This window comes from Amblyraja radiata, chromosome 24 (assembly GCF_010909765.2).
Source record: "Amblyraja radiata isolate CabotCenter1 chromosome 24, sAmbRad1.1.pri, whole genome shotgun sequence".
Lineage (NCBI taxonomy): Eukaryota > Metazoa > Chordata > Chondrichthyes > Rajiformes > Rajidae > Amblyraja > Amblyraja radiata.
Window position 1 is genome coordinate 4064794 of NC_045979.1, and position 240454 is coordinate 4305247.

The window sequence follows — 240454 nt, forward strand, 5'->3', positions numbered from 1 at the left end:
ACTCTCCATCCTAATGAAGAACTCAACCATATTATGGTCACTCTTGCCCAAGGGGCCACGCACAACAAGACTGCTAACTAACCCTTCCTCATTACTCAATACCCAGTCTAGAATAGCCTGCTCTCTCGTTGGTTCCTCTACATGTTGGTTTAGAAAACTATCCCACATACATTCCAAGTAATCCTCTTCCTCAGCACCCTTGCCAATTTGATTCACCCAATCTATATGTAGATTGAAGTCACCCATTATAACTGTTTTACCTTTGTTGCACGCATTTCTAATTTCCTGTTTGATGCCATCCCCAACTCCACTACTACTATTAGGTGGCCTGTACACAACTCCCACTAGCGTTTTCTGCCCCTTAGTGTTTCGCAGCTCTACCCATATCGATTCCACATCCTCCAAGCTAATGTCCTTCCTTTCTATTGCGTTAATCTCCTCTCTAACCAGCAACGCTACCCCACCTCCTTTTCCTTTCTGTCTATCCCTCCTGAATATTGAATATCCCTGGATGTTCAGCTCCCAGCCTTGGTCACCCTGGAGCCATGTCTCCGTGATTCCAACTATATCATAGTCATTAATAGCTATATGCACATTCAACTCATCCACCTTATTACGAATGCTCCTTGCATTAAGACACAAAGCCTTCAGGCTTGTTTTTACAACACTCTTACTCCTTATACAATTATGTTGAAAAGTGGCCCTTTTTGATTTTTGCCCTGGATTTGTCTGCCTGCCACTTTTACTTTTCACCTTGCTACCTATTGCTTCTACCCTCATTTTACACCCCTCTGTCTCTCCGCTCACACATTTAAGAAACTCTTTCCCTTTAACTCCATCCTCGACTATGCCATTTGACACCCCACCCCCCTTATTCAGTTTAAAACCACCCGTGTAGCAGTGGCAAACCTGCCTGCCAGAATGCTGGTCCCCCACCTGTTAAGATGCAATCCGTCCCTTTTGTACAGTTCCCCCTTACTCCAAAACAGATCCCAGTGATCTAAGAATCTAAATCCCTGCCCCGTGCACCAGTTCCTCAGCCACACATTCAGGTCCCGCATCTCCCTGTTCCTGCTCTCGCCAGCACGAGGAACTGGAAGCAAACCGGAGATAACAACCCTGGAGGTCCTGCTTTTCAGCATTTTTCCGAGCTCTCTGAAGTCACGCTGCAGAATATTCATCCCCTTCTTTCCAACATCGTTTGTGCCGACATGCACTACCACTTCCGGCTGTTCACCTTCACCCTTGAGGATTTTCTGCACCCTGTCTGTGACATCCTGGATCCTGGCACCAGGGAGGCAGCACACCATCCTCGAATCCCGCCTGTTGCCGCAGAAACCCCTGTCCGTACCTCTCACAATGGAGTCTCCCACTACAATGGCGTTGCCTGACGTTGGCCTCTTTGGATTTGGCTCAACAGCCCTTTTTGCTTCGCAAGCCAGTCCGCCGCTCGGTGTAATAACGTCTTCTGTCCCGACAGCTTCTAAGTGGGTGAACCTGTTCACAAGAGGTACAACACCCGGGGACGTTGGCATTCCATGCTTCCCTCCCGTGTTCACCGTCACCCACCTTCTCTCTTCCAGTACCTTAGGTGTAACAATCTTACTGTAGGACTTGTCGAGGAACGACTCAGTTTCTCGGACGAACCTGAGGTCATCCACTTGCTTCTCCAGTTCCCCAACACGGTCCTTCAGGAGCTGTACCTGGATGCACTTCTCACATTTGTAGCAGCCAGAGGCACCAGCAGTGTCCTTGACCTCCCACATACTGCAAGCATCACACTGAATCAGCTTGCTTGACATCTCCTTCTATCGTCTCTCCCTCTTCAGCGTTTTGCGTAGCCTCCTCTCCTCAGCCTCCTCGCCGGAGACTCTCGAGCCAAAGACTCGCACTTTTCTCACAGGGCACTTCCCTCACTGCCGCTCCCTAAGAGCCGTCTTGCTTATATTGACTGATAAATTGCCTAATTTACCAATTTACAAACCAAATTCCTCAGTTTTCAACTGTTTTCCCCGTCCGACTCACTTCTCTCCTCCCACATGGGCTAGAGCCAATCAGTGTTTTCTCTTGCTTATCTTTGTTGCTGTTGCTTCCAAATCCACAGCAGCTCTGAGTAAAAGACTAGCCCCGACCTGGGGTAGATCACCCGGCGCGGGCAAGATGAGATTCCCCCCTGATGCAGGAGCTTGATGAGGAAGGGCCGCTGCCCGCTACGGGAGTAAGATCATCCCGTCAACGGAAGGCTCGCCCCCAACCGCGGGAGAACTAAGAAGGGAGAGATTGAACTTTTTTTCGCCTTCTGTCACAATGAGGAATGTGGAGGAGTCACTGTGGTGGATGTTTATGTTAAAATGTATTTTGTGTGTTCTGCTGGTTTTTATTAGTATGACTGTATGGCAAATGAAATTCCTCGTATGTTGCAAAACATACTTGGCTAATAAAGTATGATTAAGATTATAATTATGAATATGCTTCAGACTATGCATTCCAGATCTTACTGAGTCATACTGATTCTAGTGAAATTCCATAAAATCTGGGCTACAAAGAAGTTATTTGAAGGCTGCAGAATGCTGGAGTTCACAAACTCTGAGGGGCAAAAAGCAGCGTGAAATATTTGACATCAACAATAATTAAATTTCAATTAATTCTGAAACTCCCTGCCTTCTTTTAACGATTACCTTCAAGGTTGAACCCGTTTCAGGCAGTCAGGAAAAAAACTTAGCTACTAATTAATTGCTGCTCACCAATAGAATTAGCATTCTTCAGCTGTGAATGTTTTGAAACTTTTGATGGTATTGTTAAAGATCAAGGAGAGATTCATTCAATCTGGGCATCATTAGGAAGGCCAACATTAATAACTCATTGGAATTGCTCTTGCAAAGATGTGGGTGAATTGCCTTTAGAAAGATAGAAACATATAAAATAGGTGTAGGAGTTGGCCCTTCGAGCCAAATTCAATGTGATCATGGCTGATCATCCAAAATCAGTACCCCGTTCCTGCTTTCTCCCCATACGCCTTGATTCCGTTAGCCATAAGAGCTATATCTAACTCTCTCTTTATGGACCACCTGAGTGCTTGTGGCAACTCCCAAAGATTCTCGCAAGGTGTCTGGGGTGTTTCAGGATTATTATCCAGAAGTAATCATTATGTTGTTCCAGTTAATGCCCTATCCTACATTTTTTTCATTCGTCCAGTATCAAGTACGTTTTTGGTGTTCTAGTATTCACCCATTTGTTTTATACCTGTTTTAGGCTTCAACAATAACTACACTTATAAGTTCATTTGTTTAGAGTGTTTCAACTGAATTAAAATGTAATGGGCCCTTCCTGCAAACTGCTGAAATCCTGAGATGTAGTGGGTCTGGACCTTTACACTCCATTAACCCCAACATAATAAATTTGCTGCACAGATCATGTACTGTTTGAAAACCCACCTTCATTAATTCATCTCCTAAATCCCCAAAACCTACCCACCATCTGCAAAGCTCAAGTCAGGAGTTTACTGGAATACTCTCTCCTTGCCTCAAGATCTTTTCTCCAAGATCTTCCGTTTTCTCCCACACTACAAAGACGTACAGATTTGTAGGTTAGTTGGCTTTGTGGGTTAATTGGGGGGGGGGGGGGGGGGGGGGAGGGAAGAGAACAGAGGCAGGACAAAACATGACAGGTATTAGGTGGACCCAAACAAGAGAGGAGGGTTTGATAGATAGATGGTGGGAACAAAGTTGAAAAAACAGAAGGTTTGCTGTTCAGTCTGAAGAAGGGTCTCGACCCGAAACATCACCTGTCCATATTCTCCACCCTTGCTGCCTGATCCACTGAATTACTCCCACATTTTGTTTCTTAAATTGAAGTTCCCATTGGAGTGGAAGATTGCAACCTTCACGTGGTCCACTCTGTTTCAACGAATGCAATCAATTTGGCGTGCACAATTAAATAAGATCAAATAGAACAAGTTGTCCTGCAACTTTAGGCTGTGCACACCATATGCAAGAAGAAGAAGTTCCCATTACTCCACTAATTTAACTACATCTTCGGCAAGATGTTTCCTATGAACTTTACCTCGATTTGCCAAGCACTCGCCTACATTGGGGGGTAATTTACACAGTGTAGTACCTTACAAACTAGCATGTCAGCATCTCTTTGTGATATGGGAGGAAACTGGATCACCAAGGAAAACCTAAACATTCCTAATCAAACATTGGTAAGGCCACATTTAGAGTATTGTGTTCAGTTCTGATCACCCAGCGAAATAACAATATCGTTAAGCTGGATAGATTGCAGAGTAGAGTTACGGTGATGTTGCCAGGAAAAGAGGGCCTGAGCTACAGTGAGAGATGGGCAGGCTAGTACATTATTCCTTAGAGTGCAGGAAGATGAGGGGGGATCTTATAGAGGTGTAAAAGAGCGTGAGCACAATAGATAGGGTAAATGTACAGAGTCTTTTACCCTGAATAGGGGAATCAAGAACTAGGGGGCAGAGGTTTAAGGTGAGAGGGGAGAGATTTAATAGGAACCCGAGGTACAATTTCTTCACGCAGAGGGTAGTGGGTATATGAACCAAACTTATGAGAGGAGTTAGTAGAGGAAGATACAATAACTACATTTAAAATACATTTAGACAGGTACATGTGTAGGAAAGATTTAGAGGGATATGGGCCAAACGCGGCAGGTGGGACAGGTGTAGATGGGGCATCTTGGTCAGCATGGGCAAGTCAGGTCAAGTTTTCGTGCTGTATGACTAAAACTGAATTAAACTAGTCAGCAGGACTACCTGCTGAGCTACTGCACTAGCCTTGCACTTATTCCCTTACTTTGTATCTATACACTGTAAATGGCTCGATTGTAATCGTATATTGTCTTTCTCATCATCATCATCATCGGCGGTCACTCTGCTGCAGCCTTCATCCGCCTTCCCAGCCGTTGTGACGCTCCACAAAGGTCAGCCATCGTCCTCCGTCTGTTCCACCGTTGAGGTCTTGGTTGGATTGCTCTTTGTCAGAGAACTCCCCCTCGACCTTACCGCCATGGGTGGCCCTACCAGGAGCGTAGCTCCAGACGGCATCGCTCTCAGGATCTCAGGACCACACAAGCTTCTCCACCACGATAAGGTGACAATCCTTGTCTTTCTGCTGACTGGATAGCATGCAACAAAAGCTGTTCACTGTACCTCGGTACACGTGACAATAAACTAAACTAAAACACTGTTCTGTACGTGTCAAGAAGCAACTCTAAGATAGAGATACTTATTTACAAACAGCTAAATTTGAGGAGGGTGCTCCATTGAACCACTTGGTTAATAGAATCAAAGACTTGGGTGAGGTCAAGAGAGGCTATGCAGAGGGTGATGTCACTCCCTGCATTTCCTTGGAGTTGTCAAATTGTGGAGATCATGTCCACCATGTCTATAAATGGGACAGAGTGCACAGTGTGATTCAAGGAGCTCCTTTCCTAGCCTGGTTCATCTACCCACCACTCTCTGTGTGAAGAAGTTGGCCCTCTGGTTCCTATTAAATCTTTCCCCTTTCACCTTACACCTATGCCCCCAGGCTCCCTGGAAGAGGCAATTGAGGATGACCCGGGTCATGAATTTCCCTGTGCTGGACATTACAGTCAACACTGTCAAATTTGTCTCCCTGCTTGATTACATTGTTTCTGGTGCTCACGGTATATCTTCCCCTTCCATGATTCACACAATAAAAGTTGTGGATTTGTGATAGAAGCCTCTCAAGCTTCAGCAGCGATCATGACTTCTCTCTCCTATGAGAATGCAGGGTGACTTGGATGCTATGAGAATGCAGGGTGACTTGGATGGGTTGGGGGAGTGGGCAGATGCATGGCAGATGAAGTTTAATGCGGATAAATGTGAGGTTATCCAGTTTGGTAGCAAAAACAGGAAGGCAGATTACTATCTAAATGGCGTCAAGTTGGGAAAAGGGGAGTAACAGGATCTGGGGGTCCTTGTTCATCAGTCTATGAAAGTAAGCATGCAGGTACAGCAGGCAGTGAAGAAAGCGAATGGCATGCTGGCCTTTATAACAAGAGGAATCGAGTACAGGAGCAAAGAGGTCCTTCTGCAGTTGTATAGAGCCCTAGTGAGACCACACCTGGAGTATTGTGTGCAGTTTTGTTTCCTTAATTTGAGGAAGGACATTCTTGCTATTGAGGGAGTGCAGCGTAGGTTTACAAGGTTAATTCCCGGGATGGCGGGACTGTCATATGCTGAGAGAATGGAGCAGCTGTGCTTGTACACTATGGAGTTTAGAAGGATGAGAGGAGATCTCATTGAAACATATAAGATTGTTAAGGGTTTGGACACGCTAGAGGCTGGAAACATGTTCCCGATGTTGGGGGAGTCCAGAACCAGGGGCCACAGTTTAAGAATAAGGAGTAAGCCATTTAGAACGGAGACGAGGAAACACTTTTTCTCACAGTGGTGAGTCTGTGGAATTCTCTGCCTCAGAGGGCGGTGGAGGCCGGATCTCTGGATGCTTTCAAGAGAGAGCTAGATAGGGCTCTTAAAAATAGCGGTCAGGGGATATGGGGAGAAGGCAGGAACGGGGTACTGATTGGGGATGATCAGCCATGATCACATTGAATGGCTCAAAGGGCCGAATGGCCTACTCCTGCACCTATTGTCTATTGTCGATTGTCTATTGTCCCAAGACCTTGTTGACTTTTAGTGGACATGCAGATTCTCTGACTTCTTGTGTGTTAGGAGTGGTAATGTGGCTGGGCCGAGTAGCCTGTGGTGTAATGGAATCACGGGGTGCTTTTATCAGGAACAGAATCATGAAGCTGCTGGAACTGCAGATGCTGGAATCTTGAGCAAAACACAAAGTGCTGGAGTAACTCAGTGGGTCAGGTCACATCTCTGGAGTACATGGATGGGCAACGGTTTAGGTCAGGGCTCATCAGAATGGTTGAGGAGATCTTTAAAGTTCCAGCAGACACTGATTGCTTCCCAGTCCATGTCTTGGCTTTAGTGAGATAAGGTGATTATTTCATAGTAGACTTTGATGGTGCTGAGTAACCAATATGAGCAGGACTGCCCAAAGGGCAGGGAAGGGATAACCTAGGCCAGAGAGCTGTCTGAAAATGGGGGAAATATTCAAAGAGATGAAGAGACAGGGAGGACGGAGGGTGAGAGGGGTCAAGGTGTGGTGGATGGAGATGGGGGAAGCAGGGAGAAGGGAGGGGACCAGGTTATCCATGCTTTGTCCCAGCTGTATGTGTGGCAGCAGAGTGCGACACAGACACTCATTAAAATAGGCATCGGGAATTTATGAGAGGAAATATAATATATCTATAATTCATGAATTTGAAATAGAGATTGAAATATACAATATGCCCTGATCTAATTCTTCTGCGGAATGCCTGTGCTCCATTCACCCATGTTAGCTGCATATCCATTAATAAGTTTCCCAATAAAAAGCTAGAACTTAATCTCAACATCCAGGCATTTTGGGGAGATAAGAATTCCATTCTGCTGATAGCTTTTGTATGAAAACTCTGAGGTTGGATGCGAAGTGCGATCTCCATGAATGGAAAGATAGAGGGACTGTGTTTTGTGTGATTCGATTCATTCTTTTAAAATACTGTTCCATGGCTTCGATGACGTAAGCTCTTTGACCTATCGAGCATTACAATCCTATCAGTGCAAATCATAAATACTGTCTCCTGCGAGCAGTCACGTGTTAGACTGGGCATTTTACATCATTTTATCTTTTTAAAATGTTTCAGCAAATTGGACACTGCTTCCATCCACGCCTGCTTCCTGCTGTGATGTGTCTAAAGCTCTTCCACTTCCCTTTGTTGTCCTACATTAATATTCAGAAAGCCTCACAGATAGACTTGAGTGGGAATTCAGTTACCAGGAGTCCTTATTTCATCCCATTTCTAATTTTCTGTCTCATTAAAAAAAAAATTTCTGTCTCGAAAAAAAAAAAAATAAATAAAAAAAAAATAAATAAAACTAAATAAATAAATAAATTGGATAGTTATATGGATGGGAAAGGAATGGAGGGTTATGGTCTGAGCGCAGGTATATGGGACTAGGGGAGATTATGTGTTCGGCACGGACTAGAAGGGTCGAGATGGCCTGTTTCCGTGCTGTAATTGTTATATGGTTATATGGTTATATTAGAGGATTTCACTGGGAGATTTCTCATGAATCTCACCGTCAACAATTGCATGGTTGCAGAGGCAGGAAATGTTTCGTTTAGTTTAGAGATACAGCGTGGGAACAGGCCCTTCGGCCCACTGCCTGCGCCAACCAATGATCGCCCATACACTAGTTCTATCCTGTACACTAGGGACATTTTTCTTTTCTCACAGAAGCTAATTAATCTACAAACCTGCACTGCTTTGGGATGTGGGAGGAAACTGAAGCACCCAGAGAAATCCCACGCAGTCGTAGGGAGAACGTAAAAGCCCCGTACCAAACAGTGCCCGTTGTCAGGATCGAACCCGGGTCTCCAGCACTGCAAGGCAGCAACTCTATAGCTGCGCCACCGTGCTTTAACAAGGGTCTTAGGAGAATGGAATTGGGATTTTATAGCTTCTCACATTGTGTTCATAGGATCAGTCTGCGAACATATTGCCAGGATAAATATCTCTAAAGATAAATCTCATGCTGCGGACAAGCATGAGAACTATTGAACACCCACAATGGTCTTGAGGAACTGCCGGTGGGTTTTCTTGTTTACTGTTCACTTTTCACTCTATGGAGAGTTTTGATGCCACAGAGAGGCTTTCCTGGACACTCCAGAGAGCAAAAACAAGGAACTGCAAATACTGGAATCTTGAGCAACACATAAAGTGCTGGAGTAACTCAGTGGGTCAGGTAGCATCTCTGGAGTACATGAATGGGCAACAGTTTGGGTCAGGACCCATCAGAATCTGAAGAAGGGTCCCAGCCTGAAATGTCAACCATCCAGGTCCTCCAGAGAAGCTGCCTGTCCCGATGAGTTATTCCAGTACTTTGTGTTTTGCACTTCAGAGAGCAGTTAAAAATCAGATATCTTGGTGTGGAATAAAAGCTATGTATAGATCAGGTGAAACCACACATTTCCACTTCTGAAGGCTATTGACAAATTTGTCTAGATTCTTTTACCTGCGAAATGTCTTTGATGTGGCAAATAATCTCAAAATGATTCACAGCAATGTTCTGAAAGAAAATTTGACAGAGAACCACCTCACTGGAACAATTGATCAATAGCTTTTTTTATTCAAGTAACATTTTTGATGCAACTTTCCCATTCTCTTCCGACACTGAAAGAGTCAATTTAACCTCTTGAATCTCTGCTGACTTTCAGAGCTCCCCCATCAATCATATTGCCTCTCCACGTTATTTCCTTAAAACCTATAATCTCATGACTTTTCTTTCATTGGAACAGCAAATGGAGGTATTGCCCCACATCTTCAGTGACTCGGGATCTACCCTGACCTCCCTTGTTGTCATAGAGTGATACAGCGTGGAAACAGGCCTTTCAGCTCAACTTGGCCAACATGTCCCAGCAACATTATTCCCACCTGCCTATGCTTGGTCCTTATCCCTCCAAACCAGTCCTATCCATGTATCCATTAACTGTTTCTTAAACATTGCAATAGTCCCCGCCTCAACTACCTCCTCTGGCAGCTTGTTCCATACACCCACCACCCTTTGTGTGAAAAGATTATCCCTCAGATTCCTATTTGATCATTTCCCCTTCACCTTAATCCTCTGTCCTCTGTCCTCGATTTCCCTACTCTGGATAAGGGAATGTGTGGAATTTACATGGTCTGAAGGTTTCGGCCCGAAACGTTGCCTATTTCCTTCGCTCCATAGATGCTGCTGCACCCACTGAGTTTCTCCAGCTTTTTTGTGTACCTGTGGAATTTACATGTTCTCCCTTTGATCATATATGGGTTTCGTCTGGGTGCCCTGATTTCCTCCCACTCAAAGATCTTCATCAAGGCTCCCACAATCTCCTCTCTTGCCAATCTTAATAACTTGGGACATATCCAATCGGGTCCTGGGGATTTATCTACCTTGATGCTCTTCAAGTGCCCCAACACTTCCCTCTTCTTCAGCCTTGCCTTTCTCCACACTGATCTCTAGTTGTGGTAGGATGATCACACTGTCCTCCATTTCCCAGTGAAAACATGCAAAGTATTCATTTAATACCTCGTATGCAACTCCAACCACAAATTCCCTCCTTTATCCTTGAGTTGTCCTATTTTCTCCCTGGTTATCCTCTTGTTTTTAATATAGGTATAAAAAGCTTTGGGATTTTTGTTAATTTTACTCGTCAAAGCCATTCTATGGCCCCTTTTGGTCCTTCTAATTGCCCAATTGAGTTCTTTCCTCCATTTTTTAAATAATCCTCAAAGGCCCAGTCTAATTCCAATCTCTGATACCTTCCATGCTCTTCCTTTTGTTTTTCAACCAACTTACCTCTTTGGTTCCAAGGTTCCCTTACTTTGCCATCCCTATTCCTCTTCCTCGCTGGAACATGGCAGTTCTGAACAACTGGCCTAAAACAGCTCCTATATGTCAGATGTGATCTTACCCAATAACATTGCACACCATGTACCTTGCTACCCATAGGGCGACACGGTGGCCCAGCGGTAGAGTTGCTGCCATACAGCGCCAGAGACCCGGGTGTGATCCTGACTACAGGTGCTGTCTGTACGGAGTTTGTACGTTCTCCCCGTGACCACGTGGGTTTTCTCCAGGATCTCCAGTATCCTCCCACACTCCAAAGATGCATAGGTTTGTAAGCTGTAAATTGTTTCTAGTACGTGCAGGAGATAGTGTAATGCCCCCGTCCCACTTAGGAACCTGAATGGAAACCTCTGGAGACTTTGCGCCACACCCAAGGTTTCCGTGCGGTTCCCGGAGGTTGCAGGTGGTTGCCAGAGGTTGCAGGTAGTGGAAGCAGGTAGGGAGACTGACAAAAACCTCCGGGAACATCCGGGAACCGCACGGGAACCTTGGATGGGGCACAAAGTCTCCAGAGGTTTCCGTTCAGGTTTCCTAAGTGGGACAGGGGCATTAGCATACAGGGATCACTGGTCGGCGTGGACTCGGTGGACCGAAGGGCATATTTCCACGCTGTATCTCTAAACTAAACTAAAATAGACTAAACTAATAACATTGCAGCTTGCCCTACTCCAATTAAGCATGGTCCCATAAGGACCCGTCTTCTCCATAGTCAAAACAATTTTAAACTTAAAATTGTAATCAATGGAGCTCATTATTTTGAATCAACTCAACAGGAAAGGAGAACACAATTTCTCCAGTGACAATGCAAAATTTAAATCAATTTGCTTCCAGGGGAAGTTGATTTTATACAGCATCTTTAATGTAGCGTACAGATATTGTGATGTTGGGGATGATGCCAGGTTCAGCAGTGACCACACCAACATTAGCAGTGGAGTGAACTGACGTGATATGTTTTATTCACAGTGGGAAGAATGTCCGGAATGGCACAAGTTCAGTTTAGTTTATCATCACTTGTCCCGAGGTACAGTGAAAAGCTTTTGTTGCGGGCTAAACCAACAGCAGAACGACAATACATGATTACAATTGAGTCATTCACATGATAAGAGAATAACGTTTAGTGCAAGGTGAAGCCAGTAAAGACCGACCAAAGATAGTCCGATGGTCACCAATGAGGTAGATAGTTCAGCACTGCTCACTGGTTGTGGTAGGATGATTCAGTTGCCTGGTAACAGCTGGGAAGAAACTGTCCCTGAATCTGGTGGTGTGCATTTCCACACTTCTATAACTTTTGCCTGATGGGAGAGGGGAGAAGAGGGAGTGGCCAGGGTGCGACTTGTACTTGATCATGCTGCTGGCCTTGCCTAGGCAGCGTGAGGTATGAATGGAGTCAATGGAAGGGAGGTTGGTCTGGGCTGCGTCCACAATTCGCTGCACTTTCTTGCGGTCTTGGATAGAACTGTTCCCAAACCAATCTGCGATGCATCCTGATAAATGCTTGTATATTTTTATTCCAAATGCATGTATATTTTATCCCATATAATCTTCTCGGGTGTACACAAAAATGCTGGAGAAACTCAGCGGGTGCAGCAGCATCTATGGAGCGAAGGAAATAGGCAACGTTTCGGGCCGAAACCCTTCCGGGTTTCGTCCCGAAACGTTGCCTATTTCCTTCAGGGTTTCGGCCTGAAACGTTGCCTATGTCCTTCGCTCCATAGATGTTGTTGCACCTGCTGAAACCTTCCGGGTTTCGTCCCGAAACGTTGCCTATTTCCTTCGCTCCATAGATGCTGCTGCACCCGCTGAGTTTCTCCAGCATTTTTGTGTACCTTCGATTTTCCAGCATCGGCAGTTCCTTCATAATCTTCTCGGGTAACCTTCCTACCACAGATGTTAGGCTTATTGATCCATAAATCCAAGTTTCTTGTTGTATTACTGAATTTTTTGTCATTGTTTTCTGTACCTACCTATAACCTGCTTGACTACGGCATTGGATACCTTCTAACCACCGATCTAGTTTAACCCATCCTGAGTAGCGCTGGGAAATCTGTCCCTCTGATATTGGTCCTTCTCCTGTTCAGGTTCAGTACAAGGTCACTTCTGCCCCAGAAGAGATCCCAATGGTCCAAATGTCTGAATGCCTTCCCCCTGCACCAACTTCACGGCCATGCATTCACCTGTCCTACCTTCCAATTCCTACCCTCGCTGGCGATTGGAGTAGTAATGGTCAATGGTATTTTATTGTCACGTACATGTGCACAGTGAAATTCTTTTTTTACATACAGTTCAGTAAAGTATTTCTAAGAATTTAGAAGATTGAGGGGCGATCTTATAAAAACTTACAAAATTCTTAAGGGGTTGGACAGGCTAGATGCAGGAAGATTGTTCCCGATGTTGGGGAAGTCCAGAACAAGGGGTCACAGTTTAAGGATAAGGGGGAAGTCTTTTAGGACCAAGATGAGAAAAAAAATTTTCACACAGAGAGTGGTGAATCTCTGGAATTCTCTGCCACAGAAGGTAGTTGAGGCCAGTTCATTGGCTATATTTAAGAGGAAGTTAGATGTGGCCCTTGTGGCTAAAGGGGATCAGGGGGTATGGAGAGAAGGCAGGTACGGGATACTGAGTTGGATGATCAGCCATGCTCATATTGAATGGCGGTGCAGGCTCGAAGGGCCGAATGGCCTACTCCTGCACCTATTTTCTATGTTTCTATGTATTGCCATATCTGAGCACAATCCCCATGTTCAGAAATAGTCCACCGACACTGTATGCAAGAATCACCAGGTTTTGGCACCATTTACAAAGTCCACTCCAGTCTGTGCACTCAGTATCTGGGACTGGTGCCTGATGCAGAGGGCATCGGTCAGCGTACATCGGCTCATGTGAAGATGATATGTGGTGAGCCTGTGATTTTCTTGCAAAGAACTTCTACAGGATGATCAGTCTAAAGAAGGGTCTCAACCAGAAACGTCGCCTATTCCTTCCCTCCATAGATGCTGCCTCACCCGCTGAGTTTCTCCAGCATTTTTGTCTGTCTTCTACAGGATGAATGTTATTAGTCCGACATAAACTTTATGGATCACCGTGACATCATCAACTTGTAAGAAGAATTGTTATTAACTTATGAAGAAGAAAACACAAATGTTGCGGAGAATAGGATCAAGTTTTTGCATTTGGACATGAAAGATAGTTACCCACTTGGTTTAATCTATGAAGTATTGCTTACTCAATACAAAGTGAGTGATTTTGTAATAATAAAGAACTGCAGATGCTGGTTTATAACAAAGATAGATGCAAAGTGCTGGAGTAACTCAGCAAGTAATTTTGTAACATGCCACCACAGAATAGATCACAATTTTCCATCTGAATATCCTTCTAGATCATAAACGGCACACAAACCAATTCATCCTGTTTAATTGTAGTAAAAAGGAACTGCAGATGCTGTTTATTACCAAAGGTAGACACAAAATGCTGGAGTAACTCAGCGGATCAGGGAGCATCTCTGGAGAAAATGGATATGTGGCATTTGGGTTGGGATCCTCTGACGAAGGGTCGCAACACGAAACGCCACATCATTCTCTCCAGAGATGCCGCCTGACCCGCTGAGTTACTCCAGCATTTTGCATCTATCAATCAATCCTTGTTTAATATTTTCCCATAAACTTTATAAGATAGAGAGTAATAAGATAAAATGCACTGAGAAACGTTGTGTCTGTGATGCAGCTCTTGAACTTCTGTATTATTGTACATTGCTGCAAATAAATATATTGGTTTAGTTTTCTTTAATGGAGAAAGAGACTTGTTCTGCGTCTAACCTTGATGCCGAGTTGTGTGCCTAAAATATAAATATTTGTGAATTCCTGATGCTGACAGTCTTATCTTGTTCAGTACATTTGAACCAAGTCTTACAAGGAACACGATAGACTGGCAATGTTGTGATCTGACAGCTTGTATCCCTGGAGGTCTTCCTGACCTACTTAACTAGGTTCTGCTCAGTCTAATATGCTGATTGTTTCACACCACAATAGTTTACCTACTGTAATTACACTTAGAAAAGGTCGCCCCAACGCCACAGATGAGTAACACTGCACTGCGAACTTAACCCCAATTCAAAATGTATGTGGAGGAAGGAACTGCAGATGCTGGTTTACACCAAAGATAGACACACAATGCTGGAGTAACTCAGCGGGACAGGCAGGATCTCTGGAGAGAAGGAAATTTTTAGTTCTGGCCTGGCGCTCATCTGTGGGATCATGGTCCAAGGATAGGTAGGAGGAGGTGTCCGAGATCTGGTGCCTGGCCTCAGTGCAGTCGAGGGCACCTCACCAGACTACCACATCACCTCCCTTGTCAGCAGGTTTGATGATAATATCAGGGCTGCTGCATAGTGATCGGAGGGCTGTACGTTCAGAGGGGGTGAGGTTAGAATAGGTAAGGGGAGTGTATGTGTCTTTAGAATTTCTGCTTTTCCACAGCTGATTGTGACTGAAGAAAGCTGGAGAATTATTTTGGGGCTCATCTAATCTACACTGTTTACCAAGGATGTTATTAACGCAAATAGGCCAACAAATTCAATACAAAAATATGTCAACTTATGTTGCTTTGCTTTTTACCTCATACACCTAATCTTTAATTTCTCCAGGACTTTCTAGAATTTGCAGGCTAACAGCAAAAGTTGAAGTCTGTAATTAAATGCATGTTAATGATGTGATAATTATATGTAGTCATTTAGGCACAGTCTCTTTCCTACATGTAATACATTGGAAATATTTCTTAAAAATCACCTTTCAAATGTTAACTTTCTCTCCATTTTATTCTCTCTCAGTACAATTTTTCTTTTGCTATATTTCTTTCTCTAAGCTGACTCCTTTAACCAACCTTCATCTTCCTCATTTTAACGTTCATAATGCTTTAAACTCATTAACTGTTACCTAGATGATCTTGTCCAGATCTCCTGAAAGCCCCATCATGCTGTTAAGACCTCATACGTTCTGCAAGTTAAGACGCACAAACATTTCAGGAGGAAAGATGCAGTAAAGTGTCAAATCGCCAAGGTATAGGATTACGCAAGATGCAAGAAGCACAATCTAATGTATTGCAAGATCGAGTAGCACATTGCCTTCACCACTCTCTGCAGGTGATCTCCTGAAATGGTCAGTAAGAGAAAGATGACCACACTCAGCTACAGTCCTCTGAGTAAAACCCCTGTCCCACGATACGAGTTCATTCCACGAGTTCTCCCGAGTTTGCCGTGATTCGAACTCGGAGATTTACGGTAATGGCCACTCGTCGGTACTCGGGGGATCTCGTGGACATTTTTCATCATGTGGAAAAATCTTCACGAGTCATCCCGTACTTACCTGCCGTTAGCGAGTCTTCCCGAGTACCTGCCGTTAGCGCTAAGAGACGTCCCTGAGCTTCGACGTACCCGCTATGTTCATTCTCCGTGCTTACCATGAGTTAAAAATTGTTTAAATCGGGAGAGCTCTTGGAATGAACTTGCGCCGTGGGACAGGGCTATTAAACAAGAAGAAAAGCTGCCCAAATTCATTCTCCTGACCACAATGTAGTGACCGTCCCCAACTGGAAATAAGGTGAGGGTATGATCCATGACAGGGCCCAGCGGCAGGCTCTGTCCAGGAAGAAATATTAAATGTGTGGACTATTGTGGATTCCAGATCACAATCATCTAATTTAGGGTCAAGTGTAGGAGGACAGAAATTGGGGGACAAGGGAAAATACAGAGAATCTCTCTTATCACATTGAATACGACAATTCACTGTGATATGAGTAGGAAACATAGAAACATAGCAACATAGAAAATAGGTGCAGGAGTAGGCCATTCGGCCCTTCGAGCCTGCACCGCCATTCGATATGATCATGGCAGATCATCCAACTCAGTATCCCATCCCTGCCTTCTCTCCATACCCCCTGATCCCTTTAGCCACAAGGGCCACATCTAACTCCCTCTTAAATATAGCCAATGAACTGGCCTCAACTACCTTCTGTGGCAGAGAATTCCACAGATTCACCACTCTCTGTGTAAAAAATGATTTTCTCATCTCGGTCCTAAAAGACTTCCCTCTTATCCTTAAACTGTGACCCCTAGTTCTGGACTTCCCCAACATCGGGAATAATCTTCCTGCATCCTGCCTGTCCAACCCCTTAAGAATTTTGTAAGTTTCTATAAGACCCCCCCTCAATCTTCTAAATTCTAGCGTGTACAAGCCGAGTCTATCCAGTCTTTCTTCATATGAAAGTCCTGCCATCCCAGGAATCAGTCTGGTGAACCTTCTCTGCACTCCCTCTATGGCAAAAATGTCTTTCCTCAGATTAGGAGACCAAAACTGTACGCAATACTCCAGGTGTGGTCCCACCAAGACCCTGTACAACTGCAGTAGAACCTCCCTGCTCTTATACTCAAATCCTTTTGCTATGAATGCTAACATACCATTTGCTTTCTTCACTGCCTGGTGCCTTTCCCCCGCAGTGGAAATGTTTTGATTCTGCTGTGGGGGGATGTTTGTGTTGAACTCTGTAATATGTTGTGTCCATTTTTATTCATTTTTTTAAAAAACCTTTTTCTATGGTTTGCAATGGAACTTATTATTATTTAAATTATGTAAAGCGCTTTGGGGTCAATGCAAATTGACTTAAAATGCGCTATATAAATAAAGTTTACTTACTTACTTACTTACTTACTTACTGCCTGCTGCACCTGCATTCCTACTTTCAATGACTGGTGTACCATGACACCCAGGTCTCGTTGCATCTCACCTTTTCCTAATCGGCCACCATTCACATAATAGTCTACTTTCCTGTTTTTGCCACCAAAGTGGATAACCTCACATAACTCACCCAACCTATCCAAGTCACCTTGCAGCCTCCTAGCATCCTCCTCACAGCTAACACTGCCCCCCAGCTTTGTGTCATCCGCAAACTTGGAGATGTTGCATTCAATTCCCTCATCCAGATCATTGATATATATTGTAAATAGCTGTGGTCCCAGCACTGAGCCTTGCGGTACCCCACTAGTCACTGCCTGCCATTCTGAAAAGGACCCGTTTACTCCTACTCTTTGCTTCCTGTCTGCCAGCCAGTTCTCTATCCACATTAATACTGAACCCCCAATGCCGTGTTACGTTTATATACTAATCTCTTATGTGGGGCCTTGTCGAAAGCCTTCTGAAAGTCCAAATATAACACATCCACTGGTTCTCCCTTATCCATTCTACTAGTTACATCCTCAAAAAATTCTATAAGATTCATCAGACATGATTTACCTTTCATAAATCCATGCTGACTTTGTCCAATGAATTCACCACTTTCCAAATGTGCTGCTATCCCATCTTTAATAACTGACTCCAGAATTTTCCCCACCACCGGTGTTAGACTAACTGGTCTGTAATTCCCCGTTTTCTCTCTCCCTCCCTTTTTAAAAAGTGGGGTTACATTAGCTACCCTCCAGTCCTCAGGAACTACTCCAGAATCTAAAGAGTTTTGAAAAATTATCACTAATGCATCCACTATTTCTGCGGCTACTTCCTTAAGTATTCTGGGATGCAACTTATCTGGCCCTGGGGATTTATCGGACTTTAATCCATTCAATTTACCTAACACCATTTCCGGGCTAACCTGGATTTCACTCAGTTCCTCCATCTCATTTAACCCCCGGTCCCTTGCTATTTCCGGCAGATTATTTATGTCTTCCTTAGTGAAGACAGAACCAAAGTAGTTATTCAATTGGTCTGCCATGTCCTTGTTCCCCATGATCAATTTGCTTGTTTCTGACTGCAAGGGACCTACATTTGTTTTAACTAATCTTTTCCTCTTCACATATCTACAAAAACTTTTGCAGTCAGTTTTTATGTTCCCTGCCAGTTTTCCTTCATAATCTATTTTCCCTTTCCTAATTAAGCCTTTTGTCCTCCTCTGCTGGACTCTGAATTTCTCCCAGTCCTCTGGTAGGCTGCCTTTTCTGGCTAATCTGTACGCTTCATCTTGTGTTTTGATACTATCCCTGATTTCCCTTGTTATCCATGGATGCACTACCTTCCCTAATTTATTATTTTGCCAAACTGGGATGAACAATTGTTGTAGTTCATCCATGCAGTTTTTAAATGCCTTCCATTGCATATCCACCATCAACCCTTTAAGAATCATTTGCCAGTCTATCTTGGCCAATTCACGTCTCATACCCTCAAAGTCACCTTTCTTTAAGTTCAGGACCCTTGTTTCTGAATTAACAATGTCACTCTCCATCCTAATGAAGAACTCAACCATATTATGGTCACTCTTGCCCAAGGGGCCATACACAACAAGACTGCTAACTAACCCTTCCTCATTACTCACTACCCAGTCTAGAATAGCCTGCTCTCTCGTTGGTTCCTCTACATGTTGGTTTAGAAAACTATCCCGCATACATTCCAAGAAATCCTCTTCCTCAGCACCCCTGCCAATTTGATTCACCCAATCTATATGTAGATTGAAGTCACCCATTATAATTGTTTTACCTTTGTTGCACGCATTTCTAATTTCCTGTTTGATGCCATCCCCAACTCCACTACTACTGTTAGGTGGCCTGTACACAACTCCCACTAGCGTTTTCTGCCCCTTAGTGTTTCGCAGCTCTACCCATATCGATTCCACATCCTCCAAGCTAATGTCCTTCCTTTCTATTGTGTTAATCTCCTCTCTAACCAGCAATGCTACCCCACCTCCTTTCCCTTTCTGTCTATCCCTCCTGAATATTGAATATCCCTGGATGTTCAGCTCCCAGCCTTGGTCACCCTGGAGCCATGTCTCCGTGATCCCAACTATATCATATTCATTACTAACTATCTGCACATTCAACTCATCCACCTTTTACGAATGCTCCTTGCATTAAGATACAAAGCCTTCAGGAAGGAACTGAAGAAGCTATACACTGAAGATAGACACAAAATACTGGAGTAATTCAGCAAGTCAGGCAGCATCTCCGGGGGGAAGGAATAGGTGACGTTTCGTGTCGAGACCCTTCATCAGACCGAGTCAGAAGAGAGGAAAACTAGAGGCATGAAAAGGTTCAGAACAAAGCAGAGCCGGCACTGGTGACCTAGAAAAGGTGGAGCCCACAATGGTCCGTTGTTGGCTGTGGAAGTGGTGAATACGAAGGGATATATGGATGTGAACAGTGGAAGTAGCAGAACAACTTGGGTGGCTGAGAGGTGGAGAGAGAGGGAATGCAGGGGTTACTAGAAATTAGAGAAATTAATATTCATACTGCTGGGATGCAAGTTTCCCAAGTAAAATATGAAGTGCTGCTCCTCCAATCTGCGTGTGGCCTCACTCTGGCAGTGGAGGAGGCCCAGGACAGAAAGGCCTGTATGGGAATGTTTTATGTTAAATGTTTGTCAACCAGAAGTTTGCGTAGGCCTAGGCGGACTGAACGAAAGTATTTAGCGAAACAATCGCCCAGTCTGCACTGGGTCTCGTCGATAAATACAATTCTACACCAAGATAAACGGATACAGTAGATGATGTTGGAGGAGGTGCAAGTGAACCTCTGCCTAACCTGAAAGGACTATTGGAGTCCCTGGACAGTGTCGAGGGAGGAGGTATAACGACAGGTGTTGTATCTTCTGCGGTTGCATGGGAAGGTACCTGGGGAGGTTGTGGTTTGGGTGGGAAGGGATGAGTTAACCAGGGAGTTGCGGAGGGCACGGTCTCTACGGAAAGCAGAAAGGGGTGGGGATGGGAAGATGTGGCTAGTGGTGGGATCCCGTTGGAGGTGGCGAATATGTCAGAGGATTATGTGCTGTATGTGACAGCTGGTGGGGTGAAAGGTGAGGACTCTGTCCCGGTTGTGTGTGGGGGGAGGGGGAGCAAGGGCAGAGCTGCGGGGTACCAAGGAGGCATGCGAGAGGGAACTGTATTGACATCACACTTAATCACAAAGTTTTTCTACCAGCACTGCTGTTGGTGTGCACACAAACTCTGACAGCTATATTTAAACAGAGCCCAGCACATTGCTGCCGGCTCTTCACATTCACATTGCCCACTAGAGGATGAATCAAGCTCAAGGAAATTGCTGTCTGACTTTGAAACCAATGTTTGAAGAACTGTTCTACTTTTATTTTGCAATTCAGACAGATTCCTCTCATTCAAGATCTAGTCTGCATCTCACCCCCTAAATATGTGTTAAATTACATGTAAAGTTGAACACACTTTCACTCCACATCACCCAATCCCCAATAAATATCATTCAGCCTGTGACATTCTCCAGGGTATTGTTAATTATACATATAAAGTACTCGTGCCACTTGACTTTTTTCCAGATTGTAATTTTAACCCAGGCACCCATAACTCTGAACATAAGCCAGTTAGGCCTCTTAATTACATTCCACCCTCACTTCACTTCAGGATATTTGTAACTCTAGACACCTTTCAAGCTCATGATTACATTCCAGTCTGTAATTCCTTTCCAAATTGTTGTAAGTTGATACACAATCCCAACCCCTTCAAATCTCGAACACGTCCGCTCGGTTCGCAATAACCAAACTGATCTACCGGTGGCTCGGCACTTCAACTCCCCCTCCCATTCCGAATCTGACCTTTCTGTCCTGGGCCTCCTCCATGGCCAGAGTGAGGTCCACTGGAAATTGGAGGAGCAGCACCTCATATTTCACTTGGGCAGTTTACACCCCAGCGGTATGAACATTGACCTCTCCAATTTTAGGTAGTCCCTGCTTTCTCCTCCCCTTCTCAGCTCTCCCTCAGCCCTCTGGCTCCACCTCTTCCTTTCTTCTTCCCCCCCTCCCCCTCACATCAGTCTGAAGAAGGGTCTCAACCCGAAAAGTTGCCTATTTCCTTCGCTCCATAGATGCTGCCTCACCCGCTGAGTTTCTCCAGCTTTTTTGTCTACCTTCAAATACTTCAATGAGATTCCGACCTGTAACTCTTTGATGCAAGTTATTCTACATATATATTTCCTGACACCTGGCAATAGACCCCAGCCTCTAAGTCCTTGTCGGCTCTCATATTTCACCTCTGATTTGGAATGTTTAGTGCACCAGTACCTCTAAGATTTCCTCATCATTCCCCATCTCTGCAACTTTCCCCACTCCTAAAGCACAGAGATCTGTGCACTCTTCCAACTATGGCCTGTTGCACACTTCCAATCCTAACTCTTCAGGTGGCAAAGGCCTCCAGGGGCACCGGGGAGATGGCAGCCCTGCCGGCAGTCTGTTCGTCTTTTCACTCTTTTCGTTATTTTTTAGTTTGTTAAAAGTTGTTTTCATGTTCTTCGGTTTGTTTTATGTGGAGGGAGGGGGAAGGGGGGAGGTGAGGGGAGGGGAGGATCGGGGGAAACTTTTTTTTCAGGTTCTTACCTTCCCGGAGATGTGATCAATTTTCGGATCACATTCTCCGGGCTCTGCAGCCTACCATCGATGGAGCTGGAAGCTTCCTCGGATTGACTTTGAGCCCTATCGCGGGGCGCAGACTTAACATCGGAGCTAATCCCTTGCCTGGGATCGCTCCCACCATGACCACCGCGGAATCAACATCAAGGGCTCGCAGTCTCGGGTGAGGCCGAGTCGGGAGCTCCAACGTCGTGGACGGTTCAACAGCCCCGACGCGAGGTTCGATCGTCCAGCACGGGGGAGCTGACAGCCCCCTGATGCAGGAGCAGATTGCCTCGATGCGGATGGCCCGAACGCCGCAGGCTATGGGAATTAAGATCATCCCATCAACGGGGGCTCAAGGCCCACGACCGAGGAAGAACTAAGGGGAAGGACTTGAACTTTATTTCGCCTTCCATCATAGTGAGGAATGTGTTGGAGTCACTGTGGTGGATGTTCATGTTAAAATGTGTTTTTGAAGTGATCTGTTACTTTTAATTGTATGACTGACCTGGCCAATGAAATTCCTCGTATGTTGCAAAACATATTTGGCGAATAAAGTGTGATTCTGATTCTGATCTTCGTGGGCAGTTCCTTTGAGTTGTAGATGACATACTTTCACTCCATGTCTGATTTCAAGGAGTAAACATGCCTTCAAACAATCCTAAACTCTGGAATAACCTTCCTGAACCTCTTGTTTAAGAAGGAACTGCAAATGCTGGAAAATCGGAGGTAGACAAAAATGCGGGAGAAGTCTGCAGGTGAGGCAGCATCTATGGAGCGAAGGAAATAGGCAACGTTTCGGGTCGAGACCCTTCTGATGTTCGCTCCATAGATGCTGCCTCACCCGCTGAGTTTCTCCAGCATTTTTGTCTACCTTCCTGAACCTTTTTGTCTCTTGAAACCTACATATTTAACACAAACTTGGCCATCCAACCTAATATCGGAAACGTGACCTGGTCAAATTTTGGTTGATATTTGCTCCTGTGAAGTGGAATGTTAAAAGTATTGCACAAAGGCTAGTTTAGTTTACTTTAGTTTAGTTTGGTTTAGTTTAGTTTAGAGATACAGCATGGAAACAAGACCTTTGGTCCACCGAGTCTACACCAACCATTGATCATCAATTCACACTAGTTCTATGTCATCCCACTTTCTCATCCGCTCCTTGCACTTTAGGGACAATTTTTACAGAGGCTAATTAACCTACAAATCCGCACTTTTTGGGATGTGGGAGAAAATGGGAGCATCCGGAAGTCACAGAGAAAATGTGCAAATTTCTCACAGACAGTACCCGAGGTCGGGATCGAACCTGGGTCTCTGGTGCTGTGAGACAGTAGTTCTACCAACTGCGCCATTGTGTTGTTGCTTTTTATCCCCATATATAAGCCTTCTGAATATCTAACTTTGATTCTGGAAACCTTAGCTTTCTTGGTATCTGTGTCTTAAGTCAACGCTGCAATCCTTCAAGAATCCAGCATTTTCAAGGAAACATAATTTTCACTTGGTGAAATGCGTTCATTGTTAAGCCCTGGGAATGAAGCCAATGGAAGTGCTTGTGAATGCTCATCATGCCACCTGCTGGTCACTGGTCAAGTGCTAGACTGTCATGAGATGAATTAAAAATCATGGACTGTGTGAAATTACTATTGTACGGTCTGCTATACTGCGTTGCATCTGACTTACAGATTGCTAGATTTATTATAACATGAATAGTTTGGGCAGTTTCTTTATAGATTTCAGTGAGGGCAACCCTCCCATGATGCATTAATCTGGGTCAGAATGCTATTTAATGACCATAGCTCCCCCGTCAACACTAGAATCCCATCCAAACGCATCTCCAAACTCCTGGAGCTAGGAATCAGCACCACCCCCCCCCCTCGCCGCCCCCCTCCCCCCAAAGTGCCCCCCGATTCTTCTCGTACTCCTGGAGGGATTTGCCTGAACCCTACTGCCTAAAAATGACATATGCTGCCTTCATTTAACTTTGACCAGTGAAGGGCCAGTGATCCTCAAGAGTTAGTGGTGATGTTATGTATCTTCAATGATGCATTTAGCACATCCTATTCGTTTATTGTCACATGTACCGAGGTACGGAGGTAAGTTTTTTGTTGCGTGCTATCCAGTCAGCGGAAAGACAATACGTGATTACAATCGAGCCATTTACAGTGTATAGTTACATGATGTCCTCCACAATAACTCTCAATTGCAGTGCCCTGCAAGGGTGCGTTTGCAGATTCCGGAATCTCGAGTAAAACACAAGGTGCTGGAGGCATAAGGATCAGGCAGCATCTGTGGAGGGAATAGATACGTGATGTTTAGGGTCAGGAACCTTCGGGGTCAGAACATTATCCAGGAAGGACGGTGGGGCTGGACAAAGCCTGGCGTGTGAGCAAGCATTGACAAAGCAACCATTTTGCTGAACACATGCACACTTGCTGAACACAAGGTCCAGGTTGATAACTCCCCTTCCCTTGCCAATACCAACTCTTCACCTCTTTGCCAGAGTGAAGGCACATTTCTCCCATTATCTCCCACTCCCTCGGTCAACTTGCTCCCTTCCTCTCCATTGCCCCAGGGGGTGAGGGTATCCATGGATCGATGGTGTCCCTGGGGTGAGGGTGCCTTGGGGGAGGTGTCATTCACTTGCTGTCCTTGCTGGCTTTGTGAAATAACAGTACGTTAGCCCCTCTAGTCTTTCGGAGCTTCATCTGTGGCTAAAGATGATGCAAAGATTTTGCAGGGGCCTCTGCAATTTCCTTCCTAGCTTCCCCTAATGGCCAAGAAAGTACTTGGTCAGATGCTGACGATTTATTGACCTTAATGTGATTTAATATTGCCATTACCTCATGTATGATCTAATACATCACAAATCCTATGCCCAATTCATTACTCCTGTGATTTTATGCTCAGTAAAAATGGATGACAGTACTTATTAAATATCTCCCCCATTTTGTGCAGTTTTGAGCAAAGAGGTTCTGGGACCAGGGGTCTTATTGAACCAGGGGTCCTATTCTTTCCCTAGCGACCCTTTTACTCTGAATATACCTGTAGGATCTCTTGGGCTTTTGCTTCACTTTGCCTGCCAGCTCCATTTCATGTCCTCTTTTTGACCCACTGATGGCATCCTTAGATGTCCCCCTATCCTTGTGCTAGTGTAGCGATTCACCTGATGCCTACTGCCTAAATATGACATATGCCGGCTTCCTCGAACAGTCGTGGGCCAGTGATCCCCAGGAGTCTGTGCGGATGTTACGCATTTTCAATGATGCATCTTCATCATCCTGTAACCTTTCCCTCTGTCCACCTGGTATTCTCTTCCCTTGGCAGAGCTTGGAATAGGCTAAATGTAATAAACAGGAACTGTAGATGTTGGTTTACAGTATATCAAAGATAGACACAACATTCTGGAGTATCTCAACGGGTCAGGCAGCATCTGTGGAAAAAATGGATAGTTGACGTTATGGATCAAGACCTTTCTTCAGACTGATTGTAGAAGGCAAGACAGCGGGGATTGGAAGCAAGAAAAATACAGAACTAATCGGGGTCAGAACAGATGAGTTCAGGCAGGAAGGTTCCCGGATAGGCGGCCTGTTGGCTAGAGACAGTGTCGTCCCACGAGGGATGCATTGTGACAAACTCAGTAACCAAGGAGCTCATTAACCAACTTCTAGTGGAGGAAGGGGGACAGGGGGTGTGGGGGAGAGTGAAGGGAGAGGGGAGGGGAATGTTAGTAGAAGTTACCAAAAAAATAGATAATTCAACGTTCATCCCGCTAGGTGGTAAGCTACCCAAGCACATCGGATGAACTAGATGACGTCAGAGGAGGTGCATGTGGACCTCTCCCACCTGGAAGGACTGCCGGGGACTCTGGATGAAGTTGAAGGAGGTGGTATAAGGACAGGTGTTACATCTCCTGCAGTTGCAGTGGGAAGTACCTGGAGATGGGATGGTTTGGGTGGGAAGCGATTAGTGAACCAAAGAGTTCTGGATGGAGTGGTCTCAGTGGAAGACACACTTTTCTCTTCCACCTCCTCTCTAAAATCCACAAACAAAACATCCCGGGCAGCCCTATTGTTTCTGCCTTCTCCTGCCCCACTGAACTCATCTCCACATACCTCAATTCCCCCATTGTGTAATCCCTACTCACCTATTTACTTCCAAGACACCTCACACGCCATTCAACTCTTTAATAACTCCCCCATTCACTCATCTTCACTTCTTCTTCTTTCGTGTGGCGTGCACAGCCTAAACTTGTTGGACAACTTGTTCTATTTGATCTTCCGTTTGTGCACGTCGAGTTGATTGCATTAGTCGAAACAGGGCGGACCACGTGAAGGTTGCAATCTTCCACCCCACTCATCTTCACCATGGACATCCAGTCCCTCTGCGCCTTCATATTTCATCTTTTCTCCTCGCATTGCCCTTTTAGTTACCTTCTGTAGGATTTCAAAATCTTCCCAATCCACTATCTTCCCACTAATCTTTGCAATGATAAGTGCCTTCTCTTTTACTTTTCTACTGACTTCTTTTGTCAGCCACGGTCACCTCATTCTCCCTTTAGAAACTTTCTTCCTCTTTGGGTCGAAAAGATCCTGCATCTTCCAAATTATTCCCAGGAACTCCTGCCACATTGCTGCTCCCCCATTATTCCTGCTGGGGTCCCTTTCCAAACAACTTTAGCCAGACCCTCCAGCACGCCTCTGTAGTTACCTTTACTCAACAGTAATAATGACCCATCTGATTCTCCCTCTCAAACTGCAGGTTGAATTTTATCATATTATGGTCACAACCTCCTAAGGGTTCCTTTTCCTTGAGATCACTAAGCAAATCTGGTTCAATTCACAATACTAAATATAGAATTGCCCTTTCCCTAGGTAGACTCGACGACAAGCTGCTCTAGGCACTCCGCAAATTCCTTCTCCTGTGTTCCAGTACCAACCCAATTTTCCCAGCCCACCTGCACACTGACCACTGTAACATTGCCTTCCTTACAAACTCCTGGTGTATTTTACACGCGACATCCTGGCTTTTGCTCAGAGGCCTGTAAATAACTCTCATCTGGGTCATTTTACCCTTGCAGTTTCTTAACTCCACCCACAAGGATTCCACACCTTCTAATGCTACAGTATGTCACCTCTTGTTAAGGACTGAATTTTATTCTTTACCAGCTGTGCTACCCCATCCCAACTGCTCACCGATCTGTCTTTTCAGGATGTGTAACCTTGGATGCTCAGCTCCCCTCTTTTAGATTCAGCCCCCTTCTTCTATAAGATCCTCTTTTAGCCACGTCTCTGTGATGCCCACAATGTCGTACCTACCAATTTCTAACTGCACCATAAGCTCACCCACTTTGTTCTATATACTGTGTGCATTCAAATATACACCTTTATTTCAGTATTCACCACCCAGCTTACAACCCAGCAGTAAGAATGTTGAATTATCTAATTTTAGATAACCTCTACTCCTTTCACCCCCCCCCCCCCCCCCACCACACATCCACCTCTTCCCCCACCAAAAGATGGTTAACCAGTTCCGCAGTTCACAACAATGTGCCCCACTCAGGATCACACCACCCATGGCCAACAACAGCCTATCTGGGAAACTTCCTGCCTGAGGATATCTGTTGCTGGCCCCAATTTGTCCTGTTTCTTTCTTGCTTCCAGTTCTTCCCACCACGATCAGTCTGAAGAAGGGTCTCGACCTGAAATATCACCTATCCATTTACTCTGGAGGTGCTGCCTAAACTGCTTAGTTTCACCAGCATTTTGTATCCATCTCAGAATAGACTATGTCTGACCTGGGTCTGATATTGGCCATAAACACTATTTAGTGTTACTTCCATGCTATTTGTTGAATATCTGCATTTGGACATATTCATGAAAGCATTCATCAGCAAAGTCTATTAATATATTTCCTTTCATACTTGTATTCTGCAAACATTTCCCAATGAATTAAGAGGTATAAATGGACCTTTTCATGGAATTATGATAGACTCTCAATTACAGGTTGATTAGTACGGGTGTCAGGGGTTATGGGGAGAAGGCAAGAGAATGGGGTTAAGCGGGAGAGATAGATCAGCCACGATTGAATAATGTGGTAGACTTGAAAGGCCGAATGGCCTAATTCTGCTCCTGTCCCTCATGAACTTGTGAACTTATTAACTTATGGAGCTATGTTGAAACCAGAACTTATTATTAGCTCATCAGAAGTGTTACATTCTTTCTAACAAACCTTTTAAAAATACAACTTTATCTTTGCAAAAAAAACATTCATTAGGAAGAAACAGCAAGACAGACCATAAACAATAAGTTCTGGAATAATTATGCAAATATATGAAGGTTATATCATATGAAACGTCAGAACATTACCACCTGCGAATTCCCCTCCAAGTTCCACAAATGTTCATTTGGAAATCGAACGTTTTCTCTTTATCACTGGTGCTAAATTCTGGAATTCCCAACCAACAGTGTGGTGAACATTGCAGAAGTTCAAGAAAGTGGCTCAATATTACTTTTGCAAGGGCAATTGGGGATGGGTAATGAATGTTGGCTCATCCTAAATCCCAAGAAATGAACAAGAACAAAGTCAACATTTGCGAGTCTGTCTGAAAAGAATGTGGCTAATTATATAAACCATTCAATGCTAAATGGACTGAATAATTAAAAGACAGAAGGTTTTTATAGGCAATAAGGGAATTAGTAAGCATATGAGGACCTTTTTCCAGATGGTTCATCTTCTACCATCTTAATAGTCACATCAAGCAGTAACAATGGAGTTGTTGATTGATCACAGCAATCTCTAATGATTGGTATTCAATCAGGAGAATAAATTATGAGAACACTGGATAGGTTTTAAATGAATTGAATACCTTATTGTCACATGTGACAAGTCACAGTGAAATTCTTTGCTTGTATACCTAAGGTATGCAAATAGTCACCAAATAGTCACCCCCCCCCCCCCTCCCCCACACCAGACCCCTCTTTGTTCTTCTCCTCCTTCCCCCTCCATCACGGCCGTTCCCCCCACATCAGGGGATGAATAAATGAGGATTACAGGTGGATTACAGGTGGATTGCAAAAATAAGGAATTCAGTGGTCGAGATACTGAAATAAAGCAAATTCTATATAATGAGATAATTCCAGATTTATTTCTTCCTCTTCAGGTATTTTCATATTTTATTTCTCTCCTATTATTTTTTCTGCCATAGACATACATTTTGTTATTTGCAGCGTAGGAAGGAACTGCAGATGCTGGGTACCTGCTCCACCAGAGACAATAGACAATAGACAATAGGTGCAGGAGTAGGCCATTTGGTCCTTCGAGCCAGCACCGCCATTCAATGTGATCATGGCTGATCATCCCCAATCAGTACCCCGTTCCTGCTAATATCCCCATATCCCCTGACTCCGCTATTTTTAAGAGCCCTATCTAGCTCTCTCTTGAAAGCATCCAGAGAACCTGCCTCCACCGCCCTCTGAGGCAGAGAATTCCACAGACCGCCCATTCTCTGTGAGAAAATGTTTTTCCTCGTCTCCATTCTAAATGGCTTACTCCTTATTCTTAAACTGTGGCCCTGGTGGACTCCCCCAACATTGGGAACATGTTTCCTGCCTCCAGTGTGTCCAAGCCCTTAACAATCTCATATGTTTCAATGAGATATCCTCTCATCCTTCTAAAATCCAGAGTGTACAAGCCCAGCTGCTCCATTTTCTCAGCATATGACAGTCCCTCCATCCCGGGAATTAACCTTATAAACCTACGCTGCACTCCCTCAATAGCAAGAATGTCCTTCCTCAAATTAGGGGACCAAAACTGCACACAATACTCCAGGTGTGGTCTCACTAGGGCTCTGTACTACTGCAGAGGACCTCTTTGCTCCAGAGGGGAGAGGACACTCGATCATTGTTATACTTCAATCAAGAACGTATATCTCTCTGTTCCCGGTAGGCTCTGGGTCTCTCTGATCATTGTTTAGTTCACCTTACAGACCTACAGACAGAAACTAAAATCTGCTAAGCCTGTAGGCAGAACAGTGAAAAAGTGGACAAGCAAGGGCATTGAAAAGCTACAGTCCTACTTTGACTGCACTGATTGGAATGTGTTCAGGGAAGCAACCACAAGCCTCGATGAATATACAGACACTGTGACATCATATGTCAGCTTTTGTGAGGACAGTTGCATTCCCACTAGGACCCGGATCAGGGTTAACAATGACAAGGTACACAAAATTGCTGGGGAAACTCAGCGGGTGCAGCAGCATCTATGGAGCGAAGGAAATAGGCGACGTTTCGGGCCAAAACCCTTGCCCTGGTTTACAGCAGAACTCAGACAGCTCCGACAGTCTAACGATGAGGCCTACAGGAGCAGGGATGCAGACCTCTACAGGCAGGCCAAGTACAAGCTGAGAAGATAAATCAGTGCTGCCAAGGAAAGGTACTCTGAGAAGTTGAGGAGCAAGTTCTCAGCTAGTGTGGAAGGGCTTGCACAAAATCACCAGCTACAAGAGGAAAATCCCCCGCTCCTTGGACAATCGTCAGCTGACCAATGACCTGAACGAGTTCTACTGCAGGTTTGATAAACAGAAACTTAACCCTGGTACCCCCTACCCCCCTCCCCCCCTCACTTCACACCCACTCACAGCCCGACTCCAGTCTGCAAAGACTGGACCCTTCCCCACCCACCCATCTTCAATCACCAATTAACACCCACTTACAGCCCGACTCCAGTCTGCAAATTCTGGGCCCTCGTCCACTATCCTCCTCCTCTTTGCTGCCCAACATCAGTCTGGCCAATTCTCCATCACTAAGAATAGCAATAGAGGAGGTGGAAAAGCTATTCAGGAGACAGAAAAGCCAGAAATCTCCAGGACCGGACAATGTTTCCCCCTCTACCCTCAAGCTCTGTGCCGAACAACTGGCACCAGTCTACACAGCCATTTACAACCAATCCCTGCAAACCTGTACTGTCCCTGCCTGTTTCAAAGTCTCCACTATTGTTCCCGTGCACAAAAAGACAAGGATTACTGGTCTTAATGACTACAGGCCTATCACACTGGCCTCTGTAGTCATGAAGGTAGACAAAAATGCTGGAGAAACTCAGCGGATGAGGCGGCATCTATGGAGCGAAGGAATAGGTGATGTTTCGGGTCAAGACCCTTCTTCAACTGTCTTCGAAGAGAGGAGGAGAACTTCTTCAAAGTAGGCATACCTTGAGGAGATTTCGCAGTGGAGTAGAAAAAATGTTTAAGAAAGAAGTCATGAACACCCTTGAAAGACTTATGCTAGCCAAGCTGAAAAATGTCACAAACCCCCTGCTAGACCCTCTGCAGTTTGCATACCAGGCCAAGAGATCAGTCAACCTAGGCCTGCACATCATCCTCCAGCACCTAGACTGCCAGGGGACCTATGCAACGATTTTGTTTGTTGATTTTAGCTCTGCATTCAATACCATTGAGCCAGAGCTACTACAATAGATAATAGACAATAGGAAATAGGTACAGGAGTAGGCCATTCGGCCCTTCGAGCCAGCACTGCTATTCAATGTGATCATGGCTGATCATCCCCAGTCAGTACCCCGTTCCTGCCTTCACCCCATATCCCCTGGCTCCGCTACTTTTAAGAGCCTTATCTAGCTCTCTCTTGAAAGTATCCAGAGAACCGACCTCCTCCACTGAGGCAGAGAATTCCACAGACTCACCACTCTCGGTGAGAAAAAGTGTTTCCTCGTCACCGTTCTAAATAGTTTACCCCTTATTCGTAAACTATGGCCTCTGGTTCTGGACTCCCAGGAAACATCGGGAACACGTTTCCTGCCTCTAGCAAACCCTTAATAATCTTATATGTTTCAATAAGATGTCCTCTCATCCTTCTAAACTCGAGAGTGTACAAGCCCAGCCGCTCCATTCTCTCAGCATATGACAGTCCCGCCATCCCGGGAATTAACCTTGTAAACCTACGCTGCATTCCCTCAATAGCAAGAATGTCCTTCCTCAAATTAGGGGACCAAAATTGCACACAATACTCCAGATGTGGTCTCACTAGGGCCTTATGCAACTGCAGAAGGACCTCTTTGCTCCTATACTCAACTCCTCTTGTTATAAAGGCCAACATGCCATTCGCTTTCTTCACTGCCTGCTGTACCTGCATGCTTACTTTCATTGACTGATGAACAAGGACCCCCAGATCCCATTGTACTTCCGCTTTCCCCAACTTGACACCATTTCGATAGTAATTTGCCTTCCTGTTTTTGCTACCAAAGTGGATAACCTCACACATTCCAAACTCTCCCAGTTGACTGTGCCTGAACCCCTCTGTCGGTGGATCACCAACTTCCTGACAGACAGGAAGCAGCATGTGAGACTGGGAAAGCACATCTTGGACCCACCGACCCTCAGCATAGGAGCACCGCAAGGCTGCGTACTCTCCCCTCTCCTCTACTCTCTCTACATCAACAACTGCACCTCCACAGACTCCTCTGTCAAGCTTCTCCAGTTTGTGGACGACACAACTCTGATTGGACTGATCCAGGATGGGGAGGAATCTGCCTACAGACAGGAAGTGACACAGCTGGCGTCCTGGTAACAACCTGGAACAATGCTCTTAAGACAGTGGAATTGATAGTAGACTTTAGGAGATCTCCCCCTCCCCTCACCCCACTCACCATCAACAACACCACACCTGTGGAGTCTTTTAAGTTCCTTGGAACCATCATCTCCAAGGGCCTGAAATGGGGGGCCACCATCGACTCCACAGTCAAAAAGGCCCAGCAGAGGATTTACTTCCTGCGGCAGCTGAGGAAACACAATCTGCCACAGGCAATGATGGTCCAATTCTATACGGCCATCATAGAGTCTCTCATCACCTTCTCCATCATGGTCTGGTTTGGCTCAGGCACCAAGCAAGACACCTGGAGGCTGCAGCAAATTGTCTGATCAGCTGAGAAGGTTATTGGCTGCAACCTTCCCTCCATTGATGAACTGTACACAGCAAGGGCCAGGAAGCGAGCGGGTAAGATCATCTCTGACCCCTCTCACCCTGGCCACAAACTCTTTGAATCACTTCCCTCTGGGAGGAGACTCCGGACTGTGAAAGCTGCTGCAGCCAGACATAAAAACAGGGTTTTTTTCCACGAGTAGTAGCTCTACTCCATAACTAAAAGTCTATAGCCTCATTTTGTTCTAGTATTTTATTTCATTCACATGTTTAAACTATAATGTTTTATTATTAATATTTAATGTTTTATGAGTCATTCTTAATTGTCACTGTATGTCGTGTTGTTACTTGCGAGCGGAGCACCAAGGCAAATTCCTTGTATGTGTATATACTTGGCCAATAAAACGTATTCATTCATTCATTCACTCATTCAAACCAAAGATAAACATAAAAAGTTGGAGTAACTCAGCGGGACAGGCAGCATCTCTGGAGAGAAGGAATGGGTGACGTTTCAGGTCGCGACCCTTCTTCAGACTGCCCATTTCTGCAGCTGATCTATATATATTGTGACAGACTTCCTCACAGTCGGCGGCCCCAGCAACCTTGGTTTCATCTGCAAACATACTATCCAATTCATCCATGTTTACATCCAAGTCATTTTTACGTCACAAATAGCAAAGCTTCCCTGTGGAACTCCCTTAGTTGCATAAATCCAACCTGAATAGAACAAATGAATGAAAGTTGTGTGCTAGGTGAGAATGACCAGGCACGCAGCTAACAGTGGCCCGTTTCCTTTATCATCATTACCTTTTTGTATATCTTTCATTTATTTGTTCTATATCTCTCTACATCACCGTCTACATCTCTTGTTTCCCTTTCCCTGACTCTCAGTCTGAAGAAGGGTCTTGACCCAAAATGTCACCTATTCCTTTTCTCCAGAGATGCTTTGGCCCGCAGAGTTACTCCAGCGTTTTGTGTCTATCTTGGGTTTAAACCAACATCTGAAGTTCCTTCCTACACATCTGGTCCATATTCAAGGTCTCTGCGGCTAACCTAGACGAATATGCTACTATCGTCACTGATTTTATCAGCATGTGTGTAGAGGAAGAAGACGATATGGACATTCCCCAACTTGCAACCACGTAAGAACCGCAATGTTCATTCCCAGGAGGTCCAAGCCTGCAGCATTCAATTCAAACAATCATGAGCAGTACAAGAAATGTATCTACGACCTTTGCAGAGCCATTAAGAATGTCCAGAGGAAATCCCAGACTAAGCTGGAGTCTCAAGGCAATGACATGGATACCTGTAGATTATGGCAAGGCAAAATTGCTTAATGGCGATAGGAGGCTCATTGATTCTTCAATACTGACTTTCACTCAAAAGAACAGAAAAAAAAATCAAAGAAATAGGATATAGAAGCATAGAAACTAGGTGCAGGAGCCTGCCATTTGGCCCTTCGAGCCAGCTGGACCATTCAATATGATCAGGGCTGATCATCCAAAATCCCCGTTCCTGCTTTGTCCCATATCCCTTGATTCCATTAGCCCTAAGAGCTCATCTAACTTTCTCTTGAAAACATCCAGTGAATTGGCTTCCACTGCCTTCAGTGGCAGAGAATTCCACAGATTCACAACTCTCTGGGTGAAAATGTTTTTCCCCATCTCAGTCCTAAATGGCCTACCCCTTATTGGCCACCTGTGACCCCTGGTTCTGGACTTACCCAACATCGGGAACATGTTTCCTGCATCTACCCTGTCCAATCCTTTAAGAATTGTATATATTTCTATAAGATCCTCTCTCATCCTTCTAAATTCCAGTGAATATAAGCCCTGTCGACCCATTCAGCAATCCAGTATATCATCCAGTAAGATGATGTACAGTGTAATGGAAAGGTCTGTCATTATGGTTAAAACATCCTACACCAACATGGTTATAGCGTACTTTATTTCATTGAAAAAAAGATTCAGCATTTATGATGTTACAAAGTATTGGCATTTTTCAGTTGAATAGAGATGAAACAGATCAAAAGGATTGCGCATCAAATGAAGAGTGCAACCCTGAACAGCTTTTTGATCTTTCGTTCTCTGTTGAAATCCATTTTTGGCATTTTCAACGCATCATCAATAAAGTTCAAGGGGATTGCAGTTCGGACTTCACAATTTTATATCAATTTATTGCTCGTCACGTTAGATAATGCCAGTAATGCGAGGTGGAACATTTTCTTACTTTTTGCAAGGTATCAAAACAGCAGATACCGTATATTCCAGTGTGTAGGAAGGAACTACACACGGTAATATATTGCAGGTGCTGGTTTTCAACCCAAGATAGACACAAAAAACTGGAGTAACTCAGCGGGTCAGGCAGCACCACTGGAGAAAAGGAATAGGTGACGTTTCAGGTCGAGACCCTTCTTCAGGCTCCAGATAATACAGACTAGATACAGAGTAAAGCTTGCCCTGCAAGAATCTAGTATCATGTGTTGACTTGCTGGCGTCTCCAAGCAGCTGCAGAACCTTCTCCGAGGGGAGGTTGTTATGCATGTTGGGACAAAGGCCAGGGGTAGGAATAGGGATGAGGTTCTGCGAGGCGAAAATAGGGTTAGGCAAAAGATTAGAAAGCAGGTCCTCCAAGGGAGTAATTGCCAATTATTGGCTGGTGAGTGTAGGAATTGGAAGGTAGGATCAACAATTGGTGCAAAGTGGCAGAAATTCAAAATTGTAGATCACTGGGATTTCTTCCAGGACGGTGGTAACCTTGTACAATAAGGACGGGTTGCATCTGAACTGGAGGAAGACCATTATCCATGCAGGGAGATTTGCTAGTGCTACTCAGGAGGGTTGAAGCAGCAGGGTCTCAGCAGGGGGGTAGGAACCAGAGTAGTAGGTGAGCATTAGAAGGAGTGATGGGAAGGCAGAGGTTAGGACCAGTAAGTCTCCAAGGAATGATAGACAAGGAGAGCTGAAGGAATGTGGTGTTGACGGGCTAAACTGTGTTTATTCCAAGGCAAGGAGTATTGTGGGGAAAGCAGATGCACGTGGAGTATTTGGAAATGCGATGTTGTGGCCATTGTGGAAAGGTCGGACGGAACTGGCGGTTCAACATTCTTGGGTTTCAATGTTTCAGACGTGGTGGAGGAGGAGAGAGGAGGAGGAGGAGGAATTGCTGTACTAATCATGGAGACTGTCACAGAGGCAATCTGATAGGACATACTGGAGGGTTTGTCTTCTGAAGCAATATTGGCAAGCACTCTAATAGGATTGTACCATGGACCCCCAATAGCCAGCGAGAGATAGATATGTAGACAGATTACCAAAAGATGCCAAAGCAGCAGGATCGTCTTTGAGAGTGACTGTTAACTAACACAATATTGACTGGGACTTGTTTGGTACCAAAGGCTTAGTTAGACTGGGCAGAATTTGTTTGAGAAATACAAAACAAAGAGAAAAGGACTCGAGCAGGCAATTACTGTGCCAAAAGGGGCCACAAATGTGTTTGATGAGTTGGACAAGAAAATACAAAGGTTTTGTATACGTACATTAAAAACAAGACAGAACCCAGAGAAAAGGTCGGACAAAGGATAAAGGTAGGACAAGGATAAGGGAGGGAAGTTATGCTTGGTGTCATGGGATGCGGTGAGGTACTAAATGATCACTTTGCATCCTCAGGAGAAGGACATGGAGGACAATGAGATCAGTGTGGAGAATCAGAATATGCGAGGGCAGTTTCAGAGTTCTGGTGTTGGGGCTCGTGTAGAGAAGGACGGCACAGTGATGCAGAGGTAGAGTTGCTGACTTACAACGCCAGAGGCCCAGGTTCCATCCTGACTACGGGGTCCTTGTCTGTATGGAGTTTGTATATTCTCCCCGTGACCCGCGTGAGGTTTCTCTGATTTCCTCCCACATTCATAGATACATAGAAAATACTGTAGGTGCAGGAATAGGCCATTCAGCACTTCGAGCCAGCACCACCATTCAATGTGATCGTGGCTGATCCTCCACAATCAGTACCCCGTTCCTGCTTTCTCCCCATACCCCTTGTCTGTATGGAGTTTGTATAGATAGAGCCCTATCGGGACGGGACGACAGATGGCACAATGGGCTAAGTGTTCGGCTGGCAACCGGAAGGTAGCCGGTTCGAATCCCGCTTGGAGTGCATACTGTCGTTGTGTCCTTGGGCAAGACACTTCACCCACATTTGCCTGTGTGTGAATGTGTGTGAGTGATTGGTGGTGGTTGGAGGGGCCGTAGGCGCAGATTGGCAGCCACGCTTCCGTCAGTCTGCCCCAGGGCAGCTGTGGCTACAGAAGTAGCTTACCACCACCGAGTGTGACTGAGGAGTGAATGAATAATGCGATGTAAAGCGCCTTGAGTATTAGAAAGGCGCTATATAAATCCCATCCATTATTATTATTATTATCTAACTCTCTTTTGATTGCATCCAGTGAATCAGCCTCCACTGCCTTCTCAGGCAGAAAATTCCACAAATTCACAACTCTCTGGGTGATAAAGGTTTTTCTCATCTCAGTTCTAAATGGCTTACCCTTATTCTAAAAGTGTGGCCCTGGTTCTGTACTCCCCCAACGTCGGGAACACGTTTCCTGCATCTAGCATGTACAATCCCTTAATCTATATTACTAAAAGTCTGATCTTGACCGCTTTTGGCCCACTGTGCTGCGATTTCCGAGAGAACGCCGCCACCTACGGCCGTCATTTTTTTCCACCTCGCTCAGAGCCCCCCTCAGCCTTCCGGGACCGAAGGACTTTTCCCATTGATGAAAAATCAGAGAGATATTAATGTTTAAAAAAAAAATCCCCATTCTCTCTGGGGGGAGGGACTATAAAGCCCAGAAGTGGTCCCTCACTCAGTCTCTGCCAGACCCAGGAAGCGAGATGGTCATGGCTCTCTGAGCTGAGAATAACACTGAACGCACGTCTACTCCGCGGTGAGTCCCCTCGATGCGGCTGTAAAGTGGCTGCTGCCCAATTGTTTGCCTCACCTTTTTAAAAAGTTTGTGTTCACAAAATGAATTTTGGTTGTCAGAAGGCTGCTGCCCAATTGTTAGCCTCGCCTTTTTAAAAAGTTTGTGTTCACAAATGAATTTTGGTTGTCAGGTGGCTGCTGCCCAATTGTTTGCCTCACCTTTTTAAAAAGTTTGTGTTCACAAAATGAATTTTGGTTGTCAGGTGGCTGCAGCCAAATTATTTGCCTTGGCTTGGCTTTTAAAATCGTTGCAACAGTTGGCTGCCAGCCCAAGAATCCATTCAGCCCACAATGTCTATACTGGCCCTCTGGAAACCAGTACCTTCGGCCCGCAACACCCATACTAGCGCAACAGGAAGGCCCCCCCCCCCCACTGGCGAGCAATATTGGAATTGGTGGAGAGGTGGAATATTGCGTTGGTGACCAGCCCTCCCGTGTGATGCTGGGACCCAACGGGTCCCACTTAGTCTAGTAATTTTATGTTTCTCGAAGATTCCCTCTCATCCTTCCAAATTCCAGTGAATACAAGCCCAGTTGTTCCATTCTTTCATCATATGACAGTCCCACCATCTCGGGAATTAACCTTGTGAACCTACACTACACTCCTTCAATAGCAAGAATGTCCATCCTCAAATCAGGAGACCAAAACTGCACACAATACTCCAGCTGTGGTCTCACCAGGGCCCTGTACAACTGCAGAAGGACCTCTTTGTTCCTATACTCAACTCTTCTTGTTATGAAGGCCAACATGCCATTAGCTTTCTTCACTGCCTATTGTACCTGCATGCTTACTTTCATTGACAACATTAAAAAAAGTCAACTATTCTTTTAGTCTCATCTACAAATACTAACAACAAATAACAGTGACAGGTGATGGTAAATTAGTGCATTTTAATATCATTTCTAATGATTCCAAGTTTCATCTTGGATACAATTATTATGCAGTGTGTACTCCAATGTGTGCTCGATGTTGCGAGTTGTGAATGGGGCAGTTGGGGACCCACAAAGAGTGGGGGTATGAGGGCGGGGAACAGGGGAAATATTGATGAGAGGGTGAAAATACAACACAAAAAGGAGACAAAGACTGGCAAGGAGGGGAGGAAGGGTGGAGAAAGGAGAGAAAGATGATGAGGAGAGAGGGTTTGCCAGAAAGAGAGAATGGCGAGGGGAGAGGCAAAGAGGAAATAGAAATGCAGCGTGGAAACACGCCCTTCGGCCCATCGTCCATGCTGACCAGCGATCACCAGTACAGATGTTCTACCCAAAACTAGGGATAATTTACAAAAGCTAATTAACTTACTAACCTGCACAACTTTGGAATGTGGGAGGAAATTGCAGCAACCAGAGAAAGCCCTTGCTGTAACAAGGAGTACATACAAACTGCATACAGACAGCGGCTGTAGTCAGGAGCAAATCCGGGTCTCTGTTGTAAGGCAGCAACTCACTGTTGTGCCTCTGTGCCGCCCCTCCAGAGGAGAATCAAGGTAGGAGAGAAGAATTACATTATCATAACAAACAAAAAGTTGGAGAGCCAGAGAAGATGAAGAGGGAGAGATGAGGAAAGGAAGGAAGAGAATGCGGGAAGAAGATAGAAGAATAAGAATGAGAGAAATATAGTGAGGGAAGCAGAGATGAGGAAAGGACGAAGATGGTGAAGGACAAAATGGAAAATAGAAAGATATAGAGGAGACAGAAGAGAAAAGAAATGAAGGTTGGCGTATAGTGGGAAGAGAGAGTGTAAAGGACTGAGGGATTGATGGAAAAGATGGAGGGAAGAGTTTGCACAGAAGTAACCTTTCAATTTCTTAATTGGTCACTTTTAAAAAATATATCTAAATTACTTTGTTGAAATCTAAGTTTTCAATTCAAACAAATTTTCTTAAAATGAGAAATTCATCTTCTCCTTTGGGATTCCTGTCCTCTTACAATCTACAAACTGATCAAACCCAGAATAATGAGGGCAAACCCATGAACCAGCTGCTAACCAAAGTCGATGGTTTGCTTCTGCTCGCAACTTTATCTTGTCAAATTTTTCATTCAAAACATTCATTCTCACATTTGGCAATTTCAATCTATTTGTCACTTTGCATTACACACACACACACACACACAAAGTTTATCTTGCCAAATAAATTATGGCAATGCTTAATGAATGCTTTCAGCCTGATTAACAACACTGTGAACTATCCACCATTTCCTCCACAACGAAGGAACAAAAATCACGCAGGCAACTTAATCGCTGGGTGATTTACTGTGAAGATCATGCACGGACAGGTGGTGGAAAATTCTAATCACTTCTGCTAAAGACTCATGCTGTGCTATTAATTTCATGATGTATTCAACGAGAACGCATATCGATCCATTCATTTCACTGCAGAGAAACAAAGTGATGCTTAATCTGCAACAGCTCAATGAAAGAACGGCAAGACTCCAATGATCTGCCACTGATCGTCGCACCATTTGGGCCAAATAAGTAAATTAGATTATCATAATCATAATCATATTTTATTAGCCAAGTATGTTTTGCAACATACGAGGAATTTGATTTGTCATACAGTCATCATACCAATAAAAAGCAACAGAACACACAAAATACATTTATCATGAACATCCACCACAGTGACTCCTCCACATTCCTCACTGTGATGGAAGGTGAAAAAAAGTTCAATCTCTCCCTTCTTTGTCCTCCAGCGGTCGGGGGCCTTTAACCTTCCGTTAACGGGACGATCTTAGTCCCATAGCTGGCGGCGGGCCTCGTCGGGGCGATCAAGCTCCTGTATCGGGGGGGAATCTCAGCTCCTCAGCTCCGGGCGATCTACACCGAGTCGGGGCTAGTCGAACGGCGTGTGGCTTTTGGAGCTTCCCGACGTCAGTCTCAACCCGAGACTGCGAGCTCCTTGATGTCAAAGTCCGCAGATTGGAGCGTCGATCCCAGGCAAAGAAGCGGCTCTGATGGCAAGTCCACGCCCCCTCGGTGGGGCTCAAAGTCAGTCACGAGCGAGGCCTCCAGCTCCACGATGTTAGGCCGCAGAGCGACCGGAGATACGACCCGGAAAACAATCGCATCTCCGGCAAGGTAAGACATTGAAAAAAAGTTTCCCCCGACCGACTCACCCACCCCCCACATAAAACAAACCAGAGAACATTAGCACAACATTTTAAAACACACTAAAAATAACAAAAAAAAACGAAAAGGACAGACAGACTGTAGGCGAAGCTGCCATCGAAGCGCCACCTGGTGGAATGTTATAAGTGACCATTCCATTCAATTCAAATCAATGTTCCTTTTCTTATGGGCATTTTGAGCAGCAAATTATTAAATGATCCTCATTAATTGATTTTTTCCCTTTATTTTTCAGTTTCTATAGTCAGTCTACAGCCAGGACCTCAAGTGGGTGGAAAAAGGCTGGTGATTTCTGCCTAATTGTGTCAAAGATAACGTGGATAGCGGTGCAGGTTTCAATCTATGTCACTAATGTTGCAATAATCTGCATGCAGCCTCGTCTTGGTAAATCAAGACCAATAAAGATCAGCACACTGCCCACTGTCAGTGCCATCTCATTTGGGATCACCTAATGACATAGAAACCTATTTTCAGTGAAAATAACGTTCAGATATTGTTTGCTGTATGATTTCAGGGAATTCATGAAAGAATGAAATTACATTCATATCAAATTAGAAGCTTACTGCAAACTCTGAGGTCCAGGAAGATTAACACAGTTAGCAAAGTTTATTGTTATTCCATAAATACGTACCTCTTGTGTGTGATTAACCTTGCATGCCGGCTGATCCATTGTGTCCTCTGAAATAAATAACTTTGGGGGGGGGGGGGGGGGGGGGGGAGATGGTGTGACATTTATGGTGAAGATTTCATGCTGTTTCAGTCAGTATCCAGTCACTGCTCCTACACTTTAACAGTTATTTACGATGCCCGTGCGCCTCAACGCGACCATGAGGTCGCGTAATTTGCGTGCCAAGGGCACGTAAGTGGGACAGGCCCTTAAAACATTAACTCTATTTTCATGGATATTGTGTGACCTGCTAAGTGTTTTCAACATTTATTTTATTTCGGGCCTTGACCTGAAACATCACCCATTCCTTCTATCCAGAGATGTTGCCTGTCCCACTGAGTTACTCTAGTATTTTGTGTCTATCTTCAGTGTAAACCTGCATTTGCAGCTCCTTCCTACACGCATTTAATTTTATTTTGTATTTTAAGCATTTGCAGCCTTATAAAAAATTCTCAAATTGGATACATTTGTGCTTTACAAGTCAACCTGCAAGAAGCATTTTAGATAAGTTAAATATAAAGATTTGGCCGTCAGTTGTTTTTCAATGATTTATGTTAGATCCAGTGGTGCAAAATTTAACTGCAACTTTGAAAATGTAGTTGCTCTTCAAAGATGAATTTGATTTGAATGCAACCCAGAAGATGCATTACTGTATATGGATTTGAGTCTTGTTCTGTTCTTCCATTTTCAATCCCAACTGATTACATTAGATGAAGGTTTCAGACATTCAAATGATGATAACAGCCTTCCATCAAAGTTCATCACATTTACCAGAAGAAACAAAGCCCCTTCATATTTCTTGTTGAAAAGGCAGGCTTTGGAAAGGTACCACCGACTCATTCAACACAATATTATGTGTGCAAAAAACACATAGCAGCCATTAATTTACAAAGTTAGTCTAATGCATCCTTTGCAATATTTGTGGAATTCCCTCCCACAGAGGGCAGTGGAGGCCAAATCACTGGATGGATTTAAGAGAGGGTTAGATAGAGCTCTAGGGGCTAGTGGAATCAAGGGATATGGGGAGAAGGCAGGCACGGGTTATTGATTGGGGACGATCAGCCATGATCACAATGAATGGCGGTGCTGGCTCGAAGGGCCGAATGGCCTCCTCCTGCACCTATTTTCTATGTTTCTATGTTTCATTTACTGAAGATATGGCTAATTACTCAATGATCCATTTGAAGATTAGTTGACAGATGAAATGGGCAGTACCAGTCTAACAGTCATACTCAAAGAGGTCTTGCTGTTACGTGCATTAGATTGACAAAGTTAACCCCCCTCTATTCAAGTCATTTAATGCTTAACATGAAATTCGCAATCACCAGAGATATTTTTTGCCGTAACAATCATTTGCTGCTTCATTTTCAGAATGGCAAATACTTAAATTGATGCCCACTTTTGAATATTCTTAGTTTTAGCTCATTCTGTCCTTGCCTCTTACCATGCTTTGTGCACATCAAAGTAATAGCTTGGGAAACACTGTCCATTATATGTCCAGAGAGCAGTCCTGAGCTACTATCTATCTCACTGGAGACCCTCGGGCCATCTTTAATCGGACTTTACTGGCTTTATCTTGCACTAAACATTATTCACGTTATTTCCTTTATCATGTATCTGTACACTGTGAATGGCTCGATTGTAATCATGTATTTTCTTTCCTCTGACTGTTTAGCACACAACAAAAGCTTTTCACTGCAACTCGGCACACGTGACAATAAACTAAACTAAACTCAATATGAACGCCAAGGCACATCGGTCAACTACAGTTGCTTGGAAAATCAATGAATTGCTTTTCAGAGTTATGCAACTGAAAATTAATTTCCTTCTGGAGTGAAACACGATAATGGTCACTTGTGGATCATCTCACACCACGCTGGAAGTATCATTGGACGCAGGCATATTTGCACCCCATGTCAGCAGTTAGGCAAATTACATAACTCCATGTCCAACATTCACTTTGTAGCATTTGAAGCATTGTCACAGAGCTTGGACCACATTGCCCCGAGGTTTCCCCATGTATGGCCCTGGAACAATGCGAGTGCTGCTGGCTAAGTAAACAGCTTTCTCATGCTTAGGCCATAATTAACAGCACCAACTCCATCTCCCCTCACGACTCCACCCCGACCCCAATGCATGTTGCCCATTCTCATCATTTCCCCACTTAAAATGACAGTTGATTTTCTCTCCACTCCCTCCACTCCCTATGTACCATCAGTCATCTGTCCCAATCCCATCCTCACCAACATACTGCAAATCTCACATTTCCATACCACCACCTAGTCCCAGTCCTAGTCACCCCCACCTCACATCTCCAACTACTGGGCTCTATTGCCCTTCCATCTCACCCAGCGACAACGAGCAGCACATTTTTATCACTGAAAAGATGTAAGATCTAGTTTGGAATTGAATTGAATTGAATACATTTTATTCGCCAAATATGTCTTCATACAAGGAATTTGCCTTGGTGCTTTGCTCACAAGAAACAACACAATACACAGTAGACAATGTAAAATAAAACATTATAATTTAAACATGCGAAGAATGAAATAAAATACCAGAGCAAAAGGAGGCTACAGACTTTTGGCTGTTGTGTAGAGCTACTGATCTTGGAAAAAAACTATTTTTTATGTCTGGCTGTGGCAGCTTTGACAGTCCGGAGTCGCCTTCCAGAGGGAAATGATTCAAAGAGTTTGTGGCCAGGGTAAGAGTGGTCAGAGATGATCTTGCCACTAGCTTCCTGGTCCTTGCAGTGTACAGTTCGTCGATGGGGGGAGTGGGGGGTGAAGGTTGCAGCCAACAATCTTCTCAGCTGACCGAACGATGTGCTGCAGCCTCCGGATGTCATGCTTGGTGGCTGAGCCAAACCAAACCATGATGGAGAAGGTGAAGACAGACTATATGATGGCAGTATAAAACTTGATGTGATTCACATTTCAATTAATGGACAGATGGTGAATGAAGAGTTGGTCAAATGTTGGGACAATGGGGTTGGTTGGGCAATTGATGGAGGAGGTTAGTTGTTGGAGGAGTTTAGGAGGAATGGTTCACCAGATGATGGTGAACAATGAAAATGGGGAAGTCTCTGGCAGAAAATGGAGTGGTTGACCAGGTGATGGTAGGACACGTGCAAGGGCCAAGACATCACCAAAAGTACAAAAGGGCAAAAAGTGCTGGAGTAACTCAGCGGGTCAGGCAGCATCTCCGCAGAACATGTACAGGAAGCGTTTCAAGCCGGGACCCTTCCATAGACTCAATGCTGCCTCTGCATCCTGATATCTGCTCACTAGTATTCGCACTCTCTAACTGCCTTCCCACCAAACCCAAACCCTGCTCTTAATTCAACCAACTTCTTCCAAACAACCATGAGGGTATTGGACACTACAAACTCCAGCGAAACACCAAACTTCAAACTGCCTTGGTTGCAATAGAGATATTGGCCTTTCTTTTGTTTTTGTACTATCTTGTTTAATTTTTAATTTTTATTGTTTTAGTATATTCTTGTTTTAGTATATTATCTATGTCTGTGTTTACAAACCTGTTATGCTGCTGCTGCTAGTAAGGATTTTGTTGTTCAGTTTCGGGACATATGACAGTACAACACTCATGACATTGAGGCTTGGGCTCAAGAGGCTTTGATGGGGATGACTGCAGGATAAAGTTAAGCCTGTCACGTTTGGTTGTTTTGATGTCCATTTCGAACTTGGTACGGTAGAGAGGGAGGCAAGTGCGGTGGAGTGCCCAGCCAGTGAGATGTGGGAGCTCAGGAAGATGCCCAGTGTCCCTACAGGACTATATCTGCAGAAGGTGCATCCAGGTGCAGCTCCTTAAAGACCACGTTTGGGAACTGGAGTTGCAGCCAGATGACCTCAGGACCATCCAGGAGAGTGATCACGCCATAGAGAGGAGCTATAGAGACACCCAAGGTGCAGGCAGGGAATAGATGGGTGACCACCAGGGAAGGGAGCAGAAGTTCAGGAATCTCCCGTGGGCATTCCGCTGAAACACAGGGATACCCTTTTAGATACTGCCGAGGGGAATGACCGTTCAGGCGGCAGCAGCGGCATCAGCAGCCAGATCTGTGGCACCAGACCTGGCACAGCGGGTAGAGTGGTCAGGTAGGCCAGGGTAAGGTGAAAAGAGGCAGAGCAATAGTGATTGGAGACTTGTTGGTTAGGGGGACAGACGGCAGATTCTGTGGCAGCAAACGGGACTCCAGTATGGTCTGTTTCCTCCCTGGAGCAGGGACTGGGATGTCTCGGAGCAGCTGTAGAACATTAACAAGCAGCCAGAAGTCGTTGTGAATGTTGACACAAATGATACAAGTAGGAAAAGGGATGAGGTACCGTGGAGTGAATATAGTGAGTTAGGTAAAAGGTTAAAATGCAGGGGCTTGAGGGTGGTAATCTCTGGACTGCTACCAATACCAAGTTCTAGTAAAGACACCAATAGGAGGATAGGACAGATGAATGCATGGCTGATGAGTTGGAGCAAGGGATGGAGATTCAGATCTTTTGGGACATTGGGATCTCTTCTGAGGCAGGGGTGACCTGTACAAGAGGGACAGGTTGCACTTAAGCTTGGGGGGGGGGGGGGGGGGGGGGGGGCACCAACATCCTTGCACAGAGGTTTTCTGGTGCTGCTTAGGAGAGTATAAACTAGAATGCTCACATTGCTCACAGCCATGATCACATTGAATGGCGGTGCTGGCTTGAAGGGCCGAATGGTTTACTCCTGCACCTATTGTCTAATGACAGTGTGGTGGGAAATAGAGCAGCAGGACAGCAAATGGAAGGGCTGATAAGAAAGTCGATGTTATAACAAGTAAGTCACAAAAAGAGAGGCAGGGAGTGGTTCATGAATATGGGGATGATGAAGGGCTAAAGTGTGTTTATTTCAATGCAAGGAGTGTTGTGGACAAAGCAGATGAACTTAGAGCCTGGATCAGTGCTTGGAATTATGATATTGTGGCCATTACAGAAATTTGCTTGCAACAGGAACATGACTGGCGACTCAACTTGCCTGGGTTTCGATGTTTCGGGCATGATAGAGAGGTGGGTGAAAGCGGTAGAGGAGTGGAGCGGACAGCTACAAAGACATTGTGGGTTGAGCTCAAAAATAAGAAAGGAGCAATTACTCTAATGGGATTATATTATAGGCACCCAAATGCCAGTGGGAGAAAGAAGATGAGATGCAGGAATGACAGGTTAGTTGTGTTGGGTGACTTTAACTTCCCCAATATTGACTGGGAATTTCTCAGGGCAAGATGATTACTTGGGGCAGAATTTGTTAGGTGTATCCAAGAAGGTTGTTTAAACAGTATGTGGACAGTCCAACTGGAGAAGGCATCATACTGGACCTTGTATTGGAAACACGCCTGGCTAGCTGACTAGTATTACAGTGGAAGAGCATTTGCAGAGGGTGAATAACTCCATATGTTTTAAGATTTTTTTGAATAGGGATAGCTCTGGATATCGGAGGAACGTATTTAATTGAAGAAAATCAGATTACAAAGTAATTCAGCATGAGGTAGGGAGGGTAGATTGGGAGCAGTTGTTATTGGGCAAGTCCACAGCGCGCGCGCGCTCCCTCCCTCCCCTCTCCCCCCTCCCCCTCTCTCATTATTGTCACGTGTACCGAGATACAGTGGAAAGCTTCTGACTGCGTGCTCTCCAATTAAATCAGATAATACTATCCATGAATACAGTCAAGCCATACACGTGAAATAGGTAGAGAAAGGAGAAAAATACCAGAGTGCAGGATATAGTATTCAGCATTTTAGTGTTACAGTTCCATAGAAAAGTGATATGTGATAGGAACAGAATTAGGCCACTCGGCCCATCAAGTCTACTCCATTCAATCATGGCTGATCTATCTTTCCCTTCTAACCCCATTCTCCTGCCTTCCCATAACCCCTGACACCCGTACTAATCAAGAATCTATCTATCGCTGCCTTAAATATGTTCATTCACGTGGCCTCCACAGCCTTCTGTGCAAAGAATTCCACAGATTTCACCCTCTGACTAAAGAAATTCCTCCTCATCTCCTTCTTAAAGGAAGGTCCTTTAATTCTGAGGTTATGATCTCTATTCCTAGACTCTCCCACTAGTGTAAACATCCTCTCCACAACCACCTATCCAAGCCTTTCACTATTCGGTCAGTTTCAAATGAGGTCCCCCCCCCCCCCCCCCCATCCTTCTAAGCTCCAGCGAGTACAAGCACAGTGTTGTCAAACGCTCATTATATGTGAACCCACTCACTCCTGTGACCATTCTTGTAAACCTCCTCTGGATGACCGATCTATTTCTCTCATGATTTTATACACCTCTATAAGATCATCCCTCATCCTCCTGCGCTCCAGGAAATAGAGTCGCAGCCTGCTCAACCTCTCCCTATATCTCAGACCCTCGAGTCTTGGCAACATCCTGTAAATCTTTCTACCCTTTCCAACTTAACAACATCTTTCCTATAACATGGCTCCCAGAACTATAAGGGCTGCCTCGCCAACATTTTAATAACTGCAACATGACCTCCCAACTTCTATACTCACTATTCTGACTAATGAAAGACAATATGCAAAGTCATTTTTGACCACCCCACTACCTGTGACACCACCTTCAAGGACTATGCACCTGTACTCCTAGATCCCTCTGTTCTATAACTACCATTCACTGTGCAGGTCCTGCCCTTATTAGACTTGCCAAAGTGCAACACCTCACATTGCTCTGTATTAAATTCCATCAACCAACACATCTGCAATACCACCCACTTTTGTACCTTCTGCAAACTTGCTAATCTTGCCATGTACATTGTCGTCCAAATCATTAATATAGATGACAAATAGTAACGGGCCCAGCACTGAATGCTGAGGTGCACCACTAGCCACAGGCCTCCAGTCCAAGAAGCAACCTTCCACCATCACTCTCTGCTTCTTTCCAAGAAGCCAATTTTCTATCCATTCAGTTATCTCTCCTCATAGCCATGAGATCTAAATTTCTACAGCAGCCTACCATGCAGAACCTTGTTGAATGCTTTGCTGAAATCCATATATACATTTACAGCGATGCCCTCATCAACCATTTTGGTCACATCTTCAAAAAATTCAGATTTGTGAGACACGACTTCCCACATACAAACCTATGCTGATTATCCCTAATCAGCCCTTGTCCATCTAAATACATATATATCCTATCCCTCAGAATATTCTCCAGTAACTTTCCAACTACAGATGTTGTTCCTAGCCCTTTACCTGCAGCCCTTCTTGAATAGAGGCACAACATTTACCACCCTTCAGTCTTCCAGCACCTCTCCTGTATTTAATGACAACTCGTAAATTTCAGCCAGAACCCACAATTTCCACTCTAGTTTCCCCACAGTGTCCTCAGCTATATCGGATTCTGCCCAGGAGATTTTTCTTACTTCATACCCGTCAGGACCTTCAGCAGGCCTTGCCAGCCACTGCCGCTCAATGTTGATGTGTCATCTGCCCCAACAGCACCCACGAGGGAGAACCGGTTTTGAACAGAGCCATTGCGGACTTGATAGAGGTCTTTAAAATTATGAGAGGGATAGACAGAGTTGACATGGATAAGCTTTTTCCATTGAGAGTAGGGAAGATTCAAACAAGAGGACATGATTTGAGAATTAAGGGACAAATGTTTAGGGGTGACATGAGGGGGAACTTCTTTACTCAGGGAGTGGTAGCTGTGTAGAATGAGCTTCCAGTAGAAGTGATGGAGGCAGGTTCGATTTTATCATTTAAAAATAAATTGGATAGGTATATGGACGGGAAAGGAATGAAGGGTTATGGTCTGAGTGCAGGTAAATGGGACTAGGGGAGAGTAAGTGTTCGGCACAGACTAGAAGGGCCGAGATGGCCTGTTTCCGTGCTGTAATTGTTATATGGGATCACCTTCACTCAATGTTTCATTCCCTTGCTTCATGGTCACCCACCTTCACTCAATGTTTCATTCCCTTGCTTCATGGTCACCCACCTTCTCTCTTCCTGGATCCTCAGTGTGACAACCATATTTTTGGTCCTGATCAAGAAGCTCTCATTTCCCCTAATGATCCTATGGCCATCCAGCTGCTGCTCCAGTTCCCTAACAGTGTTTAAGGAGCTGCACCTGGACACACATGTGGTTGGTCATCAGGGAAATCAGCAGTTTCCCTGACTTCCCACATCCTGCAGGAGGAGCACTGCAACATCTTACCTGTCATCACCACTTTAGCTAAATATATGTAACGAGCAGACTGAATCTTATCCACCTCTGTGATAGCCTCAGCCTCCTCGCCAAAGACTCTTGTGCCAAAGATTCACATTTGATGTCCACCCAGCACTTCACCAACACACATCTTCTCTCCCAATAGGCAATGCCACTAGATTTTGCCATATTTACCTGTTACTCAATTTGGATGCTGCACTTAGTCCAATGGTTCTTTAAATTGGCCGTCCTCTCACTTTAACTGTCTTCAGCTGAAATTGCTAATGGCTCTGTTTTCCAAACTGAAAACGCTCTTTTCAAACTGAAGGGCAAAAGACTGCTTTACCTTTAAAGTTCTTCAGCTTAAAGAGTTGTTTAAAGGCCAGCTGATCAAACTAGTGATTAGAAGGGCCATGAAATGTAATCGGTGAGTCAGATCAAGGAAAATTCCAGGGCTCATTATATGTATGTTAAAAATAATAGGGAGATCAGGGAGAAGGTAGGACTGCTCAAAGATAATGGAGGGTATCTATGCTTGGAGTCGGAGGATGTAGGTGAAGTCTTGCATCATGTTCAGCACAGACATTGTGGTCTGAAGGGTCTGTTCTTGTGCTGCACTAATATATGGTCTATGATAATGAAAGTCAGATGATGGCAGGGTTATGAAGGTAATATAATGGCAGTGAATGGTTGATGTAATGATGGTGGCATTTAGTTCAATGAGTAATATGTGGAGGAATCAAAAGCCAGGCAGGTTTCCGGATACACAGTGATTGTGGGAGATGGCCACACTGATGATTGCTGGGGGAGATGTTAGACACATAACAATGAATGCCTTTTAAGTTATTCAAATATAAAACACATGCTAGTAGGAATAAACAAGCAGAATAAACAAATCTGCTAAGGGACATTTTAGGGACTTTGAAGTTTCTGCATAGTTGTTGGACTCAAACTAAATGTCCATTCAGTACTCCGAGCACTTCCCACTAAGCTCAGATGTATGTACTGAGTATCTGTTCCTATCTAACTTCAATGGGAATCAAGAGCTGAAAGGACATGCATCATCGCATGTGGTTGTATGGGAAGGTGCCATAAGGATAGGAATTGTTGGTGGGGCCAACAGAATGGATCAGGGGGGCACAAAGGGCAATGTTCCCTTAAAATACTAAACGTGGAGGGGAAACCAAGATAAGTCTGGTGGCAGGATCTTGTAGAGGCTGGGGGTAATTGCTAAGGAATTCTACTGCTGTATTTGGAGGCTGATGAGGTAGAAGGGGGGGGGACTGTGGGGGGACTAATCTTTCTCTGACCAGGAGGAGAGAAGCAAAAGCAAGGACTTGGGAAGTAGATGAGATGCACTCTTGGGGCTCTGTCCAAATAGGGTGGAGATTAAGCCATGATATAGGAGGGAGGTACTGAAGTGTCATTCCAGTCGTCGTGGCTATCCCTCGAGGTCGAAGATGATGGTCTACGTTCTGTTGTTTTTATGGACTCTCAGATGGCTTCTGAGTCCAATCCTGGCTTTGCAGCTCACAGAACGAAGACGCCTGTGCGTGTGTTTGTTTAACGTGTACTTGATGTTGCACTCCAAGAAGCACACGATCCTTCACAAATCAATCAACTAATTCCAATGGCAAGGGAACCAAGACGATAGGAGCTGATGGATCTGTTGCGGCCTTCATCCGCCTTCACAGCCGTTGAGTTCAAGATAACTTTGTCCGCCTTGTCTGCCGTTGAGGTCATTGTAGGTTGGATCGTTCTTAGTCTGGGCCCTTATCCTCGACCTTACCGCCATGGGTGGCCCTACCAGAAGCTGGTGCTTCCGACGGCATCACTCTTGGAAGTGTCATTAATGTATCTTGGAAGAGACTGGACCAGAGTAGTGTGAATAAAGTCAAGTTAGAAAGAGATAAGTTCAGTGGGACAAGAGAAGGATGAAACAATAGGTCTACATCAACAATCCTTCACATGGATCTTGGGCAGAGGTAGATGTGGTTGTGCCTGACTCTGACATTATACGGCTGGATGCTGTAAACTGATGTCCCAAGGAAATGAAGCCGATGACCACTCAGAGCAGAAAAGGTTGTGGGACTATTTACTGGAGTTTAGAAGGATGAGGGGGATCTTATAGAAACATATACAATTATAAAAGGATTGGCCAAGCTAGATGCAGGAAAAATGTTCCCAATGTTGGGCGAGTTCAGAACCAGGGGCCACAGTCTTAGAATAAAGGGGAGGTCATTTAAGACTGAGGTGAGAAAAATATTTTCACCCAGAGAGTTGTGAATTTATGGAATTCCCTGCCACAGAGGGCAGTGGAGGCCAAGTCACTGGATGGATTTAAGAGAGAGTTAGATAGAGCTCTAGGGGCTAGTGGAGTCAAGGGATATGGGAAGAAGGCAGGCACGAGTTATTGATTGGGGACGTTCAGCCATGATCACAATGAATGGCGGTGCTGGCTCGAAGGGCCGAATGTTTCTATGTTACTCTAGGCAATCAAAATCAAGAATAGTTTTGACAATCAATAAGTTATTCACTCTTTCCAGAAACAATAACCATATAACCATATAACCATATAACCATATAACAATTACAGCACGGAAACAGGCCATCTCGACCCTTCTAGTCCGTGCTGAACACGTATTCTTCCCTAGTCCCATATACCTGCACTCAGACCATAACCCTCCATTCCTTTCCCGTCCATATAACTATCCAATTTATTTTTAAATGATAAAAACGAACCTGCCTCCACCACCTTCACTGGAAGCTCATTCCACACAGCCACCACTCTCTGAGTAAAGAAGTTCCCCTTCATGTTACCCCTAAACTTCTGTCCCTTAATTCTCAAGTCATGTCCCCTTGTTTGAATCTTCCCTACTCTCAGTGGGAAAAGCTTATCCACGTCAACTCTGTCTATCCCTCCAATCATTTTAAAGACCTCTATCAAGTCCCCCCTTAACCTTCTGCGCTCCAAAGAATAAAGCCCTAACTTGTTCAACCTTTCTCTGTAACTTAGTTGCTGAAACCCAGGCAACATTCTAGTAAATCTCCTCTGTACTCTCTCTATTTTGTTGACATCCTTCCTATAATTAGGCGACCAAAATTGTACACCATACTCCAGAATTTTCCTCACCAATGCCTTGTACAATTTTAACATTACATCCCAACTTCTATACTCAATGCTCTGATTTATAAAGGCTAGCACACCAAAAGCTTTCTTTACCACCCTATCTACATGAGATTCCACTTTCAGGGAACTGTGCACAGTTATTCCCAGATCCCTCTGTTCACCTGCATTCTTCAATTCCCTACCATTTACCATGTACGTCCTATTTTGATTTGTCCTGCCAAGATGTAGCACCTCACACTTATCAGCATTAAACTCCATCTGCCATCTTTCAGCCCACTCTTCCAACTGGCATAAATCTCTCTATAGACTTTGAAAATCTACTTCATTATCCACAACCCCACCTATCTTAGTATCATCTGCATACTTACTAATCCAATTTACCACACCATCATCCAGATCATTGATGTACATGACAAACAACAGTGGACCCAACACAGATCCATGTGGCACCCCACTAGTCACTGGCCTCCAACCTGACAAACAACCATCCACCATTACTCTCTGGCATCTCCCATTCAGCCACTGTTGAATCCATTTTGCTACTCCACCATTAATACCCAACCATTTAACCTTCTTAACCAACCTTCCATGAGGAACCTTGTCAAAGGCCTTACTGAAGTCCATATATACAACATCCACTGCTTTACCCTCATCAATTTCCCAAGTAACCTCTTCAAAAAATTCAAGAAGATTAGTCAAACATGACCTTCCAGGCACAAATCCATGTTGACTGTTCCTAATCAGACTCTGTTTATCCAGATGCTTATATATATTATCTCTAAGTATCCTTTCCATTAATTTGCCCACCACTGACGTCAAACTAACAGGTCTATAATTGCTAGGTTTACTCTTAGACCCCTTTTTAAACAATGGAACAACATGCGCAGTACGCCAATCCTCCGGTACTATTCCCGTTTCTAATGACATTTGAAATATTTCTGTCATAGCCCCTGCTATTTCTACACTAACTTCCCTCAATGTCCTAGGGAATATCCTGTCCGGACCTGGAGACTTATCCACTTTTATATTTCTCAAAAGTGTCAGTACTTCCTCTTCTTTGAATCTCATAGTTTCCATAGCTACTCTACTTGTTTCCCTTACCTCACATAATTCAATATCCTTCTCCTTGGTGAATACCGAAGAAAAGAAATTGTTCAATATCTCCCCCATCTCTTTTGGCTCTGCAGATAGCTGTCCACTCTGACTCTCTAATGGACCAATTTTATCTCTCGTTATCCTTTTGCTATTAATATATCTGTAGAAACCCTTTGGATTTACTTTCACCTTACTTGCCAAAGCAACCTCATATCTTCTTTTAGCTTTTCTAATTTCTTTCTTAAGATTCTTTTTACATTCTTTATACTCCTCAAGCATCTCATTTACTCCATGCTGCCTATAATTATTGTAGATCTCTCTCTTTTTCCGAACCAAGTGTCCAACCAATATGTTGCAGGCAATTGACAACAGAGCCAAAAGTCTGATACGAAAAATAACGTAGTCAGCGTGGTGTTCATTGTGGTCGAATGTTGGAATAGCAAGTGGATAAACTGTGAATTGAATAAATATAGTAATTTCCGAGCAAAACAACTTATTTTATGAGATGCGAACAAGCACAGGGATGCAATAGATTTATTTTGAAGAGCCAATAAAGTGATGAACTGAATGGTCTCCTATGTTATATGGCTCTATGATTTAATGAAAGGCATTTAAAATATTGTTAATATAAAAAACGTAGTCAGAAATGGCTTTCCCTTAGAGAATTGGATTGTAGGGAATGCAGCCTAATGGGAAGAATTTCAAAACCTAACACAGTTCAATTGGCAAAGTATCCCTGTGGAGTCTTGTTTCTGCTCCCAGATGGGTTGACATACATCTGATTCTGTATCAACATGTCATTGGTTGCCTTCACCAACATTGAGTACAAGAGCTCGGTAGTCATGCTGCAGCTTAATAGTACTTGTATTTTGGTCAAGGTAGGCCCTGTTTGGAGTATTGCATGCTGTTGTCACTCCTCTTCAAGAAGAATGAGGAAGCTTTGGTTGAGAAGAGATTAACCCGAATGCTGCCTGGATCAGAGGATATTAATTATAAGGAGTTATATATTAGATATAAGGAGAGTTTAGACAAATTTGAATTGTCTTTGGAAGGACAGAGGTTGAGGGAAGAACTGATAAAAAGTATATACAATTATGTCATAGGCAAGATAGACAGTTATTACCTTTTATCCAGGGTGGAAATAGCAAAGAGAGGGCATAGATTTAAGGTGAGAGGGACACATTTTAAAGAAGATATGTGGGGCAAGTTTTTCTAACCGAGTGGTGAGAGCTTGGAAGATCGCAGCCAGAGGTAGCAATGGAGGCAGATACAATAGTGCCATTTAACAGTCTTTTAGATAGGCACATGGATATGGAGGGATATGGATTACATGCAGACAGAGGAGATTAGTTTAAATTGGCATCATGTTCGGCATGGACATTGTGGGCCAAAGGGCCTGTTTTTTGCTGTACTTGCTCTATGTTCTATATTCCCTGAGAATAACATAACAAAGGGCATGGTGATCAGATCATCTTGATGCCAAGATCCAGCGATGGGCAATGGATGCACTCATTAATAATTGCTTCATTTATATTTGCAAGCAAAATATGTGGCTGGGCATGGGATGAATATATAAGCATTGGGCAGAACATGACATTGCAATGATGCCACCACTGACTCTGCTGCTGTCCTTGCAACCATTGTTTTTTTTGCTTTCAACATAAAACATAGAACATTAATCAGTGGAGTGATTAATGGCCCACAATATCTGTGCCAAACATGATGCTAAGACCAACTATTATCTGTGTGCACATTATCCATATCCCTTCATCCCCTGCTTATCCACATGCTGTGATAGCACCTCTTCCCTTGGTTGTTGCTCTGATCGCCATCACTGGTAGACAGGCCAGAAGAAGTCAATTGGCACCCTGGACACAGCTCCTGACTGAGTCGAGGCCACAGCCATGTCCAGTTGGCTATGATTGGATTAATCCACCTGAATCTCGTCGCCCTCCTCCTTAACCGTGGTGGCACGGTAGTGCAGCGTTAGAATTGCTGCCTTAGACCCATGTTCGATCCTGACTGCCGGTGCTGTCTGTACGGAGTTTGTGCACTCTCTCCATGACCAGCTTGGGTTTTTTCCAGGATCTCTAGTTTCCTCCCACACTCCAAAGACGTACACGTTTGTAGGTTAATTAACAAGGTATGTTATTGTAAATTGTCTCGTGTGTATAGACTAGTGTTAGTGTGCGGGGATCAACCATGATCAATATGATCAGCCATGATCATATTGAATGGCGGTGCAGGCTCAAAGGACTGAATGGCCTACTCCTGCACCTAATTTCTATGTTTCTATCACTGGTCAACATGGACTTGGTGGGCCGAATGGCCTGTTTCCGCACTGTATCTCTGAACTAAACTAAACTAAAAAAAAAAAACTTAGCAGCTAAGGCAATTCCACCCAAAGGGGGAAAAGGGTGCGGGTGAGTGGAAAGAGGGGAGAAAGAAGAGGAGCAAGGGTGGGAAAGTAGGGCACTTCTCTACCAGCTGTGTTCTCCTTTTGCAGGCTTGGAGGATGTCAGAGCCGCCGGAACCAACCCATAAACACCATTGCCTCTTCTACGAGGTCAAGACTGAGCTGCTGGGACAGCCCTTGACAGCCAACACCTTCTTTGAGGCTGGAGGAAGTGTGAGAATGTCAGTGCCCCCTCAGCTCCCCACAGACAATGAAGGAATGTGCCCGCACATGGAGGCAAAGACTTAGCCACGAGGCTAAACCTGAGACCAGCAGCCCCTTCTCCAAGGCTGAGCAACCAGGGTAAGCCTGAGACTGCCAGCACCTCCTCGTTCGAGGCAAAGGTGAACTGCAGGGACAAGCCTGAGATCGCTGCACCTCCTCCTTCAAGACCAGGACTGAGTCCCCGGCACCCAGTGAAGTCAAAACTGGGCCGAGGATCTTGATCAGTTGGCAGGTGGGCTGAGGAATGGTTGATGGAATTTAATACAGAGAAATGTGAAGTGTTACATTTTGGGAAGTCTAACGAGCAGTGAATGGTTGAGCTCTGGGGAGTGTTGTAGAACAGAGAGATTTGGGAGTTGTGAGTCTGTGGAATTCTCAGCCTCAGAAGGCGATGGAGGGCGGTGGAGGCCGGTTCTCTGGATACTTTCAAGAGAGAGCTAGATAGGGCTCTTGAAGATAGCGGAGTCAGGGGATATGGGGAGAAGGCAGGAACGGGGTACTGATTGTGGATGATCAGTCATGATCACATTGAATGGCAGTACTGGTTTGAAGGGCCGAATGGCCTACTCCTGCACCTATTGTCTATTGTCAGAGATGCTGCCTGTCCCGCTGAGTTACTCCAACATTTTGTGTCTACCTTCGATTTAAACCAGAATCTGCAGTTCTTTCCTACAATATATTTAGTTTACACCGAAGATAGTTACTACTCAGCGGGACAGGCAACATCTCTGGGTAGAAGGAATGGGTCGAGACTATGTTGCGTTGCTTGGATTTAGTTAATTGGTCTTGGATTGAAGGTTGACGTTCGGCAGGCGCTAGGACCCAGCGACGCACCGAGTGCGGCGTCTATGGACTGACTGCTCAAGCCGTCGCCGAATCCGCAGCGTGTGCACATGGACTCGGCGCCGGGACAGAGAGGCAGCTTCAGCACCACGGTCAGCGCCCGCATCCTCGCAACGCCAGCTACTCGCCTCAGCCCAATGCCTCTACATTCAACCTGTGCCTTCCGCCACCTTCTCTTCACACCATTGCATTAACTGCAACGCCAAAGAAGGAGAGGTGGAGCGAGACGAAATATTACAAAAATGCTGATTGCATTACTCCGAGGATAGAACCACCACTGTTCCATTCAACCCAATGAAATCCAGATGTACCATCGACTGCAAAAGATAAATGCCTCGTGTTGATGCGCCGGTTGCATGCTAAAATAGTTGGTTATTTACAATAACCGAGAAGTAGATCTACGAGAAATTGCTGGATCAGACTGCAAGTGGATTAAAAGGTAGAGTATACTCATGTGGAGTATATGCGTGCATTATTAATAGATGCTAATTATATATATTATATATTTATATAATATATAATATATATATATATATGACCTGTATTATAAATAAACTTCAGTCCACCATCACCCTCCCCTGTTTTCATCTCATCGAACCCTGTGTTGAAGTTTAGTGCATGTGTGGAGAAATGTTAATCCGTTTATAAATTTTTTTGTTTTGGCCTTCTGACTGTATTGTATAATGGTTGAAATATATTTGTGTGTGTGTACACGTACGAGGGAGAGAGAGAGAGAGTGCATGCTCCTTAAGACTTCAGTTTCTGTCTTCCAATAGGTAAGGACTCTTAATGTCAAAAACTGTAGGAGCGAGCATCTTTGGCCTGGGATGTTGAGTGTCTGCTGTCTTTTATTGTTAATGATTGAGCCATGCCTTCCATGCTTTAGGTTATTGCTCAAAGTTCTCACACCCCAACCTCCAACCCCCAGATGTCAAGGCCCACACATGTCTGAGTTGGGAGTTGCTCACTCTGTTCTTTTAGGCTGGACCCCAGGCTCATGATGAGCATGTCTTGAACATGTAGCACAAACACTGATCATTTGCCTGGCACCTTGGATTTTTTCATTCTGCGTATCTTTTTTTTTCAATAGGTGCAGGAGTAGGCCATTCAGCCCTTCGAGCCAGCACTGCCATTCAATGTGATCATGGCTGATCATCTCCAATCAGTACCTCGTTCCTGCCTTCTCCCCATATCCCCTGAATCCGCTATCTTTAAGAGCCCTGTCTAGCTCTATCACTCTACCACCTAAGCTAAAAAAAATAAATTCCAAAGCACTTCAGATAAGTGTAAATTGAGTACAATTTGAAAGAAAGCTTTGCAAGATGTAATTAATACCTGTGACAAAAAGTGTAAGCAAAAGGATTTGATTTGAAGATATTCTGAGTGGAAGAAAGGTTTTAGAAAAGGCAGATTATTTCACAAAGTTCACAGTTTACAGATAAATTTTAAACATTAATATCTCCATCACTCATGAAAGCTAGGAATGGGCAATAAATGCTGGCCTTGTCAGTAACGCCCACACCCTGAGAATGAATAAATAAAAAAAAACATTCTTAACAAGAAGCAGATGGGGGTGATCTAAATCACCACAGCAACCAAATCATTTTTCTTCGTGCAGCAAACAGGGACAGGAATCTGTTTTTATTTATAAGATAATATTGTTTTAAATTATGAGTTGTGCTTCATTCAATTTGGGGTCAGTTGATGTGCCCGAAAACAGCTCTCGGCATTGTTGGAACAAGTTAGTGCAGCCCACATCATTGACATAGGACTAATGACAGACTGAAAATCTATCAAGAAATGGTACAATGTCAAATTGCATTTGAAGGGGATTGTTACTCTGGGGAATTGCTATCCTCTAAAATGCAGTCTTCAATTTGAAAGTCCGCACACATTTTGAGAATAAATTCCTTTTTCGAACTATTATGAATTAGTGGGCTGGATGTTCACCTTTGGTCAGAAAAATACTTTGTCATTAGAAAGAAGTATCTAAGTTAATGCTTGTCCTACACCCAAATATTTTGTGCCTCCATTTTCTACACCATTTCTCTCTGTTGTCCTCTCTATTCTTCACCAAGTCCATTCTTCTGGTTTTTACAACTCTATGCCAAATGCCCAATTTCATGGTGAGTTGAGATAGTAAATGGAAATCTAGAACTCAGTTTGCTGGGGATCCGATGCCCATTTCAATTTCTACACACAAATTGTCCGATGTCAAGAATTTCCAAATAAATATCTTGCGTGAGGGATCAACTTTAGTTGGGTCACAATTCACGTTTTGTGTGCAGTTCTAGTCGCCCCATTGCAGGAAGGTTTACACAAGGGGGTAGGTTTACCAGAATGCTGCCTGGATTAGATTGTATTAGGACAGTATGGTCAAACTGTGATGTTGTTTGATTCAGGAAGTCTGTGCTTCCTGTCTGCTTCACATGAATTTGAAGATGTTGCGGATTTGAAAGACCGTTTGCAAGATAATTAGGCTGGTGTCACTTGTGTCTCCCTTGCTCAAAGAATCATCGGTTTGCTCTGACTGAGCCTTCTCACACACATTCCTTTGCCAAATCATTGACCACTATGATTTCAAACTCTGAAATTCCCTCTGGAACCATTTCTACATCTCTACGTTTGGATGGAACTTAAAATCTCGCCATATCAAAACTGTTTTCAAATCTCCATGAATCTATATTTTGTATGATTCACCTGAGGATGGATCACTATTTTAAAAGAACCATATAAATCCAAATGGATGTTGATTCCAAATAGTGGGGACACAGTGGAGGATGTTGCTCAGATTGCGGAATATGGGATTTTGATGAACAGAGGGACACTGATCAGAGGCTCATTAAACAAAATTTCTTCCATTGTGATCAGAGGACTGCATTGTATCTACCATTCAGCAGTGAGAGAATTCAAATCCACTTCAACCACTTGAGCCTAGTATGTTGTTCGGATAGTGAATACTAAAGTGCTGGTGATGTACCACTGGAGGTGGCTTATTTCAATTGAGGTTAAATAACTATTTAACGAAATAAAACCATGAATTATTAGTATAGTATGATCATCGCAATCTACAGTGCAGTATTGGCTTTCAGGTGAGGTCAAATATCGTATTGCACAATTTCAGAGAACAAGGGAGTGAGATCCCAGTTGTCCTGTCCTGTCCAAATATTATCCATTAACAAGCATTGCTTAAATAAATTAACTTATCATTAATAGTTTGCTGGTTGTTGAAGTTGGTTTCAACATTTCCTGCTTTACAGCAGGGATAACATTTCAAAAATAATTCTTTTTTTGTGTGTGTGGAGCACATCAAAGCTTTATGAAAGGCAAGTGAATAAGTTTTTCTCTCTTTGAATGATAGAATGAGTGCAGGCTTTTCACGGCAACGGAAGGTCGATCAAAAAATAGGATGATGAGGAATGTGGTTGTGAAGGTAGCAGCTGTAAAGTAATCTGAAAGGAAGCTGGTCATGCAATTGACAATGGAAAAGAGGAAAGACAGCAGATGGGATTAATATATAGACAAATGCAGAATACAAACAGATCATTCAGGTTAACTGGTTGTTATCAATATTTCTGCTATTGCCAGGACTCCTGGCATCCATCTTCATCTCAATATATGATTATCCTTTATTCCTTTCCTCCTATGTGCCTATCATCCATTACTTAAATCCATCCCTGTTTTATAGAGATGTAATCAAATGAGATGGAGAGGGAGGGTGGGTTTCTAAAGTTAAGTCTGCAAGTTGGCCAGGGCATAGAGGTCACTATGAGGACACATGTGACTGCACATGCTGGAATCCTGAGCAAAAATCAAACTGCTAGAGGAGAGCTCAGTGGATCAGGCAGAATCTGTGGACGGAAATGAGCAGATAGATGCCTCAAGTCGGAACCCTGACCCACAGAGTTCCTCCAGCAGTTTGTTTATTGCTCATATGTCACTAGTTCAGCTTGAACTGCAATAATATCACCAATTGAGAACACTGCTGTTTTCAAAGATAGCCTGGTCTTGAAGGAGTCTTAAGAAATGATCATTTAAAATTTGCACGGCACAGTGGTGCAGCGGTAGAGTTGCTGCCTCACATCACCAGAGACCCAGGTTCAATCCTGACTGTGGGTGCTGTCTGTATGGAGTTAGTACGTTCCCCCTGTTACTGCATGGGTTTCCTCCGGGTGCTCCGGTTTCCTCCCACATTCCAAAGACGTGCGGATTGATAGGTTACTAGGCTTCTGTAAATTGTCCCTGGTGCGTAAGATAGAAATAGTGTAGGGATGATTGCTGGTCAACGAGGATTCAGTGAGCCGAAGGGCTTGTTTTCATGGAGTATCTCTAAAGTAAAAAATATCCTAATCATTTCACAATGAGAAAATTGACCTGCAGAGTTCTAATTGTCACTAAAAACGAGGATTATCTTCAGGCTTTGGACCATTTAATCAGCACATTGCTCCAAACTGGTAATTTACAGGCCCAACAGTAGAACTACTGCCGCTCATGTTGGAGAAGAACTTGAAGCATCCAGAACGTGGCATATTGATCCTGATGTAGATTAGATAACTTTTCATGGGTGGAACTCAAACAGATGGTAGTAAATGGACAGTCTGAAGAAGGGTCTCGACCCGTAACGTCACCCATTCCTTCTCTCCAGAGATGCTGCCTGCCCCCGCTGAGTTACTCCAGCTTTTTGTGTTTATCTAGTAGTAAATAGATACTGTACTGACAGCCAACAGGTAACACCAATGATGCACAAGTCATGTCTGAATAGCATGGATTGGCATGGGGTAATGCTGCTAAATCCTGATGATGCAAATTCTTATTTATGATAGAGTTCTGTTTTCTGGCAAAGTATCGCTGGACAGGGCTCAAACTCTACGGCGAGAAGAGAAAAGATAGGAGTTAAAAGCGTAGAACACAGCACAAGATATTCATACATTTCTCTCCTGCGATATCGCCCCCCCTTTCATCAGCCAGTCTCAAGACAGTGAGGCTGCCTGATAAAAATGTAAGTTAGATGAACACTCAAAGAGATTTTTGCAAAGAGTTTTATTGTGTGATTTGGTCCGTCTGTAACCTGGCACCAAACTCACTGGAAGTGGCTGAAACTGCTGCGATAATCTTGCATTTGACACATTCATCATTGATAGCAGATTTTGTTTCTCAACACTGATGACATTTCAATAATAACAGTTCACAGTTGTACGAGCTGTTATAGCAATCAGTCAATCTCCTTACCTTTCCCTAACAAAATGGCAACCCTATTCGGAGGATAACTAAAACCAAATTAGAGTTGTGTGCTAGTATGCATATATGCGGTTTTGTGTGTGCACGCATGTATATGTTGTGTCGGTCCTTTCATGATGTTTGCTTTGCACTTTGCTGAGAAACAACCCAGTTGCATATTTCTGTCAGTGTCTTCAGACCTTTTGTTTACTTGCGTCATCTGTTTTATTGTGAACTGCACAGCATTCCTGTGAAAATGAAATGTGATAGATTGGCTCAGTTGCTGGCATTTACCTCTGATCAGAGTTAAAACTGCAATACATCCCCACACTTCAGAATAATCTATAGCAACATTCTTTTCCATAATTAGTTTTAAAAGTTTTAAAATAATACTGAAATGGGTAAGAGTTGTCTATAAGTTAAAGTCCTAAATTGGGACAAGGCCAATTTAGAATTTTTAAATGGTTGCAAGGGCTCAGGCCCAACATGTTGCTGTTGAAATGAAGGACACAGCTTGCAAGAGTAGGGAATCCTGGATGACAAGACACCTTGAAACTCTGGTCAAGAAAAAGTTGGAGGCGTATGTCAGCTGAGATCAGGTGAATTCCTTGAGGTGTTTACGTGGTACAGGAGTAAATTTAAGAGTGAAATCAGGACGGCAAAAAACAGGACATGAAATAGCTTTGGCAGGAAAGGTAAAGGAAAATCGAAAGAAATTCTACAAATATATTTAGGGTCAAAGTAAGAGTAACTAGAGAGAGAGTTGGGCCCCTTAAAGATCAACAATGTCATCTACGTGTGGAATATTGATGGCCTGAAGAGAACTCGCATTATAGCATCATACAAGTGAAGGTGCTGGAAAATGCATAAAAGTGGATAAATTGCAGGGGCCTGATACCATTTGGCCTGGGACATTATGAAGTGAGGGTTGACATCTCAAGGTCCTTGCAGAGATATTTGTGTCATTGACAGCCACAAGTGAGGTACCACTTGTGCCTTTATTTAGGAAAGGCTGCCAGGAAAAGTTGGGGAATAACAGAGCCTAACACCAGTGGTGGGGAAGTTATTGGAGGGGATTCTGAGAGAAATGATCTTCATGCATTTGGAAAGGCAATAACTGACTAAGAATAGTCAACATGGCTTTGAGTGTGGGAAATCACGTCTCACGAATTTAATTTAATTTTTTTGAAGAGATGATCAAGTGGAGTGCAGTGAATAGTTGGCTACATGGACTTTGTTAAGGTTGCGCATGGTAGGCTGATCTGCAAGGTAAGATCACTTGGCATCCAGGGTGAGCTAGCCAATTGGATGCAAAGCTGGATTGAATGAAGCAGAAAGAGGGTAATTGTAGAGGTTTGCATTTCAAACCAGATGCCTGGTACATTGTGGTGCTATAAGGATCGGTGCTTGGTCCGCTGTTTTTGTTATTTCTATTAATTATTTGGATGAGAATATTGGTGTGTGGTTAATAAAGTGTGCCAATGCCACTAAAATTGGTGGTATAGTGGAAAGTGAAGATTATTCACTGTGAACCAGGGCCAACAGTCTTCCAGAACCAGGGCCCACAGTCTTCCAGAACCAGGAGCCACAGTCTTAGAATAAAGGGGAGGTCATTTAAGACTGAGGTGAGAAAAAAACGTTTTCACCCAGAGAGTTGTGAATTTGTGGAATTCCCCACCACAGAGGGCAGTGGAGGCCAAATCACTGGATGGATTTAAGAGAGAGTTAGATAGAGATCTAGGGGCTAGTGGAATCAAGGGATATGGGGAGAAGACAGGCACGGGTTATTGATTGGGGACGATCAGCCATGATCACAATGAATGGCAGTGTTGGCTCGAAGGGCCGAATGGCCTCCTCCTGCACCTATTTTCTAGGTTTCTATTATCTAAGATTACAATGGGATATTGATCAACTATGCTAATGGGCTGAGGAATGGCAGATGAAGTTTAATTTAAAAAAAAAACAAGATATTGCATTTGGGGAATGCGTGCCAAGGCAGGATTTACACAGTAAATAGAAGGGTCCTAAAGAGTATTGTAGAACAGAGATTTAGAGGTGCATGAAAGCGGTGACAAAGGTATTCAGATTAGTGAACTTAGGACACTTGCCTTCATTGGTCTGGGTATTGAATACCAGAGTAGGGACATCGTGTTACTCCTATACAAGTTGGTGGTAAAGCCACATTTGGCGTACTGTGCACTCTGGTTGTCTGCAATAGGAAGAATACTTCTCCTTTTTGTAATTGAATGAAATCTCCTCCATGCACCCAGTATAAATAGATTTGCTGTGAGATTTTCTGATGGGAGTTGAGGATAATGTTCATATTTGCATCAGCATGAATCTACACTAAAGGTACTAACCAGTTCTTTTTTGATCAAAGTTACACTGATGCTAATTAAATTCAAAGAAATGAGTCCCTTTGATGTATTGATAAAAGACACACTGAGCTGGAAAACTAGAATGCCATTGTAACTATTCTTTCAGAAAGGTTTTAACAATTCTAGCAATTTTGTTATTAGGAAAGCTATTTTAGTGGCTTACATTCCACAATGGAAAATGTCAACCAGGTTTGAAAAGACTTGGAGATTGTTATGAATAATGATTCCATTTTATTTTCTTTATTTTTGAGCACCATTTCCTTCCTTTGAAAAGTTTATGTTCAGTTAAGGTGCAGCGGTAGAGTTGCTGCTACAGCGCTTGCAGCACCGGAGACCCCAGGTTCGATCCTGACTACGGGTGCTGTCTGTACGTAGTTTGTACGTTCTTCCCATGGGTTTTCTCTGAGATCTTCGGTTTCCTCACACACTGCAAAGACGTACATGTTTGTAGATTGATTGGGTTGGTATACAGTAAGTGTAAATTGTCCCTAGTGTTAGTAGGATAGTGTTATTGTGAGAGGATAGCTGGTTGGCGCAGACTCGGCGGGCCGAAGGGCCTGTTTCCACTCTATCTCTAAACTAAACTGGTAGGAATTTAGACTAGTAAGAGCAAGGTCAGCATTTATTACCCTTCCCTAATCTTTCTTGAGAAGAAAATGATGAATTACCTCCTTGAACTGCCACGATCCTTGTGATGGTGATCCTCACCGTGCTAATAGTGGTTCAAGCATTTTGATCCAGTGAAGAAGTATCTGCAATATATTTCTAAGTTAGAAGGATATACAGCACCTACATCTGTCTGTGAATTTAATTACTTTTACATTTTTAACCATACAGATTCCGTGGACGCAAATGGTGTGAAACTAATGTCTACATGGTAATATAAGCAAGAAGATTAATGGGTTGGATCGGAGAGGCCATATTACGTCTTTTCAAGTCATGACTAATGGATAATAAAAACTAACCCACATCATAATTTGGAGGTAATTAAGCCACTTCGAAACTAGCTGATCAGAAATATGCCAGTTTCCTAATGGGTTGAGGTTGATGGCTAGCCAAGGCTTCCATGGTTAGAAAGAAACAGAATCTGCCAACCACTAAGCACACACTACTATCCCCAAGGAGAATGGATGATGGACTAGGAAGAACGGCTTTAGGATTTCCATCCTTCCATCACTTTACCTATCCATGGCTGCTCCAGTTTCTGTGGAATGGGAATGGAATACTTCCACTCCAGAACGACAGCAAAGAATTTCTCCTACGTCGATGTTCTACAATAATAGTCTGGCGTCTACAGACAGGGATCTTGTTTCACAATCTATTGGTCTCTTCTTGATGCTACTTGTTGACTTAGTTGGGATCGTTGGAAATGTTGCCGTGATGCTTGTAATTATCAAGACTCCATTATTCAAAAAATTTGTCTTTGTTTTCCATCTATGTTTAGTGGACCTGACAGCTGTCTTAATCCTAATGCCCTTAGGGATGGTATCCAGCTCTGCTCTGTTTGATGACATAGAGTTCAGTGACACCTTGTGTCAGATATATCTATTCCTAAGCATGTTATTCATTAGTGCATCTATATTATCTATCCTGGCCATTAATGTCGAACGATACTACTATATAGTACATCCGATGAGATATGAAGTAAGAATGACACTAAAGCTGGTGATGTCTGTCATTATATGCGTGTGGATCAAAGCCATCTTAATGTCAATAATTTCAATTTTGGGCTGGAATTCCCAAGGCCGCGTGAACAATCAGTGTTCCTTGCAATGGGATGGAGAGATGTACAGAAAGGTCTTCATATCTTTCTTTGGCCTGTTTTATTTTTTGTTCCCGGTCTTAATTATTCTGATAGTCTACTGCAACATGTTCAAGGTGGCCAGGGTGGCAGCAATGCAACACAGACCATTGCCCACATGGATGGATACACCACGGCAGAGGTCAGAGTCACTCAGCAGTAGGTCCACCATGGTCACCAGCTCTGGAGCACCAAGAGGATCTCCACAAAGGACATTTGGAGGGGGAAAGGCAGCTGGCATCCTCATCTTGGTTGGGGGCCAGTTTGTGTTTTGCTGGCTGCCATTTTTTGCTTTCCACTTGCATTCTGCTATGACCCCAAATTCAATCAGGCCGAACCTCTGGGAGACAATTGTTACTTGGGTCGGATATACCTCCTTTAGTATTAATCCCTTCTTTTACGGATGCCTCAATCGACAGATCCGAGGGGAACTAAGCAAACGCCTCACCTGTTTCTTTAAACAGACAATGGAAGAGGATCTCCGGATACCCAGCCGAGAAGGGTCTATTGAGGAGAATTTCATGCAATTTCTGCAGAGGACAGGTTGCAACACAGAAACTAGGTCCAGCTACGATGCTTCCAGTCCAAAGTTAGACCAGTCAGTCCTGGGTTTCAGGATACCTGGTCAGATTGCGGAAGAAACATCAGAATTCCTTGAACAGCACATAGCCACTGACTTTACGATGTCCAATAGTTGTATTAGAATGAGCAGGTCACCGAAACACGATGCTAATATATGCGAGTAAAGTTAACCAAATCATTTAAAGTGAAATTGTTCAACCTCTCATGATTGTTTCCAGAAATAATCCGAACCAATGGGAAGCCATGTATTTTACTGTCTTTGTTTTGATATTCTTTGTCTTATTTGATTGAGATTTCAAATTTCATTTCAATTTCTAATTCTTGCCAACAGGGATAAAAAAACTATCACATTTGAATAGGTTTTCTATAATATGCCTCAGACTCATTGTAAAAATATGTTGATACAAGAAAGTGCAGGAGTAACTCAGCGGGTGAGGCAGCAACCCTGGAGAGCATGGACAGGCGACGTTTCGGGTGAGGACCCTTCTCCAGACATCAGTAGCTTTCCTCATTCTCTGCAGAATTTCAGGTTGATTCTGCATTAAGTTGGCTGCTGATAATGTGCTCTATGAAGAGAAGGGGCAATTTCAGACTTGCAGAGTTAGTACAACTTGCATTGTTACAAAGCCTTTATTGTAATTAAACACCCCTGAGCACTTTGCAGTTTTTCAAACAAACAAGCCACATTAACATCAAGCCACACACAGATATTGAAATAGGTGACAAAAGCTTGGCCAAAAAAGGTCGGTTCTAAGGAGCATCTTTAAGGAGGCGAGAAAGGGACGTTAAAGAGGGGAATTGCAAATCTCAGAGCAGATGATGGCATAGTGACTTGTGTTAATGTCCAGGATGCATAGAAACCTCACGTTGGGGAATTGCAAAGGGTTGCAGAAGGTTAAAGGACAAAGAACAGGCAGGGCATGGTACAATTTGAGTGAAAGATTAAGAATGTTAAAATAGAGGCATTGTTAGATTGGGGGATATTGTTGGTCAGTAAGCACGTGGGTGAGTAGCAGGACAGGCAGCGTTTTGTATGTGTTCAAGATTGTAATGGGTGAAATACGAAAAACTGTAATGAATGCTCTTTTTGCATTCACTCTTCACATATTACAATTTGCAGCAAACTTAAAAGGAATATCCACACCTTTCAGAGTGCAACACCTCTCCTTTGTATCAATCTCCTTTGGAAACTAGTTAAATTGAAAAGTCTGGGTAAAAAGGCAGAGGTCTGCTGTTTGATGTGCTGCAAGAGGATTTGTAAATGGTCAAAGATAAAACAAAGAACAAATGGTTAAATGATTTCAAACTTTTTTTTGGAGTCTCCTATTTGCAGCAGAAGAACTGAAGAAATCCACAGATCTCCGAGAACTGAAAATGAAACAGTCAGAGCAAGACCTACACCACATTGTGGGTCTCAGAAATTGGACTCCAATTGTCTGCTTCAAGTTCATGCTTGCTCAGCCCGAGGTTTAGAAATTAAGGTTTAATCATGTTTGAAGAAATCCAGAATAAGATGATGTTGTTACTTATTCTGAAATAATAGACCATGGTGATACAACGTTATGGTGTTGTTTTCTTATTGCTGCCGATATTTAATAAGAGCCTTGTATGAAAGTGAACTTTCTCTGAAATACTGTATCAAAGACAATATTGGACAATGAATAGTTTTCTTGATGAAAGTATTCAGCGGCTTTTGATGACTTGATGTTGTTGTTTGTGTGACAGCTGTACTTTCCAGCACATGACATCGCCTACCAGATCCTTCCGCCAAGGTCCAGAAAATCAACAACTCCCATCTCCCCAGTGCCATTTTCTCCAACTGAGGTGAAAAACAACATTTCCCAGCTGAATCAGCTGATCTCAGGGGTACAGCATTAAAATAGCTACAGTTTCTTAAAGTGGCCCTGGGTAGGAGAGACGCAAAATGAGCCAGGGTATTTAGTCCGAAGTGGTATTCGATATCCACCAGCGCCATCTCCGATTATTCCACGACCTACAGCTACCACAAACACCCCACCCTACGCTACCAGCTCCTGCCTTCAATCTATGTGTGTGTGCATCCACACCAGGGGAGGACAGGATAGATTTGATTGTGCAGCCCTCTTGCCACTTTTCAGTTAGCGGACTGGATCTAGGGTGAAACATTCGTCATACAATTGCAAACAATGTGTTCGGTTACTGAAAATTAGGTCATTGAGCAATATTGCACATATTTCTGGCTGCCTCATAGCAATTTGTGATAACCTGCCTCAAGTGAATGGATCTCAGATCTCATGTTAATTTATTGTCATATACACGAGGTTGCAATGACATTCCTTCTCCATTTGTAAACAGTATATGTAGACCAAGGGTAGATACGACAATAAATACAACAGTTAGTGTAAAACCAGCAGAAGGGTTCAAGATGGTAGTGCACTATAACAATATGAGGGATCTTCTATACCCCCATTCTAAAGGAAACACATTCAGGAACTCAGGAGCCTCTCCAGATACCCCTGAGAGCATTCACCCACTTCATGCTGTGTCCATTCATTCAGTGTGTGCATTCCCCTGTAACTTGGCAAATCTTGCTTGTATTGTAAAATGTACAGGATAAGGCCCCTCGGCCCATCTCAACCCATGCCGGCCATGATGCCCCATATAAACTAGTTCAATTTGACCACATTTGGTGCATATCCCTCTAAACCTTTCCAATATATGTATCTGTCCAAGTTCGCTCGTGTGTCAGACGACGTGTACCTCGCTGTTGGCTTCTGTCGTCGTCCAACATGTTGACAGAATTGGTCGCCCGGCGCGTCACAGAGTGCATCGTGTCGTCGTTTCCGGGGATCGCCACGAGGAGGCTTCTGTCATGATCACCTCTGTCCAAGTGTCTTTTAAATACTGTTACAATACCTACTTCAACTACCTCCTCCAGCAGCTTCTTCCATATACCCACCACCCTTTTAAGAACTACAGTAGATATAAAAAATGACACCTCATTCACGTCATGCTGAAAACTGTGCAAACTTGCCCTTTATCAGGGAACACTGCCTGAAGAATGATCAGGTGAGTTTCAGTGCAGCAAGAAACCTTGACAATGTTATTTCCATCAAATTTGCAACTGACCATCTTACTCTATTTAACTTCCACAAACAGCATTCAGGTGACCTACAATGCTACTTAACCGTCAAACAAACTATAATAGTGGGGACATTTGTAGGCTCAACATTAATTTCTTCAATTGTAGGATGATGGGAACTTGAAGGAGCTTTCTTCCCATCAAATATTTTTAATGGTACATAGAAACATAGAAAATAGGTGCAGGAGTAGGTCATTCGGCCCTTCGAGCCAGCACCACCATTCAATATGATCATGACTGATCATCCAAAATCAGTACCCCTTCCTGCTTTCTCCCCATATCTCTTGATTCCTTTAGCCCTAAGAGCTATATCTAACACTCTCGCCAAACTTGACGGCTCTGTGTGTTCCTGCTTTGTTCCATTGGCCTCCACCTAGCAATAAGTTGCCAACCTCAGGTCTACAGTTTTCAATTGAGTTTTTTCTCTTCAAGCATGTGTCATATTTTATTTTGAAAAGTTGATTTAATCTGCTTCCACTACCCTTTCAGGCAATGCATTTCAGATCACAGCAACTCACTGTGCACCGCTGGCTTTCAACAACCACCTACAATCAGTCTTCCCTGCGTACTAATGTCACTAGCAACAGTTTTTCTTTATTTTTTTCTCTTTATGATTTTTGAACACCTCCGGGTTAACCTTCTCTGCCCTAAGATTCCCTGGTGCTGATGTTACCCCTGGATGTATATATGGGCTGGCAGTTTTAAGAATGGGCACTTGGATTAGTTCAGGGTGAAGCTGTTACAGGGAACACTCAGCATATGTAGCCAAAATGATTCAAAACGGACACCTGCCTCACTATTAGCCTGCATCCCCCTCCTCACTAATCAAATGGCATCATACCAATAGAGAGGGATTTTAGTTTAATGTAGTTTAGAGATACAGCACGGAAACAGGCTCTTCGGCCTACCGAGTCCGCAGCAACCAGTGATCCTCGCACATGGAGACTACCCCACACACACACTAGGGACAATTTTACATTTACACCAAGCAATTAACCGACAAACCTGTATGCCTTTGGAGTGTGGGAGGAAACCGAAGATCTCAGAGAACACCCACACAGGTCAGGTGGGGGAACGTACAAACTATGTACAGACAGCACCCGTAGTCAGGATCGAACCCTGGTCTCTGGCTCTGTAAGGCAGTAGCTCTACCCCAACGTCACAGTGCCGCCCATATTAAAGGGATCTTGTATCTGTCAAATCTGGGTCATGGAACAGTCACCCACACTGAGCCACATTTTACAGTTTTACATACATTTTTCCATTTTTGCTAACAATTTAGATCCAAAATCAGATCTTGCAACATGATTTCTTTGTCCATTCGGAGAAGGATTCTGATCTCTCTGCAAACCCCAGCGAGATGGTGTCAGACATTTTTTTACATGTTGGTTTCTGGGAATGTGGTTTCACACGGCACACACCTCTAGCTTGCTGCTTGTAGGATCATTGTTGCATTTTTTCTTTTGTGTTTCAATTAACTGAATTCATTATCGATCCTGATAATGAGTTGCATTCACCCAAATTGATTTTCCCTCTGACAATCTCTGCTAGTCCTTAATTTATTTTCCTTTTTCTTGATTACTTTTCTTTCTCATTCTCGTCTGCACTTCTATTAATTGATGCATCCAATTACAAGGTGAAGGCATTGTGCTGCATTTGTAACTCGTGGCCTTCAAATAGCCAGGAGGAGGAGGATGGAAAGAGGACATCAGAACATCCTCCCAATGTCTCATTTATGTCTTACCTAATATTTGAAAATGGGATGACAGCCCACTGAACTGGGTCCTTATCCTGCAATAAATGGTTTCTGACATTCCCAACTATCCCCCAACTATTCCCAACTTCCGAAGATAGACACAAAATGCTGGAGTAACTCAGCGGGTCAGGCAGCATCTCTGGAGATATATGTGACTTTTCGGGTCCCTTCTTTGAGACCCTTCTTCAGATTTTGGGATTTATTGCACCTAATTTGACCCTCCATACAAATGGAATCATCTTCCCTTTACTACCTGCGATATGATCCACCTCACTCTTCCTATTTCCAGATGAAAGCATCCCAATTGCTAGCATTCATGAGGTCATAAGGACATAAGTGATAGAAGCAGAATTAGGCCATTCTGCCCATCAAGTCTACTCCGCCATTTAATCATCGCTGATTTATCTTTCCCTCCTAACATAGAAACATAGAAAATCGGTGCAGGAGGAAGCCATTTGGCCCTTTGACCCAGCACCGCCATTCATTGTGATCATGGCTGATCGTCCCTAATCAATAACCCGTGCCTGCCTTCTCCCATATCCCTTGATTCCACTATCCCCCTAGAGCTCTATCTAACTCTCTCTTAAACCATCCAGTGACTTGGCCTCCACTGCCCTCTGTGGCAGGGAATTCTACAAATTCACAACTCTCTGGGTGAAAAGTTTTTTCTCACCTCAGTCTTAAATGGCTTCCCCTTTATTCTAAGACTGTGGCCCCTGGTTCTGGATTCGCCCAACATTGGGAACATTTACCCTGCATCTAACTTGTCCAATCCTTTTATAATTTCTATAAGATATCCCCTCATCCTTCTAAACTCCAGTGAATACCAGCCTAGTCTTTTCAATCTTTCCTCATATGACAGTCCCGCCATCCCAGGGATCAATCGCGTGAACCTACACTGCACTGCCTCAATCACAAGGATATTCTTCTTCAAATTAGGAGATCTAAACTGTACACAATACTCCAGATGTGGTCTCACCAGAGCCCTATACAACCCCATTCTCCTGCCTTCACCCCATAACCCCTGACACCCATTCAAGTTTGTTTATGTGACTCTACGGTGAAAGAGTCAAGATACATTGCATCTTTACCATCTTTACAAGCTTTACCAAAGCATTTTCACCACATGGGCTGCAGCAGTTCAGTATGTTTGTCAGAGAGGAGCACATCCCTAGAATTAATTTTAAGGGACCACAGTACCACGGAGGAAAAGCAAAAAAATTGTGAATACAGACACAAGGAGGTGCAGATGCTGGTGTACAAATAAAACCCACAAAGCTTAAGCAATTCAGCGTGTCAGGCAGCTTCTCTGGAGAACATGGATAGGTGACGTTTTGGGTCGGGACCCTTCTTCAGACATCTCCTGAATACAGCTCATCTATATCAAGGTATTTGGCTGTAGGAGGGAGATTCTTGTAACACTCTATGCCGTTGACGTTTTGGGACACTTCAATCTGGACAAGAAAATAGAGCATTCAGCATAATGGGGCTTGTAAGATCTTTTGAAGAGTGTTGCAGTGATCAACATAGAAATGACCTCTCAATCATTACAAACTCTGAAGAAGGATCTCGACCTGAAATGTCACCTACCCATTTTCTCCAGAGATGCTGCCTGACCCGTGGAGTTTCTCCAGCATTTTGTGTCTATCTTCCCTTGACTACCTTTGACATGTTTAATCTCTGACACTGGACCACTGCAACTTTGCGTATCTCCACAATCTTTGATCTCTACTAACCTCTTGACCTCAGCACCCTCTGATCTCAAAATCTGACATCCTGAAGCCCCAACACGTATGATCCCCTTTCACCATCATGAACCATCCTGCCTCAATCACCCACACTCCCAATAGCCACTGTACATCCAGCACTCCCTACCACCCCTCACTCGAGGTATATAGACAACAACAAATCTTAACTCCTTTGTGTTTGATCTTATATTTTACCTATATGTCCATTTTGTAATTAATTTATCTGTATTTCAAGCTCGTGTAGATTCTACAAAAATATTATTTGTAATTTAAATTAAACTGTTAATAAACAAGGAATGCCTTTGAAGCCAACTTTGAACTGTTCTCCCATCGATCCCGAAGGCTCTGCTGTATTTTTTCTGTTTTCTTTCCTTAGTTTAGAGATACAGCGCGGAAACAGGCCCTTCAGCCCATCGAGTCCGCACCGATCAGCGACCCCAGCATATTAACACAAGCCTACACACACTAGGGACAATTAACTTATACCAAATATACAACCCCAAGCCAATTAACCTACAACCCTGTAGCTCTTGGAAGTGTGAGAGGAAACCAAAGATCTCGGGGAAAACCCACGCAGGTCACGGGGAGAACGTACAAACTCCGTACAGACAGCACCCGTAGTGAGGGTTACTGGTGCCGCAAGCGCTGTAAGGCAGCAACTCTACCGCTGCGCCACCGTGCCAGGCTTCCTACAAATCTTTTATTGAACTCTGTCATTTAGGTTTGGGATCTTGCTCCACAAAAGGTGTAACTTCCGTTTCAACATCACTTTGGCATGAAACATGGAATAAAATAAAATGTCCTCCACACTGACCCACCAAAACACTCCCAGGACAAATATGAAGAATATATAAAGTACTAGACTTAAGAGCCTGTCCCACTTGGGCGACCTAATCCGCGAGTTTGCCCTCGACTCATACTCGCAGCATGGTCAACACGAGGTCATAGGAGGTCTTTGTAACACTCCTTCATGCTCGAGAGTCGTCCCCGCGTAGTCGAGGCTTCAGCTAGGTCGCGGCGTACTTCTCAACATGCTGAAAAATGCCCGCGAGTAAAAAAAGGTCACCTTGGAAGAAATCGATATTTTTTACTCATAGGTTTAGTCGAAGTAGGTCGTAGTAGGTCGGCATGTTATTCGTAGGTAATCGAGAGTAGTCAAAGGTAATCGAAGGTAGTCGAAGGTAGTCGTAGATAATCTTCAACATAGTCGAAGGGAGGTCGAAGGAGATTGAAGGAGGTTGTCTTCACTCTCCACTATTTGGTGTCCAATTTTCCCGAAGCCAGTCGAAGCTAGTCTTCAACACAGTCGAAGGAGGTCTTCAACATGACAATTTTTCAAACTCTCCTAAACTCTTCTAAACTCGTCAATTAGGTTGCCGCAGTGGGACAGCCCCTTAATTGGGACTCGTTGGGTCCCTGTGTATACTCCATTCAGCAGTCTGAGAGTAGATTCAGCACAGGTCAGACATCATGCTCAGCTTTCTCTGGATTGTCCAGCTATGCACACTAATTGCCAACAGTAACTCATTGGGCAATGTAAGGTACGTGTAAAATGTGATGACAGTAAACAACAGGAATTATTAAAGTGCAGCATATATTACATCAATTTTCACTCATGTGGCTCATCCCTTATTGCAAATTCAGTTCCAAGTGGCATTAAAAATCCTGCTTAATCCTTTCTCCTCTCTAGAGAATAGCTTGCCTAACTGGTGAGATGGCTAGTCCTTGCATTGCTAATCATTATGTGATCTGAGTGAGCCTGTATCGCCCACGAATTGATTGAAACCATGACAACCCTTGTGGTTATTAAAACAGAATTGTTTCTCCTTCGGTTTTGTCCACTGCTCTCTATTTTTGTACAAATGCTTTCTTTGGATGAGAAAGTCACTGGCAAGACAGATAAACTGTACAATTTTCCTTTGTGAATGCACCAGTGAGCCTTCTTTCCTGAAAATATCACAGTATTTATTGTCAACTGAAGAACCTTCCATTTCAAAGGGTGGTCATAGCTCGGGTCAGTTATAATGTACAGTGTCCGTTCCACTAAAACGTTACACGTTAGATGCAGCACAAATTAGATAAAGCATCTTCTACAATTTCACATTCAGCTTTGGAGAGCAGCAGCACTGCTAGTCTGATATGGCACTTACAAGTTCATGTTATAGGAGTAGAATTAGGCCATTCGGCCCATCGAGTCTACTACACCATTCAACCGTGGCTGATCTCTGCCTCCTAATCCCATTTTCCTGCCTTTTCCCCATAGCCCTTGACACCCGTTCTAATCAATAATTTGTCTATCTCTGCCTTAAAAACATCCACTGACTTGGCCTCCACAGCCCTCTGTGGCTATGAGTTCCACAGATTAACTACCCTCTGACGAAAGAAGTTCCTCCTCACCTTCTTTCTAAAAGAGCGCCCTAATTCTGAGGTTATGACCTCTGGTCCTAGACTCTCCCACCAGTGGAAACATCCTTTCCGCATCCACTCTATCTATGCCTTTCCTTATTCTGTAAGTTTCAATGAGCTCCCCCCACAACCTTCTAAACTCCAGCGAGTAGAGGCCCAGTGCTGTCAAACGCTCATCACATGCTAACCCACTCATTCCTGGAATCATTCTTGTAAACCTCCTCTGGACCCTCTCCAGAGCCAGCACACCCTTCCTCAGATATGGGGACCATATTTGCTCCGAGTACTCCAAATGCGGCCTAGTTGTTGTGGGGGAGGACAAGTTCTGTCAGGCAGAGGACAGTATTATTGGAGGGAAATAGGTTGGTTCTCTCTTCGAGGAAGAACTGGAGAGCCATGAGACCTTCCTGGTGCGGGATAGTGGTGTAAAGAGACTGAACCCCATGGTGAATTTGAGGTCATTGGGGCCTAGAAATTGAGTGTTATTGAAGAGTTGAAGGGCGTGTGAGGAGTTTTGGATGTAGGTGGGAAGGAACTGGACAGGAGGGATAGTATAGAATCAAGGTATGTGGAGATGACTTCAGTGGGACAGAAGCAAGTAGATACAATGTGTCTGCCAGGGCAGTCCTGTTTGTCAATTTGGGGAAGAGATAGAGGCGGGCAGTAAGGGAACAATAAGTTTGGGAGCTGTGGAGGGAGGAACATGAGACGTGATGAGATGAGGAACAATCTGATCTCATTATCTCTGGCGATCTCCCCCAACAGCTCCCAAACCTATTGTGTAGGTAATAAGTTCACAAGATACACTGGTGTTCATCTGTGGGGTCATGATCAAGGGGTAGGTATGAACGAGGAGGTGTCCGATAGCTGACTGGGCCTCTGCATCTTCCTTGACGGTGGGTTTAACGGCAATGTCGGTTGGTGCAAAGTGAGCAGAGAGCCTTATGTTCATCGTGGGGTGAGATTAGAGGGGGTAAGATGGGTGGAGAAGTCAAGATGGTTGATGTCATACCAGCAGTCGAAATAAAAAGGTCCAGAGAGGGTAGAAGATCAGCAAGAGGAGTCGAAGAGGAGAAGTAATGTGGAAACGTGTGAAGGGGTCAACACTAGGCAGTGAGGACACCTTTCCACAGATAAAGGGTCAGAGGCGGAGGCGACGGAAGAAGAGCTCTACATCATGGCGAGCCTGGAACTCATTGAGGTCTGGGCAAAGGAGCACAAAGGTAAGGTTTCTTTTGAGGACTGACCATTCTGCATCTAAATGACGAAATTCAGGTGGGATAGGACAAGGGTGAGGGTTAGGGTCACAGAGGAGAGAGGGGTGGAAGGAGCTTCGAGATACTGTGAGGGGAAGACGGGGGCTGAGTGGGGGAGGGGTCATGAGGGGTAGTGTAGCGGTGGGGGGTTGGAGAGGTAGAAGAAATTCCCGGTTGGAATAGGGGAAAGGGCGCAGGACTGAATGATGCTGTTACAGAGGTCCCCTGTTGGAAGGGGGGAGTAGCAAGGCCCAGAAGGTAAGTTGGTCCTCATGATGTTGTTGGAGCCAACAGCGTGGAGGTGCCCAGCCGGGAACTGGGCTTGGAACCCAGGTGAGTGGCCAGCCCCGGCCTGCTGGCAGCTGAGGGAGAGGCGAGGATGGGTGGAGTCAATGGTGGATGGAGTGCATGTAAGGGTCAGTGGTGGTGGCAGGCAAGGCCTAGGAGCAGTGGATAAAGCTGTGCGGGCCGGCAGTGTCATCAGCGTCAGTAGGCTCAGGAGGTCGGTAGGCCCGGCCTGTAACATTGACTTCCCTTTTTTTCAAATTTGAATCAAATTACATCTGCTTGCAAATAATATATATTTTCTCCCTTAAACTTTATTCCTTTACTTTACTAAAGTGTTGTGTTGGGTTTTGGTTGGGTTTTAGTTATGAAGGGAGTAATTGCTCCTAGTGTTTAAGAAGGAACTGCAGATGCTGGAAAATCAAAGGTAGACAAAAATGCTGGAGAAACTCAGCGGATGCAGCAGCATCTATGGTTCATAGGAAATAGGCAAGTTTCGGGTCAAACCCCTTCTTCAGGGAGAAACTGCTCTTAATGCTTCACCTGGCTGATCAAGGTCGCGTGTTAGTGCGCTGTTTGATTCCCTGAAGCATCAGTGCCAAGGTCAATGTCCTTTAAGCAACTCTCAGCTTGGACCAGTGTGTAAGAATAGGAGCTTGGCTGGGCCTTATTCATCTTCACTCTCGTTCACCTTTCAATAAGATTAAGCTCAATCATTGATCCTCTCTGAAGGAGAACCCAAAATGTCACCTTTTATTTCCCTCACAAACACTGACTGGCTCACTCAGTTCCTAGAGCAGTTTGTTCTTTGTTCAAGATTCCAGCATCTGCAGTCTCTCGGGTCTCAATTATTGATTTCCTGAGTGAAAACAAATCTGTATATCTCAGCTCCAATTTGCTGATCCCTGCTCTGCAACTGCCCTTTATTTTTACACTCCTCAGGCAGAGGGAACATAGTTACAGCATCTACCCAATACAAATATAAACTTGTCTCCTGGATCATCCTGCCTGGGCCTCCTCTTATCTAACTTAGACGGGCTCGGGTCTACCATGGACTACTATGACACTCACACCTAACCTAAGCAGAAACAAAAATGGCTTGGAAGATATTGTAGAGTTATGTTGATATAAATAACACATTTTCCTTCATAAAGGTGAACAAAATTGATTCCAGACTTATAGAAAATTATAGAAAGAGAGTGCCAGAAAAAAGCCAGAACATTGGCAGACAGCTAACTAGATCAGGTAAAGTTGGGAAACATACATGTATGTTTCCCAACTTTACCTGAACTAGTTAGCCCTGTCTGCCAATGTGCTGGCTTTTTCTGGCACTCTCTTTCTATCATTTTCACGTCTTCAATCCAGAGTAAAAAAACCTTCATAATTTTTTCAAATATTCTATATTTAGTTTTTGAATTACCAGCCCATATCATGGCGGAAATATCTCCACCCTTCCAAAGTTTTGAATACCACCCCACTTTATCCATGCAACTGAACCTTCTAGAATCGTTCATAAGTTCATAAGTGATATGATTACAATTAGGCCATTCGGCCCATCAAGTCTACTAAGCCATTCAATCATGGCTGATCTATCTTCCCCTCTTAACCTCTTTCTCCTGCTTTCTCTCCATAACCCCTGACACCCGTACTAATCAATAATCTATCTATTTCTGCCTTAAAAATATAATTGACGGCCTCCACAGCCTTCTGTGGCAAAGAATTCCACAGATTCACCCCAATCTGACTAAAGAAATTCCTCCTTTTCTCTCTCCTAAAGGAACGTCCTTTTATTCTGAAGCCATGACCTCTGGTCCTAGACTCTCCCACTAGAGGAAGCATCTTCTCCACATCCACTCTATCCAAGTCTTGCATCCTTTCCAAGTTATTCACATTTATCCTAAACACAATGGGTCACAACTTCTACATTAGGTGCTCATCTGCTCGTAGTGTGAGCCTCGACTGGCCCCGAGGCTGATGAGGGTGAGAAGTTGCCCAGTTTGGAATAACATTGCATTGGGATCTCAATTACATTTGGACAACTTTCACTCATTCCCTGAGCATCCCTCTTTGCCTCCATCACAGTGAGGATGTGCTTGGTGAACTCACTGTGGAGGATGTTTAATTTGTGTTTATTGTATGTTTTGTTATTATTGATTCTGTGTATGACTGCAGGCAACATAATTTCGTTCAGACCGAAAGGTCTGAATGACAATAAAGGATCTATCTATCTATCTATCTATCTATCTATCTATCTATCTATCTATCTATCTATCTATCTATCTATCTATCTATCTATCTATCTATCTATCTATCTATCTATCTATCTATCTATCTATCTATCTATCTATCTATCTATCTATCTATCTATCTATCTATCTATGTCATATTCAATCCAATTTATCAATTGTGTTCAAATTTAGTTTCCAGCCCAAGGTTGAATCTCAGCCATTGATTGTAGCCTCAACTCTACCGCTTAGCAGCTGTGAAAGGAAGAATATGATACTCCAGTTTATTGAAGTGTTGCCAGACACAATATTACTGATATTTGTGTACAGTTTGATGGATGAGCATCTCAAGTATCTCTGTCAGGTGTAAGTCAATGACTTAGAAGATAAATTTGCAGACAAAAAATATTTATTTGCGTATTTTGGGGGAGTTATGGGCCTGTCCCACTTAAGCGACTTTTTAGGCGACTGCAGGAGACAATGCGGTCGCCACATGGTCGCCACATTTCATGGGTGGTTGCCGGGGAGTCGCCTTCATGGTCGTGAGGAGTTCCCGCATTCTGGGAACTAGTCGCGGCCTCATTATGGTCGCCGTGAATTTTTCAACTTGTTGAAAAGTTAGCGGCGACCGGAATGAAGCCGCCATGGAGAGTAGTGAGAATTCTCGTGTCGTAGGTGCAGTGGCAGTGGGTCGCCAGGAGGTCGAAGGTTCTCGTAGTTTCTCACAGGTTGTAGCCGGTGCTGACCGGTGAATTTCATTGGCTCATTGGGATAAATAACTTAAGTGGTAGTTTTCAGAACCAAGGATAACCGACCGGTAATGTTAAATGTCCGCCGAGCTTCACAGCCGTGTATCTCTGGCTTCTTAAAAGTTGTCTCCACTCCTTCTCCCTCCTTCTCCCCTCCCTCTTCCCCACTCTTTTAAAAGACTTACGTGACCCTTCCCGTGCACTGTGCTTTCACCGTCTTAATTACAGCGCCAACCTTCCTGTTCATCGCGATGCGTATCTGTATCACATTACATTGGCTTTGCACCGTGTGAATTTCACTCAGACAGCGCTACCTCCGCTTGCTCTGTCCCCCGCCTGCATAACGGGCTGGTGAAGGAAGCAATGTGTGTGTGTGTATGTGTGTGTGTTTGTGTTCCACTCTGACAGTCGCCGTTCCAGTCACCTGAAAAATCACACGTGGGACAGGCCCATTAGCCCAATAATTAGCGGAGTATTTGTGTAAATAATACCAAGGGTGAAAATTAACAAAATAAAAAATTGGGATTGTGTTTGTCTGAAGGTGTAATTAGGATTTTTATTCCCTTCGGCAAAACTCTGAACATTGTTAGTTTCCTCAAATAGTAAACAATTGACATTGATTCCTACTAGCCTTGTGCTCAATCATGAGCTATAGTTCAGTGGTAGGCATCCTCAGCTCCAGATCTGAAGTTTACTTCAAGTTCAGAAGTGAAGTCCTGTCACTTCTCCAAGTCACAGGACTTGGACATGAAGTCAAACGCCAATGCTCCACCACGCACTGAAGAATGCTACACTGCTGGAGAAGACATTGTATAAGGAGGGATATGAAATGGATGCACTGTTTACCCTCTTAAAGGCTTCCGTGGCATTATTGGATTAAGCACACGGGAGCCCAGACTGATATTTATCTTCAAATTCTGTGAACATAAACATTAGATCCAGGACATTTCCGAACTGCTATTTGTATGACCTTGCTGAGGGCAAATTGGCTGCAGTGTTTCCTTTATACATCAAAAATAAAGAACATAGAACATAGAAGAGTACATCAGAGGAACGGGCTCCCAGTATTAGTGCCGAACTAATACAAGGTCAAGCTGCCTGTGGATGTTCATACATGATCCATATTTCTCAATTCCCTGCACTTCTGTGTGCTTATCTAAAAGCCACTTTAACACCACCATCATATCTGCCTCCACCACCACCCCATGCAATGCTTGCCAGGCCTCCACCACTCTCTGTGTAAACAATTTGCCCCACACACCTCCATTAAACTTTTCCCACTCACCTTATAGCTGGTCATGTCCAACCTGGGAAAAACATTTTGACTGTCTATCCCATCTATCTCTTTCGTAATTTTATATACTTCTATCAAATCTCCCCTCAACTTACGACAAACATCTTTGCAATCCAAAGACATTCTGAGACACTGGAAGGTGCTGGAAGAACCCCAAGAATGGTGCAAGAGAGAAAGGGAATAACTTCAGACACTTTCCATGGTTGATAATTAAACCAACTTAAAGCCTTTGGATTCTCAATTCGGCCACCTCATTACCAGCAGCAATCGGTCCAGACCCATCATCACGACATCGCCGGAGGGCGGAACGGTAACGCAATGGTAGAGTTGCTGCTTTGCAGTGCTTTCAGCACCAGTGGCGCGGGTTCAATCCTGGCTACGGGTGCTGTCTATATGGAGTTTGCACGTTCTCCCCGTGACTGAATGGGTTTTCCCCGAAATCTTCGGTTTCCTCCTGCACCTCAAAGACGTACAGGTTTGTTGGTTAATTGGCTTGGTATGAATATAAATTGTCCCTAATGTGTGTAGGATAGTGTTAATATTTTAAACAATTAATAGTGTTAAACAATTTTTTGGTTCTTCTGTGTATGTAAGTACTCAGTGAAATGACAATAAAGTAAATACTGAAATACTGAATACTGAATATGTGGGGATCGCTGGTCGGTGCAGACTCGGAAGGCAGAAAGGCCTGTTTTTGCTCTGTATCTCTAAAACTAAAAACTAAAATCACTGCCCTCCTTCCAAAGCCATGACACTATCAACCTATTATCTAACCACCTATCTCACAGACTGCCATCTTCAAAAGTCTGCCACAATCAGGTCTCCCCATCATTCCACCTTTTATTTGTGCAAATCACAGAAAGAACTCTGCAAGTAATTGCCTATAAATCAATTGATGTCTCTGAAGCCACTTCAGCCAAATATTTCATGGCATTCCGATGAAGATTTTGTTTCAAGGCATATCACTGAAAAAGTCAATAATATCACGTTGGCCCCATTCACTCAGGAGCCTAGAACATTTATACAGTTATTGGCAAGACCATTAACAGCATTGATGTGCAGAGTGTTCTTGGAGTCAAAGTTCATAGCTTACTAAAGATGGCAACACAAGTAGATAAAGAAAATGTATGGCATGCTTGCCTTCATTGTTAGGGGCATTGAATATAAGAATCGGGAAGTCATGATGCAGCTCTGTAGGACTTTGTTTAGGCTGCATTAGGAGTTTTGCGTGCAGTTCTAGTCGCCCCATTACAGGAAACATATGGAAGCTATGGAGAGGGTGCGGTCTGGGTTAAAGGGAGTCTGCTACGGGAAGAGATTGCATTGTTTTATTTTGGAACATCGGAGGTTGAGGGGAGACTTGATAAAAGTATATAAACTTGTGAGAGGCCTGGATAGGGTAGACAGTCTTCCCAGTGGGGAGTTTGATCGTTCTCCAACACTAGAGGGCAAAGCTAAAAGGTGAGGCGGCAACTTTAATGGGGATGTGCAGGGCATGCTTTTTACACAGGGAGGGTGGGGGGGGGGGGGGGGGCTTGGAATGCATTGCCACGGGTGGCGGTGGAGGCAGATATGATAGTGGTGTTTAGGAAGCTTTTAGAAAGGCACGTGGAAGTGCAGGGAATAGATGGATATGGATCATGTGCAGGCGGATGAGATCAGTTTAACTCGGCATCATGAGCGGGACGAACGTCGTGTGCCGAGGGGCCCTTTCCTATGCTGTACTGTTTTACGTTCTATGTTCTATGTATTCTGGCAGGGGCAGAGTGTAGAAAGGGGTGAGTCACAGGTGTGGGAAAAGCATGGAAGTTTGGAAGGGAGTTCAGTCTAAGTTAGTCTCAGCTGCCAGGCAGCAGTGCGATCAGTGATGGTGGGGTTGGATTGCAAGTGAGGGAACCTCGCCTGTCCCACTAAAACCAAAATCTGAGGATGATATAGAAACACAGAAAATAAGTGAAAGTGTAGGCCATTCGGCCCTTCGAGCCAGCACCGTCATTCAATAAGATCACGGCTGATCATCCAAAATCAGTACCCCGTTCCTGCTTTCTCCCATATCCCTTGATTCTGTTAGCCCCAAGAGCTATATCTAACACTCTCTTGAAAACATCCAGTGAATTGGCCTCCAATGCCTTCTGTGGCAGAGAATTCCACAGATTCACAACTTTCTGGGTGAAAAGGTTTTTCCTCATGTAGTATTATGTGGCTTGTTTAAATAATGTTTAAAGTAAATTTAAAGATTTGGTAGCCAGTGGGGTGGAGGAGGGGATGCAATCAATGATGTCCAGTCAGGTATCATCGGAGGGCGTTCCACAGTTGGGGGCTGCAGATGATGATTGGAAGAGGGGAATGGTTGCAGGAATGATCAGGGAGAGCTGGAGATCAGCTGGTGGGTTCGGAGTGGTCAAAGTTTGGTGGGAGGAGTCGGCGGGGGGGGGGGGGGGGGGGGGGGGGAATCTGCATCCAGAAGAATGTCCCGAAATGGGCATGTGATAATCGAGTAAATAGAGCCCAGACATGGATTATATACTGTGTAGGAAGGAACTGCAGATGCTGGTTTACACTGAAAATTCACACAAAATGCTGGAGCAACTCAGCAGGACAGGCAGCATCTCTGGAGACAAGGAATGGGTGACGTTTCGGCTTGAGAGTCTGAAGAAGGGTCTCGACCGGAAATGTCATCCACTCTTTCTCTTCATGGGTTAAATTGTGTTTGGATGCCTTGAAAACAACCGAGTCAGATTTGCAACTGCACAGGAAGATCAGATTGTGCAACTCACATGTAATCCCAAATTTGTAATCACATTTCGCTTTCCATAATGATGGACTGGCTCATGAACAAATATTCTGCAGTAAGCAGTCCGGTGCCCAGACAAATTATCTCTCATTGTGAATGTTGTGTCTCCTTAAGGTAAGTGGGACACATCATGGAAAACATAACCTTGTCTGGTTAAGACTGGAAGGGAAAAGTCCCATGGCAAGAGATGGATTGTCGAACTGCTGGGGCTGACAGAGATTAACGTGAACATTACTGAGCTCTATTTAAACCTACGCTTTGTTTTGCCAGGAGCAAGCCTGTTGGTGAAGGTGAGTGGCAACAATTGTTCAAAGGTGGAATCTGCACAATGTTGGAATATTCCATAATTGGCATTTTTGATTGGCTCGACCTTTTGCAGCATATTAATTTTGTTTCAGTTTGCATGATCTGTGACGACAATTTGCAGCTGTCTGGACCGAGTTTCACTAACATATCAGTCCTTCATTTACCAAAATAGCCTTTCAGTCGCCGTTGCCACGGTAACAAAGTGATAAAACCACTCACAGCAGCTATTTAACAGTGAAATCAATTTATTTGAGACAGAAATAGCAGGAATCTGAGTCGTTTGATGCTGTGTTTAAACCACAGAGAGAACAAAAACACAAATGTAGTCACATAGCATCCCAACACCTCCCCTCTCCCACCTAATCCCACAGCACATAGCTCTGGGGATCTGCTCCATCATGCGATTAGATGTAGGTACACATGTATATAAAGACAAGGTGAACACAGAATGATGTTCATGGGTTTTAATTATCTTTTTCCCTCCTTGCTGAAAGGTGTTAGTATCTTCTTGCCGGGTGAGGGAAGATCTGGTCATCTGCGATCAGGCACAAAGTAGCGATGGGGCAAATGTCAAGGAGATTAAGGAGAAGGTAAAGAGAATGTCACAGCAGTAGTCCAGGACTTTATGGTTGATCCAGTGAGGCTAGATGGGTGGAGCTGAGAAATGAAAAGGGCTGATCACCTTGTTAGGAATGTACTATAGGCCCCCATATAGTCAATGGGAATTAGAAGAGCAAATATGCCTGGAGATTGCAGGCAACTAGGGATCTTGATTTTCTCAATATAGACTGGGACTGCCATAATGCCAAGGGCTTAGATAGGGTGAAATCTGTCAAATGTTTTTCAGGTAAATTTCCTGAGGCAATATGTAAAGGGCCGTACAAGTGAGAGAGCAAAGTTTGATCTACTCTTAGGAAATTGGGAAGGGCAAGTGACTGAAGTGTCGGTGGGGGAAAGCATTTTGGGATCACAGTTGTATTAGCTTTAAAATTCTTATGGATAACGACCAGGAGGGCTCGCAAGTTCTGAATTGAAGCACGACCAACTTTGACGGCATTGACGGGCCCAGTGGACGACATCGTCGGGAGCTCGCAGGTCACAGGTTGGTGACCTGTTCTCCAGAGCTCCCGCAACAACAGCTGCATCCGCTGGACTGGAGGGCGGCAGCTTCGGCAGCTTCGACCACCCCGGGCCGCAGAGTTTGAACCGGCCCGTTCGTGGCACTTGGATTCAGCCGCGGGACTGACATTACTTACCATCGCCCGGCGGGGTCACAACATCCGAAGCCTGGATCGCCTCGGCGCAGAGGGAGAATAAGGAGGGAAGAGACAAAGACTTTTGCCTTCCATCACAGTGAGGAGGTGCCTGGTGAACTCACTGTGGTGGATGTTAAATTTGTGTTTATTGTGTGTTTTTGTCATTTTTATTATATGTATGACTGCAAGGCAACGAAATCTCGTTCAGACCGAAAGGTCTGAATGACAATACAGGATACTTTGACTTTGATCAGACAGGAATTATTTTTAGAGATACAGAATGGAAAAAGACCCCTCAGCCCACTGAGTCCATGCCAACCAACGATCACCTATACACTAATTCTATCTTACACACTATTTACAGAATTTACAGAAGCCTATTAACCTACAAACCTTCGCGTCTTTGGAATGTGGGGACGAAACCAGAGCACCTGGCGAAAATCCGCGCAGTCAAAGGGAGAACGTACAAACTCAGTACAGACAGCACCTGTAGTCAGGGTCGATCCCAGGTCTCTGCCGCTGTAAGGCAACCAGCATTTAGCAAGTTGCCAAAGTTGATTGGAGCTGAGTGGGCAATGGGGCATCGGGAAAATTGGATGTTTTTACCTTGTCAAAGGTTTTTTGATAGTCCTGATACACCACATCCACTGGCTCTCCCTTATCCATTCTACTTGTTACATCCTCAAATAATTCCAGAAGGTTAGTCAAGCATGATTTCCCCTTCATAAATCCATGCTGACTTTGACCGATCCTGTCACTGCTTTCCAAATGCACTGCTACTACATCTTTAATAATCGACTCAAGCATCTTCCCCACTACCGATGTAAGCCTAACTTGTCCATAATTCCTCGTTTTCCCTCTCCCTCCTTTCTTACAAAAGTGGAGTTACATTAGCTACCCTACAGTCCACTGGAACTGATCCAAAGTCTATAGAACATTGGAAAATGACCATCATTGCATACACGATTTCGAGGACCACCTCCTTGACTACTCTGGGATGCAGACCATCAGGTCCTGGGAATGTATCTGCCTTCAGTTCCAACAGTTTACCTACCACAATTTCCTGACTAATGTGGATTCCCTTCAGTTCCTCCCTCCCCCTAGACCATTGGTCCCCTAGTATTTCCTTGAGATTATTTGTGTCTTCCTTAGTGAAGACAGAACCAAAGTACTTGTTTAACTGTTTTAAGAAGGAACTGCAGATGCTGGAAAATCGAAGGTACACAAAAAAGCTGGAGAAACTCAGCGGGTGCAGCAGCATCTATGGAGCGAAGGAAATAGGCCTTGGTCTGAAGAAGGGTTTTGGCCTGAAACGTTGCCTATTTCCTTCGCTCCATAGATGCTGCTGCACCCGCTGAGTTTCTCCAGCTTTTTTGTGTACTTGTTTAACTGGCCTGCCATTTCCTTGTTTCCCATTATAAATTCACCTGTTTCTGACTGTAAAGTCTTCACTAATCTTTTCCTCTTCACATATCTGAAGAACCTTTTACAGTCAGTTTTTATATTCCCCGCTAGCTTTCTTACATGGTCTATTTTTCCCCCTCTTAATTTACCCCTTTGCCCTCTGTTGAATTCTGTTGTCCATGCTGAACAAGATGCCCCATCTATACTAGGCCCACATGCCCATTTCCTTCCAAACCTTTCCTACCTGTCCAAATGTATTTTAAATATTGTTATAGTACCTGCCTCAACTATCTCCTCTGGCAGCTCGTTCCATTTACCCACCTGCGTGAAAAAGTTGTCCCTCAGGTTCCTATTAAATCTTTCCCCTCTCACCGTAAACCTTTGACATCTGGTTCTTGATCTTGAAAATTGTTTTAAAATCCCTCAGAATAGCACTATTCATACTGCTGAATCACCAATGACTGAAGGAAACCTCTTCAATTCACTGGTTTAACCACATATTCAGAAAGCAGGGAGCGGCAGAGTCAGTAACGCTGTCAAACTTCTTACACAGGAGTAAATATCACCAGCAATTTGTCGACTAGCCACATCAAAGCAAAGGCCAGGAAAACACACCAACTCCTCCACTTTCCTAGTCTTAAGAAGATGTGGAGTCATTAGTTGTGATATTTCAAGAATCACTAGTGAGGAGTGGTTCCTGAAGGTTGGAAAATTGTGAATATCACCCCACTGTACAAGAAGGGAGCCAAGCAGAAGACACAACTGTAGGCCAGTTAGACTGACTTCATTGGTTGATAAGAGTTTCGAGTCAATTAGAAAGGATGGGGTTACACAGTACTTAGAAGTTCACAATAAAATAGACCGGAGTGAAAGGAAGATCTTGTCTGACGAATCTGCTGGAGTTCTTTGAGGAAATTAATAGCAGGACAGACAGAGGGGAGGCTGTAGATGTTGTTTACCTAGATTTTCAAAAGACCTTTGATAAGATGCTGCACGTCAGGCTGCTAGGGAAGATGAGAGCCCATGGTATTAAAGGGAAGATACTAGCATGGATAGCGGGTTAGCTGGATGGCAGAAGGCAAGGAGTTGCAATAAAAGGCTCTTTTTCAGGTTGGCTGCCAGTGACTAGTGGAGTTCGGCAAGGGCCGGTGCTGGGGCCGCTTCTCTTCACGTTGTATATTAATGATTTGGATAAGGGGATTGAAGGCTTTGTGGCCAAGTTTGCAGATGGTGTTACTAATATAGGTGGAGGACAGGCAGTGTAGAGGAGGCAAGGACTCTGCAGAAGGACTTGGACAGCTTAGGAGAGTGGGCAGAGAAGTGGCAGATGAAGTTCAGTGTGGCAAAGTGCAGAGTCATGCACTTTAGTAATAAGAATAAAGGCATAGATTATTTTCGAAATGGAGAATCCAGAAATCGGAGGTGCAAAGAGACTTGGGAGTGCTGGTGCAAGACTCCGAAAAAGTTAATTAGCAAGTCGAATCAGTAGTAAAGAAGGCAAATTCAATGCGAGCATTTATATCAAGAGGACTGGAATAGAAAAACAAAGATGTAGATACATAGATACATAGAAAATAGGTGCAGGAGTAGGCCATTCAATATGATCATGGCTGATCATCCAACTCAGTATCACGTACCTGCCATCTAACTTCCTCTTAAATATAGCCAATGAACTGGCCTCAACTACCCTCTGTGGCAGAGAGTTCCAGAGATTCACCACTCTCTGTGTGAAAAATGTTTTTCTCATCTCGGTCTTAAAGAATTTCCCCCTTATCCTTAAGCTGTGACCCCTTGTCCTGGACTTCCCCAACATCGGGAACAATCTTCCTGCATCTTGCCTGTCCAACCCCTTAAGAATTTTGTAAGTTTCTATAAGATCCCCCCTCAATCTCCTAAATTCTAGCGAGTATAAACCAAGTCTATCCAGCCTTTCTTCATATGAAAGTCCTGACATCCCAGGAATCAGTCTGGTGAACCTTCTCTGCACTCCCTCTATGTAATGCTGAGGCTCTATAAGGTGATGGTCAGGCTGCATTTGGAGTGAGCAAATTTGGTCCCCATATCTGAGGAAGGAACTGCTGGGTCTGGAGAGGGTCCAGAGGAGGTTTACAAGAATGATTCCAGGAATGAGTGGGTTAGCACATGATGAGCATTTGACAGCACTGGGTCTCTACTTGCTGGAGTTTAGAAGGTTGAGAGGGGACCTCATTGAAACTTGCAGAATAATGAAAGGCATAGAGTGGATGGGGAAAGGATGTTTACTCTGGTGGGAGAGTCCAGGACCAGAGATCATTGCCACAGAATTAACAGGAGCTCTTTTAGAAAGGAGGTGAGGACGGAGGAACTTCATTAGTCAGAGGGTAGTTAATCTGTGAAACTCATTGTCACAGAGGGGTGTGGAGGTCAAGTCAGTGGATATTTTTAAGGCCGAGATCGACAAATTCTTGATTAGAACGGTTGTCAAGGGTTTTCGGGAGATGGCAGGAAAATAACTTGCAAATATCAGCCATGATTGAATGGCAGAGTAGTCGCGATGGGCTGAATGGCCTAATTCTACTCTAGTTACATGTGAACTTGTGAAGATCGGCATGTCCCCAACAAGGTGGTCTAAAAGGCTTTTGGCAGATTGGCTGTCATCAGTCAGGGTAGTGTGTATAGAAGTTGGGAGGTCCTGTTGCAGTTGTATAAGACGTTGGTGAGATCGCATTTAGAATATTGTGTTCAGTTCTGGGCACCATGTTATAAGAAAGATATTATCAAGCTGGAAAGGGTTCAGAGAAGATTTACGAGGATGTTGCCAGGACTAGGGTCTGAGCTATAGGGAGAGGTTGAGTAGGCTGAGTCTCTATTCCTTGGAGTGCTGGAGGATGAGGGGTGATCTTATTGAGATGAAAAAATCATGAGAGGAATAGATCGGGTAGATACACAGAATCTCTTGCCCAGAATAGGGGAATCAAGGACCAGAGGACATATGTTCAAGGAGAAAGGGAAAAGATTTAATAGGAATCTGAGCTGTAACTTTTTCACACAATGGATGGTGGGTGTATGGAACAAACTGCCAGTGGAGGTAGTTGTGGCTGGGAATATCCCAACGTTTGAGAAGCAGTTAGACAGGTACATGGATAGGACAAGTTTGGAGGGATATGGATCCGGCACAGACGAGTGTAGCTGGGACATGTTGGCGGGTGTGGGCAGGTTGGGCCAAAGGGCCTGTGTCTACACTGTATGACTCTATGACTCTAATGCGCACCGACCTATACAGATGCGCCGTAGAAAGCATTTTAACATGGTGCATCACAGCAGTACACGTCACGCTGCCTTGGTAGGGCCACCTACATAATCAAGGACTAGTCTCACCCCGATCAGTCCTTCTTCTCCCCTCTCCCATCAGGCAAGAGGTACAGAATTTTGAAGATGTATACCTCCAGAATCAGGGACAATTACTACCCAGCTATTATCAGGCAATTGAAACATCCTCTCACCAGCTAGAGTGCAGTTCCGACCTACCATCCACCTCGTTGGAAATCTTTGAACTATATTTAATTGGATTTTATCTGACTTTATCTTATACTAAATAATATACCCTTTATCCTGTATCTGTGGATGGCTTGATTGTAATTATGTATAGTCTTTCCGCTGATTGGATAGTAGGCAACAAAAAAAGCTTTACACTGTACCTCAGTACTCGTGACAATAATAAACTAAACAAAACTACTTTCTGGAGGTGCAGAAAATGAAGGGCATTTCAGGCTCAGGTCTATTATTTTGGTATGGTTAGAATGAAAAAGTATTTATTTAAATATAAATATGACATTTCGAATGTTGTGTTACAGTTGTCAAGACATTGGTGTATTGTGTTCAGTTTTGGTCATTCTGCAATAGGATGATTTCACTGGTCAGCTTTGTATAAGCATTATCCAATTGCCCCTCTTTGCCTGCCTTTTGCCAAGTAGCCCTGAAGTTACAACATGTTCGAGCGTTCAATGGACTTTGAAAACCACAACTCCACTCTTCCAGGCAGTGCTCTGCAGACTCTACCCATATGATTTTTTTCCCTACATATAATTTTTGATTCTACTGATAAAAACTTCAAAACTGTGTCCTCCGGGTGCAACCTCATCCACCAATACTGTTTCTCTTTATTTACCTTGACTCGTCCTTTGCGATTTCAAACCTGTTAAATCATCTCTGGCCTAAAGTGAGAAATTCTAGTCTCCACTTAACTGAATCCTTTACCCTGGAACCATTGTTGTGAATCTTTATTGCACTATCTCAAAGACACAAAGTGTGGTGCCCAGAACCGTATTTATGACCAAACTAGTGGGCCTAGGATTTTTTTAATTAATTTTTTTATCCACTGTCACCTTCAAAGATTTGTGTTCACATAGCATTCAGGATCTCTGTCCCTGTATCACATCGGTATTGTGCCCTTTCCATTGTATTATATCTCCTCATTCTGACGAGGAAACACTTTTTCTCACAGAGAGTTGTGAGTCTGTGGAATTCTCTGCCTCAGAGGGCGGTGGAGGCCGCTTCTCTGGATGCTTTCAAGAGAGAGCTAGATAGGGCTCTTAAAGATAGCGGAGTCAGGGGATATGGGGCAGGAACGGGGTACTGATTGGGGATGACAGCCATGATCATGTTGAATGGCGGTGCTGGCTCGAAGGGCCGAATGGCCTACTCCTGCATCTATTGTCTATTGTCTTCCCCCAAATGCATAATTTCACATAATTTGTGTGTTAAGTTCCCTCTGCAACATACAGTATCTGACAATTTAACCACCCCATGACTTTGTGGATACAATCATCTTATTAAATGGTAGATTGACACAAAATGCTGGAGTAACTCAGCAGGACAGGCAGCATCTCTGGAGAGAAGGAATGGGTGACATTTCGGGTCGAGACCCTTCTTCAGACTGGTTAGGTGTAAGGAAAACGAGAGATATAGATGGTATTGTGGAGAGATAAAAAACAATGAATGAAAATATGCAAAAAAGGCCGATAAACAGGCCATTGTTAGCTGTTTGTAGGGTGAAAATGGGAAGCTAGTGCGGCTTGGGTGGGGGAGGGATAGAGAGAGAGAGGGAAGTGAAATAAATCAATATTCATACCACTGGGCTGAAATGGTAGAGCAAGCTTGAAAGGTAAAGTGACCTACTTTCAATGGACTCAATGAATTAGGTGCAGGGTGACTTGGACAGGTTGGGTGAATGGGCAGATGCAGTATAAATGGATAAATGTGAGGTTATCCACTTTGGTGCCAAAAACAAGAAGGCAGATTATTATCTGAATGCTGTCAGATTAGGAAAAGGGGAGGGGCAACGAGATCTGGTTGTCCTTGTACATCAGTCACTGAAAGTAAGCATGCAGGTACAGCAGGCAGTGAAGAAAGCAGGGTTTGAGTATAGGAGCAAGGAGGTCCTACTACATTTGTACAGGACCCTGGTGAGACCACACCTGGAGTATTGTGTGCAATTTTGGTCTCCTAATTTGAGGAAAGACTTTCTAGCTATTGAGGGAGTGCATTGTAGGTTCACCAGGTTAATTCCCGGGATGGTGGGACTGACATATAATGAAAGAATGGATCGACATATTCACTGGAATTTAGAAGGATGAGAGGGATCTTATAGAAACATATAAAATTCTTAAGGGATTGGACAGGCTAGATGCAGGAAAAATATTCCCGATGTTGGGGAGTCCAGAACCAGGGGTCACAGTGTAAATGCCCCTGTCCCACTTATGCCCCTGTCCACTTAAGAAACCTGAACGGAAACCTCTGAAGACTTTGCGCCCCACCCAAGGTTTCCGTGCGGTTCCCGGAGGTTTTTGTCAGTCTCCCTACCTGCTTCCACTACCTGCAACCTCCGGCAACCACCTGCAACCTCCGGGAACTGCACGGAAAACTTGGGTGGGGCGCAAAGTCTCCAGAGGTTTCCGTTCAGGTTTCCTAAGTGAGACAGGGGCATAAAGGATAAGGGATAGGCCATTTAGGACCGAGATGAGGAAAAACCTTTTCACTCAGAGAGTTGTGAATCTGTGGAATTCTCTGCCACAGAGGCAGTGGAGGCCAATTCATTGGATGTATTCAAGAGAGAGATTGATATAGCTCTGGGCTAAGGGATATGGGGAGAAGACAGGAGCGAGGTACCGATTTTGGATGATCAGCCATGATCACATTGAATTGTGGTGCTGGCTCGAAGGGCTGAATGGCCTACTGCACCTATTTTCTATGTTTATAAATGTATATCTATCACTCTTATCACTGTTAATTCCACTTCCAATTTGATATCATGTGCACATTTTGAAACCGTTCCCCATACATCAAATACAGGTCATTAATATTCATCAAGGAGTGGTGATGGTCCTAACTATGAGAATTCTACATTTCTTTCACCGGTTCAAAAGAAACACTGGCTGTTTCATGTGCTAGGTCGATTCTGCATCGACAGTCGACACAGTCATTTTTAATCCATGGATTTAAATTTTACTAACAGGCTCATCAACTCTCATAGTAAATTATAACTTTAAGTCTTACTGCAGTACAAGATTGGATGAATCTCTAGAATCTTCATCATAAACCACTGTGCCTCCCATTGGTATGCCCCATGTTGCCATTATTGAGCAGAGGGACAAAGTGCTGGAGGAACTCAGCGGGTGAGGCAGCACATGTGAAGGGAAATGGACAAATGTTTCGAGTTGGCACTCATCCTACTGTCCATTTCCCACTAGGGATGCTGCTTGACCCACAGAGTTCAACCAGAAGTTTGCTTTTTGCTCAAGATCCCAGTAGCTGCGGCCTCTCGCCTCTCCATATCCGTGCTTTTATTGTGTGGTTGTGTAATCCAAACGACACCTTGTGATTCAGTGAAATATAATTGACGGCCATTCACATAGACATCTCTAAATGGATGCTTAGCTTCCATCTATTGGTTCACATCCAAAGACCAAAAACGTCCAAGGCCATTTGCAAATATGCTTTTCCATTCCAATAAATATTTAATATTCAAATCTAATCAGGAAATAAAAACTACTCTTCTTCGTAGAGATACATCCGAGTCAGGTTTGGGCATGATCGCATAAGCCTGTGAAGGGTGTGATGCCGCCTGGAGCCTCTCAGCCTCTATTCCTTCCTCCGCTGCCAGTTTCTGCCTCATGTTGCGAGCACAAGGACCACGAGTGAGCGGAGATGGGCCATTGCTAACCAACTGAGTGGGGAACAGCAGACGTTCCCAGAATCTGTCAGTGTGAAGCTGTCCGTGGGTTTCGCGGCTTTTGCCGCCATGGTCGCCTGGCCGCAGGTTTGGTTGGTGTTGGCTTTGGCTTGTTTGGTGTTGGTGGCCACCGATGATCTCTGCTGCCGCGGTGAGCTCTCGGCGCCGTACTCCTTTAAGTCAAACATCTTCCCATAGCGGGAGGTGACATTCTGGATCCAGGTGAGGTAAGACTTGGTCATGGTGAAGACGCCGGGCCAGCGCTGGGCGCAGTCGCTCACCCAGCTCACCACCCCGATCAGGTAAAACTGGCGCCTTCCCTTCACCTTGCAAACCACCGGGCCGCCGGAGTCCATGTGGCAGGCGAGGTCTTGGCTCTTCTCGGAGTCCATGCACATCATGGTGGGCTGCAGCTTGCCGCTGAAGATGGTCTCGTTGCAGTCTTTGAATGAGATGAAGGAGACGGGCGCTTCCTGGAGGAGGTCGGTGGTCTCCTCGCCGGACTTCATCCACCCGGTGATGTAGCATGGGGACCAGGTGTTGCCGAAGAAGATGTTGCTGTTGGGGAAGCACACGGGCACGACGTGCTGGCCGAAGCTAATGCGCTCCACCATCCTGACCAGGGCGATGTCGTTCTCGCCCGTCTGCTCGTTGAACTGTTCGTGCATGATGATGTCGTGCGGGTTGGAGTAGCGCACCCACTGCTCGGGCCTCATCTGCCTGCTCAGGCCGCTCACCACCACGATCTCCTGCAGGTTCTGGGGGACCGGCGGGATGAAGCAGTGAGCCGCCGTGATCACCCAGTACTCGCTGATGATCGCCCCGCCGCAGAAGTGCTTGTTCTCGGTGGCCAGCTCCAGGCTCACCTGCCAAGGCCACCCGGCCGGCTGACGGGCCGTGAGCTCCGGCACGTCGCTGCCCCCCGCCGCCGCCGCCGCCTGCCTCACCCCGCATATGGGGTTGTCGGCCAGCAGCCGCGCCGCCAGCACCAACACCGCCATCGCCAGCGACAGCCAACTGAATGGGACCGATGGCATCGCCGCCCTTGGCCTTCAGCACATTCTTCTTCGGTCAGGCGCCGGGGCCGGGGCTAGGGTGGGCGGGATAGCTGTAGTAGGGGTGGTGGGGGAGGGAGGGAGAGGGACAAGCGTGGACGGGCCTCCCATGGTGGTGTTTGTGAAGTCACAGCTCTCCAATGCACTGCGAGGGCCACGTATTTCACCGGGCGTCACTGGCCACTGTGCCGTCACCCCCCCTCCAGCGGCTTGCACGGCAAGGAAACATTTGCTCACCACCCCTTCACCCCCATCTCACCTTACCCCCTCCCACCTCTTCACCCCCACCTCCCCTTCACCCCCCCCCCCATCTCACCATCACCCCCACCTCCCCTTCACCCCCCCCATCTCACCATCACCCCCACCTCCCCTTCACCCCCCCCATCTCACCATCACCCCCACCTCCCCTTCACCCCCCCCATCTCACCATCACCCCCACCTCCCCTTCACCCCCCCCCCATCTCAACATCACCCCCACCTCCCCTTCACCCCCCATCTCACCATCACCCCTTCACCCCCCCCCCCATCTCACCATCACCCCCACCTCCCCTTCACTCCCATCTCACCTTACCCCCTCCCACCTCTTCACCCCACCTCCCCTTCACCCCCCCATCTCACCATCACCCCCCCCCATCTCACCATCACCCCCACCTCCCCTTCAACCCCCCCCCCATCTCACCATCACCCCCACCTCCCCTTCACCCCCCCCCCATCTCACCATCACCCCCACCTCCCCTTCACTCCCATCTCACCTTACCCCCTCCCACCTCTTCACCCCCACCTCCCCTTCACCCCCCATCTCACCATCACCCCCCCCATCTCACCATCACCCCCACCTCCCTTCACCCCCCCCCATCTCACCATCACCCCCACCTCCCCTTCACCCCCCCCCATCTCACCATCACCCCCACCTCCCCTTCACCCCCCCCCATCTCACCATCACCCCCACCTCCCCTTCACCCCATCTCTTCACCCCCATCTCACCTTCACCCCCCCCCTCCCCTACACCCCCACCTCCCCTTCAATCACACCTCCCTTTCACCCCCATGTCCCCTTCAATCACCATCTCCCCCTCACTCCCCACCTCCCCTTCAATCCCCACTGCCCCCCCCCCGTCACTCCCCACCTCCCCTTCAATCTTTTCCACTCTTTCCCCCTCCTCCCTACTTTTTCCCCAATCTCTCCCTCGTGCCCCGCCTATATGTGCACCCATTTCACCCTTTCCCATTCCCTCCCACCCTCGTGTCACGTATCTCCCCGGGCGTCGCTGGCCACTGTGCCGTCACCCCCAGCGACTTGCACGGCAAGGAAACCTTTGCTCACCTCCCCTTCACCCCCAGCTCACCTTCACCCCCACCCACCACTTCACCCCCACCTCCTCTTCACCCCCCCCCCCCCCCCCCCCCATCAGTATTCTTTCCCCTGGCTTCACGTTTTGTGCAACTTCTATCCTTGACTCACATTTTTCTTCCTTTCATCTCTGGCCTGTGTCCAATCATCTGACAATCAAAAACGCCCTTCACCTGTATTCACCTATCACTTGCCAAACCTTGTCCCGTCCCCACCGCTCTACCAGCTTTCTTCCCCCCTCCCACTACAATCAGTCTGAAAAAGGGTCCCGACCCAAAACCATGTTCTCCAGAGATGCTGTCTGACCTTCTGAGTTACTCCAGCACTTTTTGCCTTTTTTTGTAAACCAGCATCTGCAGTTCCTTATGTCTGCACTGCATTCCAATTGTGACCTCACCAACATATTGTGCAACTGAAACAACTTCCCAACTTCTACACTCAGTAGCTTCTATACTCATACCTTAATAACAATGTTCGGATTGTGTGTTCAGCGGGGATGAGATTGGAGTTGGTAAGGGGAATGGAAAAGTCAAGATGGTTGATATTGGACTGCAATAAGAATGTAGGAGTGTCTTCCAGAGTTGCTGCTTCATCTGCTGAGTTACACCAGCACATTGTGTCATTTTCCATACTCAGTACCCCGACTGATGAAGCCCAATGTACCCGAAAGATATATTGACCATATTATCTACCTGTTAAACCATTTTCAGGGAATTGTGTACCTTTATGTCTAGATTATCCTGCTCTACTACACTCCCCCAAGGCCTTACCATACCCTGGTTTGACTTCCCAAAATGCAACGCCGCATACGTATCTGCATTAAATTCCATTAGCCATTCCGCATCCCACTTGCCCAACAGATACTTATTCTCCAATTTTTGACAACCTACTTCGCTGCCGATGATACCACCCACTCCAGTGTCATCAGCAAACTTAATAAATCATGCCTTATACATTCTCATCAAAATCATTGATGTAAATCACAAACAGTATTGGGCCCAGCACCAATCCCTGAGGCTAACCACTTGTCACAGGCGTCCAGTCCCAACACCACCCATTGGTTCATTTGATGAAGTCAATCCTATATCCAGTTTGCTAGTTCTCCCTGAATCCCATTCAATTTATGGATAAAGACAGGGTAAGTTAAAAATATAAATTGGTGTAAAGCCAACTTTGATGGCACTAGACTGGAACTTGTTCAAGTTGATCGGAGTAGGTTGTTTGCAGTCAAAGGAATGTCCAGAAGGAATGATGTTTTTAAAACTGTGATGACAAGAGTTCAGGGTATACATGTTCCTGTGGAAGTGACATTTAAGGCAGATAGGCGTAATGGGCCTGTTCCACTCCCATTCGGCCCCTCGAGCCAGCACCGCCATTCAATATGATCATGGCTGATCATCCCCAATCAGTACCCCGTTTATCCCTTCTCCCCATATTCCCTGACGCTGCTATTTTTAAGAGCCCTACTAGCTCTCTCTTGAAAGTATCCAGAGAACCTGCCTCCAGATAAGCAGAGGGTGATGGCGGAAGGTTAGTTTTCATACTGGAGGTCTCTGACTAGTGGTGTGCCTCAGTGATTGGTGTTGGGCCCATTGCTGTTTGGGGTTTATATCAACGATTTGGATGCGAATGTACAAGGCATGATTAGTAAGTTTGCAGATGACGCTAAAGTGGTTGTTGTATTGTAGATAGCGAAGATGCTTTAAAATAGCAGGTTCTTGAGCAGTTGGGCATGTGGGCTGAGGAATTGTTAATGGAGTGTAAAGCAAATTAATGCGAGGTGTTGCATTTTGGAAAGTCAAACCAGGGCAGGACTTTCACAGTGAATGGCAGGACTCCGAGATGTGTTGTAGAGCAGAGGGATAGAGAAGTGCAGGTACATACGTCCTCAAAAGTGGTTTTGCAGGTCGATAGATTAGACTTGAAGGCTTTTGACACATTGGCCTTCAACAGTCAATGTCAAGGTACTGAATGAAGAAGTTGGATGTGTGGGGAGGAACTGCAGATGCTGGTTTAAACTGAAGGCAGACACAAAATGCTGGAGTAACTCAGCAGGTCAGGCAGCATCTCTGGAGAAAAGGAAAAGGTGACGGTTCAGGTCGAAACCCTTCTTCAGGCTGAGAGTTCAGGGGAAAGGGGAACGAGAGGTATGGATGGTACTTAGGAGAAATGAAAAGAAGATATGATGGTTGATAAGGTGGTTGGTAAGATAAAAGCAATGCTAATCAAGGAAATGAGAGACACACAATAGGCCATTTTTGGCCCTGGGATAGGTGACAACGAGTAAACTGGGGAACTCAATAGTACTACGACTAGGTACACAAAATTGCTGGGGAAACTCAGCGGGTGCAGCAGCATCTATGGAGCGAAGCCTATTTCCTTCGCTCCATAGATGCTGCTGCACCCGCTGAGTTTCCCCAGCAATTTTGTGTACCTTCGATATTCCAGCACCTGCAGTTCCCTTTTGAACACTCCAGTACTACGACTAGGTTGTGGGAGATAGAGGGGATGCAACTTAAAGTTAGAGAAATCAATATTCATACCACTGGGGATATCAATATTGGGATGTTATGATACAGGATCAGCATGTTCCTTTAAGGAGGAGGAATGGAATTCAGTCCTTAGCAAAGGGTGACATAGGATCGGAAGATGTAGAGACCCTGTGGGTAGAGCTGAAAAACTGCAAGGGTAAAAAGACTCTACTGGGAGTTATTTACATGCCCCCAAACAGTAGTCAGGATATATGGTACAATTTGCATCAGGAATGACCGCCGGCTACGGCAGTCAAGATCGCCCCAACAACTGAAGGCTCGAGGCCCCTGACTGCAGGAGAACAAAGAAGTGAAGAGATTGAACTTTTCTTTGCCTTCCATTGCAGTGAGAAATGCAGAGGAGTCATTGTGGTGGATGTTTGTTAAAACGTATTTTGTGTGTTTTGTTGCTTTTTATTGGTATGAATCTATGGCAAATCAAATTCCTCGTATGTTGCAAATAATAGACAATAGACAATAGGTGCAGGAGTAGGCCATTCGGCCCTTCGAGCCAGCACCGCCATTGAATGTGATCTTGGCCAATCAGGCTAATCATTCATAATCATACTTGGCTAATAAAGTATGATTATGAAATAAAATTGGTGTGTAGGAAAGGCAATGCCACGGTGGTCATGGGAGATTTCAATATCCAGGTAGACTGGGAGAATCAGGATGGCACTGGATCCCAAGACAGAATTTGTAGAGTGCTGCCGAGATAGTTTCTTGGAGCAGCTAGCAGTGGAGCCTATCACAGATAAGGCAATTCTAGATTTAGTGTTTTGCAGTGAACGAGATTTAATAAGAGAACATGAAGTAAAGGAACCACAAGGAAGTAGTGACCACAACATGAATAAGATTTAACCTACAATTTGAAAGGGAGAAGGTGAAATTGGATGTGTCGGTATTACAGCTGAGCAAAGGGGACATGGGGCATGAGGGAGGAGCTGGCAAAGATTGACTGGAAAGGGGCTTTAGTAGGAATGACGGTAGAGCAGCAATGGCTGGAATTTCAGCGGATAATTCGGAAGGTGCAGGATCATTTCATTCCAAAGAGGAAGAAAGAGTCCAAGGGGAGAATACGATGACCATAGCTGACAAGGGAGGTCAGGGACAACATAAAAGCAAAAGAGAAGGCATATAACATTGCAAAGATTAGTGGGAAGCCAGAGGATTGGGATGCATTTACAGAACACCAAATGGTAACTAAAAGGACAAGAGGGGGTGGAAAGATGTAGTACGAATGTAAGCTAGCCAATAATATAAAAGAGGATATCAAGAGTTTCTATGGATATACTAGACTAAGTGGGACCCGTTGGCAGCTCAGTCCCTCAAGCCTGATCTGCTGGCAGCTCACTCACGGCTGGTGGGCTGGCAGTTGACTCATGACTATTCCTTGAAATTCCATTTCAAGCAGGGTGTAAGTCCACCAAATTCAAATCCATGTTGCTACCATTTCAAGCAGGGTGCAAGTCCACCAAATTCAAATCCATGTTCCTACCATTTCAAGCAGGGTTCAAGGCCACCAAATTCAAGTGCAGTTTCTTACCACTATGAGCAGGGTGCAAGGCCACCGAATTCAAGTGCAGTTTCATACCACTTTCAGCAGGGTGCAAGGCCACCAAATTCAGTGCAGTTTTATTCCACTTCAAGCAGGGTCCAAGGCCACCAAATTCAAATGCAGCTTCATACCATTTCATGCAGGGTGAAACCACCATAAAACCACACATAACACCAAACTCACAGTTCAGTAGACATTCAGTGTGTTCAGTTGATTCACAGCTCAGACAGAGTCATGACCTCTCCCTCCCCATCATGCAGAGACTGAGCCACACCCACACTTCCGGGTTTTATAACCCCTCCCCCTCCCACCGGAAAAGGTGTGGCTTTCAGGGCGCGATTGACAAGAGAGAGATTCTCAACATTTTTTAAACACTAATAACACTTTTATTTTTCATTGATGGGAATAATTCTCTGCACCTGCTCAGCGGAGTGGGGACTGAGTAAGATGGCCAAAAATCACAGCCGTAAGTGTAGCGTTTTATCTAAAATCAATATACAGTGCAAACAGGAAGTAAGTGCATTTGCAGTAGTGCCTTTTAACTTCAAGCCAAATCACCCAAGCCACCATTTGCAGTAAGTAGTACCTTTCAACTTCAAGCCAAAGCTCCCAAGCCACCATTTGTAGCAAGTAGTGCCTTTCAACTTCAAGCCAAAGCACCCAAGCCACCATGTGCAGTAAGTAGTGCCTTTCAACTTCAAGCAAAACACCCAAGCCACCATTTGCAGTAAGTAGTGCCTTTCAACTTCAAGCCAAAGCACCCAAGCCACCATTTGCGGTAAGTAGTGCCTTTCAACTTTAAACCAAAGCTCCCAAGCCACCATTAGCAGTAAGTAGTGCCTTTCGATGGGAAAAATCCTCCGCACCCGTAAGGCGGAGGGGGGCTCTGAGCGAGGTGGCCAAAAATGACGGCCGTAGGTGGCGGCGTTCTGTCGGAAATCCCAGCATAGTAGGCCAAAAGCGGTCAAGATCAGAGATTTAGTAATGTAGATAAAGAGTAAAAAAAAGAGGCAAGAGTGGACGTTGGGCCATTGGAAATGATGCAAAATCGAATATAGGAGCAAAGAGGTCCTTCTGCAGTTTTACAGAGCCCTAGTGAGACCACACATGTAGTATTCTGTGCAGTTTTGGTCCCCTAATTTGAGGAAGGACATTCTTGCTATTGAGGGAGTGCAGCCTAGCTTAACAAGGTTAATTCCCAGGATGGAGGGACTGTCATATGCTGAGAGAATGGAGCAGCAGGGCTTGTACACTCTGGAGTTTAGAAGGATGAGAGGGGTTCTCATTGAAACATATAAGATTGTTAAGGGTTTGGACACGCTAGAGGCAGGAAATATGTTCCCGATGTTGGGGGAGTCCAGAACCAGGGGCCACAGCTTAAGAATAAGGAGTGAGCCATTTAGAATGGAGACGAGGAAACACTTTTTCTCACAGAGAGTGGTGAGTGTGGAATTCTCTGCCTCAGATGGTGGTGGAGGCAGGTTCTCTGGATGCTTTCAAGAGAGAGCTAGATAGGGCTCTTAAAAATAGCAGAGTCAGGGGATATGGGGAGAAGGCAGGAACGGGGTACTGATTGGGGATGATCAGCCATAATCACATTGAATGGCAGTGCTGGCTCGAAGGGCCGAATGGCCTACTCCTGCACCTATTGTCTATAGTCTAAAAGAAGTGATAATGGGGAATCAAGAAATGGCAGAGGAATTTAAAAAAAAAAATTTGCATCAGTCTGCACAGTGGAAGACACCAGCAGTGTGCCTGCAATCCTAGAGAGTCAGGGGGTGAAAGTTAGTGGAGTGGCGATTACTAAGGAGAAGATGTTAGGAAAACTGAAAGGTCTGAGGGTGGATGTCACCTTATGGTCTGCATCCCAGGGTTCTGAAGGAGGTGGCCACAGAGATAGTGGAGGCATTAGTTGTGATATTTCCTGAATCACTAGAGTTAGGAGTGGTTCCTGAAGATTGGAAAATTGCAAATATCATCGTGCTGTATAAGAAGGGAGCAAAGCAGAAGAGAGGAAATTATAGGCCGGTTAGCCTGACCGTTGGTAAGATTTTAGAGTCAATATAGCATAAATTCACGATAAAATAGGCCTGTCAGCATGGTTTTGTGAAGGGGAGATCTTGCCTGACGAATTTGCTAGAGTTCTTTGAGGAAGCTAATAGCAGGACAGTCAGAGGGAGGCTGTAGATGTTGTTTACCTACTGCAGATTTTCAGAAGGCCTTCGATAAGGCTGCTAGGGTGTAAAGCCTCAGTCAAGACATTTGCATCAAAAATGCATTCTACCCTTTCCATACATTCAATCTATGACACAGTTGACTCTGAAGTACCAATTGTGGACATCTCGAAGTATAATGCCATGCTAAAACTGATGTAAATACAAAATACTGAATCCATAAAACTATATTTTGGGTTTCAGTAAGCTATGGTGCTCTGAGAAAATGAAGAAAAATCTCACAAAATGCAGACATCCTTACTCCCATTACCACCCCACTCAGTTTCCTTTCGCGCGTTTTGCTAATTATCCTAGCAACACCATGTGCTGCAGCTAACATGACCTAAACACGATACTTTTCAGCAGCTGAAAGGTGCGTTCACAGTTTAGCTGCTTTACTTGTAGTGTCATCGTCCCAGCTGCAGGGGGATTTGAACCATCATTTTTTTTAAGACACTTAAAATCATCGTCAAGTTATTGCAGAACTGTCCTCTCCATCAAAATGAGTGGGACGTGGATCTGCAGCAGATTTCACCGGAGGCATGTTCAGTGCCCAGACTTTCCAATGTTAAGACTTAAATCGCAGAAAGTTAGTGCTCTCCCTTAGGACTCTGTAGGAAGTTCAGGATCCAGGTGAGGGCTACTGAGGAAGTTTTCAATTTCTGTGAATATCGGCCTGAAGAGTTGTTATAATCCAGGCAAGTGATGTAATGGAAGCTTGCAGAATAATGAAAGGCATAGATAGAATGGATGTGGAAAGCATGTTTCCACTGGTGGGAGAGTCTAAGACCAGAGGTCATAGCCTCAGAATTAAAGGGCACTCTTTTAGAAAGGAAGTAAGGAGGGACTTCTTTAGTCAAAGGGTAGTTAATCTATGGAACTCATTGCCACAGAGGGCTGCGGAGGCCAAGTCAGTGGATATTTTTAAGACAGAGAAAGACAAATTCTTGATTAGAACGGGTGTCAAGGGTTGCGGGGAGAAGGCAGGAAAATTGGATTAGGATGATTAGGATCCGCTGATTGAATGGCGGAGTAGACTCGATGTGCCGAATGGCCTAATTCTACTCCGATAATTTGTGAACATGTGATAAGGACGGCAAGGTAATGGAACAATGGATGACCAAGGAGGTTGTAAACTTGGTTAGGTAGAAAAGGCAGCATTTGTCAGGTTTATGTTTGTGGCATCAGACGGGGCTTATAAGGGATATAAAGCGAGTAGGAAAGAACTGAAGAGGGTGATTAGAAGGGCTAAAAGGGGCCATGAATTGTCATTGGCGAGACAGATTAAGGAAAATCTCAAGGCATATAAGCGAGTGACCAGAGAGAAAGTAAAGGAGGAAAGCTATGCTTGGAGTCGGAATTTGTTGGTGCGGCACTAAACAAGTACTTTTCATCTGTATTAAACGAGGAGAAGGACTTGGAGGACAGCAAGACCAGTGTGGAGAATACAAATATGATAGGGCTGTTTGAGATGGAGATTGAGGTGATGCTGAAGCACTTGAAGAACATTAAGGTGGACGAGTCCACAGGGCCTGATGGGATCTATCCCATGTTATCGAGGGAGGCAAGGAACAAAGTAGTGGGGACAATGACGAGGATCTTTGTTTTGTTCTCTAGGCACAGGTGACACGGTCCCGGAGGATTGGAGAATGGCCAATGTTATACCTTTGTTTAAGAAAGGAAGTATAGACATTCCAGAGAACGATAGGCCAGTGAGCCTCACGTCAGCAGTAAGGAAACTATTTGAGATAGGATTTACTCACATTTGGAAGAAAATGGGCTAATTATGGATAGCCACCACGGCTTTGTACGTGGCAGGTTGCATCTCCCTACCTTGGTTGCTTTTTTTGAGGAGGTGACAAAGGAGATGATGAAGGTCCAAATTGAATACATAGGTCTTACTAAAGATCTTGATAAGGTCCCTCATGGTAGGCTGATCAAGAAGTACGGGATTCATAATGTCGTTGTCGTATGGATTCAGAACTGGCTTATTCGTGGAAGTCAGAGGGTTGTGGTAGAAGGTAGATATTCTGGCTGCAGGTTCGTGACCAGTGGAGTTGCACAGGGATCTGTGCTGGGACCTCTGCTGTAAATGATCTGGACATCAATGTAAATGGGTTGGTGAGTAAGTTTAGAAATATAGAAAATAGGTGCAGGAGTAGTCCATTCGGTCCTTCGAGCCTGCACCGCCATTCAATATGATCATGGCTGATCATCCAACTCAATATCTTGTACCTGCCTTCTCTCCATACCCCCTGACCCCTTTAGCCACAAGGGCCACATCTAACTCCCTCTTAAATATAGCCAATTAACTGGCCTCAACTACCTTCTGTGGCAGAGAATTCCAGAGATTCACCACTCTCTGTGTGAAAAATGTTTTCCTCATCTCAGTCCAAAAAGATTTCCCCCTTATCCTTAAACTGTGACCCCTTGTTCTGGACTTCCCCAACATCAGGAACAATCTTCCTGCATCTAGCCTGTCCAACCCCTTAAGAATTTTGTAAGTTTCTATAAGATCCCCCCTCAATCTCCTAAATTCTAGCGAGTACAAACCGAGTCTATCCAGTCTTTCTTCATATGAAAGTCCTGACATCCCAGGAATCAGTCTGGTGAACCTTCTCTGTACTCCCTCTATGGCAAGAATGTCTTTCCTCAGATTAGGAGACCAAAACTTTACGCAATACTCCAGGTGTGGTCTCACCAAGACCCTGTACAACTGCAATAGAACCTCCCTGCTCCTATACTCAAATCCTTTTTGCTGACAACACCTAAATTGAGGGAGTTGCAGACAGTAAGGAACGCTGTCAGGATCTGCAGTGGGATATAGATCAGATGCATTATTGGGCAGGAAAACGGCAGATGGAGTTTAACCTGAGCAAGTGTGAAGTGTTGCACTTTGGGAGGTTGAATGTAAGGGGAGAGTATACAGTTAATGGCAAGATCTTTAACAGCATTGATGTGCACAGGGATCTTGAAGTCTAAGTTCATAGCTCACTGGAGGCAGCACAATAAGATAGGGTGGTAAAGAAGGAAAATGGAATGCTTCCCTTCAGGGCAATGAATATAAGAGCCAATTAATCATGATGCAGCTCTGTGGGACTTTGTTTAGGCCGCATTTGGAGCATTGCGTGTAGTTCTGGTCGTCCCATTACAGGAAATATGTGGAGGCTTTCGAGAGGTTGCAGAGGAGATTTACCAGAATACTGCTTGGATTAGAAGGTTTCAGCTACAAGGGGAGGTTGAATAGACTTGGATTATGGTATCTGGAATGTTGGAGGTTGAGGAGAGACTTGATAGAAGTGTACAAAATTATGAAAGGCATAGATAGGGTAGATTCCTTTTCCGAAGTTGGAAACGTCCAACACTAGAGGGCATAGCTATAAGGTGAGAGGGGAAGAGTTTTATGGAAGGTACACAAAATTGCTGGGGAAACTCAGCGGGTGCAGCAGCATCTATGGAGCGAAGGAAATAGGCGACGTTTTATGGAGATGTGCGGGGCAAGTTTTATACACAGAGAGCGGTGGAGGCCTGGAACACATTGCCAGGTGTGATGGTGGAGGCAGATATGATAGTGGTGTTTAAGAAGTTTTTAGATAGGCACATGGAAGTGCAAGGAATAGAGGGATATGGATCACGGACAGACAGATGAGATCAGTTTAACTAGGCCTCATGTTCAGCACAAACATCGTGGACCAAAGGGCCCGTTACTGTGCAGTGTTGTTCTATGTCTATGTTCAAATTGTACTGGACTTTGGTGAGGCCACTGTTGGAGTATTGCATTCAATACTGGTCACCCTGTGACAGGATTATTGTTGTTAAGCTGGAAAGAGTGCAAAGAAGATTTACGAGGATGTTGCCTGAGCTTAAGGGCCTGAGGTATAGGTTGGGCAGGTAAGAACTTTATTCCTTGGAGCGCAGGAGGATGTGGGGTGATCTTATAGAGGTGTATAAGATATTGATGGGCATAGATAGGTAGATGCACAGAGTAGAAGAATCAAGAACCAGAGGACATCTGTTTAAGGTGAGAGGAGAAAGATTTAATTAGAACCTGAGGCAACTTTTTCACACAGAGGGCGGAGGGTATAGTTGAGGCAGGTTCTACACCAAAATTTAAAATACATTTGGGCAGGTACATGATAGGTAAAGTTTAGAGGGAAGGCATAAAACGCTGGAGTAACTCAGCGGGACAGGCAGCATCTCATAATTACTTAATTTTTGGAAGAGCAGGCACGGTGGCGCAACGGTATAGCTGCTGCATTACAGCGAATGCAGCGCCGGATACCCGGGTTCGATCCCGACTACGGGTGCTGTCTGTATGGAGTTGTCTGTTCCAACCCATGACCTCGTGGGCTTTCTCTGAGATCTTCAGTTTCATCCCACAACTTCAAAGACCGTACAGGTTTGCTAGGTTTAATTGACTTGGTAAATGTAAAAATGGTTCCCTAGGTGGGGCGGGGATCGCTGGGTCGGCACGGACTTTAGTGGGCCGAATGGCTGTTTTCCACGCTGTATCTCTAAACTCACTAATCTAAGCAGACATTTGGGGGATAACTTGCTAATTTAGTGCATTTAACCAATATGTGTGCGGTCAATGGAAGTTACAAATTCAATACCCAGGCTAGTAATAATGAACAAGGACTGTTGTGCTATGATTTTTGTACTGCAGAATTACTGCGATTTTTCAGCCAGAAGATGGTGCCATTGTTCAACATCACCCTGTTAAACTTGTTCAAAAGGGAACTGCAGATGCTGGAATATCGAGGGTACACAAAATTGCTGGGGAAACTCAGCGGGTGCAGCAGCATCTATGGAGCGAAGGAAATAGGCGACGTTTCGGGAAGGGTTTCGGCCCGAAACGTCGCCTATTTCCTTCGCTCCATAGATGCTGCTGCACCCGCTGAGTTTCCCCAGCAATTTTGTGCACCCTGTTAAACTTGGTTGGCGAACCTCTCCAGCATTCTGAGTTGTGATGGATGAGGAGAATGGATGGAGGGTTAAATCAATTGTAGTTTAGTTTTTTTTTGTTTTAGAGATACGGCACGGAAACAGGCCCTTCCGCACCAACCAGCGATCCGCACACACTAACACTATCCTACACACACTAGGGACAATTGACACTTATACCAAGCCAATTAACCCACAAACCTGTACGTCTTTGGAGTGTGGGAGGAAACCGAAGATCTCGGAGAAAACCCGCGCAGGTCACCGGGAGAATGTACAAACTCCGTACAGACAGCACCCATAGTCGGGATCGAACCCGGGACTCCAGCGCTGCAAACACTGTACGGCAGCAACTCTACCGCTGCACCACCGTGCCGCCTCAAATATACAATTATAATAATAATAAATATACAACTTTAAATAGTAATAATAATACAGAAGTTGGTTATCTGGTCTGTGCTAGCCTTTATGCTTCACAAGAGGCTCTTCCCATCCTTCCATTATCTCCATTATCTCCTTTCACTCCTGTCTCCGTAATCTGTTCATTTAGCTTCCCGTCAAATATGTCTATAAGTTAACTCAAGTGCTGTATGAAGTATGCATAAACATTCTCACTAATTCCAGAATGGAGTTATTACCACCTTATAATATTGGCCCTTAGTTTATTTGACTCAGAACTTGGGGAAATGAACGTAGAACAGGACAGCACCATAGGTCCTTCAACCCACAATGTCCATGCCAGATGAGAAACCAAGTTCAGCTAATCTGTACTGCTTGTACATGATCCATATCATCCATTCTGTAAATAACCATGTGCCTGTCCAAAATCTCTTAAAAGCCACTATTGTATCTATGCCCTAGCATAGAAGGGAAGAGATTTGAACTTTCTTTTTCCGCCTTCCAACACAGTGAGGAATGTGGAGGAGTTACTGTGGTGGATGTTTCTGTTAAAATGTATTTTGTGTGTTCCGTTGCTTTTTAATGTATGACTGGCTTGGCAAATGAAATTCCTTGTATGCTGCAAAACATACTTGGCTAATAAAGTATTATTGTGATTGTATCTGCCTCCACCCCCACCCCTATCACCACCACCCCTGTGCCAGGCATTCACCACTCTCTGTGTAATAAACTTGTTCCGCACACCCACCTCAAACGTTGTCCCTCTCCCTCCAAAGCTATGCCCTCCAGTCGATGGTATCTCCACCCTGGCCAAAAAGGCCCTGGCTGTCGACCCTGTTCATACCTCCCATAATATTATGTACTTCTATCAGCTTCCCTGAATCTCCAATGTTCTAACGAAAACAATCAGTTTGTCCGACCTCTCCTTATAGCCAATGCTCACTAATCAGGCAGCATTCTGATAAACCACTTCTTCACTCTCCAAAGCCTCCACATCCGTCTTACAAAGAGGTGACCAGTACTGCTTCACATCTTGCAGTATGCTTCGACAGCCTCCCTCAATGCCTTGGTGTCATCTACAAACTTATTAACCAGCCCATCCACATTTATGTGTAAGAAGGAACTGGAGTTGCTGGTTTAAACCAAGATAGACACAAAAAGCTGGAGTAACTCAGTGGGACAAGCAGCATCACTGGAGAGAAGGAATGGGTAACATTTCTCTGAAGAAGGGTCTCGACCCGAAACGTTACCCATTCCTTCTCTCCAGAGTTGCTGCTTGTCCCGTTACTCCAGCTTGTTGTGTCCATCTACATTTATGTCCATTATCTCATATTCCACTTTGTTAGCTTACAATCACACAGTATTAAGTTCTCCAATAAACATGTTCTCCAATTTCGGGTGACTAACCAACAAACAAGACCCCCTCCCCCCTTATCCCCATCTCCTCCCTGTTTCACATTTGGATGCACACGCATTCTCCTACATCCCTCTCCTTCCACCTATATTCCTTCATTTGCCTTCACATTTCACACCTCTTCTATCCTTATGTCACATCTCATACTTCTTGTTTTTTCATCTCTCGCCTTTGTTCAACCATCTGCCAACCAACCTCCCCTCCCCCCTCGCCTGCAGACAGCACAGAAACAGGCCCTTTATCTCAACTTGCCCATGCCAACCAAGATGCTTCATCAATGCAAGTCCCAACTGCTCACATTTGGCCCATATCCCTCCAAACCATTTGTATCCATGTATGTGTCCAAATCAAACCTGAGCCGTATCCACCTATCACTCGCCAGGCTTTGTCCTGTCTTCACTACGCTTCCAGCTTTCTCACCCTTATTCCAATCAGTCTGAAGAATGGTACAAAGCTGAAACGCCTCTCAGGAGATGCTGCCTGACCCACTGTTATATATAAACACACATATATACACACATAACACAAACAGAGGTACCAGCACAAATTCTGGTGGAACACCACTAGTCAGTGACGTCCAGCCAGAATAACACCCATACACCACACACCATTTAAGCTTATTGGGTTCACTGTGATTTTTTTAAATAATTCTATAGAACTATAGAGAATAATATCCAATAGTCCAGAGAATCTGCTTGCCCAACATCACAAAAGTTCATACTATACTGTATTGTCAGTTTTTTTTCACAAACCGATGATCTCAGAGAAAATCCATGTAGGTCACGGGGAGAATGACAAAGAATTATTTCCTGCCTGCTCTATATTGCTCAAAGTCTGTGTCAGAAATGGAAATATTTGCCTCATATTTAATCCATTAAACTCAACATCAAGTATAAATTCATTTCTCCATGATGTAACCTCATGCTTCTGTTTCATTTGGTTCCATCGGAATACAAATTGTTCTCAAGGTCCTGCAACTTTCTGTCTTGGTTGAGGTTGTTCAGTTTGGTTTAGAGATACAGCGTGGAAACAGGCCCTTCTGCCCAATGAGTCCTCACCAACCAGCGATCCTCACACACTACACACACTGGGGACAATTTACATTGTTACACAAAGCCAATTAACCCACAAACCTGTACGTCTTTAGAGTGTGGGAGGAAACCGAAAAACTCGGAGAAAACCCACGCGGTCACGGGGAGAATGTACAAACTCCGTTCAGACAGCACCCTTAGTCGGGATCGAACCTGGGTCTTTGGCGCTGAATGCACTGTAAGGCAGCAACTGTACCGCCGTGAATTTGCCTGACAATGAGGACAAAAATATCTATTTCACCCTACCTTAAAATGGAGCAATGGGATTTTAAAAATCCAATTAATTTATGGCATTTCATGGACCTTTTTGCCCCTTCTTGTGTTTAGTTTAATTTAATTTAGAGATACTGCGTGGAAACAGGCCCTTTGGCCCACCGAGTCCGCATCGAACATCGCATAAGTTTATAAGAAAAAGAATGCATCTCGAACATGAATTGCCTGCTTCTGTCCCCGTACTCATTTTACAGGATTGAGAGTCCCACTGTTGGCTGTGCACCTTGAGATAGCTCCAGCAGTGACCAGCTCTCACTGCACAATAAATATGTAATCTGCTTACAATTCAGTTACAGGAAAAAAACAGAGAGGAGAAAGAGAAAGAAGAGAAAGAAACAATTGGCAGATTTAATCTCACCCTTTGCTGCTCTAAACCTGTCAATCAGTACAGTTAGGTGCAATTTCTGATAGGCCACTAAGTCTGGTGCAGTTTTAAGCCCACGGGTATAGGCTGCATTCTCTGGGATAGGGTTTTACTCACATTTGGAATAGAATGGGCTCAAGGGTATATGCTGATACCAGAACGATTTCCTTCAGTAATGTAATTCGAAGGGTAAAGAAAAGGTCAACAGGACATTTCCTGTTCGCAAGGCTCAGGAATCTAATGCATAATGAAAGTGCAAGGTCTTAACCACAATGTCAATGTCAGCCGGCAAACATGATGATGGTATGAAGGAGTGTTACATACGTACACTCTTTTGCCCTAGATCATTCGTTAGTAATAGATTGGTCTAATCTTCAAACCATCATTCGAATCCAGGGTGGAACACTGATTACTGAAACTGTGATGCAGCAGCTATCTGCCCCGCACCTTTTACCCACGCACATATACCCTTAGAAATGAGTATTAATTGCCCATTCCTATTTGCTGTGAGGCCATTATGAACCATGCATATTGTATGTGACAGGAGTCATGAGTAGGTTTGACAAGGGAAAGATAGCAGATTGTTTAGGATAAAACCAATTAAACAGTAGTTGGACACAAAAAGCCAGACAGAAGGAATAGGTGACGTTTCAGGTTGAGTCTGAAGAAGGGTCTCAACCCTGAAAAGTCACCTATTCCTTTACTTTACTCCAGCGCATTGTGTCTATCTAAGGAAAGCAGATTATCTGTTCAGGAGGACTTCAGTGGACTGGTTGAAGTCCGTTACAACAATCTATCATAATTCGCATAGTAATTCTAACCCAGAAAACGAGACGAGTTCAGGATTTGCAAAGCAAGTTTAGATCATAACCCTAATTTGTTCACTTCTATCCAATGCAAACTGACCATGACCATGAGATGTATCATTTGTGCAGGCAAGGTGTATGAACACTTTGACGCAACAAATTGCTGTGATGTTAAAATCACTGCCTGACCAGTTGAAGGCAACAATTTAAATATTCACTTTCCACAGAGAATTGAATAAATATTTGGAAGGTAAAGTAATTGCAGGGATATGTGGAACATGCACAGGAAGTGAGACAAAATGGCTTTGCTTTTCAGAGACTTTCCTGACTTCACAATATTACAAAATATTTTTGACACTTAGAAATATAATATCTAGTTTGAACACACCGAGATCGTATGGACTTCCATTTTCTGTAGTAGTATGAAAAACAATCTACAGTTGTTTACATTTTACATGCAAATGTCGTCTTTGCCGAGATTGTGGAACAGTCATGCTGCAGGTAGTGCACATGTTACACAGTGACTTGGATTCACTTGGATATAGAAGATAGACACAAAAAGTTGGAGTAACTCACACAGCATCGCTGGATAAAAGGAATAGGTGATGTTTTGGGTCACAAGTTCACGTTATAGGAGTACAATTAGGCCATTCGGCCCATCGAGTCCACTCCCCCATTCAATCTTGGCTGATCTCTGCCTCCTAATCCCATTTTACTATCTCCTTCCCATTACCCTTGACACCCATTCTAATCAAGAATCTGTCTCTTTCTGCCTTAAAAATATCCACTAACTTGGCCGCCACAGCCCTCTGTACAAAGAAGTTACTCCTCATCTCCTTTCTAAAAGAGCACCTTTTCATTCTGAGGCTATGACCTCTGGTCCTAGACTCTCCCACCAGTGGAAACATCCTTCTACTTTGCCTAGCGGAGCTGGTCTTCATCCTCAACAACTTCTCTTTTGACTCCTCCCCCTTCCTTCAAGTCCAAGGAGCAGCTATGGGCAGCCGCATGGGCCCCAACTATGCCTGCCTCTTTGTAGGGTACGTTGAGCAATCCCTGTTCCAGGCGTACACTGGCCCTATCCCCGAACATTGATGACTGCATCGGTGCTACCTCCTGCACCCATGCAGAACTCATGGACTTCATCAACTTCACCACCAATATCCATCCTGCACTCAAATTTACTTGGACCATCTCCGACACCTCCCTCCCTTTTTTTGATCTCACAGTCTCCATCTCAAGAAATAGACTATGGACTAATGTCTATTACAAACCCACTGACTCCCATAACTATCTTGACTACACTTCTTCCCACCCTGCTTCCTACAAAGACTCTATCCCCAACTCCAGATTCCTCTGTCTACGCCGCATCTGTGCCCAAGATGAGGTATTCCATACTAGAACATCTGAGATGTCGTCATTCTTTAGGGAACAGGGCTTCCCCTCTCCCATCATAGATGAAGCCCTGACTCGTGTCTCCTTGGTACCCCGCAGCTCTGTCCTATCTCCCCCACCCTAGTCGCATCAGAGAGACAGAGTCCCCCAAGTCCTTACCTTCCACCCCATCAGCCGTCACATACAACACATAATCCTCCAAATTTTCCGCCACCTCCAACGGGATCCCACAACCAGCCACATTTTCCCATCTCCACCCCTTTCCGCCTTCAGCAGACACCCTTCCCTCCGCAGCTCCCTGGTTAACTCATCCCTTCCCACCCAAACAACCCAGGTACATTCCCCTGCAACTGCAGAAGATGCAACACCTGTCTCTATAGAAAATAGGTGCAGAAACAGGCCATTTGGCCCTTTGAGCCTAATACCTCCTCCCTCGACTGACCAGGGACCGACAGTCCTTTCAAGTTAGGCAGAGGTTCACATGAACCTTCTCCAACATCATCTACTGTGTCTGTTGTTCAAAATGTGGACTCTTATACATCGGTGAGACCAAACGTAGACTGGACGATCGTTTCGGGGAACATCTTCGCTCAGTCCGCGTGAACCAACCTGATCTCCCAGTTGCTAAACACTTTAATTCTCCTTCTCATTCCGTCACAGACCTTTCTGTCCTTGGTCCCCTCCATTGTCAGAGTGAGGCTAAACGCAAATTGGAGGAACAGCATCTCATATTTTGCTTGGGCAGCTTACAGCCCAGTGGTATGAATATTGATTTCCCTCACTTCAGGTAGCCCCGGCATTCCCTCTCTCTATCCCTCCTCCATCCAAGTCGCGCTAGCTTCTCATTTTCACCCTACAAAGCTAACAATGGCCTGTTTCCTTTATCATTGTTACTTTTTTGCGTATCTTTCATTCATTGTTCTTTATGTCTCCACATCACCGTCTAATATCTCTCAATGAGGTCTCCCTCAACCTTCCTATCCAGCGGGTAGAGGCCCAGTGCTGTCAAACTCGCATCATATGCATTAACAATCATTCTTGTAAATCTCCTCTGGACCCTCTCCAGACCCCGCACATCCTTTCTCATATATGGGGCCCAATTTTGCTCACAATACTCCAAATGTGGCCAGACCAGCGTCTTAAAGAGCCTCAGCATTCCATCTCTGTTTTTGTATTCCAGTCCTCTTGATATAAATGAAACAAGAGATAGAGACGGTGATATAGAGAGATACAGAACAAATGAATGAAAGATAGGTAAAAAAGTAAATGATAAAGGGAACTGGCCATTGTTAGCTGTGTGCTAGGTGAAAACGAGTTACAGACAATGAGACTCAACAAGACGACTTTGAAGCTAGAACAACAACTTGGGCGGGGGGAGGGACGGAGAGAGAGGGGATAGAAACATAGAAATTAGGTGCAGGAGTAGGCCATTCGGCCCTTCGAGCCTGTACCGCCATTCAATATGATCATGGCTGATCATCCAACTCAGTATCCCGTACCTGCCTTCTCTCCATACCCTCTGATCCCCTTAGCCACAAGGGCCACATCTAACTCCCTCTTAAATATAGCCAATGAACTGGCCTCGACTACCCTCTGTGGCAGAGAGTTCCAGAGATTCACCACTCTCTGTGTGAAAAAAGTTCTTCTCATCTCGGTTTTAAAGGATTTCCCCCTTATCCTTAAGCTGTGACCCCTTGTCCTGGACTTCCCCAACATCGGGAGCAATCTTCCTGTATCTAGCCTGTCCATCCCCTTAAGAATTTTGTAAGTTTCTATAAGATCCCCTCTCAATCTCCTAAATTCTAGAGAGTATAAACCAAGTCTATCCAGTCTTTCTTCATAAGACAGTCCTGACATCCCAGGAATCAGTCTGGTGAACCTTCTCTGCACTCCCTCTATGGCAATAATGTCCTTCCTCAGATTTGGAGACCAAAACTGTACGCAATACTCCAGGTGTGGTCTCACCAAGACCCTGTACAACTGCAGTAGAACCTCCCTGCTCTTATACTCAAATCCTTTTGCTATGAAAGCTAACATACCATTCGCTTTCTTCACTGCCTGCTGCACCTGCATGCCTACTTTCAATGACTGGTGTACCATGACACCCAGGTCTCGCTGCATCTCCCCTTTTCCTAGTCGGCCACCATTTAGATAATAGTCTGCTTTCCTGTTTTTGCCACCAAAATGGATAACCTCACATTTATCCACATTATACTGCATCTGCCAAACATTTGCCCACTCACCCAGCCTATCCAAGTCACCTTGCAGTCTCCTAGCATCCTCCTCACAGCTAACACTGCCCCCCAGCTTAGTGTCATCCGTAAACTTGGAGATATTGCCTTCAATGGATGCAATGGTTACTTGAAGTTAGAGAAAGCAATATTCATACTTCTGGGTTGTAAAATGCCCAAGTCCTTCTAATCTCCGGCACTGGGCAATGTCATAAACCACATGTGGAATCATGCTCAGGAAAACATATGCGCATTGAATCCCAGCCACACACACAACCCCTCAAGCACAAATCAGAAGTAAAATGGCATGTAAAGCATTCAAACAGAAACAAAAATATGGCCCAAAAGTTATACCATTAAAGTTATCTTAAAAGTCAGCTAAAATTCCACAGTACTATTCTGGTTTTGGCTGGGATTTATTGTCCTGAAACACAAAGTGAAATCGAGGGAATAAAATGTCTGAGGTTTCGATCCTAAACGTCACCTAATCCCTTTCCCCCAGAGATGCTGCCCGATCCGCTGTTTGTGTCTAAAGCAACTTCTGCAGTTCCTTCCTACACGAATAAAATGTTTAATTATGCGTCGAATTTGCCTCTTTAATTCGGCTGAGCATGATGCACCGCCCGGGGCGCTAGGACCCGGAGAGTGTGTGTGTATATTTGCCCCTCCTCTGACCACAGTGACTGCCGATTTCCCTCCTTCACTAAAACCGCAGGCATGTAGCGCCGAGTCCTGCCCTTCTGGCCAGCTGCGATCACAACGTTTGTCATGTCCTGCGCCGACCGGCAAGACCTGCCGGCAGCTGCCCCATTCACAGCATGGACCAAAGAACTGTCTTGCTGAAATTCCTCAAACAAGTTCAGGGCAAGAAATTCAGCAAGGACCAGAATATTTCCGGGGAGTTTCTGGTAAGACCATTGTTGAAACTACTTTGAAATGTACACGGCAGCCGCTGAACGAGGCAAGCAACAGGCGTGAGACTGACTGACTGACTGGGAGAATGTCTCACACTCAGCATTTAACCGAAGGACGGGTTTCATAGTTGGGGAACTTTGAATCTCTCTCCGGGGGAGGGAGGCAAAGGTCTGGACCTGGGGCTCCTGTACTTAGCGGGTCTTCATCATGAGCGCCTCGGCGGGCTGTCAACTAAACACGTGTCCGGGGCTAGTCGGGCGAATGAGCAAACAGGTTTGGCCAAAAACATTGGGATTAGGGGTAGGCGGAAAGGTAGGTCGAGAATTACGGGACTTGGCACCAAGGGTGCTGAAGGTAACGCTGCCAATTCTGGAGCCATTAAACACAGGGCGAATAGGGGGCCGGGGTAGTCGCCCTGAAATTCTTGCCGATATTTATCCCACTGTCACAAAATGCTGGAGTAACTCAGCGGGACAGACAGCATCTCTGGAGAGAAGGACTGGGTGACGAGAATTGGTGGCGCAGCGGTTCGATCCCGACTATGGGTGCTGTCTGTATGGAGTTTGTACGTTCTCCCTGTGATCTGCGTGGGTTTTCTCCGAGAACTTCGGTTTCCTCCCAAACTCCAAAGATGTACAGGTTTGAGGTTAATTGGCTTGTCCAGTATAAAATTGTTCAGTGCTCAGTGATGCTCTACCTGGAACTTTTCAGCGTACTACATCCAGCGACCCTTCTTCGGCTTTGGGGCGATTGTGGCATTGTTGTTTGTGGGATCCTGCTGTGTATAGTTTGGCCGCCACCTTTCCCACACTGCAGTTGTGAGTAGTGTCTACTTTCCAACATTGACTGTAAGGCACTTTGGGATACACACTCGAGTCTACTACACCTTTTTTCTGAATTTGACTCCTGGATTTTGTGGGGGGGGGAGGTGTTCTTTCAGGACTATCTCTAAGGACATAAGGACACAAAGTTTGAAAGGGAATAAAAGTGCATCGCTCCTCATGATTGTTCAGTACAGTTTAGTTTATTGTCACGTGTACCAGGGTACAATGAAAAGCTTTTGTTGAGTGCTAACCAGTCATCTGAAAGACAATGCATGATTACAATCGATCCATTTACAGTGTACAGATACATGACGCGTTTAGTGCATAATCAAAGTACGGAATGTTGCTATGGGAATAGAGATTTAAGTGTGTGGAGCGATTGTAATATGTGATCCAGGGGCCACAGTTTAAGAATAAGGGGTAAGCCATTAAGGGGTAAGGGCATCTACTACACACGGTGCCTCAGGAAGGCCGTCAGCATCCACAAAGACTCCTCTCACCCTTGTAATAGCCTGTTCGAACTCCTACCTTCCGGCAGACGTTAAGGCGTTCTACGCCCGCACCTCCAGACTGAGGAACAGCTTCATCCCCAGAGCTGTCGCTGCTCTGAACCGGCCCCGCTGAGTGCCCCACCCCCACCCCATGAACTGTATTCACTCACATCGACCCGGCAGACACATTTGCACTTTAGACTGTTTTACAGTTTTTTTTAATAAATCATGTTTCGTGGGGTATCTAAATTTTATGAGTTGTTTAAATTATGACTATCGGATGGAAGCTGCTTACAAAATCTCGTTGCACCTATGTGCAATGACAATAAAATATATTATTATCATTTAGAACGGAGACGAGGAAACACTTTTTCTCACGGAGAGTTGTGTGTCTGTGGAATTCTCTGTCTCAGAGGGCAGTGGAGGCCGGTTCTCTGGATGCTTTCAAGAGAGAGCTAGATAGGGCTCTTAAAGATTGCCTTAAGTCAGGGGATATGGGGAGAAGGCAGGAATGGGGTACTGGTTGGGGATGATCAGCCATGATCACATTGAATGGCGGTGCTGGCTAAAAGGGCCGAATGGCCTACTCCTGCACCTATTGTCTATTGTAGATCTGCTTCTGTGGCTAGCAGGCAAATAGTCTAGACCTAGATTTAGCTCTTAGTGCTAATGGAATCAAGGGATATGAGGGGAAAAGCGGGAACGGGGTACTGATTTTGAATGATCAGTCATGATCATATTGAATGGTGGTGCTGGCTCAAAGGGCCGAATAGCCTACTCCTGTACCTATTTTCTATGTTTCTAATCATCTGGCTTGGGCACCATCTTGGAAGCCATCATCCATTATCTGCCTGGCAGATTACCTGGCAGATTTGAGCAGGAGGGATGTGTCGTCACCTTTTATATGGATGAACTGAGAGTGCAGAGGCTGGCATCCCAGCAACTGAGGTTGTTACCTGGAAGTGTGCAGTTTTTCACAGGGAATGTCTGGGACCCGGTTGGGAGTATGTCAGCATTTGTAAGGAAACCCAGATCATGTCATTATTTGTAGCAGATCCTGGCCAGTAAGTTTCAGTTTGCAGGACTTTACAGGAGTCTGCTAGTCTTTTCATGGAGCCCTGAGAATGACAGCATTTGCACGCGGGCGGCCTTGTGTGCTTCTGAAGTGTTCCATTGTTTAAAAGTGGTTGTTGCGCAAAATGGCCTAAAAGAACCACATCCGTATTGAAAATGAAAATTAATCCTTTTCTCTAAGGTGAACAGGTCTTTAATTTGGGTCAAGATTATTCTAAACCTGTTAAACAAGACATTTTGCAGGAAGTTATTTAGTTAGGCCACATACCGATATATCACATGACATTCTAAAAACCATCCTTAAAGCAATTGTAGATATTTTTGAAAGATGCTGGTGTATTTCTGGCACATATATAGCTTGTTGTGACTGGGTGAAGGTTAGTACATGGTCTGAAGGAGGGCTGCCTTATAACTGGATATCACGATCATTGTAAAATTAGAGAAATCACAAGGTCCGGCCAAGAATGTCGAGGCCAGCTTTGCAAAAATATCCTTCACATCCTCCCATAAAGCATTTTATTAAGTGCATGTGTGTGTACATGTGTCATGAATCACCATGGTCAATCATGCAATCTTATATAAAGAAGGATGCCCACCATGCCTGTATTGTCTCTTTGATTGAGATATTCAATTGATCCAATTTTTCAACTCTTTCTTCATGGGCAGGCTAAGTTGTTACTGGACAATTATCAACCCAATTTCCTTTTGATGGATATGCTTGAACCAATCTTTCATTGACTTTATCTGTCATTGCCATTCACTTTCAAACATATATAGAATATAGAACACAGCACCAATACAGCCCCGGCGGCCAACTGTGACTGTACCAACCATAATGACAATTATTCTATCTGCCTACATATGATCTGTATCCCTCTATTCCCCGCCTGTTCATATATCTATCTAAATACCTCTTAAGCATAGCTGGCATATCTGCTTCAACCACCTTCCCTGGCAATACATTCCAGACATGTACAACTCTTGATGTGTGTGGAAAAAAACATGCATTGCATATCTCCATTAAATTTCCCCCTCACATCTTAAACCTATAATCTCCAGTGTCTGACATGAAAATTACTATTTGCCCGATCTAAGTCTCTCATCATTTTATCTTTTTTTTTTTATCAGGTCACTCTTCAGCCTTAAAATCTAAACAAAACATTACACATTTCTCTGTTTTCTCCTTATAGGTAATATATTCCAATCCTGGCAACCTCTCTGCACCCACTTCACAACCTCCATATCTTTCCTATAATGTGACAATCCAATACTCTAAATGTGGCCGAACCAAAGTTTTATACAGATGCAACATGACCACCCAACTCTTATACTGAATGCCCCAGTCAATGAAGGCAACCTTCTTTACCACTCTCCCCATTTGTGTAGACATTTTTACGAAGCTATGGACTTGCACACCATGATTTCACTGTACGTCAATGCTTGTAAGAGTCCTGCCATTTACCGTTTACTTTCCTCCTGCATTTGATGTTCCAAAGCTCATCACCTCTAACGTCCATCTTAGGTAAAGAACAAAGGAGGACCCGGCTTGGGGGGGAACCACATGAGGAGCGGGGGTGGGGGAGGGGGGAGAACAAAGGGGGACCGAGCGGGGATACTTTGTAACTTTGTCAGCACCTTCATGTGGTGACTATTTGCATACCTTGGGTATGTAAGCAAAGAATTTCACTGTGACTTGTCACATGTGACTATAAAGTATTCATTCAACCATTGAATTCCATCTGCTATTACTCTGCCCAAATTTTCAACTGATCTGTATCCTGCTGGATATTTTGTCAACTTCCTCATTATCCATAACACCATCAATATTCATGGCATCAGCAAACTTACAAATCAGATAAAATATTTTCATTTATATATTTAATAGTAAGATTAAACGAGAACTTACCAGTTTGAAGTTTGATCTGTATTTTATGAGGAGTTACGATGAGGGATTACGTGAAGAAGCCCGCCAGGACGCATGCGTGTCATTCTTCAAAGCAGCGGTGTGAGATCACAGATAACTGTAATGACTAAACATAGTAAGATTAGAGAACAGGTACCAGTTAAGTATATGATCTGGGTGGGAGCGGAGGGCACGTAATCCCTCATCGTAACTCCTCATAAAATACAGATCAAACTTCAAACTGGTAAGTTCTCGTTTAATCTTACTATTTTACTTCGGAGTCACGTGAGTGACTACGTGAAGATTTTAAAGCTCTGTGATTTCATGCCGTGGAACGAGTCCATGCATCGCGTCTGCCTTGACTGTGGGAGGAATTGTGTTAACATAATTTGGACATGAATTCGACTTTGAAATCATAAAATGTTTAACACAAGTTTATAACCCCTTTTATGGGTTTAATTTAATTTACAGAACTTAAATTGTTTCTGCAAACGTTCCAGGTTTCATTACTGGTTTATTACAAAATAATTGGAATGTTTCCCCTCCAGACCATCCTGCTGCCTTGAGGATTTGGTCCATTGGTACATCCAACTGTATGCTGCCGATGTAGCTGCAGCCCTGGTGGAAAAGATTTTTTAAAATTTTAGTATCCACCCCAGCCTGGGTTAGCAACTGTTTTAGCCATCTTGAGATGGTCTGGACCGTCACTCTTGGTGTGGTTGCTAGTGGCTGACCAAAATGTGCCTTTTCATAGCCTCTTAGGATATTTGTTTTCTTCATGTATAACGACAGATGTCTTATTATATACAGACGGTCATCTGTTGGGTATGACCTAATTGTATATTGAGGCCTGCTGATCCCTTTTTCTGTTCTGCTATTATCTCAAAGATATGAAACTTAATTTTATCTGTTGAGAAATTATGTTGTCCAGTCTAGTGTTTGTGGTGACTGTATCCTTCGTGCCGTGACCAATACCTTTAGTATGACTGTTAATGTCAGTCTGGTTAGGGACAGAACTGTTGCTGGAGACCAATTCCTGAGCATCTTCAGGATTATTCTTACATCCCATATTTGGGAGTATCTGGTTCTTGGGGATAGTATTAAAAATTCCCCTCATAAGTTTTGTACCAGTGGGTGAGTCTCAACAGTGTAATGCTCTGTCCCCTGCCATCGGTAAGTCGATAGGGCACTTCTGGCGCAGTTGATGGCACTGTAACTGAGCCCCTCGTCATATTGGAGGCCTGCCAGATATTCCAGAACAGATTGGATGTTCATGTCTCTGATTCCACGTTCGATACCACTGGGAACCATGGTTGTAGGCCAATCGGGTACTATTAATACCAGATGCAGAGTCTTGTTGTATTTCCTTAATACCCGACTGATGAGGCAGGAAAAAGGAGGGAAAAATGCGTAAATAAACAATTCCCCTTAATGGAGCGAAAAATACATCTGTCGCCGCTGCCTCAGGGTCTGGTTCCTGCGTAACATTACTTGATAACCGGTGGTTAAGTCTGGACGCGGATTAATCGACATCTGGAGTTCCATGTTTTGCTGTGATATCAGCAAATACTATTTTATTCAACATCCATTTGTTGTTTTCCATAATTTGCGTGACCTAGTATTTGCCACTGAATTTAGTCTTCCTGGTAGGTAAGTGGCTGATATCCAAATATCTCTCTGGATACACCATTGCCAATTTGTATAGCCAGGTTGTCACATGATGTCGATTTGTTTCCACCCTGTGGTTATTGTATGCTACCACGGTGGTATTGGTATTGGTGGCTCCCCACCCAAGTGCACTGGTATCAGATTGTAGGACCTTGGAAAGGTTACTGACAATGCTTGGATAGGAACAAGGCAAGATGTTGTCTATCCACCATTTTAGTTCCATTTTAGCTTGATTGGTAGTTTTCACAGATCTGTCAAAGTGATCTGCATAATTTAGAGTGCTTGTATTTTGCTCTCTGTTTGTTTTGGTAGTGAGGTCCAAAATTGTGGCTGGAAAAAAGGCAGCCATTATTATGCCAATTGCTTTGCTACCAATCTGATGGATGGTTTGCTGATGTCAGTGAGGTTATTGCAACCTCTATTAAATCTCTCGCCTTTCCCTTAGGCAGAGTCACCGACATGTGAACTGAGTCAAAGGTGAAACCCCAGGTAGTCCATAGTAGTGGAAGACGTTAGTTTAGATTTAACTGGATGAAAATAAATCTCAGTTTTCCAAATAACTTTTTTGTGGCTGTTACAGTTTGGCCAATTCCAAAGTTTTGCCTATAATGAGTGTGTCATTTAAATATGCCATGTACAGCCTGGGCTGATGATACCCATTTGGCAGTGCTTAATACTGTCAGAGTTGTTCCATCCAGTAGAATTTTTAAGTAACATCTGTGGTCACCTCGTATAGGCACTGAATGGTAAGCATCTTTTAAATCGATGCTGTCCATTGAAGCAACCTTTGGGTTATATTGTTAAGCAGTAACAAAGGTATCTATTTTGTCTTTGATAAATATATAGGACACGAATTCTAATAGTTCGTGTTGAGTTTCTCAATTACATTATCATGTGAAACCGCTTCAGTTCAGCTTGCGCTTTTGATTCCCTTATCAAAAGCATGAACATTCGGTTCAGTATATATTGAACTGGAGGGCTGTACTAGTGCGTAAACTCTGTTGTATATCCCTGGATACTGCTTAATCATGCTCCGTGCATTCAGAAAAAAGAGTGTAAACTCTACCCAATCTCCGTTCCCATTGTATATTGTAGGGAACCAGACCCACCTACCTCTACAGTTTCTAGTGGCAGGTTTACCTCTTGTAGGTTCTTCGCTGCTGTTGTAGCGCTGGAGTCTGGATTTTTCGGTTTTGTTCGGCGATGGGGGTCCGCATCTTCCAGGAAGGCCGGCCTGGGCCATGGCCTTTAAAAGACTCATGTTTTGGATACCGGTCCTTCGAGCTTATCTTTTCTTCTGCGGACCCCTCTTTCAGGTCAGCCCAGAACTGACCCGCAGTGCTCCCCTCTGACGAGGTATAAGTATTGTGCAGCCCTCAAAGAGGTACTGCTGTGGGTTTATCATAGGTCCCACAGTGACCCGACTCCATCTCCCGGAGTCTGTCATATTGGAGCAAAGCTCCATACACCGCTTCTTCCGTTACAGCGCTCTCGGGCGCTGGCCGCCTGCGGTTATTCAAAGTCGGACTCCTCTGAGTCCACGACCTTGTTTGTTTTGTGTCTAGCCTTCCCGCCTAGCCGCGTGGACCTGGCTGGTGCGGAGGCGACATTGAGCACAGCTGATCCCACTATGGGTGATCCAAGTGCCGCTGGCTGCTGCTGGTTGCCCGCTGCTCCACGGTCCTCCGTTTCGAGCTTTGTCCTTACTGTTCTTCCGTGGAGTGGATATGGCCCGTGTGGAGGACATCTGGCACAGCTGGTTTCATCTAGCCCACCAGCTTTATCGCAGCCCGTTGTTTCTGCACCTGCAATTAGCAAGGAAATACAAAAAGACTGCAACTCTTACCTGCAGGTCCAAGTTAAATCGTAGCTACGGGTGAACGTCGTTCCACCCCGTCTGCTGCCTTGCTTGACTGTCAAAAGTCAACTTGAAGTAAATATGAATGGTCTCCTGCCCGGCCGTGGTGTTCTGGCCGGAGTGGAAACCAAAAGTCGGCACTGCTCTTCCTAAAGCGGGAGATAAAACGTGCCTACAGCTGCTGCTGGCTGCCTGCGATTCCGCTGTCTTCCCCAGCCAGCTTCACTAGCAGCACTTGTGGACACTCCTTTGTCCAGCTTCCCCTTCTGTAAAGACCCATGCGGGGAAAAACATTAGTTTTGCTCCCTCTCCCGCCCTGACCGGTGTGGGAGCGAGTCGGGAGAAAGTTGGACACAGCTGTTCCCATAACGGGAATTAGCATGCCTTCTATTCTCCTATGTCCCCTGGTTTTAAAAAAGGGGACAGAACATAAATACAACCCACTGTCTCTGTGGGTTGTTGGCTCTGATCCTCTACCTGTTTGGGGTGAAGTTTTGGCACTTGCTCCCTTATGGGAGATGCTGGTGCCGACATTAGTTGCTGCCTGCTGTTGTTCAGTAAACGGCAGCGACGTCTATGGCTCTGGCTGCCTGCTGTTGTTCAGAAACGGCAGCGACGTCTGTAAAGAAAAGGTAAGGAGAATTCTCTTACCTGTGCTGGTTCTCAGCCTGCCGTTTGGGAGGAACGTCCTTCCTCCCGCAGCCCCACGGACCCCGTAGCGTAGGTCCTTGGGCTGTTGCCGAGATGTCGGGCTGACGGCTCCAGGGTACTCCTGTCGGCGTTCTTCCCCCCCCAGCTGAAGTCGCACGAACTCCCGCTAAGGGACTGTCGTGCTAGTGGCCGTTTGCTGGCTACCTGCTGTTGCAGATTCCTCCCTTGCCAGCTTTCAACAGCCTTCCTGTAGGAAAAGGTAAGTAAATAACGACGTTCCCTTACCTTTCTGTTGCAGGTTCGAAACTCTGCCGTTTGGGAGGAACGTCCTTCCTCCCAACAATGACGAGTTGCAATGCGTGTAGCGCAATGACACGCATGCGTCCTGGCGGGCTTCTTCACGTAGTCACTCACGTGACTCCGAAGTAAAATGCATACTACAAACAGAGGTCCCGGCATTAATCCGTGCAGAACATTACTGGTCTATGACCTCCGTCAGAAAAACACCCCTCTACCTCTGCCCTCTGACGCCAATGACCAAGCCAGTTATGTATCCAATTTACCAACTCACCACGGATCCAATGTAACTTGATCTTCTGGACATGTCTGCCACGATGGACCTTGTCAAATTGTTTACTAACGTCCACATAGACAATATCCACTGTGCCCTACACTCAGCAATTCTCATCGTCACTTCCTCAAAAAGTACAGTCAATTTGTGAGACAGGAAGCCATGCACAAAGCCAGGTTGACTCTCCCAAACAAGTCCCTGTTTTTCCAAAAGCGAGTATATCTTGTCCCTGAGAAGTTTCTTCAGTTAATTTCCCTACCACTGATGTAAGCTCACTGGCCTATAATTTATTGGTAACAACATTGGCTATTCACCAATCATCCGGCATCTTGCCTGTGGCTAATGAGGCTACAATGATCTCTGACAAGGTCCCACTCATCTCCTATGTTACTTCCCTCAGTTTCCCAGATACCCCACACCAGGTGTATGGGGACTATTTCACCGACACTCAGCACCTCCTCCTTGACATTAACATGTCTTCTCCTTGGTAAACACCGATGCAAAACAGTTGTTTATTATCTCACGTTTTTCTCTGACTCCTGGCATAACTTTCCTTGCATGGACATACCCTCTCCCTAGTGACACTTTTTAATGGATGTATAGGATGCCTATGTTAATCCTAGTCGCCATGGAAATGTCATGGCCCATTATAGCCTTTCTTATTCCTTGTTTATTTCCTGCACGCTTTATATTCCTCTTGGGCCCTGTGTAAAATAGCTTGGTCAACATGGTGGCACAGTTTATTGTTCCGAGGTTTCACTGCTCCAGTGACCTGGATTCCATTTTTAGTTTAGTTTAGAAATACAGTGCAGAAACAAGCCTTTCGGCCCATCAAGTCCACACTAACCAGCGATCCCCGCAAATTAACACAAGCCTACACACAGTACGGACAAATTACATTTATACCAAGTATACAAACCAAAGCGAATTCAGCTACAAACCTGTATGTCTTTGGAGTGTGGGAGGAAATCGAAGTTCTTGGAGAAAACCCACGCAGTCACAGGGAGAACGTACAAATGCCGTACAGACAGAACCCGTAGTCGGGATCGAACCTGGCTCTCCGGCACTGCAAATGCTGTAAGGCATTCTGACTTTGATTCTGTCTGTGTGGAGTTTGCACATTCTCCCTGTGATTGGCTGGGTTTCCTCCGAGTGCCTAAGTTTCCCCCAAATACATACAGGGTGGAAGATTAATTGGTCAATCTAAATTGCCCCGAGTGAGTAGGTGAGGAATGCAATTTGGGGAAAGTTGATGTGATTGTGGGGAGAATAAAAATAGTATTGGTATAAGAGTGAGCTTGATGGTTGGTACATACTGGGTGGATTCCAGGGCCTGTTTCCTGAGTGTGTGCGAACCCATCCAATTTCAATACCAGAAACATGACATTACATCTTTCTGAATGAGAGATTAAGTATGTTGAGTAACACAGAAATCCATGCAGCTATATCAGACAAATCCTTAAACACAAAAGTGATTGGAAATGTTCTTGCCCCATGGGTCTTTATTGCAAGGGGACTGGAATGCAAATAGCATGACCTCATAAGGAAAGATGTGTTCAGTTCTGGCCACTGCATTTCCATAAAGAACACATTGGCCTTTGAAAAGATGCACCAGAGCTTTTCAGATGTTTTGTGGAGGAAGGAACTGCAGATGCTGGTTTAAACCGATGATTGACTCAAAATGCTGGACAGGCAGCATCTCTGGAGAGAAGGAATGGGTGACCTTTAGAATCGAGTCCCTTCTTCAGACCGCAAATAGTTACCATGGGTTGTATTCATGCTGACGAATATAGTTGAGCTTATAGGACTTGATATTACAATCCCTACTATAATTGGCACCTTCTTACTATCTTGAGTGGGGGTAGGGGTAAAGACTTCATTGGGGTCATCAGGTGGGCACCCTCCTTCCTTTGTGTTTCATTGATTGGCCCACGACACCTCCAGGGGCTCAACAGCAGCACCTGGCGTCCCAGGTGCGCTCCCCTCCGTTTTACCCCTCTTGCTGCTCATTTTGCAGCCCAGTTGGATTCCTTCCTCTTCAGCCACAGCCAGTTGCTGTTTCGCTCGGCAGCCTCTGACAGCGACCTGACCGCTTGCCGGAAGGCCTGTCCTCGAACTCCCATTGCCTTCAGGAGTCTGGTTGTTGACCTGGGTACGCCAGCCGCATTGTTCTGCCTCGGTTGCTAAGTCTGAATACTTCAGACATTTGCGTTTGTGCGCTTCACCAACTGCAGCCTCCCAAGGCACAGTAATGGTCATATGCGGTTCAGAGACCATGTCGAGGACCACAGGGAACCATGGCTGTGTAGGTCAATCGGGTACTACCAAAATACCTGAAGCTGAGTCCATTTGTATTTTCCGACTGATGAGGCAGAAGGGGGGAAAGGCATAGAAAAACAATTTTCCCCAATTCAGCAAAAAAGCATCCATCGCTGCTGCCTCAGGGTCTGGTTCCCAAGCAACATATGTTGGTAACTGGTGATTCAGTCTGGATGCAAAGAGATCGATATCAGGTGTACCATACCGCATAGTAATATCAGCAAATACTTTGTGGTTCAACATCCATTCGGTGTTGTCATTAAACTTTCGTGACCTGGTGTCTGCCACTGTATTGAGCTTACCTGGTAGGTAAGTTGCTGATAGCCAAATATGTCTGTCGACACACCATTGGTAGATTGTGTTAACCAGATCGTCACACAATATCGATTTTATTCCACCCATATGATTAATATAAGCCACCACCGTGGTATTGTCAATTTGTAGGAGGACATGCAGATGGTGCATAGCTGAATAGTAAGCTTTTAGCCCATAAAACGCACCCAACATTTCTAAATAATTTATACCCAGTGTTTGTAGTAGTGATGATTCTTGTATGTTCAATCTACCACTAGTACTAGATATAGTGTTAGTTGCTCCCCAGCCATGAGCACTGGCATCCGTTTGTATTGTGAATGATGGGTTACTGACAACGATGGGGCTGGAACTATGCCAAATATTTTCCTTCCACCATTGTAACTCCGAAATTGCTTTGGCTGGTAATTGCATAGGTTGATCAAAATGACCTGTATGTTGTTTTAGCACTTGCACCTTTGCCCTTTGCAGATTTTGGTAATGCAAAGGTCCAAACTGAGTAGCTGGAAATGCTGCTACTAGTTTCCCAATCACTCTTGCCACCTGTCGAATAGATGGTTGATTAGTAACAATCAATTTGTTGCAGGCTTCCACCAAATCTGCTGCTTTGTTCTTTGGCAATGTTACAGACATGTGGACAGAGTTAATTGTGAATCCCAGATAATCCATAGTTGTGGATGGTGTCAACTGGATGGATGATAAACCCCAGTGTTTCAAACAAATGTTTGGTAGCAGAAACCGCTAATTTAGCTAATTCCAGGGTTTTCCCCACAATAAAAAAATCATCAAGATATGCCATGACAATATGTTTTTGTTTTCTTAGTATTGCCAAGGCTGGCTTCAATATCTTGGTAAATAGTCTAGGGGCTGATGTTAACCCATTAGGCAACGCTTTATACTGCCATTGTTGCCCCATCCAGTTAAAATTTAGGTATCGACGATGATCCTTATGAATGGGTGCTGAATAGTATGCATCTTTTAGATCCATGCATGCCATGAAGTATCCTTCGGAAACTAATTGTTTGGCAGTAACAAATGTTTCCATTTTGAAATGAATATACTTAACAAAAGTATTCAGCCTAGTTAAGTCAATAATGATGCGACATCCACCATTTTTCTTGGTTTGAATTTGGGGTTGAGGGCAGGTTTGATAGCGTTCTTCCTCAGGCAGTTTACTTCATACTGTGTGTTACACAGTAATGCCAGTGTGTCCTGTTGATTGTCAGTCATTTCAACACCATCAACGGAACGAGCGTAAGATGTTATAGCCGAAGTCAGAAGTTTTAGGATTTTCTGAAGTTTTACCTCCTGGGCCCTTATGCCCATCCCGATGTACCCCCAGATTTGACTATTGACGGCGGGTACATTTAACGAGATGCAGTTCTCTGGAGGTATGTACTTATCCATTGTTTCATTCACTACCTGTTCCTGTAGAGGATGGAAGGACAGGTAGTCTATGCTGGCCACCAGTTGTCCCGCTTGCGGTGGTACCGCAAACTTGTTGACCACTCCCAGCAGCTCTTCCTGGTCCTGCACCCCCAGCACACTGCTGGTATCTTCAGCCACGATCCCCTCTTCCAGGCCAGCCCAGCCCTGGCCCCCAACGCTCCCCTCTGTCGAGGGAGATGCGATGGACAGCGTTGAATACTTTGCTGTTGTGGGAGTGCGAGGACTTCCATGGCGAGCTTGCTCCATCTCCCAGAGCAAGTCTCGCTGGAGCATTTGCTCCATTAACCGCTCCATGCGGGATAGACGTTACCTTTGCTGCTCTCAGGCAGCACGTCCTCCTGACCGGACTCATCCGAGTCTATCGGCTGGACCGACTTTTGCTTCGCCTTGCTGCGCTGGTTCGAGCTGAGCAGCTTGCGGCGTTGGGCTCGGCTGAGCAGGGTTTAAGTCAGTGACTGTGGACCGCAGGGAATGCGGTCTCGGTGCCGTCGGTCTACCCCCCCACTGCCGGAACCTTCCTGGTCCACCACACTCACACGGGACGCGACCTTCTTCATCCTTTTTCCCTTGTCCACGGTTACTGAAATGTAAAACACAGCAAGGGCTGGAAAACAAACAACCTCAGAATAAGATTAACTTACCTGCAGGTCCCGTTTTAAACGTTGCCGCGGGAGCGCTCTTCCCCCACCCGTCGCTGTTGCAATGCGTGAGACGCTGTGCCGTGCTGGCGGGGTCTTCACGTAGTCACTCCGAAGTAAAATACAATAATATTGAAGTTCTGATCTTGAGAATATCACATTTTTGAATTTTCAAGGCAGTCTGGGTGTTTATTACTATATCTGTCACAACGGTCAATTTTGTAATTAGCTACAATTAGGTAATTAACTAATTATATGCTTTAATTTCAGGTCATCCAAGTAAGATGTTTTATATTTGTTTCAGAATGCTTCAATCTATAATAACTGAAAATTTCATTCAGTTCTCTTAATTTTTAAGAAAGTTATGGGCTTTTGACTGTTCTCGATCACAGCTTTTGTGTAAAGTCAATGGAAAAGCAATAGGGAACAAGATGCTAATTTCCGAGTATGTAAATGGCCATAACTTTTTTAATACTGAAGATATGAAAGTGAATTAGGTGTCAAATTAAACTTCTTTTTATGCTTTGTCTGATGGGATAAATTGCAAACTTGATTTTTAAAATCTCAACATGTTGTAACATTGCTACTTTTTGTAGCCTTTTCTGCTCCTGGGCGTTCAGGATGCCGTACCAAGTCACGGTGCAACCGGTCAACAAGAAATAAATAGTCTGGTGATTGAGGCAAACATCAAGGGGATACGATACGATAGAACTTTATTTATCCCAGGAGAGAAATTGATCTGCCAACAGTCATATGACACAAAATACATGAAACATTAAATTAAAGTGATGAGTAGAAAGGAATGGAGATGGGTGGGGGGGGGGGGGGGGGGGGTGGGGGGGGGGGGGGGGGGGGGGGGGGGTGTGAGGAGGGAAGTCAATCTACCCCACGACCGAAGGGGGAGGAGTTATGCAGTTTGATAGCCACAGGGAAGAAAGGGGATTGCCACATCAATTGTGGGAACAGGAGGAAAGGGAGGGCATGTATACCATTTTTCTAGTCACTTCATCGTATTTTGTAAAAATTCAGTGGCTCCCACCATTCAGACAGTCTCCTTTTATCTTCACTGTGCAAATTCAGTTCTGCTATTTGTCACAATTTTAAAGTAGTATGAAGATGGACATTTATAGCGAATAATTTTTATTTACTGCAGTTCCACAAGGTTAAGCAAGTGAGATAAATACTTGTGTTCACTGAATCCTGTCGTCTGTTTTAAAAAGAATTTCCATCGATGATTTCAGTTCCTTTTGTCCCATGTTTTGATAATACCACCCTGATCAAGGGAGGAGTTATAGGGACAGGTGTTACATCTCCTGCACTTGCAGGGGAAGGTACCTGGGGAGGAGGTGGTTTGGGTGCTGGTGCTGGAATCTTAAGCAAAACAAAATACTAGAGGAACTCAGCAGGCCAGCATCTGTGGAGGGAATGGACAGACAACGTTTCGGGTCGGCTCCCTTCAGTCTGAAGAAGGCTCCCAACCCAAAATGTTGCCTGTCCATTCCCTCCATAGATGTTGCCTGGCCCACTGAATTACATAAGCACCTTGTGTTTTAAATTAAAAGGATTAGGATTTAGGATTACTTCATTGGTGATAAAATAATACTTTGCAAACCTCCGACCTCACTACCAGTATGATCCAGAAAACCCTCATATGCAGTGGAGAGTTAGACCAGGAGCTCTTCTTCTTCTTCTCCTTGCGTACGGCGTGCACAGCCTAAAGTTGTAGGACAACTTGTTCTGTTTGATCTTATTTGATTGTGCACGGCAGGTTGATTGCATTCGTTGAAACAGGGTGGACCACGTGAAGGTTGCAATCTCCCACCCCAACCAGGAGCTCTGCTTGGAGGGATAGCAACTGCATTTTGGCCTCAGTCTTCCAAGTCTCTGTTCTGAATGAGCTTTCATCTTCTTTAAGTCACCTGGAGTTACCACTTTAGAAATTGCCAAAAAATAGACTGTGAGGAATAAACCAGACTCTGCCTCAGAATGGTCGTAGAAAGTTCACCACGATTCCTCCTGCTTGCTACCACCACCCATGTCATTAGATACAGCAACTGGTGCCTCATGGTCAGTCAGTAAGCGACCAGATTATCTAATAGTTAGTCAAGAATTATCCAGTCGTATGACCTTTCGTGTAATCCATGTCCAGGATGTTTAAATGAGGAAACAAAAATTCTTAAAAGAAAATGAAACAAACATTTGTGGGGTTATTTAAACTTGGTTTTTATTGTCTGCATTGACCTGGAAGTAATCGTCTATGCCAGAGGTCACAGACCTGTGATTGAGTTTTGTTTTATTTAGTTTAGAGATACAGATTGGAAACTGGCCTTTCCACCCATCGAGTCCACGCCGACCATCAATCAACCATCCACTGACTAGTTCTATGTTAACCCACTTTTGCATCCACTCCCTATTTATTAGGGGCAATTTACAGAGTCCAATTAACCTACAAACCCGCACATCGTTGGGAAGTCGGAGAAAACCCGAGCACTTACGTGGTCACAGAGAGAACGTGCAAACTCCACATAGACAGCACCCGAAGTCAGGATGAAACCCGGGTCTGGCGCTGTGATGCAACAGCTCTACCAGCTGCATCACTGTGCCGCCCTTGAATACTACTCTGCTGTGTTAATTGAATAAAATGCTGTGATATTTCATATGAAATGATAAACCAGTGCACTACACTTAACACTAAAAGATCCAATCAGCAAACATGGCCTTTCACTAGTTGGAAAACAGCATTTTTCCTGGTGGATTTGTGGACAATGCCAGGTTTTGCAGTGACTGCACCCACACTCATAGTAGGGTGAACTCCAGTAATATGTCTTGTTTACAGCAACAGGGAAGTCCAGGACCACATGGGGCACTGCTCATCGTTCTTGGGGTGCATGTGCAGTGACATTGGCGACCTCGGGCTTGTCCTGACAATTCAGTCTTGGTCTTGAAGGAGGACATGCAGCAACCTCGGGCTTCTGCCAGCAATTCACTCTTGTCTCGAGAGGCGCTGGTGGTCTCAGAATTATCCTGACAGCTTAGCTTTAGGCTTGAAGAGGTGGTGCTGGTGGTCTCTGGATTATCCTGGCGGCTCAGTCTTTGCCTCTGTGTGTGGGAACAGACCCTGGTTACCCATGGGCTGGAAGCGGCACTGGCATCTCAGGCTTGTCCCGGCCACTCTGTGTGCCTCAGAGAGGGACTGGCTGTCTAAGACCTTTTCCCAGCAACCCAATCTTGACCACGTGGTGGTGCCAGTTGTCTCGGGTTTGTCCCAGTGGCTCGGTCTTCCTCAAACCCGCAACAGGGGAACACAGCTAGCAGGGAGGCACCCCGTTTACCACCCACCCAGTCCCCAAGAAAAACAAAGTGACCGATCTGAATGACTACCACCCCAGTAACTTTAACATTGACCAAAATGAAGTGCTTTGAAAGATTGATAATGGCCCACGTAAGTGCCAGTCTTCCAGATCATCTAGATTTATTGCACCTCACATAAAGGAAAAATAAGTCTGTGGAAGATGCCATCTCTCTTGCAGTGATAGTTAAGGGCTTGGACACGCTAGAGGCAGGAAACATGTTCCCGATGTTGGGGGAGACCAGAACCAGGGACCACCGTTTAAGAATAAGGAGTAAGCCATTTAGAATGGAGACGAGGAAACACCTTTTCTCACAGAGAGTGGTGAGTCTGTGGAATTTTCTGTCTCAGAGGGTGGTGGAGGCAGGTTCTCTGGATGCTTTCAAGAGAGAGCTAGATAGGGCTCTTTAAAACAGCGGAGTTAGGGGATATGGGGAGAAGGCAGGAACGGGGTACTGATTGGGGATGATCAGCCATGATCACATTGAATGGTGGTGCTGGCTCGAATGGCCGAATGCACCTATTGTCTATTGTCTATTGATTCAGTGCAGGATCACTTTGACAATGAGAACAGCCAGGTCAGGAAGTGATTCATTAAGTACAACTCAAACTTCAACATTATAATAATGAATAAGCTCATCCCCAAACTTCTGGACCCAGGATATAGTCCTCGTTCTGCAAATAGCTTCTGGGCTTCTTGGTCATAACATTTTCTCTACCATAACCCGCAAAGCTGCTGCCTCTCAGGTTTGGTGTGCATTCTTACGCTCGACTTCCTGTACACCCATGACTGTTTCGCTGAGTACAATTGCAACTCAATCTTCAAGTTTGCCGATGATACCATTTTTGTTGGCAGTTATTGATGAGACCAAGTACTGGATGGAGATTGAAAGCCTGGTGCTAAGAACATAACCTTGTCTTTAACATCAGCAAAACTAAAGAGTTGTTTGTTGATCTAAGGAAGCTAGGGATGAAGGCAACCAATCATCATCAATAGAGCTGTTGTAGAAATAGTCAACAGTTCAAAATCTGAGGCAGCCATATCACAGACAACCTAAGGTAGACTAAAAAAACTGGAGTAGCTCAGCGGGTCAGGCAGCATCTCCGGAGAAAGTAGTAGTAGTGAAGTTGGAGATGGTATCAAACAGGAAATTAGAAATGCATGCGACAAAGGCAAAACCGTTATAATGGGTGACTTCAATCTACATATAGATAGGGTGAATCAAATTGGCAGGGGTGCTGAGGAAGAGGATTTCTTGGAATGTATGCGGGATAGTTATCTAAATTAACATGTAGAGGAACCAACGAGAGAGCAGGCTATTTTAGACTGGGTATTGAGTAATGAGGAAGGGTTAGTTAGCAGTCTTGTTGTACGTGCCCCCTTGGTTGAGTTCTTCATTAGGATGGAGAGTGACATTGTTAATTCAGAAACAATGGTTCTGAACTTAAAGAAAGGTAACTTTGAGGGTATGAGACGTGAATTGGCCAAGATTGACTGGCAATTAATTCTAAAAGGGTTGACGGTGGATATGCAATGGAAGACATTTAAAGACTGCATGGATGAACTACAAAAATTGTTCATCCCAGTTTGGCAAAAGAATAAATCAGGGAAGGTAGTGCATCCGTGGATAACAAGGGAAATCAGGGATAGTATCAAAGCGAAGGATGATGTGTACAAATTAGCCAGAAAAAGCAGCCTACCGGAGGACTGGGAGAAATTCAGAGACCAGCAGAGGAGGACAAAGGGCTTAATTAGGAAAGGAAAAATAGATTATGAAAGAAAACTGGCAGGGAACATAAAACTGACTGCAAAAGTTTTTATAGATATGTGAAAAGAAAGAGATTAGTTAAAACAAATGTAGGTCCTTTGCAGTCAGAAACAGGTGAGTTGATCATGGGGAACAAGGATATGGCGGACCAATTGAATAACTACTTTGGTTCCGTCTTCACTAAGGAAGACATAAATAATCTGCCAGAAATAGCAGGGGACCGCGGGTCAAAGGAGTTGGAGGAATTGAGTGAAATCCAGGTTAGCCGGGAAGTGGTGTTGGGTAAATTGAATGGATTAAAGGCCAATAAATCCCCAGGGCCAGATAGGCTGCATCCCAGAGTACTTAAGGAAGTAGCTCCAGAAATAGTGGATGCATTAGTAATAATCTTTCAAAACTCTTTAGATTCTGGAGTAGTTCCTGAGGATTGGCAGGTAGCAAACGTAACCCCACTTTTTAAGAAGGGAGGGAGAGAGAAAACGGGGAATTACAGACCAGTTAATCTAACATCGGTAGTGGGGAAACTGCTAGAGTCAGTTATTAAAGATGGGATAGCAGCACATTTGGAAAGTGGTGAAATCATTGGACAAAGTCAGCATGGATTTACAAAAGGTAAATCATGTCTGACGAATCTTATATAATTTTTTGAGGATGTAACTAGTAGCGTGGATAGGGGAGAACCAGTGGATGTGGTGTATCTGGACTTCCAGAAGGCTTTCGACAAGGTCCCACATAAGAGATTAGTATACAAACTTAAAGCACACGGCATTGGGGGTTCAGTATTGATGTGGATAGAGAACTGGCTGGCAAACAGGAAGCAAAGAGTAGGAGTAAACGGGTCCTTTTCACAATGGCAGGCAGTGACTAGTGGGGTACCGCAAGGCTCAGTGCTGGGACCCCAGCTATTTACAATATATATCAATGATCTGGATGAGGGAATTGAAGGCAATATCTCCAAGTTTGCGGATGACACTAAGCTGGGGGGCAGTGTTAGCTGTGAGGAGGATGCTAGGAGACTGCAAGGTGACTTGGATAGGCTGGGTGAGTGGGCAAATGTTTGGCAGATGCAGTATAATGTGGATAAATGTGAGGTTATCCATTTTGGTGGCAAAAACAGGAAAGCAGACTATTATCTAAATGGTGGCCGACTAGGAAAAGGGGAGATGCAGCGAGACCTGGGTGTCATGGTACACCAGTCATTGAAAGTAGGCATGCAGGTGCAGCAGGCAGTGAAGAAAGCGAATGGTATGTTAGCTTTCATAGCAAAAGGATTTGAGTATAGGAGCAGGGAGGTTCTACTGCAGTTGTACAGGGTCTTGGTGAGACCACACCTGGAGTATTGCGTACAGTTTTGGTCTCCAAATCTGAGGAAGGACATTATTGCCATAGAGGGAGTGCAGAGAAGGTTCACTAGACTGATTCCTGGGATGTCAGGACTGTCCTATGAAGAAAGACTGGATAGACTTGGTTTATACTCTCTAGAATTTAGGAGATTGAGAGGGGATCTTATAGAAACTTACAAAATTCTTAAGGGGTTGGACAGGCTAGATGCAGGAAGATTTCTCCCGATGTTGGGGAAGTCCAGGACAAGGGGTCACAGCTTAAGGATAAGGGGGAAATCCTTTAAAACCGAGATGAGAAGAACTTTTTTCACACAGAGAGTGGTGAATCTCTGGAACTCTCTGCCACAGAGGGTAGTCGAGGCCAGTTCATTGGCTATATTTAAGAGGGAGGGGAGAGCTTGTGGCTAAGGGGATCAGAGGGTATGGAGAGAAGGCAGGTACGGGATACTGAGTTGGATGATCAGCCATGATCATATTGAATGGCGGTGCAGGCTCGAAGGGCCGAATGGCCTACTCCTGCACCTAATTTCTATGTTTCTATGAAAAGGAATAGATGACATTTTGGGTTGAGACACTTCTTCAGACGAAAAATCTTAATCCAGTACATTGACACTGAAGTGTCAGAAGATTTGGCATGTCCATGAGGATTCTCTTGATCTTCTACAGATGTGCTTTGGAAAATATTCTGACCAGATACGTCTCAGCCTGATTTGGCAACTGCTCTGCTCTAGACCACCTGAACCTGAAGATGGTGGTGAACACAGCCCAGTCCATCAGGGGTCATCATTTCCTCCCTTCCAGTCCATCTTCAAGGTGCATTGCATCAGGAAAGGCTAGAAAGTATTATCCAGCGTGCCTACCCACCCCCCCCCCCCCCCCCCCCCCACCCCACCCCTGGCCAGCCCCTTTACTTTCTTCCCCCACCTGGAAGAAGATATAGCAGCTTGAAAGCATGAAATATGCAGACTTTTCTTTCTGACTCCTGAACCGACTGTTTTTTGCACCGCATTCTCTGATATGCTGCCACTATTGACTCTGCCTCATTTGGTTAATTCCGTTAATGTACTTTAATTTTAATTTACACTACTCACATTTTACACTACAATCTGCTGCTTTGCGGTCAGCGTTATATTTTATTACATCCTTGGTGTACATGACAATAAAACAATCTAATCTAATCTACACTAACTGTTGAATTGGAATCAACTGGTTTGGTACGCTCCTCCTGTTTCGTGTGAGACTGGGTTAACATAACGTCTAGACTTCAGGTTTCTAGCTGATCTGTCTGTAACTAAAGAAACATGAATGAGGGCTGTTAGAAAAAAAGATACATTGCTGGAAACATGGGATACAGAACACAGCTGCTGGGAATCCAAAAGGAAGGAAGATCTGCAGGAAAATGGAGCGGTGCAAGCTCGAAGGGCCAAATGGCCTCCTCCTGCACCTGTTTTCTACGTGTCTAAAAATAGTTTGTTTAGTTTATTGTCACGCACAGTGGAAAACTTTTGTTACGTGCTAACCAGTCAGCGGAAAGGCGTCGGTCTGAAGAAGGGTTTCGGCCCAAAACGTCGCCTATTTCCTTCGCTCCACAGATGCTGCCTCACCCGCTGAGTTTCTCCAGCATTTTTGTCTACCAGTGGAAAGACAATACATGATTACAATCGAGCCATTCACAGTGTATAGATACATGATACTGGGAATAACGTGATTAACGTGAAAGAAGACGTGGAATCACGGGTTAACGTAGACCTTAAAGCAATACACTCACCACAGAAGGCTATCATCACAGATAACAATCTTCTTCTTGCGTATGGCGTGCACAGCTTAAAGTTGTTAGACAACTTGATCTGTTTGATCTTCTGTTTGTGCACGCCAGGTTGATTGCATTCGTCGAAACAGGGTGGACCATGTGAAGGTTGCAATCCCCCACCCCACAGATAACAATTAATAAATCTAATAAGGCCAAAGGCGTCTGCTGCGGGCCAGTCGGCAACATTCCCCGACGGGCATCTCGCTCGGCTGGGTGGTGAACAACGCTCGGGCAGACCAAAGAGCGTCTTTCACCGAGTTGGTGACCTTCCAGCAGCACTCGATGTCAATCTCTGAATGCATCCCTGGGAACAGTCCGTAAATCACAGAGTCCTCTGTGGCGGAGCTGTTCGGAATAAACCGTGACAGGGACCCTTGCAGACCTCTCCAGACTCTCTTTGCAAATCCACACTCTGCAAAGAGGTGGGCAACCATCTCCTCTCCATAGCAGCCGTCCCGAGGGCAGCGTGCGCTGGCAGTGAGGTTCCGAGGGTGCAGGAAGGATCTGACTGGGAGGGCTCCCCTCACCGCCAGCCAAGCTAGGTATTGGTGCTTGTTGGTGAGTTCTGGAGATGAGGCATTTTGCCAGACAAGCTGGGCAGTCTGCTCTGGGAACCACGCCACCGGATCCATGGAGTCCTTTCCCTGCATTGCCTGCAGGACGTTCCGTGCTGACCACTGCCCGATGGACTTGTGGTCAAAGGTGTTGGTCCGGAAGAACCTTTCCACAAACGACAGATGGTGAGGCAATGTCCAGCTGTCTAGCACATTGCGTGGCATCTGTGCCAGGCCCATCCTTCACAACACCGGGGACAGGTAGACCCTCAGCAGGTAGTGACACTTGGTGCCCACGTGCCTTGGCTCTACGCTCCACCTGATGCAGTCACACACAAAGGTGGCCATCAAGGTGAGGGTGACGTTGGGCACGCTTTTACCCCTGTCGTCTGCCGACTTGTGCGTTGTGGCCCGTCGCACCCGGTATATCCTCGACTCGCTGATGAACTGGAAGGCAGCCCGGGTGATCCCTGTGGCGTAGGAGGGAGGGACATGCCACACTTGCGCCAAATACAGCAGCCCCAAGAGCACCTCAGTCCATCACTCAAACCAGCCACAACTCACCAACCCTAACTAGATGGACTGAATGGCAATTATTTATGCTATCACATTCTAAAATTCTGCAGCAAAATTGGAAACTAATAGATTGGATAGTTTGAGAAGGATATGAAAGACAGGCACAAATTGCTGGAGTAACTCATTGGGACAGGCAGCACGAAGGAATGGGTGACGATTCGGGTCGAGATCCTTCTTTAGATACGAGCCAAACGCAGGTGGAACGAGAATAGGTGCGACATGTTGGTCGGCAAGGGCAGGTTGGGCCAAATGGCTGCATCCACACTGTATGACCGTATAACTCTATTAATTTGTTTATTAATTGGCATGTTGGGCATTTTGAATGAGGGATCTTGAGAGGAGGGGAAGGGGGGTTTGCAAATTAAGGAGACTAGAATGTAAGATTAGCATTACAAAAAGCAAGAGATTGTTCTTGTGTATTTATGCAGCAAAATTCTTAAATCTGATTTTGATTTTTTTCCTCATACTCCTGCAGAGACTGAAAAGGCAGTCAATGAAAAACAAACATGACAAATCCTACTCATCAGGTAATGCAGAGAAGCAAGAGAATGCCAAGAGGAATCGCTATAAAGACATTCTACCCTGTAAGTCCATCTTTTCAGTTCAAATTTTCGAATTCCTATTTTAGACCTACTGGATTCTAGTGAGATTCTGTTCGCATTTCCTTATCTGCGAATCATTAGCCAAGTGTTTGCATGGAAATGCAGATAACTTATTGATTGGATTTAAAAGTTGTTATTGGATGTCTAATTACACAAGGTGAAATAAATTTGAATTATTTTTCTATGATGTGAAATGTTGCGTGTATTTTCTCTGCTACCCTTATGGAGACTAAATTCCTGATTTAATTATTTTCCTTAGTTTGGAGAGGTTATATTGTTGCACCAAAATAAATTCATGGGCAGCCCAGTGTCACAGCTGATCGGGCATATGCCAGAGATCCGGCTTCAATCCTGACTGGGATGCTGTGTGTGTGGGGTTTGTATGTTCTCTCTGTGACCGCATTAGTTTCCTCCCACATCTGAAACAAAGATCCTATAGCAGAGCAAGATAGACCACTCCTACTAAATGCAATGGGCTGACGTGTAGTACGCAACGGAACGGAACGTGGGCCTTTTTTTCATCCATTTGCGTAACCAGACCTCACCCGACCCGACTCGCAGTGTAATCAATGTTGCTGGGCAACAGTTTGTGTTAATAAATTAAAATTCTGAAAATTAGAAGATTTTTACCAAATAACTTTTATCTTTACGAGGATGTTTCCGTAACCGGCTTCCATCTCCGCACTAGTATCCTATGGGCCTAAAATTAACCATGAATCTGCCCATGACCGTACTACGTCTTTTTCGTCGAGTGGTCTATCTTGCTCCGCTATAGGATCTGTGATCTGAAAGACCAGCAAGTTTGCAGGTTAATTGTTGGTTCCCTTCACTGGCAAGACCTGATTCAATGTTCATTCCTAATCAACTTGATGATCTGATAATGAGTTACCTGCTGGAACTGTTAATAGTTGGTAGTGGCTCACTGGACATTTCGGAGGACACCTTATAGTGAATCACTAGGCACTTTATTAATCAGTTGAGGTGCTTCTTTGATATTGCTTTAATGAAGTTGAGTTAAATCTACTTAAATTACTGATCTTTAAATAGACCCACAGGGAGTCAGGGTCAAATGCTGCACAATCATTGGTGACACTTGCAAGTGATGTTGGACTTCCAGGGAATTCCTATAAATTATAACATTCTAGCAATTTTGGAAAAAAATATTTTTGCTGCATTGGACGTGATAGGAACCAACAGCTTGACTCCAGGTCAGGACTACCCTTGGCTGGCACCCTGCATCATCAATACCTTGCCTCACACTCGTGGCAGTTCTGCCAGGACACTGGGCCTTAACATTACAAAAAAGTGAGAAAATAAGAAATACATATCTCATGAGGACAAGATCAGACATGATATATGAGGAAACTCGATACCTGGCAGATGGAAGATGGTGACGGAGCGTGGCGACTATTTGCGTGCTAGTCCCAGAAGAAGATCGACTATCGTCCATTATGATTATTCCACACTTACGTGTATGCCTTGATCTGACTGGGTAGCACACAAAACAAAGTATTTCACTGTATCATAGTACACATGACAATAATAAACCAATAAACGATACTAGGACCACTGATAGACACAAAAAGCTGGAGTAACTCAGTGGGACAGGCAGCATCTCTGGAGAGAAGGAATGGGTGACGTTTCGGGTCGAGACCCTTCTTCAGACGAGGACCACTCCTCCCTTTCTCCCGCACCATTATCCTGGCCACAAACAACGATTCTTGCCCAGGAATGTCCTGCAAATATTGTATGATCAATGTATTATATACTGTCAGGAAACCCCTGTAAATACATTGAACTTTCTGCTACAACAGTACCCACTACAGACTGACCTCTGGAAAAATCACCTTGCACATTCGATAAATTCCTGTGTACCTAACTCCTGAAATATGCTCCCAATTATGGTTAAAAAGCATCAATTAGACTGAAATGCCAATGCGTGAATAAATCGATAAAGACAAAGAACTGTTGGTAGAACATTATAAATCTAATGGCTCTGTAATTCTTCTGAAGATCTGGGATTTCTACCTGCAAGCTTCGGATATAAATGAATCTGTGTAATTCTCTGCCTCAGAAGGCAGTGGAGGCCAATTCTCTGGATGCTTTCAAGAGAGAGTTAGATATAGCTCATAAAGATAGCGGAGTCGGGGGATATGGCGAGAAGGCTGGAACGGGGTTCTGATCGTGGATGACCAGCCATGATCATATTGAATGACGGTGCTGGCTTGAAGGGCCGAATGGTCTACTCTGCATCTATTGTCTATTGCCTATTGTCTATTTCAAATTTAGAATTAAATTAGAAACTGAAACACTTCTTGAAGTACAGTTTGAACTCTATGGAAATGCTGCTATCTCTTCAGCCACACTGTTATCCTAAATATAAATCGCACCAAAATAATACCAGAAACCTACTTGAGTTTGAAACTTACTGAGTCTTGTTGTTGCAATGGTCTTGCTATTCATTAGTTCCGTCCCTGAAACAGTTTTCATTTTTATTAAGGTCCCTGGAAGAATTAGACTCAACCTGAATTTCATCCAGTGACTAAAATACCTGGTTCGATAACACATGAGCGAATTACTATAGCTTAGATCCTACGTCTTTCAAATGTATATTTTAGAAAATATTGATGAAATTATTAAGAATGTACAATTCTAGTTGGTGAATTTCAAAAGTAGGTATTGAAAGGATACTAAAGTGCCCAAATAAAGGAGGATTATGAGGAGGGATTATGTAAATCCCCTATATTTTCACTGGACTAGTAGGACTATAATTGATCTTTTCAAGATTCTAAAGAGTCTGGATAGAGTTGACTGAGGCTGTTTCAAGCAATAACACTGGAAATACACAGAAGGTAGAGAGAGAAACAAGAGTTAATGTTGAGGGAGGAACAAGAGACCATGTGAACATGTGGATTTGCTCCGGTTTCCTCCCACATCCCAAAGATGTTCAGGAGAGACCTGCAGATGCTGGTTTATAATGAAGATGGACACAAACTGCGAGAGTAGTTCAGCGGGTCGGGCAGCATCACTGGAGAATGAGAGTGGGTAACGTGTTGGGTGGGAACTTCGACCCTGAATCTCCAGATCCTGATTCTGAAGAAGAGCTTCTACCCGGGAAGTCTCCTGATCTTTTTCTCCAGAGATGCTGCCTGACCCACTCTGTTGCTCCAGCATTTTGTGTCTATCAAAGAGGTGCAGGTTTGTTGGTTAATTGGGCCTCTGTAAATTTCCCTGAGTGTGTAGGGATTGGCAATGAGAAAGTAGAATAATATAGAACTAATGTGAATGTGTAATTGATGGTCAGTATAGACTTGTTGGGCCAAAGGGCCTGTTGACATGCAATCTAATGAGGAAGTAGGATAACATAGAACTAGTGTGAATGTGGTCGGCATAGACTTGTTGGGCTGAAGGGCCTGTTTCATGCAGCATCTCTAAACGGAACTAAAACTGAAAATGCTGGAATCTGGAGCAAAAAAAAAGAGATCTGTTGAAGGAACAGCAGTAAAGAGGCATTTGTGGTGGGACTTGGACAGTCAATGTTTCAGGTTGGGAACCTCTATCTGGATTGCATGAAGCTTCTTGATGTAAAATATTTATGGTCAATGTTTTGGTGACTGGTGTTTTCCCCACCTCTTTTCTGGATCTGCTGTCCACTAATTAATTGGGATTGAATGATTGCTGCAATAAATCAACAATTCCATTATTGTATCAAGTGAAATCCTGGGTGGCAGAATGTGAATTAGATGGACCTTGGCACTTATTGCCTGTTTTAATTTTCTTATCCTTGTGACAATCAATAATATGAAAAGTGATTGGAGCAGATTGCAGTTCAGGAGAGACTCAATCATATCCCGACCTGCTCACCAAACTCTAGGTAGTTGTCTATTCTGATATCAATTCCAACTGTGTAAGAAGGAACTGCAGATGCTGGTTTACACCGAAGATGGGCACAAAATGGTGGAGTAACTCAGCGGGACAGGCAGCATCTCTGGAGAGAAGGAATGGATGGTGTATCGGGTCGAGACCCGTCAGACTGAGAGTCAGAGAGGAGAGAGGGAAACTAGAGATATGGAAGGATAAGGCATCTTGGACTGCTTGGGAAAAAAGCAGCCTTTTGCTATTTAATAGTCCTTGGTTGCTAAATAAACTCCTTCGGGGGGCCCTAATCATCACCAGTTGTTGATTTCATATTCTTAAATTACCATTTCTATGAAGCTCAGTTCCTTTTAACTAAATGGCAGAATGAGGAAATGGAAAATGCATGTTGTGTATGTGTGTGTGTTTAATATTTGCTTCCTGTTTTCAGTTGATCACAGCCGTGTGCAGCTGTCCCTGGTCATTTCCGACACTGATACTGATTACATCAATGCAAGCTTCATCAAGGTATGCACTTTCTAAATGGAAACTGCCAAAAATAAGAATGGCCAGTGCATTTCAGTGGAAATAATTTTTGATCATACCTTCACATATTAAGTTTGAGAGAGAGGGAGAGAGAAAAGCGTGCTCAGTGAGGACTGGAAGGAGCAGAACTGCAGAAACCGGGGTGGGTCTCCAATAATCGGGGAAAGCATAGAAGTTGTTTGAGACCTCGGCTCAAATGTTTTGATGGAATATATCAGGAGAAACAATTTGCAGTTGTTGAAAGATTGTTTTTTCTATGACATATGGTTAAGCTGAATGCCAAAAGAACCATTGGTAATGTCTTGTACCTTATAACAACTCGATGATCATTCTGCCCATTGGATTCGTGCTCCCAAGGGAGAAATTGCATGAGTCCCATTCCTCCTCTGTCCTTTTCCCTGTACTTCTTCAATTTATTCTCTTTAATACATGTCCATTTAAATTCTTTTTTTGATTCTTTGCTGTGATCCACACTAGGGGATAACTTATACAGTAGCCTTTTCCGCATGAATTTTAACATGTTGGAGGAAACCACAACACCCAGAGGAAACTTGCATGGACACAAGGAGATGGTGCAAATTCTGCAAAGACATCATCCAAGGATCAAAGTTTCCTTGCAGTGCAAGGCCATAGCACCAAGTACTGTGCCACCATGCCGCCCATGAAATCACTGTGCCATTTGTATGATGCCTAGCTTAAGCATTGAACTGTGATCTGGAATGCTTGGCATGAAATGGTGCAGAGGTGAAGCAGTTCAAAAAATAATTGGATAAATAAGATGAAATCAAATAGTTGTTCGGAAGAGAACAGCAGGGGTTTCTTGCAAAGCTCCAGAGTTATAATGGGCTGAAAAGCCTCTTACTTGGACAGTATGACTCACATCAAAACAAGCCCTTGAAAGGCGATAATTTGAAATGAAGAAGTAGATAGAATCAGAAATGTTGACAACACAGAAGTGATAGATAACTATTGCAAAACAAAATGTACATAGAGATAATAGAGATAAAAGAACTTTGGGGAAATGTTAGTCAGAAAAGGCATGTGGGAGACCTAGGGCAAAAATCTAGAGAGCGAATCTATGTGAATTGAGATGATGGATAGGATGTGATAGAAACAAAGGCAATAGGTGCAGGTGTAGGCCATTCGGCCCTTCGAGTCAACACCACCATTCAATATGATCATGGCTGATCATCCTAAATCAGTTCCCCTTTCCAATTTCCCCCCCATATCCCTTGATTCTCTTAGCCCTATGAGCTAAATCTAACTATCTCTTGAAAACATCCAGTGAATTGGCCGCCACTGCCTTCTGTGGCAGAGAATTCCACTGATTCACAACTCTCGGGATGAAAAAATGTTTCCTCATCTCGGTCCTAAATGGCCTGCCCCTTATTCTTAAACTGTGACCCCTGGTTCTGGACTCTCCCAACATGGGAACATATTTCCCGCATCTAGTCTGTCCAATCCCTTAAGAATTTTATATGTTTCTATAAGATCCGTATAAGATACAATATTACCAAATAGTAGAAAAGATTTACTACTAAATCTAAATAAGTAAAAATCATATTGTAATTGTGGAAGATCTCAAGTAAACAAAATAAACAAGTGAAGAGATGTAATGAGAATGGAGCAGACTGAGTATTTCCCAATTATGTACAAAATGTGAGAACGTTTACAATGAAAAATGCTAAAGCCAGTCACTGGAAAAATTATGTAAGTAAGCATGGCAAAATATTGAGAGAATAATGATCTCAACATAAATAATATTCAAAATAATTGAATGGTATAGATGGTATAATCAGATTTTTAGATTGGGGAAATGGCAACTATGATAGAGCACAAGAAGGTAAACTGGAGAAAAATCGTGACACAATAGTCAATGACAGAATTAATAATGGGAAACAAGGAAATGGCAGAGCACTTTGGTTCTATCTTCACTAAGGAAGACAATCTCCCAGAAATATTATGTTTCAACAATGTCCCATAAAACTGGGTGGCAGTGTGAACTGTGAGGACCATGCTCTGAAGCTGCAGGGTGACTTGGACAGGTTGGGTGAGTGGGCAGATGCATGGCAGATGCAGTATTATGTGGATAAATGCGAGGTTATCCACTTTGGTGGCAAGAACAGGAAGGCAGATTGTTATCTGATTGGTGTTAGATTAGGAGAAGGGGGGATGCAACGAGACCTGGGTGTTCTTCTACATGAATCACTGAAAGTAAGCATGCAAGTACAGCAGGCAGTGAAGAAAGCTAATGGCATGTTGGCCTTCATTGCGAGAGGAGTTCAGTATAGGAGCAAGAAGGTCCTTCTGCAGTTGAACAGGGCCCTGGTGAGACCACACCTGGAGTATTGTGTGCAATTTTGGTCTCCTAATTTGGGGAAGGACATTCTTGCAATTGAGGGAGAGCAGCGTAAATTCACCAGGTTAATTCCAGGGATGGCGGCATTAGTTGACTTGGCTTGTATTCACTGGAATTTAGAAGGATGAGAGGGTATCTTGTAGAAACATATACAATTCTTAAAGGAATGGACAGGCTAGATGTAGGAAAAATGTTCCTGATGTTAGAGGAATCCAGAACCAGGGGTCACAGTTTAAGAAATAAGGGGTAGGCCATTTAAGACTGAGATGAGGAAAAGCATTTTCAGCCAGAGAGTTGTGAATCTGTGGAATTCTCTGCCAATTCACTGGATGTTTTCAAGAGAGAGTTAGATTTAGCTCTTAGGGTGAAAGGAATCAAGGGGGAAAAAGCAAGAACGGGATACTGATTTTAGATGATCAGCCATATCGCTGGCTCGAAGGGCCGTATGGCCTACTCCTGCACCTATTTTCGATGTTTCTATGTTTCTATGATATGTAAAGGAGAAATATATGCAGTTGAAGAATTGCATCTAATAATGCAGACATTTCTCAGCTTTACCCTGAGGACTTTGTCTATTGCAGGTCCCAAATTAGTTATTCAAGTCCCGGAAAGTTAATGAAATTCACAGTCACTTGATTCAGTGGCAAGATCATTGTCCACGAAACCAAACTGACCTACGCAACTGAAATATTACAAAAGTCACATGAGCGTTACAAATCTAACAAACATTTTAAATTTTATATAAATTGACTTCTAGTTCATAGGGTAGAGCATATTTTATAAAATATTCAATTGACAAAAGGTGACATTCAAAAACGTTTTTCTTTCCAAGGGCGTGTATGGACCACAAGCCTACATCGCAACGCAGGGCCCTTTGCCACACACAGTGCTGGACTTCTGGAGAATGCTGTGGGAGTATAACGTTATCGTAAGCTTTTTTTATTTCTTCAAAACAAGATTTGATATGAACCCTGCCTGGTACATTTGAGCCAAGTAAAATATCCTCTCTAAACAACTCGCAACCAAAGGTAAATATTGTGGATGTGTGAGATCTGAATTACAATCCAAACATTGAAACATGTCGGCAGGTCAAGCAGCATGTGGAGAATGAAACCCTATTAATATTTGCGATCATTGACCTTTTATAGTTCTTAGCCATAAGTTAACGATGTAGCAACTTTTGAATGTCATTTGCTTTCTAATTTGCAATATTTAATTTGTTTTTCATTTTTACTAATTCCCTTGGAGGTTCCTTAGTTTTCATTCAATGCAACTGGTTGTGTGGAGGAACCACATTAGTACGTGGTAAGGAGCCAGTCATATTGGCTTGGGATGGAAATCACATTTGCAGAAAGAACTGCAGATGCTGGTAAAATCAAAGGTAGAATCAAAATGCTGGTGTAACTCAGCGGTTGAGACAGCATCTATGGAGAGAAGGAATTGGCGACGTTTTGGGTCGAGACCCTTATTCAGACTGATGTCAGGGGAGGGGGCAGGACAGAGAAAGAATGTAGGTGGAGACAGGAAGATTAGTGGGAGAACTGGGAAAGGGGCGGGGGAAAGCAAGGGCTAATTGAAGTTAGAGAAGTCAATGTTCATACCGCTGGGGTGCAAACTACCCAAGTGAAATATCAGGTGCTGTTCTTCCAATTTGTGCTGGGCCTCACTCTGGCAATGGAGGAGGTCCAGGACAGATGGGTCAGATTGGGAATGGGAGGGGGAGTTGAAGTGCTGAGCAACTGGGCGATCAGGTTCGTTAATGCGGACTGAGCAGAGGTGTTCAGTGAAATGATCGGCGAGCCTGCATTTGATCTCGCCATTGTAGAGAAGTTAACACCTGCAACAGCGGATGCAGTAGATGAGGTTGGATGAGGTGCAAGGTTGGAGGAGGTTCACTTCAAACATTAACTGCTCCTTTTGACAGAAGCATCAAAGGACATAGATTTAAGGTGATGGGCAAAATACACAAAAAAAGACATAAGTAGTTAAATTCATGAACATATTTTCTGAGAGATTGGTGGAAGCCTCTTGTGACTTTGTGACTTTTGAAAAGGAATTGACTAAGTAATTGGTTAAGTACTTGAAAGAAAAATATATTTACAGGGCTCCAGGGGAAAAGATGATGAATGTGACTAATGGGATTACACATGCAAAAGGCAGTGTGGGATGAATGGCCTTCCCCATGATGTTATGATTCTATGTTTATCTAAATTAGGACGTTGAATTGGAATGACTTGTTTTCCCTTGATTCTGTCCCATGCTTCTGAAGCTCTTGCTTGATGACGGTTCTTCCCCATGTTGGTCAAGGAAGGATCCTGAGCATAAATCTTCAAGTCACTATGCTGTGACTTGATATTAACCAATCAAGCAATTAACGTCATTCTTAACCGGTATATTTGAAACTGACTTTACTGCTTACTTACATGGGGAAACATAGCCACTTTATGATGTTGGTGTTATAAATTGTAACTCTCTTTTATGCTGTGACAATGAAACTGGCACGACACTTCATGAAAGGTGTATCTTATGAATCCCCTCTCGATGTTTCCTCCCATTAGAGAGATCAAAGGTAACCAAAATATATTTCCTCATATAATTGCAAGTTGGTACATGAATTAAGGTTGAAGCTCAACATTAGGGACTGTCTCCCTAACATGTTTGCATTCCTTCATTCTATCAGGTAGTCGTTATGGCTTGTCGTGAGTTTGAGATGGGACGGGTAAGTACACATTTGTTTTCATCAAAGGCTATTGATTTAGTCATTTGAAGAATTAAAAAGGATTTTTTTTTTTTTTACGAGGAAATTTGGCATAGAATATCAAAACTAGGAGATTATGTCGCAAATTTTACAAAACACTTGTTAGAGGACACGGTGTGGTATACTCTGGTTGCTCTGGTGGGAGTGCAGAAGAGCTTCCCAAGGATATTACCTGGACTGGAGGACTAGTTATAGTGAGAGATTAGATAGGCTGGGCATGGTTTCCTTGGAATGAAGGTGGCCAAGGAGTGACCTGGTAGAGGTAAAGGTGCAACAGCATCTATGGAGCAAAGGAAATTTCCTTCGCTCCATAGATGCTGCTGCACCCGCTGAGTTTCTCCAGCACTTTTGCCTACCTTCGATTTTCCAGCATCTGCAGTTCCTTCTTAAACACCTGTTAGAGGTATATTATAAGGCATAGATAGAATTTGTTTTAGAATGGTATGGATATCAAAAACAAGATGGCATAGGTTTAAGGCATAGGAGAGGAAAGAGTTTTAAAGGGGACCTGAAGGGGAATTGTTTCACAAAAGTGGTGAATATCTGAAAAAACTGCCAGAGGAAGTGGTGTAATCAGCCACAATCATTATATTTTAAGAGCCATTGAGACAGAGCCTTAATTCAGCAAGGCATGATGGAAATTGATCTAATGCAGACAAATAAGATGAGTGCAGATGGCTAAGAAAGTTGGTATGGACATGTTGGGGCAAATTAATTGTGTCTGTTCTTACTCTCTGACTCCATGAAGTAAAGCTGTACCTTTCATGACTTACTGCACCGCATCCGTGTACACACTTTGGGAAGGGCATCAAGAACCAAAACAAAAACACTCCTAGAGTGTGGGAGAAATCATCTGGAGATACTAGAGAATTCAGTTTGATCTCTTTCTGTGCTTTGTGCCTGAGTTTTGTGTCTCCTTACCTTTCAGAAAAAATGTGAGCGATATTGGACCGACCAAGGAGAAGATCCATACTGTACTGGGCCTTTCAGTATTACTTGTGTGAGTACTTTAACCATGCATGAACTATCTATAAATAACTCTTCTCCCTATTTAGTGTAGCCTCAATAATCCTTTCACTTTTGCTGCACAAGTTTGGCTTTTAAAATAACATGCTGTTTTAGTTAGAGATAGACACAAAATGCTGCAGTAACTCAGCGGATTAGGCAGCATCTCTGGAGAGAATGGACAAGTGCCATTTTGGGTTGGGATCCTTCTTCAGACTGAAGAAGGGTCCCGACTCGAAACATCACCTGTCCATTTTCTCCAGAGATGCTGCCTGACCCGCTGAGCTACTCCAGCATTTTATGTCTATCTTTGGTATAAACCAGCATCTATAATTCCTTTCTATAATTCCTGTGCCTGGAAGGTCATGTTTGACTAATCTTCTTGAATTTTTTGAAGAGGTTACTCGGGAAATTGATGAGGGTAAAGCAGTGGATGTTGTATATATGGACTTCAGTAAGGCCTTTGACAAGGTTCCTCATGGAAGGTTGGTTAAGAAGGTTCAATGGTTGGGTATTAATGGTGGAGTAGCAAGATGGATTCAACAGTGGCTGAATGGGAGATGCCAGAAAGTAATGGTGGATGGTTGTTTGTCAGGTTGGAGGCCAATGACTAGTGGGGTGCCACAGGGATCTGTGTTGGGTCCACTGTTGTTTGTCATGTACATCAATGATTTGGATGATGGTGTGGTAAATTGGATTAGTAAGTATGCAGATGATACTAAGATAGGTGGGGTTGTGGATAATGAAGTAGATTTTCAAAGTCTACAGAGAGATTTATGCCAGTTGGAAGAGTGGGCTGAAAGATGGCAGATGGAGTTTAATGCTGATAAGTGTGAGGTGCTACATCTTGGCAGGACAAATCAAAATAGGACGTACATGGTAAATGGTAGGGAATTGAAGAATGCAGGTGAACAGAGGGATCTGGGAATAACTGTGCACAGTTCCCTGAAAGTGGAATCTCATGTAGATAGGGTGGTAAAGAAAGCTTTTGGTGTGCTGGCCTTTATAAATCAGAGCATTGAGTATAGAAGTTGGGATGTAATGTTAAAATTGTACAAGGCATTGGTGAGGCCAATTCTGGAGTATGGGGTACAATTTTGGTCGCCTAATTATAGGAAGGATGTCAACAAAATAGAGAGAGTACAGAGGAGATTTACTAGAATGTTGCCTGGGTTTCAGCAACTAAGTTACAGAGAAAGGTTGAACAAGTTAGGGCTTTATTCTTTGGAGCGCAGAAGGTTAAGGGGGGACTTGATAGAGGTCTTTAAAATGATGAGAGGGATAGACAGAGTTGACGTGGATAAGCTTTTCCCACTGAGAGTAGGGAAGATTCAAACAAGGGGACATGACTTGAGAATTAAGGGACAGAAGTTTAGGGGTAACATGAGCGGGAACTTCTTTATCCAGAGAGTGGTGGCTGTGTGGAATGAGCTTCCAGTGAAGGTGGTGTAGGCAGGTTCGATTTTATAATTTAAAAATAAATTGGATAGTTATATGGACGGGAAAGGAATGGAGGGTTATGGTCTGAGCGCAGGTATATGGGACTAGGGGAGAATACGTGTTCGGCACGGACTAGACGGGTCGAGATGGCCTGTTTCCATGCTGTAATTGTTATATGGTTATTATATGGTTATTACATGCTGCTTTAGTGTTCTTTTAATTGTTCAGACAAAAACAATGAAAGCATCTATCATGTTTGGATGGTAGATAAAAATGCTGGAGAAACTCAGCGGGCGAGGCAGCATCTATGGAGCGAAGGAATAGGTGATGTTTCGGGGCGAGATCCTTCTTCAGACCTTCTTCTGAAGAAGGGTCTCGACCCGAAACGTCACCTATTCCTTCGCCCCATAGATGCTGCCTCGCCCGCTGAGTTTCTCCAGCATTTTTATCTACCTTCGATTTTTCCAGTATCTGCAGTTCTTTCTTAAACATATCATGTTTGGATCATCAGCAGTTAAAACTAACAAAGGAAACTGTTCATGTTGTGCTGGAATTATTTATTTGCAGAGGTTGAGTTTCCAATTCTGGTCCAATGCACTTTTGGAGGATTCATCGTATTGTTAATACTGCAAAAATGGAATTAGAATAACAGAAGCAGAAAAAGTGGGATATTGTGTGGAAAGAAAAGGGATTTGGGTAAAATTAGACAAATGATCCAGTATCATGGGCTGCATAACTTCTTTCTGGAACAATATATAATTATTATAACCTATTATTTATAAAAATCTAGAACCTGAAAATCCATTAGAGATTGTCGTGGTTTAGAGACTTAAAGTTGGACAAGATGACACAGACACGGAGAATTCTTCAAGAAGACGAAAGCCTTTATTTGCAAACATCAGCTGGAACATTCAGAGATGACAGATCACCTGTCTGTTCTCTAATTGCTCTCCGATTCACAGAAACGAGTAGCTTTTATTTCAGTTCTTTAGCCCTATCTCTGCTTCTTTATCTTGCTTGCTGTACTCCTTTCACATCAATCTATCTTCAATTCTAATATTTTCTGTTTCGCCACTATTAAATCCCGACCTTGGTTAAATCTTATTAAACTTTACATTTCCCGTCCATATCTCGTCCCTCACTCGCCACCCTTAAAATTAACTTCTAACGTCCCAGCTTTGTCCTGCCACCATTATGTAGGTATGTTGCAAAGCCTACCTGAAGCGTCGCTGAATATCTGCCGCTGAGGTTGTGCGCGATTTTGGCGCCGTTTAGAGGGGGCGGGTTTAAAACGCGATTTTCTCTAAGCTGTTCCAATCGAAAATGTTCAGCCTAGTTAATTATTAACGAAAAATCGCTGGAAGACCCCGTCGCAAAAGCTATTATTAGGTTTAAAGGCCTTGAATAATAGTTATAGTAGTTTAAAAATCAAACTTTAAACCCGCGACCGTCAGCAACCGCAGGGTCTCATAAAGAAAATAGCAGAAGGTAGGTTGTATATTTTTACATTCAAAAGGGCTTCTAAAGATCCTTTTATACAAAATTTAATATTGCGAGTAGCTCAATTTGGGCCCATTATATCGCGCAGTATTTTTCTCGGCATTTGGGGCACAAATCTACCGCAATGTGAACGTTCTAAACCAGCGCGTTCCACAGGGACCCACTGGAAAGCTGATTTAAATGGGCATTTATTTACAGCAATTGAACACTGAATTCCTTCCATTTGGCCTATAAATTAATGTAAATGAGATTTAAAAATCATGTTTTATTGTGAATTATTTGTGAATATTATTTGGACATTTAGGCTATTTAAAAATGTTAATCATTTATTAAGAATTGGATAGATGTTTAGATCTAGTAATTGAAGTCTGAAATTAGCTACAATTAGGTAACTAACTAATTATATGCTTTAATTTCAGGTCATCCAAGTAAGATTATTTTATATTTGTTTCAGAATGCTTCAATCTATGATAACTGAAAATTTCATTCAGTTCTCTTAATTTCTAAGAAAGTTATGGGCTTTTGACTGTTCACGATCACAACTTTTTTGTTATGTCCATAGAAAATCAATAGGGAACAAGATGCTCATTTCCGAGTATGAAAATGGCCATAACTTTTTAAATACTTGAGATATGAAAGTGAATTAGATGTCAAATTAAACTTATTTTTATGCTTTATCTGATGGGATAAATTACAGACTTGATTTTTAAAATCTCAAAATTTTGTAACATTGCTACATTATGTTTCAGTTAAAGCCAAGGCTACCCACACCATATTACATTGTTACATATTGGTTTATATGTTTACACACAAAAATACAAATGTATTTATTAAGAATACAGATACACTACACAAAAGTAAAATTAAATAAAAATAAGTAACTTGTTTAGCGCCTTGATTACTAGATAAATGTTAAGTGCTGCAAAACTAACAATCACGTGAGTCTGAGTACAATAAGCTGATTACATAAAAATAGCTGACATGATATGCTGGCTATGATAAATGTCTTAATTAAGTCTTCTATAACTTACATAAGATATTGGTCAGCTATTGACTGAATAAATTCATAGTTAATTAGAAGGTAAAATCAATAACTTTAAATGTAACATAAGAACGGAGCAAGGTGAGGCTCACTGGCCCTTTGATCTTGCTCTGACACCTTTGGATCATGGCTGATATTCTACCTCAGTGCCATTTCCCTGCGCTATCTCACAATTCCCCTTAATTTCCCTTAATATGCAGAAATGTATCAGTCTCATATTCCCTTAATATGCAGAAATGCATCAGAAATATATCGGTCGGAATGAACTCCATGTCTAATCCTCCATAGTCACCCAAGACGCAGAATTACAATGATCTACCATCTCCCTCTTCATCCCAGCCAAAAAGAGACTATCCCTTATTCAGAGAGTGGAACTCCTGGCTCTTCACCCCTAAGAGTAGGTCAAGAGAAGATGTCTATAAGGCTCCTACATTTTCCTTTGCTAGTCTGTTCGTTTTTACAATATCAATACAAGCTCTCACATTATTCTACCTTGCCTTTAAATCAGTTCCTTGGTGTGCCACTGCTGAGTTTCAAAGTACACCCGATCCTCAAATCAACTGTTATTGCTGGCAATTTTATTAGCCTCTTCCTTTGATTTAACGCTATCCTCATTTATTCTCATCAGCCAAGATTGAATCAAATTTTCTTTGGGGATTTGTATGTAAAATATATATTTTTAGCAGTTAATGCATTATTTCTTTAAAAAGAACACATTGCCATTCCATCATCAGACCTGTAGCACATATTGCCATTAACCAATTTACTCATCAGGCTTTCACAGTTTTCTTTGTTAAGATTTAAAACCCTAATTTTACTTCGGAGTCACGTGAGTGATTCCGTGAAGAGCCCGCTCAGCACGCATGCGCGGCATTAACGCCAGCAGTGCAACAGCGGCGCATCGGGAGTCAGGCGCTCCCGCTACGAGCCTGAAGGAAAGGACCAGGGCAGAGTTTGAATCCATCTTAGTTAGTTTCTCAAAATATTGGCCTCAAACTACCTCATTATTTCCATGAATTTGTTCTCCACCTCATTATTGTTAACCTGTGTTGATTATTGTTGCCCTATTTCCCATATTGCAAGCACTGCTAATTTCCTGAATGTCCAATTGTTATCATCTTAGCCAGATAAATAGTTCCCACCAATGTGTTCCACCCTTTGCTATAACTTAATTCAACCCAATTTGATTCTAATTACACATCATGATTTGTTGAGCCACGACCTTTACACTAACAGTGTAACGATTGCACCAACAACCACGACACACGTCAATCCTCTTATTCATTGCTGCACACCACTTCCTTTTAACTGTCCTTCATTAATGTCAAATATCCTTAAACATTCAGTTCTTAGTGTTAGTCTCCCTGCAACCATATTCCTGTGTTGCCAATTACATCATGCCTATTTGTGCCATTAATCAATTTACCGTAGTGAGCATTGCGAAATCTCACTTTTAATGTCGGCATGTTCTGCACTTTAACCCCTTTTTTATTGTTTACCTTTGTTTCCGCTGTCTACCTTTGTACCTTACCATTATTCAAACTTCCACTTCCTGCTTTCTTTCTCTGCTTCCTGAATTCTCCATGAAGTTTCCATTCCTCTGCCAAGCTAGTAAAAACCATCCACAACATCACCGACAAACACCTGTGTAAAGGCTCTTGGTCCCAGACCTGGCGACCTGCAACCAGTCAGATATGTACAGTTTTCACCTTCCATAGAAATGATCCTAATGCCCCAGAAAGGGAAAGCCATTTTGACACTTCTCGAGCCATTTGCTCAATCTTCCTATTCCTTTATGTCAGCACATGGCACGAGGAGTAATCCTGAGATTACTGCATTTGAGATCCTCTTTCCTAACTTTTTAAGCTCTACCTACAGGTGGTCATCCCTGGATGTTAAACTATGATACCCATCTCACTTTACTGGCCATTTAGTTCTGGTTGAAAGAAACTGGTGACCCCGACAATCTTGAGGTAACAGGCATTGGTCAATCATGTGTAGGGAGGAACTGCAGATGCTGGTTTAAATCGAAGACAGACACAAAAAGCTGGAGTAACTCAGAAGGTTAGTCAGCATCACTGGAGAAAAGGAATAGGTGATGTTTTGGGGCAAAATTCTTCTGAAGGAGGGTCTCGACCGGAAACGTCACCTATTCCTTTTCCCCAGAGATGCTGTCTGACCCGCTGAGTTACTCCAGCATTTTGTGTCTATCATTGGTAACTCATTAACAACTTTACAATGCCTCACTTTAGAATATCTCTCTCATTCTCTAGGAAAAAGAAGAGGTCAAATTGGAATATATCATCAGAACATTGAAAGTTCATTACCAAAATGTGAGTAAAATAATGAAAGATTTGTATCTAATTGTTACCATGAAGGATGACAAAATAACTGAAAACATCAATGAAACTCTACTCACGCTTGGTAACGTTTCATTGATGTTTTCAGTTATTTTGTCATCTTAATACAATTTCATCACAATGTTGCTTTAGATCCCAGTCACCTATTGCATTAGTGATCAGGTTGATTGAGAATCTGCATGTGTCTAATTGCACTTCTGATCAGAAGATAAAGATCAATAATAATGACTATCTTGGTCATGTAATTTCTACACTTGTTTTGTTCAGGATGTGATCATAAATTTTCATTTCACTTTCTGCCAGGTGGTGAGATAGTGAGATGAAAATCAAGAATGTTTTTTATTGATGAGTGTTTTATTTCATTAGTTACAGACTGACAATATATATTTAAGCATATATACAATGTGTAGAACATTTACCTGTACTGTGTGAGACGTAATTTTGACTAATTAATGCCTGCAGTAAGTGGATATGACTATTGCCTCAGCTGGAGTTGATCAATGGATTCTGTTGAACAAACCTTCTTGTGTTGCCACTGATGGCTGTGGAGGCCAAGTCATGGATATTTTTAAGGCAGAGATGGATAGTTTCTTGATCAGTATGGGTGTCAGAGGATATGGGAAGAAGGCAGGGGAATTTGGGTTAGGAGGGAGAGATAAATCAGCCATGATTGAATGGCGGAATAGACTTGATGGGCCGAATGACCTAATTCTGCTCCTATCACTAATGACCTTATGGCCTTAAACGTTGAAGCATTGTGGTTTTATCTGTGGCAGATCGATCGGACTGTGTATCAACTTCACTACTTCAATTGGCCAGACCATGGTGTCCCATCTTCAATAGATCCCACCTTGGAACTGATCAAAGACATGCGGGACATTCAGCAGCATGATGATGTCCCCATCTGCATTCACTGCAGGTAAGCCAGCAATTACCAAAAGCCCAAAGACTGTTTGAAATACCATTATGGGTACCTGCTTTCAAATACGTGCCCAAGTCACCATTTATGCAATTGAATGTTGATCCCTAACATCTTGGAGTTTCAAAGAAAAAAGCCCAACAGAGAAAATGTACTCTGTTGGTGGTTTTAATTTTCCGCTGTTGCTATTACACAATCTGATGAGCATATTCTATCAAATTTCTTCCCATATGACTCTGAGCTGTTTTTAATAAATATTCAGTACCAACGCAGCTGAGGGGATATTTGACTTGTCCCTGTCTATGTTGTTCCACTTCACTCAGTTCCTCTTTGCTCACCAAATCCTCCTTTGCTCATTCTGTCTCCCTTTTCAAGTCAATGTCAACCATCTTCTTGAATCACGATGGTTCATGGTGTCAAGTAGCTTCCACAGTGGAAGAAGGGAGTTCCCTGGATTTGGACCCAATAACATTGAAAGAATATCCAGCGTGTGTTCATGTCCAGATTGTGCGCTGAGGGGAAATTTGGAGGTGATAATGTTTCCAAGTGCAAGCTACCCTTCTGACTGTATGGTGGTGGTGAATGAACACGAATGAAAAATTATTTTACATTGCACTCTCTCCCATAGTTTCGGAATGTACGGGTCATTCACCAGAAAAATGAGAGTATTAATGTGCAAAAAATCCCGATCATTACAGACCAATTGTAACATGCAGATACATGAGTCATGCAGAATTTTGGACTGCTGAAAGTAGTGTGGGTGAGAGAAATGATTAAAAAATGGCCTGAAACAAGATTTTTTATTTCTAAATTATTCTGGACCCTTGAATGTTTCTTGGAGCTTCTCCACACTGGTGACTACGTTGTCCCATACTACAATTCCCTTGCCCAGCCCAACCTTTTGCAACAGTCCATTGCCTTCCACTCACAAAATCCCTGAAAAAACATTTAACTTTCACAAACTTTGCGGAAATATCATTCTACAGATTTTTTAAAAATATTTGGCCCTTCAACAACAAAGCGCAGAATAACATTGTTATCCATTTGGTGATCTTTAAATCAAGTATCAAGTAGTATCAAGTATCCTTTATTGTCATTCAGATAGTGGCATTTAAGAGGCCTTGCAGTCATAACATAGAATAAAATAACAAAACACACAATAAACACTGATTTAACATCCAACACAGTGAGTTCACCAGGCCCTCCTCACTGTGATGGAAGGCAAAAGTCTTAAAGGTTTCTTAAATGATGTAAAGCCCTGGTAGTTTCAACCTCCTATTGCTGAGTGGTGGGACAATTGAGAATGTAATGTGGAGTATTGCGTGCAGTTCTGGTCACTCCATTACAGTAGTTGAAGTGGATGCAACATAGTTTGACCAGAATGCTGCATGGAATAGAGGGGATTAGTTATAAGGAGAGTCTTTACAAACTTGGATTTTTTCCTCTGGAACGTTGCAGGTTGGTTTAGGGGCAGTGGTATGACCCAATAAAAGTATATAAAATAGCGAGGCATAGATAAGGTAGATGGTCAGAACCTTCTTCCCAGGGGGAAATGTCAAAGACCAAAGAGCAGAGCTTTAAGGTGAGAGGGACAACATTTAAAGGTGATGCGCAGGGCAAGTTTTTTTTTCACCTAGGGTGGAGGGTGTTTGGAAAGAGCTGCCAGTCATGGAGACAAATATGATAGTGGCATTTAAGAGGCATTAGGGCAGTATGGTGGTGTAGTGGTAGAGCTACTGCCTTGCAGCGCCAGAGACCCGGTTTCAATCCTGACCACGGGTTCTCCCCATGGGTTTGTACGTTCTCCTCCGTGGGTTTTCTCCGAGATCTTTGGTTTCCTCCCACACTCCAAAGACCTACAGGTTTCTAGGCTAATTGGCTTGGTATTAATGTAAGGCAGTCCCTAGTGTATGTGGGGGTGAAGTTAATGCGCGAGGATCGCTGGTTGGGCCGAAGGGCATGTTTCTGCACTGTACCTCTAAATTAAACTAATGGCTAAAAGACACAAAAAGCTGGAGTAACTCAGCGGGTCAGACAGCATATCTGGAGAAAAGGAATAGGTGCCGTTTTGGATCGAGATCTTTCTTCAGACAAGGCTTTCAGATGGGCACATAGATATGGAGGGATGTGGCTTACATGCAGGCAGAGGAGATTAGTTTGACATGAGTTCATGTTCGGCATGGGTTATTTTGGGCCGAAGGGCCAGTTCCAGTGCTGTACTGTACTATGTTAACATTAGCTATTATTTACATTTTCTTAGAATGAGGCAGGAAGTGTTTGAGGTAGAAAATGTTTGGGGATTTTCCACAATCTAATCATAGCATTAAAACTGGCCTTTCCTTCTACAGTGTCTATGCTGGTCACTAAATACCCATCAATAAAAATGTAGTTGTCCTGTTCACTGTCTCCCATGCCATTACATTTAAAGCGTTCATGTAAATACATCTTGTATTTTGTGAGTCTGCCTGGCTTCACCACACCCTTGGGCAATGCATTGCAGATTTTAACAATCCCCCAAATTAAAGGAATTTCCACAAATCCCCTCTTGTCCTAGGATACCGCTGTTCTTTTTATGTCCCTGATTATGTTATCTACCTCAGGCAGGTACCCTTCATCCTTCTACACTCCTTGGCAAAGAAACTTAAGGGCCTATCCCATTTGGCAATTTTTTTCGGCGACTGCCGGCAACATTGAGTGACGTATCGGGTCACTGAACAATTTGTGGCGTGACGTGGCGTGATGACGTATGGCACGCGGTGTTTTTTCAAGTGTCGCAACATTTTTTGTCGCCACTGGATTTTGAAATGTTCAAAATCTTTTGACGACACTGATATGATGCTGGCAGTCCCCCCAAGTGGGACAGGCCCTTAACGTAGTTTCTCCTCATAGTTGAAATTCTCCATCCCAGGCAACATCCATGATATTTTACCTTTTTGAACATTCTCCCTTGTGGAATCTTGTCGGAAGCTGTTTTGAAGTCCATGCACACGACTCCAATCCCACTGTCCTTGTCAACGTACTTAGTTACCTTTGGAAAAAATGCATCAAATTAGCCAATCAGAGCACGCTTCAGCAAAGCCATGCTGTCTGTCCTTGACTCTCCAAGTACAGATCATTTCCTGTGCCTCAGAAATGTTTCCAATAATTCCCCTATCATTGTTTGATCCACTGACCTATATTGACATGACTTATCCCCGCTGCACATCTTGATTTCACAGGTACACACGGTCTTAGAACAAAAAGAAAAACATTCAACCGATTAAAACCTCCCTCTATTATTTATTTGGCTTTGCAGACCAATCCCCATGGGTAGTTGCTATTGGATGTGCTTTGTGTTTGGTACATTCCTTGCAGGTGAGTATCGAGGACAATTAGAATTTGGAGCTCAAAAGGAATGAGGGAAATGGTTTTTTTTGAGGTGTAGTTTTGGAGGACCAGCAAAGCAGAGGCCACACTCTTGGGGGTTGGGAAGGATGGGGAGGAGTAGGAGGAAGGGGGATCAGGAAAGTTGGAAGACGGGAAAGATTGCTTGGTAATCCATGTTGGCTCTTGGCCTTATCTTTCATGTTCCCCTTTGCTCTCATACCCTCTCTCTGTACACAATCTCTTCCTGCCTACCATCTTTTGAACTCTGTATATTTCTTCAATTCAAACATCCTTCATGCAAATTTTGTCCGATAACACTCTTGGCCATCACTTTGGGCCCTTTTACTACATGAACGCAACTATAAAATGCATATTGTTGTAGCGAAGACTAAAATGAAAGATTATACATTTGCTTTGCCTTCTATTCCAATCTGTACTGCCCACAGTTCCTTTCTTATAATGCATTGAAATCCTGGAGTGTGACATGGACTTACAAGTGAAGAGTGTATCTTGGGCAACTTGGGCCAAAGGGCATTTCCATCTTTCCATGCTATATGACTCTATGAAATGCTAATACTAAAATCAAGCTAACAGTCCAGTTTGTTTACAGAAACGATATATTAGGCTGTTAAAGTTTTCAAATTTTGAGGGATTAATAATGTACTTAAATTAGTTTAGAGATTGAACATGGAAACAGGCCCTTCGGCCCACCGAGTCCGCACCGACCAACGATCCCCGCACATTAACACTATCCTAAACACACTCGGGATGATTTTTACATTTATACCAAGTCAATTAACTTACAAACTGTACGCCTTTGGAGCGTGGGAGGAAAATGATGATCTCGGAGAAAACCCACGCATGTCATTGGGATAGACACAAAAAGCTGGAGTAACTCAGCGGGACAGGCAGCATCTCTGGAGAGAAGGAATGGGTGACGTTTCGGGTCGAGACCCTTCTTCAGACTGGTTAGGGATAAGCCAAACGAGAGGTATAGATGGTGATGTGGAGAGATAAAGAACAATGAATGAAAGAAATACAAAAAAGTAAAGATGATAAAGAAAACCAGCCATTGTAAGCTGTTTGTAGGGTGAAAATGAGAAGCTGGAGCGAATTGGATGGGGGAGGAATAGAGAGAGAAGGAATGTTGGGGCTACCTGAAGTGAGAGTAATCAATATACATACCACTGGGCTGCAAGCTGCCCAAGCAGCCCAAAATATGAGATGCTGTTCCTCCAATTTGCGTTTAGCCTCACTCTGACAATGGAGGAAACCCAGGACAGAAAGGTCTGTGGAGGAATGGGAAGGAGAATTAAAGTGTCCAGCAACCGGGAGATCAGGTTGGTTCACGTGGGCTGAGCGAAGGTGTTCCACGAAACGATCGCCTGTGTTTGGTCTCGCCGATGTATAAGAGTCCACATCTTGAATAACGGATACAGTAGATGAGGTTGGCGGAGGTGCAAGTGAACCTCTGCCTAACCTGAAAGGACTGTCGGGGTCCCTGGACATAGTCCAGGGAGGAAGTATAGGGACAGGTGTTGCATCTTCTGCGGTTGCAGGGGAATGTACCTGGGGAAGGCGGAAAGGGGTGGAGATTGGAAAATGTGGCTCGTTGGAGGTGGCAGAAATTTCGGAGGGTTGTGTGTTGTATGCGGTGGCTGATGGAGTGGAAGGGAAAGACTAGGGGGACTCTGTCTCTGTTGCAACTAGGGGGAGGGGGAGCAAGGGCGGAGCTGTGGGGTACTGAAGGGACACGAGTCAGGGTCTCGTCTATGATGGGAGAGGGGAACCCCCGCTCCCTAAAGAATGAGGACATCTTGGATGTCCTAGTATAGAACACCTCATCTTGGGCATAGATGGAGGAATTGGGAGTAGGGAATGATCTTTGCAGGAAGCAGGGTGGAAAGAAATGTAGTTGGGATAGTTGTGGGAATCAGTGGGTTTGGAATAGACATCAGTGAATAGTTTATTTCTTGTGATGGAGACTGAGATCAAGAAAGGGGAGGGATGTGTCGGAGATGGTCCAAGTAAATTTGAGTGCAGGATGAAAATTGGTGGTGAAGTTGATGAAGTCCATGAGTACTGCATGGGTGCAGGAGATAGCAACGATGCAGTCATCAATGTAATGGAGATAGATTTCGGGGATAGGACCGGTGTATGCCCTACGTCACGGGGAGAACGTACAAACGCCCTACAGACAGCACCCGTAGTCAGGATCGAACCCGGGTCTCCGACGCTGCAAGCGCTGTAAGGCAGCAACTCTACCGCTGCGCCACCATGTCACCCTTCTTACGAACGAGATTAGCTATCGTGCTATCTGGATAAAGAATGTTTGATTTCTAATTATATTCTGTCCTAACGTCCATTTCTGACTCTCCTTTACATTGTAGTGCTGGCTGTGGAAGGACGGGTGTGATATGTGCCATTGATTACACGTGGAAGCTGCTCAAGGATGGGGTAATTTTCATTCTATTTACATTCGCAACGTCTTATTTAAACAATTTCTGCTTCGCAACAGGGAACTGAGAGGTCTAAAAATGCCCTAGTCTAAAATATCTTGCTGCTATTCTAGTGGCAATAGAAATATCAGAAGCAAACAGATTTATTAAAATAGTGAGTATAGATATTTCAAATTTGTTGCTATTATCACACAGTCAGTTATATACTTTGCCTTATGCTTTTTTAACCAATGAATCAGGAACAGTACAAAGACAAAAAAATGAAATTTAGAATTAATGGACGTTCTTTTAGGAAAGAGATGAGGAGAAATGTCTTTTGTTAGATGGTGGTAAATCTGTGGAATTCTTTGCCACAAAAGGCTGTGGAGGCCAAGTCAGTGGATATATTTAAGGCCGAGATAGATAGACAGATGGCACAATGGGCTAAGTGTTCGGCTGGCAACCGGAAGGTAGCCGGTTCGAATCCCGCTTGGAGTGCATACTGTCGTTGTGTCCTTGGGCAAGAAACTTCACCCACCTTTGCCTGTGTGTGAATGTGTGTGAGTGATTGGTGGTGGTCGAAGGGGCCGTAGGCGCAGATTGGCAGCCACGCTTCCGTCAGTCTGCCCCAGGGCAGCTGTGGCTACAGAAGTAGCTTACCACCACCGAGTGTGACTGAGGAGTGAATGAATAATGCGATGTAAAGCGCCTTGAGTATTAGAAAGGCGCTATATAAATCCCATCCATTATTATTATTATAGATAGATTCTTGATTAGTAGGGGTGTCAGAGATTATGGGGAGAAGGCAGAAGAATTGGGGCTAGGAGGGAGAGATAGAGCAGCCATGATTGTATGGTGGAGTAGACTTGATGGGCCGAATGGCTGAATTCTATTCCTATTCCTTATGACTTTATGGTAGCAACTATCAGGGGTTCAAGCAGTGAATCGCATCCGTTTCTTCACCTCAATTCCATGGAATTATTAATATTCTCACATGGTCATTGTATTTTTGTTCTAGAGTCAAGAGGGTCAAGAGCATTTTCTAGTCGTATGTCTCAAAGCAATAATAATATTTAACATATTCTAATGTTTATGCACCAACATTAAACTTATGATTTGCCTGCAGCAAGAGTTAATACATAATTCAAAGATCTGCACCAGATCGGCAAGGTAATTTTTACCATGGCAGGTACACAATGGAGTTGGTTCAATAAATACCTCAGCAGTTTGTTCAGTGTTTGATGCACAATGGCTAGAAACATAGAAAATAGGTGCAGGAGTAGGCCATTCGGCCCTTCGAGCCTGCAACGCCATTCAATATGATCATGGCTGATCATCCCTCAGTATCCTGTACCTGCCTTCTCTCCATACCCCCTGATCCCTTTAGCCACAAGGGCCATATCTAACTCCCTCTTATTTATAGCCAATGAACTGGCCTCAACTACCTTCTGTGGCAGAGAATTCCACAGATTCACCACTCTCTGTGTAAAAAATGAGTTTCTCATCTCGGTCCTAAAAGACTTCCCTCTTATCCTTAAATCTTTGCATGTGGTAAAAGTTGTTGGTATAGTGTATGTCGGAGGTTGAAGGGAGACTTGATAGAATTATATAAAATTGTGAGAGGTGTAGATGGGGTAGACAGTCAGAACCTTTTTCCTAGAGTGGAAATGTCCAACACTAGAGGGCATGGCTACAAGGTGAAAGGGGAAAGCTTAAATGGAGATGTGCAACCTCTGACGTTCCAGAGAACACGATATCCAACCTATCTATCCAACCTCTCGCTGCGGCTATTATCCTCTTATCCAGGCAGCATTCTGGTGAACCTCCTCTGTATCCTCTCCAAAGCCTCTACATATCTGGGTGACCAGAAGTGCACATAATACTCCAAATACGGCCTAACCAAAGTCCTACAGAACTGCACCATGACTTCCTGCCATTTATATACGAAAGCAAGCATACCATATACCTTCTTTACGACCCTATCTACTTGTGCTGCCACATCCTGTGAGCTGTGAACTTGAACTCCATGAACCCTCTGCACATCAATGCTGTTCAGGGTCCTGCCATTAACAGTATACTTTCCCCTTAGATTCACCCCCCCCAAGTGCATCACCTCACACTTGATTAGGTTAAACTCCATCTGCCATTTTGCTGCCCATTAATGCATCTGATCTATATCACGCTGTGCCTTCTGATAGCTTTTCCTCCAATTCCTCCAATTTATGTGTTGTCAGTAAACTTACTCACCAACCCATCTCCATTTATATCCAGGCCATTTAGATATATATTACAATCTGCAGAGGTTTCCACAACATCTTTTCCACATATATTTTTCCAAAAAAGTCATGTCGGATATGGTTCGCAGTTTACATCACTTAGGTTTGAATGATTTCCGAAGGGCAATGCAGAAGAGTACCATTTTGTATCTCAAACAGCGAACGGGAAGGGTCCATTCACAAAGTAGAGATTGAAGGAAAAGACCATGGATAACAAATCAAACATAGGAAAGAACAGGCCATTCAGCCCACAGTATCTGTACCGAACATGATACCAAGGCCATCTCTTATCTTCCTGCTCATAATCCATATCCTTCCACCCCTGCATGTCAGGAGTTATGGGGAGAAGAGTCTATATGGACCACGGCCTTTGTAAGGTTCCGCAAGGAAGGCTACTCTGGAGGGTTAGTTTACGTGCAATCTATAGGGAGAGCCAAGAAACTGGTGATAGAATTGGATTCATGGTAGGATTCATGGTGGTGGTAACTAGGCTTTCAGACTGGCGACCTGTGACTATTGATGTGCCTTAGGGTATCTTGCTGTTTGTCTTCTATATCAACGAAGTGGGTTTTCTTTTTCTTGTGTCAAATTAATCGTTTGTATTTATGTTTACAGATAATCCCAGACAATTTCAATATTTATGACCTGATTCAAGAAATGAGAACACAGAGACCATCAGTTGTGCAAACCAAGGTATGGGTGGTGATTTGAAGAATGTCTAGAGACTAGAGGAACATGTAATGTTAGCAATTTCCAAAAGTGCAAAAGGACTAAAATATCCTATCTTTTAATCAATAAGATTTATTAAACAAAACTAATTTGAATTTGCATGTTTCATACTATGGATTCCACACTTTTAAGTATTGATAATCTCACAGAAAACCCTATAAATACTAATGCATATCAATCTGAAGAAGTGTCTCGACCTGAAATGTCATCCATTCCTTCTCTCCAGAGATGCCGCCTGTCCTGCTGAGTTACTCCAGCATTTTGTGTCTATCTTCAATGCAAATCTGGAGTTCCTTTGAACTTGCTGCCAGAATCCTGGGATCTTTGCAAATACTAAAGCACTTCACATATTTCTTTACAACACAGAAGGAGGACCTTTGGGCCATCGAGTTTATACTGGCTCTCAATCCCATTTTTCCATTTAGTTCCTTGTAACTTATTCTCTCTCATCATTCTCTAAACGTATTCCCTAAATACATAGTATGTCAGTCAACGTTCCATGAACCAAGAGAAATTATCCTCTACCAAAACCTAGTGATTTTATAGTAGACGCAGAGATAGACTTGTGTGATATGGTTAAAGGAAACTTCAATTATCATATCAATTGGACAAATTAAACCAACAAAGTTATCATTAAAGATGAATTTACACAAAGTGTGAGGGACTGCTTCTTTGAACAATACGTTGAATACACCCAGGAATAGGCTATTTTAGATGTGTTTTTAAGAGGCAAGGGAAGGTTAATAAGTGATCTTGTGGTTCAAGATCCACAAGGGGTGAATGACCACAATATGTTAGAATTCCTTATGCAGTTCGAGGATGAACATCATAGATCCATAGCTCCTTCTTCATAGCATTATATTTGCCTTTATTTAACTTACCTGCAGTTTAAATAAGGTCAACTATAAGAGTTTAGTTTAGTTTATTGCGTACAGAGGTACAGTGAAACCATTTGTTGTGTGCTAACCAGTCAGCGGAAAGACAATACATTATTACAATCGAGTCATTCACAGTGTACAGTTACACGATAAGGGAATAACGTTTAATGCAAGATAAATCCCATAAAGTCCGATCAAAGATAGTCCGAGGGTCTCCAATGAGGTGTTTTGTAGTACAGGACTGCTCGCTAGTTGTGGTAGGATGGTTCAGTTGCCTGGTAACAGCTGGGGGGAAAAAACTGTCCCTGAATCTGGAGGTGTGCATTTTCACACTTCTTTACCTTTTGCCGATGGAAGAGGGGAGAAGAGGGAGTGGCTAGGGTGCGACTCGTCCTTGATTATGCTGCTGGCCTTGCCGAGGCTGCGTGAGGTATAAATGGAGTCAATGGAAGAGAAGCTGGATTGTGTGATGGTCTGGGCCTGGAAAGAGGGAAAGATTGTCTCAGGTGGACTGGATAAACAGTCAGAAAGAATAATTCCTTGAGAAAGAGGCACAATTTGAGGTTAACAAATGAGGTAAAGGCTAATGTTAAATTGAAAATTAGGGTAAACAAAATGGCGAGGCCTAGTGGTAGATAAAAACAAACGGGATATTTTTAGGACCCAGCAGCAAAAGACTTAAAAAGCTCATACAAAGGGCGAAAGTGAATCTCGAGAGAAAATGTCTATGTAGTATTAAAAATGTTTCTGTAGAAATATAAATAGGAAGGGGGCAGCTCAAGTAAATGTGGGGCCTCAAGAGAAAGAGGCTAGTAAATTAATAAGGGCAAACAAAAAAATATTGAATACACTTTTTGCATCAGTCTTCATCGAGTAAGACATTGTGAAAATCACTAAGATATCAGATGAGCTCATTTTAAATAACTTGGTAGAACTTACAAAAATCCCAATTACAAAGTGTCATTTTTTTAAGTTAAAAGGGAGCTAAAGTGCACAAGAGGAGTAACGTGCTCCAGTGAACTGTCCCTAAGGGTTTTAAAGGAAGTGAGAGCAGAGGTAATGGATCCTATGGTTTAAGTTTTTCATAACTCTGGCAGGGCAACAGAAATATGGAAAATAACCAAGATGACTTCCTTGTTTGAAAAAGAAGGCAGTAGGCTGGGAACTACAGGCCAGTTAATTTAAAACTATTAATGGCAAGATTAGCTCAATTTCTTTGAAAGTGTAACAGGGGGAGTTGTTAGAGCAGACCCGAAGATATAATAGTGAAATAGTGATTAGTGAAAGGCCTGGATAGCGTGGATGTGGAGAGGATGTTTCCACTAGTGGGAGAATCTAGGACCAGGGGTCACAGCCTCAGAATAAAAGGACATGCCATTAGGAAGGAGATGAGAAGGAATTTCTTTAGTCAGAGGGTGGTGAATCTGTGGAATTCTTTGCCACAGAGGGCTTTGGTGGCCAAGTCAATGGATATTTTTACGGCGGAAATAGATAGATTCTTGATTAATACGGGTGTCGGGGGTTATGGGGAGAAGGCAGGAGAATGAGGTTAGAAGGGAGAGATAGATCAGCCATGATTGAATAGCAGTTAGATGATGGGCCGAATGGCCTAATCTGCTCCTATCACTTATGAATAACATATTTAGATTTCAAAAAGGTGCTTGGCAAGATGACACAATGCAATGATTATACAAAAATAGCTGTGATGAGGATACTGTAATTCTGCAAAAGGATATAGATAGATAGATTGTGAGTGGGCAAAACTCTGGTAAATGGCATTTAAATGTGGGAAAAGTATGAGGTTATGCACCAGTAAAAGAAATTAAAAGGCAGATGATTATCTGAATAGAGAGAGACTGAACATGAGTAAAAATACATAGGGAACTATGTGTTCTAGTGCACAGATCACAACATCTTAGTGGGCATGTCCAGCAAGTAGTTAAAACCCTGTCCCACGGTACCAGTTCATTCCAAGAGCTCTCCCGAGTTTAAAAAAAATCAAACTCGTGGTAAGCACGGAGCCTGAACGTAGCGGGTACGTCGGAGCTCGGGGACGTCTCTTAGCGCTAACGGCAGGTACTCGGGAAGACTCGCTAACGGCAGGTACTCGGGAAGACTCGTGAAGATTTTTCAACATGATGAAAAATGTCCACGAGAGCCCCGAGTACCGACGAGTGGCCATTACCGTAAATCTCCGAGTTCGAATCAGGGCAAACTCGGGAGAGCTCTTGCAATGAACTCGTACCGTGGGACAGGGCTTTTAGGAAGGCAAACATCATTTTGACCTTCATTGCAAAGGGTTTTTGTTACAATGGGACAAGGTGTTGTTGAGGCCTCACCTGGAACTCTGTGTATAAAGCAATAGGATTATGTTGGAGGCTGTACAAAAAAGATTCACCAGGCTAATTCCCGCGATGAGAGGGTTGTCATTACAAGAGAAACTTAAAAATGTGAGCATGCATTTCCTGGCATTCCTTGATCTTATTGAAACATACAAGATCCTGAGGAGTCTTGGCAGCGTAGATGTTTGAATGTTGTTTAAGAGTATGAGAGTCTCAAACAAAGACACAGAACAATCAATTCAGGGCTAAGGTATGTAGAAATTTCTTCTCACAGAGTGTGGTGAATCTCTGGCATTCTCTGCGCCAGCACAGGGTGGAAGCTGGATCATTAGAAGTACTGGAGGTAGATATATTTGATGGACCAAGGACAAGGGGAGGAGGAGAAGAAGAAGAAGAAGAAGTGGCACTAAAAGGGAACTGAGGCCAACATGGATCAGCTGCAAACATATTATTGTTTGTGGCAGGCTTGAAGGGCCTGATGGGATCCTCCCAGGAGAGTAGCTTCTGCATGCTGCAGGAGAAAGTTAATACTCATACTGCCAGCCTCGGAAGTAGATTGTTTATCATTCTGTGAGGGCAGGTTTTGATCTTTAGCTCTGTCTGTCAAAGGTCATAAGTAATAGGAGCAGAATTAGGCCATTCGGCCCAAGTCTACTCCACCATCAATCATGGCTGATTTATCTCTCCCTCCTAACCCCATTCTCCCCATAACCCCTGACTAATCAAGAATCTATCTATCCATCTCTGCCTTAAAAAATATCCATTTACTTAAGCCCCTGTCCAACGATGCGAATTTACCCAAGAGCTGTCCCGAGTTAAAAAAAAATCAAACTCATGGTACTTCATCACGAGTATTTTTTTACTCTTGGGCCTTTAGCCTCCACAGCCTTCTCTGGCAAAGAATTCCACAGATTCACCACCCTCTGACTAAAGAAATACCTTCTCATCTCCTTCCTAAAGGAACGTCCTTTAATTCTGAGGCTATGACCTCTGATCCGAGACTCTCCCACTAGTGGAAACATACAGTGTAGAATGAGAGCACTTGCATCAAAATTAGCACTTATCTTTATTCATTCTATTTTCTGTGCATTCTTTATTTCCTTTTTACTTTTGCATCTTCCTTTCTGTGTTTGCCTTTTAATGCTTTCTGTTCTCTCCCTCTCTGCTCCTTGCTCTCTCTCTCTGTCGGAAAACCTTCAGTTGAATTGGTTTTGAGTTTGGTCAACTGCCTGCTGTGTGTGACTAGTGGAAAGTGCTCGCTACTCATCTGTGTGCTGGAGGTTTGTGCTTGTGGTGCGAATTAAACCTCCTTCTGACGTCTTTGTTAACATTTCCCTTCTCAGCTCACTGGTGGGACGTTTCAAAGATACTGCAAGGGGAAATAGCACAGATATTGATGCTGGTGCCGTGCAACTTGATAGATCAAATCCTGTTTTAAAAAGGCTTCTTGCATGAAACAAAATTTCAGTTTCTCAAGTTTCGAACGAAAGAACAGTTTAACTTGTGTACTTCCTGGCCTTATATACGAATAGATCTGGTTAAACAGAGCCACCATTGCAGACAAATGACTTCAACCGAGGAGGCTTGGCTTGGCCTGAAACTGTAGTCCGCCCTTCCCCTCCGTGAACGCTCAAGGACTTTGACGGCTACTATCTGTTGAGTTGAATTAGATTCAACCACAGCAATCTTGAACAAGGGAAGAGGGGTGGGGGGAAGATAAGAAATAGGAGCAGGAGGAAACTATAAGAGTCCTTAAGTTGCCTTTCCAAACAAGAATATAATGATTGATCTAATGCTTGCACCTGACCCCTTACAGCCCAAAATGTGTCTTCCTGAATCCTACTTCTGATGAGTCAGCATCCACACTCTGATGCACAGTCTGAACGTCCTCCTGGTTGCATTTTCTCTTTGTATGCTTCGTTGTCAGCTTCTCCTAGCTAACAATGATCTATTCTACATTTTCCTGGATCTTCGTCCCCTTTGGTCTCTTGCTTTCACACCTTACCCTTTCCATATCACTGTGTCTCCCTCTCCCTTGATTCTCAGTCTGAAGAAGGGTCGAGACCCGAAACGTCATCCATTCCTTCTCTCCAGAGATGCTGCCTGTCCCACTGTGTTACTCCAGCATTTTGTGTCTATCTGCGGTGTAAACCAGCATCTGCAATTCATTCCTATACACTCTGCATATAGCGTTCCCAAGATTAACAACACTCTGGGTGGGGAAAAAAAATCCTACCAGAGTTAAATGGGCATTTCAGAGACTGTTCCCCTTCGTTCTGTATTATCCCCTCCTTGCCAAACCCAAGGACTTCAATAAGATCACTTCAAATTTTTCGAGTGATTATAGGTCCATTCTACCCATTATTTTCTCATAAGACAACATACCACCATAAGACAACCCAATTCATCCCAGAGAGACCATAACGATATGCAGTGTTCAAGATGTTGTGGCATCAAAGCCCTGTGCTGCTGTAGCCACGGTACTCCTGGAAGGACTCCAGATAGATCATGACTGATTTGCTCCATTTTACTCACCTTTGGTGTTTACCTGGATTCCCTTAAGCAGAAAAAAATCTCTGCCTTGAACCTACTAGCGTAACTAGACGCATAGGAATATAATGAAGGATGTATAGGAACAATCAATTCATTCAGCAAAGATAGACACACAAAGCTGGAGTAACTTAACGGGACAGGCAGCATCTCTGGAGAGAAGGAATGGGTGATGTTTCGGTTCAAGTCTCTCCTTCAGACTTAAGAACAGGACAAGCTCTGCTAGGCGGAGGAGAACGTTAGTCGTGGGAAATTGGCTCGTTCTGTGGTTAAGGTCGAAACGGAGATGCTTCGAAATCTTCCTGGTGGGGGGTGAAACTGTAGAGAGACTGAACATCTATAGTATAGATGAGGGAATAGGGTTCTGGAAGAGACGAAGGGCGTGTGAGGTGTCTTGGACATAGGTAGAGAGGGATTGGACCAGGAGGGATAGAATGGAATCGAGGTTTGTGGAAATTAATTCATTGGGTCAGGAGCAGGCAGTAACAATAGGTCTGCCAGGGCAGTTCTGTTCGTGGATTTTGGGGAGAAGGTAAAACTGGGCCTTGCGGGGCTGGGGAACAACAAGGTTGGAGGCTTTGGAAGTCAGTCAGCTGGAAGTGATAAAATCAGAAATGGTCTGTGAGATGATGAATATTCAATCAGCAAGTTGTTTCCTACCCAACGTGGCCATTTTAGTAATAGCCCTGTCCCACGGTACGAGTTCATTCCAAGAGCTCTCCCAAGTTTAAAAAAATCAAACTCGTGGTAAGCACGGAGAATGAATGTAGCGGGTACGTCGGAGCTCGGGTACGTCTCTTAGCGCTAACGGCAGGTACTCGGGAAGACTCGCTAACGGCAGGTAAGCACGGGAAGACCCGTGAAGATTTTTTAACATGTTCAAAAATGTCCACGAGAGCCCCGAGTACCGACGAGTGGCCATTACCGTAAATCTCCGAGTTCAAATCAGGGCAAACTCGGGAGAGCTCTTGGAATTAACTCGTACCGTGGGACAGGGCTTTAAGACCTTGTCACTGACAATTAAACCTCAACAATCCAGCGCACTGAGGTCTGTTTACTTGCGTGTACCATTCATACTCTTTGGTTGATCCCGGTCAATTTGGGTGCCTCTGGAGATTTGCAAGAAGGATGTAATCAATGCTGAATCGTTACTGCATAAACTGTCATAAAAAATCTGTTCATATCAACAACAATGGATTTCTGCGATTTAATGCAAGTGGGGTTTTAAAGTTTATATTGGGGCTCCAATATTTAATGTTTAAAGGAATTCAAAGTTTGAATGAATGAAAGAAAACTTTATTGTCACGTGTGACAACTCACAGTGAAATTCTTTGCTTGCATACCTTGCCACGGTATGCCAATAGTCGCCCATGAAGGGCGTTTACAAAGTTACAAATTCCTCCCCCCTCCACCCCAGTTCCCACTTTGTCCTTCCCCTCCTTCACAGTGGTCCCCCCATGCCGGGTCCCCATTGTCCATTGTTCTACCCCCTCCCTCACAGCGGTCCCCCCCCCCCTCCCCTTCCCTCACGGAGACCTTCTGGCCCCGTGGCCCGGCGGGAAACCTTATATTGAGGAATAAACATGGTGTTCCTGAATATTAGAAACTCACTCCCTAGACAAGTTTATTGTCATGTACGCTAGTATGGTGAGGCACAGATGCAATGAAAATCTTGCTTCAATGAAAGAAAGAACCCAATTAGCATTTTGGACATAATTTAGTAATCCGTTTTCATAGATTGAGCCATACCCAAAAGTAATAGAGGTTGGATAATTGACTTCGGTATTCTGTAGTTCCTCTAATTTTTGTTCTTCGTGTAACCTCAACTTTCATTACTTCTCTATTGCCCACGTTGCCATTGTCTGTGTCAGCCACCACTTGAACATCCAAATAACCTCACTAACGATCTCTCCATCACAAGACTTCCTACCTCTCTCCTCCTTTGAAATACTGTATAAAACCTTCCTTATTTGCATTTGCACAACAGACCAATGTTTAGTGGATCTATCGAAAACTTTTCTGATTAAACTTTTGTGATATTTTCTTTGTCCCATATGCTCTATCTCTGTACGACGGCACTCCATAAAATTAATCTCTCTGTATTTGCAAACACAAAATGTTGAAAATAATTATTTAAATTGTATCCTTCTGCTATTAATAACTCTGTCAATGTGCATTGCACAATTTTTTGGCAGACATAACTAACTTTTGGATTGAGCTATCAAAACTAAAGCAGTGACTTTTTTAAACTTGGGTCAGCGTACGTTGCATTATTCTCTGCAAACTCTTTCCTTTTGAGAGTTTTGTGGTAAAGTATGTGTTGAGGTTACTCCGTCTTACAACGGTAGCGTTCAATTGTTTACATCAAGGACTTGCCAACAATAAGGACTTGCACTGATAAAACATTTTTAACATTCTCAAACAGCTAAAGATGGACCACAATAGCAGTAATGGGCACATTCTAACACCAAATTTCATAAAGCGGTAGCAAGGGTAGTTTTATGAAATCTGGCTTACAAGAAAAAGTGTCAAATGGATATTGCAGAGTTTAGGACCCAAGCATCTGAGGGCATGGATGCAAGTGGTGGAAGCAGAACTGATGGATAAACATTCACAGATATCGCTGGCCATCTGATAGAAGCAATGTTCCGACAAAGGTGTGGGATATAGAGTTCAGTAGCTTTCCGTTTTCCTCTAGGTGTGTTGTACCATCTATTACCATTCACCTGCTCACTCCCCATACTCTTAATATTCCACATCATCCAATTCTACTTTCCCCGTTGCTCCACATTTCATTTCATGTCCCATGTTGTTCAAAACCACGCACCTGCTCTTTCCCTGTAACCTTTGTGCATTTTTAGGTCCTGGATTTTTTTTCTCGCCCAACTTTTCCTGGTGTCATCTCTCCCCAAGTTACAAGCTCAAGGTGAAACAACTTCATGCGGTGCCTCATCTAAACCATAGGATGCCAGTTGACCCTTGTCATTGGGTATTTTTAAAGCGGAGATTAACAGATTCTTGATTAGTAATGGGGCAAGGGTTATGGGGAGAAGGCAGGAGAATGGGGTTGAGAGGGAAAGATAGATCAGCCATGTCGACACGATGCGCCAAATGGCCTAATTCTGCTCTGACAACTTATGAACCTACCCTGGAAAACGGAATCAGTAACATGAGTAATTTTAACTGACCTGTATCAGACGAGAATCACCAAAAATAAAAGTCACCCTGTATTTTCCCAATATCCTCATGTAACCCCAGCAAAGGACTCACAACAAAACAGAACGCAAGCAGAATGATCATAGAAATTCTTTATTCATCCACAAGCTATACCATATAACTCGATATCATCATCTTGATTCATCTTCAAACTGATGAGTAGCATGGTAATGTTAATGACAGGAGGAAGGCATTGACAATTCTGCCAAGCAATTGATCATGTGTAGGAAGGAACTGCAGTTACTGGTTTACACCAAAGATAGACACAAAATTCTGGAGTAATTCAACGGGACAGGCAGCATCTCTGGATAGAAGGAATTGATGGCGTTTCAGGTCTAGACCCTTCTTCAGACTGAGAGTCGGGGGAGAGGGAGACCCTGAGATAAGGAAGTGTAGTGTGTGAAAACGAGACGTCAAAGGAAAATGTGATATAGATTATTGGTCCCGAAATGTCGCCCAAGGAATTGATCATTATTGATCTGCGCGATATTCAATCATTTGAACACAGTATTCCTTGATACCCATGTTAGTAAAAATCCATGTATTTCATCCTGAGAATTCCAGTCAATCTGCATCACCAGCATTTGCATGAAGAAGCACCTTTTGATTTTATTCCTGAATGACATTATTCTATTTTCTGGATTATTTCCACTTCTGCTTCCACTTGCATCTATTTCTCTTTGGGATTGAATTTCTATGTCCACCTTTTTAAAATGTTAATGCTTCAGTCTGATCGCCCCATAAATTTCAAACCTCATAATTAGAACTTTTCCTTGCTGATTATCAGTTGCCTTTCCGATATTTTGGATTTTCTTCTATTTAAATGTCGCCACTCTGCTCGATCTGCACTTTAAAAGTACTCCTTACATCAGTATTCACTCACCTGTCCTAGCATTTACTTAGTAACAAATGTTGGGTCTGGTTAAGATCATCTGAAGTTCATACTGTATGATAGAGGCATAGAGTAATGCAAGTTGCTGCTATATCTGGTTGTATTTGGTCATCCGTCATGTAATTCCCATTCTCTGTTTCTAGTGTGTATTTCTGTGCAGGTCTCGTTCAATATTAATCAATCACTCTGCCTAATGGGCCTGTCCCACTATACGAGTTTACCCAAGAGCTCTCCCGAGTTTAAAAAAAAAATCAAACTCGTGGTAAGCACGTAGAATGTACATTGGGGGTACGTCGGAGCTCGGGACGTCTCTTAGCGGCTCGTAACGCTAACGGCAGGTACTCGGGAAACGCGGTAAGCTCGTGAAGACTTGTGAAGATTTTTGAACATGTTGAAAAATGTCCACGAGAGCCCCGAGTACCTACGAGCGGCTATTACCGTAATTCTCCGAGTTCGAATCAGGGGAAACTCGGGAGAACTCTTGAATTAGCTCGTACGGTGGGACAGCCCCATCACTGTGCCAGAGATTCAGGTTCAATCCTGACCCTCAGTGCCGTATGTATGGAGTTTGCATGTTCTCCCTGTGACCACGTGGGTTTGCTCCAGGAGCTCCGTATTCTCCCACATCCCAATAACGTGTGGGTTTGTAGGTTAATTTGCCTCGATAAAATTGTCCGGCATGTATAGAGACTGACTGAGAAAGTGGGATGACATAGAGCTAGTGTGAGTGAACGGGTGATCAATGGTCGGCATGGACTTGGTGGGCTGAAGGGCCTGTTTCCATGCTGTATCATTAAACCCTAAACTTAAACTAAATTACGGTCCTACAGTTTCTGTCTATTGAACAGATGGTAACTTGACCCAGAGCATCCATATTGAATTACTGAGAGTCTGTTGTCTTTTTCATTGCAGGAACAGTATGAGTTGGTCTACAGAACGGTCAGCATTCTGTTTGAGAAGCAGTTAGAAGTCCTAAACACCAACCCTGGATTCAATTACGATGAGGTGATCTTCCTTTACTCTGTGTTTCGGTGATAAATGTTTTTGACATGTTCTTTTTCCCATATAAAGTAGGCTAATTGTTGGTGGATTTATTTAAACATAGAAACATAGTCACTTAAATTACTTACATAGTCACTAAATTACTTTGAATTGATGTCCGGCCATCAATTAAATTTCTTTCAGGTCAAGTCAAGAGAGTTTATTGTCATGTGTCCCAGATAGGACAATGAAATTCTTGCTTTGCTTCAGCACAACAGAATATAGTAGGCATGAATACAGAACATATCAGTGTGTCCATATACCATTATATAAAAATATACACACATCAATAAATAAGCAGATAAAGTGTAAATAAACTGATAATGGTATATTAATGTTCAGAGATTTGTTTCAGTTTACTTTAATAGCCTGATGGCTGTGGGGAAGAGCTATTTCTGAACCTGGACGTTGCAGTCTTCAGGCTCCTGTACCTTCTAGCTGAAGGTAGCGGGGAGATGAGTGTATGGCTAGGATGGTGTGGGTCCTTGATGATACTGCCTTTTTGCCTTTTTGAGGCAGCGACTACGATAGATCCCCTCGATGGTAGGGAGGTCAGAGCCGATGATGGACTGGGCAGTGTTTACAACTTTTTGTAGTCTTTTCCGCTCCTGGTGCCGAACCAAGCCACGATGCAACTGGTCAGCATGCTCTCTACTGTACACCTGCAGAAGTTAGAGAGAGTCCTCCTTGACATACCAAAGTCTCTGAACCCTTTATATCTCCTTATGACACCTTTCCTATTCTTCACCTTCAACCTTCCAATGGAAATACCACAGAATGGGAAATAAATAACTTCTACAGTTCAATCCGTATAAAATATTAATGTTTAATGGGGGGGGGGGGCACAGTGGTGTAGCAGTAGAGTTGCTACCTTACAGCACCAGACACCCCGGTTCGATCCTGACTATGGGTGCTTGTCTGTATGGAGTTTGTACGTTCTCCCCGTGACCTGCGTGGGTTTTCTCCGAGAACTTTGGTTTCCTCCCATACTTCAAAGACGTACAGGTTTGTAGGTTAATTGGCTTGGTTATAAATGTAAAATTGTCCCTAGTGTGTGTAGGGTAGTGTTAATGTGCGAGGATCACTGGTCGGTGGGGACCAAGTGGGCTGAAGGGCCTGTTTCTGCTCTATATTTAAACTTGTTAGTGGTCCATAATGCTCAGAAACCGATGACCATTAACTGCCTGCATTAACATCAGTTACAAAGTTGTTGTTTATAGCATCTTAACCACTCACCTGTTCTACCGTGTTAATGATCATTGATTGAACAAACATAATGAAATAACATAACTTGGATAAATGTAGCATTTTTAATGTAATGTCTCGAATCACGTAATAGGGCCATAATTTAACTTTGAGCCACATGAGGGGAAATTAAAAGAGGAAGGATAGATAGGTTTTAAGGAGAAGTGGGGAGGTTTGGGGAAGGAGTTCTAGACCTTAGTGCTTCAGCCACCAAAAGAGGCCAACAACAGGAAAGGCTGAAATCCACAGGTGGAGTAGTGCAAACGTACCTGAAACATATAGGGTTAAACTCCAGAAATTGACTGTGTTCAGACCACGGAGAAATCGGAAATCAGCGACGCAAGTTAAATGGTACTCTACCGAGAGACGCAGAATGACAGGGAGCAGAGGGATAATGGGTGAACAGGTACAGTTGTCAGTTAGAAGATGGGCAGCAAGAATATGGATGATTACAATTTTACGGTGAGCGAAACAGATGAGCACTCCCAGAAAACATTTAGAATATTCTCTCTTTAATGTTGTCCATCCCATCTACAAACTGGGACCTGCCATTCACTGTGAAGGCCCTGCCCTGGTTTCACTTCCCAAAATGTAATACCTTGCACTTATCTGTATTAAACTCCATTAATCATTCCTCAGCCTACTTGCCCAACTGATGAAGATCCTGCCGTCATTTTTAATAACCATTGTCATATTTTAAGATACCACCGACCTTGGTGTCATCTGCAAACTTACTAATCGCGCCTCCACATTCTCAGCCATGTTGTTGATATAAACCACAAACAGCAATGGGCCCAGGCCCAATCCCTGAGGTACAGGACAGGTCACAGGGTTCCAATCCAAAAACCAACCTGCGCTTCCTTCCATTAAGCCAATTCTTCGCTTTCTTCAATATCACTTGCTAGCCGGCCTTTTCAAATACCGACCATTTTGCCGACCTTTGTCTGCCGAACATTTCAAATACAATAGACGATAGACAATAGGTGCAAGAGTAGGCCATTTGGCCCTTTGAGCCAGCACTGCCATTCACTGTGATCATGGCTGATCATCCACACTCTGTAATACCGTTCCTGCCTTTTCCCCGTATTCTCTGACTCCGCTATCTTTAAGAGATCTATCTAACTCTCTCTTGAAAGCATCTTCCTGAACTATGAACCTTCCTGAAGTCCATATAGACAATGTCTAGAACTCTTCCATCATCAACCTTAATGGCTACTTTTGCAATAAACTGGATCAGATTTGTAAGACATGATCTCCCATGTACAAAACCATGCTGACTGTACCTAATCATCCCCTGCCTAGCCAAATGCATCCATATCTTATTCCTCAGAATACATCCCAGTAACACGCCGACCACAGATGTTAGGCTCACTAGTCTATTGTTCCCAGGCTTTGTCTTGCAGCCCTTTTTGAATAGAGGCACAACATTAGCCACCCACCAGTCGTCTTAAGTAGTTCCTGAAACTCCTCCAGGGATACACTTGATCCCAGCTGTCCAATGCCTCCTTTTTCCTGATCAGACCTGCAATTTCTCTCATTGTCCAAACTTCCTTATGCCCACCTATCTTGTCCTTCACTCTGACAAGAACATACATTCCCTGAACTCTGGTCATCACACATTTAAAAGCATTCCACTCTCCAATCATTCATTTGCCCACAAGCAATCTCCTCTGATCAACTTCAGCAAGTTCCTGTCTAATACTATCAAGTTATTTTATAGCTAATAGAACCAAAAGGTTCGCCCACCAACACTTTAGTCACTTGCCCTTCTCAATTTCCTAAGAGTAGATGAAGCTTTACCAATTTCCACATCCTCTACATATTCCTCGGGCAATATGTAGGCCCTCTATATATTGCCTGAGGAAACTTTGCCCATCTAATCGCTTGGCGCCATGATAGTCCCAATCTATATTGGGAAAGTTATACTCCCCTAAGATGACAACCTTATTAACCTTGCAGCTACCTGCAATCTCCTGGCATATTTGCTCTTCTAACTCCCATTTAAAATTTGGGGGCCTATAGTACACTTCCAACAAGGTGACCATGCCCTTTTTTATTTCTCACTGGACGAACCATCAGTGATGTCATCTCTGACCACTGCCTTAACATTTTCCTTAATCAATAAAACAACACTTTCACTTTTACCTCCACCTCTATCTCACTTAAGCGGCTTTTTCACGGGGCGACTTGACGCAAGAGTTAACCAGAGTTTAACATCGTGGGAACCTTGTGCGATAACAGTACGGCATTCGTGGACCACCGTGGACCACCGTGGCGCTAACGGCAGGTAATCGTGTAACTTGGTGACTCGGGAGAAAATTCAAGCAAGTTTGAATTTCTCCAAGAATGACTTGTACACTTGTGGTTGAGCATTGCAACATTGTATGAACGTAGTGGCCAGTGCGATATCCGTGCGATATTCGTAATAACTCTTGCGGTTACCGTGGGAACTCCTGCGAACGGTGAACCCGGAAGCTGGACAGAGGGGACAGAAGGTGAGTAAAAATTGTCTTCTGTGGGATTGAATTTAAAAAATAAAGATTTGCATCCGCACATGGACATCAACTTATTCATGCCCAAGTTCTTTAGTAACTTGTCAGTTTCTTTGTTGACCTAAATTAAGGCGCATGTTGCAATCAAAAGCGCTTGAACAATTGGTTGGGAAGAAAGCCAAACTGTAAGAAAGACGACTGCGTCTTTCAAGATTCAAGAAAATAACTATAATCTTTAAAAGGGACTTTAAAAGGGACTTTACTGAAAGGTCCTGCATTTTTATGGTCCGTGAGAAATTTTTCACATTCTTTGAGAGATACAGCTCGGAGTCCTCGCCGACTAGCGATCGATGCCTTTCCGAAGCAGGGTCCGGAACGCTACCAATCAATGTTCTCCAGAGACCCGTGTAAGGAGTGAACTGCACATGCTGGTTTAAACCGAAGACAGACACAAAAAGCTGGAGTAACTCAGCGAGTCAAGCAGCATCTCTGGAGAAAAATAGCTGATGTTTCGGGACGAGACACATCTTCAGACTCAATTCCGATTAGGCTGTCTGAAGAAAGGTTCCGATTCGAATCGCCACCTATTCTTTTTCTCCAGAGATGCTGCCTGACCCGCTGACTTACTCCAGCTTTTTATGTATTTCTTCCCAGATCTGACTTACCTGCTGAGTTACACCAACATTTTGTGTCCTTTTGTGCGTATTAACCAGCATCTGCAGTTCCTTTAGACATTACCTAACTTCAGATTTTAGAGATATAGCGCGGAAACAGGCCCTTCGGCCCACCAAGTCCGCGCCGACCACCTATTCTTATCCGGCTTCAGAACGGTTCTTCCTTCCATTCGTTTGGGCACTGACCCGACCTACCAACCTACCTCAATTCGGACATTGGACTTTTTCCCCCTGGAACTGTCCTGAAAACATATATTCGGAACTCTGGTATTTTCCTCTTCGCTCTACCTGGTGTTCTTGTGCATGTGTCGGAGGGAACAGCAGATGCCGGTTTAAAGAGAATGCTGGAGTAACTCGACGGTTCAAAATGCTGGAGTAACTCAACGGGACATGCAGCATCTCTAAAGAGAAGGAACGGGTGATGTTTCGGGTCGAGGCCCTTCTTCAGACTGTACGTGGCTTGGTTATATTCATGTATAGCATTATCTGATATGATTGTATAGCACGCAAACAAAAGTTTATTCCCTGCATAGAATCATACAGCGTAGAAACAGGCATTCGACCCAACTTGCCCACACCGACCAATATGTCCCATCTACACTAGTCCCACTTGCCCGCGTTTGGCCCATAACCATCTACACCTATCCTATCCAAGGCTTAAGTCTAATGGGTCTTAAACATTGCGACAGTACCTGCCTCAACTACCTTAACGGATAGCTCATTCCATACACCCACCACCCTTTGCGTAAAATAGTTACCCCTTAGGCTATCATTAAATCATTCCCCCCGAACCTAAACCTGTATCTGCTGGTTCTCGATATGAGACAATAATAACAAACCAAAGCGAGTTAGGACATCAATGGGGAGATCCTGGATAAACCCAAGGTAGACACAAAATGGAGGAACTCAGCGCAACAGGCAGCATCTCTGGGGAGAAGGAATGGGTGACATTTCGGGTCGAGACCCTTCTGATATGCTGCCTGTCCCGCTGAGATACATGTTGTGTCTATCTTCATTTTAATCCAGCATCTGCAGTTCCTTCCTGGCCGAACCCGATTGAAAGATGAGAGGCTGGGCGATAGAGCACTGGGTGTGACAAGGATCAGGCTTCAGTAAGCAAAGTAAAGAGAGGTGGCAACGTTATGGAAATGAAGCAGGTAATCCGAGTGATGGCGAGACGGTATCCTCTAATGTCGGAAAGAACTGTAGATGTTGGTTTGCGCCGATGATAGACACAGTAATACTGGAGACAGACATAAAATACTGGACGGGCAGCATCTGGATAAAAGGAATGGGTGACGTTTCGGGACGAGACTCTGAAGAAGGGTCTCGAACCGAAACGTCACACATTCCTTCTCTCCAGAGATGCTGCCCGTCCCGCTGTGTTACTCCAGCATTTTGTGTCTATCTTCCGTATGCTCTGTGATGGTCATCTCGGAGTCAAGTGGCAACTCTGGTCTGTAGACACGAGGAACTGCAGATGCAGGAATCACGAGCAAAACACAGAGCGTTGGACGAGCCTGACCCTTTGTGTTCCTCCATCACTTTGTGTTGAAGTCAGGTCTGGACATTGCTTGGCTCAGTCTCAGGCGCCGGCTAACTAGGAAGGTCGAGTCAAAGTCCAGCACTAACACTCAAGAAATAACGTTTGCTGCCTGATGTTCCCAATATTTAATTGAAATCATTAATAAAGTAAATAAATAGATACCGGTCTAATCAGTATCTACGGGATTGGACAGGCTAGATGCAGGAAGAATGTTCCCGATGTTGGGGGAGTCCAGAACCAGGGTCCCAGTTTTACAGTCTACCGTGGGAACTCTTTAACTCAGTAAAGTAAAGTAAAGTAGCCTTTATTGTCATATCAGCGCACAGGCAGCAGTTGATTGTTGCTCTATTCAGTTTCCCAGGGGGTCGGGACGGGACTGGAGTTGGGAGGGAAAGGTGGGGGAGTCGAGGGAGAGGAGGGGGAGACAGATGGGGGTGTCTTCATTTACTGGCGGCGGGTGTCTGTCACTGAAACAGGCAGGTGAGATTTCACATCCACCTTGTGTGTGCCTCTCTCTCTCTCTCCCTCCCTCCCTCTTACACAGGCTGAGAGACTCTGCCTCTGTGAGTGTACGTCTCTTTCTCCCCCTCTCCCACACACAGTAAGACCGAGGTACTGTGCTCAGTCCATCTGTGTCTCCCACATACACAGTAAAACATGTCTCCAAATGAGCCAATTCAACCAAGGGAGGATATTTATAGTGTGTGAAAAAAAAGTGACATCATTTGTGCCACGTGATGATTTAACAACACTTCACGATGTTCATTCAAGATTTAACGGGAAAGCTCGGGAGACGGACAAGTCACTCGCACAAATAACAGAAATGCCGAGTACCGTGGGAACTCTTTATCTACCCCCCCGTTATATCGTGTGATATCGTGCTAGACCACGACCACTTCACTCTGGTTACATCTTGTGTCAAGTCGCCCCGTGAAAAAGCCGCATTACAGCACCTACACCCTGGAACATTAAGCTGCCAGTTCAGTCCCTCTCTTACACAGGTCTCCGTAATGGCTACAATGTCCCAATCACACGGACCTATCTGCACCCTGAGTTCATCTTACCTGTCAGGCCTCTCACATAAAAATAAATACAATTCAATCCAACAGTCCTTCCTCGCTCACTGCCATGCTGCTGCCTATTCTGTCCACTGAACTTGCTTTCATTACTTTCCATACTGACTTCCAGCCTCTCATCTCAACCCTGCATTTTATCCTGCCTCATTGCCAATCTAGTTTAAACCTACCCATGTAGCACTAGCAAACCTGCCTGCCAGGATATTGGTTCTACTCCAGTTCAGGTGCAACCCATCCATCTTGTACAGTTCACTGTCCGTGTAGAGATCGCAATGGCCCAACAATCTGAATCCCTGCCCAATGCAACAACTACTCAGCTATGTATTCAGCTGCCTTATTTTCCTGTTCCTACCCTCACTAGCAGATGGTACCAGAAGTAACCTGGAGAGCACCACCCTGGAGTCCTGCTTTTTAACCTTTTGCCTAACTCCCTCGAATAATTTTGCACAATCTCATCCCTTCTCCTAACTATCTCATTTGCACCAACATGTGCACTGACTTCTGGTTACTCACCTTTCCCCTTGAGAATGTCATGCAGCCATGCCGAGATGTCCTTCACTGGCTTAAATGAAGTCTGAGATCAGAGTGGAAGCAGAAACAATGTTGCACCGTATAAAAGGAACATTCTTATAAGTTTGAGTGTCATCTTCTACCAACTATCACATCAAGTGTGAAAACTGCATTTGTAAAACTACACTCCATATAAGTGCTTGGGATTTTTCATTCATGGTCTTAGATATTTGTGTTCATCTGGAAGGTGTGTCAGATGGCACATTTTCTGTAATAAAACATGTTTAACTCGGCCATTTTTAAGGATGGTGGCTGAAGTAAAATATTCAGCATTGGGACAAAGCCATTCTTTGTTATGCCATTCCATCCCATCTCAATGGACACATGAGAATTTCAATGCTGATCTTGTCAGATCCTCTTCCTGGTGTCTAGAAGTGATGAGTTCCTTTCTCACGCTGTTCAGAGTTCAAAGTCGAGTCTTAATTTAGGAGAAGTCTTGTCATGTGTTAATCAACTTTTAGAACTGCAGAACATGACAGCATCTCTGGAGAGAAGGAATGGATGAAGTTTCGAGTCGAGACCCTTCAGTCTGAAGAAGGGTCGAGACCCCAAACGTCACCCATTCCTTCTCCCTAGAGATGCTGCCTGTACCGCTGAGTTACTCCAGCATTTTTGTGTCTGCCTTAGACTTGTTTAGATGGTGGAGAAAGCATTTGCAGTGAAATGCTACATCCATTAATGGCCAGTCAGCAACTCTGAGAAGGAGCACCATTAACAGTGTGCCACTTTGGTTATTTATGGAATGCTATGTACTTGTAAACTTCCTCCTCTTCTGAGCTACTGTGGAACAGCACAGAAGGCCTGTGGTTTCTGCACTGTATGAGCCTGCGATGATTGGAAGGCCTCCACACAACCGGATGTGGTAAAACAGATGGTGAGCAAACAGCCAGCTCTGCTAGAGAAACGGCCACGAGCCCAAAGTGGGACTTCTTATGTTTTAACAAAAGAAAATGAAGTGACCCTCTCATTAAAAACTGTATTCAACATTGTCCTACGGCTCTTCAAGGTTCGAGCTTGAACACTGGACTGTTGAGGGGGGGAGATGACTCCTGGCAGTGAAGGAACACTTATAGGTTGCAGATAAGGATGTAATTGCCAGGAATCTCTGGAAGCTAAATATTAAACTGTGGCACCTTGGCAAAAAAAACCAGAGACATTGAAACAATTTCCAATTTCATTTTTTGAGCATTTTAGGGGGAAAATGGAAAAAGAGGACAAAAGAGTTGTAACTGACTGAAGAAAACTCCAATCAGGCAATGATTGTGTTTGCTTCAATGATGATGTACAGTGAAAGCAACCAATGGCAGGAGGAAGGATGGAGTTATGATAGTTGGTGGTAGGTCTTTGGATGCCCACCTATGCTAGTCCCATGTGCTTGCATTTGACATAAAGCACGTCGCAGGTTTGTTTGCATTTGATGCAAATTTTCCTATCCATGTCCAAATGTCTTTTAACTGTTGCTATTTTAGCTGCCTTAACCACTTCCTCTGGTAGCTCGTTCTACATACCCACTACCCTTTGTGTAAACAAACAGTTGCCCTTCAGATTCCTATTACATTTTCCCATCCCACCTTAAACATAAACCCTCTAATTCTTGATTTCCCGACACTGAGAAAAAAGATGATGTGAATTCACCCTATCTATACACCTCATGATTTTATACACCCCATAAGATCATCAGTCTTCTTCGCTACAAGCAATGAAATCAGAGTCGGCTCAACTTCTCCTTATCATCCATTTCCGTGAGTCCTGGCAACATTCTTGGAAATCTTCTCTGTACTCACTCCAGCTTAATGACATGACATCAACACATAACTAAAACTCTGATCTTGTTATCTTCCGGTTTGGCGGTCTTTCTATTTGCGCAAAAGCGGTTCGAGATAGCGCTACGATTTTCCGCCAGTTCACTCACCGTTCTCTTGTGCTGCGAGTGCACCAAGTTTCATTCTGATTGGTTGAATGTCGTAAAAGTTAGCGAGGTTTAAAAATCTTAAAAACCGCGCACCACACACCCCTCCCTTTTTGTCTGAGATGATAATAGCATGACGGTGTTCTCAGGACAATCCTTGCTTCCACACTCGGCCTTTTGATCAGTGGCCCATTCTGTGCAGTGACTCCAGGTTTGTTCCTACGGGCACCAGGCCTCAAGGCGCCAATTGCATTGCTCTCCTGGAGTTCCAGTCATTGATAAACGGGACGCATGAGGCTTGGAATGATGTCCTAGCCTGCTGTGATAACCTGATAACAGGGCCCTTCCTACAGCCGTTTGGTGCGTTCCCCTCCTGAGACTTATCTTTTCCCATTGATCAATAGTTTGGATCAATCTTTGTGGCTTCTCTTTTCTATCTTATTATTGATCTGTTCATGTTTCTGCCTTTTTCTCTTTGTTTCTTATCTCTATTCTTTTTTCATCTTTCTGTACATTCTTTTCTTTCTCATTCCCCTTTCCTTGTATTTGTTTCTTTCTCTCGTGTTCGTTGGTTTTTCTGGGGGGGTTGTCTCATGTAATTTCATTCACATTCCTTCTCATGTTATATTTTTTGCTATTTCCTCTTTACCTCTTATCCCATTCACTCTGATTGAAAATAAGGACAAAATAGAAACAGAAAGAGAAATACGCCATTCAGCCCATTGAGTATGCTCTTCCATTCACTAGTATCATGGCAGATTCAATCCTGGCCGAAGCACTACTTTCCCACTCTGCCCCCATATCCTCTGACTGCCTTGTGGATAAAGAACCTGTCATGTCTGCCTTTACTGTAGCCAAAGACTCTGCCTTCACACCACTCTGGGGCAGAGAATTCCAACACAGCATTCTGTAGGGAAGAATTCCTCCACATCTCATCTGTCATAGCCAACCCGTGACTCTGAAAAATGTGCCTCCCAGTTCTTTGTGTTTCATAGAAGATAGACACAAAATGGTGGAGTTAAGGGCCTGTCCCACGAGCATGTGACTGCATGCGGCAAGTGCGACCTAACGCCACACGGCCTCGCGGGGCCGGTCCCACTTCGATCGCCGGAGTTGTGTGGAGCTGGTCCCGACATCGCGCGGGGCTCCGGAAAACTGACAGTGTTCAAAAATTCCGCACGGCAACGGCCTGCTGGCCTGCAGCCGCGTTGCGGCCGTATGCACCGCCTTGACGCCGGACGCAGCGTCTTGACGCCGTACGTCACGCGCGAACTTCCCGCGGACTTCGCTCGAACTTCACGTCACTCACTCGGCCCCCGCTTCTGGTTTGGTCGCGCTCGCCGCATACAGTCGCATGCTGGTGGGACCGGCCCTGTACGGGGATCACTCGACCTCCGCGCGGCCCCCGCTTCCGGTTTGGTCGAGCTTGCCGCATGCAGTCACATGCTCGTGGGACAGGCCCTTAACTCAACGGGACAGGCAGCATCTCTGGAGAGAAGGAATGGGTGACGTTTCGGGTTGAGACAATTCTTCAGAAACAATTTGCTTAATGCCTGGATCCTATGGTCTGCAACAATTTTGTACTCAATGAATGAGAATAATTCCCTATGGAACAGCAAAGTGAGCAAAAAAACAAATTTGAGAAGCACCAGAAACTAAATCAGGAAATGAGAGGAGCAGGATTATTAAAGAGCGTATTCTAACCCTGGCTTCAGCAGTTTCAGTGAACTAACAACACGTGAGGAAGTTTCCCCATAGATTGTTGCTAATTTAGGTTTCCTCAACTTGCCATCTAGCTTTGGTCCATCAGTCATCTGCAGAAGAATCTTCAGCAGATTAGATAGTTCAGCTTAACGCAGCTTTCTTCATTTCTGCCGCCACACAATAATAGGTTACATTCAGCCTTTTTGAAGTAATTACTGGTGCATTTGACCAGCTCAGTTTTGCAATAGACTGTAACCAGGGGTGAGAGCACCAAAGCACACAGAGGCTGTGGTCTTTCTCAGGAAGTCCTGTGTGTTCATTTTAAGCCCAAAGACAGAAGTGTTTTTTTGCAGAAGTATGGTGTGAAGATACTGACCTAGTGCAACTCAGATGAGACAAAAGGTACATTTGTACAAATAACTTATCAGACTATGTGTAAATGCAGAGTAGGTTACTGGTCAAAATGTGATGTAAAAATCAACTGAGACTATGGGCAGAAAATCCAGTAGTACAATGTGCATTTTTTTGGGAGATAAACATTCTATATCCATCCATGTAGTGATTGATCCATACTGATGTGTAGACAAATGGGCCCACTACCATATTTGAGTGGTCATGAGGGCTTGCTCCCCTGATGCTCTCCATGTACTGAATGCAGAAGTTAGCTGCTACTTGATTGATTTCTACTACCTGTTACATAGAACAAAACAGCACAGGAACAGTCCCCTTGGCCCACAATGTTTACCCCCAACAACTCTCACCAACTTCTACAGATGCACCATAGAAGGCATTTCATCGGGATGCATCAGCTTGGGAACAGCTCCATCCAAGACTGCAAGAAATTGCAGAGAATTGTGGACGCAGCCCAGACCATCACACAAGCCAACCTCCCTTCCATTGACTTCATTTATGCCTCACGCTGCCTCGGCAAGGCCAGCAGCATAATCAAGGACGAGTGGCACCCTGGCCACTCCCTCTTCTCCCCTCTCCCATCGGGTGAAAGGTAAAGTGTGAAAACGCACACCTCCAGATTCAGGGACAGTTTCTTCCCATCTGTTATCAGGCTACAGAACCATCCTACCACAACTGGAGAGCAGTCATGAATGATTATCTACCTCATCGGAGACCCTCAGACTATCTTTGATCAGACTTTACTGGCTTTATCTTGCGCTAAACATTATTCACGTTATTCCCTTCATCATGTATCTGTACACTGTGAATGGCTCGATTGTAATCATGCATTGCCTTTCTGCTGACTGGTTAGCACGGAACAAAAGCTTTTCACAGTTTACATGACAGCTTGGTAACTTGACGATGTTAGTCACCTTGTCACCCATGTAAGGTGTAGGTTGAGAGCCTCTTGACCTGATGTCACCCGATAAGGACCAAACTATATATGGATCGGACGGGGATAAAACCACAACCAGTTTGTGCTCAGCTTGGGCCCAGAACAGCTGCAGTAAGATCAGGCCACAGCTTTCTGATTTGTTTAGGACAATTCTTCATTCCAATCCCTATATGAACGTAAGCATGTCTGTGTGTGTTCCTCTAAAGTGGTGACAGTGCAGCTCTGAATATTTAAGCTTTATTTTTCATACATTGGCTGCTCTAATGAGTATATCATAAGGGCACAAGTCTCTACACGATGACAGTGTGCCTACTTCTATGTGGTCAAATTATTTTGAGTTGCATATAACATTGGCCACTATAAATTGCCTGTAATGTTGAGGTGAATAGTAGAATCTGGGGAGATATTGATGGGAATGTGGGAGAATATAATGGGGTTTCAGTAGGTTTAGTGTAATTGGAGACTTCATCATCATCAATGTGTACTCGGTGGGCCAAAGGCCCAAATTCCATGTGGTTTGTCTCTTCATAATATCAGCTACAATTGTGCTGGAAGCCCTGATCTGATCAGAGAGCTCTATACAATTTTACAAGGTGTCGAGTAAACAGTGAAAAGCTTTTGTTACTTGTTAAACCTGTCAGCAGAAAGGCAACGTTACCTATCTCCTTCGCTCCATAGATGCTGCTGCACCCGCTGAGTTTCTCCAGCATTTTTGTGTACCAGCAGAAAGGCAATACATGATTACAATCGAGCACTGGCTGCATCTTAGCCAAGGAATCCCTTTCATAGAATCCTAAGTACAGATTGCTGCCTTTTGTTCAACCATGCATGTGTTGGCTTTGGAAAATAAATATCCAGATTGTGGGACAAATATAATCTCAACAAATTTCCATGTCAAACATCTATCCTATTCTGAAAAAGGGTTTCGCCCCGAAACATTGCCTACTTCCTTCGCTCCATAGATGCTGCCTCACCCGCTGAGTTTCTCCAGCAATTTTGTCTACCTTCGATTTTCCAGCATCTGCAGTTCCTTCTTAAACATCTATCCTATTCCCCTTGTTTAAGAAAGAACTGCAGATGCTGGAAAAATCGAAGGTAGACAAAAATGCTGGAGAAACTCAGCGGGTGAGGCAGCATCTATGGAGCGAAGGAATAGGTGACGTTTCGGGTTGAGACCCGAAACGTCACCTATTCCATCGCTCCATAGATGCTGCCTCACCCGCTGAGTTTCTCCAGCATTTTTGTCTACCTCCTATTCCCCTTTATATGTTACCATTGAATCTACTTCTTTCACTCTTACTGATGCAACAACCCATTGCTGAAAAGCAAAATCTTCCCAATGGCCCCACCACAGGTTTGCTAATTTTCTTAAATTCATGTCGTTAAATATCAACCCCCCACCAGTGGAAATAATTTCTCCTGAAAACCTCTGGTTTAGAACATCTTCCTCTTAACTTTCCCCTAACTTTCTCTGCTCTAATAAAAGCAAGCCCAGCATCTCCATTCTCTCCATGTAACTGACGTCCCTTGTGCCTCGACAACATGTTATAAATTCTGCTCTGCCTCTGTAATTCATTTTATCTTTCATCATGGAATGCCACATCATTTGTGACATCCATTAGTGCGGCACGCAGGCGCAACGGTAGAGTTGCTGCCGTACAGCGCTTGCAGCATCGGAGACCTGGGTTAGATCCCATACGTTCTCCCCATGACTGCGTGGGCTTTCTCTGAGATCTTCAGTTTCCTCCCACACTCCAAACACCTACAGGTTTGCAGGTTAGCTGGCTTGGTATAAGTGTAAATTGTCCCAAGTGTGTAGGATTGTGTTAGCGTGCGGGGATCGCTGGTCGGTGTGGACTCAAGTGGGCATGTCTCCCGCTGTATCTCAAAAATAAAAGTCTAAAGGGCCGGTCGCACTTGGGCGTAATTTGCGCGTCACGCAGATGGCGCCCGAAGATTTTGTACATCCCAAGATCCTGGGGCGCCGTGCGCGACCGCGAGTCACTGCCTACGTCACCATGCACCATGTGTGTCGTGACACGTAAATGATGTCGTGTAGATGACACGCAAATGACGCCCGTGGGACAGGCCCTTTATTAACGGGGTAATTGAAATCCAGGACCAGGCTCTGTGATGTGAATATATTTAAATCCATTGCATTGTTATTACATTTATTTCCCTTGCCAGCCGAACACTGTGGCAGGTTCTTATTTCACTTGGTACCTCTGGACATGTCCCTGTTTGCAACTTCAGCAGTACATCCTCCTTCCTATCTTCTGCAAAAGCCTCTTGTGCCTCTGCATTAATCCAATAAAGTTTCACTTACAGTATCTTTACAATGCAATCTGGATTGCTATGGCAACAGTTCCTGTTGCTGAACCCCGCTTGGTGATGGAGTTGCGTTGGTATTGTTTACAACTTTAGGGGTTTCCATTGTTAAGTTTTAAATAACCCATTTTTTCTAATTAAAGTTGAAACTTCCTTCTTCATGTTTACACTTGCAGATGCCCTTCAGAAACTTGGATTTGTAATAGATTCATCCTCCTGTTCAATGCTCAGTGTCTTGAGGGTCACATTAACTAACAGTATTCTTTTGGTGCCCCAGCAGATTAATGAACTGCCTGTGATGTCAGCGAGACCCGAGCCAGAAACCATCCAACCATCAACAAACTCACCTTGTTACAGGTACTATGTGTGGACCATCGCAACTTAGATTCTTAAGACAGTAGCTACTTATGTACACAACGTAACATCTACGCATGGTCCTATGGCCTTCTGACTGAACTAGGTCCTTTATTTTGAAATATAAGGAACTGCAAACATTGGAATCTTTCAAAGAACTCAACGTATTGCATTCACCTAGTGGCTCAGGCAGCATCTGTGGAGGACAGGAAGGGGCAGTTTTTCGAGTGGGACACTTCTTCAGACTCTCCACCCCGTTCCCCTTTCTGTAGTGGCCATTCCCTCCGCCAGGTGCTTGCCCCTGCAACCGCAGCAGATGTAACCCATGCCCTCACACCTATACCTTCCCCCTCACCTCCACCGAGGAACCTCACCATCCCTTCCAGGTGAGTCAGAAGTTCACATACATCTCCTCTAACTTCATCTACCTCCTGTACATTGGCGTGACCAAGGGTGGGTTGGGTGACCATTTTGCCAAACACATGCTCAGTCCACCAAAGCCTCCCACTCTATCGGCCCCTTTTCTTCCCCACCCAGCCCACTCCATCAATACACTGTCAATTACTCTCACAATTGTGGACCAGGTCTGATGCAATCTGTAATTGAGAGATTGATCTTCACTGAGATTCATTGAGATTGATGAGTGGGTCTTCACGCAGTGAGCCTTGGTCATAAGTGTCTTGCAGTCATTGCAAAGTTGTATTGCTTGGTGGTTTGTATTGATGCTTTCAGCATCAGGAGATTTTCAGTCACCAACCTGATATCATGTGTTAAGATTTCACATTTATCATGGACTGCATGAAAAAAATTCTTTATTACTTTCCACTCCAGGTGTTCTAGCAAGGCAATATCAACCCCATATTACTCGCAAACAGTCGCAATCAAACATTTAATGAAATATTCACTCAGAAGCTCCATGTCTGAATCGCATCCACTAGTGGGAGGGTCTAGGATTAGAGGTCACAGCCTCAGAATTAAAGGACTTCCTTTAGGAAGATGAGGAGGAATTTCTTTAATCAGAGGGTGGTGAATCTGTGGAATTATTTGCCACAGAAGACTGTGGAGGTCAAGTCAATGGATATTTTTAAGGCAGAGATAGATAGATTCTTGATTAGTATGGGTGTCAGGGGTTATGGGGAGAAGGTAGGAGAATGGAGTTGGGAGGGAGAGATAGATCAGCAATGATTGAATAGCGGAGTAGACTCGATGGGCCGAATGGCCTAATTCTGCTCCTGTCAATTATGACCTTAAGACATCCACTCACACTCACAGATGTAAATACTTGATGCAAGTATGGAAAATAAAAGCTTCCCTTTAGTCATCAGTTTAAGTGGAACACAAATATTTAACATTGCCCAAACCACAAACATGAAAGAGGAATCTAGGTGATGCACTCTGCTACGCCCGATAATTATCTGCTTTAAACATATGAATGTAAACTTTTAATGATTGTTCCGCAACTACACCAGCCACATGAACAAAATTGAAAGAAGATTGTGAAACATAGGAAGCAGAGGTGCCTGCTGCCCACGCACAAAGACTTTATGCTGCTAAGTACATGTCCAAACTCCTTCATGCTTTAAACAGATTTTACAGGAACCTTCTGCGCAGGGCTTTGTGAAGCACTTACATACATCTACATAGAAAATACAGACAATTGCACTCGGATCCAATGTTATATTGAATGGCCGTTGCCTCAGTTTTTACTATAGCCCGATTCGAAACCTAACAATGTTCAGCTGCTGCAGTATAAGCTCAGCTTGCTGCTGTGCAGTTTACATATCTGTTACCATGACCCTGGATACCATTTTTAGTGACACAGGTACCCCAGTAATCTACCCTCCAACAAATTCATGTCAGAGAATTGGCAGGTGCTCCATAAAGCACCACTCAGCTGTCCCTCTCCAAAGATGAAGGCACTGGCATTCCATGATAGACACAAAACGCTGGAGTAACTCAGGCACCATCTCTGGATAGAAGGAATGGGTGACGTTTCGGGTCGAGATTGAAAGCCAGGTTGGAGGGAGGCGCAGCGAAAAGCAAGGGGAAGATGTCAAAATGAGACATCAAAAAAGATGAGGATCAAGGGAAATGTAGAATAGATCATTGTTAGCTAAGAGAAGATGATAACAAAGCAAAGAGATAAATGTAATCAGGGGGACAGTCATACTGGTCTGAGGACTGGGAAGGGGGAGCAATGATCAATTCCCCATTTTCCTGAACTTCACTCTCTTTTGATGTCTCATTTAGGCACCTTTGCCTTCCTTATCTCTGTGTCTCCCTCTCCCCTGACTTTTAGTCTGAAGAAGGGTCTCGACCCGAAACATCACCCATTCCTTCTATCCAGAGATGCTGCCTGTCCCGCTGAGTTACTCCAGCATTTTGTGTCTATCTTCGGTGTAGACCAGCATCTGCAGTTCCCGTCCTACACTGCCATTTCATGGCTGCCCTTGGCATGTTCCAGACACTCAGCCCGCTAGTCAAAATGGCTGTTACTCAGACCAATAGGTGTAGTCCAACATCAAAATACTGCAGGTGATGGAGATTGTAATCAAAACAGGAATTGCTGGATATCCTCAGTATGTCAGAGTGCGTCTATAGAGACAGAGCCTTCCACCTGATCAATGCTGCATAAAAACACCAGCACCGGGTGGAATATAAGTGCTAAAGGGATACACAAAGATAATTAATTGACATTTTTGTGCAAATCTTCCTCTGCAGCCTTTCCTCTGTCCAATCACCGTGTAGTAACTTGTTTTAAAACAAGAAATACTCAGCAGGTCAGACAATATCACTGAAGAGAAAAATAAAGTTAACATCCAAGGTAGACACAAAATTCTGGAGTAACTCCGGGGGAGAGACATTGTCTCTGGAGTGAAGGAATGGGTGACGTTTTGGGTCAGACCCTTCTTTAGACATTTAATTGAATTGTAGAATCATACAGACTCTTGAACCTTATGACCCCCTGAAAACCATCAATCCCCCATTTGTACTAATCCTGCATTTATTTTAATTTTAGAGATGCATGTTGGAAATGGGCCCTTGGGCTTGAATCCACACTGACCATTGATTAACTGTTCACACTCATTCTGTTATCCCACTAATCCCACTTTATTCTTCCCACCTTCCCGTCTACTCTCCCCAGTCTCTGCCACTCTTCTGAGCATCAGAGGCAATTAATAGTGTGCCCTGTCTGCAGATGTTTGCTTGTTGATTGTTGTCTAACCACTGAAGAGGACTGGCCCATCAGGATGGTGAACTTGTGCAGCATTTAGACGATCTTGGGACTTGCTCTGTTGAGTAGGGCAGGACTCTTCTGAGTGGTCCAAGCAGTTTATTTATTGTTTTCAACTCATTTCATATGGCGGAGGTAGACAAAAGTGCTGGAGAAACTCAGCGGGTGCAGCAGCATCTATGGAGCGAAGGAAATAGGCAACGTCATTTCATATGGCCTCGGGTCCATTACTGTATGTACATCTGTGGGTTTGTGTAATGTGATCAAAAGTCTTGTCATCAAGGAACTGTTTTTGTTAGCTTTTTGCCACTATTGGGTTCTTGTGTGCCAGGGGCAAATAACACTGCAAGTTGCTGCAGAATTAAGCCATGATGAACACTGTTGGAAACCATTTTTTAACCTACAGAATAACTGTGTATGACCATTGATGCCCATTGGATTATTTTGTTTAGTTCATAGAAACATAGAAACTAGGTGCAGGAGTAGGCCATCCGGCCCTTCGAGCCTGCACCACCATTTAATATGATCATGGCTGATCATCCAACTCAATATCCTGTACCTGCCTTCTCTCCATACCCCCTGATCCCTTTAGTCACAAGGGCCACATCTAACTCCCTCTTAAATATAGCCAATGAACTGGCCTCAACTACCTTATGTGGCAGAGATACAACATGGATCTTCGGCCACCAATTCCATGCCAACCTTGGATCACCTGTTCACACTAGTTCTTTTTATCCCCTTCTCATCCACTCCCTACACATTAGTGCCAAATTTACAGAAACCAATTAACCCACAAACAAGCAAGTCTTTGGGATGAAATTGTAGCTCCTGGGGGAAACTCGCGGGAGAACCTGCAAACTCCACACAGACAGCAACTGAGGAAAAAATCAAACTGCTGTGAGGCAGCAGCTTTATCAGCAGTTGAACTGCATCACTCTGGGGAGAGAATTCTCCCTCAATCACTGTACACTTGCAATGAGCCCCAAAGTGAGTACTCTGCTTTGTAATTTTTTCAGTGAGGAACTGTGTTATATATAAATTCATTCACACACACTCTTTATATAAATATATATAAGTGTGTGTGTGTGTGTGTGTGTGTGTGTGTGTGTGTGTGTGTGTGTGTGTGTGTGTGTGTGTGTGTGTGTGTGTGTGTGTGTGTGTGTGTGTGTGTGTGTGTGTGTGTGTGTGTCTCTCGCCCCCCCTGACAAACGGTGAAGCACGTGTAGGGGCCGATTGTATTGTCTGTACAAGCGTTAGGATATTAGAAACATCTTCAATTCATTCTGGAAGGATTTCAACCCGGAAGTTATTTGTAGTCACGACAGATGGCACAATGGGCTACGTGTTCGGCTGGCAACCGGAAGGTAGCTGGTTCAAATCCCGCTGGGAGTGCATACTGTCGTTGTGTCCTTGGGCAAGACACTTCACCCACCTTTGCCTGTCTGTATGGAAGTAATTGTGTGAAGCACTTTGGGGTCAATGCAAGTTGACTAAAAATGTGCTATATAAATAAAGACATTATTATTATTATTATTAGTCTTAGACAATGCAGCCTTTGCCATGACAATAGAGTGGCGATTGTAGCTGGAGCAAATAACATGTAACTAGAGACACAAGGAACTGCAGAATCTAGAATCGTTAGTAAAACACAAAGTGCTAGAGTAATTCAGTGGGTCAGGCAGCATCCACAGAAGGTACACAAAATTGCTGGGGAAACTCAGCGGGTGCAGCAGCATCCATGGAGCGAAGGAAATAGGCGACGTTTCGGGCCGAAACCCTTCTTCAGAGGATCTGTGAATAGGCATCATTTTAGGTCAGGATCTCCCGACCTGTAATGTTGCATAGACATTTCCTCCGCAGATGCTGCCTGACCCGCTGAGTTACTCCAGCACAGAGAAGATCTGAATAGGCATCATTTTAGGTCAGGATCTCCCGACCTGTAATGTTGCATAGACATTTCCTCCGCAGATGCTGCCTGACCCGCTGAGTTACTCCAGCACAAAATATTACTGAAGTACATGCATCTCTCCCATGGTTTCTCACTGAAGTACAAGTAGGGGAACTAGTCCATGAACACTCCCTGGAATAACAAGACCTCCCACTCGGTCTCATCTTCTTCCCTGCCCCACATCACTGTAATGGTCATATCCCTGATCCACCTACTTTCCATATCCCCAATGTTCCATCCTCCACAACTCTCCAGGGGCTGAGAATTCCAGAGATCCCTTTCAATAAGCAGTTTCTAAATCCCTCCGCTTCAAATGTTTCGTAAGGAACTTCAGATGCTGGTTTCAACCAAAGATGAGACACAAAAAGCTGGAGCAACTCAGTGGGACAGGCAGCATCTCCGGAGAAAAGGAACGGGTGACGTCTCGCCTGAGTTACTCCAACTTTTTGTGTCTATCCTCCGTTTTAAATGATAGTTCCCTAATCTTGTAACCGTGTTCCGTCGTTCAAGATTCTCCCATGGGTGGAAACTCACACAAGTGGAAACTTCCCCAAGTCATGATGTAGAAATGCAGTGACACACCAAAGATTCTTTCATCATGGGTAGAGGCACCCACAGCAAAAATGGCATTTGCCCCCTCCCTGTGCAAAGCAAAGTCAGTCTGGAAAACTACTCAGATGAAGTACTTAATATAATGAAGCAAATACAATGGTATATTATAAAAGGCCAATTATTAACGTTCCTATCAGCAGATGTTATACCCCAAAGGTTAAACATCATTGTTTCATTTTCCAGCTACGTGACATGTCAATTTATTAAGGGTGCACACCAGCATCTTTTTGTCTCCAAACATTCAATACCAATCTAATGAACCTGTTCTCGGTAGTACAGGTATTCTTGCTATTGAGGGAGTGCGGCGTAGGTTCACGAGGTTAATTCCCGGGATGGCGGCACTATCATATGTTGATAGAATGGTGCGGCTGGGCTTGTACACTCTGGAATTTAGAAGGATGAGAAGGGATCTTTTTGAAACATATAAGATTATTAAGGGATTGGACACGCTAGAGGCAGGAAACATATTCCCGATGTTGGGGGAGTCCAGAACCAGGGGCCACAGTTTAAGAATAAGGGGTAGACCATTTAGAACGGAGATGAGGAAAAACTTTTTCACCCAGAGAGTTGTGAATCTGTGGAATTCTCTGTCACAGAAGGCAGTGGAGGCCAATTCTCAGGATGCTTTCAAGAGAGAGGTAAGGGCCTGTCCCACTGTACGAGGTAATTCAAGAGTTCTCCCGAGTTTTCCCCTGATTCGAACTCGGAGAATGTACGTAGCGGGTCCGTAGGAGTTCATGGATGTCTCGGAGCGGCTCGTACGAGTAACGGTAGGTACTCTGGAAATCCGGAAAACTCGTGACGTTTTTTCAACACTGTGAAAAATGTCCACGAGCAAAATAAATACTCGTGATGAAAACAATTGTTACTTTTTACTCGTACGGGCCGCTACGAGACGTCCACAAACTCCTATGGACCCGCTACGTACATTCTCCGAGTTCGAATCAGGGGCAAACTCGGGAGAACTCTTGAATTCCCTCGTACAGTGGGACAGGCACATTAGATAGAGCTCTTAAAGATAGTGGAGTCAGAGGATACGGTGAGAAGGCAGGAACGGGGTACTGATTGGGGATGATCAGCCATGATCACAATGAATGGCAGTGCTGGCTCGAAGGGCCGAATGGCCTACTCGTGTACCTATTGTCTATTGTCTATTGTGACAATAAAATTTAGATAAGTATTCAGATAGTTTACAACAGGAGATTTAAATTATCCACTCACCAAGGATGTTTGAATTGTACTTTTGGAATATTTTATCCGCATTTTCCTGAGTAGGCAGGTTTTGGAAAAGTCACATTCAGATTATGCGGGCAATGTGCAGATGAAGGGTTTGTCAGGAATTTTGTGCCGTGCCCAGGTATTGTTAGAGATTTCGAAGAATTAGTATCAGTATGCACAGCTTTTCAGGAGTAAAGCAAAATATCACCAAGGACCCTACTTCAGACATGGATATGGCCAGTGTTACCATTTCAGGAGCAAATAATAAACTGCAGGAGGACCTCAATGTATCAGGCAGCATCTCTGGGGGCAAAGGGATGGTCAGTATTTCAGGATGAGATCCTGCATCAGGACTGAGAGTGTAGAGGGTTAGATGGTCAGTATATAGAAGTGAGATAGAGGAGGTGTGACAGAGGCTGGTAGGCGGGAAGTGGAAACATAAGAAAATAAAAAAAAATAGGCAGATGGACCCAGGTGGAGAGACAAGGGAAAAGGGTGGAGGCAGAGGCTGATAGGTGGAACCAGATAAGGGAGAAAGGATGGGCAGATGAAACCAAATGGGGGAAGGATTAGGAAAGATGAACCGAGAGAGAGTAAACACTGGTGGGTAGGCATGTGGGGAATGGGCAGATGGAACCAGGTTGGGGAGGGTGATGTCAAGGTAATGAAGGAGGGAGGGTGGAAAAGGTGAACGAAGGGAGAGAGACCCTGGGTGGACTGGTGGCATTGGTAAAGGAACACAGGGAGAGGTGGGTTATCTGAAATTGGACCATATGTGACCATATCAGGAAGTAACTATAAAGGCAATAACTTTCCAGTTATTGAAATGCATTCAAAATGAATTGAAGATAGGCATGTGTGATCTTGTACAACAGCAGAGTGAAGAAATTGAGATGGCCTTTGAAACTATCTGAGGAGTTGGTATCAAACACTGAACCACAGCTAACACATATTTTTGTCAATGATTCATAGGATATAATGGTATCCAGCATTCATTTCTTCCCCCATTCTGTTTGGTCTTCAACAATGCAGTGGTAGGTTCAGTACATATTCTGAAGGGAGTCTCAAAGAGACAGGTTTTCCATGATAACTTAATTTAGGAATCATAAGACAACTAACTTCTTGATTAAATGGCACATAATACATTCTACTACAGGATTCACTCCACCAGATTTGTTAATCCACCTTAGACTTCAACAACTTAAGTTTGGTGCCGCCAGCTACAGAGGAGAGAATAGAGAGGTGGCAGTTAAAAGAATAACCAAAGAACCCTCATGAGGAAGATGCAGAGAAAAGTAATTCAGACATAATCAAACTTGAGTGTTTTGAGACTGGAAAAAAACTGAAAAAAGAGGAAGAGATAGATTTCTTCGCAAATTCTGAAATTCAGCAAGGCCCCACTGCTTGGGCGCTCCGCACCATGGAGGCGCCCGCAGACGCAGCTCCAACCGGCGGAGCATTAGTGATGCTCATTCCGCTCCTTCAACTTTTTATTCTCCTCGCCGGGTGAGGCGGATGCCGCCCGTGACTGACAGCAGACCCGGCCAATCAGTGCAGCGATGGTGCAGGTAGGGGTGTCGCTGTCCCGGCGACTGACAGGAGAGGAGACCAATTTGCGTGGTGGCGACTGACAGGAGAGGAGACCAATCTGGCCATGCGCGTTTTTTATGATTTGTAAACCTTAATAACTTTTAAAATATACCATCAATCGGAAGAAAACTTATTGCCCTTGTAGCACAGGAGAATGGTGAGTAAGTGGCAAAAAATCGTAGCGTTATCTTGTACCGTTTTTACGCAAATAGAAAAAAACGCAAAACCGGAAGAGCACAAGATTAGCATTTTAGAGATAGAAAGATAGATAGATAGATAGATAGATAGGTAGGTAGGTAGATAGATAGATAGATAGATAGATAGATAGATAGATAGATAGATAGATAGATAGATAGATAGATAGATAGATAGATAGATAGATAGATAGATAGATAGATAGATAGATAGATAGATAGATAGATAGATAGATAGATAGATAGATAGATAGATAGATAGATAGATAGATTCATTCAAAAGTCAGAGGGATCCACACTAACCGAATGATTGTAGCAGGAGAGAAATGGAATGATGAATTTCTTCCAGAAGTGGATATAGAACCAGCTAGTGACCAGGAAACAGAAGTTGGCAATGAGTTCAGTCAAGATATCTTGCATTCTTCAGATCCAATAGTAACTAGAGTGCCTGAAATGCAAATTAGCTTAAGCCTCGACATCTTAGAAACCCATTTAACAGGCTGAAAACATAAGTGTTATATATTTGCGAAAATGTGATTCACACATTTTTGTAGAGAAATCATTGTGGTATGTTTGTGCTTGGGAATATAATTGGTCGATGCCAAGCTAAGTTACTTGCTGTGATCTGCAGTAAGGTATAAACCTTTGTTCTTGAGCTCCTAATCTCTCTGAGAAATCTGTTCAGTTATAATTTACTGGCTATTCAAGATTGGTTTGCAGACCAGCCAAATATAGCACACTTCACATCCGGCCCAAGTAAGCATAGGCAGGTGGGAGGCACCCGTGGGTGGGTGAGAATCCAGACAGTGAGCTAAATTGAACTTGGTACAGCTCAACAGTATTTTGCATGACATGCTGGTGTTGGTTGTAAAGGAAAATAGCCTGCTGCCACCTAGAGGCACCTAGTGGAAACTGCATCGACAGGTCAAGAAGCAACTCCTTATCCAATCTCTGGATAGAAGGAATGGGTGACGTTTGTGGTCGAGGCCCTTCTTCAGACTGAATCAGGGGAGAGGGAGATACAGGGATAAGGAAGTGTATGGTGTGAAAATAAGACCAAGGGAATGGAGATCAAGAAAAATGTAGAATAGATCATTAATATCTAAGAGAAGGTAACAACAAAGCAAACAGAGATAAAATGTAAATGAGGACAGTCAGACTAGTCAGAGAATTGGGATGGGGAAGGGATGGAGAGAGAGGGAAGGCAAGGGTTACTTGGTTAGAGAAGTCAGTGTTTATACCACTGGGGTGTGAGCTGCCCAAGCAAAATATGAGGTGTTCCTCCAATTTGCGCTGGGCCTCACTCTGACACTTCCTTATCTCTGTATCTCCATCTCCCCTGACAGTCCGAACAAGGGTCTCGACCCAAAGCGTTACCCATTACTTCATCCAGAGATGCTGCCTGTCCCACTGACTTGCTCCAGCATCCATGCCACTGACCTTAAACCAATGTGTACACTAGAATGAATGAACACAATACTGGCAGATCAGATAGTGAATGGAAAATGAGGGGAAAGTGGGTGGGGGGAGATGGGGGGTGAGGAAGGAAGGAAGGAAGGAGGAGAGAAAGACTGGACTGCGACACAATCTGGACTGAATAAAGTGTAAATCTTCAACAACTAAAAGGTGAGGGAATGTTGTGTCATTCTTGCAAAACTTAAATTTTATTGACAATTAAAAATATAGTTACATTTAATTTCAGTGAAGTTGACTCAGAGTAAATAACGTCATCGTTATAAAAGAATATGTAGGCTTAAAATGTTCTGGCTTAATTTTCTGTGGCAAATTCAGTTTATATCCGCCATGTAGAGATAACAACGTCATGCTACTTAACCCTTCACTAGACAAAAAACGTATGCCGTTTTCATGAAACTAATGTTAGTAAGGTGCAACTCATGTCGCTTCCGATTTTGACATTGAACCATTCATTTGCCCATCAGTAATGAAGAACAGCTTTATGTTCACCATTATATACTTCAATTAGTATTCACAACAATTGAGTGAAGGGATAGATCTGATACAACTTAATTCAGAAACTTGAGTGCCTGTCCCACTTGGGCGTCATTTGCGCGTCACGCAGACGGCGCGTGAAGATTTTGAACATCCCAACATCCTGGGGGCGCCGCGCGCGACCGTGCATCACAGCCTATGTCACCACACACCATGAGCGTGTAATGCGCACAATGCGTGCGTCGTGCGTCGTGACGCGTAAATGATGTCGCGTAAATTACGGGCAAATGACACCCAAGTGGGATTGGCCCTTTACTTGTTACGGTTGACTAAAACTCCTGTATGTTTACTTAACAGCACTTTCTTATCTTTGCAGGCCACAAAAAGAGGAAAGAAGTTTACAATTCATGGATCAAGACTTACCAATAGTGGATCAATACAACCAGTCAGGATTCCCCTCCATTTGGCACAGCCATTCTCATGGATTAATAACAGACTTGGACGATAACCCCAGTAAAAATGAAGATCTTTCTCAACATATCCAGGATTCTACTTGCGTGGCAGGATGTCCATCTGACAGAGGACCAGAACAACAGATGAGCCTGAGCCTTGACAGAAACATTAAAAGGATATCATGGGGTGAATTATCCCACAACTCAGAGAAACTATGGCACAGCGCAATACAGTCAGCAAACAAGCCCTGCTTAACCAGGGCCAAGTCGAACCCATTCACCATCACAAGTCAGGATCTTGTCGAACCAAAGGCATCATTTGACATCAAGCGATACAGCCACATGGATTCCTTAGAATTGCTGAGTATCATTTCCAATGATTCGCCCTCAACCAAATGCAATAGTTTACCACCAGCTGGGGGAACCTGGAATCCCTGTCATTGGGAATCTGCTCAGGAAGATAACACCAATGTTCACGAAGACCCAGGGAGCCAATCCTTCTCGCATCTCTGTTCCCAGGCAATGTTTCCTTCCACCTATCTCACTGAAGATCCTTATTTTTCCCCTCCTGGCTCAGCACCGGGCCAACTACTGGAGGACAACATGTTCTCCTGTCAGGACTTGCCCTGCGAACAACTAGATAATCTGATCTCGGCCAGGAGCCGGTCTGAGAATGAGTATAGTGAGCTTCCAACCTGCCCAAGATCCTTCCAACCCATTCGAGCAGAGTCCATGGAGGAAGGATGGGATCATCACACCCTTGTTGAAACAGAAGTGATGAAAGAAATGAGTAAGTATTGACAATGCTGTAAAGTTTGATGCAGAAAAAGTAACCATGAAGCTGGTTGGGGAATTAAACCAATATCCTTAGGGAAGGATCTCCCAGTTGCCGGACACTTTAATTCTCCTTCCCGTTCCTACACTGACCTTTCTGTCGTAGGTCTCCTCCATTGTCAGAGTGAGGCTAAACGTAAATTGGTAGAACATAATCTCATATTTCGCTTGGGCAGCTTACAACCCAGTGGTATGAATATTGATTTCTCCAACATCAAGTAACCCCTGCATTCCCTCTCTCTCCATCCCTCCCCCACCCAAGTTGCACCAGCTTCTCACTCTCACACAACAAACAGCGAACAAGGGCCTGTTTTCTTTATCATCGTAACTTTTTTGCATATCTTTCATTCGTGGTTCTATATCTCTCTTTACATCACCTTCTATATCTCTTGTTTCCCTTTCCCATGACTTTCAGTCTGAAGTAGGGTCTCGACCCGAAACATCGCCCATTCCTTTTCCCCAGAGATGCTGCCCGTCCCGCTGAGTTACTCCAACTTTTTGCGTACATCCTTAGGGAAGGAGATCAAACATCCAGAGAGACTCAATGTGCTTGACTCATAACTGCTTTCTGAAGTATCTTAACAAACTAATTCCTTGTACCAAGTTAGCACAACATTGTGGGAACAGGTTTCTGAATGTAGATTGTAAATTAATGCAAAGTGTCTATTGTGGCAGAGCTGCTTGCTTCATGTTCAGGACCACAGATCATACGGCTTGGATCTATTTGCTTGTCATTTTATTTTTGTTTGTGAAATTGATGACAGTAGAACATTTGGTCATTTGACTGGACCAAACTATTTACATATTTGTTCCCTTCTCCCAGTCCCAAACCCACCAGAGGAAATTGCGGGAGCCCTGGTTGAAATTTACGAGTCGTCCTTAAATACAGGAGAGGTGCCGGAAGACTGGAGGGTGGCAAATGTTGTGCCTCTTTTCAAGACGGGCTGCCGGGAAAATGCTGGGAACTGTAGGCCCGTGAGCTTAACATCTGTAGATGGTAAGTTACTGGAGAGTATTCTGAGGGATAGGTTATAAAGGCATGTAGATGGACAAAGGCTGATGAGGGATAGTCGGCATGGTTTTGTACGTGGGAGGTGGCCTCACAAATCTGAGTGATTTTTTTGAAGATGTGACCAAAAAGATTGATGAGGGCAGAGCTGTAGACTTCAGTAAGGCATTCAACAAGGATCCGCATGGTAGGCTGCTCTGCATGGGATCCAAGGAGAGATAGCGGAATGGATAGCAAATTGGCTCCATTGAAGGAAGGTGATGGTGGAAGATTGCTTCTCGGACTGGAGGACTGTGACTAGTGATGTGCCTCAGGGTTTAGTGCTGGGCCCGTTACTGTTTGTCATCTACATCAATGATTTGGATGAGAACATACAGGGCAAGATTAGCAAGTTTGCTGATGATGCAAAAGTAGGTGGTTTTGCAGATAGTGAAGATGGTCGTGAAAGATTGCAGCAGGATCTGGATCGATTGGCCATGTGGGCAGAGTAATGGTTGATGGAATTTTATATAGAAAAGTGTGAGGTGTTGCATTTTGGGATGTCGAACACGAGCAGGACCTACACAGTGAATGGTAGGCCTCTGGGGAGTGTTGTAGAGCAGAGGGATCTAGGATTACAGGTACATGATTCCTTGAAGATCGAGTCACATAAAGTGCAAGTGAAATGAATTTGCCAGCAGCGGTACAATAAAAAAAGAACACACAATGCACAATAAAAATTTACACAAACATCCACCACAGCATTCATCACTGTGGTGGAAGGCACAAAAATTGGCCAATCCTCCTCCATTTCCCCCCGTGGTCGGGACCTCAACCCTCCGCAGTCGCCATTGCGGGCGTCCAGATGTTCAGACAAGGTAAGTCCAGATAAGTCCTGAATCGGCGTTTGAGATTCTCACACTTAAAGAGATGTTCCAGCGGAGAGGGTACAGAGGAGGTTTACGAGAATGATCTCAGGAATGATTGGGTTAACATCTGACGACTCATCTTCTCCTTTGATTCCTTCCATTTCCTCCAAATCAAAGGCATAGCTGTGGGCACTCGCATGGGCCCCAGCTATGCCTGCTGCCTCTTTGTCGGGTACGTTGAACAATCCCTATTCCAGGCATACACTGACCCTATCCCTGAACTCTATCTCCGTTACAATGACGACTACATTGGTGCTGCCTCCTGCACTCAAATTCACTTGGACTATCTCCGACCACTTCCCTCCCCTTTTTTGATCTTACCGTCTCCATCACAGGAGACAAATGTCAATTACAAACCCACCGACTCCCACAACTACTGTATCTCGACTACACTTCTTCCCACCGTACCTCCTGCAAAGACTCTATCCCCTACTCCCAATTCCTCCGTCTACATCGCATCTGAGGTGTTCACCCGCAAAGTTGAGGTGTTCCATACTAGGACATCCGAGATGTCCTCATTCTTTAGGGAATGGGGGTTCCCCTCACCCATCATAGATGAGGCCCTCACTCGTGTCTCCTTGGTACCCCACAGTTCTGCCCTTGGTCCCCCTTCCCCTAGTCCTTACCTTTCACCCCATCAGTCGTTGCATACAACACATAATCCTCACACATTTTCGGCACCTTCAACGGTTTCCCACCACTAGTCACAGCTTCGCATCTTCACCCCTTGTTGCCTTCTGCAGAGACCGTTCCCACCACAACTCCCTGGTTAACTCATCCTTTCCCACCCAAACCACCCCCTCCCCAGGTACCTTCTTCTGCAACCACAGAAGATGCAACACCTGTCCCTATACCTCCTCCCTCGACTCTGTCCAGGGACCCCGACAGTCCTTTCAGGTTAGGCGGAGGTTCACTTGCACCTCCTCCAACCTCATCTACTGTATCCGTTGGTCAAGATGTGTAAATCTTATACATCGGCGAGACCAAACGTAGACTGGGCGATCGTTTCGCAGAATACCTTCGCTCAGTCTGCATGGACCTACCTGATCTCCTGGTTGCTAAACACTTTAATTCCCCTTCCCATTCCCACACTGACCTTTCTGTCCGAGGCCTTCTCCATTGTCTGAGTGAGGCTAAATGCAAATTGGAGGAACAGCATCTCATATTTCACTTGGGCAGCTTACAACCCAGGGGTATATTGATTAAATATTGATTTCTCCAAGGTCAAATGACCCCTGCATTCCCTCTCTCCATCCATCCCTCCCCCACCCAAGTCCCACCAACTTTTCATTCTCACCTAGAAAACAACTAACATTGGCCTGTTTCCTTTATCATTGTAACTTTTTTGCATAACTTTCATTCATTTGTTCTATGCCTCTCAATATCTATAAATCTCTCATTTCCGTTTCCTGTGACGTCACCCATCCTTCTGTCCAGAGATGCTGCCTGACCCGCTGAGTTACTCCAGCATTTTGTGTCTATCTTGAGCTTTTGAAGGCACTGGGCCTGTACTCGCTGGAATTTAGAAGGATGAGGGGTCCCCTCATTGAAACTTACCCAATAGTGAAAGGCCTGGATAGATTGCATGTGGAGAGGATGTTTCCACTAGTGGAAGAGTCTAGGACTAGAGGGCATAGCTTCAGAATGAAAGGACGTCCCATTAGAAAGGAGATGGGGACTAATTTCTTTAGTCAGATGGTGGTGAATCTGTGGAATTCATTGCCACAGTTGGCTGCGGAGGCCAAGTCAATGGATATTGAATGGAAGAGTGAACTTGATGGGCCGAATGGCCTTATTCTGCTCCTAGAACTTATGAATTTATGACCTTATCTGATCATTATCACATTGGCTTTTGGTGAGTTTTGTTGTGCACACATTGGCTGCAGCAATTTCGTACATCACAACAGTGGCTACACTTCAGAAAATACATCATAAAAGTTTGTTTTGTTTTCTTTCCATTTCTGTTCTCACAAGCTGCTGTACAAGCAAAGGAAAATATACATTCTGACATAACTAGTATCAATGCACAATTGCAGCAGCAATGGCAGTGCATTCATAGGACTGGTGGGAGTGGGAGACCTGTTTGTGCTTTGATTGAAGATTTATGTTCAATAAGTTCTTCTCTGAGGTGGGAAAGTTCAAGACGATAACTCCTGCAAGAAGCATTTTTTTTTGTGTTGCAGAGCTAAAAACAGGCAACAACCTTCGTTGGTAAATTGTTAGGACAATTATATTTAATCTGTGCAGTTTACAGAGACCTGGAGTTATTTTCTTAGGAGGTATTTTGTTTAAGTAGTAAAGGGTCTGTCCCACGAGCATGCGACTGCATGCGGCAAGCGTGACCTAACGTGGTCGCTTGAGCCGTACGGCCTCACGGGGCTGGTCCCACTTTGATCACCAGAGCCGTATGGAGTTGTGCAGGGCTGGTCCCGACATCGCTCGGGGCTCCGAAAAACTGACCGTGTTCAAAAATTCTGCGCGGCAAGGCCCTGCCGGCCCGCAGCCGCATTGAGGCCGTACGCACCGCCTCGATGGGCGTACTCAGCGTCTCTACGCCGTACGCAGCGTCTTCACGCCGTACGTCACGCGCCAACTTCCCGCGGACTTCGCTCGAACTTCACGTCACTCACTCTACCTCCGCGCGGCCCCCGTTTCTGGTTTGGTCGCGCTCGCCGCATGCAGTCGCATGCTCGTGGGACAGGCCCTTTACAAAAGTGAATTTCTTCCTTTGTTTCTTTTTCATAGTTTCTGAAGAAGAAATCCCTCCTCCTCTGCCAGAGCGAACTCCTGAATCGTACATTTTGGCAGAAAACCCTGGTAAGTGTATCAATTATCTTTCTGGACCTCTGATCTATCATAAAATTCATTTAAAGTAGATCATTGATCTGTCCTCCTGACGTCAATAAGACCTTGATCAATTCCAAGAATTCTGATGAGTGGACCGATGGATGGAAGCAGATGGTGATGGTGGAGGTTGTTGTTTGGACTGGAGGCCTGTGACTACGGTGTGCCTCAGGGTTCGGTACTGGGTCCATTGTGGTTTGTCATCTATATCATTGTTTTGGATGAGAACCTACAAGGCATGATTAGTAGATGACACTAAAGTGTCTGGTATTGTAGATAGCAAAGATGGTTGTCAAAATTTGGAGCAGGATCTTGGTCGGTTGCACAGGTGGGCTGAGGAATGGTTAATGGAGTTTAATACAGGGAAGTGCAAGGTGTTGCATTTTGGGAAGTCAAATAGGGGCAGGACCTGCACAGTGAATGATAAGGGTCTGAGAAGTGCTGTAGGGCAGAGGGATCCAGGTGTGCAGGTACATAGTTCCTTAAAAGTGGCATCACAGGTAGATGGGGTGGTCAAGAAGGCATTCATCAGTCGGAATATTGAGTGGAGCAGCTAGGAAGTCATGTTACAGTTGTACAAGACCACGTACAGTTGTGAGGCCACATTTAGAGTATTGTGTTCAGTTTTGGTCGCCCTGTTATAGGAAAGATGATGCAGAGAAGATTTATGAGGATGTTGCCAGGCCTCGAGGGCATGAGCTCTAGAGAGAGGTTGAACAGGTTAGGAATTTATCCCTTGGAGTGCAGGAGGTGAGGGGTGATCTTACAGAGGTGTACAAGATTCTGAAAGGAATAGATTGGGTAAATGCACAGAGTCTTTACCCAGAGTAGGGGAATTGAGAACCAGAGGACATCGATTTAAGGTGATGGGGGAAAGATTTAATAGGTCATGAGATCATAAGCGATAAGAGTGGAATTAGGCCAATCAGCCCATCAAGTCTACTTCGCCATTCAATCATGGCTGATCTATCTCTCCCTCCTAACCCCATTCTCCTGCCTTCTCCCCATAACCCCTGAATGGGAACCAGAGGGGCAACCTTTTTACATAAAGTGTGGTGGGTGTATGGAATGAGCTACTGGCGGAGGTAGTGGAGGCAGGTACTATCACAACATTTAAAAAAACAGTTAGACAGGTAAATGGATAGGATAGGTTTAGAGGGATATAGGCCAAACGCAGGCAGATGGAACTAGTGTAGATGGGACAATGTGGTCGGCATGGGCAAGTTGGGGCAAAGGGCCTGTTTCCACGCAGTATGACTCTATGACTGTATGAGCTCTCATGAAGTTCCAGGTTGCAACTTAGAATAGGAGCAATTGTGCAGAATGACTGAGCCGTGGGGTTAAGGAAAGAGCGTTCACGTCGCGGCCCTGTTTCCACCAATCTTTCTGCCACCATGCACAAGAAGCACAAGAAGCGACAAGACAGGCACCATTGTATGCAGATGCAGAGAAGTGTGTTCAGCTCCTCTAATAACTTCTAATATTGTGCGTGGACTCGATAAGAAGAATACTGAGCCATAAAGGGCAACATTTGAATTAATCAAGAATAATTGGACATCTCACCCCATTGCGAAAAGGTCTCACAACTGATCCTGTCTATGAAATAATGTTAATAAGCTATTGCCTTCTTCCACAATAAACACATACTTTCATCCATCAGCATTCGTCAACCACATTTTTGTGCACTATACACAGGGTAAAAAGTTAATCAATTCCTCTTTCATTCTTTAATGTAGATCCTGTACCAGTTGCCCCAGCCTCTCTGAAAATTGGGACATCTTTGGAGTGGAGTGGTTGCACCCAAGCAGAGGGCTTCACGGAATCTGTCAATGTGAAGACACGGAGTAAGGTAATGGATTCCAATGGTTCCAGGTTCAGAACAGCTTCTTCCCTTCAGCCATTTGGCCATTAAACACTACAACCTCAAATAGCTCTGAACTTCATAGACTGTCATTGTTATTATTGCACTATTATTTGGGGGTATTTTTGTGCCTGTCCCGCTGAGTCACTCCAGCTTTTTGTATCATGCTACTACTCTAATTCTGTGGGTTCTGATGCGGTTTCCGAGCTGGAAGGTCAACAGTGGACATGGTCCTCTCCCTTCGCCAACTCCAGGAGAAGTGCAGAGAACAGCGGATGCCCCTGTATGTTGCTTTCTTTGACCTCACCAAAGCGTTCGACCTCGTCAGCAGAGATGGCCTATTTAAGGTGCTGCCAAAGATCTGCTGCCCACCAAAACTGCAGAGCATGATAGAATCCTTCCACATCAACACGAAGGGGACAGTGCAGTTCAATGGCAGCTTCTCTGTGCCCTTCCACATCCGCAGTGGCGTCAAACAAGGCTGCGTCCTCGCTCCCACACTTTTGGGGATTTTCTTCGCTCTGCTTCCGAAACATGCCTTCGGCACTGCCACAGAGGGGATCTCCCTGCATGCTAGATCAGAAGGCAGGATCTTCAACCTCACCCGCCTCAGAGCAAAGACAAAAGTACGTTAAGCTCTCATCAGAAACATGTTGTTTGCCGACGACGCCGCAGTTGTGTCCCACACCCAGCAGGAACTACAGTCACTGATGGACCGCTTCTATCGGGCTTGCAAGGACGTCGGGCTGACCATCAGCCTGAAGAAGACGTATGTCTTGGGGCAGGATACAGAGGAGCCGCCTGTCATCACCATCGACGACTACGAACTTGATGCCGTCCATCGGTTCACGTACCTCGGCTCCACCATCACCGACAACATCTCCTTGGACACAGAGAATAAAAAGAGGATCGGGAAGGCAGCTACAACTCTCGCTCGCCTCACAACTCAAGTGTGGACCAACCCAAAGCTGACAGTGAAGACAAAGATAGCAGTCTACAATGCCTGTGTCAACAGCACGGCTGCTGTACGGCAGTGAGACATGGACTACATATGCCAGGCAGGAGAGAAGACTCAACACCTTCCACCTGAGTAACATCCGCCGTATCCTGGGCATATCCTGACAAGGCAGAGTGTCCAACGCCGAGATCCTGTCTCATGCTGGCCTTCCCAGTATGTACACTCTACTCAGGCAGCGCAGGCTACGGTGGCTGGGCCATGTACACCGCATGGAGGATGGCCGTATTCCAAAAGACACCCTCTATGGAGAGCTGACATCTGGGAGGAGAACCATCGGCCACCCCCAGCTACGTTACAAGAGAAGGGTTTCGGCCCGAAACATTGCCTATTCCCTTCGCTCCATAGATGCTGCTGCACCCGCTGAGTTTCTCCAGCACTTTTGTCTACCTTTGATTTTCCAGCATCTGCAGTTCCTTCTTAAATAGAACAGTAGAGTGCAGGAACAGGGCCTTCAGCCCTCCACATATCTGTCTGCAAGAGAGATATGAAGGCGCTCGACATCGATGTGGAGTCCTGGGAGATCCTTGCAGCTGACCGCACGAGGTGGAGAGGTACCCTGAACCAACATCTCAAAACGGGGGGAAGAGAAACTGTTGAACGCAGCGGCTGACAAGAGGGCACGCAGAAAGGAGCGCAGCAACTTCAACAAACCAGAGACCACACACACAAATGTGACCTTTGCCACAGAGAATGTCACTCCCGCATTGGTCTCTTCAGCCACAAGCGACGCTGCTCCAGCCGAGGTTTGGAGCAAGCAGCCAACAACTAGGATGCATCACCCATGGTCAGTCATGACCCAGGGGGGCCTACGATGAGGTGGTTGATGAGGGCAACCATGGGGCTGGAAACAGAGGGAGTAGACATTGCCTGATGGGGCGGGTGGCTGGGTGGTTTATGAAGCGGTGCTTCCTGCCACTACGCAGGGTCAAGCCATTAGACTTACCATCCCAAATCCCCTACCTCTGAATGGTTATGGACCAGAAATTCTTTGAAGTCAGTTTCAATGTTGCATTTTGTCGGTGGGCGGCGCGACTTTCGTCAGCAGCGGCCTCTGCAGTCCGTCTGCGTTTTTATTATTTTATGTCTATGTTTTTATGTAGTTTTTGTTATTTTTTGTTGGGGTATGTGTGTGGGGGGGTGGGGGTGGTGTGGGGGGGGAGGGGGTAACTTTTAAATTTCTCCCTGCACGGGAGACCCGACCTTTTCTTTGTCGGGTCTCCGTTGTCGTTGGGGCTGCAACGAGGAGCGGCCTCCAACAGGAAGACCGGGGGCTGTGGTGCCGACTACTCACCTCACCGTCGCGGAGCTGGCCGAGTCCAGAGCGGGTGGAGCTGTGGTGGACGCTGCTGCGACCCGACCTCCGGAGATTCGGTGGCTGCAACTGCGGGTCTGGCTGACGGCGGCACCGGGAGCCCGCGGGTCCCTGGGGGGAGACCGCTTTTCGGGGCTTCCGCAACGGCGACTTCTCCCGCCCGAGTTGCGGGGTTGAAGAGCTCCTGGAGCGGGGCCTTACAGCACCGCCCCGCGCGGCTTGGAATGGCTGCGGGACACTGCGAGCGCACGCCGGGGGCTCTAACAACAAGACCCGGTGTGCGGCCTTGCATCACCCGGCGTGGCTTTAATGGCCGCGGGACAATTCGCCATCGCCCGCCGGGGGCTTTGACTTTGACTCTGACATCGGGGGGGAGAGTGCAGTGGAGAGATAAGTTTTTTTGGCCTTCCATCACAGCAATGTGATGGATGTTTATGTAAATTATGTTGTGTCTTGGGTCTATTTGTTTGTAATGTATGGCTGCAGAAACGACATTTCGTTTGGACCTCAAGGGGTCCAAATGACAATAAATTGAATTGGAATTGGAATTGGAATTGGAATTTTCAATGGAGGCTTTGATTATGTTCTTGAATCTTTCTTTCTGTCTGCCTGATAAACTCTTCTAGTGACAGAGCTCAGAACTGGATATCTATTTTGGAAATCTGGTGTTAGGCAGACAGTCTGCTCAAGGTAGTCAACGGCGTAACTTGGGCATCAATACTGGGGATGTTGGGCTGGGAGAGGATGCTGGCATTGGTTCACCGTTCCAGGGTTCCCATGCCGCTGTGAGGACTCTCCCGACGCCGGAGCCCCACCACCCGGCGAGAACGGCCAGGAACATCGGGCCTCCGTAGAGGTAACTGTGGAGGCCTCAATAGGCCCGACTATGGGTGAACTGGGGTTGGGGACTGGACTTTGTGCCTTCCCTCATGGTGGGAGCCATTGTGGGGGGATGTTCTTTGTGTTTAAGACTCTCATTGGTCTGTATTCTTTTGTGTACTGCAAAATGCAAAAAGCATTTCACTTCATTACACCTCGGTGTATGTGAATGTGACTAATAAAAACCTTTGAATACTTTGAATCCAATGAATTAGGAAGGTTTTGTGTAGACAATATCTCTCCACGCCTACTGGCATTAGTGCAGGTCTTAGTGCATTCAGGAAAACAGGGACCACTGCTGTGTAATATGTTAGGTGCCAGATCTGAAGCATTTATCATCAAATATCATGGGTTAACATATGATGAGTGTTTGATGGCACTGCAGTTTAGAAGGATGAGGGGGTCCTTATTGAAACTTTCTGAATAGTCACAGGCCTGGATAGAGAGGATGTGGAGAGAATGTTTCCACTAGTGGGTGAGTCTAACAGAGGTCATAACCTTTGAATTAAAGGACGTTCCTTTGGAAAGGAAATTAGCCAGAGGGTGGTGAATCTGTGAAATTCATTGCCAAGAGAAAGCTGTGGAGGCCAAGTCAATGGATATTTTTAAGGCAGAGATAGATTGTTGATCAGTACGGGTGACAGGGGTTATGAGGAGCAGGCAGGAGAATGGGGTTGAGAAGGAGAGATAGATCAGCCAGTATTGAATGGTGGAGTAGACTTGATGGGCTGAATGGCCTAATTCTGCTCCTATCACATGAATTTATGAAGTATCCTGTTCCTCGATTGACAAACGCTCTGCCAGTTATTATTGTCAATATATTTGCTTTCACCATCCCTGATATCTGTGTGGGATCTACCTGTGGGAAACTAACTCTGCTGGTTCCATCAAAAATTTAACTGCAAACTGAATAAGGAAAGTTGACCCATTTCTTTTTGTTTTGCAGAGTTTGAAATTGCGGGGCTTTAGGAAGGGTAAGTTGATACAAATTTAATATGTTTTAAATGAAAGATAATGAAGCAATTCAGCACTTTCTCTGCCTCGTCTTCTTCCCAAACTATGAAATTGACCAATGTGGTCATATTAAAAACTATTCTTATCATGTTATTCTGCATGTCAAAAAGTCAAAGTCAAAGTATCCTTTATTGTCATTCAGACCTTTCAGTCTGAACGAAATTTCGTGCCTTGCAGTCATAACATACAATAAAATAACAAAACACACAATAAACACAGATTTAACATCCACCACAGTGAGTCTACCAGGCACCTCCTCACAGGTCTGAAGAAGGGTTTCGGCCCGAAACGTTGCCTATTTTCTTCGCTCCATAGATGCTGCTGCACCCGCTGAGTTTCTCCAGCTTTTTTGTGTACCTCCTCACTGTTTTTGGAAGGCAAAAGTCTTAAAGTCCTTCTCTTCCCTCCTTGTTCTCCCTCTGTGTTGAGGCGATCCAGGCTTCCGATGTTGTGACCCCGCGGGGTGATGCTAACTGAAGTGGTCATTAACCATATCTGCAGTGATCAGCCTTGACAGTAACATTGGCAACTATTAATACAGCCTGTAACTAGAATCACTATTTACCACACCAATTAATGGAGCAGCTAATAACTACAATCCTAGTAACTATTTGGTCATGCCTGCAACTCTGGTACAATCTATAGCTTCTAATAATTCTAATAAGTACCAACCATACCCCCATTATTGTCATGGGACCTTCTGCACTGAGACATTCAGTCTGAGAGGTAGTTAGATGTTGCTCTTAGCAACAAAGAGCTGGGGATTGGTGAGTGAGTGAGTGTGTGTGTGCATGGAGGGGGGAGGGAGGTGAGGGAAAATGGTGGAGAGGAGCAGTTTTGTTCCCTCCTTTGAGGGATAAGGAGCTCTCTGGCCACACTGGCATATATTACACTATTCATCCCTCACTGCCCCTGAACTGCGAAAGCAGACAAGAGCCAACAACATTGATGAATCATGTGTCGAACAGGCTGGATAAAGGTAGCTAATATCCCCCAGGAAAAAACATTCGTGAACCAGATGAGCTTTAGACCAAAATCGATGTTTTTATAACATAGTAGTATGAGCTTCCTTTAACTTCTAGGTCTTACTGAATTATTTGAAGTTAGATTTCCCAAGCTGCCACAGTGGGATTTATAATGGTTTCTAGATCACTTGTCCAGAACTCTTTTCTTCACATCCAATAACTTGCTCAGTTTAATGCAACTTAATTGTGCGACACGGTGGCGCAGCGGTAGAGTTGCTGCCTTACACCGTTTACAGCGCCGGAGACCCGAGTTCGATCCTGACTACGGGTGCTGTCTGTACGGAGTTTGTACGTTCTCCCCGTGACCTACGTGGGCTCTTCAGTTTCCTCCCCCACTCCAAAGACGTACAGGTTTGTAGGTTAATTGGCTTGGTGTATGTGTAAATTGTCCCTAGTATGTGTAGGATGGTGTAAATGTGCAGGGATTGCTGGTCGGTGGTCAGTGCTGACTCGGTGGGCTGTAGGGCCTGTTTCTTACAAACTTAAAGCACACGGCATTGGTGGTTCAGTATTGATGTGGATAGAGAACTGGCTGGCAAACAGGAAGCAAAGAGTAGGAGTAAACGGGTCCTTTTCACAATGGCAGGCAGTGACTAGTGGGGTACCGCAAGGCTCAGTGCTGGGACCCCAGCTATTTACAATATATATTAGTGATCTGGATGAGGGAATTGAAGGCAACATCTCCAAGTTTGCAGATGACACTAAGCTGGGGGGCAGTGTTAGCTGTGAGGAGGATGCTAGGAGACTGCAAGGTGACTTGGATAGGCTGGGTGAGTGGGCAAATGTTTGGCAGATGCAGTATAATGTGGATAAATGTGAGGTTATCCATTTTGGTGGCAAAAACAGGAAAGCAGACTATTATCTAAATGGTGGCCGACTAGGAAAAAGGGAGATGCAGCGAGACCTGGGTATCATGGTACACCAGTCATTGAAAGTAGGCATGCAGGTGCAGCAGGCAGTGAAGAAAGCGAATGGTATGTTAGCTTTCATAGCAAAAGGATTTGAGTATAGGAGCAGGGAGGTTCTACTGCAGTTGTACAGGGTCTTGGTGAGACCACACCTGGAGTATTGCATACAGTTTTGGTCTCCAAATCTGAGGAAGGACATTATTGCCATAGAGGGAGTGCAGAGAAGGTTCACCAGACTGATTCCTGGGATGTCAGGACTGTCTTATGAAGAAAGATTGGATAGACTTGGTTTATACTCTCTAGAATTTAGGAGATTGAGAGGGGATCTTATAGAAACTTATAAAATTCTTAAGGGGTTGGACAGGCTAGATGCAGGAAGATTGCTCCCGTTGTTGGGGAAGTCCAGGACAAGGGGTCACAGCTTAAGGATAAGGGGGAAATCCTTTAAAACCGAGATGAGAAGAACGTTTTGCACACAGAGATGGTGAATCTCTGGAACTCTCTGCCACAGAGGGTAGTCGAGGCCAGTTCATTGGCTATATTTAAGAGGGAGTTAGATGTGGCCCTTGTGGCTAAGGGGATCAGAGGGTATGGAGAGAAGGCCGGTACGGGATACTGAGTTGGATGATCTGCCTTGATCATATTGAATGGCGGTGCAGGCTCGAAGGGCCGAATGGCCTACTCCTGCACCTAATTTCTATGTTTCTATGTTTCCACGCTGTATCTCTAAACTAAACTCGGATCCACCACCACCACCACAGCTCAGTGAGTACATTGTGACAAAACCCAAATTAAATATCTTTGTGCAAGACACTGCAAAGTTGCCTGCATTGGACGTATGAAGTTTAAATGACACACCAAGAATACAATCACATTCAGAGAAAAAGCAGGTCACTTCACTGCAATGTTGACATGCTGTGGATGTCCATGCACTCCTGACAGGATAAACTGTAGCAACTTGCCAAGCTTCCATAGCATATCCTGAAATTGCAACCGGCCCCACCAAAAAGGTCAAAGACACCAAATGTTTGGGACAACATAAGTTGTAGCTCAAGCACCTTCATTTTAACTTGGTCGTACATCACGCGCGCCTTCAGCAATGCTGCTTCAAGACCGTCCATCTTCCTGTCTAACAACAGATTGTAGAACCTTCGCCACCCCACAGCCTTCAATGGTTCAAGGCAAACAATTGCCATATTTTCAAAGGAGCAGGGCAACAAACAATAAGTCTGGCCAGGCCGGCAATAGCCGCATGAGCAGGTATTAATTTGTAAACATATGACATCTCATGTTTGGGGAATGTTAAGGACATTTGTTGCTTTGTTGAGTGAACTTAGGAATGTTTGACTCTTTCCCTGCTACTGCGCAATGCACGGACAGGCCTTTTGGCCCACAATGTTTGTGCCGAACTTGATGCCAAGTAAAACTGATCTATCCTGCCAGTATATGATCCATATCCCTCTACTTCCATGCACTTATCTAAAAGACTCTTACACAGCACTATAAAATCTGCCTCCCCCACCACCCCTGGGATTCCAGACCCCCACCATCTCTGTATTTTAAAAAACTGCCCCTCACATCTCCATTCAACTTTCCCCCCTCTGTTATGGCCTCCAGTGCTGGACATTTCCATCCTGAGTAAAAGCTTCTGACTGTCTACCCTATCTATACCCCTCATAATTTTATACACTTAAGACTCAAATCAACCTCCGACTTCTAGAGAAAACAATCCAAGTCTATCCAACCTCTTTCTGTGGCTGAAACCCTCTAATCTGGCCAGCATTCTGTAAAACTTCCTCTGCCCCCTTTCCAAAGCCTCCACGTCTTTCCCGTAATGGGGTGACCAGAACTGCACACAATATTCGTAATGCAACCTAACCAATGTCCTATAGAGCTGCATCATGATTTCCTGACTCTTATATTCAATGTCCCTAGCAATGAAGGTAAGCAAACTGTATGCCTTCTTTACCACCCTATCTACTTGAGTTCCCCCTTCAGTGAGCTCTGCGCTTGTACTCCAAGATCCCTCTGCACATCGGTGCTGTTAAGGGTCTTGCCATTAACTGTATACATCATCAAGGCCCTTTGTTTTAATTTTTCATCTGTACAAGAGTTTGGGGAGGAAACATAAAGTGAGGCCGTGCTGGAAGATGAACCTGAATGCATTGCATTACTTATTTATGCTGTTATTTTACGTTTCTAAATTTACTCAAAATCTTTTTCCCACAGATAGGAAGACTGAATCATTATTACTTCCAGTTTCACTGAGTGAGTATACAATACAATACAATACAATACAATACCGTTTATTGTCATTTGAACCTCAAATGAAGTTCAAACAAAATTTGGTTTCTGCAGTCATACAACAAGAAAAGAACCAAGACACACAACCAACACAATTTACACAAACATCCATCACAGTGAATCTCCTCCTCACTGTGATGGAAGGCAAAGTCTTGTCTCTCCCCTGCTCTCCATTCTTCTCCATGTCAAAGTCAAATCAAAGTCAAAGCCCCTGGCGGGCGATGGCAAGTCCCGCGGCCATTTAAGGCCGCGCCGGGCGATGCAAAGCCACGCTCCGCGTCTTGATGTTGGAGCCCCCGGCGGGTGCTGGCAAGTCCCGCGGCCTTTAAAGCCGTGCCGGGCGATGTAAGGCCCCACTCCAGGTCACTTTCAACCCCGCAACTCGGGCGGGAGAAGTTGCCGTTGCGGGAGCTCCGAAAAGCGGTCTCCCACCAGGGACCCGCGAGCTCCCGATGTCACCGTCCACCAGACCTGCGGACGTGCATTTACTCTTCTTCATGTCTGCTTCACCCCACACTTATTGTTGTACGCATGTTTACACTAAATTAAGGTGGTCAATGTGTAATAACTGCGACGCAGCCTCACTGTCAGTGATTCACCTGATGTGTATCCCTGTGGCCGTTCCACATGCTTGTGTCTTCTGGGTTTCCCTCTGTATTTACTTATAACTTTCTGCAACCATTGCCATAGTATGTTGCCCTGAGCTTCTCAATGGGCCTTCCCACTGGTCACTATACTGACTATCCCTGTGTTCCGTCTAATCCCTGGTGAATCCTTGGTGTCTGCTGGGATTCTTACTGAAGCCTTTCTGCACCTTGCTTCTTAAATATTGAGTTTTACTTCAATCTGTCCACAGGTTTGCCACGGTCTGACAGAGCTCCCTCTCCTGAGATGCACAATCCCAGATCATCACCTGATCCCAATAAGGTCTTTGCGAGGAGCAAGGTAAGAAAGGTTCCTTCTGTTCAGTGAAGACATTCAAGGCATTTCCAGCAGGTACCCTGTTATCAGAATAGGGCAAACGCAAGCAGTGGGACGGTTTGTATGAACAAGTTGGGCCAAAGGCCCTGTTTTCGTGCTGCACGACTCCATGACTCCAACTGATAATATTTTATTTACAGCAAAGAAAAAAAAGTGACGTTTTACTTCCCCTCTTTATATGGTTTTGATGAAGTTCATAAGTTCTAGGAGCAGAATTGGGCCATTCAGCCCATCAAGTCTATTCCACCAGTCAATCATGGCTGATCTATCTTTCCCTCTGAACCCAATTCTCCTGCCTTCTCCCCATAACCCCTAACACCTGAACTAATCAAGAATCTACCTATTTCTGCCTTAAAAATATCATTTTTTAACAGAAATAGTTAGTCAACAAGCAGCATTTTGGGGAAGTATTTTGGAGAAATTGTTTTTAGGAAGTGCATTGAGAAATCAGAAATGACCTACATTTAAAGAGAATTTTGTAGTATTAAACTTTCATTCAGATGGTTAATGCTAGTGATTGATTCAACATGAACCATCTCCTTCACCTCACTCCGACCAGCAACCCCCCAATGACATGTTTTTCTATTCCTTTCCTCATTTATTTACTTAGCTTCTGTGACTCATGTCTCACCTTCGTAGCCAGTTTCACTTCCATTGCCCTAATCTACAACGTCTTTGTGGAAGTTGACATGACTAAACACAACAACACCTTAAAGTGGCCATTTTAAAGTAAAATCATTTATTGAGACATTTGTGAGGTAAAGTGTTTTTGATTTTTTCCGATGATTAATAAGACACTCATCTATTTCCAATTTAACAGTGTGGAGTCTAAAAAGGCAACAAAATCTCAATGTATCTACGATGCCTTGCCCATAGTAATCACACCACAAGCTGAACTGTACTGGTGTACAGATTCTGATAGACGAGTAATCCTGGATATAAATTTGAATTTCATTATACAGATCTCATTATGCCTGAAAATAAAATAGCAATCTGCCTTCAGAGAAAGTAACCTTATGTCCTTGACCAAACTAGCTTTTTATCTGACTCCAGTTTCATACCTGCATTGATAATTCTTAACAATTGTTTCATTTCAATATATTCTCTGGTTAACTGTTGCCAAATGAATCTAGTCGCAGCCATCAACAGGGTGATGGAGATATTGTTGCTGATATTATTAACAGTAACTTAAGCAATAAACGGCTTGCTACTGTGCTGTTTGGGATCCAGACCTTATTACTCATTTGATCTAAACATGGACCAGAGTTCAATTCTAGGGGAGATGTGACAGTGTACGCTTTGGTATCAATGCAGCATTTGGCTGAATAAGACTTTGAAGAGCCCTGCTAACTCTGAAGCAATGGGGGTAAAATGCCAATGTTTGGAGTCATGCTGCGTACAAACGAACATGGTTATGCTGGTTGGAGGTCAACCTTCAACACCCCAGGATATCCATGCAGGGCACCACTGCTTCATCCATGATCATACTTCCATTATAAAGGGATGCTCATTGATGATTTGTCCATGCTCATTTATTAGCTGCTCCTTAGAGAATAAAGCAGTTTGTGCTTTCATGCGGAAAGACCTTGAGAATCTCGAACTTGACAATCTACATGCATGAGAAATGGAAAGCAGTGTTTGTACCACACTAGTACCATGTAAAGGCCATATTCAAGAAGAGAGAGGGGGGAATGGTGTCCGTTATTGCCGATTATCCATTATAACCAAGGTATTATCGTTGTATGTAGTTGATCAAAGAACTACTCATGATGGTTAATACACAAAGTGCTGGAGTAACTCAGCAGGGGAGGCAGCATCACTGGAGAACACAGATAAATATGTTTGGGACCCTTCTTCAGACTGATTCAGTCTACTCCAGAGATTTGTGTCGTTTGACCTTAAAACTAAGCACCGATGCCGTGGTCTGCACCAGCTAGCGATTCTTCACCAGTTCACACTGTTGTTGTTGCACCTCACACTGTAGCCCTGGGGACAGCGCTTTCTTCAGGCTGCTACTAATGACAAGATGCGCTCATCGGGGCTTCCTCTCTTCTTACAAAGGTGGAATAAGTCGGTGACTGGGGTAGTCGAAGGAGGAGGTAGTGGTGGAGGGGAGGGAGGGGTGTGTGGTAGAGAGGACAGAGCGACAGGAGGAGGGGGTGGCTGTCAGGCGGACATAATGAAGGAAGGAATGGTGGAACGAAGGTGCACCTTGCAAGATAGATGGGGGGCCTCAGAAGCTTGTGTAAGCAGTCGGGGAGGCAGTGTGAGTTGAGGTCTGTCCACTATAGCCAAAATCCATTATAAAAGAGTTGTTAAAACAATGGTTTACTGTGTATATAAATTAGTTGGACGTAGATGTAGACTGGACAGTTAGCAAATTTGCAGATGACACTAAGATTGTTAGGGTCATGGACTGTGAGAAAGGCTGTCCTATGTATACAGCGGGATATAGATCAGCTACAGAAATGGACGGAGAAATGACAGCTAGAGGTTAATCTGAACAAGTGTGAGATGTTGCACTTCCTCTCCTCTGACTGATGTCAGGGGAGGGGGCGGGACAAAGATAGAATGTAGGCGGAGACAGTAAGACTAGTGGGAGAACTGGGAGGGGATGGAAAGAGAAAGCAAGGGCTGTCTGAACTTAGAGAAGTCAAAGTTCATAATATGGAGGCTTTGGAAAGGGGTGTAGAGGTGACTGGGCCTATATGGTGTAGAATTGATCTTATTGATATGTACAAAATTCTTATGGACCATTTCAGATGATGTAAAGTTGATGTTTCTAAGTCAGTAACTAAGGCAAACACTCGGAAAATATGGGAAAACCTATTCACAACAGAGAGTCACGGAGTCGTACAGCGTGGAAACAGGCCCTTTGGCCCAACTTTTCCACGCTGACCAACATGCCCCGATCTACACTAGTCCAACCTGCCTACGTTTGGCCCACATCCCTCTAAACCAATCCAATCCAAGTACCGTTCCAAATGTTTTTTGAAACATTGGGGTAGTACCTGCCTCAACTACCCCATTCCATATGCCTTTGTGTAAACAAATGTTGCCCCTCTTCATTGGTTGGCTAGGTGGGGGAAGGAATGATTGATGGAATTTCATACAGAGAAATGTGAGGTGTTGCATTTTAAAAGTCTAACATGGGTAGGACCTACACAGTGAATGGTAGGGCCTTCGGATATGTTGTAGAGCAGAGGGATCTAGGAGTGCAGGTACATAGTTCATGGAATGAGGTGTCACAGGTAGACTGGGTGGTCAAAAATGCTTTTGGTACATTAGCTTTCATCAGTTAGAGTAACAAGCTGCCAGAGAGGGTAGTTAATGTAGGGACTATCGCAATGTTTATCGAAGCAATTAGACAGGTACATGGATAAGACAAGTTTAGAGGGATATGGGCCAAACGCAGGCAAGGGGGACTAGTGTAGATGGGACATTTAAGTAGGTGTGGGCGTTGAGCCGAAGGGCCTGATTCCACGCTGTATCCTCTATGATTCTAAATGTGAAGTTCTCGGCACATTAAGTAACCACAATCAGCACGTTGGCCTTCATCATTCAGAGTATCGAGTATAGAATTTGGGAGTTGCATGTTGCAGTTGTGTAAGGCGTTGGTGAGGCCACATTTAGCATATTGTTTTCAGTTTTGGGCACCACATTAAAGAAAGATGTTGTCGAGCTGGAAAGGGTGCAGAGAAGATTTGCGAAGATGTTGCCAGGACTCGAGGGCTTGAGCTATATGGAGAGGTTGAGCTGGGATGCTATTTCTTGGAGTGCAGGAGGATGAGGGGTGATCTTATAGAGGTGCACCAAATCATGAGACTAATAGATCAGGAATCGAGAAGCAGAGGACGTAGGTTTAAAGTGAGTGGAGGAATTTCTATTTCTTACATTATCATAACTCATAGAGCATGTAAATAGATTTTTTCAAAACTTACTTTCTCTACTCACTGGTTGATTAACCATGCGTCTTGTATCCATGCCTTCAGATTGGTGACACTTGCCAGCGAGCAAGATATCCATGTATCTGTGCATCACTATGCTTGTGCATAAACTCAACTTAACTTGAACACAATTGCTTTTATGCACCAATAGTATTGTACTTCTTATAGCTACTTCTTAAAACTATTCAATTCCAGCAGGTGGCGCTTAAGCCTAAGGATTACATTCATTTCGAGGAGCTGCAGTAACTGGGGTCCATTCAGCCGTTGGATCTCTGCTGCTACAGATGGTTGAATTGTACTGCATCGGCATTTTCTTCACCTCTCTTCATGTCCTGACCCACCAAACACCTATCACCCATTCCATTTGACTTAGGTGCAAGGAGTGTAGGAAGGAACTGCAGATGCTGGTTTACATCGAAAATAGACACACAAAATGCTGGAGTAACTCAGCGGGACAGGCAGCATCTCTGGAGAAAAGGAATGGGTGACATTTTGAGTTGAGCTCTTCAGACTGAGAGTCAGGGGAGAAGGAATGAAAAGGTACAAATGACAAATTAAAGATATGCAAAAAGAGTGATCAAACCCAGCAACGATGATGAAGGAATGGTCATTGTTGGCTGTGGGAAGGTGATAATGAGTAATACAACCAGTAAACTCAGCAGGACAACAGTGAAACAAGTACACAAAAATGCTGGAGAAACTCAGCGGGTAGGGCAGCATCTATGGAGCGAAGGAAATAGGCAACGTTTCGGGCCGAAACCCTTCTTCAGACAGTGAAACAAGTACGATAACTGGAGTGGGAGAGGGATGGAGAGAGACTGGGTTGTAAGCTGCCCAAGTGAAATATGAGGTGCTATTCCTCCAATTTGCATTCACAGCATCCTTTTCTCCAGAGATGCTGCTTGCCCCTCTGAGTTAATCCTGCTTTTAGTGTCTATCTTAGCTGCAAGGAGTTCCATATTTCCACCTTAAGTGTGAAATTCTACTTCCGATTTCCTGAATAGATTGTTCTGGAATCCTTTCCCATCCCACAGACAGAGGAGGTAGTTTCTCTGGTTTTGTTCCAATTGCAGGCGTATCCCACTCGAAAGACCTTGATCATATCAATCCTGTGAATTAGTGAGGCCAAACATGCTGCTCAGTTCTGTATTACATCTGCCTATCCAGCAGCCTTTTTAAAGCCATATACAAGCACTGCAAAATCTCCTCTATGCCTATTTTGAAGACGTCTCCTCATGTCGCCAACAGTTCTGAGATCCTCTCTCATTGCTCCACCTGTGATAGTCTTGCCTCTCCCCCTTTTCCAGCTTCATTCTCTCCCCCATAATCAGTCTGAAGAAGGGTCAGAACCCAAAACATCACTTATCCATCTCCAGTGATACTGTCTGACCCACTGAGTTATCCCAGCACTTTGTGTCCTTTTTTGTACTCGAGTTACCTTAGATATTTCAACCAACAACTAACATTCGGTTCTTGCTTCCGTGAAAGAATCTCCATTTAGAGGTTGTCCCTTCATTTCCCAGGTCTGTTTCCCGGGAACAATATGCAAAATGTAATAGAGTTGTAATAATTCAGATTGTGTCAACCTAAATTGTAATTCTCTCTCTCTCTCTCTCTCTCTCTCTCTGTGTATCTTCATCTGCAGAGTATGAAAATTTTACGAAGTATGAAGAAAAGTGAGTGGATTGTCTTTTCTGGAACAACATTAATATATTTAGATGTTATAATGTGTAATTACTGTAATAAGATCATGTGCAATCACAGCAAGGAAGGGGCACAAAATGCTGGAGCAACTCAGCGGGACAGGAAGAGTCTGAAGGGTCTCGACCTGAAACGTCACCCATTCCTTCTCTCCAGAGATGGTGCCTGTCCTGCATTCCCAGCTTTTCTCCAGCATTTTGTGTCTATCTCAGCAACACCAGTCTTCCCTCAGAGGCTGGCTGAACCACTGTGTTTCTAATGCATTGTTTTTTTTAAATTAGAGATGTTTGCTAAACAGACATGCTATCAAGAGCTAGGACAACAGCCTACTTTATCAGGATATTTCACTCCATTTCAAACACCATGGGTTCCAACAAAACCCGACCTAAACATAAGCTAGATTGACACTCCAAATGTGTTAACCAATGTTATTGTCTTGTGGATGAGGCATTAACTCCAATCCCTGGCGTCTTGTTCCATAGCCATTAAAGATACTATAGAGCTGATTGTAAAACGGGATTGCCCGAGTGACCAGATCAATATTCCTCCTTCAGGATTATTAACCAAAGAGTAACTGTAATACAATTCAATTCTGTTCAGTTTTAATTTCAGTAATATTTGATTGGTGGTAATCTCATTTCTGAGTCAGAAGGTGTAAATGGATCATGTTGGTCGGCATGGGCAAGTTGGGCTGAAGGGCCTGTTTCCACACTGTTTGACTACATTACTATGACTCTAAAGTGTTCGGCCCAGAGGAATAAAAATTGTAGGTGCAGGAGTTCTGGAGATGTCATTTCCTCAAATTAGTTATTATACCAGGAGCTGACCCTCTCTCTCTCTCAAATAGTTTCATAAAGGATTCAATGCCACAATTTAAAAAAGAACGGGGGATATTCTTGAGGGTGTCCTGGATAAGCAACATCATTAAAACAAACAGCAACATAAAGCTGCTGCCTCACAGCTCCAGCATCATGTTCAATTTTCACTTCCAGCGCTGTCTCTAGTAGAGTTTGCACGTTCTTCCTGTGAGCACACGGGTTTCCTCGAGGCGTTCGTTTCCTCTCACATCCAATACACACTCATGGTAATTGGCCATTGTAAATTGTCCCGGGTCTGTTAGATGAATAAGGGATGTTGATGGAAATCTGGGAAGAATGAAATCTGATCCGTGTAAAGGTTAGCGTTTTACTGTCAATGCACAGACTTAGTGGACGAAACAGCCTGTATCTCTCTTTGATTTTATCATCTATAATTTATCCGATTGTTATTTGAGGGAAATGTTACGGTGTTCCCAATTACAACAATGGATAGGCAGAAAGGTTTGATTTGTAAAATATTTGAGCCATTCAGATATTGCGAAAAACATTTCATAAAATTGTCTTTTCTTTAAAATAGTAATCGCTAGTTTGTTGTATGAAAATTATTACTTATCAGACCATAAATAATAAATGTAGTTTTGTGTGCTTTAACCATAATTTGCCAGCATAGAGATTGCTGTCAACCCAGGGAGTGATCGTTAGTGGAAGATAGACACAAAATGCTGGAGTAACTCAGCGGGTCAGACAGCATCTCTGGAAGAAAGGAATAGGTGACATTTTGGGTCAAGACCCTTCTTGAGACTGGGAGTTAGGAGAAAGGGAAACGAGAAATATATACGATGATATAGAGAGATGTAGAACAAATAAATGGAAACATAGAAAAATAGGTGCAGGAGTAGGCCATTCGGCCCTTGAAGCCAACACCGCCATTCAATATGATCATGGCTGATCATCTAAAATCAGTACCCCGTTCCTGCTTTTTCTCCATCTTCCTTGATTCCTTTAGCCCCAAGAGCTAAATCTAACTCTCTCTTGAAAACATCCAGTGAATTGGCCTCCACTGCCTTCTGTGGCAGAGAATTCCACAGATTTACAACTCCCTGTGTGAAAACGTTTTTCCTCATCACAGTCCTAAATGGCCTACCCCTTATTCTTAAACTGTGACCCCTGGTTCTGGACTTCCCCAATATTGGAAACATTTTTCCTCCATCTAGCCTGTCCAATCCTTTAAGAAGTGTATATTTTTCTATAAGATTTTCCTCTCATCCTTCTAAATTCCAGTGAATTCTGAAGAAGGGTTTCGGGCCAAAACATTGCCTATCTCCTTCGCTCCATAGATGCTGCTGCACCCGCTGAGTTTCTCCAGCTTTTTTGTCTACCTTCCAGTGAATACAAGCCCAGTCGACCCATTCTTTCATCATGTCAGTCCTGTCATCCTGGGAATTAACCTGGTGAACCTACACTGCACTCCCTCAATAGCTTGAATGTCCTTCCACAAATTAGGAGACCAAAATTGCACACAATACGCCAGGTGCGGTCTCACCAAGGTCCTGTACAACTACAGTAGGACCTCCTTGCTCTGAAAGGTATGCAAAAAAGTAATAATGATAAAGGAGGTGGTCCATTGTTAGCTGGGGGCTGGGTGAAAATGAGTTATACAGACAATGCAACTCACCAGAATGACAGTGAAACTAGTACAACGGCTAGGGTGGGTAGGGATGGAGAAAGAGGGGATACAAGGGTTACATGAAGTTAGATCAATCATATTCATACCGTGGGGTTGTAAGCTGCCTAAGCGAAATATGTGGTGCTGTTCCTCCAATTTGCATTTGGGTCTCACTCTGACAATGGTGGCCCAGGACAGAAAGGTCAATGTGGGAATGGGAAGGGCAGTTAAAGTGTTTGGCAACCAGGAGATCAGGTAGCCAAGCCACTGGTGGACATAGCTAATGTAACATTGCATATCTCTCTCTCTATGTGCCCACAGCAATAAGTGGTGGCTCTTCACCATCCAGGACTGCTGTGCCGGAGCCAAGCCCAGAACAGAGTCGCTTCCTTCCGAAATTTGGTGAGTTATTTGCTCTCAACAGAAGCTGTTACTTGGTGCCCACCACCGTGACCGTGACCACGACATCGACCCATCTGTTTATGAAATCAATTGGTTCCAATAACTTGGATGCACATGGTCAATACTTCAATTGAAAAGCTGAATGGATCTACCATTTCCAAAAATTAAAAAAAAGAACATTCAAAAAGTATTCATGGAAACATTAAGTATTTTAAATCAATAATGTATTCCCATCTTTATTCACCCTTTGAGAAATTAGGGGTCAGCAGATCGTGCAGTGAAGGTTGACACAAGGAACTGCAGGTGCGGATTTACAAAAAAAGACACAATGTGCTGGACTAACTGTGTGAAGGTGTTCTCTTGGTGTTGTTGGCCAAACAGTTTCAAGATTTGACTAAGGAATGATGGAATAACATTTAGCACATTTTCAAGCTGGGATGGCATGTGACTTGGAAGCAAAGCTCAGGACTCTGTTCACTGCTGGCAGTGAAGCTTTTGAGTTTGCAAATTGTTGACAAAGACGCTTTGTTGGGTTGTCGCATAGCATCCAGTGGATAGTGCACAATACAGTCCCAAATGGAATGAGGAAGGAAATCAATATCAATTAAATCAGGGCAGCACAGTGGTGCAGCGGTAGAGTTGCTGCCTTACAGCGCTAAAGATCTAGATTTGATCCTGACTACAGGTGCTGTCTGCAACTCTCTATCAAAACATGGAGGGGATGGGGGACACAATTTTTTGGCGGCCACGCGCGCATGCGCACACTCACACACATGCGCGAGGCTTCGGAGGCTCAATCCAGCGCTAAAAGCGGAGATTTTGAAATCGGGATCACAAAAACTTGGGGGGGATGTCCCCCACCTCTCAAAACATGGGGGGGGACGTGTCCCCTCTGGCCCCCCCCCCCCGGGTTTTCCGCCCCTGGCGGTCTGTATAGAGTTTCTACATTCTTCCTGTTTCCGCATGGGTTTCCTCCAGGTGCTCCGGTTTCCTCCCACATTCCAAAAAACATGCAAGTTTGCAGGTTCAATGCCTTCTGTAAATTGCCCCTTACGTGTCGGATAGAACTAGTGTCTGGGTGATCATTGGTCTGGCGGATTTGGTGGGCCAAAGGACCTGTTTCCAAGCTGAATCTCTAAACTGAATTGATATTGAGTCCAAGGCAAATGTAGGACTAGACTTTGGATCGTAGAGTCATAAAGTGTGGCAACAGTCCCTTTGGCCCAACCTGCCCACGCCGACCATCATTCTCTATCTCCACTAGTCCCTTCTGCCTGCCTTTGACGCATATCCTTCTAAACCTCTCCTTTCCATGTACCTGTCCAAATGTTTTTTAAACATTGTGATAGTACCTGCCTAAACTACCTGCTCCAGCAGTTTGTTCCATACACCTACAAACACTTTGTGTAAAAAAAGTTGCCCCTTCGCTTCTTTTTCTAAGTGTAAATATATGTATTTTTTCTAGATGTTAAAGCTGGTATTCTTGCAAACTTTCTACTTTTATTTTAAGCAGCAAAGTTATCTTTCATACACAGCCCGGAGTTATAGAATATAGAGTTATAGACTGTTCTTCCAAAGTCTGGAAATTAGGCTGATCTCCCTTACGGAAAACTTGAATATTATATAATGTCCCATTGTGGGAAAATAATTGTAAAGTTTTAATTGCTTTTCCTTCTTACTGTGCAAGAAGCAGAATTGCGTTGAGATAAAAAACGATATTCATTGTTGGAGTTTGCTTGTCCGTGAAGGTAAAGTAGGCAGCAATTAAACAGTACAAAGTTATTCATTGCCCTAGTTCTGATGATTGATAGAGCGTTTTCTGAAATGCACAAATGCAAGGTATTTCAGCCACCATATTGATTAATTTGCTTATTAGACAACCAATGGCAGGAGCATGGAAATGTACCCAAACCCTGTCCCAATGGCCTGCATCCTCCTTCTTCACGACCAAACTACAATGTTATATTTGTTTCTCTCACCTCAAAACTCCTCACTATCAGCAACCATATAATTATCCCAAATCTCACTACATATTCATCGTGTCCTTTGTTCATGTTATTGGAGCTGAATTAGGCCATTTGGCCCATCGATTCTACTCTGTCATCCAATCATGGTTGATCTATTTTTCCCTCTCAACCCCATTTCCCTGCATTCTCCTTGTAATCTTTTGGAACCCTAAAGCCCCTGTCCCACTTAAGAGACCTGAACGGAAACCTCTGGAGACTTTGCGCCCCACCCAAGGTTTCCGTGCGGTTCCCGGAGGTTTTTGTCAGTCTCCCTACCTGCTTCCACTACCTGCAACCTCCGGCAACCACCTGCAACCTCCGATCTAAAAAAATAATTTAAGGTGATATAAAGTGATATAAGGTGATATATAAGGTGATATATAAGGTAATATATTAATAAGGGGAAAAATAAATAGATTGGGTGAAAGAAAACATAGTGGAAGAAAACAAATGTAATGCATGGAAATGTTAGTCCAAACATCCATTTTTGTGCCAAGATTTTTTGTAATCCTATTCTTCCTTAAGATGCTCCATGCAAGCTAACCAAAATTACAGTCTTCACTGATGTGTCTAGGAATGAATTCAAAATGATGTTCTTTACCCAGAAAGGCATGAATGAGAATGAGAATGAGAATCTTGAGGCCAATTATATGGTTGCTTCTTAGGTGAAACAAGATAAGCACGAGAAACGTAAAAACAAAACTTGGATATATGCTATTGGGTTTGCAGGTGGGGTGAAGCTCCAATGGAGCTTCAACATTGGTGAATTTCTCTGTTGTAATGTTCCATGTATTCATTCATTTCAGGGTTTAAGAGTCGATTTGCGAAACAGAAAGGATCACGAAATCCTTCTCCAGATTTGGTCTGACACAATCCTTTGTGGATTCCTCAAGAAATCGAATGGGGTGATGTTCTGAGATCGCCTTCTGAGTTGCTCCTCAAGAAAGGAACCCCACTTCTCATGGGATGAGAAATTCCTCCTTGCCAGGGAAAGGAGAATTCCCATTCTCTCTCATGATAAACAAAGCACAAGTGACCTGACCTCACGCATTCCATTAGCATGCGACTGAATGGAAGAATAGATTCTGTGACACTTTTTAAAAAGATTCTGCTTCGGGTCAACTTTTTGAAGCACTGTTTCACATCTCAAGAACCGCAGGGCTACAGTCAAATGTATTTACATATTGTAATCTTTTGAAAACATTGTTACACCCTTTAAAATATAAAGCAACATTTTTCTCTTCCTTCTGGAGTGGGCATACCAAATTACAAAAATAGTTAATTGCACACTGACTCAGGTGTGTCTAATGTGGAACAATGAGAGTGTGAGTTTGGAAACTTGTTCATTTACAACTGGCTATGATTATTTTTCAAACGCAGGCCCTTTCAGTACTTGGGGATGAGTCTGTTGTAAACTCAGTGACATCAATAAAGAATGACTGAGATTTGTATATTCTCTATCATCAGTCTTATTTTATTTACCACACACACAAAAAATCAACAGGGGGCACATGTGAATATGGGCAGGATGAGTTCAGTGCAATTTGTGAAGCAAGAGGATCCAGTAAATACAATCAGAGAGAATCTAGAGGGTTGGTTGAGAAATGGGATGGGGAGTGGTGGTGGGGTAAGGTTGGGTTAAGTAGTTTGGACAGAACCTTTCCAATACAGGGCGAGGGGTAGGAAGAGAACAGAGATGAGGGTTAACAGTAGGAAGTGTCCAGATAATTAGATTTAAACCCAAACTTGCTTTCTTATTGGGATTCAGAATGTCTTTCAGAAAAGAGATCTCTGATTTTTATATCTGACCCTGCAAAGGTAATATAAATATATAAATTCAAATCAATACACAAGATTTGCATGATTCCTGTTGGTTTTGATGTAATGGCCTGTTTGTCACCTGCAGCAGCAATATTACACTACGAGTTGGAGGCACAAGGAACTACAGGTGCCACAAAAAAAGACAGTGTTGGAGTAAGCAGGACAGGCAGCATCTCTGGAGAACATGGATAGCCGACGTCTCAGGTTTGAGACTCAAATAAACACACAAAAATACATTAGATATAAATTACACGCAAAATTTCTGAAAGAAGGAAAACTGCAAAAAAGTCTGTGCAAATCTATTAAACTAAATACACTGGAATTTAGATGGATGAGACGGGATCTTAAAGAAACATATAAAATTCTTAAAGGATTGGACAGGCTAGATGCACGAAAAATGTTCCTGATGTTGGGGGAGTCAAGAACCTGGGGTCAGTTTAAGGATAAGGGGCCATTTAGGACTGAGATGAGGAAAAACTTTTTCACCCAGAGAGTTGTGAATCTGTGGAATTCTCTGCCACAGAAGGCAGTGGAGGCCAATTCACTGGATGTTTTCAAGAGAGTGTTAGATTTATCTCTTTGGACTAACGGAATCAAGGGATATGGGAAAAAGCAGGAACAGGGTACTGATTTTAGATGATCAGCCAGGATCACATTGAATGGCGGTGCTGGCTCGAAGGGCCAAATGGCCTACTCCTGCACCTATTTTTTTTTTTTTCTAACTCAACTGGAAACAAAACCAATCCATGACAGTGCAAGAGGTAGTCCATAGTGTTTTGTTGTCGAGGTAGGATAACGGTTATGCAGGTCTGTTCAAGCACCTGATTTCCGTAGGGATGTAGATGTTTCTCAATCTTTTAGTTTGAGACTTCAGGCTTCTTCTGCCTGATGGCCTGCCTGCAGTAGAAGGATGAGTCCAGATGGTGGGGATCCTCGATGATAGAAGAAAAGGGGAGATCGCTTTCTTGCAATCCATCTGTTATTTACTTTCAACCTATTATTACCAAAGCCAAATTATCTAATTTAGGCAGAGAAATAAATTGTAGGTGCAGAAAACCAAAAATAATTATGTTACTAGATATAAGAATAGAGGTGATAGATTTAACAGGCTGGATGATGCAAGATTGATAACAGGGCCTGCTGGGGATAATGTTACTTTTCCTTTGTTTGGCCACAAGTCACATAATATTTTGAGCATGTTTCCATAATGTGAAACCTCCTGATTTTTGTTGCTGCCACGGTATCATGTGACTGCATAGCTGCATCTTAAAGAAAATTAAAAATTACTATCATCACATAATGTTTTATCCTTAAATGGGGTTTGAACCCATGAACTCCAAATGAGTGTTCTAGATGGAAAACAGGTAGAGATTAGACCCTTGGTTTCAATAGCTAATTCTCCATTTTTGTGCTCTCTAGGAATTAACTAGACTGTTGAAGAATTAAAAATAAATCATTACAATTAATTCCAGATTTTCAAAGTTAAATGAGGGGTAATTGTGGTTTTAATCTCAACATTCCCAACAATAATAGAACACATATTTTTAAATAGTCTTATGGAAAACGGGGCAGGGCTCTTTATTTCTTTCTTTAACAGAGCAGGGCTCTCTGGCTTCCTTGAGTAGAGATCCCAACCAGTTCCCCTCAACTAACTCTCTGTCTGAAGAAGGGTCGAGACCCAAAACGTCAACCATTCATTCTTTCCAGAGATGCTGCCTGTCTCGCTAAGTTTTTGTGTCTATTCCTCTCTGTCTGACATAACTTGCCCTTACCTTTAACAATTTCTCTTTGGATACCTCTCACTTTCCTCAAGTCAAAGATGTAGCCAGGGGCACTCGCATGGACATCTGCTATCCCTGCTTATTTCCCGATTTAATGGTCCCAATATATCCTGGCATCATTCCCCAATTCTTGGGATACATCGTAGACTGCGTCAGGACTGCCTCGAGATGGTGGGTCTGTTTCCCTGGAGCAGATATGAGTGGTCTAGAGATGTCTGGATTATGAGAATTGTAAAGCTGTAATCGATTCTTTCATCATGCCCATTAACTCCCACTGAAACACCCACCATTCACAATCATTTGGAGGTAATTTATAGTAGCCAATTATGTAACTGCTGATATACAGCTGTGATGTTGGGGGGGGGGGGGACTGGGTCATCTTATCGATCCTCATGGGCACAGGGAGAACTTGCAAATCCCACACGGACAGTACCGATGGTCACTTCAGCTGTGACACATAGTGTCATGCATATGTCCAATTACATACATTAGTAGTACCGTTTCTCTTGTGACAGACAGTGCCTGACCTGTTGAGTATGTTAAGCATTTTCTTTTTTTATTTCATATTTGACAGTCCCTAACTCCAGCAGACCACTGTATAGAGTGAGCTTACATTTCTTTATAGAATCATAGACCTGTACAGCATGGAATAAGTCCTTTGGCGCATCACATCCATATACAGACCTTTTTTTCTATCTACATTAATCCGAGTTGACCACATTAGGACCATACCCTACCATGCTTTGCCTGATTAAATGTTGTCCAAATATCCCTTAAATGTAGTGATTGTAACCGATTCCAACACCTCCTCCTGTGGTGTTTCCAGATATCAATCCACGTTTTGTGGATTGATACTCGGGAAATCTTAATCCTCAAATCCCCTTTAAAGCTTTTTCCACATCCTTAAACCTATGCTCCCTTGTTTTTGATATCCTTGCCATCGGAAAAAAGATTTTGCTGATCTACCCTATATTACTCATAAACCTATACACTTATATCAGGTCACCACTTAGCCTCCTGCACTGCAGAGAAAATAAGCAGCCTATAAAGTTTTTCCTTCAACCCAGGCAACATCTGGTCTCGAGCACAATTACATCCTTCCTACAATGTGGTGACAAAAACTGCACACAATATTGCAAGTGTGGAATAACCAGTGTTTTGTAGAGTTCAATGGTTGTCTATTTTCACATGTGAAATTCTTGCACTCATTGCCATATTTTGGCACCAGTCCAGATGTTATATTCTATGCCCCGAACTGTGAATACAAGCTTGCTATATGCTTTCTTCCCCACCCTGTCGACTTGTGTTGCCACATTGAGAAATTCTCGACTTGGACTTCAAGATTCTCTGTTCATCAGCATTGCTTAGTATCCTACCATTTACTATATATGTCCCGTTTTTTTTGATTTCCAAAATTGCATCACACTGCACTTGCCTACGCTCTGCTCAACAGAATATCTGATCTTCATCGCTATACACTACCAATTCTTGTGCCATCATACGAATTGCTCCCATCACATCCACACACAGGTGATTAATATGTATCAGAAACAGCAAAGGACCAAGCATTGATTCCTGAAGTACTCCACTAGTCACAGATTTCCAATTAGAGAATCACTTTCTTCCACCTCCTTTCAGGAAGAGATTTTTGGATCTAATGAGAGAGCCTATAATTTTCTCCAATAATTTCTTGCACTGATGCAAGGCTCACCGACGTAATCCACTATCTGTCTGCTCAGTAATCCCGATGGTTCAGCTCATGGGATCACATGTTCCTTTTAAACATTATAGAGTCTTATTTCTTGCTCTCCCTTTTAACATATTTCCCACTTGGGTTTAAATTCACCTTGTTCTCTGAAAAAATGTGTAATACCACAGTCTAACATCCATAAAGAGTGCGAATTAAAAGTCCCTCCACAGATGCTGCATTGCTCACCGAGTTCGCCAGCACCTTCTGTTTTGAATTAGGTGCGTGGGAATACCAAAGGAGTTGTGGTTCAGAAAATGTGCTGTCCAGTACCACCAATCCCCAAAGGTGCTGGTTTAGCAGAAATTCTGTTTTAATTGTATTTCCAACATCAGGTGGTGGTTATGTTTCTCACTATTTGCATCCCCGTTTAAAATAAGCCACTGAGATGAGAACACACCGGAACATAATTTCATTATTTGTACAAACAACAGACCTAGGATGCAAATTGGGGAAACTGTACCTCATATTTCACTTGGCTGCCTTACAGCCCACATGCATGAATATTGATTTTTCTAAATTTAATTAACCTTTTCATCCCCTTTCTCTCTGTCCTTCCTCACCCTAGTTCTCCGACTAGTTTCACTGTCCTACTGATTGGATGCCCCGTTGTCATCTTTCCCTCAGCCAACAAATAAACATTCTATAGATGCAAAATGCTGGAGTAACTCAGTGCGTCAAGCAGCATCTCTGGAGAAAAGGAAAAGATCTGGAGAAAATGAAGTCTGAAGAAGGGTCTTGACCCGAAACACCACCTATTCCTTTTCCCTAGAGATGCCGTCTGACCTGCTGAGTTACTCCAGCATTTTGTGTCTATCTTCGATTAAAATCCAGCACCTGCAGTTCTTTCCTACACAATGAACCAATCTACATTTTCTTGACCATCACCCCCTTTGGAGATGTCCTCATTCTTTAGGGAACGGGGGTTCTCCTCTTCCATTATAGATGAGACTCTCACCAGGGTCTCCTCTAGATCCCACAGCTCCACTCTTACTCCCGCTCCCCCTATTCGTAAGGACAGAGTCCCCCTTGTCCTCACCTTCCACTCCATCAGCATATAAACCTTCGACATTTTCGCCACCTCCAATGGGATCCCACCACTGGCCACATCTTCCTATCTCCTCCCCTTTCTGCTTTCCGCAGAGTCCATTCCCTCTGTAACTCCGAGATCAATTCGTCCCTTCCCACCAAACCATCACTCCCTGGGTACTTTTCCCTGCAACCGCAGGAAATGCAACACTTGTCCCTTCACCTCCCCCCTTGACTCCATCCAAGGACCAAATCACTCTTTCCAGGTGAGGCAGAGGTTCGCCTGCACCTCCTCCAACCTCATCTACTGCATCCTCTGTTCCAGGTGTCAACTTCTCTACATCAGCGAGACCAAGCGCAGGCTTGGCGATTGCTTCGCCCAACACCTCCACTCAGTACGCATTAAATAAGCTGATCGCCCGGTTGCTCAGCACTTCAACTCACCCTCCCATTCCCAATCTGACCTTTCTGTCCGGGGTCTCCTCCATGGCCAGAGTGAGGCCCAGTGCAAATTGGAGGAACATATTTTGCTTGGGTAGTTTACACCCGAGCGGTATGAACATTGATTTCAGGTAGTCCTTGCTGTCTCCCTCCTTCCCCTCCCCAGCTCTCCCACAGCCCGCTGTCTTAGCCTCTTCCTTTCTTCTTCCCGCCCCCCTCACATCAGTCTGAAGGGTCTTGACCCGAAACGTCACCTATTCCTTCTCTCCATAGATGCTACCTCACCCGCTGATTTTCTCCAGCATTTTTTTTGTCTACCTTCGATTTTTCCAGCATCTGCAGTTCTTTCTTAAACAACACGTGAAGAAGGGTTTCGGCCCGAAACGTCGCCTATTTCCTTCGCTCCATAGATGCTGCTGCACCCGCTGTGTTTCCCCAGCAATTTTGTGTACCTTCGATATTCCAGCATCTGCAGTTCCCTTTTGACCCCTTTTATCTGTCGTTTTCACACCTTTCCCTTCCATATCTCTGTGTCTCCCTCTCCCTTGACTCTCACCCTGAAGGAGGGTCTCGGCCTGAAACATTACCCATTCCTGTCTGACCCGCTGAGTTACTCCAGCATTTTGTGTTTA

The 240454-nt window shown here is 44.1% G+C and overlaps 3 protein-coding genes across 4 annotated transcripts; 2 read left to right on the top strand and 1 right to left on the bottom strand.

Moving 5' to 3' along the window:
- Positions 1 to 57646: 57646 nt before the first annotated feature.
- On the top strand, positions 57647 to 67871 carry gpr61 (G protein-coupled receptor 61). Its single transcript, XM_033042187.1, has 2 exons — positions 57647 to 57963; positions 65957 to 67871. The coding sequence occupies exon 2, from the start codon at positions 66308 to 66310 to the stop codon at positions 67664 to 67666; it is 1359 nt and encodes a 452-aa protein (XP_032898078.1). The 5' UTR covers positions 57647 to 57963; positions 65957 to 66307; the 3' UTR covers positions 67667 to 67871.
- Positions 67872 to 95251: 27380 nt separating this feature from the next.
- On the bottom strand, positions 95252 to 96313 carry LOC116986557 (chymotrypsinogen A-like). Its single transcript, XM_033042155.1, has one exon. It carries the CDS (start codon positions 96311 to 96313, stop codon positions 95252 to 95254), a length of 1062 nt encoding a protein of 353 aa, XP_032898046.1.
- A 21324-nt stretch (positions 96314 to 117637) lies between these two features.
- Positions 117638 to 234454, top strand: ptpn22 (protein tyrosine phosphatase non-receptor type 22). Of its 2 annotated transcripts, none has more exons than XM_033042284.1 (21): positions 117638 to 117841; positions 141483 to 141591; positions 145916 to 145992; positions 149202 to 149297; positions 151050 to 151088; positions 152056 to 152127; positions 158388 to 158447; positions 159251 to 159393; positions 165150 to 165216; positions 168089 to 168166; positions 178993 to 179085; positions 194291 to 194370; positions 205491 to 206356; positions 211063 to 211134; positions 212898 to 213010; positions 217178 to 217205; positions 221408 to 221446; positions 222339 to 222427; positions 228056 to 228086; positions 230917 to 230997; positions 233810 to 234454. In XM_033042284.1, exons 1-21 carry the CDS (start codon positions 117752 to 117754, stop codon positions 233869 to 233871), a joined length of 2385 nt encoding a protein of 794 aa, XP_032898175.1. In that variant the 5' UTR covers positions 117638 to 117751; the 3' UTR covers positions 233872 to 234454. The 2 variants fall into 2 exon arrangements, with proteins under 2 accessions (XP_032898175.1, XP_032898176.1); XM_033042285.1 differs by having other exon boundaries at positions 194294 to 194370.
- Positions 234455 to 240454: the final 6000 nt, after the last annotated feature.

Excerpts from the sequence above, each read along its gene's own strand:
- gpr61 (XM_033042187.1), top strand. The coding sequence starts at position 66,308 with ATGGCTGCTCCAGTTTCTGTGGAATGGGAATGGAATACTTCCACTCCA.
- ptpn22 (XM_033042284.1), top strand. The coding sequence starts at position 117,752 with ATGGACCAAAGAACTGTCTTGCTGAAATTCCTCAAACAAGTTCAGGGC. Across the intron at positions 159,394-165,149 it reads CCCATCTGCATTCACTGCAG|TGCTGGCTGTGGAAGGACGG; the intron begins GTAAGCCAGCAA and ends TTTACATTGTAG. Across the intron at positions 168,167-178,992 it reads CATCAGTTGTGCAAACCAAG|GAACAGTATGAGTTGGTCTA; the intron begins GTATGGGTGGTG and ends TTTTCATTGCAG.
- LOC116986557 (XM_033042155.1), bottom strand. The coding sequence starts at position 96,313 with ATGGCGGTGTTGGTGCTGGCGGCGCGGCTGCTGGCCGACAACCCCATA.